This window comes from Nyctibius grandis, chromosome 5 (genome assembly GCF_013368605.1).
Source record: "Nyctibius grandis isolate bNycGra1 chromosome 5, bNycGra1.pri, whole genome shotgun sequence".
In the NCBI taxonomy this organism is placed as follows: domain Eukaryota; kingdom Metazoa; phylum Chordata; class Aves; order Nyctibiiformes; family Nyctibiidae; genus Nyctibius; species Nyctibius grandis.
Window position 1 is genome coordinate 66,950,044 of NC_090662.1, and position 246,934 is coordinate 67,196,977.

At 42.2% G+C, this 246,934-nt stretch overlaps 3 protein-coding genes across 3 annotated transcripts; 2 read left to right on the top strand and 1 right to left on the bottom strand.

The window, feature by feature from the left end:
• Positions 1-23,803: 23,803 nt before the first annotated feature.
• Positions 23,804-189,213, top strand: KIAA1549 (KIAA1549 ortholog). Its single transcript, XM_068401723.1, is given in 23 exon segments — positions 23,804-23,915; positions 100,210-102,939; positions 104,461-104,549; positions 110,319-110,496; positions 112,048-112,175; positions 113,602-113,649; positions 113,651-113,701; positions 113,703-113,787; positions 120,599-120,610; positions 120,613-120,657; positions 123,279-123,424; positions 130,745-130,922; positions 133,136-133,320; positions 158,095-158,297; positions 161,598-161,722; positions 167,886-168,091; positions 169,798-170,021; positions 171,139-171,283; positions 172,944-173,177; positions 174,226-174,278; positions 178,735-178,880; positions 180,739-180,893; positions 186,032-189,213. Coding segments are annotated over 23 exon segments (5,733 nt in total). The 3' UTR covers positions 186,287-189,213.
• A 9,192-nt stretch (positions 189,214-198,405) lies between these two features.
• On the bottom strand, positions 198,406-203,491 carry TMEM213 (transmembrane protein 213). The gene is made up of 3 exons (XM_068402428.1): positions 203,413-203,491; positions 200,195-200,263; positions 198,406-198,575 (listed from the first exon to the last, which is right to left on the bottom strand). The coding sequence occupies exons 1-3, from the start codon at positions 203,489-203,491 to the stop codon at positions 198,406-198,408; spliced, it is 318 nt and encodes a 105-aa protein (XP_068258529.1).
• Positions 203,492-212,304: 8,813 nt separating this feature from the next.
• On the top strand, positions 212,305-241,886 carry ATP6V0A4 (ATPase H+ transporting V0 subunit a4). Its single transcript, XM_068400424.1, has 20 exons — positions 212,305-212,421; positions 212,931-213,009; positions 213,855-213,949; positions 214,995-215,120; positions 215,517-215,611; positions 216,682-216,808; positions 217,407-217,489; positions 221,833-221,926; positions 223,362-223,574; positions 223,994-224,144; positions 228,036-228,175; positions 228,485-228,642; positions 229,129-229,222; positions 231,008-231,126; positions 232,099-232,315; positions 233,889-233,996; positions 236,816-236,950; positions 237,903-238,020; positions 240,436-240,607; positions 241,705-241,886. Exons 1-20 carry the CDS (start codon positions 212,305-212,307, stop codon positions 241,796-241,798), a joined length of 2,535 nt encoding a protein of 844 aa, XP_068256525.1. The 3' UTR covers positions 241,799-241,886.
• Positions 241,887-246,934: the final 5,048 nt, after the last annotated feature.

Below are 246,934 nucleotides of genomic sequence, written 5' to 3' on the forward strand. Positions count from 1 at the left end.
GTACTAGATCATAGAATCATAGAATGGTTTGGGTTGGAAGGGACCTTAAAGATCAGCTAGTTCCAACCCTCCTGTCACAGGCAGGGACACCTTTCCTCTAGACCAGGTTGCTCAAAGCCTCATCCAATCTGGCCTTAAACACTGCCAGGGAGAGGACACCTACAACTTCTCTGGGCAACCTGTTCCAGTGTCCAACCACCCTCACAGTAAAGAATTTCTTCCTAATATCTAATCTAAATCTACCCTCTTTCAGTTTAAAACCATTCCCTCTCATCCTGTCACTACTTGCCCTTGTAAAAAGCCCCTCTCCCGCTTTCCTATAGGCCCCCTTCAGGTACTGAAAGGCTGCTATAAGGTCTCCCTGGAGCCTTCTCTTCTCCAGGCTGAACAGCCCCAACTCTCTAAGCTTCTCTTCATAGGAGAGGTGCTCCAGCCCTCTCATCATCTTCGTGGCCCTCCCCTGGACTCGTTCCAACAGCTCCACGTCCTTCTAATGTTGGGGGCCCCAGAGCTGAAAGCAGTACTCCAGGTGGGGTCTCATGAGAGCGGAGTAAAGAGACAGAATCACCTCCCTCGACCTGCTGGCCACGCTGCTTTTGATGCAGCCCAGGATGCAGTTGGCTTTCTGGGCTGCAAGCACACGATGCTGGCTCATGTTGAGCTTCTCGTCAACCATCACCCCCAAGTCCTTCTCCTCAGGGCTGCTCTCAATCCATTAAGATGCAGTACATCCCCATGAAATACAGCAGGCTGGGTGCTAGATGACATTTTTAAGTGCTGAGCACAGTATAAATATTCAAGTATACGGGTGTGAGAGAAAGCTGGGTTGAGATAAAGCCAGCTTAACAAGCAAAAAAGAAAACCCACAAGTGATGCAAGGGCAATCGCTCACTGCCTTCCACCAGCAGACTGATGCTCAGCCAGTCCCTGAGCAACAGCAGCTTTGTAATCTCCCCCTTCCCCCCAGTTTTTATTGCTGAATATGACGTTATATGGTATGGAATATCCTTTTGGTCAGTTAGGGTCAGCTGTCCCACCCCAGCCTCTTGCCCACCCCCAGCTTACTCACTGGAGGGGCAGAGTACGGAACAGGCAAGGCCTTGACCCTGTGCAATCACTGCTCAGCAACAGCTAACACACTGCTGCCTTATCAGCACTGTTTTGGACACGAATCCAAAACACAGCACCATATGGGCTGCTGTGAAGGAAATTAACTCCATCCCAGCCAGACTCCGGTAGAGCTGGGAAACCTTGTGAGAGACATTGTCTTTCAGGTGCTTTGAAACAGAGGTAGCAGAAGACATCAGAGAACATAGAGACAATTACAAAAAAGTACTCAAAGATTTCAATTAAAAAAAAAGAGTTGGTACTAGAGGTAAAGCAAAAGTAAGCAGAATATTCATTCAGCACGCAAGTAAGGATCTCATCGGTGCTTTTCTCAAGAAGGAGTCAAAGATCCTCAAACTCATACCTTTGATCACAGGGCTTGCCTTTGATCACAGGGAACAGCGCTGTGCCTGCACGGAGGATTTTGTAATACCTCAGCTGGATATCAAATGTTAACAGCTCCGACACATTCAGTGCTGGAACCATTGATTGCAAGATTCCCAACAAATTGATGCAGCTATATGAATGCAAAGTCTCAGTGGCGAAAAGTCACGGGGGCCCCATTGAACCGTCTCAGTTGCCCTTCCTTTGAACAAAAATGCGAGTCCTTTGGCTTCTTAAATCCATTGCTCTCCAGGGGCTCCTGGCTACAGTAACAAAGATGAAGAATATTACTTCTCAGGAAGGTGAACGGCTGTTTGGATTGTTTTTTTTTTTTCACTGTCCCAAGATATTTCACCTCAGCTGCAAAGGCAGCAGCCTGATTTTAGCCCTGTGAGAAGAAAACTAAGCAGAGAAGGCTGTCTGTTTTGTCTTTCCTCATTACCACTTTCAGAGTTTTCAAAGGATGCTTTGTGGAAAAAGAATAACTGATAAGCAATCTCTGAGAAGTAAACGGCCTGTGGTTTACAACAGAAACAATGCTTGTGTTCCTTTCATAATGTTTTATTATTCCTTATTTTTAATGAAAACGTTGAGAAAAATTTCCAGAACCACATTTGTCATTTATGACCTTATTTCGCTACAAGCGGAGTTTACAGAGAAAGGATCTGTTTTTTTAAGAGATTTTTAATAGGGTATGTGCCTCCTTGCCCTCTAACTATAGGCAGAGAGGGTCACAGGGCAATGCACACACTTACTATAAGGCTCAGTTTTCTGTCTGCCTTCTCTCTCACTTTTCTTCTTCTTTCTTTTATTTTCTCACATCATCCTGATATCCTCTGCAATAAGCAAACGTTATCAATGGTCCTAACTGATCTGTGCTGAGCTCTCTGTTACTGAGCCATCTTGCTTGCTTGCCCAGGGCACTGTATTTACTCTCTGAACTGTGAAGCAGTTGTTCTTTAGTTTATTACGGCTTCTGTCTCCATTTATTAATAGGCCTCCTCAGCAAAGGGCACTTGAAGTACGTACTGAATACCATAACGATCACCTTTTGATTGGATATTAGACAAAATTTCTTCACTAAAGGGGTTGTCAAGCACTGGAATGGACTGCCCAGGGAAGTGATTGATGTCACCGTCCCTGGAGGTATTTAAAAGACATGTAGATGTGGTGCTTAGGGACATGGTTTTCTGACCTACGAGGAATGGCTGAGGGAGCTGGGGGTTGTTTAGCCTGGAGAAGAGGAGGCTCAGAGGTGACCTTATTGCAGTCTACAACTACCTGAAGGGAGGTTGTAGTGAAGTGGGAGTCAGCCTCTTCTCCCAGGCAACTAGCGATAGGACAAGAGGACATAGCCTCAAGCTTCGCCAGGGAGGTTCAGGTTGGACGTTAGGAAGAATTTCCTTTTCAGAAAGGGTATTAGACATTGGAATGGGCTGCCCAGGGAGTGTGGGAGTCACCATCTCTGGATGTGTTTAAGAAAATGACTGGACATGGCACTTAGTGCCATGGTCTAGTTGACAGGGTGGTGTAGGGGCAGCAGTTGGACTCGATGATCCCTGAGGTCTCTTCCAACCTGGTTGATTCTGTGATTCTGTGATATGGTTTAGTGGTGGACTTGGCAGTGCTGGGTTAACAGTTGGACTCGATGATCTTAAAGGTCTTTTCTGACCTAAGCAATTCTATGAGTCTATCTGAAACCGATTCTGCTGCATCAGCCTTCTGTGTTGATGCAGCATCAACCCATAGTGCAACGTGTGTTTTTCCTGCGCTCTCCGTGGCCTGGCGTATGCTTTTCATACAGGCTTATATGGCAGGTTGCCCTGTCAGGAGAGCCATATGATCTTGAATCTGTTTCCTGGTGAGTAAACACTGATTTCTTTAAGGACTTGTGGGATAAATCTACTTTAATTCTCTGAGGAACCTTGTAATCAGAGAATCTGGCTTGGTGGGCAGGAGCCCCACCAGTGGTTCTGAAACTGCACGCTGCATGAAAGGGGGCCTGGCGAGTGGAAAGAAGCCCTGTAACTCCTCTGGAGAAGCAAATGCAACTGCTACTGCTCTCCTGCAGAGGAGACCCTCTGATCATGCTTAGCATCCCAAAAAGGAAGAGAATGAGTGTGACGCATCTTTTATACATCCAGGGAAATGCAATCATAAACTCTGATGTGATGCTAATTGATGCTAATGAAAAGACTCCAGTAGACTTTAGAGTAGACCCTCAGGTAAGGAGAAATTATATCATTTGAACCTTGCGGATGATAACAACTGAAAGGATGATATCATGGTATCATCAATCATGGCAGTAGTGTTAAACCTTTTGGACAAAGGTTAGAAGTGTAAGCAGGGGCAGAAGAACTCTCCAGCTCTGCCCTCCTCACTCGTCCCTCATTTGTCAGGCAGTCTGCTCTCTCTTGTGCCCGGGGGCTCTCTCTGTGTGACAGACTAACAGATGGTGGAGGTACCAAGGTGGTGCCCTGGGTATGCAGATCCCCACAGCCCTCTCTCTTGCCCTCCACCCTCCTAGAACCCAAAGTTTCATACATGTGGTAGCTCCACAGTGCTCTGCAAGGGAGAGGAAGAAGCCTCGAGCCCTTCCCCTAAGCCTTTCCAGGAGTAAAAGAGGATGTGCTATTCTGTGATGGAGGTCAGGGCAGAGACAGTCAAAGGAAAGTGGGGTCAGGACACAATAAAAGCAGTACAGAGCAGAGCAAAAGACTAGTATTAATTTTGCCCCAAAGAATGAGTCCAGTAATTGCAGGCTGGCTGGCCTTAGCTCAGTTCCAGGGAAAATAAAGGAAAGCTTGTATGGGATTCAGTTGAGAAAGAATTAAAGAATATGATTAATGCCACTGACATAGTTTTATGGTAACTATAAGCAAACTTGTCAAACAAACATGATTTTTGTGCTTTGAGGAGGCTATATATTTGGTTGTCAAAGGTAATTGCATAGCAATCATGTATCGAAACTTTGTTGGGCATATGAGTCAGTAGTGCACTGCATTTTGAGTCTAAAAATTAACACCGTGCAAGATCAACGCAGCTTGCATGAACAGCACTGAGAGAAGGCCAATTGACAGACCTCAAAGAGACGGTGAGGAGTCCAGGAGAGGCTCATGGAGATTAGGGCAATGCTGGAAGCTGCTTAATCCGTTAGTGTAACAATTTAATCTATGATCTAAATGAATATGAAATCACTTTTGACAACAGCAGGGGCTGGCAATGACTAGCAGGACAGATGACAGTGATGAAGACAGTCACGCAGACTGATGCGGCACGCTCTGATAGCAAAGGACTACTTAGTCTTGGAAAGGTAGAAGCTGTGAATAGAAGTAGATTGGGATTTTTAGCTTAGTGGATGGCGTTCACAAGTCTGAAACATCCAAGATCCTAGAGGAGATTTGGCAAATGAGCTGTTTTCGATTCTGAGGGCATAAAGGGTCAGTCTTGGATCCAGAAGCAAGCAGCAGAGGCTCTCCAGGACACAAGATGCCCATGATCAGAGCCCTTCCTGACTCTCTCTCAAGCTTCCTGAGCAACAGAGAGCCTTTTTCTCCCCAGGATGTCTCCAGCCAGGGCTGTGGAGAAGACGCTGCTGCCTACACCCCACTGCCAGCCATTCTATAGTATGAACAGGAGTCTACTTTAAAGACCATGCAGACAGCAAAAGAGACAACCTTTGGGTTCTGCCTCCTGGTGCCATTTACTCGATTAATGTGCTCGGGTCTGCCGTAAGGGAAGATTGTGCCGTTCCTATGTGGCGTCGGATCACTCTCTTTCTGCAAACTGATACCCTCTTCCTTGCCATCAGCCTGGCAGGGGCAGGCAGCAGCAGGGGAGCGGTTGCCTGGGAGATATGCAGCACACCCAGGTGGGAGAAACAGTAGGGTCAAGTGACAGTGCCCTTCTCAGGTTTACCTGTTTGTTGGGGTTTTTTTTGGTGTTGGCTTTTTTTGGTGGGTTTTTGTTGTTGTTGTTATGGGATTATTGCTTTTCTTATCTGGGAGTAATGAGTTCTCACATTTATGTGCTGCTGCCGAGGAGAGGAAGCACAGGCTTGTGAGACAGCCAGCACACTAAGTCATCTCATGTCACTGCCAACCAGGGATGGTTTTTTTCCCTCCACATAGTCTTTTCCAGGGTAGCTGAGTCGGCACTCAACATGTGACTAGAGGAGCCAGCAGCCCCTGCTCTGCACCACACAGACCCAACATGTTTTGGGCCAGCAGCTGATCCAGGGGGCTCAAGAAAATCTTTTTCGAAATGAAATATGTTTCTTCAGCCAAAGGAAGAAAATCAGAAGATGAAACATGAGAAGAAACAAAGAAAGAGCATTTGTACATAAGTCTTACCAGAAAACATGGTTCTTTCAACAGCTTCCACTGAGTGTAAACACACCTGTTCAAGGTCAAGTGCCAAAAGCAACTCTCTCTTAAAGGCTGGCTTTTTCTGACTCACCCTAACTCTGCTGTTCATCCATTCCTCTTTGTCTAGCTGTGGTTTTCAGCAGTTCAGTGTCTTCTTTATTCTCCCTGGACTTAGGAGATATTAACACTCGCCTGCCTGAAGGTACATGGGTAGATATTCCCCGATATACTTACTTCAACAGCTCTGTGATATTTGAAACAGTATTGGTATGTTACTGTTTTCTTCCTCTTTGCTTCCCTCTAACGTTCTTCTGTACAGCCTGGCAAGAAAGTAGCCAACAGGAAGACTGAGATATTGTTGACATTCATAAAAATAACTTGTTTTCTCCATCATTTTTCACACATAGATTTATCTCACTATACTTCTGTTACAATCACCCTAAACCACCATCAAGTGATTTCTGCAGAAACAGTATAAGGGATTTCAGTATCTCTGCATCCTGCTGGGCTACATTTAGATGCAGCATCTTAAACAAATGGACCCAAATGGCCAAAAGATCCAGATTTCCCAGACTTATAGTGAGCAAAGTCAGAGGCCTGTCCTGAGGCGTGGGCTCATGGAGGTCCTAGTGGGGGCATGGTGGCTCTGCTGCCAGATCTGCTGGACGTGTCCTGAGTGTTTCCATGGTGGTGTACGTATGACAAAACATCTTCTGTGCATACGTGCATGCTTTGGCTATCCTGAGAACCATCCTGTTATGTCTCACACACACACACACAGAGCAAAAAAACCTCAGCAAGCTCCAAAAATGAGTGTCCAGAAGAGGAAGGGCTGAAGCATCACAATCAACAGGGATTGACTTATTAATGTGGTCTACCTTTTTTCTCTCTCCCTAGGGGCTTACCCTGAGGAATGTTTCAGTTTCTACGTGTCCCTGACTTTTCCTTGATCATCTGATATTCCTGAGGTTTGCAAGGTAAGTTCGCTTTCCTTTATGTGAACTATTGTTACGTCACTTATAAATGGGGGACAATTACCCTAAGTGGTGAATTATCAAAACATGCCAAATGGCAGCCCTCTTCCCCACAAGCTTTTTGTGAGTACTTGTCTCTTCTTTCCCTCCCTGCAGTTGGTGTGTTCATCCTTCCTCCTGTGCACACTGAGGAACTGATTACACTGATACAGTTCCACTGAATCTGAGGGGATTACCTTTCAAATTACATTGGTGAGACACGCTTCTGTTGTTCAAACAGTCACCCTGATCTGAGTTGTATTTAAGGGCATAAAATCAGTGCAACTGTCAGAAGCTATAAATTATACAGGTGGGGCTCATGAGACCTTAGGGAACCATGCAGATCTCCTGTAACTTGCCTGAAGGCACCTGAGTTTAACCTCCTGAGACTCCAAAAGTTTATCTCTGGCTCTGTCTACATCTAATTAATTCTCTAGTTGATGCAGGGTTTTTGCCTTCTATCTTCCTCCTACACAGTTTTCCATCTCTTTGCATCTTCCTTTCTTTTCCTTGTTATTGCTTTTGCTCTTCGGCTGCATGTCACAATAAAGTGTGTTTTTTTCCAAAGAATTTCTGCATGAGGCTGTAGTGGAGCTAAAGCTGTGGTGAAAGGAAAGATACCAAAACTAAATCAAGCCATACACTGATGGGTATTTTAAAAAACAATATATCTTGTGTTAGCCAAACAATACAGCATTTGATAAGCTATCTGCAGCTGAGAGGATCATTTTCAAAGGGTCATTCACCTGCAGCACGGAATCCAAGGATAAGAGGTAAGCTTCAGGCTGAGCCCCTAGCCAAGGATCCTTGCCATTCTTTCCTTGGGGTGGAGGTGAGGGTGCTAGAGCTGAGGACTAGGACATTTGACAAGATTTTTTTTTGTATCAAGAAATGACAAAATGGAAAGGAGGGATAGGGATGGTGAGGGATGGAAAAGGTTGATAATTGTTTCCTCGGCAACTGAAACTGTGGAGCCTCATGCAGGAAACCCTGAGAAAAATCCTAGAGGAAGCCAGAATAAATGATCATAATGGTCTCTTCTTCCTTCAGACTCCGTTTCCGGCTGAGGTTACACATCACAGTGTGGTGCTGCATGAAGAGATGAGTTAGTGCTAAACGGAAACCAGAAGCTGTATAGCTGTAAGAAATCCTTGGGAAGAAGAGAAGCACTGTTGTCTCCCTTTCATAAATGGGGAACATTTTGTAATGCAAAAGATTAAAAGATTGAATAACTTGGCAAAGATTATTAAAATGTCTTTTGCAACACAGAGGACAGGCACGTTACAAGTCCCTGCCTATCACTCTCATCACTGTGATGGGAACACATCCCCCCTCAACTGAGGGTGTGCTGAAGATGTTTAAGGAATCAGCAGAAGGGCTAAGAGAGCAGAAAGCAGGTGAAGCGGCTGCTGTTTAATGAATGCCGTTTGCCCACCACACAGTTCAGTGCCCCATGGGGGCTGCCGGCACAAAAGGGTTCCGGTCCTGCACAGTGTTCAGCTGCAGCAGCAGCAGTGAATCTTCATTAGTGGATTTAAATGTAAGAACTGGGGCATAGATATGAATATTAATGAAAGAAAGATTGACTAACTTCATGCTATTAAAAGATTTCTAGTCCCAGAGAGTAGGTGGAGCCTTTTAAAAAATGTATAATGAAATACAATATGTGATACACAACTTTAAGAGCGCAGAGAATGTGGATTTTGATCCCTTCTAATTTTCTGTCTATATAGTGCTCTGCAAGTGTGAAATGGAAGTATGCCTTCATTTGAACATTTTTCTTTTCTTTCCTGTGTCCCATGTACCAGTCTTTGTTAATGCAGAATTTCATGGCCACGCATTCTGGGGAGCCACTTGGCAGTGAGCAGCTAGTATTGATTTCTGCTCCAAAAATAGAGCATGAAACGCTCGTATATTTATAAATGTATGTGTGTGTGCATATATATGCATGTATATGTATATAAATCAGTGTTGCAAAGATATAAAACACATAGGACGGTTAAATCAGAATCGTAATTAATAACCTTGCCAGTTCCACTGTAAACGTTTGTGTCAGCAGTGCATGTAGCACATAACTGCTGGGAAGCATAATATACTGTACCATGCCTGTGAAAGGCATCCCCAGGCAAGAGGCTGGTGCATTACTACACATTCACTAGAAACGAGAGATTCAGGGCAGCAGAATTTCCAGACAGTCATGTGAGAAAGAAGTACTGCAGCATCAAGGCAGCCGGTCCACTTATTTTTGTCTGTTGATGATGTTAAATAATTGCGGAGGCCAGCATCGCTATCGATTACTTCTCAAAGTAGCTTAATGTTAGGAAACCAGCTTTGTGAGTGAGATGTCACATGTGTCTGTCTGATCCTCTGCAAGGAGCAAGCGACTGTGGCAGCTCTAACAAAACAGAATCACAGAATCACAGAATGTTAGGGATTGGAAGGGACCTCGAAAGATCATCTAGTCCAATCCCCCTGCCGGAGCAGGATTGCCTAGACCATATCACACAGGAACGCGTCCAGGCGGGTTTTGAATGTCTCCAGAGAAGGAGACTCCACAACCTCTCTGGGCAGCCTGTTCCAGTGTTCGGTCACCCTCACCGTAAAGAAGTTTTTCCTCATATTTATGTGGAACCTCCTGTGTTCCAGCTTGCACCCATTGCCCCTTGTCCTGTCAAGGGATGTCACTGAGAAGAGCCTGGCTCCATCCTCATGACACTTGCCCTTTACATATTTATAAACATTAATGAGGTCACCCCTCAGTCTCCTCTTCTCTAAGCTAAAGAGACCCAGCTCCCTCAGCCTCTCCTCATAAGGGAGATGTTCCACTCCCTTAATCATCTTCGTGGCTCTGCGCTGGACTGTCTCTAGCAGTTCCCTGTCCTTCTTGAACTGAGGGGCCCAGAACTGGACACAATATTCCAGATGCGGCCTCACCAGGGCAGAGTAGAGGGGGAGGAGAACCTCTCTCGACCTGCTAACCACACCCCTTCTAATACAGCCCAGGATGCCATTGGCCTTCTTGGCCACAAGGGCACACTGCTGGCTCATGGTCATCCTGCTGTCCACTAGGACCCCCAGGTCCATTTCCCCTACGCTGCTCTCCAACAGGTCTGCCCCCAACTTGTACTGGTACATGGGGTTGTTCTTGCCCAGATGCAGGACTCTACACAAAACAGGCAAAGAAAATGAAAGGATCCTTAAGGAGCCAATATATGTTTTTTACTCTTTGGTGTCTGTGATGGAGACAGCTGGCATATAGCACAAAATGAAATTTGTGTTCCCCAAGACTTTCTTCTGGGCTAGCACTAATATTCAGAAATAAAATACCATGTAAGTAAAGTGCCAGAATGGTCATGTTTGCAGGTGCAATGAGAAGGGGGTACTCTAAAGCATGCCAGCCAAAATAAGGCAGAAGAAACTTGCCTTTCTGTCTGAAGTATCTCTTAAAGGTAATTAGTAACGGGGTATCTATGTGTGTGTATCTGGGTGTGTGACTATATAATTAGTATGTAAAAGGTGAAATGCAATGCTAGAAATGGTGACCTTGTTCTTTATCTCTCTCCTGTTTAAAATCTTACTTGTTTTTTTCCCCCCTTTTTCTGCTTATTTTTCGCCCTTTAATATCAAAGATATCATGTCTCCAGTTCCTTTTCTTTGATGGAGGTCATTTGGAGACCTGAATAATGATGTCAGATAAATGTGTAGCTTTCATAAGGAACAGAAATTTCACTGCCTGGAAAAGCAGCTGTTCCTTTAGGGCAAAAAAGATGGAAGATATTTAAGGCAGTGAAAATGAAAAAGGAATTTAATATTATTATGATGATTCATGGGCACCCAAAATGTGACATCAAGATTGGGATTCATTTAATGTAACGTTATCCATCTCCAAGAAAGGACATAGTTCTGTTGAAGCCTTCCTCTAAAGACAAAGCAGAGAGACAGGCAAGACCAGAGGCTGATGTCTGCCCTATCTTATCATGAAATGCATATTATTTCTCTCCATTCACAACAAAGGAATGGAGCTTACAGACTGAGTTTCAAAGAAATATAAGCATGTCACTTCAGTTAAAAGGGATCTATTACATTTTTCCTGGTTGAGTCAAGGAGTGCAAGTTCTTTCCAAAGTGGATGTAAGAATGGTTTCCTCTGACCAAAAAGGAGAGGTCTATAAGCAATCAAGGATGCAGTACATTGAGCACAAATGAGGAAATGCAGGATAGGTATTTCAGAGGAACAGAAAGAGAGAAGGATGTATTAGAGCAGGAGACAAGCTTTCTGAAGCTTCAAGGAAGTATACTCCACAGTATGACATTATCCACATTTTTCAAGATGTACAAAATGTGCTTCCTCCTTCCAGGGAGGCAGGTCAGTTGGCTAGGTTAATTCATTAACTTGATTTGGGGAACTTAGCACATTGTCATCGACTCTTGTACTTCTTTGATATTTTTCTTTAAGTCCTAGATCTTGGAGTCATGTGATTTAATAAAAACTTGGACTTTACTTAAAAAGAAAAAAAGCTCTTTTTTTTTTTTTCCTAGATCGTGGAGTAAAACTTGAAGTTGTGAACTGTAAAGGCTCCAAAAAGAGAAAAGCAAATATAAACCCAGACATGCATGATCCCTTAGCCAGCCTTATGATTTCTGAATGCTCAGACTTGACCACCAAGTTGGCATTAATGTAATGTTGACATCATCCATTGCCTGCATTCCAAAACTGTGTTAGCTGTATTATACTGGAAGGAAAAAAGGATGTAATTCTCTGTAAGGCCTTCCTTTTTTCTTCTCCTTCCCCTGTGTATTCATAAAGCCACACTTTGCCCCATATGTGCAGCTCAAGAGACATTTAGAGGTACAATTATGGTGCAAACACAACTGCATTATTACCACTATAACACAACAAACCGCTCTAGCTAAAGTATATGTATTGCAGGCCTGCAATGTTAAAATCAGATTTCCTTAAAGTGCCTTTGGTTGCAGACAATAAAAACAGCCTGTATAGCAGAAGATCACTAAAAATAACTTTTAAAGAAAGGATCCATTTTTACAATAGCAGCATTTCATCTGATGTGAAGACCTTGTTTCATTATTGAAAGTGAGACAGCCAGGGGAACTCGTAGGATTAGGCTATGGGAATTCAACCGAACAATGTTTTGCATTCAGATAATTGCATGAAATTGGACTATTAGTGTAATTTTTGCAAATTGCAATAACATAAAACAAAGTAAAATATTCCTAGTGTATACATTCAACTAAGGTGCTAAAAGAGAACCATAACTGGGTTCAGACAGCGCACAGAGAACTTCCATTAACTATTCAGAGCTGTGTCCAAATATTGTTCTCAGTCTCACAGGTTCTTCAAATGGACTTTCAAAGGGAAACTCTTTTTATAAAACAGTAAGTAAATAAACATAATGTATTAGCTAACTTGTGGTTTTCACTGGCAAGGACATTACTAACATGTCCTTTATCTGACCTTAATTTAGCGTTGTATAAAATATCACCAAAAACAACTGGAGAAGGAAAGAGATTCGGCTCAAATTGCAGCTGCTTGCTTCAGTACCTCTCCTGACCAAACGTCAGCAGGAGCTGCAGCTCATGCGTTTTTTAACTTCTTCCATGGCATAGGATTATTCTGTCCAGTGGCTTTCTCCTAGCTAAGCAAAAAGATTATCAGGAGAGATGTCCCAAATCCTCTTTTGTCTTAGCTTCTTGGTCTTTACTTTTTACCCTGCATTCACCCTTGGGACTCAGCCTCAATATTTGGAATGAGCATCTCTAGAGGACACTTTTAGAGGTGGCTTTTGACCATGCAGTTCCAGCCCAGTCAAGTCATCACAGCAGACAAATGCTGGCCCACCACCGACTCAGGCTAATTACTCCAGTGCTTTGAGCTCAGTCTGGCTAATGCCTACTGCCACAGCACCTGAGAAGGAAGACTGCAATTAGTCATGCTTTTATCTTTACTGAAGACTTGGCTGCTCAGGAGCACGTGCCAGCCACATGACTAGCTGGACTGCTAAGGCGAATGCCTGTGTCACTAATGACTCTGTGGGGTTCAGAGGCAATTTCCCATTTGCCTGTCTCTTCCCTCCCATTTTTGAAGGAAGGGAATTAATTTTAATTATTTCTGCGATGAACATAGAATATGATAATATCAAATAACCAATTAATGTCACTGTGTCAGTAATTCAATTTCTTTACTAGTGTTTTTCAGCTTAAAAACCATGCCAGGGTACAGAAGAAAATACCACGTCAGCATCCTGTAATGAATATAAATGTAAAAGACAGCTGAGCTGTGAACAAGAGGTACCTTAGTAACACTGGAGCTTTCAGCTCTTTTCCCTGTCACTGAATTTTTCACAGAATCACAGAATCAACCAGGTTGGAAGAGACCTCAGGGATCATCGAGTCCAACTGCTGCCCCTACACCACCCTGTCAACTAGACCATGGCACTAAGTGCCATGTCCAGTCTTTTCTTAAACACATCCAGAGATGGTGACTCCACCACCTCCCTGGGCAGCCTGTTCCAATGTCTAATAACCCTTTCTGAAAAGAAATTCTTCCTAACGTCCAACCTGAACCTCCCCTGGCGAAGCTTGAGGCTATGTCCTCTTGTCCTATCGCTAGTTGCCTGGGAGAAGAGGCTGACTCCCACTTCACTACAACCTCCCTTCAGGTAGTTGTAGACTGCAATAAGGTCACCTCTGAGCCTCCTCTTCTCCAGGCTAAACAACTCCAGTTCCCTCAGCCGTTCCTCATAGGTCAGACCCTCCAGACCCTTCACCAGCTTGGTCGCCCTCCTCTGGACTCGCTCCAACACCTCAACGTCTTTCTTGAAGTGCGGGGCCCAGAACTGGACACAGTATTCAAGGTGCAGCCTCACCAGTGCCGAGTACAGAGGGACGACCACTTCCCTAGGCTATTCCTAATAGAGGCCAGGATGCCATTGGCCTTCTTGGCCACCTGGGCACACTGCTGGCTCATGTTTAGCCGGCTCTCGATCAGCACCCCCAGGTCTCTTTCCGCTGGGCCGCTTTCTAACCACTCTTCCCTCAGCCTGTAGCGCTGCATGGGGTTGTTGTGGCCGAAGTGTAAGACCCGGCACTTGTTCTTGTTGAACCTCATGCCATTGGTCTCGGCCCATCTATCTAACCTGTCCAGATCCCTCTGAAGGGCCTTCCTACCCTCCAGCAGATCGACATTCCCACCCAGCTTGGTGTCATCTGCAAATTTACTGAGGGTGCACTCAATCCCTACGTCTAGATCATCTATAAAGATATTGAACAGTACCGGCCCCAGAACTGAGCCCTGGGGAACACCGCTAGTGACTGGCCGCCAGCTGGACTTTGCCCCATTCACCACCACTCTCTGGGCTCGGCCATCCAGCCAGTTTTTAAGCCATCGAAGAGTCCACCCATCCAAGCCCCGGGCAGCCAGTTTGTCTAGGAGGATGCTGTGGGAGACAGTGTCGAATGCCTTACTCAAGTCTAGATAGACTACATCCACAGCCCTGCCCTTATCTACTAAGCGGGTCACTTGGTCATAGAAGGAGACCAGGTTGGTCAAGCAGGACCTGCCTTTCATGAATCCATGTTGGCTGGCCCCAGCCAGCGGAGTAAGCCTTTCATGGCATCTAATGTTGTTCCCTGGATTCTGCTCTGTGCCCTGTCTACATGAGCCTTGAAATTCCAAGAGGAGTTTTGTTGCTCTTCTTGGAGGGAGATTTCCATGCTGGTGTATCCCACTGCCAGAAACTTTATCTGGAGATTCTGACTCAGGTTTGCCTTTTCTGGATTAAATTATTTCTCTTTCAAACATTGTGCTTAACAAACTCTCCTTTTTCTTGACAATTAAGGCTTTTCAAGTGTTTGATGTCTCTGTTATGCCTGCCTGTCACAAGTCTGTACAGTGGTCTTTTAAAGTTTCCTTAGGGCAGCTGCACTGTGACACACCCTGGAGCAAATATCCCTGAGGCAAAGCTGAATGAGGTGGCTCCAAAACCAGGATTTGTACTTCAGCTATTTAGTAGAGAGAGACAAGGACCACCTTTTCTGGCTTGCTTTGTTCTGTGTCTGTTGAGTTCAATATGAGGTCCTGGTTTGCAGGCAGGGTTTGTAAGTTCTACTTTCAGAAAATAAAAATTGTAATGAAACTAGCAAGAAGTTGCACCTCGCTCCGACTGCAGTGTTCAATGATAAACAAGGTGTTTGGTGGGGGGACAATGCTGGTTGAAGAAAATAATGTGAAACATGGTTTAGGAATCATGCAATTTGGGCCTCAAGTAGAGTCATATAAAGAAAGTTTCTTGCTTTACAGAGATCTGGATAGTGACATTTCACTGAGAGATGGAGAAGCAACATGGGGAGAAAAGATCTTTATGGTGACATAAAGGCAGGAAGACTGTAGGAAGACAAATGTGAATGAAAAAAAAAGAGTAGAGACCAGAAGTATAGGTATTTTGTGACAGGTATTGAATGGAAGGGAGCCTGGGGTTGTAACATCTAGAGGGACCAGAAACCATTAACAGTAGAAAACTAAAGTAGATTTGAGGGAAGGGAAATGGGCTGTTAAAGGATTTATCTCAGGAAGATCAAGCTACTATCATCCGTCAGGAGGAGCAAAAGCTCACTAGAGGTGAATGTCATGGGCAAGATTTTGAAAGTGTTCATTCCAGCTGCTTCTACTCAAATGTGGCAAAGCCTCTACTGGTTGCCTGATTTAGTTATTCTTACTTTCCAAAAAACACTGATCCTTGAGTTTGCAAAACCTACTGCTCTGCCTTGTTCATTATATAAATTAGGATAGCATTTGATTAATCTTTGGTATAAACTATAGCTGGGCCAGACAGGAAGAAGCCTTATCTTTTTATATGAAGTCCAAATGGTTTCTGGAATGGGAGATGTACCCTGAATTATGAAGTGATGACTGGAAACAGATGTGGGGGAGGATTTTGCAAGGTCTGGATATATTTTGGAAGTATTTATTGACATTGCATAAAGCGGCAGGAAGGTTTGTTGATTCTGTTTTGTGGTTGCAGATATGAAGGAAAAAAGACCATCAGTTCAGAGAGCTACATACCTCTCCACTGGAGGAACAACACTAAGCCCATTTATTCTATCGCATTGCCTCAGAAGAACTGAAGAGACAGGAATTTGAGATAAAAGGTTTTGGCAGATGGTGAAAGTGAAGAAGTCAGAGGAGGCAATCAGAGTAATCATTCTTAGGAAGAGTAGTATGAAGCTGTGTATCAGAGACATTTGTTGCAGACCCAATGCCAGAAGTCCAAGAACTGGGTTAAACAGACAGCCTGAGGTATTTGCAGAAACCTGACAAGCCTTTCAGCAAAACAGAGATGCACTTGGCCAGTCTCTCTAATGTCTCAATGAAATCTGCAGTGGAAAATGTGGAAGAAAGCAATTCATTAGACACCTCTACTCTTTTTATAAAAGGCTGTTTCTCTGAGTTACCTCTGTATATTTCTCCAGCTTAGAGGCTCAGAATTGAAAACACGGCATACGTGCATCTCTTGCCTTTTTCCTTTTTTACGTAGGAACAATCTGGTATTTGTGTGGGCATTCCTGGTGCCATTTCCCAATATTGCATTTACACAAATACAACATGAGACCATACAGGACTGTCTTGTTAAGACTACACAAGTACAAAAACCTATAGCCTAATGAAGTTTGTTTTTCTTCTTTCACTTTTTAATCTAGGAAGCATACTTTTAGAACCTTCGTTGTACTTTCTAGGACAAAACCAATCTGTTTTGTTAGTCTGGCCTTCTGAAGTTGGCTCTTTCCTCTTCTGGTGTCTGCAGCTGTTGCTACTGTACTTCATGAGCTAGTTAAAAGGGGTGGGGCAGAAATAACCTAGAGCACAAGTTTGGATGAAGCAAAGTATGAGAGTTCAGAAATAGAATGGAAGTGCACAATAAGACTGGGCTGTATTGATCTGTAAATGGTTTGAGTCTTTTTTATGTCACATACCATGTGACTTTCCACAGCACACAGCTTTCAGGGAGTAAAAGAGAAAACTGTAATGAAAAAAAAGCACTCTCTACTCCCTTAGACACAAGTGCTGGTAAGAAAACTAGATGTCTGAGAGCACTGGGAATAGCCTATCAAACTGTCTGAAGGCCTTCATAAAGGCAGGCTAGAACTTCTCCCTTTGAACGTTTTGCAATGGGTAGTTTCAGCAAATTGGAAACATTGACAAAAAAATCTGGTTCTTCACAAATGTCAGCAACAGCAAAAGAGCAGGAGAAAAAAACCTCTGGGTTTTCAGGGTTTTTTTAATATAAATATTGTTCACTAAAGCAAAAAATATCTTCAGCAGCTCTAGTTACTGAGTCCCAAACCACTAATAACTGAAAGTTAAATTACTGAGCAGTTGTCTGGTTCCATTGGAAATAATGTTGATAGTCTACGATTCACTTCAGTGTCTCTGAACCGGTGTTTTGATGTGCTGTTTTGAGAATCAGGTTTCTAGACTGGAATATTACATACTGTACGAAAGCAAGATGGTTGGGAAGTACTTTCAGTTTGTAAGAGGGTCCAATTTCACACCTTCCTTTCCAGCAAAACCTAGGCGACAAGAAGAAATGAGCACTTCCACGAAGTGCCTTGTGAGGACGCTCTTGTTTCTGTCATTGCAGTGTGGGTGCTCACTTCCACTGCTGAGGTTGCAGCTTCCAATGTCCCTGTGTGTGTGTTCACTTGTGAGGTTTATATCCAAAATGTTGCAGGTTTTTTCCTCTTACATCCTTCACAAAACAAGCTCTCATTTTCCAGGTGGAGCCTGTCATCATTAATCTAATCATACTTTGCACAGCCTGTGATTTTTTTTGCATCCTCAGTCTTGCCCTGGTGATAAATCAGAGTAGCCGTCACTGTAGTGGAAAGCTCAGTAATGTCAAAAACTTCCTGGTGTATATGCGATGGGAAGTCATTCAGCAGTAAGTAAATAACCCTTGCGAGCCACAATATTACAAAAGATTACTGCTACTCTCCTCTTAAGCAGTGGGAGGTGGTATCTTGATCCATACTACCAAAGACCACTGTAGAGTACCATAAGAAAGAGAATTCCTCACCTTCCAATTCAGTTACTTCTTATGATGAATGCATTTGCAAGCTGCAGAGTAAAACTTAGTTAAAATTATAGCTTGTTTCACTTTGTGAGTTTGCAAGTGACAATGCAGGGAAGTCTGTGAGAGCTACAGGTTCCAGGATTTCCAGCTTGTATTAATGTCCTAGCAAAATTTGCCGTATTTTTTCAGATTTCTGTTTTAGTGGAACCTGAAGTCTTCTGTAGATCTTTCTTTGCATTTTTTAATATTGTTGTTATAAATAACTGTAATTCTTGACTTAATATGCTTGTAAGAAGCATGTAAGGCAGTTGGTTCCAAAGGGAAAGGAAAACCACAGCCTCCACCACAAATCCCAGCATGTCATCCCTTCAAGGGATATCTGAGTGAAGGTGTTGCTGGGTATTCCGTAGCACCTTTTATCTGTGCATCTCCAAAGGGCCAGAGAGAGAGAAGGTGGTGAAATGCACTGACACAGCCTGAAGAAGTCCTGGGGAAAGCACGAAGAGAAGTACAGGCTGAGATGTGCTTGAAGCTGTAACCAAAAAACCTGTCCTTTGTCGGGATTCCTGCTGTACTTAGGATTTTCTGGTGGATGAGGAGAAGTATATTGAAGAAATAGCTGAGGGCTATGTATAGGAAAGCTGGAGCAAAAAACCTGTAGTTGGTCGTAAAATCGTTGTGAGTCTGCAGCCACAAAGATGCCAAATATATATGGATAACTCCTGCCCTGGTTGTGGATGGACCGCAAGGCAGGGACTAGGGGAGCAAAATCCCTCCCAATGTTAGAGAAGATCAGGTTCGTGAGCACTTGAGGAACCTGTGTGCACATAAGTCTATGGGACCTGATGAGATGCATCCCAGAGCCCTGAGGGAATTGGGTGATGTAGTTGCCAAGCCACTCTCCATGATATCTGAAAAGTCATGGAAGTGAGGTGAGGTCCCTGGTGACTGAAAAAGGGGAAACATTGCATCCATTTTTAAAAGGGTAGAAAGCAGGACCCTGGGAACTACCGACCTGTCAGACTCATCTCTGTGCCTGGGAAGATCATGGAAGAGATCTTCCTAGAAGCTATGCTAAAGCACATGGAGGACAAGAAGGTGATTTGAGACAGCCAGCATGGCTTTACCAAGGGCAAGGCCTGCCTGACCAACCTAGTGGCCTTCTGTGATGGAGTGACTACACCAGTGGACAAAGGAAGAGCTACAGATGTCATCTATCTGGACTTCTGTAAGGCCTTTGACATGGTCCCCTACAACATCCTCCTCTCTAAATTAGAGATATGAATTTGATGGGTGGACTGTTTAGTGGATGAGGAATTGGTTGTATGGTTGCATCCAGAAGGTAGTGGTCAATGGCTCAATGTCCAGATGGAGATAGGTGACAAGTGGTGTCCCTCTGGGGTCTGTACTGGGACCAGTACTGTTTAATTTCTTCAACAATGACATAGTGGGATTGAGTGCACCCTCTGCAAGTTTGCAGACAACACCAACCTGAGTGGTGCTGTTGACATGCCTGAGGGACTGGATGTCATCCAGAGGGACCTGGACAAGCTCGAGAAGTGGGCCCATGTAAACCTCATGCGGTTCAACAAGGCCAAGAGCAAGGTCCTGCACATGGGTCAGGGCAACCCCTGGTATCAATACAGGCTGGAGGATGAAGGGATTGAGAACAGCCCTACGGAGAAGGACTTGAGAGTACTGGTAGATTAAAAGCTGGACGTGAGCCAACAATGTGCACTCGCAGCCCAGAAAGCCAAACATATCCTGGGCTGCATCAAAAGAAGTGTGGCCAGCAGGTCAGGGGAGGTGATTCTCGCCCTTTACTCCGCTCTCGTGAGACCCCACCTGGAGTACTGCATCCAGCTCTGGAGCCCTCAGCACAGGAAAGACATAGACCTGTTGGAGCCGGTCCAGAGGAGGGCCACAAAAATGATCAGAGGGCTGGAACACCTCTCCTATGAGGAAAGGCAGAGGGAGTTGGGGTTGTTCAGCCTGGAGAAGAGAAGGCTCTGGGGACACCTTATTGCAGCCTTTCAGTACTTAAAGGGGGCCTATAAGAAAGATGGGGACAGGGCCTGTTTATATAGGATAAGGGGTAATGGTTTTAAACTGAAGAGGGTAGATTTAGACTAGCTATAAGGAAGACATTTTTTACAATGAGGGTGGTGAAACACTGGAACATGTTGCCCAGAGAGGTGGTAGATGCCCATCCCTGGAGACATTCAAGGTCAGGTTGGATGGGGCTTTGAGCAACCTGATCTAGTTGAAGATGTCCCTGCTCACTGCAGGGGGGTTGGACTAGATGACCTTTAAAGGTCCCTTCCAACCCTAAGTATTCAATGATTCTATGATCAAGACATAAAGGGTGAAGTAAATGTCAATCAAGTTGCCACTTATGATGAAGCTTTCCAGGAAAAAAGGGAGACTAAGAGAACTGCAAAAAGAATTAAAGGAACTAAACAACAGTACAAAGGTGCTAAAGTTAATGCAATCACTAAGGGCAATAGGAGCTACAACTGCAAAAGCATCGCCCCAAAGTATGGCTCCAGTGAAACAGGTGGCTGAGCAGGATAGAGGATCATATGTGACTAGTGAAATTCCTTCACACCTTCTGGGAAACAGCAGACCAAAGCAGAGGGTGAACTGTAGCATAACAGGTAGCTGCCTCACAGCTCCTCTTTCAGTGCTGGTTGTTATTTAACAACGGGAGTTTGATTTGGAGGTGTCTGGTGGAACGTGTGAAATTGCAAGGGAACAGAGGACATGCGATCAAATGTGAGAGTTCTTAAATTAGCCCACGAAGAGGGGAAGTAACATAAATACCAGATCAGTCTCAACAGGCACAGAAACTGGGGAACATGAGCCCAAACACAAGATAGGAAGATTATTTTTGTGAACTCAACTCCAGGAACTGGAGCAGGAAATTGTGTTTTTGAGACAGTGAATGAGTTGGGAGCTGCAAGTGAATTTCATTATGGATAACATCTCAGAAATGTGAGAGAAGTTGTCTCGCACTTTAGTCCGGGAAGTTACCTTTGGATTTTGGTGAAACAAATTATCTACAGGCAAGCTGAAATGTACTACAGGCAGCCTTATGTGCTCTGTTGCTAGAGGCACTGTTAAGACACGATGTAATGTGGTACCTTTCAGTGAAGGCAGTGTCTGAAATATGTTATGAAATGAGGTATTTCAGGGATCTTAACTGCCAAAGCTCCCACTGAATCTGAAGCAGGGATGGATTCCTATTCACCTACAGAGTACTTCTGAGGCTAGCTTGTTAAAAGAAAAGGAAAACCACATTTTTCAGACAGAAAGAGTATGTAACTGCACACTCCAATGCCAAACACGGGTGCAGACCACTGCTTACAATGAAGGCATGTTGGAATGAAATGGGCTTTTTTAAGCTTTTGGTGGCTATTGTTTAGCCTGCACTGCAGATCTGCAAAAGAGTTTGGGAAGGACAAGAGAAACTGAGAGAGATGGCAGCAAGGAAGTACCTGACATGGTGCGTATCCACAAATGGTGGGTATGTAGTTATAAGAAAAAGGCTAAAGAGCGTTCTTTGAGCTAAGCTGTTTTCAGGGGATTGGCAACTAGCAAAAAAAAAAAATAGCTGTTTGATTCCTAATGGGTTCTGGCAAACAGAAATCTCATTTTTTTAGTGAATAAAACGGAATATCAAAGACATACTTCTCTCTATCAGCAATTTAATATAACAGAAACAATCCCAGGCCCCGATTTTTTTATTATTATTTGCTCAGGTTAAAAAAAAAAGAGGTGGGTGTTATGCAAGTTTTTCTGCATTTGGTTTTTGTTAGATATATCAAAAACTATGGGTATTTTTTTGTCTCACTGTGGTCTTCTTTTGGAATGTCTAACATCTCTGCGTGAGATGTTATAGCTTAGATTTTAGTTTCATTTTAAGATATAGGTTGTAATCACGCATGAAATTTTCTGTGAAACATCTCTCCACTGTGCAAAATAAAAGAAAATTATATTGTTCGGACCGAGACTTTTAGAATGAAAATATAGGTCTTGTGCTAGGCGGCCTGAAGTACTCATCATAGTGATTGCTTTTGATACCTCGCCAAGACAGGACCTCTGTGGACTTTTTGACCCTGAAAACGTCTAACCTAAAACCAGTAGATTTTTCAGATTTCATGCCCTCCCCTTACTCGCCGTGTCTATATTGAGCCACATCTTCAGTTGACGTAGTTTGGCTGATTTCAGCTTTGCTTATTTACGTTGCCAAGGATCTGCCATACAGTATTTTCCTTTGCTGTCTGTGTGATATTATGTTGTGCATAGCGTGATGTACAGCTAAAGCTTATGTGTATTGCTTTATTTCTGTATGTCAGCAAAATTAATCCTTCGCTCCTTCCATCCTTCTCTGGGAGTGAGGCGTACCTGTCGTGACCGATGTGCGCTGAGAACAGCGTTAGGTGGTCCCCTGATGTACTTTAAGCCTGTTCTATTGCGAGTGCAGCTGGAAACTAGGTGAGCCCGGCTCTACTTGCCGGTGGGACCTTTTCCCGGCTGTTGCTGGTGCTCCTCGGTGACTGCTGGACTTGTCCATGCCCCTGAGGAGAGCTGGGCTCAGCAGGGACCAGGCCTTTGTGAAAAGGGCCCCCCTGGCCTTTGTGCCTGTTGTACCCTAGAGCAACACTAATGCTGTGTGGATGTCCTGCCACATAGCTACACCCTCACGGCTGCACCTTCTCCTTTTCCGCTGGGACATTTACTCTTATTTCAGTCCCCAAAACTCCCTGCCCAGCCTGTGGGAAGTGAGGGCCTGTCTCCCTGGGCACCACTCGGCCTGGCCAGCGGGCTGAGGGACGGGGCCGCCAGCCTCCCGGCCTTGCTCCGCCGTGGGGGAAACGAGGATGCCTCATACAAACCAGGAACGGGCCCTGGGGCCGTCCTAGTCACGGAGCAGGTACCGGGAGCCACCGAGGACCCAAGCGGGCCCTCAGCACTTCCCGCCGCCGCTGAGGGGGGCGGCCGTTAGGTGACCCCCTCCCCCGCTCCTTCCCGGGCTGCCCGTGCAGCGGGGGGCGGCACGAGCACGCGACGGGCCAGCAGCAAGAAAACGGTGCGCGGCCGAGGGGGTATGCGGCCGGCGGCCGGAGGGAGGGAGCGGTGTGGGGGGGGGCGCGGGCCGGGCTGGGGCGGAGCCCGCTGATACCGCCCCGCCCCGTCGCTCACACCTCCCCCTGGGGAGCGGGGCGGGGGCCTGGGCTCCTCCCCTCCCCACCGCCCCCGCCCGCGCGCGGCGGAGGGGCGGGGCGGGCGCGCCCCCGCGCAGACGCGGACGGCGGGGCGGGCGCGCCCCCGCGCAGACGCGGACGGCGGGGCGCGCGCAGGTGGCGGGCGGCCCCGCGGCGGCCGGCCTGCGCCGGGGTTAACGCGTCGGGAGCGAGCGCCGGGCGGCCGGGTCGGGGCCGCCGCCGCCTCCCACGTGAAGGGCCGTAGCCGCCCGCTCGGGCGAGCGCCGCGGCCGGCCGAGGAGCTCCGCTGCCCTGCAGTGCGCGGGGTTCCCCTCCGCCTCCTCGCCGGGGGGCCGAGCCGAGCCGAGCCGCTCGCGGGCCCTGCGGGGCGCCGCTGCCCCGCTCCCGCCCCGCCGCCTCTGGGAGGCGGCTGGCGCCGCGGCGCTGCCCCCGTGAATACTCCTCACGGGGTGGGCGTGGGGAAGGGGGCCTGCGGCGGCCTTCCGTCCCCCGGTGTCCCAGCCCCGCCGGCGGTGGATGCGCCCGGGAGGAGCCGCCGAGCCCGCCCAGCCCTTTCAGCCCGCGGGGGGGACGCGGGGCGCCGCGATGACTTGACGCCGGGCCGCGGCGTGCCGTGCCATGGAGGGGATGACACGCTTCGTGGTGGCCGCGGCGCGGTGGCGGCCGGCGCTGCCCGCCCTGCTGCCGCTGCTGCTCGCCGTGCCGGCGCTGCGGGGCTCGCCCGCCGCAGGTAAGGGAACAAAGGGGGCCCGCGGGGCCGGCCGGGCCGCGGCAGGTGTGCCGGGCCGGGAGCGGGGGGGTGTCGGCCGCCGCTGCCGAGAGTGTCCGTCCCCGCGCACCGGTGTGCGTCCGCTGGCGCGTGCGGGGGCAGGCAGCTCCGGTAACAATGCGGCGGCGGCGGCGGCGGGTGGGGGGGGAGGGCGGCTCTGCGCGGTGCTGCCGGGGAGCCCCGCCAGAAAACGCGCGCATTGTTCGCAGCCAGACCGCGGGGGCGGGGGGGCCGCGGGGTGCGGCGGGCTGGCACCCCTTCCGTGGGCGCGAAGGAGAGAACCGCTGTGGGGAGGGGTGTCGGGGGCAGCCCCGACCCAGACCTCTCGGGGGACCCGGTGTTCCGGGCATGGGGGGTGTCCTTTGCCAGCCGGTGGTCGCCCGGAGCTGTGGTACCAGCGCCCGCTCCCCTCTCCCCCGGAGGTGCCGCGGGTCAGGCGGTGGTAGCACCTGCGGGGTGCAGGGCAGCCTGATTCTCCTTCGCCTTTCGAGTTAGGAAGCGTTAAAGCCCCTCGGAACGCGCTGTTACTCTCCAAGCGCAGCCGTGGTGTGACTTGTGCGTGGGGAGAACTGTTTGGGCTTCAGAGGGGTGGTGTATTCACTAGGTATTTCAAAATAGCCAGGAATCAGTGACCCCCTTTTTTCTCCTTTTCTCTAGTGGCTCTAGACATCAAAATTAGTCTGTAGTTAAGCCGAGAGTTTAATCACAAAGACGTCTCATTTGGTTCTGCTCCCATAGCACTTCTTGGTTCATCTTTAATACTTTTTTTTTTAAAAGAATGCAACAACTACCATTTCATAGAGACAATTTTGCTGTGACTATAGGTTTTCTTTTTGGTAGATAACAGGTATAAAGTAATACATTTTTATCAACGTCAGTAAGTTGTTGATAAGTGGCAAGAAGTGATAAGAACCTGCATTAACCTATTTCATGAAGTGGACCGACTAGTGTTGACTCTTATTTAAACACGAGAATTGTGGTGATTATTGTTGGGTGCTTAAGAAGCCTTGGTGCTGTAAAACCTGCTTATCTTTTTAATAATACTTTATTTCCAATTCAGAAAGTAGTTTGTGTTTTAGTGGTGACTGGTTAGCTTTTCAGGGAAGTTACGCTCTGCTCCAGCTCCCTTCATAGCCTACAAGAGATGTTCTGTTTCCAGCCTATGTGAAAGTTGATAATTTCTAGTAAGCTTCAGAGGTTCTTTTTCTTAAATAGAACAGGCTTTGCTTACAAATAGGAGAAGGCAAAGCGGTAGGTTTGTAAGTTGGAGATTTGCTTGAGTTTTATTGCCTCTTTGAGGTTAATACAATGGCTGGGTTTCTTTTCCCAGATTTTCATAGTAAGTCAGTGAAGGCTTTTGTTTAATTGTTTGTCTAATACTTAGTAGTTCTTAATTAAACATTGCTGTGTATTTCTGTAAACTTTTGTGTGATTGCTGTGCATTCTTGTGTAACTTAAAAACAGCAGTAGAAACATTATGTAACTTAGCCAGTGTTTGGGCTGGTGGAAGAGAGCACTCGGAGACAACACATCTTGCCCAAAGCAATGCTGTCCTGCTCTGTCTAGGACAGGAGCCTTCAAGCTGTTTTAATTTGTGAGTCCTGTATGTTTTCTCTTTCCACTGGGCATGTGAATCATGTACAATGAACTTTAGCATACTAAGAGCAAACTTGCTTTTCAGAGCATGCTTTTCACAGACATCTTAGAAATGGTCCATTGATCGCAGAGATTTAAAGACAGCAGGTTACAGAGAACAAGAGTATTTTGTCCCTGTTCAGTTAAGGTGAAATGCGTTATTAAAAAGCATGACAGGAGTCCAGCTTCTCTGTCTTGGGCCCATAATGTCTAAAAAGTTAGGACACTGCCTTTATCCTGATCTTTTCTTTAGCCTTGAAATGTTTTGATGGTATAATTGGTAGTGAGACAGAAGAGATGTCTACTGGTTATATGCAGTAGGCTTGGACAACATTCACTTAATTGCTCAACAATTTACAACTCCCTGAGTATCTCTCTTGGGTGCAGTTCATTTGCTTTTCAGTGCCATTTGGTCTTCACCAGTTTAGGAATGGCAAAAGCAAACTCCTACAGCTTTGAGCTGTGCACAAGAGGCATACAGTAAGAGTGGAATGGCTGTTAGAGCCACTTGCTTGTTGTTGAAATAGCAAAGTGAACATCAGTACTTAAGAAAATTAAGGTTTTGGAATGCTTGATCTAGCTCCCACTGAAGTCACATGTTGCTGAATCAAGGCTTCAGCTTCCACAATTAAGCAGATGCTGGACTCTTAGTATGTGGATAGGCTGCTGGTGTGCTAAAGATAGGTATGCATTTGAGCACCCCTGTGAACTGGGGCTTTGGTCAGGCTCTACGAATGTCTTACTGCTCAGCCCAGGCTGTGTTTTTGCTTTTGTTCCATTGCACAATCTGTGCAACTCCTGCACTGACAATCAGGAGGATTTATCTTGTCTTGCTGCAGTGTTTTCATGAGAGAGAGGAGAGCTTTGTGCTGCACTTAGTAAGTCGGCAGTGAGTCTCCTCAAAGACCAAGGGCAAGTTGTGGAGGTCAGGCAAGGAATCAGATGTAGCTGCCTTATGGGACAGTTGCAGGATATTGTTTATTCAACTTAATTGCATGAGTGTGTTGCAGACACTTTAGTTGGCATCATGTCTCTTGTGGCCAGTTCAGCTTGTCAAGCTCGCTTCCAGTTCATTTTCACAGAAGACCCATATGGCTCGAGGATTCCCTTTAAGACTGCTTTCTGTGCTGCGCTTGCTTTATTTATGTCAGCCTCGTGTCTACAAGCTACACTTGTAGTCTTGCCAGAGGAAATGTGTTTTTTGTTTGCATGTTCTTTCAAGAAGTTAGAATGCTAAACAAGCTAGTGGACAGTGCAGCTTTTTGTTCAGTTATGTCTGTTTTGTGAGTGACATTTGTTTTCTGTGAAGCGAGGTCTTAGATTTCTCAGGCAGGGCTGGGACTTGAAATATAGCATGACTTTAACAAAGTAGGCTTTAACAGCTTTGACCTACCTTGGGTAATAGATTTCAGGCGCTGGACACATTAAAGAGCAGTGATGCTTGCTGCAGCACAAATCTTTTCCAAGAAGTCTTGGGAAGCTGATGATTGTGGTAAGTGGCAGGTTCTGACAACCCAGCTCTTATTTCTCAATTCAGAATGCATGTGTGTGTGTGGGGGGGGGGGGGGGAGTTGCTTGGGAGAGACGTGAAGCAGAATAGGCTTCTTAATAATACAGTCTCACTTCAGCTTGGCAGACTTGGCTTTCCTTCATTTGAAAGTAAATCTGTTTATGGATGATGTCCTAAACTACCAGTGTGTCTCCAGCCTTGCCCATTGTGGTGTACAGTATGAATAACACTAATTGCGTAAGAGTTATTATGGATGATGTCCTTAACTACTAGTGTGTCTCCAGCCTGGCCCATTGTGGCATACAGCATGAATAACACTAATTGCATAAGAGTTATTAAATAGAATGTGTCGTGGGAACCTATGTATAAGTAAAAAGCCATAAGGAAAAATAGCACAAGTTGCCTTTTAAATTTTGTCTTAGAACCGCAAAGTTAAGTCAAATGATAGCAATAAATGAACAATGCAGACTTAATTTCTTTTTTGGCTCGTGTATAAGAATCACATTTTCAGAGTCCTTGTCAGTATGGTCAGTTTTGCACTCTGGAGTTGCATGATATGTTGTCTTTTTTATCCCTTTAAAAGTCATATATTTCTGTGCTTTTCTTTAGTGGTTGTGAAACACATATGAGCTCAATAACAAATTTGATTGACACTCCCTATATGTGCTGTGTTTTCAGCTGTTGATGTTATTGGAGACAGCTGTTTTGGAAGACTAAGGGAAAACCTTTCCTAAGAGCAATGGGTTAGTGGTGTCTTCTTCCTAACATGTGAGATGGGGAAAAGATAAAACTGAGTATCAGTAGTCACATCACTGACTACATTGGTGTAATTAACTGCATGTAAAATGCACAGAATAAATACTAGAAAATGCTAGACTGGGCTGATTGTGCTAGCTCTTATCAAAGCTGCGGGATGTTATAAGATGCTTGTGAGAAGTATTATTGCTTTGCAGCGGAGCTGAGAACAAACTTAGCAATTCCAATTGAAATTTTATAAATTGTGCATTTTGCTATGGGCTGAAGCTGTTTTCTTTGCGAAATGTCAGTTAAAAGAGTTCAGCTACTTCTGATGCTGAGGCAAGAGGAAAACAATGGTTTCTGCTTTGAGTTCTGCCAGCTTCTTTTTTGAACAACTTTAATGCCCTTACGCTTTGGCGCATGCAGTTAAACTATGGCAGATTGTGTCTGCTCTGAAGGAGATGTTTTCTCTGCTGCTGCTTTGAAAGTGATTTTTTTCAAAAGCTTGTAACAACTGAATTTAGGCACGCATGGCTGTGATAGAGATGATGCATTTTTTTGACTGCTAAAACTTGGATATATCCTATTCTCGTGGAACCTCACCTACCTATCAATACTGACCAGGGGGTATATGTGCCACCTGGGCAAACATACTAAGCATATGTCCCATAGCCCAAAATGAGATGTGAAAGATTGGACTTCCCTGTGAAAGTCTGTCTAAACTGTTTCAGAAGTGGGACTGGATTGAGCTTTAGGACAGAGAACTGGTACCTGCATGCCTTGTGTTTAAGGATGTGTCTGTGCTATGTAATGGAGTGCTTTGCTTTCTTTAGGGGAACTTGGGCATCTACCTTGTGGTGTGGTGTTGTGTGGTGATACTCGATTGCATTAGGTCCAAGAGGGAAAATGGAGAGGAGACTTTTAGAATGAGCCAGCGTGGGGCTCGGATTTAGTTAAGCAGCAGCACTAAGAGAAGAGTCTACGTGTCTTTTCCGGTCACTGTTCTGCTATTTGAGGAGATGTGTGCAGAAACCTGGGAGTTGTAGAAGGGGAAGAGACACACAAATTGCAAGAGGGTTTGTGAGATGAAAGAAACTGGAAGTGGCAGGGAATGAAGACTAAGAGGCAAGACATTAGGTCAGGAGTGGGAAACAGGTCTGTGGATGAGGGAAACTGCAATGGAGAAATTAATCCTAGAAGAAATGAGCAGTGCAGCCTGATAGTACAATAAGCACACTGGAAAACACAGATGGACTCAGTTTAAAAAAGGAAAATAAACCTCCAAAAAATAGTGTTGAAAGGAAGAATTGGAAGTAGGGAAGATATGGGACTGGGACAAGACTGGAAGAGATGTGGCCAAAAGCATCAAGCTTGGAATTTAGGAACAGGGAAGCGTGTGCCTGCTGCAATGGGACACTTTCTCCAGAATTTGGCACAAAACCCAGGGCTTCAGAGTGTTGGCCTTTTTCTCCTCTCAGCCAGGAGCATGATAATCTGCTGCTGCTCCTTGAACATTTTGTGAATGTACATGTTTCAGCCTTGTGGCAGAAGTGTTTTTCAGAGTTTGTTTTAAAAACTGGAAAGTCTCCTCCACAGAAATTGCAGCAGCATATGAACAGTGCAAAGGCAAAAATCAACAAGTTGGAAATATTGACGTTACAATAACCTGTACAATTTTAAACTACTTATGTGCCTGTAAGTTATGGTACAGCTATACTCACATGATCATGAAGTGTATATCCCTATAGATAATATTTATAGCAATGTGGACACCTGCACATAAATACCTGTACGTACACATATCCACGCGCAGACAGGACCCTCATTGCTTTCAGTGTACAAAACTGATCCTGCTCTGGGGAGAAATGGGCGTTGGATAGCAAATGAAGAAGTTACCTATAGGACTCTTGCTCATTTTGTAGCAGATGTTCGAAGGTGTGAAATGAATGAGGCAGGGGACAGGGAAGTTGGGATAAAGGTTTCACTGTTAATGTAATTAAATGCTGTCCTAGACAATAGAATTGCATTGCTGTTGCAGAGTTTCAGTGATGTGAGCAAGTTGCTTAAACCAATCTTCCCACAGGTGGTCTCTAGCTGTGTGTTCCTCATTTACTGGACGTGAGACCTCTGGGATCTGCGTTGCAGAAACGCCGAGTGCTTGCAGCTGCCAAAGAAGTCAAGGGGAGCTGTTCTTGAATAGATGTTGTGTCTGTAATTCTAAATACTTATTAATGTTTCAAATTAGGCATTCAGAATTTGACCTTGTTTCTTAGTTGCACCATTTGTAAAATGTAATTTCTTAGATGTAATTTCTTGTTTGATTTTCAAAGTAGTATGAAATGTTCAGATGCAGTAACAGTGAGCACAAAAGAAAAGTTCATCAGAAAGCCAGAGACTTTTGTCTTCAGAACAGTAGAGATCCAGTGGATGATAAACCAGTCTACTGAATTTGCATCCACGGAAAAGAAGTGTAAGAAATAAAGTATTTGTGAGCAAACAGAAAGTAAGAGGTGGTGGTGTAACAGTATACATTTACCATAATAAGACTTTTATAGTGAGAGTTAACTAGCCTTATAGATGGGAAGACATACTATGCTGTATCGAAGTGTAGTAGGATTTTTGATTTTTTTTTTTTTTAAAAATCAAATCTTCTTAAAAAGAACTCATATTTATCGTTGCTGATGTTTGTTGCTGACTTTCAGTTTTAGCAGCTTCAGCCTACATCCCCTACCTGCTCGTTCTTCACGCACAAACTGTTTTCTAATCCTTTTAGTCCTCTTCCATTCTCCCCTCTGATTTAGAGAGGCCTCCCTTCTATGAATTAATTCCCTGTATAGAATTTTGAATTGGCTTTAGCCGTCCGGTCAAGACAGTGTGTCTGGTTTTGTGGTTTGAAATAGAGGTAAGAGGCTAAAATTCACCAGGAAGTAAGGGGAGGAGGAGGGAGGAATGCTGGAAACATAGTGAAAGAAGGGCCTGAAAATCCAGATACTTTTTAGTACAGAAAGTGCATCATAGTATGATGACAAAGGGGCTGAAAACCTGTACAGCTGTAGGATGGGGAATAGGCAATGTGGCAGTGCTGTATGAGGGATCTGGTGTTTATCATGGATCACAAACAGAATGTGATTCAACAGGATTACAGTGTGCTGGATCTCATGAACACATGGGTTATGGTCCTTAGCATATCCTGTGTAAGAACTCGTTCATTCTCTTCAGTGGCAGAAGAGCTCCAGCTGGAATGTTGTGTCTAGTATGGGACCTTGTCCTTCAAGGAAGAGACAGGCTACCGGAGAGTTCAGATCACAGAAGTATTGGGGTTGCCTAATCTGGAAAAAAAAAACAGGTGGGCAGGACTTTGTTCAAACACATAAAAGATAAATACAGAGAGAAGTGTAATAAACAGTTGCTTGTGTTGAGTAAGAAAAGAAGTAAAAGACTTGAATTGCAGTGAACAAGACATAGGTTTTCTAACTCCTGTTTTTTCTAACAGTGGGCATAATGAAACCCTGAAATACATGGTTTGGGGCAATAATGTAATCTATCTCCAGAGTTGAAAGTGGATTGCAACAGTGAGTCCACAGTGGTGTAGAAGGATGAAGTAGATGACCTCCTGAGATATTTTGCAATTCTATTTTTGTGAGATTCTGCAAATAATGTAAATTATGTGCAGACATGCAACATTGGGGGCCAGTATCTGTTGATTACTGAAAACTTTGGTGTGCTGTTCAAGTCAAGAAACAATCTGTGGTTGTATAGTTGAATACTGTGTCATAACGTTTATGCAGAGAAAAGCTGAATTAGGATTCAATTGGTAGCCTTAGTAATGACACTTTCTAACTTCTGAAGGATTGATTTTGGGATTAACAGTTTTTGTAAGGTTTCAAAGAAGATTTCATAATCCTTGCTACAGTAACTCTATCATTAGTAATAACGGGTGGGAGGAACACACCAATTTTCTAAGTTAGTCTCTGTGCAAGTTCAGTTTCTTAAGCATTTTCTAGTACTGCATGGATTATCACTGAGAGGGCAGGTACAAGTAAATGCTGTGGATGTAATTTTACATGTCTTTGTTCATCTACTGAATTACTAGCATTTGTATATCTAGGGCAGGTACAAGTAAATGCTCTGGATGTGATTCTACATGTCTTTATTCATCAACTGAATTATTAGCGTTTGTATATCTAACAGGTGGGATGGAAGGAGAGGCAGTATTAGTGCTCAAAACATTTTATTGCTATTTCTATGAAATGTATAGTTGGGAAAGCTGAGAACTTGTTCATCTTGGCGTAGAATTTAGGATTTACCCTTGCCCTTAGGGAATGGAGAGATCATGAAGGAAGAGGTCCTAAGTGATGCAAGATAATTGGGAGACTGAGCAAATAAATAGCACTAGACCAAATCTTTCAGTTGCCTGTGTTGTATGTACTGCTGCTGGCCAGTGCAGCACGTGTCTGGGGTCTGGGTTGAAGGGAGAATGCAAAGCTTTTGTTCTTCACGTGGTGACTGGGAAGCGGCTGACTTTCCTGACTGGAGCGGCAGCCACTGGGAGAGCAGCGGGGATGTCCTGGCCAGAGCTGTGTGCCCGGAGTGTGCAGCGCTTCTCAGCTCTGCACCAAGTGTGTCCTGACAAAGCTCTTCTGGACAGTTAAGACAGCGGGGCGCTGTCTTTGTACCCTTTATCTGAAATCGATTGGTGTGGCAGGGTGAGTGAGAGAGGGAGGACAGGAACTTTGATCAAGAGGGTACTGAAATAAGGAACAGTAAAGATAACACTGGGGGCTGGGGCCACTGGAGGAGTGGGTGAAATTGGGAATATGGATTAGAGTATTGATGGTGGAAGGGTTAGTTGAGAAGTGTTGCGGTAAGAAGAGAGCGGCTTGATATTGATATCAGTTGAAGGTTTTCATGGCTGCCCTGTGTATTTGACTTGAGCACCCTCACTTTAGAGCTTGCCCTAGAGCTATACAGAAGAAGCTGAGGCACTCGCAGAAGGCATTTTCTAAAGTGGTAGCTGGGCTCAGTTTTAGAAGAAAACTCTTGGGTGCCTACTAAGATAGATTTGAGAACTGTAAATGCACCTGAAAATAAATGGTCACATAGGACAGGTAGACAATACAGGTAAAGATGTGTTTTGTTAAGTAGTATTGATACAATTTACAGATTTTGTTTTCAGCCTATTTTTTAATTCATGCAATTTTGGACTGAATTTCCTATTGAGTGTTTTCATACTCAATAAGAAAATCAAACTGGTATAATTTCTTACATGAGAAGAAGGGTGTCCTTTTGTTTGCTCCCCAGCCAATACGGTATGGAACTAGTTTGTGGATACTCTGTAAGTAAAAGTTCTTTCCTCATTTGAAGGCAATTGTTTGACACTGCAGGGTGGTGCAGGGACTGTTTATTCTCCTTTTAGTTGGGTGTGAATACTATTAGATGTTGAGCCTGTCTCACCTTTCCCTGTGGCCCATAATTCTATTGTAAATAAATTCCACCTCATGTATGCAGATTGCAGTGAGCACTGCTCAGCCACAAAGCCACAATGATTTAGTTCAGCATTATTTGGAGACAAAGCTCCAAGCGTTTATGTAGCAGACCCCTCTGGGCTATATCACATTACTTTTTGAATAGAAGGAAGAGGGTTATCAGCTACACTGGATTTCTGATTAGGTAGCTTCTCCAGTGGAAGTCTGTATTTAAAACTGGAGCTAGTGCTGAATTGGGACTAACTTGTGTGATATATTGGGATAGAATTGCATGTCACAGAACAAAACCCTGATCTAGAGCAGAAGTCTGCTTTGAAGATGTTTTCAATTAGAAGCTGACAGTGACCTTACTTCCTGTCCTTATGCTGAAAGATGAAACAGATTTGGGCTTCCAGCCATTGACATTCAATTTTTAGAAGATGTAATTTGTTCCACTCTGAGAGAACCAAAAAAAAAAAAAAAAGTTTTTCCTTCGTCTTTCCAGAGTGCATGTGCTTTTTATAGTAATTTGGTTAAAAAATATTATGTAAATGCTTATCAACATAGTAATCAAGGTTTTGTCAAGAAATATTTTATCCAGTGTTAGTACAAGCAAGAAAGTTTCAAGGAAATAAATTGTGTTATTCTGTTTTCTTTTGTGAGTAGTGACTTTGCTGCTTCTGCTGCAGCCAGGTTCTTAAACTGTAAAAATTGTCAGAAGGATTAGGATAGCTGAGGAATGTGAAATGAATGTAAATCCATTTTGCTTCTTTTTAAATTGACTGTATTCCAAGTAGACAGTGTCACTTGAAAGTATAATCTTCTTAGAATCCTGGGAGCATTAGAAGCTTTGAAACAAAAATGAAAGTAGTTTCTGTACCGGAGTATTAATTCTTATGATTCTTTAGCATTTACTGCTGCTGTTTACTGTGTGTGAAGTTTGTTAAGCACTGAGGTCAGCTGAAGATAGTTCTAGAAATCTTATGTTAAAGAGGTTCTTTCAGATTTGCTAAAACAACACTCAAATTAGTTGTTTTTATGTATTTATTGAATGAGCCAAAACCATCATTAAAACATGTTACTGTTGTGTCAGATTGATTGCACTGACAGTTTAGAGTGGTTGTATTTTATATTTGGAAATAAAATACACCCTTGAAGAACAGAATGCAACTTTATGTTGTATCATGTATTCAGTACAAACATCCTTGCCATTTAGGTAAGAGGCTTCAGAAATATTCTGCAGTACTTTCCCTCATTCCTAAATAGTATCAGCCTTGAGGTCTAAAACTTGCTCTCTATAAATATGATGTCAAATAGCTTTCTAGATATTCTCAAAAGCAGAAAAATATATAAATTTTACATCTTCCAAGTGGAGGTGCAAGAGTTAATATGCTTTATGAAAACAAGTATTTTGATTTGAGTGAATACTTCAAGCTCCTACTTCCATTTCTCATACATCAGAAGTTACATTTCTAATGAATTAGTGGACTTGGAGGATGTATTTTGAGATTCATTGCTTTCAGTTTCAAGAGAGTTGGAAAAAATGAGAATTTTACCAGTAGAATGAAAGTAATGAATGAATTAAAATGATAGCTATTGGAATTCTTCTGTGTGTTTAAGACCAGTCATTGTGGATTGAATTATTTGGAGGAGGACAGGTGAAAAGCACAGGTGCATGTTAAATATAGTTTGTCTTAGGCAGTCAAAGCAACCACCCAGAACAGCAGGTGTTTATGTGGAAAATGCATATAAGCTCAGGCATGTAGTACTGGTTTGTGCTCATAATATATTAATATGTGTGTGTTTTGGTTTGGTGTTTGTTTTTTTGTTTGTTTTTTTTGTTTGTTTTTTTGTTTGTTTTTTTGTTTGTTTTTTTGTTTGTTTTTTTGTTTGGTTTTTTGTTTGGTTTTTTGTTTGGTTTTTGTTTGGTTTTTGTTTGGTTTTTGTTTGGTTTTTTGTTTGGTTTTTTGTTTGGTTTTTTGTTTGGTTTTTTGTTTGTGTTTTTGTTTGTTTTTTTGTTTGTTTTTTTGTTTGTGTTTTGTTTGTTGTTTTGTTTGTTGTTTTGTTTGTTGTTTTGTTTGTTGTTTGTTTGTTGTTTGTTTGTTGTTTGTTTGTTGTTTGTTTGTTGTTTTGTTTGTTGTTTTGTTTGTTGTTTTGTTTGTTGTTTTGTTTGTTGTTTTGTTTGTTGTTTTGTTTGTTGTTTTGTTTGTTGTTTTGTTTGTTGTTTTGTTTGTTGTTTTGTTTGTTTTTTTTTTTTTTTTTTTGTTTTTTTTTTTGTTTTGTTTTTTTTTTGGTTTTTTGTTTGGTTTTTTTGTTTGTTTTTTCTTTTTTTCCCCTTGGGAGATGAGGGAAAACTTTAAATGAGATTGTTTATTTTCATGATTGAAGAATGCATAAAGGGTTGAAGACTGTCTGTGCAGATTTGGCTGTATGAACTCTCTCAAAGTTTAATTGGGACCTCTGCATCATGTTCTGTTTCTCTTGTGCTCACCTTAGGAGCTACATCATGCAGTAATCTGATACTGGTTTATTCTGATTTACTGGTTTATTATCTGATACTGGTAATTCTACAGTGCCTTCGTTAAGTGTGTCTTTTATTGTAATATGAAGGAGCATGAGCATAGTCTGTCAGCAGGAAAGAAGTAGAATAGGGAGCTACGTGAAGTTTATGAGATGGGGAGCCCAAATGATCAAAGCTCTCATTAGACTAGTTGTCTTTATAACCTACAGTATTTTTATTGTGCTAACTTTAATATAGTTTGTCTTGCCTGGAAGCTTTGTAAGGTCATAAGCTTGTTGATGCTTCCTCAGTTGATGCTGCAGTGTAAGAGAAATAGCATTGCTGCATCCTTTCTGACTTCTGTGATGGGAGTCCTCGCTGCTTCAAATATGATGAAGGTAAAACTGTTAAGCTGAGGCAAGAATTTCATCCTGTGTCTGCAGGTCTAAGGGATTTAGAGCTTTTAAATTGCAGCACTGCTATCTCAAGCTAGGTGGAAAATACTGAAATAGGAGTTTTGTTTGAAACCCATATATTTTAAGAGAATGTTTGGGTTTTTTGCTGATTTGCTTTCATGAAAGAATATCCAAGACAAGTAAATGAAAGCCAATGGGATATGTTATTAACAATAAACGTCTTGAGTGTAATTATGAGACATTCCTGTTCATAGTCTTTTGGGGGAACAGGTTTGTTTTTTCTCAATGTGAAGGATTTTTTTTTGTATTTGAGAAGTTGAAAATAACATGGTAGGTGTAAGATTTTTTTCTTTTTATTAAACACTTGTGTTCATGCAGAAATTGTTCAGTGGCTGTGTAATTGAGTTAGAGTAGCATGACTTGTGATGATGTAGTCTCTGACAGTCGTATCAATAGCCAGTTTTCCATCCAAAAAATCTTGCAGACCTCCTCATAGCATTCTCTGTTGGTGTTTACGGAAAATGGCACATTTCTAAATAAAAATCATGCTTTGAGCTGTTCATGAAGCAATCAATTTCTATTTTAAACAGGTAAACCCACCAGATTTTCCTCTGTTTTTACACATTACAGCAGGTGTTATGTATACTGAATCAGAAGACACGACAATAATAGTCAAAGCTAGTCTTTTGAGCTCAGCCTTGTTTCATGTCAATGTTATATGTTGTTTGTCTGGAATGTTGAATTGTCGTAATATATACCTATTCAAATAGAGGCACAAGACCAAAAGATTTCACTTCACAAACATGGTAACATTGTTTCTTTTATCCAGTATAGTAAACTTGAAATCCTTTTCTTCTTCTTTTTTTTCCCCATCTTGGAAGAAAATTCTTTTATGGGATTTTTTTTTTGTTTTTGAACAAATGTATCAACATTCCCCTCTGTGCTTTCCCCAATGCTCCTCTTGTTTTGCCCCATATATTCTACCTTCTTTGCTATGTCTCTGTCTTGAAAGAAAGTTTCAGGGAGTTCCATCTTACCTCCTACTGAAAACCAGAAAAAAATAACGTGATCCCAGCTTTTGTTGGTTTTGCATGCTGTATACTTCTTACATGCTCTTAAGGAGGAGAGTAGAACTTGTTAGGCATGGGTGGGGTTTTTTTTGTGTTGGGGAAGGGGAGACTTGGAGAAAGGGGAGGAGGAAGAAAGCAGGAGTGTGCTGACGTGAATGATTTTCCCTCTTATGAAGGCGTGGCTCTGGGTTGTTCAATGCAGGGGAAAATCCAGTTTAAGATGTTTCTGTTACTTCTCTCTTAGCTTGTCACTTTTTGGATGGTTGTTGTATAGGCTGTATATTTAAAACAGTACTTTATTGGGATATTTTTACTGTTTTGGTTTTGTTTTGTGTTTCCTCCTTTAAATGGGATAGTTCTTGAAACCCTAACTTGGAGCATAGTCATGAAAACAATTGGATTGGCACCTCTGGAGCGCAGAAATGAGTATGTGGGGACATAAGGGAGTGGCAAGAACCTTTCAAAACACAGCTGCCACTGACAGAATGGCACCACAGCTCTATTTTACTCTGAAATTAATTTAAGGAGCAACTGGATTAGAACTTGCTTGATCTTAAATAGCTTCTACTAATGAGAAACCTTCATTTTAACGGCAAGTTCTTTCTCATTTGAACTCTATTACTTACTAGTAATTTTTATGTGACTGTTGCTATTTCTGGAAGTTTTATGTTCCGAAAAGAACGTGGATCTTTGTATTTTTAAGTAGTTCAACTCTGAGAGTACATAGTAAGATCTTTTTCTTTAAGGAAATATTCATATGAATGATTGAAATAAAATGTCTCCTTGGTCCTCAGTCATATTATACTTTGTATAGAAAGTTTAAGCTCCATAATTTGTCTAGATAAAGGATTTTCACTTGTATAACTGACAGGTTTAGAGAATTAGTGTTCTTGCTAATGCATTTTAGTAGGGCCCTACATCCTTCCCTACAGTTGATGCCTTCTGTTTTAGGACTGGCTTCAACACTTGTCCTGGCATCAAAATGAGCACTTCAGTTCCTTTCCTCACACTGTTTTTGCATACGCTCTCTGTGTGTAGCCTCCCGGGTCCCAAGATTTGCCCACACCCCAGGCTTCCCTGTGCAACAGCTGCTGCTTGTGCTTTGTGCTTTGCAGTCCCAAAGGACTAGCTTGGGGTACTGGCTAAACCAGTGTTGCTGTTGCATTTTTGGCTCTCTTCTATTTCTGTACACTATATCAAATAGCAAACCACCTTGTAGTTACATCTGTATTATTGTGCGTGCAAATCAGGCCCTTACTATAAATTCATTCCAGTCTAACAAGCCATGCTTGTCTATAGGGCAGTAAACGCATCCCTGGGTGTTCCGAGCTGAGTGCACAAATACATGTTTAGAGGTCTCAGAGGTCTTAACTCAGAAAGCTAGGCAGTCCAGGACTGTGTGAAAAGCAAGAAAATTTGCGGAGTTAAAATGTGGGTGGCCCAGTGTGAAATGGTAAATGTCTAGGACGTGACTGAAAGCAGGTTATAAAGTATCTGTGATGTATCATGCTGTCTACCTGCTGAAGAGTTACTGCTATAGATGTTTTCTGCATCATCCAAGAGAGAGCAAGATTACAGTTAGTGGGCTTCAGCATTAAGTAGTTAGTGAAAGTGGTTTTTTTTTTACCTGATTCAACATTAAGATGCAAGAGACAGTCTTTGAAAACACTGGTCAGCACTGGAGACAAAATATTTTGTAGTGAGTGCACTCATCAATTCCAGCAGACTTTTGCAAAGATTTATGAGTGCGAACTTGCCGGTGGCTGCTGCTGACGGTGGCTTTCCTTTGAGCAGAAGAGGTAAATCAATGGTGTGGGGCCTGTTGTGTTGCCTTCCAGAGCAGGAGGGGCAGCAGGGACGTGGACAAGCAGTGTGGTGGCATGTCAGTCCTCAGCCCCTTCTGAGGGAAACCCAGCAGAGGCAAACTAATGTGTTTTATAGTAGAAAATGCAGGAGTCTTCCTGAATGTTGTTGTGTTGTGGAGGGTTGGGAGCAGAAAAGAATACTGAAATATTTTTGAGAAAAATATAAGCCAGCATGTTTCTTATTATGGAGTAAATGGGTACGTTTTTATTTTTGTCTTGGTGGTCTTTTTAAAGCCAAATGATACTGAACTCAGTATTTTTTTTTAATTTGTTGGCTTAATGATGGAACAGAGACTTGGGGAGAGGAAGCCTCATCAGGGAGAAGTTAATAAAAGTGAGTCATTTGAGGCTGTGCATATTGCGGGTCACTTTAGAGAGACTGTGTATTTCCAGTCTTGTACGGAGCTGGAAGTGTTATTCTTGTGGTTTCTTTAATTAAGATTTAAGTATCACATGGATGTGAAGCATTAAAAATTCTAAAGCATCTCTGGGACTGAATTAAAAAAAAGAAAGTCAGTGTTGCAGTTCTCAATGATACTTAAAATGGAGGATGACTTTTTTGCCAGGATAGACTTTCATTGAAAAACAGACACCTTACATAATGGTGTAAAAGCCTTAGACCTTTTGCTGTTTTGCATAGTTAGCTTCAATAAAATTTTGCACTGCCACTAAGAAAGGTAAATTTTCCATAAGTATTTCAACATATAATCTTAGTCATGCTTCACTTTATGTTGATAATTTTCATGGGTTCTGTTCAGTAATTATTTGAAGATCAGTAATAGGTCTGAATAATGAAAAATAATATATTTTTCTATATGCCCTGTCTGGCAGTATAATGGTCTTTGAGGTACTTGGAGAAATGCAAAGATCTCTCATGACGTTGACTGTACCAGACTTGGGCTCTAATTAGTACTGGTTTATGTAAACCAGTTTGTGAACTGCCAAGTTCTCAGTTTCCTAATCCCTTGCAGAGGAAGGGAAAGAAAAAACCAATAACAACCCAGGAGGCTCAAGAGCACCATACAAATCTGAACTTGCTGACATTTTAAAGAAAACTGCAAGTGTTGGAAATGCCAGATTTCATTAGATTTTCTTATTAAATAGGTTTTTTTCAGTTTTAGATGGACTTTTCTGGAACCTCCTCTACAGGAAACACCAACATGAGTCTTTGCTGTGAAGTCGTACTGTATTGAGTATTCAGATTTTCATAGCTTCATTTTTTTTTATCCCCTGCATTTTCCCATATCTGTGTTGTAGGAATATTGGTATATGATTTGCATCTGAGGAAGATGTAAAGACTTGCATGCAGGTTTACTGCTCTTCTACAAGGAAACTGTGGCACAGGCTTGATGTGGTGATGTGCTTTTCATCAGTCAGAGTTTTACAGAGCAGGAATGAAACTAAAGATGCTTTGAGATTTCCCAGATGTTTGGTAGAAAAATGGTATTAATAGCTCGTCCTTTAATATGTAGGGTTTTTTCTTCTTCCAAGTCCAAACTTGAGTCAAATATACAGGTGCTGATCTTTCAGGTAGAGAAACATCATTCTTATGTCAACAGCATCACCTTATGGCACCCACGACACCAGATGTTGGCATATTAATAGCATTTGATAACCAGTGGTCACTTTAGAGACTTAATGTCTTCGGGGATAACTTTTTGCTCTGTTAAATGCAAAAGTTTGTTTATTTTACTGTATGTATACTTCAGTTTGTGATGAGATTAACACTCCAAGCAATGTAGTTTACCTCAGAAATGCTTAAAATGAAATAATCTTCACTATTTCAGCCAACTTAAAGCCTTTGGAAACTGTCTTCTATGCAAAGGTCTAGTGTCTTCCAGTGAACTTCATCTTTTTCTTGATGATGATAGAATCATAGAATCGTTTTGGTTGGAAAGGACCTTTAAGATCATCGAGTTTGTTGCATGTTGTTTCTTAGAGATGAAATGATTCTTGATGAAGAGGAGGAGGGGGGTGTTGCTAAAGTGCTCTGTTTTTGTAAACCTGGAACTGAACTGGATAGGAGGGGAGGGAGGAAATGACAGAAGAAATGAGATTTTTTGCTGATTGGCTTAACATACTAGAAAGTAAGTGGACTGTGCTTGAGTCTTGGCATTACAGTAGGATAAAATATGGTAAGCATATTTAGTCATGGTTTGGGGTGTATTAGGTCCCTAATAACAAAGGAAGGAGGGTTTTTTTCCCTTTAAATCCTTATTTAAGTGATTTTTTTCCCCAGTAAAAGAAATCAATAGAACAAAACGGTGGTGAGGGGAGGGAAGGAATCCTATGCAGGTCTCTGTTAGCATGTTGGCATTATCCAATTTCATATTTTCCATGATAAACAAGTGTTAATATGTTTAATGAAAGATACCACAAACATTTTTCATTTACTAAAATGAGATTTTTGATGGTGAAAAACATTACTGAGTACTTTTTCCTTTTCCTTCTTCAGCTGTGGGGAGAGGAACATTCCGTTTTTAGATTATAACTACTTTTACACTTCTATTAAAGTTGCTTTAGACCAGCTTTGAGTGAACTATTTAATATTTAGAGCATAACCTCTCATTGTATGACTATGGAAAGACCTACTGTTGCAGCTCCACCACATACTACGTATGCATTTTGATTCTAAATTAATCCTTGGGTAGCATCTTATGGGCAGTGTTCTGTGCAGTCATTTGTCATTCAAACAGCATTATTGAACTTCTGTCATGAACTATTACAAATTATCACACAATATACCAGACCAATGCATGATACATGTAGGATACTACTTGGCAAACATGAGCAGGTTGTTGCTGGTTTAGAGTGCATTAAACATGTTGAGAGATGTTGCTTTGTCTGGCAATGTGAAGAAACATGAAGTGACTTTCTGGAATGCAGGGATGTTGTTGGGGCTTGGGAGTAATGCGCCCTGTGGGAGCTGAGTCCTTAAAAGTGTGCTCCACAAAGGTATGTGTTGTGTTTAGGTATTAGCTTTAGATTAAAAAGCTAATTAAACCCATTTGTTGAAGGATGCCGTAGAACAGACACTAAGACAGTGTACTTGGCTTTGTTCACTAATACATTGAATAAAATTTTTGTAGGAAGCTTAATTTTTTTTTTTTTGTACAAATAGCATATCAAGGCTAAGCTGATTTGTCTAGAGACAAACAGTAAAGGCTGTATTGATATCATGGCAAAAACTGCTGAAAAACAGTGATTTGGGGCTGGAAGGGAATGTATCAGGAGGAGGAAGAGTTTGTTTGGCTGTTGAAGAGGAGCTCACTGTTCAGTGGTGTGGTTGGGAATAATCTTTAAACATATGAATGGAAGCTGGAAAGTTTTCCTACCTCTGTATGTGGCTGTCGTGTGGTAGCTACTAGTGTCAACTATTCAGGAAGGATATTGGCTAATTGGGGATGGTTCAGAGAATATCTGCATGAGGCTTTGGAAAGGGTGTTTCCAGGTGAGAATGTCAAAAAGAGCAGCCTAGTCAATGTGTTTGAAAAGCAGTGGAGATGTGACTTGATTTCCATGTTGCGGAAAATATAAATTCTCTAGTTGAAGGGCCCTTCAACTGGATAGGAAAGACTTTCGGTAAGGGGAAATTGAAGCTTAAAAACATTAGACTAGGAGTACATATAAGGCTTGTAACAATGAGGAATAATTAACCATAGAGCAATTTACTGTGTTGGAAACTTTAAAAAGCAGGAGTGAATTTAGGCAAGATTTATGAACTGGATTAGACCAGAGGTGGGGCTGGAAGATCACATTGTTACTTACTTACTGTCCTTAACTTCTTGCTATGTGCTGTAAAAGAATGACAGTACGGAGTCTAATCATGTAGCATGGAATCTAATTCTCCTTTCCTTTGGCTCCAGTCACCTTCTGTTGGAGTAAATGACAAAACCTGCTCTGACCAACAGGATACGATACTGCTTGTTCTTGCCTACGTTGGCTGGGATTTAGGGGAGACTGATATAAAGTTATAGTTGTTTAAAAACAATCACTTCTGTACCAAAAAAGTCAAGATTTCCAGATGGTAATGAATTGCAGTAAACTTATAGAATATGATGCTGAAAGCAGGACGTGCAATCTGATAAATAAAACTTTGGCTGATATATCAGTTTTGGAGTGTAATTCTAGAACACGTAATGTTTTGGAGGGTGACAGGACACAACATGGGATGCTGGTGGTGCTGTGGCAGTCTCAGCAGTGGGGAGCTGGAGCTGAGCTGAGCTCTGTCACTACCTCCCAGGCTGACTATGCTGCTCCCTTTTTGTCTAGCAAGTGCTAGAATGAAGTAGAGGTGTTGCACAACCTATTGTGCACCCATACCAGGAAGGGTTTTGTGGGTGTAGAAGCAGATGGTTGTGTTTGGATAATATTCTGAATTCCCATGGAGAGGCAAGAAGAAAGAAGGGAAGGGAAAGAAGTCTCATAGTCAACTTTTCCACCAAACGAGAAGTTCCCCAGAGATGTGTGCCACCACAAGTAAGAGATAGCTCTAGAAAATAAAACTAGAAGAGGACCAGAGAACAAGTTGTAGACACCTCTTTCTTCTGTTCCCTATTGACTTCCTGGCATAAAAAATTTTTTTTTTTTTGGCATGGGCATCATGCCAAGGTTCAAATGGTACTGGCCAGTACTACTTGTAGTAGGGCTCCCCATAAGTGTATTTTGCACACTGATAACTGTTAGTGTGCACAGAGTGAAGAAGCTGGAGTGAGTTAAGCTGATACTTCTGTAGCAATGGAAACTTTTTAATAAATAATTCAGTGAAGTACTATAGAAACTGGTATCTGTGATGACCAATATCAATCATTTTAATGGTTCTCTCTCATTTCCTTGCTATGTTAGCCATTACCTGGAGTATTTGCTATTTTAAACTGTGATGGGAAGAGGGGGACAGGAAAATCTCAGTAGTTTTGTTTGTGTGGTTTTCAGCTGTAACCTTTAAGGTTTCTGCTGAGTGAAATGCTGGCACAGGGTTTTGTCTGTGTTGTTCTGAGGAGAGACCCTGTTGATCTTGTACTTGCTCTGTTGAAGATGGCATCATCTGAACTGGACCCTTTGGGCCAAAACCATTTACTGTTTGCTAGCTGAACTAGTTTGTGTTTGTTCAGTTGTTTGCTGCTGAATTTCTACCATGTTCAGAAATCCTTATTGAATTTCTTGCTCTACAAGCTATATGCAGCAGAAATATTACTCTTTTTTAACTAGTGGACTTCTATTAGCTAGTAAAACTTGATGGTGGTAGGTATTTTGCCTTCTGAGTTTCCTTTTGTGGATGTTTTAGAAATAGTATATGGTGTCTCCCCAGGAAACTGAGAAGTAAAGGTTGAAAAATCTTGCTGTAATGACATATGAATGAACCTGGATCCAGGTTTACACCAGGTTGCAAACTTAGTGCAGTGGTTGACCAAGAAAAGCAATGTGTGGAGAAAAGACCAGCTGAATGGAAATGAGACAACTATTTCGTGGCTTTTCCTTAGAGAAATGAATGTGGCTTAAGAGTGGTTTTTATTGACGGTGCCCTTTATTTTAGTCACAGTTGACAGAAAATGTGAAAACTGTGCAAGGATCTGAGAAGTGGGAGGGGAAAGATATCTGATGGTGTGATTGAACAGGTTTGTGTTCTGAGAGGTCAGAGCAGTGAAGCGTAGACTTGAAAAGGGCATGGCAGATAAAGATGCAACTAGAACAAAAAGAGCAACAAAAGAGAGAACAGAGAATAAAAATATGCTCTTCAAAAACAGCGTATTTTGAAACTGAAGTAAATGAAAGTCTCCAGTTCTGTAGGCAGTGATGCATTTCAGTAAAATTATTCAAGAGCTCCAGCCCCCCCATCCAAATACATTGATGTGCAAGAGTTGGCTAACAAAAAGATTTAGAACAGTTTTTGATGTGAAAAACTGCCAGTGTGGAAGAAACCAAGACAAGTTTGTGTGCCTTACATTTCTCTTGAAATGACAAATAACAATTGTCAGTTAAAAACTGATGATGGATCTTTAAAGGTATGCAATGTGTTTGTGACTTAGTGAAACTTCAGTCTTTTGTTTAAAGCGAGGGCTGTAACTCTTGTTGCAATATGTCACATACAGAACAGCATATTCTGAAGTAATGCAAGTTCATGAAATATATATCAGACCACATGAAGATTCACAGCGTTGAAATGAGTGATGGCGCTGCCATGGAAGTTGTGGGACAGGTTTTAAAACCAGTGTTTAGGTAAAACACTTGAGCAAGAGTTCTCGAACCTTGCATGGCCACATGAGGAGAAAGGTAACTTCCATTCATCATCTGTAGACTTCTTAAAGGAGGGTAGTGATTTCAGTTTGTTGTGGGGTTTATATTCTTGTTACTGTAAAGGTTCAAATTAATTTCAGCAAATAGATCTTGGAGGTGGTAACATTCTGCCAGCAAAACTTTAATTTCCAAAGTGTGTTAGGAATTAAAGGAAATTTTCAATGGACAATTTAAAAAACACTACCTGTTTTGCTAACATATACCTACCAGCTTTCATGTCTGGGGCTTTTCTTGATGTGCTTTATCCACATTGCAGATGTGGAAATTTCTTTCTGCTTTACTTCTCTGTCTCTGCTGTTTTGCAACAAAGGTCTAATTAACTCTGTGGTTACTCAGAGCTAAGGAAACGGAACAAGATTGTAGTATTAATTTCTCTGATTTAGTTTTCTGCCATTGAATGCAGTATTTTTCAGGCATTTTTCTAGGGTTTTTTTGAATCTATTTATGCTCTTTGGACTCTTAACATCCCATGGCAGCGACTTCCACAATTTAGTTATGTTTGAGGGGAAAATACTTGTATTTTGTTGGTATTAAACTTATGCTAGTTGAATCCTTTATTGACTTTTTAAACCATTTATTCTGAAATGTCATAACTTTTTAAATTCATCACACTTGTGACTCCAGAGACCTCATTCTCATAGTCTCACTACTGTTGTCTCTTCTCCAATCTGAAGAATCTTATAATGGAGCCGTTCTGTACCTACACTTTATCCTTAATCTTCTCTGTGACACCTCAATTTCACTATTCTTTTTCGGGAGTGATAATTATAACTGTGCAGCACTTAAGATGAGATCACAATGTTTGCATATCGTGTGGCATAATAACATGTTTCTGTTCTTGTTCTCTTCCTTTCCTAGTGGTCTTTAGTTTTCTGTTTTGCGTCTTTGATTTCTGCTAAGCACTCAGCTGACATTTTGAAATCACGGTGGATAGTACTTCACAATCTCTTTTCCTGAGTTAGTAATAGCTAACTTAGAGCTTATTGTTGCTTGTAGGTGGGGTTGGTTTTCCTCCTTTCTATACTTCACATTCATCAGTCTTGAATTTCACTTAACATGGTGGAAGCCCATGGTGCTGGAAGAGCCTTTCGCTGCTCCTCAGTGTCAGTTTTCAGTTGGGACTTTTTGAAATGCTGTTGGCAAATGTTGTGAACTTATTCACTTCTCTATTCTTGATCACATTTTGAGGTTATTAAGCATTGTAGCTGCACCACTGCTGGAAATCTTTTTGCATTCTAAAGCTTTTAATTGATTCTTGCTGACATCTTGAGCTTCGTTCATAGTAGTTATATTTAAGAGTTTTGATTAGGAACCTTGTTAAAGGCTTTGAAAATCCAGTTAAAATTGTTTCAGATGGATTTAATATTGTGTATACACTTCTCTTCACAGAACTGTCACTGACGTGGGAGATGTGATTTACTTCTACAAAAATTACTTGGGAACCTCTGAGATTACAACCATTAACTCTTTCACAGATCGTTGTGCTTCGTTCATCTGTGCAAGGCAATTAGATAGCAGGTCCAAGATAGAAATGCTGGTGGGTTATGGGGAACCCAGTGTTTTGGGAAGGTAGATTTATGCTTTTGAAACTATAAGCAACCTGAAGGAGAGTAGTCTTTAAGTGATGGAAGCTTTGTTCAAAAAGTAGGTGTTTTTGCAGGTGCTTTCAGGATAAGCTTGGGAAGCAGGTTTACCCTTTTGTCTGCTGCCAGGAAAACCTAACTCCAAGAACAGGCTATATGTTGTTGTTGTTACATACCTAGCACTTAGGGGCAAGTGTAAAAGCAACCATCTCCTGTGATTTACCTCTAAAGTGTTTGGCTGCTATCAATGGAGAGAAAAGTAGAGTCTTACTTGCTATTTGGGCTCTCTTTGGGATTAGCAACCATTTACAAATGTTTTGTTTCTTGGAGTATGTTATACCTATTCGCATTCAGTTTGTGAGCAATCTGGAGTTACTTGTACCACTAGAAAAGATCTATGTGAATGAAAATGTTTTAGTTTCTCTTTCTGCATGCATGTGTGTGAACATCTATGAAACAAAAGTCAAGAAGCATTAAATATACCAGTTCTCAGGAGGCTGAGTGGAATCTATTTGAAATTATTTAAAAGTGAATAGTTGTGTCTCAGGATACCGTGTGTATCTGAGCTTCGTGTATTCTATGGTTGGTTTTCTCATGTTTCTCTTAAATGTTTAAGAGAACTTAAGAATTGCATGGTAGTATGCAACGTTTCTCATACTGATCTTAAACCAAGTATATTCATGCACACATAGATTTGTATATAAACATACATGTATGTATACAGTATTTATATATACATACTTGATGCATATAAATATATGTATGCATGTATTTTGACAGTATTACGGCCTGATGTGCAGCAGTAAAAACCTGGAAAGTAAGAAATTTGACAGAAACCTATTTTGGGACCCATGAATTTAAGACCCCACAAGAAAAGAAGCTATGTCTACTGAAAACCTGTACATTTTCAACAAATCTTGGGATTACAGCTTAAAATCAAACAATGCATACCTGTTTAACAGTTTTCCAGTTCATCCTTAAGGTGCTGAGTTGATGTGGTTCATTGAATCACCTTAAGTGGTGGATATTTACTTGTGAGATCATTCTCTTAAAAATGTTTTTTATAATTTTCTGCGACTTTTGTGTATGCTCTTGATCTAGGAAACCAGTTTATCTCAGATATGCAACATACATGCATACATAACATCCAAATATTGCCGAGTGATGTTGTGGAGGAATTTTTAGGGGGAGGTATCTAGAAGGAATGAAGCCATGATTTATTGTCTATTCCAGAATGACATGCACAACTTTTTTGCATCAGTATTTTATATATTATTTTTGGCTATACATGATTTTCCCATGCTGTGGTGGGCTTGCTTATTAGCATATATCTGAAGTTAGCAAACAAAGGCTGTGAGAAGGCTAAGTGCAAAAGTGAAGGCAAGTAGGTACAAGATACTGTGTCCAAGCAGCTAGAGACGTGCCAGAGATGAAGACAGTATGCAAAGCATTTTTTAAAGTGTGAAAGTCATTGTAAGCATCTTAATCATGAAGGTACCGGAAGGCTTGCCGAAAAGACTGAATAGATTCATTGTCAAGACTATTTATTAACAAGATCATGTATAATATATTTAGTTGTCACCATCATCTATTCTTGCTTCTTAACAGAAAGATTGGGAGAGCAACATAAATAGTAGCCATCTCTTCTCTTAAAATCCACAGAGGGAGGCTATGTTCAGGGGCATATAATTTCCTTACAAACCATACACAAGATCCCAACTGATGTTGACAATACTTGGAGATGACAGCAGGCTGATAAGCCATGCAGCTGGCTAAGTAAGGCTTTTATTTCAGTTAGGGCTTTTAAATTATATCTGACCATATAGTTTGTGGGTTGATACTGTTTAGTGAGCTAAAATTGGGAATTTGCTATTTCCCTTGGGAGGACTTGATGAAATACAAAACTCTCTTGAGGCTTCTGTTTTTCTTGCCACTTTGCTAATTGAGGGTGGTTTTTTTTGTGTTTTTTTTTTTGTGTGTGTGTGTTTTTTTTGTTTGTTTGTTTTGTTTTGGTTTTTTTTGAGATGCCAGAGAATGGCTCTTACTATGAGGACTTTTTACTTCTTGTTGGCTTATTTGTAACGTTAAAAAGTGGTTGTCTAAGGTACTTAGACTTCAGGTTCATGCTTCAGAATTCAGGATGGTAAGTACCTGTCTGGACTGGAGAGAAATCATCGTGGCTTATTTACATCTCTATGACAAAAAGAACTAAGTGATAGCTCAGTTTTACCTCTTATATTGTGCCTCTAGTGTGTCTCTTAAATGAGATTTCCCTGTTAAAAGGTGTAGAAGATTTTGCATCATGTTGCCCACTGTTGTTTCTCTTATAACTAGCAGTAAGTGTTATCTTGTACAGGAACAGCTGAATGTTTATATACTGTCAGTATCTATGCAATTCTGATCCTTAATGGTACTGGTAAGGAAATAATGTACATTTTCAGAGTGTTACAGTTCATCTGTGAGGCTCCTAACTAAAGATTAATGGCTTTAGGAATACAATAGAAAAGGTACTTAAACTTCTGAAAAATGACAATTTGATTTCAAAACCTTCAGTCCTTCAACAGTGAGAAGATGATCTTTTTAACAAATCATTTAAAGTTTTGTGCTTAATGCTAATTTCTATGTAGGTATACTACATGCATGAAAATGTATGATACTGTCAAAGGTTTTTCCTATTCCAGCTCATACTTGAATAAAGGAGAAGATTTGGAGTGGAAAACACTTGACACATCGAGTTCATTACAAATCTTGACTTGCAATATACTGACAATTGTTTTCTGAAAATAATTTGCATATTGAACATGATTTTGATTGCAAATTTGGATGTTTTTCAGTATCTCGGCATTCATGTGCAGTTTCTCAGGTGACCTGTCTGTATAAAACTCAAATTTTAGTTTTTGGCAACTTCTGTAATACATGAGAGAAAGCAGAATGATCCAGATAAAATGTCCTCAAACTATCAGAGTTATTCTGTTGTTCTGTCTTCAAGACCTTGCTCATACAGAATTGTGAACTGTGTCAAAGAATATAATCTGTTTACTGGAAGAAAGATTAATTGAGTAGTACAGTTTGTCATTATTTTTTTTTCCAGTTCCCACATAGCAGCCAAATGGAGCTTTCAAATTCTGGTGTGAGAAGTTGGTGCCCGAAGACATTTTTCAAGTGTTTTCTGGCTGCCTAAAGTAAGAGGGATGTTAGGGCACAGTACCTATTTAAACAACATAGCTGAAATTTTAAATTGTCCAGTGGTGTCTTTAATGGAATGAAAGATTCCAGGGATGGTTTGTGGGAGCAGTCAATACCGGAAGAACGGCATACCCATCTTCAACTCTTGCAGTCTGTCACTTTGGAAATAAAAAAGAGAATAGAATTGATGCAGTGCTGGCCAACACTCTAGTTCATGAGTGCATTCGTTGTCAGTGGTAAAGTCAACATACATAGTGTGTAGCAGAACGGCTCTGAATGGGATTTATTTCTAAAAGCATTATGTGTATTTTTTGGAAATAACATGACCATTAACCCTCCTCTATTGAGGTGAAACCAAATCCTGTAGTTGTCAAGGGTAGCAGTCAGCAACTGGTTTTGTAGGAGAAATAAAACTTGTGCAAACATCACCCATTAGAAACAATAACATGTCTGTATACTTATTAGCTCTATTTACTTCCCTATTTTTTGAAAATATTAAACTACTGTTCCTTGCCCATCCTATCTCCCCTACCCTCCCCGGTCTTACTGTGAAAGTATTACATTAGGTTTATAAAGAATAAACTTGCCAAACATGTCCATCGTGATTGGAAAGTCCTTTTTTAAAGTAATATTTTTAACTGTCTATTTTTATCTAGGATACTGAGAAAATTCCATTTGGTTCAGGTCAGATGATTTTTTGTAAGATAACAGCCAAGCAGGGTGTCTTGCACCATATAAATGTTCCTGTGTTTCATGATGAAAATACTTACCAGCAGACAGGTATCATGCTGACATCTCTTTGAGTACCCCTGGGTGCATAATAAATCCTACTACACTAGATCTAAAATACTAAGGTTAATTTTCCATTGATATTGATGAACTTTTTTGTTACCTCAGCTGTGAATGAGTTCACTGGCTTGGCATAAGTATTGTGAGACTTAAGGCTATGATTATTGCTGTTTTATTGGGCAGCAAAACATAATTTCAGTGTTACCTAAAGCATTTACTTACAGTAGCTTTTCCCACTGAGCTTCTGCAAAGGTATCATTCCACTTGCTTTCAAATTGCACTGTTGACAGTGACCTCAGTGAGAAGGATTAGCACACTGGTAAAATCTTTGCCCGAGAGCTGTATTGTGGGTAGTGTCTGGACTTGCACTCAGTTCAGTGTATCTTCACTTGAACTCTTCTGTACCACTTCCCGAGGTAGTGACAGGCTTTGCTGTCCTAAAGAAACCTGAGATTTGTTTTTTTCAGTATTAAAAGTGCATTTACTTTTCTCTACAGAGCTTCAGCACGTGTAGGAAAATTACCACTATTTTGTTGGTGGGTAAAAAAAACCCCTGAAAATGGCACTAAGGAGAAAGTTTGTGGGAAGAGGGTTTGGTTCTTATTTTTCACTATGTAATACATAATATATCACAGAATCACAGAATGTTAGGGATTGGAAGGGACCTCGAAAGATCATCTAGTCCAATCCCCCTGCCGGAGCAGGATTACCTAGACCATATCACACAGGAACGCGTCCAGGCGGGTTTTGAATGTCTCCAGAGAAGGAGACTCCACAACCTCTCTGGGCAGCCTGTTCCAGTGTTCGGTCACCCTCACCGTAAAGAAGTTTTTCCTCATATTTATGTGGAACCTCCTGTGTTCCAGCTTGCACCCATTGCCCCTTGTCCTGTCAAGGGATGTCACTGAGAAGAGCCTGGCTCCATCCTCATGACACTTGCCCTTTACATATTTATAAACATTAACGAGGTCACCCCTCAGTCTCCTCTAAGCTAAAGAGACCCAGCTCCCTCAGCCTCTCCTCATAAGGGAGATGTTCCACTCCCTTAATCATCTTCGTGGCTCTGCGCTGGACTCTCTCTAGCAGTGTGCTATATAATAATGATAATGTTTTGTTTTTCTTCTGTAACCTGTGAGCAAAGAGAAAAGAAGATTTCCCAACTGTATTTAGCAAAACAGGTTCCATATCTATATTGGTGTGTAACGTTAATATAGGAGATATATAATCAAGAACTGTGTTTAAGTAGTGTAACACTTGCTTCTCTCTTATAGCAAGTAATTTCTATTAGAGCTGATAGGATTATTTGCATAAATAACTGCAGAATTGGGAACAAAAATAGTTATGTGTTGATGGAAATGTGTTTAATTAGGTTGCTTGCTAGCTTATGGAATATAATTGAAGAAATCTCCATACATTCCAGGTTATCCAGCTGTATTGCATTCTGTTGTAAGCTCTCTGAAAACTTTATTGCACTAGTAGTCTGGTGATATACTTTACTCACTACCTACTCTTGGAAACAGTCATTGTATCTACATATGTAATTAACTTGATTATAGTAATCTTCTTGGGGAAGATAAAATGAAGTATGCTTTAAAAGTCTGTTGCTTGTGTTCATTGGTATCTACCTAATACCTATATGTAGAGGAAAATCCAGAACAGGCTTCAGCAGTGGTGAACGCAAAAGGCCATGAGTAAAGCAGTTGTACAAGTATTATAATGATGCTGAGAACATGTGGAGCTGCAGTAGCTGGTCAAGTCTTGCATACGCGTTTGTTTTTCTCTGTATATGCTTGGCTTTCTAAATGGCCTTTTGCTTTTGACCATGAGTAGCAGTTGCCCAGATTTTTCTAAGGTCCCAGACATGAGGTGCCTCCTCTCACTCTCTTTTTGGTCTCACAGGGAGCACATGCAGTGTGCTACCATAGTTTGTAACTGTGAAGGCCATGCGTAACTCCTGCTAGCTAGGCAAAGCTAGTCCTTCCAGAGTGGACTTGGATTGTAAACCACCAAATGGACTTTGATTATAAACCACCAAGTTTAGGATGAATTTAGTGCCCTCCTTGCCTACCTTGCCTCCACAGGTGCCTCTGAGAAATAGATATGAAGCCCTAGTGGAATACAGCCAGTCCAATGGGGATGTGGTGGAGAGGCAGCCTATATCAGAGGTCCCACCACAGTCAGAAAAACCTGACAGGCGTATAGCTACCTCCTCCACAAGGAAGAAGAGAAGAGTTTTAGTGGTTGGAGACTCCTTCCTAAAGGGAACTGAGGGCCCAATATGCAGAACTGACCTCCATCACAGGGAGGTCTGCAGTCTGCCTGGAGCCCGAATCAGGGATATCACCAGGAAACTCCCCAACCTGGTGAAGGCCACAGACTACTACCCCCTGCTGATCTTCCAGACAGGTGGGGAAGAAGCTGCATCCCGTAGTCTGAGGGGGATGAAGAAAGACTACAAGGCCCTAGGACGGTTGGTGAAAGAGTCTGGGGCACAAGTTGTTTTCTCCTCCCGCCTTCCATTTTCAGGTGATGACGTGGGATGGAATAGTAGGATTCTCTCTCTAAATGCCTGGCTACGAGACTGGTGCTACAGGCAGGGCTTTGGGTTCTTTGATAATGGCTGGTTTTATAAGACCCCAGGCGTGACTAATACATGGGAAAGGTTTATGTCGTAGGGGCAAAAGGGTTCTGGGACAGGAATTAGCAGGGCTCATTCGGAGAGCTTTAAACTAGATTCGAAGGGGGATGGGGTAGTAGCTGGGCTTGCACCACTGGGGCAACGCTCTAGTGTTGAGGTAGACCAGGAGTCCTCCCATCCCCCTGGGGTGAAATCGGTGTGCTCAGCTCGCTCCCTGAAATGCCTGTACACCAATGCGTGCAGCATGGGGAATAAACAGGAGGAGTTGGAAATCCATGTTCGGTCGGGGGGCTATGATCTAGTGGCAATTACAGAGACTTGGTGGGACGCCTTGCATGACTGGAATGTGGTCATGGATGGCTATGTCTTGTTCAGGAAAGACAGGCTGCTAAGGAGAGGTGGTGGAGTTGCTCTTTATGTGAGTGAGCAGCTAGAATGTATTGAGTTCTGTCCAGGGGCGGATCAGGAGCGAGTTGAGAGTTTGTGGGTGCAAATTAAGGGGCAGGCTGGCAGGGGTGATACTGTTGTGGGTGTCTATCACAGGCCACCGGATCAGGATGAGGAGGGTGATGAGGCCTTCTACAGGCAGCTGAGAGCAGTCTCTCAATTACAGGGCCTGGTTGTCATGGGGGATTTCAACTACCCTGATATTTGCTGGGAGGCCTACTCAGCCAGCCATCCTCAGTCCAGGAGGTTCTTCCAGTGCATTGATGATAACTTTCTGATGCAAATGGTGGATGAGCCAACTAGGAGAGGAGCGCTGCTGGATCTTATCCTCACTAACAAGGAGGGTCTGGTTGAAGAGGTGAAGGTTGAGGGCAGCCTTGGTTGTAGTGACCATGAGATGGTAGAGTTCAGGATCTCATGTGGCAGGAACAGAATAGCTAGCAGAATCATAACCCTGGACTTCAGGAGGGCCAACTTTGGCCTTTTCAAGCAATTGCTAGGGGAAATCCCATGGGACAGGGTACTAGAAGATAAGGGGGCTCAAGACAGTTGGTTAGCATTCAAGGACTGCTTCTTCCGAGCTCAAGATCAGAGCATCCCAGCAGGTAGGAAGTCAAGGAAGGGTACCAGGAGACCTGCATGGTTAAGCAGGGAACTGCTGGGCAAACTCAAGTGGAAGAAGAGGGTGTAGAGATCATGGAAGGAGGGGCTGGCCACTTGGGAGGAATATAAGTCTGTTGTCAGAGGATGTAGGGAGGCAACTAGGAAAGCTAAGGCCTCCTTGGAATTAAACCTTGCAAGAGAGGTCAAGGACAAGAGAAAGGGCTTCTTCAAATACATTGCAGGAAAAACGAACACTAGAGGCAATGTAGACCCACTGATGAACGAGGTGGGGGCCCTGGAGACAGAGGATAAAAAGAAGGCGGAGTTACTGAATGCCTTCTTTGCCTCTGTCTATACTGCTGGAGGCTGTCCTGAGGAGCCCCGGACCCCTGAGGCCCCAGAAGAAGTCAGGATAGAGGAGGAATCTGTCTTGGTAGATGAGGGCTGGGTCAGGGACCAATTAAGCAATCTGGACATCCATAAATCCATGGGCCCTGATGGGATGCATCCGCGGGTGCTGAGGGAGCTGGCGGAAGTCATTGCTAGGCCACTCTCCATCATCTTTGCTAAGTCGTGGGCAACAGGAGAGGTGCCCGAGGACTGGAGGAAAGCGAATGTCACTCCAGTCTTCAAAAAAGGCAAGAAGGAGGACCTGGGTAACTATAGACCGGTCAGCCTCACCTCCATCCCCGGAAAGGTGATGGAACAACTTGTTCTTGGTGCTGTCTCTAGGCACATCAAGGATAGGGGGATCATTAGGGGCAGTCAACATGGCTTCACCAACGGGAAGTCATGCTTAACCAACTTGATAGCCTTTTATGAGGACATAACCCGGTGGATAGATGATGGTAAAGCTGTGGATGTGGTCTATCTTGATTTTGGTAAAGCGTTTGACACTGTCTCCCACAGCATCCTCGCAGCTAAACTGAGGAAGTGTGGTCTGGATGATCGGGTAGTGAGGTGGATTGTGAACTGGCTGAAGGAAAGAAGCCAGAGAGTGGTGGTCAATGGGACAGAGTCCAGTTGGAGGTCTGTGTCTAGCGGAAGTCCCTCAAGGGTTGGTACTGGACCAGTTCTATTCAATATATTCATTAATGACTTGGATGAGGGATTAGAGTGCACTGCCAGCAAGTTCGCTGATGACACAAAACTGGGAGGAGTGGCTGACGCGCCGGAAGGCTGCGCAGCCATTCAGAGGGACCTGGACAGGCTGGAGAGTTGGGCGGGGAGAAACTTAATGAAATATAACAAGGGCAAGTGTAGAGTCCTGGGCCCCTCAGTTCAAGAAGGACAGGGAACTGCTAGAGAGAGTCCAGTGCAGAGCCACGAAGATGATTAAGGGAGTGGAACATCTCCCTTATGAGGAGAGGCTGAGGGAGCTGGGTCTCTTTAGCTTAGAGAAGAGGAGACTGAGGGGTGACCTCATTAATGTTTATAAATATGTAATGGGCAAGTGTCATGAGGATGGAGCCAGGCTCTTCTCAGTGACATCCCTTGACAGGACAAGGGGCAATGGGTGCAAGCTGGAACACAGGAGGTTCCACATAAATATGAGGAAAAACTTCTTTACGGTGAGGGTGACCGAACACTGGAACAGGCTGCCCAGAGAGGTTGTGGAGTCTCCTTCTCTGGAGACATTCAAAACCCACCTGGACGCGTTCCTGTGTGATATGGTCTAGGTAATTCTGCTCCGGCAGGGGGATTGGACTAGATGATCTTTCGAGGTCCCTTCCAATCCCTAACATTCTGTGATTCTGTGATTCTGTGATTCTGTGATTCTGTGATTCTGTGATTCTGTGATTCTGTGATTCTGTGATTCTGTGATTCTGTGATTCTGTGAATTGAATTATCCTGGTATAAGGCTGTCTCTTAACTAGCGAAGGCTTAAAAAAATATATCTGGTGGGCTGGTTGCCCAACTGTTGCTTACTGCATGCAGAGTTTCATGCATCTTTTGGCAAAGTGTCTGGTGTTGGCTGCTGTTAAGAGACTGAAAAGTGTGTTGTGTTGTGTCCTCGTACAGTCGAGAGCACCAATTTCTGCATCCCCTAGAAAGTTAAACAAAGATGGTACTAATTGGAAAAAGCCTTACTGCGAATTTACTTGCTGATTAGTAGAGCAAATAGACTAAGCGTGACACAGATTTGTAATATGTGAATTCTGAAAGGTCAAAAGCATGTATTTTGTTTAGCAAATGTCGGGGCTGGAGGTGATGTGGGGATTGCAAACTGTTGCCTGATAGTGTTCCTGACGGTTACTGTGCTAATATCAAAAGCTCAGCTATGACTGTCTGTACTTAGCATCACATAAAATGTTGTTGGTCAGATTATACTCTTTTATAATGCAGCTTTTTTCTGTTGGGGCTCAAAGTCAACAGACTGCTATGTCTTCAGTACTGAACGTTTCAAAGTCTTGTGGCTTCATGAGTTATCCTATGTCAGTGAACCTGAAGCAATGGAGGGTGTGTATGTTGGCAAGTGCAGACTAATCTGATTTGACTTTAATTTAGTCCTTTTTATGTGCAGACTAAATCATGTACTATATAGCTGGTGTGGACTGTCTGTACAGTTATGCAAATCAATGGATACTTGGTAAGACCTCATAACTGAGTCATGAATAAAAACAGTTAATGTTTCAATCAAAATATTTTGATGTTAATACAGGTATATTTGAAAGAACATAAGCTGCTGGCTCTGATCTCTTCTATAAATCAGTGTATCTGAATGATGGGATAGCATAAGCAATTTCAAGGTGTCACTTATGTGAAATACTGTAGCCTCTGGAAATGTACTTCCCAGTTTTTGGAAAGGAGGAGGTAGGGGGACTGTGTCTGGCTAAAAGCAACATTAAAGAAGAGACAATGGGTGTATGTACAGGGAGGGAATGGAATAATTTTGCTTTCAGGTGTATCCTAAAGCTTTTCAAAATAGGAAGTATATATAAGCTTACATGAAAGATATGTCTCTCTTTTTTTTATTGACACTTACTTGTAAATTACTTAGTGAGCCATGTCATTTAAGTCCAATGTTCAGAACTCTCTTTGCAGTTAAGCTGGAACCTAAGAACTTCTGTTAGCCTCCTCACCACATGTGGTCCCTCATGGTCTCACTTAATCCCTAAATGGGTCACTATATTTAATCTTATTAAGAGACTTATTAAAGAAATAGACTATTCGGACTTTTGGAGAATGGTAGTTTGTGTTGCTTTGTTCAATACATTATGCTACTGTTAGGGAAACGCGCTTGCTGCAGAGCTGGCAGGTTATTTTGAAGTACTGGGTACAGCCTGCTTACAGACCTATGCGGGTCTTGACCAGAGATGTTATTTCAGTTATCTAACATCGTAAGTACTATACAAGTTGTGCTCTAAGCGAAAACTAGTTTGCATAATATGCTGAAATGCTGTGCCGGAAACTCAACAATTATCAAATTGGATTGAAAGGGAAGTGTTACCAGCATGAAACAGAGAAAGTAATAAACCCTTCTACTAGTATTTTGTGAAATAGATATAAATATGATGTGAAAGGACAGAAAATGCAGGACTCTAAATGTGTAAAAAGCTAAAACCAGAAACAGTTATTAAAAGCTGTTCCCTCTGCCTATCCAGGCTGGGGGCTTTAACAGATGCAAAGAGCAGTTGGGGTATGGTAGGGCAATATAAACCACCAGATTATCTTGCTTGGGGTCTAGGAGGAGGATAGGTTTTTAATTTCACATTGTGAGATTGAGCTATAGTTAGATTAAATGCAAGAATATATTGTACATAAACAATTATGTTTGTGTACAGGGAAGCCTTTTAAATCTTTGCTTCCATCTACTATTTGAAAATGGCTTCCTGGGGTCCTCAAGATTCCTGAGCAGTAAAAATAATCAGTAATGGATGCAGCACAATAAGACTGTTGTAGAGATGCTAAAGACTTCAACACCTGCCCTTATAGAGATTAAAAAAAAATTGCTAATAGCAGTCTTTAAACTGCATTTTTCTTTACAAAACAGACTTGATATTATGTCACTTTAACATGAGTCATCTGCTTAAATCTGACTTATTTTAGTTTGTAGAGTGGATGTTGATACAGTACAGTTTTCATTTTAGCGTTTCATAGGCTTTTTACAAAGGAGCAATTCAAAGCTGAGCACTGGCTGTCTGCTGTAATGGAATGCGTCAGTTAAGGCAATTTCCTGTTGCACGGAGAGAAACCTTAAGTAGATTTACTCATTGTGACAGGAGACGTCCGCAAAAAGCAAATTATTTAGAAGTTTGGAACAAGACATTATGTTGCTTTGGAAGATTTGACTGAGTGACGTGTTACATAACAGGTAATTCCGTAGGGTATTAAATATGTCAGCTTTGGGCAAAGTATAAACACAAAAGCAGTTTTCTTGTGCCTCTTACACATTTGATGATCAGGCATATCAGACAAGACTCTTGACACGGCCTTGTCCTGTTCCTGTCCAATTTCTCCTTCTGATGGGAATGGAGAAGCAAGGGGCTGTGATAAAGAAAAGTGCACCCAATTTTAGGTAGTACTTTAATATCTGTATCTCCATTCTTTATGACTTGGCAGCAATAACGGTCCCTTTTAATGGCAGGCCTGTTTACAGCTTCAGCTGTCACAGCACCAGGTTGCTTTTGAACTAGGCTTTTGTTACTTTTTTTTTAACCTTTGCAGAAAGGGTGTTGCATTAACTTAATTCCAGTGTGCTAATTTTGGGAATTTGTTTTTTAAATAAAATTATAAATGCCACGTGTATGGCTTGACTAAACAGCAGCTATAGTTTGCCAGAGTTGACAAGTTTTAAATACCAAAGTTGTGGTGGGTTTCCTTCATGTACTACTAGTCCATTGAAATAGAGAGATGGGGTGAAACAGGGAAAATGCCCTTAGCTTGTAGCTGGCCTTGAGGGCATTCGTTGCAGCACAGCAGTCCATTTATAAAATTAAAATGAACAAACAAGCAGTAAAGGATGTTGAGGGGATGAAAGCATCACAGTAACCTACAGTGAAACAGAGTACGTGTAGTGGTGGAACGCACAGGATGTGAGACAGTTTTTGCCACTTCTGTTTGTTTAAATCTTGGCTAGAAAATTAAAGCTCTCGTTCTTGCATGTCTAAAGATTTGCTAAATGGTAACATTTTGAAGTTAATGGAAAACTTGAGTTTGAGAAAGGATTTGTCAAAAGGTGTTTTCTGTTTTTCTTCTTTTTTTTTAATAGGAAAAGATTACTTCAGGGGTAAACACTGTGCTATTTATTCCTGTTTTTTCATAAAGATCCACTGCAGTGTGACTGCTCAGAGGTAATTTTGTGGTCATGGGTTATAAATCATTTTTGTTTGAGAATTACTTCACTCTGTATGGCATGAATTCCTTTAACTGAAAAAGTGACCAGCTTCGTCTTCCCCTTCCTTATGTAACTTTGAGCACTAGCATTGTATTTTATATACCTGCATGAAAGAAGCATGCTATAGCAATGTCCTAGTACAGCTTTCCTCTTTTCAAGGAAACCTAGTATTTAAAAAAACTTTAAACACAGATGTTTGTTCACAGTGAACTATTTTTCTATCATTATATTTTTTCACTATGGAAACACAAAACAGGACGGTGCTAGCCTTTGAGATCAAAGGCAAAGAAGGCTGCATTAAGGGGGGGGTGTTCCCAGCAGGTCAAGAGAGGTGATCCTTCCCTTCTACTCAGCACTCGTGAACACGTGCCTGGAGTACTTGGTCTAGTTCTGGTCTCCCCAGTGCAAGACAGATACAGACATACTGGAAAGAGTCCAGCCAAAGGGCTGCTAAGATCATGAAGGAGCTAGAGTATCTCTCCAGTCTGAGCGTGCTGGGGGCTGTTCAGCCTGGAGAAGAGAAGACTTGGGGGATCTCAGCAATGTCTATAAACACCTGAAGTGAGGGTGCAAAGAAGACTGAGCCAACCTCTTTTCTGTGCTGCCAAGTGACAGGACCAGAGGCAGTGGGCACAAACTGAAACACAGGAGGTTTCCTCTGAACATCAGGAAACACCTTTTTACTGTGAGGGTGACTGAGCACTGGCATAGGTTGCCCAGGGAGGCTGTGGAGTCTCCATCCTTGGAGGTATTCAAAAGCCATCTGGACATGGTCCTGGGCAATCTACTTGAGCAGAGGGTTTGGACAGGATGACAACCAGAGGTCCCTTCCAACCTCAACCCTTCTGTGATTATGGGAGTGCATTTTCTTGTCAGTTAAATTGAACCATTAAAAGAGGGGAGAGATTTGTCATTCTGTTTGTGTTTGCTGCCAGGAAGCAAATGCAGGCTTGAAGGAGTGGTGCTTTTCCAAGGAAGGTAAAGGAGTCATCTCTTTTTATCCACTCCCATTTTTAAAAGCTTAAAATGACCTTATTTGACCTAATCTAAGATTATGCCATGTGAAATTATGTTCCTTTTTAAAACAGGAGTCTTACCTTTAGTATGTGGTTCCAGTATGGAAAAGATTTCCAGCTCTTGATCTGAGAGTACCAAAGCAGGCAAAGTAAAACCAAGAGTGGAAGTCTTGAGTATGTGATCTGCGATTGTATCCCACTGTTCCTTTAGAGCATTGGAGGGGTAGGGTGGTTGTACTGACAGTCCTAAAGGGAGTTATTTAATAAGGGAAAGGAGTATTTTAACTAAGAACTTACTGAAATGTTGAGATGTGTGGTACTCCTTGATTGTTTGGTTTTTTTGTCTTGTCATTTTTTTCCTGTGAGATGTGCATTATATGCTAAAGCTGCTCCTTTGGTTAGAACTGGGGAAGGGAGCATACGAATGCTTGTTTTTTAGTCTGATCAGTATTATTTTGACTCGAGCTTTCTGGAAAATAATGAGAAACGAACTGTCTGCACCATTACTTACTTGCTCAGTTTTATGATGGTATGAAGGAGAGACTTGTCATGTTAGTGTTTTTTTTTTCTTCCTTTGCTGTGTCATGGAAGTTCAATAAAGAGAAAAGGACTACAGAGATTTTTTGACCTGATCTAATGCGTAAAAGTCTGGGGTTTTCTTTGTCATCTGTGTGCACCCTCTTCTTTGTCTGCTTTTCCTCTTAATACGTTTCTCTGGTAGTCCAGAAATATTTTGAAACCTGAGCTGCAATGAGTTCTAGTCATTCGCTATGTGTAGCTTAAATAAATGCAAACTATATTTAGCATTAATAGAGCACAGCATGCTATAGGAAAGACTTCTTAAGAGAACTAGTAGGTCATGCCTCCACGCCTGAAGCAATGTATTTCATCATTCCTGGTGAAAGTTTTGAACAGTTTTGGCTCTGTGGATATACCTGCTGAGTATTTGTTCTTTATCAGGGTGTAACCTGCTTCTAAAAAGTAATTGCTCAACTGTCTTATTAACAACATGGGGAAAAATAAAATGGTCATGAACCCAAATCCTGGTTAAGACTTCTGTAGAAAACAACTTTGGGACTGAGGTTCCATTCTGTAAATGATTACTATTAAAATGGGCCAAAATATGTATGAAGCCTTATGAAATTTAACTTCCAGGGATAGCATGATTCTACTGTTAATGTATTATGGTTGCAGGAAGACTAGTGCGGTTGTGCCTTTTACATTCTTGTGGCTATCTGAATTTGTCAGCTCAAACTCTGCCAGAAACTTCAATTGAACAAAAATCACAGTTTTGTTTCTTTTGACATACATGTTTATATTATCTATACCACTGCTTCTGTAAATTGGTCCAAGTTATTTTTTTAAACACTAAAATAACTAAACTAAAAAAAGACTATGCATTTTCTTTTTCATAATTATATCACATATTCATGATTTGTGGTAACTCAATGGTGAGGGGGAAGAATACTGCTGTTGTGTGACTAAGGCTTAAATGATGCATAGGGCTGAGAAGTTAGTTTTGTAAACACTTCAAGACTATTTTAAAGATGTTCATAAACTTGGCCTTTCTCAGCCACCTTGCTCCTCATTAAAAGTGCCCTCCTCCAAAAAAAGAATCTGCAATAATGAATTTATTGGAATAAATTTTTAGCATCTGTCATGACTTATAATTGAAGGCATTCTTACTGTTTGGAGTTTTATGTACACTTAGTTGTATAACTCTGATAACTTCTAGTTTCTTCTTTAGAGGTCTCCTTCAAATGTCCATTTCCTAGATGTACCATGACTTTGCCTGTAATCTCTGTAATAAGCATAGGATTCTCGCTGTACAGATGCTGAAGGGTTGAAGACCTGCAGTTTTCTGTACCTTCGAACAGTTCAGTATCACTTTTTCAATGCTGAGTTCATGTTTATCACAGTAATATAAAAAAATGCCTTGATCCAGATAGGCAAGTATACTGTCTCCCCTTTTCATCCTAAGAGAGCCCTCCTCTCAAGTACTTTTTTGAGTAGGAAAATATATCAACAGCTCTCTACAATACAAGTTTTCTGAGTGAAGAAATGCACTTGTCTATTCATGATTTTTCTTGGAGGTGCATTATTTAAATAGAAGCTTGCACTTGCATCATAGAACAATGAAATAAACTTTTATAACAACTACTGTATTTTTAATTGTGAAATAACATGCATTTAACTTTAGCTTTTCCATAAATTCTTTACATTAAACTTCGTTATTAATAAACAATGTGCTTCCTAGTTATCTGCAGTACAGTGGGGGCAGAAAATGCCCTCATACAGCCTATTGCTGATGGTAGCTTGGCCTCATGTGATGGGTGGGAGAGAGTAGCACTGTTCAAGGCCCCTTATTCTCCATAGCTTTGCTATTTAGGTTTTCAACTGGAAATGGTAATTGAAAAGACACAAAAAGATTGTGGATAGCAGTCACCAGCTCTCTAGGAACTGAGCTGAGACCACTGGTATATTTCAGGCATGATGGGACATCAATGTAGCATCTTAATGTTTTTCTGTCACACTCTTCCCTGCCTGCTCCTTGTTGCCCATCCTGAGTAACGACCTGGAGGTGTGAGACTCCCAAAGTCCTTGCAGTAGGAGGCTTCTGTGTTGCAATGCATAGATGTTATAGGGGAGGGTAAAATGAGCTAAAAATATGTTGCACTACTGCCACAAGTATGGTCCGAATTGGTCCTAAATTACATCAGGCTCTTCATCACGGTGATATTCATGAGAGCTTTTGAATGTAAACTCTACTATGTTTGAAAATGATGATTACAGCTGGGGAGCACTGTGTCTGTCCCCAGTACTGCTAGTGCACTGGTAACTCTTCAGAGACCTAGTCGTCTTCAGAATCAACCTAAAGCTGCGTTCAAAATCAAGTAGTACACTTTGGTACCAGAACAAGTTATTAAGCTTAGTTACAAGAGCCTAGTGCCTGAACTACTGTGCAGCACTTAAATGGTTTGTTATCAGGCTGAAGGGCAAGTCCAAGGAAAGCCTTTATCCCCTCTTGAAGGAAACTTTTTCATTTCTCTGAGCTATGCCTGCAGTGCTTCCAGGAGGCCCAGCTGCCTGTGCCAGGTACCTGTTGCTTTTTCCCCACAAAAGTGCTAATGTGGGATCCTTGAGATGTGTTTTCACAGAACCAGGCTACCTGCAGGTTCCAGGCTCAAGGGCAGTTAGAAGTTACAGCTAGCTGTAATGTCTCTGTTGTGGAAGTTGGCCTTGTCCAGCCCCATGCCCTTTATATTAAGGGTCAGTTATTTATTTTTAAACTTTTGTGTGGTTGGTGACATGTTGATGAAATTGGGCTCACGTTGTTTTCACTTGGTTGGTTCATACTAACTGGATAGGGAATAGTGGGTAGCTTTGATTCAGGAGTAGTTCCCTAGATATTTCTCCTGTGCTGCCTAAGCTAAAGAAACTTCCAGAAAATACACATGCTTTTTGCTCCTTCCCAGATAGACTCACACAGACTGAAGTACGTTCAATGGTGTTGATGCTTCTGATGTGAGTCCCAAATGACACCTGATCTTCCATGCTAATTCTTGTTGTTCATTGGTGGTGTTTTTTTTCTTATCTCCTTTTTTTTTTTTTTTTCCATTCCAGCCAATTCTCATCTCTACAGCTCCCAGCATGGTGGCTGTGGAGAGTTCCTGGGGGTTTTTTGTTACAACTAGGTAAGCCTGTTTGTTTCAGAAAAATCTTTAGCCTTGTTTATTTCAAGAGCTGGAGAGAGCTCACCTGGCTTCTGAAACTGCTTCAGCTGAAGTATGTTACGGTAATTTATAACAAGCATAGGTAGTTTTGATATGACTGTAGATAGGGTATTTAACTTGGTTTCCATTTTTCTTTAATTACACTTCTGTTAGATCAGATGTCTTAACCAACTTCATATCTTAAACATAGTAATATTTCTAATGTCATATAAAAACACAAGATGCTAAAATATTTCTGTTAAATCTCTCATTTTAAAAAAACAAACCCAGTTACTGTCTGTTTTTATATTTTGACTGAACAGTGATGAGGTAAGACTTGTAGACTTTTCTGTGACAGCCTTATTTGAGCACAAGAGTATTAGATGTAGCAGAAACCTGTTATGGATATGAGCACCCAGAGGTGAATCTCTCAAAAGCTTATTTAGGTTGTGTAGCTCCATAACTTGCTAAAAGCCCTTACATGAATAAGAAATACTTTCATATGCAAGCAGTCTGAAGTCTATACGGTGCTAAAAGCGTCTGCTTTGCCTGTCACTTTCTTAATTTCACAAATAGCGTTGGCACAATCGCTTTCCATATTTTAGAGTCCTTTTAGTTAAGTATTGATTTGAACTTACAGCTTTGACATCTGCTCTTCAGTATATGCTTGTTTCTGAGAGAACAGTAAGAAAGTGTGAAGTGCACAAGCTCTTCCTTGACATGGTGAGGGAGGAGAGAGAATAACTTCTACTTTGTAGTTTATTTAATGTATTTATGGGCTGTCAGTGCATCACAAGGCCATGTTCTGTATGTGATAAGAAATTTTCTTCAGCTTTCTTGTCCCACGATTCAAACACACATTGGTATTAAGTCAGTTCATAAGTACTTAGGGAGTTCGTTCAAGTGTTTCTGCAAGTACAGCACTAGTTTTATAAGTGCTGGAAGCTGGGGACCATTTTCTCTTTTTACAGCACCTCTAGCTCTGTGTACAGGAGGTGTTACTTTTCAGAAAAGTCTCAAAACGGTTGTGTGGACTACTTAATAACAAAGATTTTAACTAATAAGGAGTTATTTACAAATGCAGGAAACTTAGGGATGACTTTCTTTTACCATTATTTCCTTGACTTGTTCCATAACTGTCAGGCAAGACCATTTACTCACAGTACTGCAAATATGGTCCGTGCCAACAATGTTTCGAAAAATGGCTGGCCTAATGCCAGCACGATTATCCTGTCATTATTCTGACAATAAAGAAATGCAGATGTGCCCCAGTTCATACTGTCTGAAACGCTGAAGAATTGAGAACGATCAAAGTACATCTGATAGGATTTTGGCACAACCTTATCTCGGGGGAATCTGGAGGGGAGGGTGGGGTTGGTTCAGCTCCCTTTTACATCAGTTTATTGTATTCTCAACAATGCTGGCTCATGCGTGTTGGTAATGGAGCTAGTGGCAAAAATGGTCTTTCAGGTACTAAAGCCATAGTTTTATGAAAATAGTGTTTTATAACATGGGAAATTTTCCCACAAAACATCATCTTTTGAAAAGTCTGTATGCTTGTAACTGTACTTCTCCCTAAATGCCCAAGCATTGTAGTAAATAGGAAACAGCGAGATGTTCTCAGCAATGCTGGGGTCTTAGATGTCTTTGCACCACTAACCTTTGTTTAGCTCTTCAGAGTGTCTGGAAGACTTAGGACTCTTAGGATTTTCAGGCCCAGCTTTCTACCTTCTTTCAAGTTGCTGGAGATTGCTTGTACCACAGTTTAATCTAGACAAATGTTCTTGACTTATATGAATTCTGTGAGAGATTCAGCATTGGAGTAAAAGCTGTTCTTTTGCACCACAAAACTTATTTTAATATTTTGAATTTCTTGTGGTGAAGGCTGTGTGCATCCATCTGTCATTGCTGTTGGGGCAGTGCTGTTCTAAATAGTAAGTTAACTTCAGTTGATGTGACTAGTTTGCCCTCTTTGCGCATGAAATTCTTTTGGGCAGTGGAGTGTTCAAGAGATGTGGGCAATAATTTTGAGCCTTAGCTGGCCAACAGTGAAATTTTGGAAGACCTGAGAGGGAATGAGAATTGATGTAGACCAATAACGCTTTCCTTTAGCAAAAGTAAGGTATGTAAAGTAGGTCTGATGCTGTTGGCACTAAATACGGGCTAAACCAGAGTGTTCCCAGGGAGGTGGGGCTGACGCTGTTGTGTAATACTTGACACTGGTGAGCATCCTGCTTTAGGTGAGGGAAATGTTCAGTGCTCCTCAAAAGGCACCTGTCATCGTAGTATCTGTTAGCTTATTTTACATCTGGGAAACATCGGCCTGTGAGAGACTCAAATGAAATAACTACAATTTTGTCTCTGAAGTTTCTTAAGTTTTCATAGCAGTGTGTCTCGGTTAATACGCTTTGCCAGGCCTATGATTCCTGAAAGTGGCTTTACAGAGATGCTTTATACAGACGTCTGCGTGTACCCTCTGACTTATATGTATTGCTTTAATCAATAGTTAGATCTTCCCAAAGTGTCTCCTTGGCTGAAAATATTGAATAAATAATAATGGTATTGAAAGAAGACACTTGATATACTAGCAGGGAAGAAGAACCACCCCCACAACATTTTACCCTTTTAATAAGGCAGAAAATGGATTTTGTAGATTGGTTATTCAAAAAGGCTTTTTATTATTGTGGTTGTTATTCCATTAGTAATTCAATTGAGAGAAGATCTCTTGAGTCTGCACAGAAGGAAGAGAATACAGATTTTAATATGTGTGTTTCTGTGTACAAACAATGTGAGCTTAGAGTGATGATTTAGATAGTGTTTTCTCAGTTTTTAAATGCAGTGGAGAGAACCTCTGCGTTATTTACTTGCTGCTGGGTGGGGCCTATTGTATTATCTTACAAACCACTTTCTAGAGCTTTGAAATATCGCTGCAAGATCTCATTTCATTTCTTGTTCCCTATAATTTCCTAGTTTCCAGCTACAGGTGTTAGTTACTGAGCTCTTCATGGAGGTGGCTGCATGTTTCCTTCATTTAAGGAATTTTTTTAGAGCTCATCCACAAGTCACTTTGAGTTCTTACTGAAGATGCACTTTTGTCAAGATTGACATTTTGGTGGGAAATTAGGTGACGGGGGGCATGCCAAAGAAAATAGTATGGCCTATCTCTCCTGTCTATCCTGATGGATACCAAAGTATGCAAAACCTGGAGAGAGAGACCATTTCTTGCTAGTTGCTTTGACTACTGTCTTCCTATTTTGGCTATTTACTTTTATTTTTTCTGTTCTGTGAGAGGAATTCAGCAATATAACTGTGCTTTTAAATTCAGGCCATCATAGTAGTGAGGAAGGAAGAGATAATAAGCACTCAATTCATAGAAGTTATCTGACGTGTCTGTGGCAAGAGCTGGGGCTGCAGGAGGCAGGATGGCTTTTGTAGCAACTGAGCAGCATTGTGGATGTCTTTGTCATTTCATTTGCATTGGGAGTTAAATGCTTGGAAATACATTTTATGTATGCAGAAACAAACCTAAATGTAAAATAGCAATCTTAAAGTCTTGGAGGAAAAGAGGATTGCCTCATAGATAGTTTCTCAATGCTCGTGGACTATTTTTTTTTTATTTTTACCACTTAGCATGATCAAATCTGGGTTTATGCCATAATGAACTGTTTAAGAAGAAAAAGGTTAAAGACTGCTTGAGTGATCTTTCAGAAAAATGGTAAGTCTTAAGGCACTTGAAGTCAGCAGTGCCCCTGTTTTGAAATAGAGACACAAAATGAAGAATGAGGCATTCTCCACTGCAAACAAAAGGCATATTACTGCACTGAACAGAAAAGGCTGATCTTCCCCCTTCCAAAACTTCTCCTGGTGGGAAATTGTCATGATTTTCATCTTTTCCACCAGATCACACCTCAAAAATGATGAGGGTCTCTAACTTCAGTCTGAAAGTGGCTAGTATTTTAGGGAAAATATTGCTGCATCATCTTTTATTCATTGTTCTGTTTGGCATGGCTAACTTCATATGATTTTTAGCGTTATTGAACCTCAAATTCTTTGAAACTCTGTTGTCTTTGACGAACTTGGGAAACCTTCCTGCCCTTCAGTGAAAAACTAGGATTTTTTGAAGTCATGGTAAATGATTCAGATCATTTTTCACTTGTGACACAAGCTGGTTTTTACAGGCTGATATCAAGAGTTTAAAAAAAAACACTTTTATGAACAAAATCATTCTAGCTTTCAGAGTTCTGATTTCAAGGCAGAAAGTCCAGTCGAATTTTAAAAAGCTGTCCTATTTTCTCTGTTTTCAGTGGGTGGCAGGCTCATATACAGTAGAAAACAAATCAGGTCACCTATATCTCAGCAGCATGCTCCACATGCCCTGTTGTAGTTCCTAGTTCATAAAGAAAACTTCAGTACTATTAGCAAGTATCTAATGACTTTGCCCCCAGTCAAGACATTTGTAAGATGGGATCCCCAAAGTATAAAGTCATTCATATTTAAAAAGTTATTCAAGCCTTCATTATCAAGGAGGAAGAAAATTCTGTTTATAAGTTTTATCTATACTGATGGCTAAATTTTCATTTGTCCAGATATTTCTCTCTATATATAATGTATACAGATGTCTAAATATATATTTAATAAGTATGTGCATATAGCAAATTTTCATGCATTTAAACATTAATTATCCACTTGAGAACTTCCTACCTTTAAAACTTTTGTTTACCTTGACTATGTAAAAAATAACCTTAAAAATTTAAAAGATTAGGTTCTAGAAGTTATCATAGGCAACTTGCTCTTTTAGTTTCATTTTTTTCCTCTCTGTTTAATTGCAATTCACTTTGCAGAGCTGCTTTTGCTGTTCATTCTCCTCCCATGATACTCTTACCTGCACCATTGTAATCTCACAATAGCTTTCTGTAGAGAAGACTTCAGACTATGAAACTTATTTTTAAATCTGCAAAAACTAATGCATTCTTAAACTGTAAGTTTAACTAGAACTTTAACTGTATCTGTCAGCAATTGAGTAAAATTGGAAACATGTGATTTAGCACTTCTGCAGTGTGATCCATTCACATCTTCCTGCCCCCCAGGTGCAGCCCCCTCCTCCCAGAAGTTAGAAGCTGTGCTTCTGTTTCATTAACTACTTTTCATTCCATAGAAAATGCTTTGAAATCAACTTCACTTAATTTGGTTTGAATTGCTTACATGTCAATGTGGGTTTCTCTCTCTGCTTTCTGTTGAGAGGTAATGGTTGGACTATGAAATGAATCTGGTAAGTAATGGAGTAGCTAAATGTCACAGGTCATTGGGTGAGCTACCTGGATTCTTCTCTCTCTGTTCCAGGGTGCGAGGGAGGCATATATTGAGTCTGCTGGATTGTAGCACTTCCCCTCCTTCCTTCAGTAACGCTTGCAGAGGTCTTCACTGTTCCTTTTCCATTTGTTTGTTTATCTCCATCCTTCCTCTGCCCAATGGTTTCTACTCCTGGCCCTGGCCAACCCATGCATCCACAGGAATAGCAGGAGGAAGCTTGACCAGAGAACACTTACTGTAAGTGTAGTTCTGTAGCATGGCCTGCGTGAGCTGCTTCCTTTGTGAATGGTGTTATGGTCATACGTTCTTCTGGTGTAGTCAAAATGTTTCCAATTCGATGTTTCTTGCACACCTGTCACTTCTAGATTTTGCTGGAAATGGCGCATACGCAGACTTCCTTCGAAAACCGGCTATGCACATCTGTGTGACAGTAGAATGAGGTCACAAAATGTTTTATTTTGCTTATATGTAATCTTAAGGAGCACAACAAATATGTCATCAGGTTTTTCACTGCTAGCTGGTTGACCAGTTTGACTTAAAACTTGAGAACCTTGAACCTGACAAAATATTGAGTTTTGAAGTGGGAACATTACTTTGAAAAAGTTTGAGCACATATGAGGGCTCCTCTTGCTTCCCAGAAAAATAGCAGTAAATTTTACGAAGCACATGTAATGTCAAGGCTTGCTAGCACTTTGCAGCAAGGCTGACTTAAATTTTAAATATTTACTTTCAGCAGAATATTTAAGAATCATTAAAAATTAAAATAAAAGAATAATTTGCCTTTAATACTGGCTGGACTTGGAGGAGGTTAGAATTCTCCCTTTTTGGCATGTTTGTTGGATTAACAAACCTTAGCTGCTTTAGCTAGACTGCTTTCACCTTTAGATGAGCTAGCAGCTAAAACCTCTGTCTTGCTCTGCATATAGAAATGCAGACGTGGGGTTTTTTTCATAATTAATATCTCTGCTTCCTCAGTGTGTTGACTTTGGGTGAGCGGTGCTCTGTCACCATGGAGAATGACTAAGTGCAAAGTAGCTTCTGACTGCCTATGGCACTCTCAAAACACAGCCTGTTCTTAAGAATAGTTTTGTGTAAATTGATGCTGTAATGGTATATTCCAGACACATGATCAAGCTGCATTTTTTTGAATAGTGAGCAAGATGATGAGCAGAGGATGCACCTACATCCAGGCCCAGATGCAGTTCTGACTCTATCATAGCCTGAGATCTTCACGTAAAAGAAGGTGATGTTGTTGGGAGGAGGGGGGGGGGGTTATATCCCATTCTATATTAGAGAAATTCACCCTGCTTTCAGCCAGAATGGGTTGCATCACTGTCTAGCTCTAGCTGAATTGCAGATTTGCATCAGTAAAAAATTAATGACTTACAGCTCAGTCTAAATTAAATATTTAAACTTCTCTATTGTGCCCCAACCTTATTGTTGTAAGAAGAACTCCAGTGTTTAAAGTTTGTCATTTGTATTGGACAAGACCTCTCAGAAAATGCTTGATTTTTATGTTAAGTAGCTTAATTGCTTTATAGGTTTCTGAATTAAAAGCCTTACTCAAGTAGCTATTTGCTAATTCTGTAATGTGCACCAGAGCTGAGTTAACTACAGTTTTGCTAAAAATAAATAATCCTTCACAATTTCAGCTGCACAGTATTTGACAGTCCTACTTTTGAAATCATAAGCCATGCCTATTAGAGTACTTAACCTGCAACCGAGTCTGAAAGGCTTTATTTTGGAGGAGAGTATACTGAATTTAGGGGTGGGAGGGAGTTGGGATTTAAATTTCCTTTCCTGCTTATGGAAGGAAGAACAGCTAACAGCAAAATATTTTTGTACTAAACTATTTCTCTTGATTTAATATCTTCTGCCAATAGCAAGAAAGGGAGTTTGTATGTGTTTCTAGGAGCACAAATTTAGGTCAGTAGTTTAGGATAAAGGACCGGTTTGGTGGGCTTACTAAATCAACCAACTAGCTGAACATGCCTTTTGCAGGTCTGTTTTACTTTTGTTCCTCACTAAAAGATTATGTAGTGACATGTGCAAATATTCTATTTAATATTCCTTGTAACTTTCAAGGTAAGAGAGCTTATGTTTGTAGTGTCACTGAACCGTTAGTACTAATATCCACTTTTTGCTCTATAACCAAAAGAGGGAGATGGTTTGAAAAAGCAGGTGACATTTATTCACTGAAGTCCTCACTGTATGGACAACATAAACATAGGATTATTTAAAGTAAGATGTAGCTCAGTAAGATCTGGGAGTAATCTGAGAGATCTAGGTTTTGAGGTGTACCATTGATAAGCTATTGAATTCAGCGAGTATTTCATGTACTTTCTTTCTGACAGAAAGCACTTGGCAGCTTGTAGGAAGAAGTCCAATCTTAACACAAATTACTTTTCTCTAAGTAAAAGGTAAGTATTCTTTAGGTTTTAAGAATATAGGGAGAAGCATTTGGATGCAAAATAGGTTTGACATATTTTGTAATCAGGTTCATCTGGGAAAGATGTAGGTACAGTAACTTAAACTGTAGTATCAGGTTACTAAACTACTGACTTTTTTTGACCTTTGCTTTGGTTTCCATAGTTATGCATGTTTATTGTTGCAGTTCCATATGGGGCAGCTGTAAACTGCAGTGTGTAAGAACATCTGGTTATGCAGACCCTTGTTGATGAAGGGAAAAGGATGGAAGTAAATTTAATGTACTAAGACTGCCGCATTAAACAAAAACCTTTCATGTGGGGTTCAAGTGTAGCATGAGTTTTGTTTCTTTTTTTTTTCTAACTTAAAGCATTTTCTCAAATAACATGTGCTTCTCATTGCATAGTTCTCTTAATTTTTTGTTCTTTCTTCAGTGTACATGACTACCTAAAAATCCAGAAAATAAATACTCCTCATCTCTTTATCCCCATTTTGAAGACTTCAGTTCTTCTAGAGGGTAGAAAGGGCTTGGAGAATTCCAGGCTGCTGAGCCTCTAAACATGCAATGCTAGAAACTGTAAATTAAACTTGTCTGTGGAAAGCAAAGCCCTTTGGACTATATGAATATCAAAGTATTATTGTGGAATCATGAAATAATCATGTTGATAGAAAAAAGCAGTCAGGTTTTACCTTGATTAGCTCCTAGGGAAATGCGTTCGCACTCTAGGCAGTGATTAGTATGTCTTCTAGAAGCACAGTGGCACTTGCTCTATCTCTAAACCACTAATAATTGGATCTTTTTGATTAAAAATTATTGCATATTTCACAAAGTGGTAACAAGCTGTGTGACTGTAACTGAATGACTATAAGGAACCTTTAATTTGAAACAGGTTGCCTATTACTTAAGTGAAAGCCACATTTGATATATTCATTAGAAGAATGTAAATGTTTTGATTTTTAGTCTGTTGCAAGACTCTTCTGGAAGCTCTTTGTCAACCTAAGAGTAACATAATAAAAGTCCTCTTAATAGATTAAAAAAGATAGATAAAAATCATACCCTCTTGTGTTATAAAGCTAACAAGCTGTTGAAAATGAAGTGCTGCATCATTGAATATTCAGATGAATACAGGTGAGCTGTGACTATCTTTGGATTTAAAATGATCGATGATTGCCCATGTGGAAGAGTAAAGAGGAAGAAGAGGGGGATGGCTGTTGGATCTCAATATTTAAGACTTCAGAAAGCAATTTTCTCTCTCCCTCTTTTTTGTTTGAATTGATGTGAGGTGGGAGACTGTAAAGGAAAAATACGTATTAGTTTTTGAGCAGTCTTAGGGATTACATCTTCATGTATCACCAACACAGCTGTTACATTGCAATACCATGTCATGATTACATTTTACAGGAGGAAAAAAGAATTAGATGAAGCGATCCTTTATGCTCTCAAGGGTTTAACATACTACTCTAACATGAGTTACAGCTTTTAAAAATAAAAAAAAATAGTTGTTTAATATTTACTTTATGGTTTTAATGAGTTAGGAGAATGTGGTGACCCAGAATAAAACATTCACAATTTACAGACCATTAAATGTAAAATGTACTGAAGTTAATCTGGAGTTACAGCAGCCTGTATGGCTGAGAAAGATTTCTCAGCCCTTCTGGGATATTTACAACAAACTGGACAAACGTGTTATTTTTTAATGGACATTATATATCTCTGTCTTGTTTTTGCAGTGCAGTGCTGTGTAGTTGCATCAAAGGAAACTCTAGCAGGGCTAGAAAAGGTAATGGTGGTGGGGATGAGTATTTGTAGGAGCTTTGCTTTAGAGAAGCTAAAATAAGCCTTGCTAGGTTGTCAGCTGTTGGGAGAAGTTTTAATGACCTGGCATCATCCAAACTAGGATGTTACTCTTCTTGAAGTCAGGTAGGGGAAAAAAGGAGATTTCTGAGTTGATAGACAAGAAAAAGGAGAGTGTTGTGAAGAGAGAATGGAGGTACACAGAGAAAGAGGGGAAAGTGCGGAGGTGGAAGGGGTGAGGTTTCTTGGTGCTGCCAGAAGTGTGGACTTCAGGGAACCTAGGAGTAATGAGAGTTGCAAGTCACAAAATGCGCAGAAGTTTTGTTTATTATATACTGTTTTTCTAAAACTTTGATTCCGAGGTGCTGATCTACTGTTTTCAAGTGGTTTGAGTTATTCTAATGAACTTCAAACCTGTGTACTTGAAAGCAGACTCATATTTGGTGCACTCTCAGCTGGGCTTGGTGAATTAGCCAAGGGAATACCCTGAGGACTGTGGCTCAAATCTTTGCTTGGAAACCAGAAAATTGTAGATGATGTGGAGTCCTCATGCCTCATATGTGAGATCTGCAGGAAGATACTGTGGTATAGTTATGTTGATAACCAGGTCAGTACTGAAGCATGTAGCATTTTAAGGTTATATTAATCAGCAGAATTTAGTTATGGTAGAGATAAAGTATGTCAAGCATATAGCTTAACAGGAAAAAGCAAAATCAAAAGACTGCACAATGAATCAAAACTACCTTCTAGAAAAATACGCTGTCATCAAAGTGCACCCCCCCATATTAAAAAATCAAACTACACATTCTCCTGTGCAAACTCAAATTCTAGTGTTTTGAGGCTAACTCTGTTTCCCTGGTGGTGTTCCTCATTCTGAAGGCCAGATAATGTTTTGTTGTGCCAAGGGTCCTAACAAATGTCAGGCTGATGTCAGTGATTTGTTTTTAAACCCACCCAGTGACTAGGTTGTTTAGATTTAGATTGTTAGCATATGGAAGAAAGCAAAAGGCATAACAAATTTAATACTTAATTTGTGTTTAAAGTATTCGGCACCATCAACTCTGTTTTGCTGCTATTAAGATCAGATATTCTTATTTACATTTCTCTGGAGGCAGAGCATAAGCTAGACAGATTTTGTCGGATCAGCTACTTAACCTGAAACTTACATCATTTAATTTAACTTTTTAAGGTTTTTTTCTCTCCTTTTTTTTTTTTTTTTATGTTAGCATTCTGATGGTGCTTAGGATGGTGAGCTGACACAGCTATTTACTGCTACTGAAAGAGGGAGACATCTCATTTCATGTCCTCCTTCCACTGCTCTGACTGTTGTCCAGCTCCTCTTTTTCAGTGGTTCTGGTGCAGTTTGGACTCTTGACTGAGCCAATGCATCCCACTCATCCAGCAAAAACATTCTGCTTTTACCATTTCTATGCTGTTTGTAGGCTGCTCACCTGTATAGCCTAGCTCTATCCTTGGCCATGCTTACTACCTTTTAAACAATTTTGCTGAAATAATTGCATCCTGTTTTTCCTGCATGCCATAGCTACTCTTGAAGACAGGGCATTAAAGTCTGTTTTGAAGAGTTTGAAAGTTTCCAGTAGTTAAACTGACTTTGAGGGACACTGCAAGTCACCCAGTGCAAGTGGAACTTGCTGATGAATTATACTAATAAGTGCACTGGTTTTAGATTTTAAAAAACTGAGCACCAGAAAATGGAAAAAAGTTGTAGATCAGGACTTAACTGCTAAATGTATCCTCAAATAGATCAAAGCCCCACATCTGTTTTCTCAGTTTCTGAAATCAAAAGAAGCAGATTTGTTGAGATGGAGATGCTTTTAATCAGTAAAGCACCATTGCGCTTGTTTCACATTCATAACTGAGCTTAGCCAGACTGAGCCTGCTGTTCGCCTGGTTACTGTCATCTGGAATGCTATGCAGTTTCAAACTTCCCATTCATTGTATTTGCAGTGCTCCAGTACTTCCGTTCTTGGCACCTCAATATTTCGTGACATTTCCTCTCCATCTCATCTTGCATGTCTTTTAGACTCCTCTATGTGTAAGGAAATAAACAAAAGGTTACATCTGATTTGTCTTTCCTCGCTGCTGGAGGTTATTGGACAAATATGCCAAAAATTATACTTACGTTTAGCTAGCTAATCGGCTACATAATTGAATGACAGTAGAGCATTCAGTATTGTTCTCTCCCAGGATTTCATCTTAACTTGCTGCTCCATGACACTGTAAAAATGGCATCTTTTTTACTTCTCCCTTGTATTTGGGTCTCACTCCTCTTTTCACTCCTTGTTCTCTCTTGGGAAAGAATTAATGCCTTCATTTTTGGCCACACGTGATTTTACGCTGCTGCAGGTGAGATGTGTAAAGTGTTTTAAGCACTGTGGTCTTTTTTCCTATCCTCTTTTAAATGTAAGCATAGTGCTAGTATTAATTGAAGGTAACAACCTGCTTTACAGTAGTTTCTATCACTACTTAAAGAGTGGATGCTTCCTTCATATGTTTAAAAGAAAAAATTAAATCCTCAACTGATACTAATGCAAAATGATTTGGTTTTATTTCAAAAGTTCAAACAGTAGAAAGTTAGAGGTTGTAGATTTTTTTTTGTCTGATTCTTGTTGCTATAATGTTCAACATGCTTTCATTTACTGTTACACTGAGGTGCAACAAAGTCTGACTTTCCCCTTTTCTTCAGCCTCTTACTCCTTCTCTTCCTCCAACAGAAATGTCCTTGCACAGATAGGAAGAAACATAAAAAACACGCACTGAGAATGTGGAAATTAACTCTGTGCAGCTGTTTAGTTCATTAGCCTTTCTAATTCCTTGTGGGAATTAGATTACTGGTGGGATAAAGGGGATGGAAGGTTCCCCACAGTGGGATTCTTGAATGCAGTGCTAATCAAAGTTCACTTAAAGATGGCATGCAACTAGTCAATGCCAAATTCTACATTTTTTTTGAGACACAGAAATGATCATTGCCCTGCTTAGTCATAGTACTGCACCAGCATAGTTTTCTGAGCAATTAGATAGTAAACCAGACTGTTTTAGGCAGTTTTATGTGACTTTTCCTGGTAGGGCCTTGTTTTATATTAAAACTTTTTTCAACAGATACTTAACCAGATATTTGTTGTGTTGCTTTTCCCCCTGTCTTAGCACATTCTCTTCAAGGGTTACTTTGGATTTTCTGCTTAGTGTGTTGGCAGCCTGACTTCTGACGTAACATGGATAAAATGATGGTGGTTATTTTGTTCTTATATAGCTCCCAACTAAACCTTTTACCTGTACAGTGACTTGATTTGGGAAAATACCCCATAGATTTTAGACTCCCGCCCCCCGCCCAAACCACCTCTATCTGTTCCATAGTCTGACCTGCACATATTGGAGTTTAAGTCATCGAGCCAGAATGTAGCATACACACGAAAGCTGAACACCCTGCCTTTAGGCCGGATCTGGCCTGCTTGATGTATTTATCTAGATCCCATGACAGATTGTGCAGAATTTTAGCTTACGGCTTTGAAATAGAAGTAAAATTTCTGATTCTTAGAGGCTAAGAGGACTAACTTCCAAATGTGAAATAATACAGTCCTGCTTTAAGTATCCAGAAATGACAACTCTTTGATGAGGACTGCTAAGCTTAATTAGAGAACTTCTAAGTCAAATCATTAAGTAACTTAAATGCATGAATATATGCATAATTTAATTGTGCCCATAAATCAGGTAAAGGGGGCAAAAAGACTCTGGAGAATAATGAAGATGCATATCCTATATCCTTTTCTCTTATCCTGAGTGGTGCCGAATACAATGCTCAGACTAGTGCGTAGTGTTGCGTTCTATTCCCAGCTATTACTTAAATCTGACTCATGGTGTCTGTAGGAGACCTGCAGAGAAGGGAGAATAACATATACCTTGTGCTAAGTAACTCAAGCCTTCGGTCCAAGTGATAATTGTAGTTCAGTCTGCTTTACCTCTAGTTTATAACCCTGCGTGATAGAATACCAGCATAAAGTCTACTTCCCTCCCATTGTTTCTCTTTTATACCATGTCAGATAAGACACTCATTTTACATTTTGTATTAATCAAATTATTTCTTTTATGAAGTGAACAAAATGATCAATAAGAGTGAAAGAGGACATCCATCTTCATAGGACTTCAAGCTGCAGACTGAAGTGTAGGCAGTGCTGTAGTTGCACATTACCATTCCATTATTAAAACCAGAAGGAAACCATGCTTACTGTCAAGAAATTTTTGCCGTATTTAGAGCTGGGAACAGGATTTAGAAGAGGGCAGATTTCCTTCAAATTGCAGGAATTAGTTTTAGTGGAAGAGGGGACTATCAAAGAAGATCATTTTAGGATGAAAATTTTTGTTGCGACTGATGTGGAATCTGCTGTAGGGCTGCCATCGTTGTCTGTCTGTGAAGTGGAATCTTTCAGTAATGGGAACAGAAGCCAGAGTTGGACTAATGCAGCAATTTCATAGTGTTGTCTTCATTGTTGTCAAGTAATTGTTTTAATCTTTTTACTTACCTAACAAGTGAATAATTATTTCGAGAGAACGTGGTTGCCTCTTTTCTCATTGCGGGGGGGGGGGGAGGGGAGGGGAACTGTCTTCTGTTTGTGTTGGATGTTTGGATTGTTTGCCAGGTTGAGCTCTGCATCTGAAAGTATTTGGCTGCTCGATCCATGTACAGAAGTAACTTGAAAGAAGGATCAGTTTTCTTAAAGTGATTAGGTTCAGCACTTTGTGCAGCCAATTGAAAACTGCTGTCGTGACTAGGTGGATTTTGGGATTTCTGCACAGAACAGAACTAGGTGGGTGGATGGAAGGGCAACTTGGTCTAAAGTCTGTTCCGTGATGGGCAGAAATTTGTGAATCCCAGTTCTTTGACAGTAGTGTCCTATTTCCCTCTCCTCCCTCCATCTCTGTCCAACCAGGACAGTAACAGCAGATCAATGTCAAAAAGATACTTGTACTGGGCAAGAAGCAGTATGTGTGGTGCGATGTCTGGAGCTGTGGATATGCAAGTTTGCTGGCCAGCTGCTCCCAAAAGGCATGTTAAAAGCTGAGCTCTGCCTGAGCCTCACTCAGTGGAGAGAAGGGCAGATGAATGACTAATTTATACTTCTTTCCTCATCTCAGATGCTTATGTTCATGAAATATGAGTGAAACTGATCATTTCTCAGTTTCTAGGCTATGTTGAGTATTTTTTGAATTGACCATTGGAATTCAGAAGTTCCTGGAGAGGACAGAATGTAGAATAACTTACTCCATACTTACTTAGGAAATCAGGCTTAGAATAGTGATTTTTAGGTTACGGTCTGTGCAGAAGTGTGCATTATTGGCATCTGGTAGGAGCAGATCTGCAAAGGAGGCTGCTGCAGCATCGCTCAGAGGCTGGGCTGGGAATCATGCTCCTCAAAGTGCCCTTTTTCCACTGCTGCCTTCTACTGACAGGAGGAACAGCGTGCTTTGGTTACATGCCTGCGATCGTGGTTTCTGGCTGGTTTTCATGTAACCTTCCTTAAGGTGATCTTTTCACCTACTATGCCCAGAAGCTCTTAGAATTTTTAAAGATGGGTCAAGATGTTATAAATCTTCACAAGAATATTAAGATCTTCATTCTGACTTAAGTTGCCGACTGAGAATTGGGGAACTGGAGGAAAGAGAGACAGTGAGGATTTAAGTCTTCGTGAAATCATAGCAGAGTTTGGATATAAGCATTATGTGATTCCCTGTATTTTGATCTGTTGTGTGAAGACAGTCTGAAGAAGATATTACTGAAATAAAAACTGAGTCTCAGGCTGTGAAATTGGGAAAATATCACAGCTTTAAGCTCATCTGTGTGGGAAGGAGGACCCTTAGAACTTATCTAGAACATATACATGTTGATGTATTATGTAGTATGTGTATGTATATATTAGATCTAATACATACATATTTTATATATATCTGTATATATATGTTTTATGTTCTCTTCGCCTGTTTTTTTTGAGACCTTTAACTGTTTATATTTTGATGGCATGAGACACCTTCCCTTTGCTTTCATCTTAAGGTGGTTTTTATAATGTGACATTTCAGAGACCTGGCAAATGGGAAGGCACATCCTATGTCTCTGGGCCTGGAAACTGCTAAAACTAGAACTGCTGACTGCAGGTAGTGCATTGGATTTTAATACTTTGCTCCTATCCCTTAAAAGGATAACGGGTCGTTTACCACAAAGTGCAGTTATTGATTTGAGAGTTAGTGCTGCAAGATGTGTGAAAGTGATGGATTTTTTTTTTTTTTAATGAGTAATGTTAGCAGAGACTTTTGAGCACATAAGAAGATATATAGGGGTAATCACAGGGATGCCTGGACCTTGAGAGTCTCGAGGAAGCTTATAATGGGTGCTTTGGTGACTTAGCTGCCTGTGAAGATGAGTGTACTCTGACTTTGTGAATACTTGTGCTAATATAGCTCTATTTTGTGTGTTTTTTGTTTCTTCATTAAGCAGGTTGTGGTTTGACTGAGATGTACACTAGACCTTGCTGTGCATTTTAAAGCGAAGTTTTCTTGGATGTGCGTCTCTTGGCTGAGTTTGATACTGAGTGTTTCAGCCTTTGTCATTCATTTGGAGAGATGATAAGCAAAACCAATTGCGTGTTAAATGAATCAGTCATCTGGTGGGCCAAAATGGAAAATGCTACTGGAAATCATCTTGGTGTTACTCTTGAATCTGTAGGAAGCTTCCATGGCTGTATGCTTTTAACTTTTTCCAAATCCTAATTAATAAAGAATGAATATGTGTGTGTGAAGGAATAAAATCTAAGATTGTCTCAAGTAGAAGGAGTGCCAGGTAGTTAACTTTGCAGGAAAGGAGAATAAGGAGGTAGAGGAAAAAAAAAAATCCTTTGGGTCTAGTTTCAGTAATTTAAAATAAATTTAGTTTAGAAAAATATGACTGAGGCAAAACTCCTACCAGCATTTACTGTAATTTTTATGAAGCAGGATGTTGTGGAGCAGGTGTTGCCAAGGCCTGGAGTCTGAATCTCTGCTAGGGGCTTGTAGATGGTGCCACAAAACAGCAAGTTACAGCAAAATATCTTTCACCTGCTATGACTAGAAGCATCACCAAGAGTTCCCACTTTAACTATTCTGCCTGTCAGGTGGCAACTTGTACTAGAGGAGGCAAACCATGCTTTTTTGATCCTAGTATGACAATGCTAGAACATCTCTATATCTAAGGGCAAGGCACATACAGATTTTCTTCTAGTTTTACTTCCATATAAAGAGCAGCCTCTCTTGTCTTCCTAACTGAGGCTGAAATATCCAGTGCTGCTGCAGGCACCAGAGCCTTGACCCTACAGCACAGGAGCATAACTGTCCGTACCCATTTCTCATCTGAGCTGCTTCAGGTGGAAGTGTCATATAGTATAAGTTTGGGGAAAATTTTTCAGTCCAGTGTGCAGTATATGCTCACAGCTTGCTTTCATGCAGTTTTTCTCAGCAGTGATAGGAATTTAAAGCATTCCACAGCAGCAGGAACTGTCCTACTTTGCTGTTAATCTCAGTTAGCAGTGCGGCACTAGTTGATAAAAATGTGTGTAGTTTTGAAGGCCAGGTAGGTCTTGAAGTACAGCTGAGGATAACCACAGCCTAGACTGCTGAAGAAACTTCTTTGCTAGCTGTAGGAGTCCAAAGCAACTCAGAATACATTTTTCATTACTTTCGTTTCGTCCTTGATGTAGGTATTGTGGGAAGCAGCAGGGTAGGTAAAGGGTGAAATAGTCTCATGAAGTAAAAGTGGTATGTGTCTGTGATGGGGATGACTTCCTTGACTGTGCGATTGTACAGGTGTTTGTACTTGCCAGTGCTTTTAAAATGTTTGTGGTTGTAATTAAGAAACTGATTATAGTTTCTTCCCCCTTTCTCATGCTAGTAGGAAGACGTGGAAACAGTTTTTGGGAGCTGAAACATTGGCTGTGTTTTCCTTACTGGTGGAAAATACTACTCTGTTCATTTGAGGCTTTCAGAACTTTTGACTTTATTTTTACTCCAGTTGTAATCAAGGACTGAACAGTCTGGACTTTGAAGGGAATGGGCAATTGTGGAAGGCAAGAGAAAGAATTTGGAGGCTTGCCTCACTTGAGAAAGGTACCCTGACAGCATAGCTAAACAAGTTGTGCTTCTATAATGAGTTCTGTGGTTGTTTAGAGATACCGTAAATAACACATTCACCACAGAGGATGTGCAACTGGTGACGAAGTCATACATGTACTGTTTTCAAACACTGGTCCCTTTTACTGCTGGGTCCTCAGTGGTGTGAAGTATATATTTGTATATACTTTTATCTGGCTGAATATGGAACATGTTGTTCTGTTGCTCTTGAAGAGCACTTTGCTTACTACCCAATTGGCAACTAATTGCTAGTTAGGATTAGGGAATTCCGTATAATCACCGATTACAATCCCTTCTCAGCACACCTTTAAGTGTGTTAGTTGACCTGTTTCCTTGGCAACTTCATGTTTATGGTGACAATTTACTATATATGAGCTAACATTTTTAATTTAACAGATCCTGGAGAAATTCCTTTCTCAAGCAGCAGGAAAATTTGGATATTCATAAACACAGTTTATTAGTTTATGTTCTTTAAAACAGCTTTGCTGTATATGAGAAACTGCACAGAAGGTCTAGCCCTGCAACTTTTTTTTAAACACATTGATTTCCCTCTACAGTGTACCTGAACAGCCTTGATCGGAGGAAATGGGTCTGAAAGTAGTCTCAAAGCCTCAAAGAAAGAATCAGCTGTAATTATAATTCCTGACATGGTTGTTTAAACTGTTCTTAAAGACCTCCAGTGGTGGAGACTCCTGGACCATGTGGAGCAGTCCTTACCAATGCAAAGCAACATCGACCTTTGGAAAATTCATCCTAATGGCTATTAGGACTGCTGAGCTGTCCAGTATATATGTAGAAAAGAGATCATTCCTCTTTGCTGTAACTCTACATGTGCTTGAAAACAGTTGGCATGTTTTAATATGTACTTACCCTTCCTCCTGTAATCATTTTTCCTTTAGGATGATTAATCCCAACTTTATCTCAGTTGTTCCCTCATTAGAAAACCTCTGTCCGTTCTTGTACTCTTCTTTGGATTCTTTATAATTAGACCCATATTTTCTTTAAGTACAGCATCCAAAACCAGACACAAAGTCACTCGTAAAGCTCTTTTATTTCCTTTTACAGTATCACAGCATGAGACAACTGACTTGTGTTCGTACACCTTCCTGCGGAAACCCCATGCAGTCAGGTGGGTGAGGAGTGCTCAGTTTCCCACAGCGCTCAAGGTACTTTGCACAGGACTGCACTGGAGGGGCTAAACTCAGTTTAATACCACTGTGCTGGGTGCTGTATAATGTTGGCCCTGTGGGTAAAAGTCTGCACAGAAAAGAAAAAATCTTGCTCCAGAGGTTGAATAAGGCTCAGATCATTGCAATGATCTGGGAGTATTTAAATATCATGTATTTGAGAGCAAAGCTCAAACTATCGTACTCCCAGCACGTTTTCTCTTTTCATTTTTAATTAACAGGTTCTCTCTGTACCACGCTCTTTCCTGGATGAGACCAATATTAGTTAATGTACCGAATTCTCTGTGCAGGCGGTAATTTTCTGTGCATTGTGTGCAAGCTTTCCCAGGTTAGGATAGCAGCACTTTACAGATATGTGAATACCTGTGTAAGGTTAAAAGCAAAGGATAATCAAGCTCCTGCACTGCAGAATCATCTCTTCTTTAGACTTTTTAAGCCCCATCTGGTACACTTAAAAGAGAAATTTCTGTATGTTTCCAGAATGATTTCTTATACTTACCTCAGGGTGGGGTGGGGGGGTGGAAACCCTCCCTGAAATGCTTTTTTCTATCCAGGAAGTGGAGAAATGGTGCCTTAGGTCTATGGTAACTATACTCCTGCCAGTCTCTGTATTAAGTCAGTTTATAGCAAGAAAGTGTTAGTGGAATAATAGGAATATCGCAGTTAGAGATAATTAGGCTAGAAGTCCATTCCCAAAGTGACTGTTTGTTGGAGGGGGGTTTGAAACCACAGGGAGTGAAATAGAGTAAAACTGTAGCTCATAACTTGTATAAGACTGACCTGCTTTTCCTTTAGCATAAATAAAAAATTTTATACTAGTTTGACTATACACAGCAAAGTAGTACAGTGTCTTGTGTTGTGACCTGATCCAGAAACACTGGCCATTTTCGATCATGGGCACTTAAGCAGTGTGACTTGTTGAAAGACCAGGCTGTGTAAGGGAAGAAAATAGCCATATGCGTGAGGCAGCCTCTTAAATAATTGAAATCAGCTTGATATAGAAGACTTTATCCTCTTTTACTGGAGGCTGTTCTTTTCATAGGAAAGTATTTCCTCTTAAGAGAAATTTTTTTTTGTTGAACAGTTCTTGAGGTAGTTGCTTATGAAATTTTTGTTTGGGGTATCTCATCTTGGTACTTCTATTGTGGTTTATAAGGTGTGGACATATTGGTAGTATGAATAACATTATTTCCTGGGATTAGGATATTAGGAGTAGAATGCATCAACAGTCAATCAGGATCTTTAATTCAGCTTTTCCACCTAAGAAAGGGGAAGAACATGCAGGAGCTGGGGGTCAGCACTTATGAGTATGTCTGGTTATACCTAACGTGCTGTCCTCTAGCAGCCTCTTTCCTTTAAGGCAGGAGTGGATTTTCCAGCTCTGTAAGAGACATATCAAACAACATTCATGTACACTATAAATATTCCATCTCAAGTAACTGATAACTTAATAGAGAAGGTTAGTGTATTTATTTTCCCTTTCTTTTGAACCTGTTTCACTACAGATAGAATTCTTCTGAAGAGTTAATTTCTTACTCATACACTATGGAAATTATCATATCGGTGTTATTTCTTTATTCAATGATATTGTTTATTTTAACATGATCAGGAACAAAAAGTGAAAGTAGTTATTAACCTGTGCAGTCATCTTCATTTCATTTTTATTGTTTAGAGACATTGTGATGTACATAAGCTGATTCTTGGGAAAAATCAACAGAAGCCTACAATTTTAAATTGTACTAAGCATGCAATAAAGGAGAATAGTTGTGTGTATTTGATCAGAAAGGGGTCTGTTCTTTGTTTTGGAAAATCGTATCTCTTTATTTGCATATAAATGCAAATAAAAAATGTGCATCAGCCTTGCTTCTACTTTGTGTTTTTATTCTTGGAGCTCGTGTCATGATTCCTGGTAAAACTGAACTCTAGCACAGTTCTGCTTTTTCCCTCATTACAGATGTAACTGAATTGCTTCCTTCCTCTTGGAATGTTTTGTAAGGGGAAGGGAGATGATTCATATGTGTGGTACCTTGTGGAGAACACTGGCAGCCGCATTCACACTGCGGAGGCCCAGTTTCAATGCAGTGATTTTTTTTGTCAAGTACTTTTTTTTTTCAAGCTGTTTCACCTTCCAAACATAGTGTGCTGTCCAGAGGAGTAGCACGTATGAAAGGAACTCCGTGCATCACCGGGTGATGATATTTTTTAAGTAGATAGGTTGAAGCTGTTGACGACATCGTAAACAAAAAGCCTCACTTCTAAGTTCAGTTCAGAATCTGAGGGGTATCTGTTTCCAAAAGTATTCCATACTGTCCTGAGGAGTCCCATGTAAGGAAGGAGCTCATCAGCGCTTCAGTGGGTTAAACTTCTAGGTTGTCCTGAAATATAGATCAGATCGTCTTGAAACAAACACCGAGGTCTGAATTCGAAAGAAGCCTGTATTGTTCTCATGAGACCAATGTTTACTGTTTTGGGATATTTTTTTTTAACTGTATTTGACTTGGAGACTGTGCAGCCAGAATGCATCTCAACCCTGTTTCCCAGTTGCTTTCTCCAGTGTGCATGGGTGTCAGCATGGTTTTAACCAGATGTGAGATTCACCTGAGGAGCTTTTAGTCCTGGCCCAGGTTTTTTCAGTGGAGAATACCTTTAACAGTGCCATCTGTGATGGATGGAGCAGTGCATGTAGGTTTGTGTTTAATCAGCATGTGCTGCAATTTATAACCCCTCACTGACTCCTGTGTCTGTAGCTTTACTGAACAGTAATGGAGGTAGGTTGGAACCTTATGCAACCTTACACAGTAAAGCATATGGGGAAGTGAAGGGATGACCCAGGGAGCTTAAGGACTGGGAAAGGTCCTAGTAAGGACTTAGAAGGACCATCTCTTCAGTGTCATCATTTGCTTTGGCAGCAATTTACAGCCAAGCTAACATGGTGCTGTGCTGCAGGATCTTGAAAAGTCTAATCGTAATGGGATGCTTTATGGCAGTCAAGGTGATGAGCGTGCAGTGATTATTACTGAATGTGGCAGAGTTTGGCCATTCTTGCTGCCCTTGCCCACCTACTTTTCTCCTCCTTGCTTTAAGGAAAATATATTTCTTTCATGCTGCTAAAAATGTCAGTTACAACACAAACATCTTCTCCAAGGCTAGCGTGGCTGTGCTGTGCTGTTCAGTTTCTTTAATATTCAATTGTTTTGAACATGTTTCAGTTGCTCTCTGCTAGCAGCCTTTGCTTGGGAAAGGCGCATCAACTGATCTGTTTCCTGACAAGTTGTTTCTGTTTCTGATTCGTCCCCTGTGTGTTGTTTTGATAAGCGGAGTTTCCTTGCTTCTCCTTTTAATTGTTGTCTTTGTAGTATATTTCCCAGTATGTTAATTAGGAAGTTTTACTTTGTGATGTTCCTGAAGAGACACTGTTCCTATAAAAAATGCTGTGCGCAGACTGCCCCATAAAGTAGGACTATGTAATGCTTTCCACTCCCATATATTTGGTCCTTTACAGTTTGTTTTGTTACCTTTCTGGATCTCCTATACATGTTTCTAGTAAGAATGCTCTCCTTAGATTCTTTTTCTGGATTATCTATATATTAATTGTTTCTTACAGCAGATCCTTTTCTGATTTATTTCTGCTACTATTGTTAATGTGTAATTTACTTATTCTTCTGTTTCTGTTGTTAGTCGAGGCTATGAAGTTTCTAGGGCAGTGCAGAAACTGCAGTTCTTATTACAGGATGGTCTTAATACCAGGACTTGGGACTTCAGTATTCACAGCTTCTTTATCTTAAGTTTGGAGTGCCTACATGCCTCTTGAGTAACTAAGAGTACTGAGAAATAGAAGGCTCACACCTGAATATCTTGGGTGTTATTCTGTGGCCGGATAACTTGTGGTCTCAGAGCACCAACATCAGCACTGGGAAAAGATGATGCAACTTTGCTGGAGCCAGTAGAGTTGAACCATTTGTGTTGGTTTGTGAACTTGGCCCTAGGTCTAAAAGCTTAGACCGCAGTAGCTCAGAGTGCTCTGAGAGCAATTAGGCCTGTTGTGTTGCATTAAGGACACAGGAAAAAAAAAGGCCTTGGGCAAGTTTCATCTTCTCTTAAGATGCTAGCAACTGTGATTTCTTTACTTGTCATCTTTTGAGGATGTTGTTAAGGAGAAAAAGACAAAAGACCAGAATTAATTGCGAAATCTTGAGATATTTGCACAAGGAAATATGCTACTTGAATACCATAATTATTAAAACTAGTGCAGTCACAGAATCTCTAGTAAGGATATTTGTACTGAATTTCCAAATGTTTGCAGTGGATTCCTAAGCCTAACAGCCTATAGGGAATGGGCAGAAAAGTGTGGGGTTTTTTTTTGTGGGTTCTTTTTTGGGTTTGTTTTTTTTTTTTTTTTTTGGCTTGGTTGTTTGGTTGGGATTTTTTTAATTTTAAATAGTACTTGTGTTGCCTTTTTTCTTCTTCCCTAGTAGTTTTGCCAGGGAATTGTCTTCTGGAAGTTCAGTGGATAGAAATTATGGCAGAAGTTTAATCTTTGCTACTATACAATGACTTTTTTCTATTTATTACAGTTTGGTTTTTTGTTTTTAGGAGATTTCTCTTTCCAAGTGAGGTTAAGGGCAATAACACTTGCACATTGTAAAGAAAATCTTAGGTAACATTTCAAACCTCTATTTCAAGTGAGGGCTTCTTGAACTTCTGTTCCATCTCTTTGTACATCCCTTTTCTTTTCATGTTTTCAGCGTTTGGTGAGCGCTTAGTTTCAGCCCCAGCGGCTGGGGTATCTGGGCCGGTTTCTGCTCTCTTTCCCAGCTTTTATTCTCTCTCATGTGACTTGATTTGCCAAGTGATACATGCTGCGAGTACTACTAAATGCCCTCACATCCGACTGTGCAGAGCTTTCAGTATTATTTGCTTATGCATATGCAGCTGTTTGAAAAATTAATCATGTACAGGCATATTGTTATGATCTGGCCTTGGAGCAATGAAGTTGTTGTTTTGCGAGTTCAATACAGAGTGATGGTATTATGCAAGTTGAAAATCTCATCTTTCAGATTTTTCATCATACTTTGTGTAACAAAAATTTCTGAATTAACTTCTCAAAGGAGCTGCTTTTAGCTCTTGCAGATTGGGACTTCCATTTACTCCCTTGAAGTAATACAATTTTGGAAGCAACGAGCCTGCTGACCTGAACAACCTTAAAGCTCAGCCAAGCTTGTCAGCACAGCACAGTTAAGGATATGTGTCAATGATGAGAGTCCCTGTGGATAACTGGGTTACTAGGATACAGCGTAGGCTCTGTTTTAATTAGGCAGTTACGCTTGTCTTCAGGCTGTCTGTCATTCATTGCTTCTAGAGATTTTGCAGTGATAACACAATTTAAGAAATAAAAAATATTTTGTTTTAAGGATGTATTTTTTGCGAAAAGTATTTGTATGCCTTGAGTGCAAAATACTACTCACTGATCTGTCATCTGCATAAAGAGAGGCTAATATAAATTTAACTGGTCTTTGCAAAAGCTTCCAGGATCTGTATTTTGGAGGACGCTGCAGTGTTGAGCATAAACAGAAAGCTTCTCAGTAGTCATTTGGTTGGATGAAAACTGACACTGGGTCTTTAGAGACTAAAAATCAAGTTGCTGTGCAGAGAGCAATTAAAAAAAGACAGGGGGAGGGGAAGAAAGCTTTTTCTTTTAAAAATGTGACCTGGTTATCACGATGAGCAAATCCGATGAGTTTTTCTTAGAATTAACATTTGTAAAGCCAATTTGAGTTTACGTGTCCTTTATCCCTGACATATGGCTTCCCACAGTTGTATATGATGATGTCATATACAACTAAATGCCAAAAAAGCATGAATGCTCCCAGCAAAAGCTACGCTTTGAACTACAGTTTGATTTGCAGTTTTCTGTGCGTGTGTGTGTGCGTGGCCAGCCAGCCGGTCACGTTAGAGCACTGAGCTCTGCACGAAGCCATTGCTTTCCTCAACTGTGAGTGATGATCTGTAGGAATATGTAGTGGCCATAGAGACTTCTGTATGGGAAACATCTACCTTTCTTTCCCCTGAGACAGAATTATAGAATCGTTTTTGTTGGAAAGGACCTTTAAGATAATCAAGCCCAACTGTTGACCTAGCACTGCCAAGTCCAGCACTAAACCATGTCCCTAAGTAACACATCTACATGTCTCTTAAATATCTCCAGGGATGGTGACTCCACCACTTCCCTGGGCAGCCTGTTCCAACGTTTGATAACCCTTTCTATGAAGAAATCTTTCCTAATATCCAATCTAAATCTCCCCTGGCACAACTTGAGGCCGTTTCCTTTTGTCCTATCATTTATTCCTTGGGAGAAGAGACCAGCACCTGCCTTCTTTCAGGTAGTTGTAGAGAGTCAATAAGGTCTTCCTGAGCCTCCTTTTTCTCCAGACTAAACAACCCACTTCCCTCAGCTGCTCCTCATAAGACTTGTGCTCTAGACCCTTCACCAGCTTTGTTGCCCTTCTTTGGACTCGCTTCAGCACCTCAATGTCTGTCTTATAGTGAGGGGCCCAAAACTGAACACAGTGTTCGAGGTGCAGCCTCAGTGCCAAGTACAGGGGGATGATCACTTCCCTAGTCCTGCTGGCCACACAATTTCTGATACAAGCCAGGATGCTATTGGCCTTCTTGGCCACCTGGGCACACTGCTGGCTCATATTCAGCTGGCCATCAATCAACACCCCTAGGTCCTTTTCCGCCAGGCAGCTTTCCAGCCACTCTTCCCCAAGCCTGCAGCATTGCATGGGGTTGATGTGACCCAGTGCTCATACAGTTAGCCTCGGCCCATCGATCCAACCTGTCGAGATCACAGAATCACAGAATGTTAGGGATTGGAAGGGACCTCGAAAGATCATCCAGTCCAGTCCCCCTGCCGGAGCAGGATTACCTAGACCATATCACACAGGAACGCGTCCAGGCGGGTTTGAATGTCTCCAGAGAAGGAGACTCCACAACCTCTCTGGGCAGCCTGTTCCAGTGTTCGGTCACCCTCACCGTAAAGAAGTTTTTCCTCATATTTATGCGGAACCTCCTGTGTTCCAGCTTGCACCCATTGCCCCTTGTCCTGTCAAGGGATGTCAGTGAGAAGAGCCTGGCTCCATCCTCATGACACTTGCCCTTTACATATTTATAAACATTAATGAGGTCACCCCTCAGTCTCCTCTAAGCTAAAGAGACCCAGCTCCCTCAGCCTCTCCTCATAATGGAGATGTTCCACTCCCTTAATCATCTTCGTGGCTCTGCGCTGGACTGTCTCTAGCAGTTCCCTGTCCTTCTTGAACTGAGGGGCCCAGAACTGGACCACAATATTCCAGATGCGGCCTCACCAGGGCAGAGTAGAGGGGGAGGAGAACCTCTCTTGACCTGCTGACCACACCCCTTCTAATACAGCCCAGGATGCCATTGGCCTTCTGGCCACAAGGGCACATTGCTGGCTCATGGTCATCCTGCTGTCCACTAGGACCCCCAGGTCCCTTCCCCTACACTGCTCTCCAACAGGTCTGTCCCCAACTTGTACTCCATACATGGGGTTGTTCTTGCCCAGATGCAGGACTCTACACTTGCCCTTGTTATATTTCATTAAGTTTCTCCCTGCCCAACTCTCCAGCCTGTCCAGGTCTCTCTGAATGGCTGCGCAGCCTTCCGGTGCGTCAGCCACTCCTCCCAGTTTTGTGCCATCAGCGAACTTGCCGACAGTGCACTCTATTCCCTCATCCAAGTCATTAATGAATATATTGAATAGTGCTGGTCCAGTACCGACCCTTGAGGGACTCCGCTAGACACAGGCCCTCCAACTGGACTCTGTCCCATTGACCACCACTCTCTGGCTTCTTTCCTTCAGCCAGTTCACAATCCACCTCACTACCCGATCATCCAGACCACACTTCCTCAGTTTAGCTGCGAGGATGCTGTGGGAGACTGTGTCAAACGCTTTACTGAAATCAAGATAGGACCACATCCACAGCTTTACCATCATCTATCCACCGGGTATGTCCTCATAAAAGGCTATCAAGTTGGTTGAGCATGACTTCCCCTTGGTGAAGCCATGCTGAGTGCCCCTAATGATCCCCCTATCCTTGATGTGCCTAGAGACAGCACCAAGAACAAGTTGTTCCGTCACCTTTCCGGGAATGGAGGTGAGGCTGACCAGTCTATAGTTACCCGGGTCCTCCTTCTTGCCTTTTTTGAAGACTGGAGTGACATTCGCTTTCCTCCAGTCCTCAGGCACCTCTCCTGTTGCCCACGACTTAGCAAAGATGATGGAGAGTGGCCTAGCAATGACTTCCGCCATCTCCCTCAGCACCCGCGGATGCATCCCATCAGGGCCCATGGATTTATGGATGTCCAGATTGCTTAATTGGTCCCTGACCCAGCCCTCATCAACCAAGACAGATTCCTCCTCTATCCTGACTTCTTCTGGAGCCTCAGGGGTCCCTCTGCAGAGCCTTCCTACCCTCAAGCAGATCAACACTCCTGCCCAGCTTGGTGTCTTCTGTAAACTTAGAGGATCGCACTCCATCCCCTGGTCCGATCATTGATAAAAATATTAAACAGAGCGGTCCCTGACACTGAGCCCTGGGAACATCACTTGTGACTGGCACAACTGGATTTAACTCCACCACGACTCTTTGGGCCCGGCCATCCAGCCAGTTTTTTACCCAGTGGAGCATACCCATCCAAGCCATGAGCAGTCAGTTTCTCCAGGAGAATGCTGTGGGAGATGGTGTAAAAGGGTTTATTAAAGTCTAGGTAGACAATATCCACAGCCTCTCCCTCATCCAGTAAGCGGGTCAGTTTGTCATAGGAGATCAGGTTAGTCAAGCAAGACCTGCCTTTCATAAACCCATGCTGACTGGGCCTGATCACCTGGTTGTTCTGTACGTGCCATGTGTTGGCACTCGAGATGATAGGCTCCATAATATTCCCTGGCACCAAGGTCCGACTGACAGGCCTGTAGTTCACTGGATCCTCCTTCCGGCCCTTCTTGTAGATGGGTTTCACGTTTGCTAATTTCTAGTCACCTGGGACCTCCCTGTTTAGCCAGGACTGCTGATAAATGATGGAAAGGGGCTTAGTGAGCACTTCGCCAGCTCTCTCTCAGTACCCTTGGGTGGATTCCATCTGGCCCCATAGATTTGTGCGTGTGATGTTCAAAATGGTGTGAATTGTCACGGCTAATTTGCTTTCTCACCTCTGCATTCAGGTATCTCTGTTCAGAGAAGTTCTAGAGAGGGACTGGCAGCTCGAGGCATCTTGGTGCTACAAGAGCTTTATGCAGTTCCACGAGTGAGAGTTTCTGTATTGTTTGGGTTTGCAGGTGTTGTGCAGGCATGACAAACTGTTCTGCGCATGGGTTTTGTTCCCAGCCCACTCGTGAGCAAAGCTGTGGTTTTTCAAAAATAATAATACTGTTTGGGAGGTGGATCTCACCGTGTGCTAGTGTTTATGGAGTGGTGGGGTTGTTCACTCTCTCCCCATATGTATGCTTTCCTGCCCTTGCTGCCTGATCTGGTGGTGTGCTGTTATCTTTTGTGTTACAAAAAGCTTCACTTGGGTTGCAAGGTTTTTCCTCTCTTCATGGAAAACGGAATGTGTTACAGTGACATTAAATAAAGAGAAGCTGTGGGTTGTTTTTTTTTTTTTTTGTTCTAGCATTTACTGTAAACTACTACAGGGTCCTGTTCTGCCTCAGCAGTGGATATGTTAGGCAGATTCCTGGATCAGAACACAGGTTGCAAGTTTTCTGATGAGGTGTTCCATCGGCTGTGCGGTGGAAGTTGGGATCACAGACTACCTACAGCTCTTTAACATGATGGTTGTTTAGCCTGGAGAAGAGGAGGCTCAGAGGTGACCTTATTGCAGTCTACAACTACCTGAAGGGAGGTTGTAGTGAAGTGGGAGTTGGCCTCTTCTCCCGGGCAACTAGCGATAGGACAAGAGGGCACAGCCTCAGGCTTCGCCAGGGGAGGTTCAGGTTGGACATTAGGAAGAATTTCTTTTCAGAAAAGGTTATTAGACATTGGAATGGGCTGCCCAGGGAGGTGGTGGAGTCACCATCTCTGGATGTGTTTAAGAAAAGACTGGACATGGCACTTAGTGCCATGGTCTAGTTGACAGGGTGGTGTAAGGGCAACGGTTGGACTCGATGATCCCTGAGGTCTCTTCCAACCTGGTTGATTCTGTGATTCTGTGTTACCAGCAAAAGTGTCCTAAAGGAAGTTTTGAGGTTTGTTTTTTTTTTTAATGTTGGATAAGGAAGAAAATGTAAATGCTAGTGCCTGGTATTATAGGTTCATTGGTATTGGTTTTCAAATGCAATACTTGATGAGGAGTGCCATGATATATTTTTTTTGACTCAGGTATGAAATGCGGTTAGACTGCCTTCTACTAAACCTCTTTCTTTACAAAGTCTTCATAGACTCTGCTGGCAAGCAAGGGTTTATCTTTGCCCCTTGCCTTTGTGCTTTGGTGCATCTTTTCTCCTCATGCAGAGTTGGAAGCTCTGTGCTCATTTGCTGTGAAGGGCAGGGGGTTTCTTGTACACTTGCACCTGGGCAGCAGCTGAGCCACATCTGTTTGCATGTGGATAAGAAATGACTTCAAGATTTTCCTCTTCTTTCTTGGCTTGCATTGAAACCTGAAGAGTGCAAAAGTGAGCGTGAGTGTGCATAGCCATTCACTTTGCATGCTTCCCATTAACACTATTATTTTTCTCTTAATACAACTTTTTCTATTTATTATGAAATTTTATCTTCAACTGCAGTCCAAAAGAGTGACGAGGCTTAGCATAATTTTTTTCTTTGTTTTCTCTTTTAGCCTTTCAGGTGGTACAAGCAGCTTAATTAGTGAGAATTCATAAGTGCGTGTGGTAAATGATGAGAGATAGTCTTGATTTTTTACAATAAGAAAATGAACATCTTTCAGAAACAGCTGTTAGGACTCCAGATTATTTGTGTCCCTTGCACAGCCTAAGTGTGTGCTGCTCCAGCGTTGGGCATGGGTGCAGCATGTGCTCCAGGGAACAGAACCTTCCAAAAGCCACCCAGAGCCCCACAGAGGAGCTGGGAGCTGGAGCTCGGGAGGCGAGGAACAGCACAGGCTCCCATCCCCTCCTCTCCCTGGCTTCTGTGTGCCGGGGTGGTGACTGCCACTGTTTAATCCCTGCTGAATGCCTCCCAGAGAAGAAAGCAGACAGCTTTTCAACTGCATGTGCTTCTGTGACTGGTATTTTCCTACAAGCCAGACACGTAAGAAATGTAGTTAGAGGCTTGCAAGAGAGAACTGTGTAAATTTTTTGGAAGGACCTAATGCGTACAAGCTCTTTTTGACGGAAGGTGAACTAAGTGATGTTAAATAAATTAGAAAGTTATTAAGTGTTAAGCCATATGAGGAGGAGTTACGATTTTTTTCAGATACATTTGCGTCTAGCATTCTCTCTACCCTTGGGTGGTCTCGTCCTACGCTATGTTCAGTTATTTCAATTTCTTACTTCCCATTTCTCAAATAAAAAGTCAAATAAAAATGTTGTTAAAAGCTTGCCTTAAATGTGATATGCTACTCTATCCCATAGTTAGGGAGCAGCTTCAAGTGGTGAATATTCCTAGTGAGTTCATAGCTTTAATAATTTGGGAACTGTTGTTATTTAGCTAGTTAATAGGAATTTTCCCATTATACTTGGAATGTGTGTAGCCTCTCTACCTAAAATGCCTCTGTTTGAAACAATGGGCAGCAATAAAAGAACAATTTTTCTCCTTGCCTAAAAAATAAAGGTACTAAAATTTAATTTCATAGACCATTGTGTTAGTACACAGAAGATTTTTATTTTTTTTTTTGAAGTGATGTACGTTTTGAACTGATTTGCTGCTAGTCTGCTGGCGCTTTCTGATGTTTGCAAACTTTATTCGCTGTTATTTAGTTTCTCAAAAGTAATAGAGCAAAAATTACTAGTTCTATTCTCAAGGTTTAATTTTATCACAAGTAAAGACTTCTCTGTTGTATTGGTTGTCATGCCTGTACCTATCACCTATAATTTAACATCTTCCTAATATAGGAAATTACCTACATTTTAGCAGATATTGATAGTCGTGATAGTGTACAATTGCCAAATTTTAATAGCAGAGTGCAGAAAAGTGATGTAACTTTTTTTGAAGTCGCATGAGAGATTAGTGGCAGAGGTGAGATTACATCTTGGATGCTGCATTTAAAAAAATATGAAAGTATAGTTATTATAAATAAATGAAATGTGAAAATATGAAAGCATATGAATGTATGCATATATTATGACAAATATACATTTGAAAATAATCCTTTTTTACTTTATTATATAGAACAGACTTTACTTTTCAGCACTGCAGCTCCAGGTAGGATGAAAATACATCCCTTTAATTACTTTCTGGAAAAACAGCTAGTCTAGTTCCCAGTTTATGAACACACATAGTTTTCTGGCAAGCTGACACAGTATATTTTTGTCACCAAATAAGTCTATAGACTGCAGCAGTCCTTTGCTGTAGTCATGGGCAAGTGCTGTGCTGGTGTTACGGCCCTTCCGAATTCAAACAAGTCTGCGCCGGCATTGACGGTGCATGACTGTGCTTCTGCAAGTACAGATTTGGAAGCTGAAGGTGTCGTCGTGTTCAGTGACAGGTTTCATTACTTGTGGATTTCGTCAGGCTCTACCAGTTTTGGGGGCAGCAGAAGCAGCAGAGAGTTCGTCACCCCAAGCCCATCAGCACATTTTCTTTGCTGTCACTCCCCCTGAGCCCAAATGTCGTTGTCTTAGCTGAACCATTGTACTGGTGCCATCTGTGTCTCCTGTGGCCCCTGCCACAAGTGCTCTCCTTTCCTCTGCTTTGCTGTAGCCTGGGGTCACAGCTTTGCTTCCTCAGCTATCTATTCTTTTTCATAATGTTATCAGCTTGGTGGAGTTTGGCTTGTCTGGTTGTCATCCTGTCATCGTTGCCTAGCTCAACAGCAGTACAGGACAGCGAAACTGTCCCCCAACAGCAACAGCTGTGCAAACAAACAAGTCAGCATTGATATTCATCAGTAGCTTTGTGCAGTCATGGCATTGAGATGCACCAGAACATGTGCAATCTGTCTGCTTTCTTTGTCCCACGGTGTAGCCAGATCGGCTGCGCTGCACTGATGAGGGCATGATCGCCATGCCGTGGTGTGCCTTCACCTCCTTCCCTTTTTCCTTTGCTTTTCCTTTCTCTTTGTGGGCTGTCTGGCTGCTCCCAGGCACATCTGCCACGCATCCCATCTGCTCTCCACGAGAGGCGCGCGCAGTTCTGATAAGCAGCATTCAAGTAGTACGCTGTTGTTCTGGAGACAACAGAAAATAATTTTTATTACTGATGGCATGCTACTAATGCTCCCTGCTTCTAAAACACTAAGTAAAGCAAATAGCATGGACCATGGGCTTGCGGACTCGCTGGTGAGTTGTTGTCAAAATCCTATATGCTCAAGTGACTTTTTCCCACTCTACCTACTTCAAGTAACAATGTTCTTACCTTGTCTTATAGCTTGTAACTTTTTCAAGACATGGTATGTTTTCCTTAAAAAAATGAAACATCTTTTTCAGAAGTTGCATTCTTTCCTTCCTGGCATCAGTGACAAGATTCTTTACATTAAGAGGTACAGGTGTATGATAAAATTGTTATTTACTATTACTTTGTGTCTTTCAATTAAAAAAATATTAGCAGACTGTAAAAAACTAATTCTGAAGTCAATATGAATTTAAAGCCAAGATTGCCCTAGCCTTTTATGCATGTCTATTGGACAGCATATGGTGGTGCAAGTAACTCGTCAGAACATCTTTCTGTGATGTGTGGTCACTTCCAGCAGGATCTTGCCTTGTGACAGCTCCTCTATCAAATTGAACAAAGATAAAGGGAGCTCTCTATGGGTGAAGGAAGAAGATGATACATAGCATAGGAAAGTGTAGGCAGTGAAATTGTTAGTGGAATCACCACTAGCTTTGGGTCAAAGATTTGTGCAGTTATGTGATCAAAAGTGCAGTTAATAATTAGTATATATGCACCTTTGCCGGTCATATTAACTGTCATGTGTAGCAATTCCATGTTTATCACGCTTACTGTGTTGAAGCTCACACAGCTGTCTTGCGTTACTGCCGCAGGGATTTACAACACGAAGCCGTGATGAACAAGAACAACTTTATCTGTTAGCATGTTTGCCTGCAATTTGGAATTCACTGTAAGCAAGTGCTAGGTGTCTGAAGTGTGACCAAGGTGGACAGGATTTTACAGGGCTGGCTAAAAGGAATTGTGCATGTGTATAGTGAGAGAAGTGATTTATTTTGGCAGTGTTTCATAGCCTTGTCAGTCTTTTCCTTTAGTAACTCCCTGCTTACTCAAAATGTCACAAAAAGAAAAGTAAAGGCTGGAAGCTTGAGTCAAAGGAGCGAGGCTAAGGACACTTAGCGAGGAGAAAATATTGAACAGCTTTTCATCAGCAAATGGGGCTGGCTCAGAGTCCACGTTTCGGTTCCGTGCTTGCTAGAAGCTGCTCTGTTACCCACGTTAACTGTTTGTGAGAGATGTTATTCCATGGTGGCTGCACTGTGCTGTGTTCATACAGCTGACCTCCCTGGAAGAAGTCAAGGATGGACTTGCGTATCTGTCTTACATAGCTTTTACAAGAGTGTATCTGGGGTTTTTTTTCTTTTCTTTTTTTTTTTTTTTTCCCCTGCGGGCATTGTAAGGCAGTGTATTTTATCATCACACCGCAACTAAGCATCATAAAGCTGGAAGTGCCTACAGTGAGTTTCAGGAGGAAAAAATGGACTGGGACTACTTGAGAGAATAATATCTGCTATGCTGCAAAACATTGTGCATGTTATCTGTAAAATAAAGTATAAAATCACAGCATTCATATTTGATGAGGTGTGATCAGTGGTACAGTGGTATTAGCTGTGTGCATTAATTCTTGTAATTGTGCTATTCAGATCAGCAGCTTCAAAATTAATTAAGTTGGTATGACAGCACTTGAAAAGTTGTGTCAAGGAATTTAGCAAACAGACCGGGCAGGAGGGGACAGTTACAGCAGTTTATCACCTTTGGAAAGTGGTGTTAGACTGATAAGTGTGTAACAGATAGGTGAGCTACTCCTGCAAGATCTACCATGGGCTGCTGAGTTCAAGGCATCCTCTAAAGGGTTACAAATGTAGTTACAGTTGAGCAGTGTACTGTATCACTGTCTGGCACTTTATACTATCGATGCTAGTTTTTATTTTAAACTGATCCCTGGTGGTTTAACTGAGTGGGATTCCACACACACACCCTCCCCAGCCTTTTTTATGTGTGTTGTCAGTGGGCTCCAGCAGCACTGCGTGGACACTCCTGTATGAAAAGAGGATGATCAGGTGGGATAGATAATTAAGGACGAAGCCTTTGTGTGTATCCTAGAAAAATGTCCTGCGGCAATTTTCTGTTATTTCCTTTAATATTCAGCTCTGAAGGGTACTAATCCAGTCTTGACACGTCAGAAAAGTATACAAGCAATAATCAACCTTTTCTCTGCAAAACATGTCCGTGGTTGGAAAAGCTTATATACAGATCTTCTCTGTAACCCAAGAACGCTTTTGTGAGAGTGGAAGAATTATAGTCAAGTTATGCAAATGATATTCATGTATGATTTTTGCACATATCTTGTTAAAATTTTTATCTGGTGAATTCTTAGCTTTTTTCTCCTTCGTGTTTGAAGCTGACTATTACTACAAACTGGAGCAGTGCAAGTTTTATTACAGGTGGCTCATAAACAGAGTATTCCTGCGGCAGGTTGTGAGTAAAGATGGCAATTGTGTAATGAAGCAATTTGTCACTGGCTGCTAAAAGGCCAGAAGTTAATTGAATGGCTGACAATATAAGCATAACTACTTGACATGTTACTTAGCTAATTCTTGCAGCTGATATCAGGTCCACACTTGCCTTACAGGAAGGGAGCCCCTCTTCATCTCTCTTTAAGTGTCACTTATTTCTGATACTGGGAGGATCTGGTCCTTGAAACAGATCAAATCTGTTAGTGAGCCTAATATTAAGAAATAATAAAACCAGAGGAAATGAAGTGATAATAAAGGAAAGCAGAAGACGTGAAGTTACACAAATTTTTTCCTGGCATTGTTCCTTGTTACCCTTTTTGGTTTGTATACTTTGTGAGACCATTAGCTGCCATGCACTGTAGCCTTGCATAGGTCAGAGGGGAGGCACTTTCTGTCCTTCCATGGGGCTCGCTAGAGTGCTGCTGTAGAGAGACAAGTAGGTGTAGAGTGAGAAGAGCTCATGTTATCCTGCTCATTTCCAGGGAATGAAGTTTCACAGGGAATCTTATTATTTGTGCTGACTCATTCATGGAGGTTTTTCATGTACTGAGAGGTTTTGTCTCAGCCCTTGAATTCTGGGCAGTTGTCTCCTGAAATACTGTGTGTGAGGTTTGCTCATTGTGATCTTACTACTTGTGCTAATCTAGTGGCTTTTGTTTTTCTCTCTTTCTCTTTATTTAGGTGACAGGTTGATGGAGCAGCAAAATTTTTCATTTTTCTCAATGGACTCAAAGACGCACCAAAGTATATCAGACAGCAGGACACAAACGGCCTTAGCAAAAAGTACTTTGGAGTCCCAGGAAAGTAATTTTCTTCAAACGGTTTTATCATCAGTTACCACTCCCTTTGATGTGACTTTATTTAACCAAGAAGAAATGGTCAGGGTTTCAGAAGGGAGAAGTATGCCGTTGATGGATGTCTCTGTAACAAGCAATGAGGCATTCTTAAGCGACGATGAATTTATTAGCTCATTTCCAAAGGCACAGTGGACTCCTCCGCTGAAGTCTTTTGCATTTTTAACAGATCATCACTCAGTAAATACAGTAGAGCCACCAAGAGAAACATTAGAAACTGTGTTGCTAACACCTTCATTATCTGTACTTTTTTCACCGTATGATATCTCAAAAGCAGCACAGCAAAAGACTCTGTTGAGTGCTGTTGCTGAACACAGTAGCACTCTTACAGGATTGAAGCCTTTTGTACTAGATAGTGAAATGCTAACTGCAAGCAGAGACTTGCTGTTATATCCTCCAAATACAGCTATTTATTTCACTTCCATTCCTCCAGAGGCGGGAGTTGCAGGACGGGAAAACGTAAACGCAAGTTTAATAGCTCTGCCTTTTGGGGCTGCTTCAGAAGGGTCACTTCTTCATCTCAAGCTGCTGGATAAAACTAGTCCTGTGACCTCAGATGCCACAGCACAGAGTGCAGACCTGTATGGTGACATTTACGCTGACGAGAGTAGCAGGGCATCAGAAGCTCTCAGTCGAAGGACCTACCCCACTCCAAGCATTCCCTGGGCCACACCGGCTTCAGCGGCCAGTGCTGAGCCTGCTTTGTTTCTTATGAGTCTTCCACTTGCATCTTTCCCACTTCACTCAGCTGCCATGTCCGTGGACTTTAATACGGTTCTTAATGCCAGCCTGTTTACACATGAATTCTCCCGTACAACACCAAATTTGCCTGCCAGTTCAGAAATACCAAGTCAGTCAGAGCTTGTTAGTGAGCTCACGAGTCCAGTGCCTTTCACAAGATCGTACGGTTCTTGTCTGTATTGTGACTCAGTTTCACTTCTGCCAGAAGCAGGCTTTTCCCCAGAACATGATGTGGGCTCAGGCGATTATGTTGAAACTTTGTCCATCAAAGCCTCTGAAGTACAAGGCATAACTCCATTTACAACTATAATTACTGACGAGTATGAATTAGAGGAGCCAACACCTGAGATTTTTGATACTTCTTTTCCATCAAGACCAGTTGTTTCATTTTCTTCGAGAATCGCAGAAATTCCTGATTCAAGCATGTTTTTATTAAGCACTACGAACACTGTCCTTAATAACAGAACACCTGTAACAATTTCTCCTTCTTACAATCAGCTCCCTGGAGGAACATCACTGAACATCTCTGCTGCCCAGTTTTCCCTCCCTGTTCTGGAAACAGTTTCATTGACACTAAACACACGTGTAGAACTTCCTGATGCCACCACTGTTCTCTTTGACCCAAGTGAGCCGGTAGCATCATTTGCAGTCGGTCATACGGCTTTGCTGGAGTCACCAGAGTTAATGCCATCAGAATCTGTGATTTTACTTGGTAAGACATCTACAAGGGAAGAACCATCTTTAAATATTTCAGATTTTCCATCCAATCTTTTATCAACACTGTTTCTTATTGAACCAAGCTACTTGTCTTTCTCATCGTCCATGTTAAATTCTTACCCTGTCATGCAGAGTGATTTATCAACACTCTTACCTCAGACCTTGTTGACTGGGATGTCAGTACTTTCTGAGGATGTTTCCAGCTGGGACTTAGCTACCACTGTCAGTTCTGCCACTGACGCTGAGGTTTCTCAGTTCCCTCTCAGTCAAACATCCTACTTTTATTCGAATGCGTCCTCTGTTCCAGGTGCACGTGTTCCTGAAGCAACGCTATCGTCAGATTTTTACTCTGAGTCATCTGTGTTTCTGGAAGTACCCTCAGTATTGGCAGAGGGCTCTGAAGTTGTATTTACCTCAGCTGTTACAGGAGCTACCTCTCAGTTGGAGCCTTCACTCTCCGCCTCTCACTCTGTGGTTCCTACCCTGGTGCTGCCCACGTCTGACACCCAGTCTGTTACCAGCAGCATCTTGCTCAATGAAGCAAACCTGATCTCTTTGTTTACTACCTTTCCGGCAACTCCTGTCTTAAGTGTATCTTCATCTCTGCTCTTAACTGCTTCGGCTTCCGATGAGGATATTGGTGCTACAGTTAACCCTACGCTGCTTTTAACATCTCGCAGCGAGGGCAATGCCCACACAGCCCTTCCTTCTGCAGACTCCGATAACCTGACGTCACATGCCGACACCAGCAGCGTGATACCCTCTCCTACAGCATCTCTGTCTGTGACCATGTCTTCTGCTCCCATGCAATTTCCTTCGACTTCTAGCCCTCCCAGTGGATATGAAGTTCCATCAGGAAGCAGTGTCCCTGCTGCTACTGATGCATTGGCTGCTCCCACCACTGTCCCCATGACCACGGCCACCGGTGCCACAGGCAGCCGCAGCACGACTGCTGCAGGCAGCCTGGGGACCTTCTCCTCCACCCCGCTGGCGACCAATACTCCGTCTGCACCTGTGGTCATAACCTCTGCTGTGACCACTACTAGGCAACCCTACGTCTGCGACATCACGGTTCCCGATGCTTACTTAGTCACTGCGGGTAAGATATTCCTAAAATTTTTATTTTCTTTTTCAGAAGCCACTGTAGTGTGACCCCCTAGCTAAATTGCAGGTGTTGAATTAGCTAAGTGAACCTTTCAAAGAAATATGGTGTAAATTTAGACAAACAGCTGTAAAAGCATTGATCTATCATTTACTCTTGAAAATAGTAGAATTCACTTGAACAAAGTCCATTGTGATAGTGGGTTACATATACATTACACTGCACAGAGAATGAAATTGTCTTCTAAAATTGCTAATGCATATGTAAAATTGCTAGTGTGTATATACAAGTATACTGATTGAGAGGCTGCTTTATCATTTCATGGGTTGTAAATGAATGTTTCTGTCATGGTACTGTTCTGTCAAACTATTAAATGTTCTGACTGAGTAAGTTTCTCCTTTCAGTTGTTGCTGCTGTTTGTAAAAAAACCTGCATGTGAGGTAATGTTGTAATATGAAAGAGGAGAGTTGGTTTAAAAAATGTTTGGTTTTCATTACCATTTTTATAATTTTACTGTACTAGCTTATGTTTATATTTTCCCTCCTCACATACTTACTTCAATTGGATTTGGTGTGTTTGTAACCAGAAAAAGTGACGTTAGTGTGTTTCAAAATTAATTGTCTCAGCATCTGTGTTTGCTTTTTTGGTGTTTTCCTACCTCTCCCTAGCTTGTTAACAAAACAATACCAGCGAACTAATCCAGGGCAGCTGCAGAAATGCTGCATGGTCTGTGGTAAGCAATACATTTTGCCCTTAAGATTTACTTGTAATATGTAAAGCAGAATGAGCATAATCTCATCCTCCAGATACAAAGGTGAGCTGGCTATGCTGGTGATGAGGAAGATTTTTTTTTTTTTAACCTGTAATTTGAGTAGTTTTGTAGGCAAGTTACTGATGGAAAGTAAATGCAGGATGACAACATGACACTTTTCAGTTGTTCCTTGACCATAGATAGTCACAGTCTCAGGTGTAACTGTTACAGACATGACATCTATACGGATGTGGGGATTTTAAAGCAGTTTCTTACTCAGTGGATAACCCTTTCAGTAATCAATGTCACGTTTGTTTACTTTTTATTTAAGAGAAAAGCAGATGCATATTTTCTGTGGCTTTTTTCTGACCTCATCTTCATTCCATGCATTGCCTACAAAACTTTAACTGCGTTATGACAGCAGGTTCATTGTGCACAGGTCAGACTGAATGTGCTGCGACTTTCAGATCCAATTTGAATGCCTCAGTGGCCCTTTAGAAGATTCTTTTTTACTAGAATGCTAAAGACATTAGATATGGAAAACAAAACGAGAGAGAAGATAAACCTGGAGTTCCTTAAACTATGTACAGTCACTTTTTAGGATACAGTCACACCTTTAACTGTTTCCTTGTCCATCATCTTACCCGTTTGATGCAGTTGATCCCATTGCCTGCTTTATCATGCATTGCACAACTGAAAATGCAGCTTTGAACCAAAGCCCAAGAGATGAAGCTGAAATGTATTTACTGACTGACATTAATTTCCAGGGCTGGCCAGAAGAGCTGTTCTACAAAATGTCAGTGAATCCATCAGAGAAGTGCTCAGAGTTCGGTTCAGGAGATCAGTGGAGCTAGAGGTAAGTGGTATGAAGTGTGTACAAGTAGTCTTTGATCAATATAATGCAATAGTGGTTTTAGTTCACAGGCTAAAACAGTGATTTAAAAGCAACCCGTGTGGTACTGTATCAGAGAGACGTTTATTCTAACTTAGTCACGGTTGGGTGTGGGTTGTGGGTTTTTTTGTTAACGTGAATATGACATCATCTTTTTTTACTTTTAGAATGTCATCGTTTTTTAGGACAGACTTTTCTTGGTTTTGCCAGAGGTGAGCAAGCAGTGCCCAGCATCTACTGCTCACTTCCTTTGGCTGGTGAACTGAAACTGAACTGAAAAGCTTTTACCCTTCGAAATACCTGTTAAGAAGTTTTGTTTCTTCTGCTAGCTGATTATATACTTAGCACGTTAAACAAAACAAAACCTTCTGCACAGCCCTATGCTATTTTATGTTGTAAGTGAGGCCATCAACACTTGCAGGGAAAGTGGTGGGATCCCAAATGCAGGATTTGGCAGATGAAAAAGGCAGGGAGAAAAAAATCAGGTGTGCAGTGGTAAGACGTTCTTTTTAAGCCTTCAAAGAGGTGTGACTCCTGGCCTTCCCCCATTCACAGGGCTAGGAATTGCTGTGCTGTTGGTTTTTTTTGAAAGCTTCATCTGCTTTGATGTTCAAGGAATCATCTTTGAACAACGTTTTGGTGTTGTTTCCTAACCTCAAAGTGAGTGTTTGGTTGAGATGAGGTTTAAAGGCTCTATTCCCCCCTCTGTCTCAAACCTTCTGAGAGGAAAAGACTGTAGAGGTAGTTTGGGGGTGCCTTTGTTGTGTAATCAGATACTTCAACACTGGGGACAAAATGAAAAGTTTTAATGGAATTACTGGAGTAGGTGCAGGTTCGGCTGCACTTGCAATTTTTCATGTCTGCATTCATCCAGTTGTGAAAGCCCAGCACCACGTTATCTTACTTTTTTGGGTCTATAAAGTTTACTCAAGTAGCAGTTTGCATTTTGAACATAACTTAAATTTCTCCATGCACAGAATCTGCATGGTGCCTCTAACTTCTGCTTGCCAGTCTGTGTGGGGAAACAATGTTTTCACAGCTCCTGCCATAATCACTTCACTCAGTAATTAAACAACTCCTGTCTGATGTTTGAGAATATACCTCTCTACTACTCGGTCAAGATAGGAGTGTTAAGAATTTCTGCCAAACTTCAGCCACAGTGAGCTGCCACTGTAAATTAGGTTTAGTTTAAGGTCCTTTTAGCAATACCTGCCCATAAGCTTTTTAGGGTTTTTTGTAAATAAGAGATTTTTCTTCTGCTTTGTGAATTATACCTTCAGATTGTGCAAACTGGCATAGTCAAGTAGAAGTCAAAAGTTCATGATGATAGAACTACACTAATTTTCAATGACCCTATAAGCCTCAATAATATGGAAGCGCTTATCCTCTTAATATCAGCAGTAAGACAAAATCTGTGGCTAAATATTTGAAGGTTGATTGGAGTCAGCATTTAATATCTTGCTTCTTTATATTTTTTTCCTTTAAATTCCTTCCTTTCATGCCCACTGTTGCCTTGTAAAGCTCTCAATAGGGTGTTTTGGCCCTAAGGCTGCTCAGAAGCAACTGTTTTTTATAAATAATGCAGTTAGTTCAGCTTCATTCTTTGCAAATTCTTTTTTATCAAAAAGAGAAAACATCTCTGTGGAATCAGTTATGCTTATTTTATGCTAGAATGCTGCTATCATATGTATTCTTTGTGATGCCTTGGGTATGGGTTTTGCACTAAAAGTAATTACTAGCAAATGTCTTCACCTCTAACAGTGAAGTACTAACAAAACTGTTCTTTTAAATAAAGGGCTGTCTGTACTATCGGCATGTTTAATGGTGATGTAACGCAAAATTTTAAACAGAATTCGTCCATGTTGCTCAACTTCATTAATCAAACAGAGCTGACTTCTGTTAATTGAGAGTACCCAGGAACTGTGTGTACGTTTGAATGTTACGGTAAAGCAGTGCACTTCTCTGAGCTGCTTTTTTACTGTGTCTCCTATTACAGCTCACAGATGTTGTTCCCTTGCTGTGATGTAATGCACAGTAAATCAGGAGACAGTCTTGTTAAATTCAACTTTGTAGTAATGTATGCTTTAAAAATAAAATCCATGGCAACAATGGATATAACTGCTGCTCACTTTAAGTACAAACCAAGTTTAACACTGAAAGAAGAATTAAGACTTTTTTTCCCCAACTTTTTCAGTTGAAACTTTGGTCTCTGCTTCTTTATTATTTCAAACATTCTGAGTTGTTGAAATGGAAAAAAAAAAAAGGAGGCAGGCTTGAATCCTGCCTAATGGAAAAAACTTTTGTCAATTTTTTCCTAGCAAAAGCCCTTACAGCAAAGTGAGAATAACCTAAAATTTTGAAGTTCTTTCCAGTTGGTCTCAATGTATTGCATCTGCAAAAGAATAAGACCCTATTGTTTGGATAAGAGCAATTTTTGTCAACTTTCTCTAATGTAAACCTTATGATACTTGGGTAAGATCTGTTATACAATGTTCCCTTGACTAGCTTTGTTGCACTGGGGTGTGAAATAAAATAGTGTTGGCAGTGACTTGCTGCCAGGACCCCTGGTGCCATTAAGTTCATGCCAACGGGAAAAAGCTTTTTGACAGCCTCATTTGTGCTTTGAAATTTTATTATGCGGTATAAAGTATACCTCAGCCACTTTGTTGCTGTATTTAATGTGGGGTTTGGGGCCTGTCCTTAGTGTATTGGTTTCTATAATCCAAAATTAGTAAACCTCTGCCTTCAAAGTAAGGAGATCAGTTTACTGTCAGGCAGTTAAATACCTCCTTCAAATATGCCACCTGTGGACTTGCGCTGGCTTCCTCACTACTCACTGCTGCTGAAATTCTGGCTGGTACCGTTTAGGTGTGTAACAATGGTGAGAAAATTGTTGCCTTAGGATCCTAACATGCGTAGAAGTAGAAGCTTCGTTTCATTTTTAAGACCTGTGAGCCTGTGTAGCCCATCTTCAGGAAGTTAACCGCTCTCTGCAAGCTCTTTATGGGATGGTTAATAAGGTGGTGGTGAGGAAATTGGTTGTTTATGCTTTCTGCCACATGTTTACACAGCATAATACAGTGGAGTGTAGGCAAGGGTGCATCTAATCAAATATTTTAGTGGACAATAATCAATAGCAAATCTTAGGGAACATCATAAGGGATGGAGTAAGCATACAGTGATGTTTTCCCCAAATACTCTTCTAGCCTCTCTTAAATCGAGGCTTGAAAACTTTCTGTACTAGAAGCTCTCTCTCTTGTGAGGGTAGCGTTGAATGAGGTTGTGTCCTGGAAACTGCAGAGTTGGATTAGCCGTTGCACTTTGGAGAAGGGATAGCTTAATTTGAGGTGGTGTAAGGGTTCTCTGCTCATACTGAAGGTTTCTGCTTTTGCTGTGGGAATGGCTCCAAAGTGTAGATGGAGTTTTGCGTGCTTCTCCGGCTTTCTGGCCCAAAGTGTTAAGATAAGAAGTTTGTACTTGTTTACTTTATTAGGTAGCACTTTAAAATGTGATGGTTCAGCTAGCTAATTTGTTAGCATCTAACTGTCCTGGCAGTAGAGGTGAAACCTCCAAGAGAGGGTTGGGTGGGCAGCTGCGTTTGTGAACTGTTAGAGCTGTGCCAAGAGGAGCTGTTCTCCTTTGTGAATCAAGAGTCAAGAGCTAGACTCATCTATCCTAGATAACTTTGCAAACTTCTCTGTGAATTAGCTTATAGGCAGCATCATGCTGGTACGGCCATATTATTCCTGTCATCTAAATTAGGCTGTAGAGAGCTAACTCTAGTCAACCCTGCAATATCTCAAGCAGAAATAGCTATTGTTCTGACCCGTAGTGTTTCTAATCTACCTACCTCAAAATTACACTTAGAAGTTTTTTTGAAAAGTTTCCGTTCTTCTGGAGTTGCTGTCGCTCTTCTGCTGCAGCGAAGCACAAAAAAGAAACAGCATTAGCTGTTCAGATGAAAAAGTCGATGCAAAATTTCAGGGGGTGTTCAAGGTAGGCTGCTTTCATTGCATCTATGGTGCACTGCAACAGGTCGAAGATGGAGACAGCTGAGTTGGTTGTCAGAGGCTTGCTTTCTTGTCTGAAATACCTAGCTCTAGTGCATAAGTATATGCTGGCTACACTAGGCCACTCTTCCTCAGCATATATTGCTTTAGAAATCACCAGCAAATTGTCATGGAGATTTGTAATTCTAATTCCTCTTTTTCTTGCCTTTTAAGTCATCTCCTTTGCAAGTAATGGGCAACTTTCTTTTGGCATGTCTTACCCATTAAAACTGCTGTTTCCATTTCACAAACTGAAGCTGCAGAGATCATTTCATCCTGAGATAAAAGGATAAAATTTCAGATAAGAGGAACTGAGAAGAGCTGTGCATATTATTCATATCAAACAAATCTGAGTTCTATGGGTCTAAATCCATTTAAAATAAAAGCTGGATGCATTTTTTTAGTCCATATTTGTGGACTAAGAAAGAAAAAAGGAATAATGAGCAGCGTAGATTATTTTTTTTAATTCCTTCTGCTATTGAGGTAGTTTCTTCTGGTGGAGATGATCTCTTTGAAATGCATGGTTTTTAGAGGACAGGAAAGAGCTGCTTACTCTCTCATCGAAACAGCAATTGCCATCACTTTACACTGTTGCAGAAATACCAGTAAGGAACATGTGGGTCACAATTTAAGTAGCACTGTGCTTTCTATAAGGCTGATACTGAAGTTGAGGATATCTATCCCTTCACCAGCACAAAACCTGCAAGGTGCTAACACCTCTTCATCTAAGAGGTGTACATTTATCAGAACCTTTGGGTCTCTGGTTTAGATTATTTATTTATTTGTGAAGCCATCATGTTGGACATCTCAAAATATTTTAGTGTGACTGCCTTAGGCAAAAAAGCAAACTGGGGGCATAAATGAAAGAGGAAAAAATTAGTGCTGAGGAAACACATGTCCTTGATATTGAGAGAGTTTCTCTGAAGGAGAGAAGACACTGCAATATGTTTAAATAAAAGCCTTCAGTTTGTTTTTACTTAGGTGACACAGAAATGGTGGACAAGAGTGTCTGCATGGAAACATTTGCCTAGGTTTATACTAACTTACAATTGCATTTCTCTTACACTATGACTAAGGCTTCTCAGGGTTTTTAAGAAGACTCAAAGTTAGGAGATGAACTGGAAGAGAAAAATTGTACCTGTGGTAACTATGCTGAAATAAGCAGATAGAAGTGTTCTCTGGAAGAAAGCATTCTTGAGTGTGACAATTATATCCATAAAACACAGGTGCTGTGTATTTTGCTTCTTGCATATCACGTGAATGGTATAGGATGTATTCGCTATGCGATATATAACGGAAATGCAGAAGCTATGCAAGCAGTACAGCAAGTAAACAATGGTTTTCTATGGGAACTCTTATGTACGACGGGAGAACACAGGCGAGGGGGAGTGCTACTATGCTGGGATGTGATAAATCAAGAAGTGTTGAGATTGGTGTGTCATACTGAAGAGATTCTAGTAGGTGCACCACGCAAGAAGTTGTCTCTCTGATGCGCTGGAGCAGAGGCTGCAAGGCACAGCACTATCAGAGTGTTTATGCTTCTGCTCTCTCTTTGAAAAATAAGGATTGCGTTTTCCTACCTCTTGATGATATGGCTTTGAATGTGTGAGACTATGTAGGTCTAAAGTGTTGCCAAATTTAACATTGAAGATTTTTTTTTTCAATTTCTTTATCTTTTTTGTAGGTTTATAAAATTTCCCCAGAATTTGCTTTCTTGGTGACATCAGGTCCTTTTGTTTACACGGCAGTAGCTGTCATAAATGTGCTTCTGAACAGCAGTCTTCTTCGTGGTGAGGCCCCCTTGATCCTCTCACTGCATCCTTATTTCACTGTGCCAGATAACAGATTCCAAGTTCAGACAGGTGAGTTCTTCCTGACATGAAGAGGAGGAGATGTAGCTTCATATTCGTATTCAGATTCACGCTTCTTCACTTGTGATTAAGTATGCAAGGTCGAGTCAAAACCCTGCGTGCTACTGCTGTGAATCGTAATTCTTTGTTGTTAGTGAAACGCTTGTCGGAACTGTGTTTGAGGGATGATAAATTGTAAACAGTTAACCCCATAATTTTGTGATTCTTTTCAGGAAAATTTTTTTGGCACATTGCAAAATAAGTGTGGTCTTTTTCTTGCTTCAAAAGGTGAGAAGAGAAAAAAATTTCTGTGAAACATATACTCAAATCACAGTGCAGCTACTTTATAATGCTTGAGTCAAGTTTCAAATTATATTTACCTTAAATGCTACTTTTTAGAATTCTCATAATGTAAGCAAATTGGTGAGCAGGAGGATTGATTGCTCATGTATAGTTTGAGCAGGAGAATTTCTCATGTAGTATTCAGCTTTCCATGGCTGCTATATGGCAGCAGTTTGTGAAGGCCATGACTACTAATAATCTAAAGTAAAATATTACCCATGTAATAGATTTTGAGAATCGGTGGTATCATTTAAAATCTTCTTCAAGCACTATTTGCATAACAAAACCACCTGCCTGGTTGGTTGACTGTGTAATGAGGTAGTGACAGGGACTGAGTACATAGGTAGAGAGTTAATGAATGTCAGACATAGGTGCTTTTGTTCAGGTATGTTTTATGTGTCGTTTCTGTTCTGTTAATAGCTGTATGGTAAGACATCACTTCTTTAATTATGCAGGTGTGATGTCTTTTTCCACTGCTTAGCAAGGTTATATAGATAGACAGTAGACATATTTTCTGTTCTTGAACCTTGTATAACATTGCTGTTAGGGTCTGTAACCTAATCATAGCATTTCTTTGGGTAAGAGTATATCAGGAAATCCACAGATGTGCGTGTAGTTAAGGTCTGTGTGCCTGCTCGCATTCCTCTACGCTCACTCTTTCTCTCCTGTGCTTGCTCTTTCTCTTCTGTGAAAGACTTTAAGGCGTGGGTATCTAGATTTAAAAGATTGTTTGCTAATTAGGTGTTTTGAAAATGTTAGACTGATACTAATGTGTATTAATGGACCCAATAGGTGGTCTTTTAGACAAGCTAAATACTATATTTCAACCTACAAGAAAAAGAGATTTGTTGCTTTTTTGAGATTTGTTGATTTTCATTGATGTGTTGGATACTAAGGATTTCACCGTGGCTGATTCAGTGTTCAAGTCCTGTAAAATTAGCCACATGTATGTAGTGAAGGTCTTTTAGTATGCAAGAGGAAACAGTGGGTATTTTGTTGCTAATATCTTTCAGTAATCTAATTAGTGCTGCAACAGATTAATGAGTAGAAAACTAACTGCACCAACACAAAATTTATTTCTACTGTATTTTTACCCAGTGTTTCACTAAATATGTCCTGAATTCCATGAAAAAGTGATAGCCCTGTGGATTCTTTTGCTTGTTTTGTTCTCACTTATGGAAGTACTTGTCTGTGGGAATAACGTGTACCCTTTGCCTTCAGTGCTTCAGTTTGTGCCTCGGAACGTGGATGTTGGGTTCTGCAACTTTAGCCAGCGCATTGAGAAAGGGCTGACAATGGCATTCATGGAAGTGAGCAAACACCAGGACTTCTACAACTTCACTGTGCAGGTAGGAAGATTAATGTGTTTTGTGTCTGTCCCTTTTTCTCTTCACCTTTGGTTGTCCTGTGTTTCATCCAGCCGGTAAAATGAGTTAGGTGTTCCCTGGCTACCACTTGCCATCTAGATCATGTGGAACTATGAAGCTTTGTCATGAAGTCGGGATTTTTTTCCCCTACAAAATAATATGGCACCAGATATCCCTCTGGTTTCAAGCTTTTTGAAAAAATGATCCAAGATGATGAAAGCATTATTGAATATACTAGGGTTTATAGTTTTTCATATAAAGGATGCCCCAATCCCTATCAAAGTCATTCCCATCAGATTTTACTATTGCAGAGTAGGGTGTGGTTAGAATGTTTTTGTTGGAAGACAGCTTTCAGGTCTCATTGCTACTCAGGGGATCCTATTAGGGTATATAGGATTTATATGCACTCTACCATTGTGTGAGCAAACACGCTAGTTGCCTCTGAGGGTCTAGAAATACTTAGAGCAATATATGATGTCCATGGCAGCTGCTACTGGAACTTCACATATGAAATAAATGTATTGCATATGTGCTGGGTACTAAGTCACATAGGAGAGCTTAAAACTCCCTGGAAAGTGAGTAATTCAACTTAATGAGACCAACTCCCTCTTCTGTCTGAATTCTTAAATTTGATCTAGATTTGTTGTAATACAAAATTAGTAAAAAATTTTATCGTGTTATTTAACCGGCACCATAAATGCATGTCTGCAGTACCCTAAAATAAAATCATAGCAGGAAAAATGGCATAAACTTTATAGTACCTAAAGTACTATATAGTACACATAGTAAAGTACTCAGAACTGTGCAACTGAATGACACAATGTGACTGGATAGACCGAAGACAGAACACACAAAACAATTTCTTGAACTGTCAGCTTAGCAAACTTGTATTTTAAATACTTCCTTACCCTCTGGAAGAAGTTTATCTACATGAACACAGTTGCTGTGTACATTGGTGTCAAAATAAGGCTTCTAACCAGTGGTAGGGTCTGGGCGTGCATGTGGAGGAGGTTTTGACCATGAGAACATAATTTTTAGAATGTTTCTTTACCGTGGTCTCTTCCTGTCTGTTCCACGCAGTTTTGGTATTCATCTAAGATTTCTTTATTGGTAGATTTATTTTGCTGACTGTCTCTCTAGGTGTTTTTTTCCAACATTGATCTGAAAGCTGCAGTCCAGAAATTCTGGATTATGATTGACCTTAAAGGATAACTCTTCTAAGAGGAATTCACATTTAACTGCCTCTTCTGAGACTCAGCAGTTTGAACCAATCTGGAATAGGTGTTCCTCTGTTTTGATGTGAACTGCCCCCCACATTCATATTAGGAAAAAACAATTCTATGAAGGAAGGAATGGAAATGCCAGTGATTATGATTTTGCTGACCCTGCTTCAATCTTGTCTTCTCAGATACTGAATATAACTCTGGGCAGGCCTGGGGTAGCGTTTCGGCAAGGCCCCAGTGAGCATTGTTTTTGCTGTCCGAGATAGATACGGTTTTCTAAATGGTCTCCGAAGTCAGTGAGCAGCTAAGAAACTTGTCCGTGGTGGAATTCAGCTTCTATCTGGGCTTTCCTGTGCAGCAAATTGCTGAACGTGAGTACTTGCTGTTTGACAAGACTGCAAAATACTTCTTTTAGTATTTTTTCCTCTCTACAATTTTAGAGTAATTTTGTGCATAAGTGATAATGCAGCTTCAAGTACCTAACTTGTATCCTGAATTCTGCAGACCAAATCCATGCCCCACTCTGCTCACGTACTGCATATCAGTGTTACAGCAACCTGTTGCTTTTGTTATCATCCTTTTGCACCGGGCCGGTTGTGCTTAACCTAGCTTTGTTAGTCCATTGGTTTTAGTCCAGATTAAAAAAAAAAAAAGTCTTTGATCAGTATTGCTGTGAAGTGCAATCCAAGGTGTGTGTCTGTGATTTTGTCTGCAGGGGCCTTTGCTGCTTCTCAGCAGAGTTTACTACTTTGGGCTTTGCATTGCACTTAACTGTGGCTGACTTCCAGGAAGCCTGGGGCGCTTGGCAGCATAAGTGTATATTTGCCAATATAGTCTGTCTGGGTTATCTGTTAGTTAGCAGCAGTGCTTTTTTTGAGTAGTCTGTATTCTTTTACGGTGTTACCTTTTAAGTATCTCTCTTGTTTCTTATGTACAACTTGCATTGCAAGTCATTTTTTCCAGTCCATGGCCATCCTAAACTTACACTAATGGGAACTGCCTGCATAGCAGAGTTTGCCCGACACTCAGCCTTGACAACTTATGTTTGGTTAGATTTTTAGATGACCTCAGTCTCATAAATAAGCCAAGTTTCTAAACACAACACTTGTCCTTGTACACTAATGGATTGTTCATGACAGAAATAACTCATGAATGTAAGCAAGATCATGAGAGAACAGTACTTTCTTTTCACCCTGGTGGGTGTTACTGTTAACTCAGTCCATTAATTCCCCATTTCTCCTGTCTCACTGTACTTTCCAATGCAGATTTTTAATCTTTGGAGTTATTTTTGTGAGCTATGTAGGTCCATATCATCTGACACAGTGATTCTTTCTATACAGTCAAATGTCTAGTGGAAAATTGGGCTTAATGGTAGCTGCTGTTCATTATGCAGCTGTGCAGTATTATGTCGATGAAGATACTGTAAAGAGAGCGATTGTCAACAGAAGTTGTTCTCCATAGGGACCTTTAAATCTATGTAAGATGATTGCACAGGATGCTTTCCCAATGACTAAAAGTAGTTTAAACGTATTAATTTTTTTGAAACTGTTTTAATTTTTCAGCATTTTTGAACCCTCCGCTCCCATAATCAATTAAAAAATGGATGAGGTTGTTGACTCATTTCCTTTAAACATTTCTGCTCTCATTCAGTCTGACATAGACTGTACCTGTGCAGTGGTAGCTGTACTTAATTGAGACAGGACCAAAAACCTTGAGAATCCTGTGCATAGGTGGCTAGCACTTCATTTGTTCCTTGTGAGGCCACAGAACTTCTCAAGTTGCAGGCCATGGTCTTTATTTCTCACTCAATTCAAATTAAATGTTGCTCTTACCTTGATTGCTTGAAAGACATTTCTCTTTACTCCCTGTCATCTCTTTTGCACCTTTGTCCCAGAATTTATTTAACTTTTACTCTCTTGGGTAATATTTTTGGTGTCGTGGGGCTTCTTTTTCCTATGATGTATGCACATCTGGTCCTACAGTTTTTAGTTTTGTCCACATATTCTGCAGTGATATTTGTAGTGCATTTGCAGGTTGCCCCTTGCTGAGAATCCATCTTCAGGATTGTGCAATGGAGCTACAGTGCAATTAAATGATAATGGAATTTCTACCAAGGCCAGTGTATCCTGAAAGACAGGCTGGTCACAGGGGAAAAACATTCCTATTAAACATGCATGTGCACTGTTCTCCTTATTTTCCTTTCCTGATGGTACTTAGGAAATTTGAAGGTAATTTCTTTAGTGCTCATCGCAGGAGCTCTCCCTGTGTTTTCTGCATGCTTATAGTGCCTGGCCAGCAGAGCTGATTCGTGGCCAGTGCTGGTGGAGCTCTGTGGTAGCTCACGTGTTAATGAGAAAGTCATGCAAAGTAGAATGAGTGAAGAGGTCAGGCGGTGCCTTCGGAAAAAGGTCCCATTCGGATTTCTCCTTCTTTCCTGACTACTCTGAGGATTTGCAATGAAATAATGTATATGTTGGCTGTTACAGCGTGGCAAATTTAGCCTCTGTTAGTACAGTGGCATGTTCAAGCCTGTGGCTGAGTTATTTCTATAACTTTGTTTCTCAAGCTTCAGGAATTGTTTGTTTATTCCTGTTGATGATTTTAAACAAGTATGCCAACAGCGTGGTAATTTCATTCCCACCACAGGCCTCCAGATTTCAAACACAAGATTATTCTTCCTCCCCTCAAATCCACCAAATCTCCTAAACAATACCAAACTTCCAAATCTCAAGCAGACCCTTAGTGTAGGAAGGCAGAGTTACTCATCAGTGGCAACTAAGTCCATCATGATGCACACTTTATTCCCAGATTCTCCTATTTGGAGCTCTTGAAAAAATGCTGTTTTCTTTGGTGTGCATCCCCAGCAGCGGGGATGATGACAGCTGAACAAGTTATGTATACACCCTTGCCTTCAATGACCCCACCTAACTGCTGCCATAGTTTATTGAATGAATGTTACCAACAGAGCATAGCACTTGCCTCAGAGATCTTAGCCAGAGTTTGTTGGTGGTGGTGTCTCTTAGTGTATTTGATAGAGAAATTTTGAAGATGACCTTCAAATTTGTCTAGACTGAGTTTTCAAAACATTTAATGTTGTATTAAAATAAATAAAATGGATGTAATAAATCAAATTAAAATAAATATATTAAATTTCAATTTAGTAATTTAGAGTTTTTAGGAAGGATGAGATCTTCCCAAAGTTCCCAGTGTAGAAAACATGAGGATTTGATGGATATGGTGTCTTAAATCAAGGAGCGTCTGTCAGCATTTGACTTGCTCGTTGCTACGGGAACTCGTATTTACTGCAGATTGAGCCCACTGCAGGACAGCTCATTTTGATTTGAACTTGTCTAGTTTGATCTCAATAGTGCTTCGGCACGTTGTAGTCACTGTTTTGGAACACCAGACATGGTGCGAGTTGGTAAGTCAGCAACGTGGGAACACAGTTTCTCAGCTTGTTAGAATCTATGGGTCCGTCTGTCAGCGAGAACAATAATGAATGTGGTTCATACGCTTTTATAAGCGAGGCAACCACATTCGGTTATTTTTAGCTGTTTCTACAGTTTTTTTGCACTGTTGCTGTGACTGTATTTTGAGCCAAAGGATTTTAGATCTTCAGTATTCAAAGCCAGAAATCATGTCCAAAGGCTCAGCAGCATTGGGCAGATCCTTCTTCAGACATGATATTCAGCAGTCTGTTGAGGATGACCGACAGCCCAATCCTCAAAGCTGCTTTGGCAGGAAGATGCCTAAAAGTTTTTGTTTCCTAGGCCCTGAACTCTCTGCTTTCATGGTGTCCCTCAGTCTACAAAAGTGTCATAGCAAGGAAGGTGTTGTGAAGACCTTCCTTAGATAGGTAGCTGCTTTATGCGAATTAATATGCAACCCTCTGCTTTTCAGTGTGAAATTTTGGGGGAATTTTGGATATTTACATATAAACTATTTACGTATGTTATTGTTTATATGCAAATTGTTTACATGTAAATATGAAATGTTCCTTGCCATACTGTTCTATGCCATTTGTGCCTTAGTAATCAGGCATGGTAACAGTTAATACTCTTGGTGGTGACTTTTCTTTTCCCCCTCAGGGCTCTGCATATGATTTTGTAAGTTTTATAGTCTGCATCTGAAGAAAAAGAACTGATTTGTAGATGAGCCGAGCTGTCAGGGTGTTGAAGTTGATTCATACTAAGAAAAAGATACTTGTTTAATATCACTGTATCTCAACACTGTTAAATGAAGTGAGACCTTGCCTTCGATATCCCAAATATGAGCCTTGTTTGAAGGAATGTATTTGCTCTCTGCTGCTTGCTCACTTCACATTGCCTTTCACACATGGTCCTTTCACTGGATTTTTCGCATAACTAATATGTACTGTTTGTACTTTTAACTGTGTGGGTTGTCCCTGTGTAGTACGTCATTAACACTGGAATTTTTTGTCAGCTTTTTCCTCTCTTTTAGAGTCAGGGTCAGTAGTGAAAGTTGTTGGTTTGACAGAATGGACTGTTCTGTGTGGGAATAGGTTGTTGGAGTGGTCAAGCCTGGAAACTTCCAGCCTTTATTTTTTCCCCCACAGGCTTCTAGGCAACTTCAGCAACATGCTTGTATTCAAATGTTCAGTTTATACCTTCCTGCATGCTTATTTTGTGTTGTCTACCTTACATCTCGCATTTTAGATTGCAAACTGGTTAGATGGTCATGAACGACATGTCAGCAGAAAGTTTTTGGGTGCTAATTCATTAAAACAATAGGAGATAATGTATTTGGTATCTCTTTGTGGCTGGAAGATTTCTCTGAGGAGAGGCAAAGGCTAGTTGTGGACTACATGAGGAATATTGGCCTTCATGAACTTATCCCAAATAGATCTCTCTGTTTTTATTATGACTTTAAATAGAGAGAGTTGCCTTGGGACTTGCTATTTTTTCACTGCCATAAGTAGCAGTTTGATGGGTGCCATCTATTTCGGATATCTTGGTTGCAAGGCCAATAGGATAATATGAAATCGTATGATACAGTCCAAAGACTGCAGAAATATTTGGCAATTTTTATCTGGGTGGATTTTGGATCAGACTTTTAACAGATACAGTGTGTTACTATTGCCTGCACCTCAATATTTGTGTGGATCTTTTTTTTCAGTTGATATCGTCTCATTCCAAATATTGCATTCCCTCCATGCTTTCTATTACTATTCCTCCATTTATCAGAAATAAGAATGATCAATATGGTACCAGTTCTATCCTGCATGGTCCCACACATCTCTGTATGAGCGGGTCAGAGAGATCCTTGTTGGAGCATCTGGTGAAGGCCATGTTGCCCAAACAGTGTAGTTTAGAATGCTGTCAAGAGGTTTCTGGGTGACTAGGTGACCCTTTGCCTTTTCAGTCAGCATTGAATCGATGCTGTTACATGGTATGGTGCTTCAGGGCTGCATGTTAGTCTTCTAATGATGATAGCATCTACTTCATTAATCCATCTATAGTCATTAGCAGACCAGCTGCAATCTAACTAATAATTGCATTTTGTCTGTCCAGCTTCCCCCTCAGAATAGCAATCAGTCTGTGCTGGTTTTAATCATTAGTTCCAGGGGTCATTAGGAATCTTGCAGATATGATCTTGCTGCAGTGCTGAGTGAGACTCCAGCTGAGCTCGGGATCTGGCCACGTGTGTGCTGGTGAGACATTTGAGTGACCTATGGAACAGGAGTTGGAGCCTGGATTTTCTGACTTCTCAGCATTGTCTCAGTTGCAGAAGTGTCCATCGTTTCATCTGTTCTTTGTCAGGTTTTAGAACCTCGCCTTAGTTGCCAATGATCATGGCATAACTTCCTTTTCAATTTCAAGTTTTTCTGCTCAAGTTGTTTTATTTTTAAATGTCATTAATTCTGTGAGAAGTTTAAGGGAATAGACATCCAGCAATTTGCATGTATTAAATAATTTTCAAGTACTAATTAGAGAAAGTGTGAAGAGCTTGTTAAGTATTGAGGCAAAACATGATTTTGGTTTAAAAGAAGAAAAAACTCACAACTGCTGGCAGTTCAAAGTTTTAGGGCCATTGGAAGGTTTTGATTTTCTTATCTTGCTGTTGCCATGCTTTGGAAAAACAACAGATGCAGTTTAATTTATGCTTTTTTGTTCAGGTTGTATTTCTAAATTGAAGTAAACAATTGCATGACCATAGTAAATAAAACTCTAATCTAAAAGCTATGATCAGAAGAATTGTGTAGCAGGATTCCAAAAATAAATGTGTGTGTTTAAATGGACTGTTAGGTGCTTTTTTGTGCATCTGAGAGTTTTGGAAACTTGATGCATCCTGGTCGGTGTGTAGAGAGCCAATGTGTCCAGTTCAGAATAAAGGACCATATTCTGATACCCTTCTGAATAATACTAAGTCACAAAGAACCTCCCAGGTGGTTCTCTTGAAGCTAGTGATGCTATTATGGAAATAAAGGTGGAATAACCAAATTTTCATTTTTTTCCATAGAATTATTTATAAATTTATGAAAATAAAAGGTACCACGTAACTAATGATTCTTTTGCTCTTTCCTTAACAAAAAATTCGCAAGTTTTTTAAGTTGACAGAGGTCAACTACTCTACAAATCATTGCATAATTAAATTAGAAAAATGGTAATTTCTATGTCTCTGAAACATGCGATAATGGCAAACTAGTCTACAACTGAAGACACGACATCTTTACTCTAAATTGATTTAGCATGGACCAGGTCACTCTATTGTTATATACTGCATTCTTTCTATCCATTAAATGGTTTAAAAATTAACCTTTGTATAATGCTTAGCAAACTGCATCTGGATTAAATATTTTGAGAAAGTTAAGACCATTCCTTTTGATTATTGCCGTAGTGAAGCTTAAAACTTCCCTTGAGGAAACTGTTGGCCCAGCCCCCATCTTCACTTGTTTCCCAACATGTCTTTACTGCTCTCCAGTGGAAACCTTGGGAAAAATCTTATCCGTAGTGAAGTCAGTGGAAAAGGGCTTTATTTACTTCACTGGGGCAAGGAGCACTTTCCTTACCGTTGTGTCTGCATAGCCTCAGGAGTAGTAATACATCTGTGTAAATTAAGATGCTTACTGACAGTATAAATTATGAAGGCTTCTTGTTTTCTATATGTTGTTGAGAATACTGTTCTTACGGATGTTTTTCCTCCATTCTGTTTTTCCCTCAGCCTTTCATTATCCTAGCTTAATGTGTCTCAGTTGATGAAATCTTCCTGGGTGAGAACAGGTAATGTACAGTCTCTGTGAGTAAAGTAAGAGTGCAATTATTGTTGTTAGCAGGATAACTAGCCTACATAAATATCTATAGCTTAGGGGTTCTGCATTTTTATGAGGTAGAAACATGCCTGAGCTGAATAAATTCTAAAACTAAAGGCTTAGTGACCTGGAATATCTGGGAAATGTATTCCCAGGTCTAGAATGAACTACTGCAATTCCTTGATAATGCACACAAAGTAGTTTCTGTCTATTAAAGCAGTTCATTCTTAGTGAGACAACTTACATTATCAGGATAAGGCGTCTACTCTGCATGCTGTCAATATACCACATTGATTTTTAGGTTTTTGTTTTATTTTAAGTGAAAATTAAAATTTTATTGTGTGGTGGCACTTTCTACCAAAACATGCCAGGAATAAAACAGAATGAAAATAGACATATTCTGAGTACACGAAAGAGTTTCATCACATTTCATTGATCTCTTCTGATTCATTCACAGCAGATCCCTCCCACCCAAGTCATCTGGATGTTTTATTCTATGATTCACAGATGTGGTTGAGCTGTCACGTTTAGATGCTCAAAGGCTGTTGAGGTTGCCTGTACACTGTAGGTCTTACCTGCTTCTTTTAAGCAGAAAGCCTGAAGGGTGACCAGGCTATGCCTAGCAAACTTGCTGTTAGGGGTCAGATGCCCCACTGGATACACTTTTGTCTACCCACAACTTTTCTACCTGTAGTTCAGCAGTAGTACAGACTTACTTTTTTTCAGGTATCCCTGTCTCCTCTCACCAGTGACCCAGTTTACTTTTTAAGCAGAAAACCAAGTTGCAACTTAATTTCTGAAGCCCACGCAGTTTCTTTTAGAGAAGAAAAATGAAGAATTTCAGATTATGTTCAGTAATGTGAGAGAAGCTACGTGTGTGTATCCCACATCCAAAGTCATCCTTCCTTAGAGATTTATGTTGACTTTTTTGGTCACACCCCCACCCTCTCTTGCTCAGCCTTAGGTTTGCTTTGTCCGTTGTTGCTGGAAGTTCCCTTAGATCCTGCAGCAGGAAGAGGGTTCTTCCACCTCAGAAATCATGTCCTTTTGGGTTTTTCTGAAATTCCAGACTGTGAGATTTTGAAAGCCAATTGCAGCACCTTTTTTGCTGTAGAGGAATTTTTTGTAATCCCAGTTCTTGCAGGCAGCCTGGGAAGAGCTAGTAGACTTTGGCTGGATCAGCCCTTTCAGTCTGTATATTGTATTGTAAGGGTAATGACTCATGACATAGGAAAATGATAGAATTTATGCACATAAGGTGAAATTTTTAATATTAGATTACCCAGATATATGTGCACGTATCCCAGTAGCCATAAAACGCTGGGATATGCAGTGTTCTCTTAGCTGTTCCTCTCAGTTGTAGAATACAGTTCACTCTATTAAGCATAATTCATTGATACTGGAATTCAATACATAGGCAAGAACAGTCTTCTACTTGCTGTATATAATAACCTTAGGCCATTTTATATTTATTTTACTATTTAATTCTGAGATACTTAGTCTGTGATTGAATTTAGAAGGCAGATGCTGTTAATCTCTGAGAAATCATGAATATGTTTCCTTTTTCTGACAATTGCAGTGAAAATTTTTAGATAGAAAAAGTGGTTTGAATTTTTGTTTTAAAAATTAAAAGAATTAAAATTATATTTAATTATTTTATTTAATTGGATGGCTTTTTATTAGGCATCACACTTAAAAAAATAAACATGAAAACACTGAAAAAACAAACTTTTAAAAAATATAAACTGTTTTAGTGGAGAGCCTCAGGAATGAAAACTGAATTATTTTACTGCAGTCAATGGTGAGTTGGTTTACTGTCCTTTAAGGTTGCTTAGTTAGGTTGTTTAAATGACTATCGCTCCGTTCACTCCACTGTTCTTTTACTGGATGCCATCTTGTTAGTAAAGGTCCACACTTTTTTCATGTTTCCTATGTGGTGTTCCTCAGGGATTCTTCTCGGCATTAGCTGCCCCAGTGACCCGGAGTACCTGGGGTTGGGAAGTGAAGTGGGCAGAGCTGCTAACTGGGTTTTTTTTTTTTGCGCTACAATTGCCATACTTGTTAATCTTTATCTTATCTAGGGAAGATGCACTTGGAATGCACAGCTTCATTCATGTGCTGCTGGTCTCCTATTTTTTCTGCTTGATTCTGAACCCTTGCCCTGCCCATATTCACCTCTGTATCACTTCGGAACACAACATTTTGACTGAAAGTAGTTGCAGCATCAACTTGGACTGAATTATCTCTTTTGTTTTCAGACAATTCATTGAATGCTCATAAGTTCATGGGTTTTTTTTTAAATTGAAACTGTTTCTTCGATATCCTGGGTCTGTCTAGACTGGTTGAGATTCCAAAAATGCCCTCTGCCTTGATTCTTTTATTTTTTTAAAAATTGATTTCTTTTAACCTTTTCCCACCCAATGTCTTCCTTTCCAACATGTAACCTCTGGCTGAACTGGGAAGTATATATGCATACAGCTGCTCTTGAATTGTCACAGGGTGACTCAAAGCTTGTAATTGAAGTTGCAGAAAAGACACTGAAAAGTTTTACTAATTCATTTGTGTTCTTGGGTTGCTTTCTCTGCAATGTAGTTCTCTTGGGTGTCATCAACCAGCGAATTCAGGAGGAAGTGTTTCAGGCTGAGATGGAGCGGAAACTAGCTCACCTGTTAAACGAGGCTTTGACCAGAGGGCGGATATGGAGACGAGCCAGTTTTGCAGGCAGCAACGTTGTGCAGGTATTAAGAGCTCAAAGTCAGAGGAAGAAATAAAGGGGAATAATTATTGAATAAGGTAATATTGTCTAGGTTTTGAGTCGAGAAAGATAACTCAAAAGCATTTATCCCATTTAGCTAGTTGATGATGCTTGTGGTTTGGACCTAAAATATGGTTCTTATGGATAACTTGTCTTTTAAGCTGAACATAACAAATTGAAACAACTGAGTATTTTAAGTGGCTACTGAAAAATTCTGGTGCCTAGCAAAAGGAGACAGGATGCTCATCTGAGTCAAAAAAGTGCTCTGCTGGAACAGCTACTTCACAGATCTCTGTGTTGTTTTGGTGGAGGTGTAGAAAAATGAAACAGAATCACATGTGGCTTGATGCAGCAGTAGTATATTCTACCCCTTAACTGCCTATTTCTCACAGTAGTCCTGGTCACAGGAATGGCTTTCAAGTAAGAATGAATTAATCATGTCAAATTTGCACACGTGGCAGCTTCTGCTCTCTGGATTCCAGTGCTGCTTTATTGTTTGTCGCAGGTGGAATTATTCACATAATGTCCAGGAAGACTTGGATATTTAATTTTAAATTTTAAATTCTCACATGTGTTCTTCCTAGTCAGTTCAACAAACTGAAAGCCAAAATACTTTTTAATGGCTCATCTTCTTAAAATTACTTCTTCCAGCCAATTCATCGACAGTTGGTTTACTTCACAGATTCCCTTTTAGTAGTTCAGACCTATTATCTTTCTTTAATCTTACAGTTTTTGCCACCACTTACATTTCCAGATGTTGGGATTTTCTTACTTTTGTTTTCCTGTCTTGGAAACATCTGTTTCAGTAATAGAGATTTTATTTTATTTTTCTTTTGTGCGGCTTTGAATTGCTGTGAATAGATGTCTGCTTCAGATCTTCTATTCCCAGCGCCTCTTATTGCGCTTTGTTCTTTATGCCTCGGTCCTCCCTTTGCATATAAATTAAATAAATATTTTTATGTTGCTAGCAAAGATACCACAGCCTGTGAAATGTGTTTGTGTAGATTACGGTTTTACTGTTTTACATAATAAAGCTCAGGTAATTTATTTTTGCATGCATAACATTACAAGCAGGTCCTTTCTAGCTAAAGAATAGTATTTCAGAAAGTGAAAATACAGCATTTTACTTAGGACTTTGTATTACTTACTGGGACATAAGATGAGGTCTGCAGGTTATGTTCCAAACAGCAGCGCTGCTCATTTATGCCACTAAATTAGTGCAAAGAATCTGCAAACTGCTGTCTTTGGGCAGTGAAGGATTCTCTTAGTTACAGTCAACACATCATACCATCCCACATAACACAGGGCTTCTCCAGGTGCTCACAGCCCACACTATTAGATAGGGTAGTACTGTAATAAAGGAGATGTGGAGATAATAAGGAGTAAAGGAGTACTGTAATAAAGGAGATACCTTGCTGCTAGGTGTCTGTGATTAGGTGTCCTGCTTTCCTGCACGAGAATGGTAGGTACCATCAGGTACTATAGCTTCTTGGTAGCTTGCTTTGGCAAGATGTTCAGGGGTGTAGTAGGTGAAACAGAGAGGCTTAGAGGCTGTTGTGTGCAGCTGGAGTGATGCACCTGGTAGTGGGCTCCTGAGTGGAGGACAATTTCTTTCAAGGATGCTCCCCTGTTAGCTGAGGATCTGGTCCATAGTCATTTGTGATAAACCTTTTAGTTATATTGCTTCTAATTCTATTCCTTATAGCCAAGTTTATAAGCTGTGGTTGAAGTGTGTTGCATATATGCATCTGTTCATGTCTTCAGGGAGAGCTATTAATGTTTTCTGTGCTTTATATTCAGATTTTCCCATATGTATTTCTTGCACGCAAACCAGTGAGTGCTATCATAGTAGGCCACAATGAAGTGAAAATAGGAACAAAAGCTGCCAGCAACACCAGAGTGTTGGATACTTTTATTCTCAGGACATGCATACATCCATGAAAGACTAGACATACATTTTGCTTGTGTTGAGCCCCTATAGACCGGAGTTTTTCCTAAGGTGAAAGATACTTATAGTGTATTGAAATGTGATGTTTCTAAGCTCTGTGGAAAATCAGGACTGTGGGTCAGAAGGTGGAGCAACTATTTATGAATGTTACTGCAGGCATATTAATTTCCTTTCACGTACTGAGAAAATAGAAGTGATACGTTGAGAGCTTTAGATTTCATTTTTAAAGGCACGTGTTAGGATCTAGGAATTTAAAAAATTACTCTTTAAATCTAGACACTTTGAATAAGAGCTTTGGACTACCTAGGGTGCCCAAGAAACGTGTTTTCCCCTCCCATTTGCCTATCTGTACTATTAACAGGTGGCACTCCATGATTAAAAAAAGGAAAAAGCCTATAATCATTATGTATAAAAAAACTCTGAAATCCCACCCCTGACTGTTATACACAAGATAGTTGCGTTCATTTTTGTGTAATGTTTATATTAATGTTTCACAGAGCAAGTCATATGTATTTTTAATACGTATCTGCTGTTGCTGTAAATTGGAAGGCATATGTTTAATGCAGTTTTCGTTGTGTCTGCACAGGCTAGGCCACATGCTATATTTGGTCAATAGTTTATCATAATAACTCATTAAATTTTTTGAAGATTAAATGGCGTAATTGTAGTTTAAAAATATACCAGAAGCTAATGCAAAAATATTAATTTTCTTCGTTTCAGCATGCTTGGTCTTTTGAACCTAATAGAAAGCGAAAAGGTGATCCTACAGAGTGACCAAAAAGAACGACGTTCGGATTTAAAGAGCACGTTAGGCGACAGTGTAGTTGTGATTGTGTGTGAGGAAGTAGTAGCTATGAGGGGACATAATGACTGAATTGAGCTTTTTGTTAAGGCAGAAGTTCATTCTCTTGGTTTTCTACTGACAGCTTATGTGTCTGTCCCAAGGGTGTAACCTGAGTTAAGGCTCAGTCTTGCTGGGAAGTTTTAGGTTTTAAATAGAGCCTTTGGGGACTGCCACTGCTTCACCTTCTCCTCAGAGGCATTTCGCCCCTCGATGGCCAGCTGGACAGAGACCAGCCCGTCCGTCAGGTCACCCACAGCCTGTTCCTGTCTCTGTTTTGGCAGGCCAGTTTCTCGGCTGGCCAAGCAGAGGGAATTTCCTTGGCATTGCCTTCAGCGCCCTGGCCCTCTCTATTCACTTATTGGTCTCCCCAGCTCAGCGCGAGGAGGGTCCACCAAAGGCAGGCGAGTGTTTGGTGCCGTGGCGAAGTGCTGCCCTGTCCAGCCCCAGCCGGAGAGCTGCAGGGGGGAGCTGGCTGCCCGCAAGCTGCACCGCCATGTTCCGTCCTGGCAGGTTCCCGTGAGAGCTTTCTCAGACCCAGGGCAGGTTATGTGCGATGCCTGTTTCACGTGTGTTTTATGTTGCGTTGTCTGCTGAACCGTTCAGACCACAGTACAGCTTTGATTTAATTGCCTGGACACTAAAATCCTACTTTTACTAAGACAGAAAGCAGAATCTTTTTTGATTATTATTTTCCCCTGGGGGATGAATATAGTGAAAAAAGGAAAATAATCCTCGTACATGCATTTTGGAGACTGTGTGTTTTGTGTTTGCTTGTTTCTAAGTAACACTCATGCCTTTGAAACCCTGAACCAGTTCACCCAGGGTTTCCTTGCTCCTGATGGGGTTGCTGACTGGGACATCCCACTGGCTGACTGACACTCTGCAAACGCCTTGTGAGCTTGCCCACCACCTGGATTTCCCTGCTTTAAATTATGACTAGATTTGGTTACCAAGGCAACTCTGTTCACTGACCTATGATATTCTCTTGAAACACTTTTAAATTAATTTACTGACATCTGAACACAGTTAAGAGCCCTTACTCTGTGGAGGTTAAATGCGCATCTGGTATCAACAAAGATGGTATAATTGTGTACACAGAAGTTGAATTAGTCTTTTCTTTTCCTTTTTTTTTTCGTTTTCTGTCTCCCATATATTGAAATTCTTGTATCTCCTCCTCCCTATGTCATCCCGCACTGCCAAAGAATAAGCGTAAAATGCTGAATGCTTCCTTACGCATGGCTGCATTGCTGATGCCTGGAAAATATAATTCTGCTTGCATTCTTAGCACTCGAGGATAGAGACACCTCTGTAAAATATGAAACAAAACACAATCTGAAGCTGCACAGAGTATAATTGGAGCAAAATGGCACAAAAAATTACTATACAGAAACTGTGTAAAAAAAAAAAAAAATGGGCACAGTGTCTGTGTACCTCAGTTTTATAAACAGACTTAAAACCAGTTCAGAGCCCGTGTGCCATTTTTTTGTGTTGCAGCAACTCGGATATTAGTTTTTAAAAAAAAAAGTTTTGTAGTGAATCAGTGTGACAGAGGTGAAAACTGAAGTACAAGTATTGTCACAGTTGCTGTATTTATGTACAAGGCTAGTTGTCTTGTAGTCCCTCAAGAATACCCTGCTCAGCCATCAACTTTCCAGAAAAGAAATCCATAACCGTCTCCCCTTGGATTTGAAATTTTGTCTGCAGCTTCCCTCAGTACGGTGTGAGGACTCATAAAATACTGTGTATTCAGAACAATTATTTCAGCTAAAACTTATATTAAAACAGTGAACTTAGTTCGTCAACATCAGCCTGCACCTCCACCCGCCACTGAATTTCTTCATGCTCGTTCCCATGTTCCCTGTACTGTGCCAAAATACCTGCAGCTACTTCTTCCTATTTCCCCTCTGACCTCACCCATCCCTGCTCCTCAGCGTAGGGAGACGTACACTGTTGTTTTTAATTCTGTGTTAAAATTGTAGTGTTTCAGTTGTGGCAACTTGCACTGCTATCTGTCCTCCTTCCCCTCCGCCCTTTCTAAAGGCAGCTGTGGAGAAGTTCCGTTTTTAACCTATTCAGCTAGTTTCTGACTGTTTACCCTCTGTGTATAACACACATATAATTATAGTACTTTTTGGGTACTCCACAACACCATGAAATGTATGACGATTCAATTTAAGAATCTTTAAAATTTCTCTGATTCTGTAGCTTTACAACACAGAGACAGGTTTCATAAAATTAAACAAAGAACCCATTGACTTTCAGTCATGCATGGTCTTTCAACTCCCTCACTCTCCATGTGAGTTAAGTGCTACTTAGGAAAGGTTCATCCATGCTGAAAGCAGGTAGCAGTCCATACACCCTGTTGCTCTGCGCACTGAGGCCAGGCTTGTGGTGAACGCAGCCCAGATGAAGCAGAAATACGAAGCTGTGGACATTTGTTAACTAATCATATATCTGGGTCCCATGAAACCAGATTCAGTCTTAGAGTTGCCGAATATGTGTGTTGAAACCTTATTTATTGATACTCTTGTTGCCTTCAGTCAGGGACTGGTTGCCCCTTAGCTGGTAGAGGAGTGAATAGCATTCAGGATGAGAAGTGGCATGGGTTAATGGGTCCTGTTAGCAGGTCTTGCTGTGTTTCAGAAATTTGCACATTTTTCTGCTCTATTTGTAGGTGTTCTGATTCTTACATCAAACGTGACCGACATTGAACATTATTCTTTGCTTTAAGTTGATTTGGCCTAGAAGACTGTCGTGACAATTGTGCTTTCTCTTTTTCCAGCAGTTGCCACTGCTGGGACATGCTTTTTTAGGAATAGTGAGTCGATGTTCCCAAACACCAGAACATCATTGCTGTTGAGCTAGAACATTGCACTGCTTTCCTTCAACATGATTGTTTTGTTGAAAACCAGGAAAGAAAAAAATGTAAAGGTTTGCTTTTCTAGGCCTCAAACATGCAAACATTTGTGTGTTTGCTTTAATTGAAGCCTATGGGCAGTGTTTGAGATTTGAATTTATTAAATATGTACTTCATAGTAAAGGATAATTCTGAAGGAAGCCAAATATATTGCTCTATTTGTGGCAATTCCTTGCAGAGTGCTTGAAACTCTGTTTTACATGATAGAATACCTCCTACTTTTTGTTTGGCCTAATTCTAAGTTGAGCTCACCATTACCTGTAAATGGTTAAACAGAGGAGAGTTATTATATATAAGATATAATTTTACAGGAATTCAGAATTGTTATGTGATTCTCATATGCAGTGTAGATATTTGGTGGTTAGAGAGTATCTACAGGGCTTCCTCATAGCATGCATTCTTTTGATTATTAATGTCTTTAGAAGTAGGTAGGAAGAATTGCTTCCCACAGTACCAAATACATTCCTTCCTGAAGAAAGGTTAATGCCAGAGGGAGCTGTTTGGAGGATGAAGGTGACTGTGCAGGTGCTTTCGCTGAGGAAGAGCAAACAGTTCTATTTGAAGCTAACAGAATATTTGCCTGTGTAGCTGCTTAACATTTGGGAAAACTGGAACAGAGGTGTGTGTTATGAATAACAAAGCAAAGTCAAAGTAGGTATTTAGAGAAGGAAAAGTGCAATCACACTTATCTCTTCAGTAGCTCCTAGTAACCAACAAGTGCTAAAGGTGGTAGAGCCTTCTAGGGTGGCATGGTGTTGGCATCTTTAGAATGAAAGGAGTTCTCTTATTTCGATAGTAGATCTCTACTTTGTCATGAAACAAATAGGGAAGAAAATGGAAACTTCAGGTTTGCCATTAAAATGTATTATACAAGGGATCGCTTCCCTGGAAATTTTCCTTTCAGTTACAAAATAGATATTTCTGTAAATTTCCTGGGGTCCTGGAGCACTTGAGTAGTACTTGTGTAATTAGACACTGATATATTATTCCAGCAATGTTGTCTTCCCCTGGAAGACTTCAACTCAGAATCTTTAGTATAAGGATTAGGTGAAAATAACCTGAATTTTAGTTTGGAAGCATATTATTATTACTGAATATTAGCTTTATGTGTCTACGCTTGTCCAGCGTTGACTTAAGCTCTTCTCTCAGTTGAGAGAACTAGCCTGTATTTATGTTGCCTTTGCTGCATACTGTATTTTGGAGCACTACAAACAGCACATCTTCCCATCAGTATTCTCTGGATATTGACAATTTCCAAACTGTACCAGTTCATAGCAGTTACATGGTTAGTATAATATCATATTCTTTGGTGTCATAGATAGAGGGATTTTCTTTAACAGCAATTGTATTTCTACATCATAATACAAGGGGAAATCTTTTTTTATGCACTAGGAGTTGCACACAGTGACAATTAAGACAGATATTGATGCCGTCTTGGCAAAGCTGTTCCAGATGTTTCTTTTTAAATAAGTGTCCTTAAGGTCCAGGCTCTGTGAAAGGAAGGGGAAGAGAGGGTAAGGACTGAAAGACCCAATGTATGGGAGTCCCAAATAAATACAACTTAAAATGTAAAAGCTTTCCAATTTCTTCTCAGATTGTGAACGTGTCACGGTTAGTTGGTGTTGATAACCCTGTGGAGCTGATCTATTTTGTGGAGGACCAAGATGGAGAGAGACTCAGTGCTCTGAAGTGCTCAGACCTGATGAACAGAGTTGATATCCAGCGGGCTGCAATCATCCTTGGATACCGCATTGAAGGCACCGTTGCACAGCGTAAGCCCTGTCAGATCCACACTGATGCCAGCAAAGAGAAATAGGAAGGGTAACATTAGCTTTGGAGATTATGGCACTGCAAGTGTTGCAGTGTTTTGTTCTTGGGGTGCTGCAATTTTGACACTCCTGAGGAAATAAATTTTAGCAGTCTTGTAGTGAGCTATGTGGTGTTGCTTTGCTTCCTGAAGGTTCTGCTGAGCTTGGAATTGCAACAGCATCCTTAAATGAAAGCTTCACTGCATTCACTTTAGTGCTTGTGCTAGAAAAATACTGTGCTAACTAGATACCTTCTTGCCATTTTCGTATCTTTCTCCTAGTCTGGTGTTTCTGTACAGCTTGTCTTGCCCAGGAGCTTGCACAAAACTCACAATTGTGGGATGGGAGGGCGTCAGAGTGAAGGGGGTGTTTCCTTTAGCTGAGTAATGGCAAGTGAAGTTTAACACAAGTCACAATTTTTTGTTTGTCTGAATTGTCATTTCTGTGAGCAAAAGTTGTAGGCTAATGCTAATTGAGACATTTTGGAGGGTATAAGCAAAAAGAAACAGTTTATTTCCTTCATTAATATGATTGACCTTATTTTTATTTGTTTGTCCAACAGTAATCTATAAGTAATGTAATCTTTTAATAAAGATAATATAAAAGTAATGTGATCTTTTACTAGATGCACATCAGAATAAATATGACAGGTCATATAAAGTCATGTAATGACCTTATTTGGGAAGCTTGGTGTATAAATAATTTGCAGTAAGGAGCGAGACAGAAGACCTACTCAAAATTTCATGTTATGATTAGGAAAGAAACTTGAAAATATTTTAAAACAGTAACACACAGGTATATGATCCACAATACCTCATTGATACAAATGCTTAATTACCTTTTCTGTTTTCTGTGCATTATGGAGGCGTGAGTTACGTTGTACCACAGGGTATTTTGCCAATAGAATTAGCATGTGTCTGATTTTTTAAGTTCTCTGCAGAAAGAAAAGAAAGAAAATAGTAATAATGGGACCATCTGGATGTGTTTCTAAATTTTGTCCCTCATTAAAACGGTAGTTTAGTGATAGGTCAGTAGCTCATATACATCTGCTTAATATCTGTTAATGGACTGTAATATTGGTTAGACAGAAATGGAAAAATGTTGCAAGAATAAATTTCCTTTACAAAAAATCATGAGTGTTGAACAAACTTCATGAAGTGTTTATAGCTTATTCTGCATGTTGAAAATTTGACATGTCATTAGAAAGTTCTGTTAAGAGGCACAGAATCATAGAATTTTTTAAATGTTTCTTCTTATTGGAAGAAACTAGACAAAAAAGGGTTTTTTTATAGCAGAAAATGTAATTCATAAATGAGCTGTCAGATGATAAAATATAAGAATTATAATATTTTCCTTTAATATCTAGGTTCATCATTAGAATGACTATTAATAAAAATTATACATAAAAATAAGATTACATAGATATACTGTTTTTAATGTGAAAACATAATTTTAAGAAAGTGCATCAGTTTGACTAGAAATGTATTAGTGCTGCAGTTTTTAGTCCCACAGATAACAACTATGCAAGACAGAGCAAATGAAAGTTTTGTCGATTCTTCCAGTTCGCTTTTTATGTGCATGACTGGTTTGATTACACTTTCCAGTAGTTTTTTTCTTCTTTTTGGGGCTAAAGGATCTCACGCATTGTCAGTGAAAGAGAGAAAGAGAAAAAAAGTAATAAAATTGCAGAACTGTACACCTTGGGGAGGAGGGTCTTACTGATTTCAAATTAACTGTGATTATTGGTGGGGAAAGTAACAAAATACATAATGTATAACTAAAGAGACAGCTGATAATACTGCTTAAAGCAGGATACAGGCAATAAGGTTGGAAAGTCCTTCTCACCTTTGTTAGTGGTAAGTCATTTTTCTGGACCCATTTCACTACGTCAGCTTAGTTTTGGATTACAGAATGATGTGGCAGAAGCGTATTTTCATTAGTGATTTAAGCACGGGTCTTTTAAAGGTAGGCCAGGACAACTGATCATCTGCTCCATGCTTCCTGAGTGTGACATATGTTAACTTATAAGTGGTATGCCATTTCCTGTGATGTATGGCTGGTTTCTGATAAATTCATTAACTACCATTTACAAGAACATAAAAATATGTAACCTTGAAGTGTCCTCATTTAAAAATACATAACCACATAAAATTGCTGTCTTCCTTTTAACTTCACAGCTGTGGAGAAGCTGAAGGAGTCCACCTCAGAGTCACAGAATAGCAACCTATGGATTATTGTTGGTGTGGCAGTCCCAGTTGCTGTGGTGCTCCTGATCGTTATTATTTTATACTGGAAACTTTGTCGAACAGACAAACTGGAGTTTCAGCCAGACACGATGAGCAACATTCAGCAGCGACAGAAGGTAAAAGGGGAAGCTATGCTGAGAGGAGCTTAAGTATTCTGAGCATAAATGGATGTGAGAGTCTAGGGAACACCTAGCATCCTTAACTAGCATGTGGGAACACAGTTTCAGAGCCTTCTGGTTTCAAAAAAAGAAAAAGGAAAAAAGTCAAATGATAGTTGAAGTCAAGAATCTCCCATAGTGTTTTATTTGCTCTCCTAGGTATATGATAACTGCATTAGATACATGCTTCTGAAATGAGGGCACTGAGGCTGAAAGGAACCTTTCTTTATCGCTTCATTTCAAGGCTTTGTCTAGGACTGAATAAGAAGAAATATACTAAGTGTTGAATCACTGACCTTGTTTTCTGCAGAGGGCTGAATTTTTCATAGGAGAGCTTCTGCTAAACTAATTTGACAGCTAAACCGCACCATCCGTTATACCTCATGCTGGAACTAGAATTTGCTAGAGCCTATGCTTGCTGCTCCGTGTGCTACCGGCACTCTTGTGTCGCCATTGTGAGAGCCAGTTGCAGGACTAGAACTTTAATTAGTGGATCTGCATGAGACTGCATGGGTGAGTGTGTTGGCTGGAGTGCTGGAGGACTGGGTTAAGATGGTGAGAAATTCAGTAGTCTGTCTTTTTCCTGGCCAAGACTGTAAATTAAAAAATACGTGGTCCAGGATTGTCACAAAGGATGTATTCGGTAAAAAGAGTGGAAAAGTGACTAAAGGGTTAAAAATCCTACTTTTCCTTTTTACAGCTGAAGAGAACTGGTCTGTATGTCAGAGATGCTTATGACTGACTATACCCTCAGAGGCATTATTAAAGGCAAAATAATCTGCCTGTGCTAATCCTCTGGTACTGTAGTCATGTTCTTGTACTGTCACCTCATGTTCAGTCGTACAGTTTTCTCTGTGACAAGCCTTGTCTGTACACCATGCTCTCTTTCAAGATAATTAATGATGTGAAAGATGAGAGAAGCAGAAAGCGGTTGCACTTCCAAAGCAGTCAGAACAAATCAATAGTAACTTCCACTTGTCTTGCCACTGCAGATTGAGTGTCGGAATCAAGGTCAGCAACAAGTGGTACCCTTTGATGAACTTCACCCCCTGGCACCTTGTTTCACCTGTGCTGTGGTAATACGTAACACAGATTTTGATTGAAGAAGTTCCCCACAGTAGTTTCAGCTAATTTGAGAAGGGTCATACAAAAAAAAAGCAAGAGGGGATCATTACCCTTGGTACACTATTTCATCACATACATTTTTGGTACCTCTCTGCTGTCACATGCTTTTGTAAGAAAGCAGTTGGGTTGGGTTGACTATAAGGCCAGAAACATCTTTCATAGTTTTACTTTCTTTTGGGAAGATGGCTCAGTTGTTTTTCTCCACTGCTTCCACAGTATTCTTCATTTTAATGATTCGTGAGTCAGAAGCCTTGAACTTGTTTGTATGCAAGTCTCATTTCAGCTCCCCTAGGGAGCCTGTCACTTTGCCTTCTTTCGGGAAGTCACTGTAAGCAAACTAGAAAGAACCAGTAAGAACATCTAGTCCAGTCGCTGTGACAGTGGATGGTTCATATGTTAATACTAAATGAGGTAAAGCAATTAGTGTCTTAAATTTTTATCACATAGAGCATTAAACTGGCAGAATCTACTTTGAATAGCATTTTCCTCCTTTGCCCAAGATCCAGAACAAAAGTAGTACTGCTAATAGCAGGCTGTCTTTGGGCTTTCTTCATGTCTTCAAACAGTGGGTTGGAATTCCAGGTCAGAATAGGGCATATTTAACAAGCACTGAAGCCTACACGCCCCCCCCCCCCCCCCCCCCCACATTCCCCCACCGACAGTCACAACAGCATACAAATGATTAGAGAATCACAGAATCACAGAATCACAGAATGTTAGGGATTGGAAGGGACCTCGAAAGATCATCTAGTCCAATCCCCCTGCCGGGGCAGGATTGCCTAGACCATATCACACAGGAATGCGTCCAGGCGGGTTTTGAATGTCTCCAGAGAAGGAGACTCCACAACCTCTCTGGGCAGCCTGTTCCAGTGTTCGGTCACCCTCACCGTAAAGAAGTTTTTCCTCATATTTATGCGGAACCTCCTGTGTTCCAGCTTGCACCCATTGCCCCTTGTCCTGTCAAGGGATGTCAGTGAGAAGAGCCTGGCTCCATCCTCATGACACTTGCCCTTTACATATTTATAAACATTAATGAGGTCACCCCTCAGTCTCCTCTTCTCCAAGCTAAAGAGACCCAGCTCCCTCAGCCTCTCCTCATAAGGGAGATGTTCCACCCCCTTAATCATCTTCGTGGCTCTGCGCTGGACTGTCTCTAGCAGTTCCCTGTCCTTCTTGAACTGAGGGGCCCAGAACTGGACACAATATTCCAGATGCGGCCTCACCAGGGCAGAGTAGAGGGGGAGGAGAACCTCTCTTGACCTGCTGACCACACCCCTTCTAATACAGCCCAGGATGCCATTGGCCTTCTTGGCCACAAGGGCACACTGCTGGCTCATGGTCATCCTGCTGTCCACTAGGACCCCCAGGTCCCTTTCCCCTACGCTGCTCTCCAACAGGTCTGTCCCCAACTTGTACTCATACATGGGGTTGTTCTTGCCCAGATGCAGGACTCTACACTTGCCCTTGTTATGTTTCATTAAGTTTCTCCCCGCCCAACTCTCCAGCCTGTCTAGGTCTCTCTGAATGGCTGCGCAGCCTTCCGGTGCGTCAGCCACTCCTCCCAGTTTTGTGTCATCAGTGAACTTGCTGGCAGTGCACTCTATTCCCTCATCCAAGTCATTAATGAATATATTGAATAGAACTGGTCCCAGTACCGACCCTTGCGGGACTCCGCTAGACACAGGCCTCCAACTGGACTCTGTCCCATTGACCACCACTCTCTGGCTTCTTTCCTTCAGCCAGTTCACAATCCACATCACTACCCGATCATCCAGACCACACTTCCTCAGTTTAGCTGCGAGGATGCTGTGGGAGACCGTGTCAAACGCTTTACTGAAATCGAGATAGACGATTCAGATATCTCTATCGAGATAGAGACATTTGGTCTGGTCCTGCCCTTTAAAATTGTTTTTTATACTTCTTATTGCAGTAAATGCAAAGAAATGATCAAAGGATTGAAATCATGTGGTTAAGGTTTTAGGTCTGTAAATAAACTGAATTTAAAAACGGACTCAGGCTCCCCCTTCCTCACCCCACCCACAATTATTTCCAGTCCCTCTTTACAGAGCTTGATTTTGTTAATTGATTTTTAGGAAAGTGAAGGCCTACACCACATCTGTAAATGGAAGGATACTTAGGTTAAAGGTCTGGGTTTTTCTCTTGGAAACAATGTTTCATTGGTAAAAACCATAAAGATACATTTGTAGTGCTAGCTCTTCTCACTGCCATTAATCTTTAAAAAAAAATTCTTCTTTTAATGTAAATATAGAGAGGTGCCTGAGGACTGGAGGAAAGCGAATGTCACTCCAGTCTTCAAAAAGGGCAAGAAGGAGGACCCGGGTAACTATAGACTGGTCAGCCTCACCTCCATTCCCGGAAAGGTGATGGAACAACTTGTTCTTGGTGCTGTCTCTAAGCACATCAAGGATAGGGGGATCATTAGGGGCACTCAACATGACTTCACCAAGGGGAAGTCATGCTTAACCAACTTGATAGCCTTTTATGAGGACATAACCCGGTGGATAGATGATGGTAAAGCTGTGGATGTGGTCTAGCTTGATTTCAGTAAAGCGTTTGACACGGTCTCCCACAGCATCCTCGCAGCTAAACTGAGGAAGTGTGGTCTGGATGATCGGGTAGTGATGTGGATTGTGAACTGGCTGAAGGAAAGAAGCCAGAGAGTGGTGGTCAATGGGACAGAGTCCAGTTGGAGGCCTGTGTCTAGCGGAGTCCCGCAAGGGTCGGTACTGGGACCAGTTCTATTCAATATATTCATTAATGACTTGGATGAGGGAATAGAGTGCACTGCCAGCAAGTTCGCTGATGACACAAAACTGGGAGGAGTGGCTGACGCGCCGGAAGGCTGCGCAGCCATTCAGAGAGACCTAGACAGGCTGGAGAGTTGGGCGGGGAGAAACTTAATGAAACATAACAAGGGCAAGTGTAGAGTCCTGCATCTGGGCAAGAACAACCCCATGTATGAGTACAAGTTGGGGACAGACCTGTTGGAGAGCAGCGTAGGGGAAAGGGACCTGGGGGTCCTAGTGGACAGCAGGATGACCATGAGCCAGCAGTGTGCCCTTGTGGCCAAGAAGGCCAATGGCATCCTGGGCTGTATTAGAAGGGGTGTGGTTAGCAGGTCAAGAGAGGTTCTCCTCCCCCTCTACTCTGCCCTGGTGAGGCCGCATCTGGAATATTGTGTCCAGTTCTGGGCCCCTCAGTTCAAGAAGGACAGGGAACTGCTAGAGACAGTCCAGCGCAGAGCCACGAAGATGATTAAGGGGGCGGAACATCTCCCTTATGAGGAGAGGCTGAGGGAGCTGGGTCTCTTTAGCTTGGAGAAGAGGAGACTGAGGGGTGACCTCATTAATGTTTATAAATATGTAAAGGGCAAGTGTCATGAGGATGGAGCCAGGCTCTTCTCAGTGACATCCCTTGACAGGACAAGGGGCAATGGGTGCAAGCTGGAACACAGGAGGTTCCGCATAAATATGAGGAAAAACTTCTTTACGGTGAGGGTGACCGAACACTGGAACAGGCTGCCCAGAGAGGTTGTGGAGTCTCCTTCTCTGGAGACATTCAAAACCCGCCTGGACGCGTTCCTGTGTGATATGGTCTAGGTAATCCTGCTCCGGCAGGGGGATTGGACTAGATGATCTTTCGAGGTCCCTTCCAGTCCCTAACATTCTGTGATTCTGTGATAGAAACCAAATGTATAAATATCAAAGTAGTTTATTAACATATGCATGGCATATCCATACTGGAAATAGACAATTCTTTTCAACCATGTAATATGTCTACAATATGTTTTGCACTTGAAAATATGCATTGATTGGAAGATAAGAAACTGAGACACTCTTTTCTTGTTCAGGTGAAATAGGATATCATACTGCACTGGTGGATCTCCAGAGGTATCACCATTCTCTTTTTCAGTGTGTTTAATTAGCCATTTTAGCATAGCAGATCAGTGGGCAGCATAATAATCTGTTAGAATGCACAGTAGCAGCCGAGAGCAAATTATATCACCTGTGACTTAAAAGTCTGGAACAAGGTTGGGAGTGGGTTGAGGGGAAAGCCTGTTTGCTTCATGCTGCTGGGGAAAGACTTTGCCATTAAAAAGCTGGTTCCTTGAAACGTCAAGAGGAGAACTTCTGTAAACATACAGTAATGCAGATTACGTAAGTAAGACATAAGTTTTGCAGGAGCTTTTTATTCTCAGTTTAGAATATCTTTTACAAATCTGTGTCATTCTCTTCAGGGAGATGCTTCAAAGACACTACAAATTTTCCTGGATTCTATAGCCCCGTGTGTCATTCTAGTACCATCTTTTCTTTCTTCCTTCCTTTCACTTAATCACTTAATTCTGGTTATAAACTCCTGCTTTTTACTGAAATATTTTTATATGCATTCAGACAATATAATTATTTGAGTTTTAAATGTTTACTTTTTCAGAGTAGGTATGATTTCTGTGTTCCTATGACCATCATTAAAAGTAAGTCATAAGCTGCATGCCCTCACAGTCTATCTTCTGATGAAGCAAACCAGTAGTATTATCTGTTGGTAATAAGACCCTATATGCCTTTTGGGTGTGCCCCGAGGGTATGGCTGCCCAGGTACACCTCAGTGAGGTAAAGATCACTAGGGAGTTGTGTTACACAACAATTCAGTCATACTGGCCAGCGTATCATGCCAGCACAGCTAATGTGCTTTGGTCCCTTATCTGCTGTGTGGACACCCCTTCAGAATATTTGGGTCACAGTCCCTCACTCGTGATTGTCAATAATAGGGTATTTCCCACTTCGGCAGGCATAGCTGTGTCGAAAAATATTCAGTTCCTGCAGTGACAAACCTGTAGAAGTACTCCAGATTGCATCTATATATATGTGCCATAGCAGCCCTGAAGCTGGGCTTGAGTCCAGATTTGCTGCTTGTCCCCACCCTCAAGGCCAGGTCACTCTCAAAGATAATCTAGATAATAGCAAAGATAATGTTTCTTCTAATGTGATGACATGGGCAGGGTAGATTGTATTTAGTAAAGGCCTGTTCTGCAGATTCAGTGTACCATGCCACTCTGCCAGTTTCATATCAGGAAAAATTTATTCACCAAAAGGGTTGTCAAGGATTGGAACAGGATGCCCAGGGAAGTGGTTGAGTCACCATCCCTGGAGGTATTTAAAAGCTGTGTAGATGTGGTGCTTAGGGACATGGTTTAGTGGTGGACTTGGCACTGCTAGGTTAACGTTTGGACTTGATGATCTTAAAGGTCCTTTCCAACCAAAATGATTCTATGATTCTATGATCTGGCCTTCTAGTTTCATCACAGGAACAGTGTCTTGCAGACAGGATGGCATAAGGGTCCTTCTTAAAAAGGCTCATGATGTTATCTTCTGCAAAGGGTATATAGAGAGCCTGAACTCAAACAATACTAAGGGATGTTTTACTTCTGGATTGTCTCAGAAGTCTGCTACTTCAGTGAATATGAGCGTAAAAACATAGGAAAGAAAACTTTTGTGGGAACTGATGCTAGCAAAATGAGTTTCAAAGATAAAATAATAAAAACAAAAAATGGATCTTGAAGAGGCTCTGATTAGCTAATCCTTCCCTTTGCCTCAAAGCAAGATTAACAATACCTGAAAAAATATTAGGTTACCTTTTTCATTCTGGACATTAGATGGGAAAACATGCTGAGATCAAAGTTGTTTGGACCCTTTTTGAACTGGGAGCTAAGGAAGCAGGTCAGAGCAGTGAATTTCTATGCAAGATTCATTGGTCTGTGCAAGGATAATTCTTTCCAAGAGATGGAACTAAGATATTTAAAGGGCACATCAAGTATTCATGACTTGTTCTGTATGCCGTAGCATCCTACTGGAAGTTCGCCTTGATGTGATCTGGGTTGTTGCACTGGATAAAGATGTCTTTGCCTTTGGAAGTAAAAAGATGCGTAAGTGGCATTTTTAAATTACAGGATTCTCTCTCTTCCCATTGCCTATATCCACCACAACATTGTCCCAGCCTGAGCCTTTTTTCTTGCAAAGAAGCTGTGCCTTTTGTAGGCAATTGAATTTTTGCCATGGGTTATTTTTCTTCATGAGAAAATGGATACGTGTCTTTAATGCCCAAACCATCATTCTGCTCTGTGCTGGACTACTGACATTTTTGAGCGAAAACACTGTCAACCCCTTTCCTCTTCCCCAGAGAGCAAAAAGAAAAAAACATTCTACATATTATCTGTAATGCAAACAGAGTTGGAAATACTATTTCTTTCTCTATGGACATGCAAAAATTAAAATGGAACCTGGTTCACTAGGGATTTCACTTTCCCTGCTGCGTTTGGAGGAAAAAGTCAAATCCTTTGCCTAGGACTTTTCAGGTCTAGGCAGTTATTCATGGAAAGGCTCCCTGCACTAATGACAAGAATCTCACACCTGTGGACAAGCTCATTGATGGTTTATTTAGGTGGTCTTGGATGTTCTGTAAATGCTGGGCATGCTGAAGTCATTGCCTTTGCAGTGTTAACTTGGACTGAGTTGCTACTCAGCTCCCTGTTTTTCTGAGGCCACATCCTAAAACCCTAGGGGGAAAAAGCCTGCTTCTTCAGCCAGGAGTTGCTTCTCTCTGGGGCCTTCTGCATGCCACTATGGTTCTTAAAGGATGAACACATCTCTCCAGCTCAGTGCCCCTCCTGTGTGTTCACATGTGGGAGAGGTGGAGTGGCTCAGTCCTCATGAAGCCTAGGACAAAGCATACAGTACCCCACCTTGAGTGGTAGCACAGATAGTGTTGAAGCTGGAGGGCTGCCAGTTCTCATCGTATGCCAACAAACCTCAGCTAATGTGTAATCACCTGGGGACCGTTAGCGGCCCTTGCGTGTCTGCTCTAATCTGCGCTGCTTCTGACAGCCAGCCAGACCTCCCTGTGTCCCTCACGGTTATAGGTAATGAGTCATGCGTTCTGCAAGATGTCTGAGAGAGGCTTGTGTGGGTTTTTATTTTTCCCCCCAAGGAGGGACATCTGATATCTGAATGTCATGTGTCAGGTGTAACGTCACACCTCTGAATTGAGAGTTTTGCTTATTATTGTGTATTCAGTAGACTACCTCTTGGATGTTCTCAGGATCAAAGAGGCCAGCCCTGCTGGAGGCTAAATACTAGGCTTCTGCTCCTGGTATAAAGAATTCTTGTGATGTTTTGTCATCCTGTAATGCTTTTGTTCATCTGTATAATGTAGAGGCAACAGCTCTGCATTGCAGAATAATTCCAGTCAAAAGAGACTCATGTTAAGAAAGGCAGCTGACACCAATCATAAAAACTACTTGAAAACTGACATGAGTTTCTGCAAGAGATTCATGTCTCTGCCTACTGTTTGCATAACAAGTGTCATTCATTCTAATAGCAACCTTAACTAACTAACCAAAATGTTGTCTTTTTGGATAGGCATACAGATTCTGCTGATTCAGAGTCACTAGCTGGATTCTAGCAAGGAACACAGTATTCAACATCTTAATTAGTTCTCAACAGTACATTTCTCTGACGGCAGTTCCTCTGCAAGAGCTCGTTTGTGGGGACTCTTCTTCTGTAATGGGGATTAACTATTCACAACAACTGTATAATAAAATACCACATTTAGATATACTGCTGATACTGATAGATATAAAAGAAAATGTCTCCATCTGCTTTTTTACAAACATTTGAGTAGCTGTCTGAGGGTCAGACCAAAAGGCCAACTAGCCCAGTGCCAAAAGCAAAAGCCTGTAGAAGGGAGAACAACGGGGAAGTACATGTGATGCTTTGCTTGAGTAACTCTTCAGACCTCCAGTTATTTGTGGCTAAGGGACTTTCTCTAGAAGTGGTGATATTTAGCACCCTCAACAGATTTCTCTTCCATGAACTTATAACAGTCCTTCTAAACCCATCTGAGCTGCTGACCGGGGATTTCCACAGCATGTTATAGAAGAACCACGTCAACTTCTTCATCTTGCTTTTATCCTGCCACCTCCTTGTTTTCTGTGATGCTCCCTAGTCCTTTTATTGGAGGGGACAGTGAGCAGCTGATTCCTAAGCACTTGCTCCTTGCCAGTCCTGACTTTACAGATCTCTGTCATGTTCCCATCTTCATCATCTCTTTTTCCAGACAGAGGAGTCACACTTTTCTTATCACTTTGTGTTTGAACTGGCCTTTGAACCAGCTGCTAGCCTTTGAAAAGGCTAGAGACATTTTCCAATTCTTTTCCATTGTTTTTGAGAGGGAGAAACCTAGAACTGCGTATGCTCTACAAGATTGTGGGTGACCCATGGATTTATAGAGTGACATTTGTTTAGTGGCTACTTTTGAAAAGGAGTTAAACAAAAAGAATCCATTTTCAAAATACGGATAAACTTTATACTGCCCTAAACATAATACACCACTGAGACTAGATTAATACTGGGAAAAAAAATTCTGTCTTTCCTAACAGAAGACAATAGAGTTTACTGTAGAATTTAGCTATTTTGGGAACAAGGAAATGGGGCCAATATCAAATCATTGCCTAAGGTTTTAATGTTTGCTAATCACTTGTAGCTTCATTTCAGCAAGCAGATTATTTCTGCAGTATATATGAATGCACTTTCTTTCTGTGTGCATTAAACCCTTTTTAGATGTAAAAATGTGTTTGAGTCACTGAGTCCAACAGAATAGCACCACAAAAATAAATGAGAATTGCTGACCTATGCTCTTCCTTAAAAATCTGTTAGCACTTTTGTCGTCATTTGCAGAGAGGAAGTGTTTCTGGACTGTGTTGTGTATGTGCTCTGTCCAGATGGTGAGAGCCATGTTATGAATGTATTCTTCTGCCTCACAAGTTGAGAAAAGAATTTCCTCAATTTATTATTTATGTGTTGTGTTACCTCTCTTAGAGGTTGCAGTTGATCTCGGTGTTGTGTACATGGCCTTGGAGGAGTAATTGTTTGACAGAACTTATGGACAGAAGACTGGTGGAACGGAGACACAGCAGTGACCTGTATATCCTATGAAGCTGGTGATCTTTTTCTAACTTACTCCTGACACTTTCATCCAACCAGTGTGCAAAGGAACCTCACCAAACTGTGATTAAGATAGTATCCACCCTGCAGCATTTCTGTCTGAGAAGGAAGGCTAAAACTGTGTGTGATTCAGACACAAAATTCTGCCTGTTACAGCAGTTATCCCAGCAGCCTGTGGGCATAGATGTACTCAGAGTTACGGGCTTTCAACATGATCCCTCTTGTATTTTGTGAAATTTACTGAGCTGTCACGGTAATATTAGTGTGGCAGGAAGAAATGCACAAAGGAGAAGAGGGATGATGAAAATCTGTGAAAGAATCTGTCTTAAGAAAATATTTCAGAACCGGTGTCTTGAGAATTTTCAGGCTTTATAAAGTTTTGTAAGTTTGGGATTTTCTTTATTTGTTTTTAATCCTACTCCAGGAGCCAAAATTCCTGAGATGGTATTTTTGTGGGATTCCTGCTTTACTTACTATTTGTAGGTGGTGAGCAGTAAACCACAGTTTTGACTTGTCAGAGGAGGGAAGGAGGACCAGAGGCTGTACACTAGCTTGTTCTGGTTTTCCGTGCCAGCACTGGCTATATCGTGTGCTACTTTTCCCTGACTCAGTGGTAGAAACCTGTGCAACTATGCTCATGTTACTTCTCCACAAGGACATGTTTGCTCAACTGCTTTACCTATTCCCAGTAATGGTGATAGTTGACAGAAGTGCAGTTGTAATGACAAGTGTGAGACATAACTTGTATGAAGAGGTGCTTGGTCCAAGATGAGAAAATGGGCAGCATTTTGTACATACAACCCCTTTTTTGGCCCTCAGATCTCAAAATACTGCTTCTTTTTGAGATGGGGCTTGTTATAGAGGGTACGGGCTGTAAAAAACTGTAATGGGATGGTGATTACATCCCACCTAAGAGGCAATATAGTGAACTGCCATTGCACATACACGTCTTTTTACATACCTACACGATTATCAAGTGAGGGTATTTAAATTGAATTAGAGACGTTCGTTGTTTGGTGCTTAAAAACATTTCCTAAATCAGCAGCAGCTGACGGATCCCTCTGCACGTTTCTCAGCGATGCTTAGTATTTTTTCTAAAGTAGACCTCTGCACGTTTCTCAGTGATGCTTAGTACTTTTTCTAAAGTAGACCAGGAAAGAGTCTGTGCTTATGGCACAAGTTGGTTGCATCATATCCCATTTCATAGGGAAATTGTGTCAATGGCAGAAAAAGACCTTGAGAAATACAAATGGGTCTTTTTTCAGTATTTTGAGGGAGGCTATGGAGATGGAACTCTGCTTCTATGTCATTTCCTGATATGCTTTTTTCATCAAGAAAGGTTTCTTGTGTCTTAATTCAGATAAGCATTATTGTTATTGAATCGCATATATAATTTGTATGCATACTTTAAAGGCAGTCCCTGGCTATGATCCCAAAGGGTTTGATGTTGCAGGGGAGCAATGTAAACAAAAATACAGAGAGTATACTTATGTGCATGAGGGGTGGGAGTGATATTAGAAGAATGAGCTGAATATGAAAGTGAGACTGAGAAACGTGAACATGCCTCAGTACTTCTAAATTCTTATTTATTGGTAGATTGGTAGGTCTTTTAAATATCTCTTGAAGCAGTCACTGCAAACAATATGGATGGCTGATCCTCATAGGAGCAGGAAGTAGGTGACATCTTGGATGGGATAGTAGAAGTCTGGCAAAAAAAAATGAGTTAAAATTAAGACAACCCTAGCAATCGCAGTAGCAGCTGCAAATAATTGTCCTTACTGGTGCATCATGAGAGTAGTGCAGTGAATTCACACTACCCTATGCTATGGTGCCCTGGGAATACAGAGAAGGGTTTGGTGGTGTGAATCTCAGATTGTGGAAGGCAGTTTGCGATGTTTAATACCTTTAAGCCATCCTAAGTCAGACTGACTTATATCTTCAACCCACATTAATTTTAAGAACACTGATTCTCATTGCTTTGCTGTGTTTAAGCTAGTAGACTGGAAAACATTGGGTTTGTTCTGTAAAGTTTCTTTATCCTGTCATTTTTGTAGCAGTCCATGTGCTAGTATGTTAGTAAGATCAAAAGTCAGCAGGCCTTCTTTACAGGGATTCCTGTCCTGTTCATAGATTATGTACCGACACTAAAGTAATTATCTTTGAAATCATGCTTCCTCATTTGTTTCCTTAGAAATGTATTTTAACAGCCTCTGCTCAATGCATCTAGCTCTACAAGGAAGAAGGCAAGACTGTGGTATAAAATCAATAGAAAATTGTCTTAATACGTTACTCTTAATATTATGTCCAAATTCAAATGCCGCTTGTAGGAACTACAGGAAGAATACTGAGTAAGTGTATTTCTTCTCTTCTGCTTTCTGCTGAAATTATTCATTGACCTGTGCGTGCGGTATTTGCTTTCTTGAGAAAACAGATTGTTGACATTCCTGGTGTGTTTCTCCATCTAGCAAAACAATATATTGGCAACCATGTTAGATTTCTGTGACTTGAACAGTACTGAAGCTATTAGATGATTTCATGAAATAAGTCTTGACCAAGGTGCACAGACTTTGTAGGCTTCTGCAGAAATTACTTGATTTTTCTGTGAATTGAGCTTCAAATACTTTTTTTTCGTTCAGTAGGTAACAATAGAATTAAAGCACTGTCTTGACTTACCGATTTGAAATCATCTTCCCCTTAGATTTCAGCAGGTATTTGTATAATATAATGCCTTACAAATGCAGTAGTGTAGACATGTTCATTTGGTGGGTAAGCTTCAGAGTGGTTTATCTTTTCCCTTTCACAAATAAATAAAGATAAAAGAAATGAAAAACTTCTCTAACAACTTACATTTAAAACAAGAAATCTTTGCTAATACTGGGTTTTGTGCAGTCTTAGGTAAAGTAAAGGCTCTTAGGTAAAGGAACTTGGGGCTGGTAAAAAGAGGCTCAGTTTCAGCACCTCGGCAGGTAGTGGTATCAGCACAAATGTGCTCTTAAAAAGAGATTGTATTCTTTCCTTGGTGGTGGTTAATTTATGAGTAGTAGATGACTGATCCACACATGGTATTCTGACTACCTGTCCTAGGATGAGCAGAGGTCATCCCATCTGTTACACTTGATATAATGAAAAGGAAGAATGCGGCAGGTGGCACACAGAAATTCACAAGAAAATGTAGGCAACCTCTTCAGTCTGTATCAGCACTATTCATTCGTTCCACTGAGTCTCAGTGATCTGACAATTGAGTCTTGCAGAAAGCAGTTGTTTTCAGTGTCCTTCAGACACTTTTCACTCAAATGTAGACTTTGGTTAGTATCACAGTTCTCAGTTAAAGTCATAATGTTGCCATGGTGTAAGAGGTGAGGTATCAGAAATGTAGATCTGTGTTTAAGTAAACAAAGTGAGTTTCTGCCAGTGTTGTTTCTGCAGTAGTAATCATATTAGTATTTCTATTTCTCAAATAATGGGTATTATTTTTAATAAGTCCTTTTATCAATTTTTTCATTGAGGACCATCTTTTCATATTCAGTTGGGTATCATGTTTTGTATATATTTTCACATATATTTTCTATCATGTTTTTTCATTTACATGTGCGAACACACATATATACATGCATACAGTCTCTCCTACTGTTCATATATTGTCTGGAGCTGGTAGTGCCAACTTAAGCTTTTTTAACAGGAGATATCTAGAAATGTTATCATTTGGCTGTACAGAACTCTGCAAGATTTGAAACATTCAGGATGAAGTTTTCCATTCAAGTATCAGTTTCATACTGAATGTTTTTAAGATGATAAGAAGAGCTTGTTCTTTCAAAGAACAAGGTTAAGAGAAAATATAGTGCTCTGTCCAAATTTAAAAAATCATTTGGAGAAGCTCTAGTGCATATTCTCAGCCTTTAGGAGTGCAGGATGGGGAAAGAAAGGTAACAGGATCAGGAGGTTGTTTTGTGTGAGGGGAAATGCTTTTGCTGATTCTGTGGGGAATTGCCCATGTCTAAGTTTTAAACCTTTGGAAAAATGTTTGCATGGGATTGACAGAGACTTGTTAGAGGTTTACCTGTTAAATTCTCATAGGATTACACCTGTTCTGTGCATATAAGTTCTGTAGAGCTGTACCTTTAAAAGCTGAGAGGGTTTTCTGTCTGTTGCTGTACACAGAGGTTGTTATGAGGCCAGGTAAAGGAATAAGGAGCAATGAGCCTCAGGTGCTTGGATGTGTAAACTGGAACTGGCAGCTGGCAGGCAGAGGGAGAGAGGAGCAAGAGGGAGGGATGGAGAGACTGGTTCTGCTTGGCAAGGAACAGTAAGACCAGATGAGGAGTTTATCTGGCTACAACTTTAGGAAAATAGAGCCACAGGTTCTGTGATTCCTGGGGTGAGTGCGTCTTGAGGCCTGGGATAGTGATACCTGAGGCTTGTCAGTCCTTTGTTGTGAGCAAGTGTCCATGAAATCCATTGGCAAAGAAGTCTCAGCCACCCTAGCTGCTGATGGTGCATAAAAGAACATATCCTTTCTCTTCTTATATCCCCTCCTTCTTTCACCATGTGTTTGGCAGCTTCTGCATGAAATGAGATGGGTGTCCTGGTTCTACAAATAACATTCTTATATTCTACCCAACTTTGACTAATAGCAGAAGGCCCAGCCTATGCCAAGGATCCAGCAGGGTGGGAGAGAGCCGGAGGGTTCCTGTGGAAAAAAAGAATTTATTATTTTGTAACTCAAGACTCTATTGCAGTGCCTATGCATGAGAGGATCCAGTTGTGATTGTGTCACGGTTTAAAGCTGGGCCGGCTATTAAACCTGCGGCAGACGCCTCTGTTAACCTCCCACCCACCCGAAGGGAAAGGGAAAAGGGGAGGAGAGGACTTACGGTTGGAAAGTTAAACAGTTTTAATAAACCTATAATAATGAAAAAGAGTAATAATAATAATATTGGAATAATCAAATATATACAAATATATATATACAAAACCAAGATCGAGCTCCCCCCGATGTCGGCCACGTCACCACCGGCACTGCAGGGCAGGCTCCGGAAGGCCCAGGCTGGGCACTAGCGACAGTCGAGAGCTGGATTCAGGGATGCACGGATCGGAATTGGGGGCAGCAGGAAAACAGTCGGAGTCCTCACTTGGACACCGGCCATAGCAGAAAGAGACCGAGACCCTCGTGATTCCCCCCCGCTTTTATACCGAGAATGACGTGTATGGGATGGAATACCCTCGTTGGTCAATTTTGGGTCACCTGCCCTGTCCTGCTCCCCCCTGTAGCTGCGAACCCCCCTTCGGCTCTTCACTCCATAAGCAGTGAGGGAATTCAGCAGGACCTTGGTTTCTCTAAGACTAAGTACAGCAGAGAGCCTTACTGCACAACATCCCTACCAGTGCCTCAGTGATAACTACAAACTTCGAGCGTTATCAGTCTTGGAAGCGGACCACTGTCTGCAAAACATGTAGTTAGTTTCAGAAAGTGCAGTTACTTAGAGGAGACTTAGCTGAAAGTAAAAATCACTGAAAGGAAAATCGGCCTGGTTTAGGCCAAACCAGGACATTCCACCCCTTATTCCATACCATTCATGTCATACTCAGATCACCACTAACTTTTCATTTTAAAATATATACAGATAACATTAGTTTATGATTCATCTCTATACAAAAAAAAAAAAAAGTTCATCAAGTTCATTTAGTTCAGGACTGTGGGTTTCCATCTGGCTAGGAGTCTCCCAGGGTAGGAGAGATGGTATGAGCTTTGTCACAGTTTGTGCCCACGGGTTGCAGGTTAAAGATGTCAGTCTCGAGGAGGTTACTGGACGCCACTTGCAGCTAGCTCCATTCCCATCACCACTGCTTCAACCTGAAAGACACTTATGAACACTGTTAGTATTATGCAGCAATTAACATCATGCAGTTCAGAATTAAGTATTCTCACCCAAGATCAGATCACCTTCAGGGACACATCGGACTCCACCATCCTGCAGCATCACCCACCAAGTACATCCAGGTCCCTGAGCAAAAGCAATCCCACGAATGGGTTTACCTTTGCCTGTAGCAGGAAGAACCCAAACAGTTTTTCCCAACAGGTTCCTTTCATGCACCACAGGGACTTTATCTCCTTCTACTGTATGTAGAAGGTCTGACGGAGCAGGGCCAGCTCGATTGATAGATCCCCTGGTGTTAACTAACCAGGTAGCTTGTGCCAAATGCTTATCCCAGTTTTTAAAGGTTCCACCCCCCATTGCTTTTAGGGTAGTTTTTAACAGCCCATTATAATCCGTTCCAATTTTTCCCAGATGCTGGTGCATGATAGAGGATATGATATACCCACTCGATGCCATGCTCTTTGGCCCAGTGTCTATGAGACTATTTTTGAAATGAGTCCCATTGTCCGACTCAATTCTCTCTGGCGTGCCATGTCGCCACAAGATTTGCTTTTCAAGGGCCCAGAATAAGTGTTCCGGGCAGTGGCATGGGGCACAGAGTATGTTTCCAGCCATCCGTGGTCGCCTCCACCATGGTAAGCACATAGCGTTTACCCTGGCGGGTTTGAGGGAGTGTGATATAGTCAATGTTGCCAGGCCTCCCCATATTTATATTTCAACCACCGCCCCCCATACCACAAAGTTTTTAACCGTTTTGGCTTGCTTAATGCGGCGCATGTTTCACAATCATGGATAACCTGTGCAATAGAGTCCATAGTTAAGTCCACCCCTCGGTCACGAGCCCATCTGTATCGTTGCATCTCTTCCTTGATGCCCTGAAGTGTCATGAGCCACCGAGCTAAAAATAGTTCACCTTTATGTTCCCAGTCCAAATCTATTTGGAACACTTTAGCAGCTTGATTCCGCTTGGTTGGTTGTTTCGCTGTTCCTCAGTTGCCCGACTTTTAGGTACGTGAGCATCTACGTGACGTACCTTCACGACTAGTTTCTCTAGCCGAAGTAGCAATATCTTGCCACAGTTCAGCAGCCCAAATAGGTTTACCTTTACCGCTGCCAGTTGCTTCGCTTCCACTGCTTTAACCACCCCCACAAGGCATTTGCTACCATCCATGAGTCAGTATAAAGATACAGCCTTGGCCACTTTTCTCATTCAGCACATGTCTAAAGCCAGCTGGATGGCTTTTACCTCTGCAAATTGACTTGATTCACCTATGTCCTTCTGTGGCTTCTGTGACTCGTCGTATGGGACTCCGTACAGCAGCTTTCCACTTCCGATGCTTTCCTACAAGACGGCAGGATCCATCGGTGAACAGGGCATTACTGCTTCTCATCCTCTGGTAGTTCATTATATGGTGGAGCTTCTTCGGCACGTGTCACCTCCTTTTCTGGTGGCATTCCGAAGTCTTTGCCTTCTGGCCAGTCCATGATCACTTCTAAGATTCCTGGGCAATTAGGGTTTCCTATTCGAGCCCTCTGTGTAGTTAATGCAATCCATTTACTCCATGTAGCATCAGTTGCATGATGAGTAGTAGGAACCTTACCCTTGAACATCCAGCCTAGTACTGGTAATCGAGGTGCCAGGAGAAGTTGTGCCTCAGTACCAATTACCTCTGAAGCAGCTCTAACTCCTTCATATGCTGCCAGTATCTCTTTTTCAGTTGGGGTGTAATTGGCCTTGGAGCCCTTGTATCCTCGACTCCAAAATCCTAGGGGTCGACCTCGAGTCTCCCCTGGTACTTTCTGCCAGAGGCTCCAGGTAGGACCATTGTCCCCAGCTGAGGTGTAGAGCACATTTTTAACATCTTTGTCCCGTACGGACTGGTCCAAGGGCTACTGCATGCACAATCTCTTGTTTAATCTGTTCAAAAGCCTGTCGTTGTTCAGGGCCCCACTGAAAATCATTCTTCTTTCTGGTCACTTGATAAAGAGGGCGTACAATCTGGCTGTAATCTGGAATATGCATTCTCCAGAAACCCACAACGCCTAAGAAGGCTTGTGTTTCCTTTTTGTTAGTTGGTGGGGACATAGCTGTTATTTTGTTGATCACCTCTATCAGGATCTGGCGACGCCCATCTTGCATTTAATCCCCTAAAAACTGGATCTCCCGGGCAGGTCCCTTGACCTTGCCTCTTTTTATGGCAAAACCAGCTTTCAGAAGAATTTGGATGATTTTCTCCCCCTTTGTCAAAAACTTCTGCTGCTGTATCACCCCACACAATGATGTCATCAATGTATTGCAAATGTTCTGGAGCTCCACCCTTTTCTAGTGCAGTCTGGATCAGTCCATGGCAAATAGTAGGACTGTGTTATCCACCCCTGGGGGCAGTCGATTCCAGGTATACTGGATACCTCTCCAGGTAAAAGCAAACTGTGGCCTGCACTTTGGTGCAAAGAATAGAGAAAAATGCATTAGCTATGTCTATGGTGGCATACCACTTGGCTGCCTTTGACTCCAGTCGTATTGAAGTTCTAGCATGTCTGGCACAGCAGCACTCAGCGGTGGCGTAACTTCATTTAGGCCACGATAATCCACAGTTAATTCTCCATTCTCCATCAGACTTTCGCACTGGCCATATAGGACTATTAAAGGGTGAGCGAGTCTTACTAATCACTCCTTGATTTTCTAATTGTCTAATCAGTTTATGAATGGGGATCAGGGAGTCTCAATTGGTGCGATATTGTCGTCGGTGCACCGTGGTAGTAGCAATCGGCTCCTGTTGTTCTTCAACCTTCAGCAGCCCCACAACAGAAGGATCCTCTGAGAGGCCAGGCAAGGTAGACAGCTGTTTAATGTCCTCAGTCTCTACAGCTGCTATACCAAAGGCTCATCTATACCCTTTTGGGTCCTTAAAATACCCTCTCTTGAGGTAGTCTATGCCAAGGATGCACGGAGCATCTGGGCCAGTCACAATGGGGTGCTTTTTCCATTCATTTTTAGTTAGGCTCACTTCAGCCTCCAATACAGATAACACTTGAGATCCTCCTGTTACTCCTGAAATACTGATAGGTTCTGCCCCTTTATGATCCGATGGCCATTAGGGTGCACTGTGCACCAGTGTCTACCAAGGCTCGATACCTTTGTGGTTTTGATGTGCCAGGCCATCGAATCCACACAGTCCAATAAACACAGTTGTCCCTCTCCTCCACCTGGCTGGAGGCAGGGCCCCCCTAATTAAGAAATGGATTCGTGCTGCTCACAGGGACTGGACCTTCATTTCTCCTATTCACTCTTGGGAAAAAGTGATTTGAGGCCCATCTACCCTGACTGGGGTCCTGCTCACTGGTAACTGGAGCAGCCATCCTCCTAGAAAAATTCTCTCTGGTATTTCTTTTAGCTTGCAACTCACGTACTCGTTCCTGTAGGGTACTGGTAGGTTGTCCATGCCATCTGCTCATGTCCTCCCCATAACCACGCAGGGCAAACCACAGGATACCTCGTGATGTGTTCCGTTTCCTTTGAGCTGGTCCTGTAGGAGAACATTTTCTCTTAACAGCTGCAACGCGTGCCTGTGTAGGTAGAGAGTCAAGTTTATTCTCGATCCTGGGACAGTTTGTCTGACAGTTGTTTTAAATGAGTCCTTGATTCTCCTTAGTCAGTTTTTCCACAGCCGAGATTGCGTGCCTGCAGTGGGGAAGAAATACTATCTTCATACTGTCGCATACAGTTAGCCATTTCGCCCACAGTAGAATGTGCCATATCATCTTCTCCCCATACTAATATTGACAATGTATGGGTATGTGTCGGTGGAGCATTCTTTACAACCTTCCGGAACATGGATCAGTTGCATTCCACTTCATCAGGATCTACAGGATCTATAATGTCCCGTGGGTGTCTATAAATGATCTCTTGCACAGCTAGTTGTCTAAGGTAGTTAATACCTTTTTCTATAGTGGTCCATTTGCTTAGGTGGCTCATAACATCATCTTTATAGGGATACCTGCTCTTACAGCTGACAAGAGTCGCCTCCAGAGACTGTGTTTGACTTTCTTGCGAGCGCCTTATCAATACCACCATCTCTGGACAGGGATCCCAACTGTCTGGCTTCTCTGCCATCCAATTGCATTGCTATCTGCCCCATTTATCCCAGCATCAGAGCAACCAGGTAATAATAGGTTCACCGTCATAACGGCTGAAGTCTTTCCTTATATTCTCAGGTCCTTCAGGGATAAAGAGTGGTAGGTTATCTCTACGTCCGAGTCCTCCTCCTGTGATAGTTCTGCTTTAGAAGGACCTTTCTTCTGTGATGGGCCTGCTTTAAAAGGATGATCGAGGAAACCCCCATCTGTGTCAGGCCCTAACTCTGCCTGAGAAGGGCCCTCACCTGGGTCATATGATGGCTCTGCCTTAGAAGGACTCTGAGTCATCATCCCTTCACTTACACGAGCTGATTTCTTTTGGTATTTCTTTCCTGGTTACAGGAGCAATTGGTACAGAATCGATAGATGCTGGGGTCTGAGTAGATGCAGTGGCTGTCGTGGGAGTGCTGAGACTCATTAGAGTCTGAGTAGCTGCAGTGGCCATCTTGGGGGGTGTAGCAGCTGTGGTGCAGGCTGCCGAGGTTTCAGTGGATTTAGTGGCTGTAGCGGCAGCACACGCTGTAGGATCTGAGGTGGCTGCACAACACCTACAACTGTCCCTGCACCGATATTTAATCTTATCCCACATCAGAAACACATTCAGGACAACCGAAAATAAAAACATGCCACCTAGACAGCACCATCCTAATTTCGCAAAATATAGTGGAATCAGCTTGGCAGAAAAGGAGAAGGTACTATTTCCCAGAGTAAAACTGGAAGTGTAATCATTAACAGAATCAGCTAAAGGACGCCTGGAGCGTGCAGCTGAAGTCGCTGCTACTGATTCGCGATTAAAGCTGCCCATCATTGTGTCATAGAGATAAGAGATTGGAATAGTAACTGCCCACTTTATCATAGCATAAATCAGTATCAAACCCCATACCAAAACAATACATTTCGACCAGCGCCCACTGCTAAACTGCATGTAAACATTCATAAGAAGCAAGCAATAACACAGTGCCCACGGCAGGTAAGGCATCATTGCAATACTCAACTGTGAAAGAAACTCTATAAAAAGACGAGATAACACAGTATTCAAAAATGACATCAGCATCTTCACTATCTGTTTTAGTTTCCAACCCCTCGTAAATCTCAAAGGAAGAAATCTGATACTCTCTCAGCTGAGCTCTCCGGGTCTCCTCCCACCAGAGCCAGGATTCAACTTATCAGAGCAACCTGTTGGAGCTTCTCTCGTGCCCCACGTTGGGCACCAATAAATCTGTCACGGTTTAAAGCTGGGCTATTAAACCTGTGGCAGACGCTCTCTGTTAACCCTCCCACCCCACCCGAAGGGAAAGGGAAAAGGGAGAGAGACTTACGGGTTGGAAAGTTAAAAACAGTTTTTAATAAACCTATAATATGAAAAAGAGTATAATAATAATAATATTGGAATAATCAATATATACAAATATATATACAAAACCAAGATCGAGCTCCCCCGATGTCGGCCACGTCACACGGCACTGCAGGGCAGGCTCCGGGAAGGCCGCAGGCTGGGCCTAGCAACGGTCTGAGAGCTGGATTCAGGGAATGCACGGATCGGGGATCGGGGGCAGCAGGAAAACAGTCGGAGTCCTCCTTGGACACCGGCCATAGCAGAAAGAGACCGAGACCCTCGTGATCCCCCCGCTTTATACCAAGAATGACGTGTATGGGATGGAATACCCTCGTTGGTCAATTTTGGGTCACCTGCCCTGTCTGCTCCCCCCTGTAGCTGCGACCCCCCTTCGGCTCTTCACTCATAAGCAGTGAGGAATTCAGCAGTGACCTTGGTTTCTCTAAGACTAAGTACAGCAAGAGCCTTACTGCACAACATCCCTACCAGTGCCTCAGTGATAACTACAAACTTTGAGCGTTATCAGTCTTGGAAGCGGACACTGTCTGCAAAACATGTAGTTAGTTTCAGAAAGTGCAGTTACTTAGAGGAGACTTAGCTGAAAGTAAAAGTCACTGAAAGGAAAATCGGCCTGGTTTAGGCCAAACCAGGACGGATTGTTCTGCCAATCTCAACTGTGCCATTTCTTACAGTGTGAGTGCTTGTCTTTGCAATACTAACAGTCTTTTAATGCAGCTTCCGTGTGGTCTGTCTGCAGATAAACATTTGTGCATACATATGCTGTGGTGTATGTACATGTACACATAAATAAATATATCTGTTTCCATAACTGTGCTTAGATGAAAGATTATGTTAGACTGAAGCTAGGAATAAGACTATTCAAACTTAAAAGATTAAAAATTTCTATTTTTGCATGTTGCTTTACTCCCCAGAGGATTTACAAACCCAGTATGCTAGAGTTAACTCTAAGGTATGTTGAAATGCATGCTTCAGACATGCAGCAATCTTAATAAAACCATACTAGTAATTCCAGTATTACTAGAATGTTTGTCTTTTTAGTTGTCCTTGCCCACCCCATGCATCACACTATTCAAAAAGGAGTAGTAACTTTGCAGGTCAAGTCAAGGATGCTTAGGAAAGGGTAGAGCACCACCAAATTTATTTGTGAAATAGTTGTGCCCAGCATGTGGTGAAGACTCATCACCTTTGGAGCAAAGGGGACTGGAGGCAAGGGAGGGGAATGTAGTCAAGTAGAGGAAGTGTGATCATCAGGGATCAGCAGCAGGGCTGTATAGGCATGAGGTAGAGTATGAAAGGGTTAGAAGAAGGGAAACCACTGACAGGGTTCAAAGGAAGAGTGTCGTACACAGGAGTATCTTCAAAGAGAATAGACATAATGTCAAACAGATCGAGGTGGAGGTGGGGTAACGAAGAGGAATTTCAGCAAAGTGCTGCAAGCTGATGTGATAATTCTGACAGCAGAAGTGAAAAGTTCCTCCTCAGAAGTATTTTTTGGGGGAAAAAAAAAAAAAGCCTGGCGTTTGAGGGAGAGCGGTTTAAGCAAGCAAGATCCCGAAGACAGTGTTTCAGCTCTGAAGGGGGGAGAGTTTCAGAATGGGTTCACTGGGTGGCTGTGACTCAAAAAGTGGAGTTACACCTCCACAGTTACACCTTCACCTGCTCTAGCTCAACAGTGCCTTTTTGAATCGGTGGTTGCAGTCATTTACATAAATTCAATAATTGAGTCACCCATAGTGCTGAATTGAAGGGACTGTTGTAAAGCCCAAGAAAAATGGAGTATAGTGGAAGACGTCCAGATCTGTTCAAATAATAAGCTTACTCATTTTGTGAGAAACTCCAAAACCTCGACCATTCAGATAGTCGTTGGATTTTACAGGAGAGCTTTTATTGCCATCTACTGGTCTAGATAGGCACTTTGCTCTACTACAACATCCTTTCTAAGAACCATTTGGAAAATGTTTGCTTACTGAGAAAATATTTTGAAGAGATTGTTTCAGAATATTCCTTAGGCAAGTTTATCTTTGGCGTGATATCAGACGAGTCTGTTTGTAGTTAGCTATGCTGGTATGCCAAGCTTTATGAAAGGGGGTTCATTTAAACATCTGGAACCTGACACACCCATAAACGCACTCCAACACATGCTTCGCTTTGCAGGAAATCAGCTCTAGGAACACACAGAAGGTTTTGTACGTGTGCTGCGCAGTGGGTATGTGTGCACGCACTTTGAAAACTGGAGTTGTCAACATTTCTTTCTACTTTCAATTTCCAAGCTACATAAAATTGAGCAGGACTTGAAGAAAAACTTTCTCTTAATTAATTCTTCAGAATTTCTAATTACTCAAAAGCCCCAAAAAATCAGCAGGAGAGCTTGAAACTCGGAGGCTTGATTAAATTAAGTCTGAATCAAGTCATTGACGAGGTGAGATTAGCTTTTTTATAAATACAGTTACGAAAATGAAAGGCCCAGTTCTATGTCTTTCTCAAGCAAGACCCATATTGAATCCATAATCCCTTAATACGATCTCTAGGATAAGTATCTAATTTCTCTAAGCTCCAAAGCTTTTTATATTTTATTGTGTCTATTCAGTATGAAATTCCTAAGAGCTAGATTTTTGGTTCTTTTCTGGAGACATCCATGCTGGCTGAAAAGTCATTGCCAGGCTGCACATATAAATCAGATCTGCAGCATGTTTGTCCTTCATCAGATGAACTAGGTGTTTGTACAAGCACCCCCAGATATGAGGGTCAAAATGCAGATATGGGGAGGTCAAAATGAGGAAGATCAGCAGTGACATGATTCAAATGATTTAAACTCACTTCACTCATTTTGACTGAAAGAAATGGAAAGATGACCTGGCAGTGGTAATAATTTCAGTCAGTACACAGGTGTCTACAGTCTTGCACCCATAGGTACACAAAAAGCTCGTCACACAATGATGAAATCTGAAGAAATTGCTGGAAAAGGATGTAAACAGCAACAGAAGGCTGTTTTTTTCACTAGATTTGCTGATTCGGAGTTTTAAACTGTGTATCATATACTGAAGTAAGATGACAGAATCGAGGGGGTTTTATTTTTCTTTTCCCTGCAGCTCTCATGTTCATTCCTGAGACTACCATATCCTGACCATCCTCCTAGTGCCCATTGTTTGCGGATCTTAACCAAAGCCTTTGTACTCATTGTCACTCATGTCTCCTGTTTTTTGTCTTTGTTCTCTCGCAGCTACAAGCCCCCAGTGTGAAAGGCTTTGATTTTGCTAAGCAGCATCTGGGCCAGCACAATAAAGATGACGTCCTCATTATCCATGAGCCAGCTCCTTTACCAGGACCTATTAAGGATACTACCCCGTCTGAAAATGGAGATGTGCCCAGCCCCAAATCCAAGACTTCCTCAAAGCCTTCAAAGACTGTTCGACACAGAGGGAGGTCAGTTCATAGAGGAAAAACAAATTGTAGTAGAATGCAGTTTATTAATGGCTGGTGATTACTGTATTTTTAGGGCAATTTCAGTGGAAAGACCTGTTCCAGAGCTCTGGGACTTGCGTTTTCTAGTGGGCCATCAGAGTTACACCTCGCTACTCATTAGTACAAGGTTGTGAGAATTTAGAGTCCATTTTTCTCTTAAAGGCAACGTGCCCAGTTAAGAGGGGTATTTAAAACACTGCTAGATTGGCTGGAGTTAAGTTATTGCTTATTTAGTGGAAACACCAAGTGTATGTTTTCTGATGCATTCTCTTTGTAGTGATCTGTAGCTACTAAGGCAACAGGTGGTTAAAAACAAACTAAAACCATTGACAGATAGTAGTGTGTTTCAATAATATTAATGATCAATACATGTCTGATAAGTCAGAATTCCAGAAATAAGCCCGATCTCCAAAATTCAGGGAAGATGCATGAGTGTGTTTGTGGTTATCTGGTTGCTCTCAGAGCAAACCAGCTTTGGTCAGGAAAAGGAGTGATAATTTACAGCTGTGCAAGTGGAGAAGTGTCTGTCAACCTTCAGCAGTACTTTCCTAACCTTTTCCAATAATCAAATGATGTGAATGTGTCTTGCTGGAAAGGATTGTGTTTGTAGGATAGGCACTGTAACAGAGCTACGCAGTAAAGAAGGATCTGTGCATTAAAAAAAAGGGGGAATAAGTGGTAAGGTAATAGGTAGGAAAAAAAATAGAACCCTGAGGAGGGGAGTGTTATGATGAGTCACAAACAGCTCCTCACTGCAAAGCTCCTCTGTGCTCCACTTTCCAGTGATTCTTCTTCCTCTCCATCCCTCTCATATTTTTGCACTCCTTTGTCTCCATCTCTGCGTCCCCTGTGCTTTTACCTATGTTCTGTTGCACAGTGGGAGAAAAAAAAAAAACAAACAACCAAGGGCAGGGTTGAATGAGCTTGGAAAGAAACTAACAGTGGTTCTTCCTGAGCTGCAGGTCTCTGTGACACAGCTTGCTCCTCTGCTCAATCTTCTGTGCTTCCTCTAAAGCTCCAGTTGTCCTAAGATCTTCCCCATGTGGGCTTCATACAGCTCAGTTTCCACCTTCCCAGATGCTGTGCCTATCTTCCTCACTCCCTATAGGCCTTGCAAGTAGTAGACTACCAGTAGTACAGTGGAAGGTGGGCAAAATTGGAAAATAATGGAAGAAAAATTACCTAACTCATCTTGGTGTAATATAAATCAGAAGGACAAGTGTTTCTGTGTTTCTTTTAAAGTTTAAAAGTGGCCTAAGACAGCGATGATACTTAGGGGGAGGGAAGGGTATCTATATTTACATGCACATAATAAGAAAGAAATTTAAACTTGAGGCTTTTACTGTATTTCATCTAGAATAATTCAGAAAATGAAGCAGGAAGAATTTTCAGAAGGCAACGTTTTAATGCTTCCCCTGAAGACAATAATGAATCATTGATCAAATTTGGAACAAAGATATTTCTTTTTTAAATAGCATCTAAATTCAAACACTTCAAAATGTTTTCAAAAGAGAATTTCTCTCTTTTCCCTCATCCTCCCTTAAGAGCAAATCTCCCTTTAGGCTTAACTATGGAGATGTTACCCTCATTTCCCTAACATGCTGACATTCCCATGTCAGCTTGAGGTTTAAAACATTTATTCCCTGAGGCAGAATTTGAAATGTGAAATGATAGCATAGTGTGTTATGTTGGTTTTAGCTGTTTTCTGTTTTGTGAGGAAATACAGAACTCAGTTCATCACAATACCATTCAGGACTGTATGTTGCATGCCAGGAAATAGAGTGGTGATGCGAGTACACGTTCTGTATCTGTAAAAAACAGCAAACGAGAAAAACAACTGAGTTCAGAAAGCACAGCATCTCTAGGCTCCAGCTGAGAGTTGGACTTGTTGTTTTGGCTTGAGAGGATACATCTGCATATTCCTCAGCACTTACAAAGAATGACTGATATTGACTCACCACTATTTATTTTTGTATAATTTACTTAATTTAGATAGACTGAGGAAAGAGTATGAAGGAAAACAAAGCACAATGGGGTCAAACAGTCAGTAGGAGATCTGGAAGTAGAACTCCAGCCTTGTACTGTGCTGAACCAAGACAAAGGTGATGGAGATGGTAGCTCTGCCCACCCTCTCCACCTTAGAAAAGAGGAAAAGATGCAATGGTGCAGATCTGTAAGCTCATTGAGAACCATTTCTCCTTTTTCCCGTGCTGATTTTTTTTTAATTGGGATGTGACTTATTAATATTACAGTCCTGCAGAAAAGAAGGAAAGACAGAGTTCGATTATCAGTGCATTGTTCAGGGAGGAGAAAAAGGGGAGTTGGATTCACTCCTGCTGCAAGGAGTAGGTTTAACTTTCAATGAACTTGTCTGGCTGGGTGTAGTTACCTTAGTCTGTGTGCTCTAGGCAGGTTGATGTTTAGCCAGGAGCCTCAGTAACTAGTTCAGATATCCATCTAGCCCAAGCAAATCTTGCGCTTAACGAGGTTAATGCACAGACACATTGCACACTTTAGGTGATTAACTCCCTGAAGGAATAGAATATGAATGTTCACAAGACAAAATGGTCACTAGAGACACTATCACAAAGGCTGATCCCATATGAAAAGACAGGCTTTGGTGTCAGCTGGGCAATGGTGTGTGCCCTATATTTTTGCGATTTTTATACTATCTGAATAATTTTACAGCTGAAGCATTCTATTGGGGAAAATCACAGTATTTCTTTATATTTTTTTTGTAATCGCCCACAAAAATTATGAACACTGAGATTGTAATTTGTAGGTAACATATTTTTAAGAATCTCATGACTGCATGAGATAAATACATAAAAGTAGAATTTTTGAATGGCCCTACATTTAACTAGTCAGGAAAATATTCACATGGACTTGTAGTGTTAGTGAGAGAACACGAAGTTAGCAGGTTTGAATATTAGACTAATTACCTGTAGGGGTTTCTTATTTCTAATGTAGTTCTTTTCTCTCTGAAAAGTAAACTGCTACTTATAAATGCAGAGTTTTTTCTTGAAGTGTATTTTAAAGGAAAGGTTAGTTAATCTTGTCACATGTGAATCCTGTTGCAGTCAGTTTTCAAACGCAACAACAGTAACATCATGGCAATGAATATCTATGATAATTTATTATAAGAGGAAATTACTAGCAGTGTTCACAAGATACTTTAGCACAGAATTCTTTGCGTGTCAGAACTGTGCCCCTTCGCAAATTTGCGTTACATGTTGGTTTGTTTTTTAATGTTTGTGGCAGAGTTTCGCCATCAGATGCTGACTCCACAGCAAGTGAACCATCCAGCGGGAGAGAGACAGGAGAAGAAACTGCAAGACCCTCAACTGTTGCGAATGAGGGCAAACCACGCAGAGCAGTGAAGAAGGGTTTGTTACTTTTTTTTTCCCTTATGTGCACTAACAGTGTTTTACTGAGGTTGAAGAGTTGCTCTGGTGCTGTAACTTCTCTAAACTCATCTTTGGCTGTTAATTTTTTCTGGTTTGTGTTGCAGAAAATTTTCTTCCTCTCTTTTTTGGTTTAGTTTCTTCTGTTGAAATTGAAGATCTACGCATTCCTTTAATTCCAGCAAGCTTTTGAAACTAATGGCTTAGCAGGAGTGAATCTTCCCTCCTTTTTTTCTCCCACTCATCCCTGGCAAACCTTTTTCCATTTAGGCCTAACTTTGGCTCTCGTGGTAGCAATCTTGCAGACAGTTACATGGGCAGTAGAGGTTACAGCAGGACTTCATACAGCATGGGTATATGTCTGTAACTGTAACTTCGAAAAAGCGAGATTAAGAAAAAGAGACCAGAGTGGTAGAAGTTTTACAAATAAGTTCTGATTCAGACATCAAAATGCCTTCATGATTGTGCTTTAGAAAGATGAAAATCAAGTGCTAATACGTTAATAACAGTGAAATCTTTTTGTAAAGAACCATCTTTCAGGTGAAGTGCCACCATTTGTCTTGGAGGTACCCTAAGATATATTTCTTTCCTCATTGAAAAGTCGATAAAACACTGCAAACCCACTTTCATTTTTTTAATTAAAACACTCTTTTAAATTATTTTCCTGTTTAAAAGTGTGTGGTTAACTGTGCCTACACAAACATTAAGTGTTTTTTCTGAGGGCCTTTTGCGTTCAGATGGCTTGCTCCTTGCTTGAGGTTTTAGTTAACTGATCTTTGCCTTAAATCACAATAGTCTTCCTAGAGAAAATTCTGATACTAAATGTCTGGTAAAGGAGCTTGTGATATCCCCATCTGTTCTTAATACATATGGCCTTGGCAGCAGCAGAAACTGAGAAGAAGAAGAAAATATTGACCACATTGTGAGCAGTCTCTTCGATACATTGAATGTTTTTGCATGTACTCTGAAATACCAGCTGAGATGTAAAGATGGCTACTGCGGAATGCAGTGCCAGTGAAATTCAGATCATAGCAGATAATCTTCAGTTTTTCCTTATGTTGAAGAAATGAGATCGAGGAATATGTAAGATAGTTTATATAAAACATTAGCTCTTGGGTGGCTAAACAGCAAGTTCAAATATGTATGATTCTTAAATTTTCATAATGTGGACTACTGCTGGAAGAGCAAAGGTGACGGAGCAGGCTTTCCTCTGTAAAGAACATGTAAGAAAACAAAGCACAGGATCTGCTCATGTGACTAGAAAGTTGTACCTCCTAATAACTCAGCAGGCAGTGTATGCTGTGTGTACTTTACACAATTTACAAAAAGAAGATACTGTACTGATGCTATATGTTTTAGTGCCTTAGGTTTGCTCTAACGACCAAAACTCATGCTCAAGTACATATATAGGAAAGAAATTATGCTATGACAGAGCTCATCTCAGGATAGTTTGAGTTGCTCCAACCTATCTGACTTCACTTCTGTTGCCCTGATTTAGTGCTCTTCTACTTCTTATTACCTGGGAACTCAATTTTTGTCTCTTCGTTTTCCATATGGCTTAAAACCCTTACCTAAGGTTTAACATGCCCTTTTGTTGTAGAAGTGTTAGGTATTGCTGCATCTGAATTACTGGCAAAGGCAGCAAGGATATTGTGTGACGTGTCCTTTTTACCTATCGTACCCTTACTGGATCAAGTACACTATTTTTTTCAGCATTTGGTTCTTCTAGGTTGGTGATCATAGGGACTATTTTTAGCATTCAGAATTGGAGGCTCTGTCTGCAGGGAGCTCGCTGTCTGTTAAATGGCAGATTCGGCTCCTTTTTTGTGCAGCTGAGGTTTGGCAGTTTAATCCAAGTTCATGCATTTCATTCAAAAGTAAATGCAGTTATCTTAATGGTGTGGGTTTTTTCCAGTTGCCATTCCAGCTGAATTATTTGTAATAATGTCACGGTTTAAAGCTGGGCTGGCTACTAAACCTGCGGCAGACGCTCTCTGTTAACCCTCCCACCCCACCCGAAGGGAAAGGGAAAGAGAAAAGGGAGAGAGACTTACGGGTTGGAAAGTTAAAACAGTTTTAATAAACCTATAATAATGAAAAAGAGTATAATAATAATATTGGAATAATCAAATATATACAAATATATATACAAAACCAAGATCGAGCTCCCCCGATGTCGGCAACGTCACCACCGGCACTGCAGGGCAGGCTCCGGGAAGGCCCAGGCTGGGCCTAGCGACGGTCGAGAGCTGGATTCAGGGATGCACAGATCGGGATCGGGGGCAGCAGGAAAACAGTCGGAGTCCTCCTTGGACACTGGCCATAGCAGAAAAGAGCCCGAGAGCGAGACCCTCATGATCCCCCCGCTTTATATGAGAATGACGTGTATGGGATGGAATACCCTCGTTGGTCAATTTTGGGTCACCTGCCTTGTCTGCTCCCCCCTGTAGCTGTGACCCCCCTTCAGCTCTTCACTCATAAGCAGTGAGGAATTCAGCAGTGACCTTGGTTTCTCTAAGACTAAGTACAGCAAGAGCCTTACTGCACAACATCCCTACCAGTGCCTCAGCGATAACTACAAACTTCGAGCGTTATCAGTCCTGGAAGCAGACACTGTCTGCAAAACATGTAGTTAGTTTCAGAAAGTGCAGTTACTTAGAGGAGACTTAGCTGAAAGTAAAAATCACTGAAAGGAAAATCGGCCTGGTTTAGGCCAAACCAGGACAAATAATTACTGCGTTGTCTCTTCTTTTTCCTTTATGTTGTCAGGAGCAAACAGAGTGGGTAAGTAACCAGAGCCGGTAGTTGAGTACAAATATGAACAGAGGTGCTGGGGTAGCTGCAGTTATATCTTAAGGATGGAAGGATTTGTCTTCTGAGTCTAAAAAAAACAAAATTGCTTTTGAGCTACTGAAGTATTAAAAATTCTCAGTAATACAAGTTATAGTCATCCAATTTAGGCACATTTTTCTAATTTCCTCCCAATTCTTTCAAATTATTGAGGAAAACATTACTGTGAAAGAAGCAAAACTGAGGCAGCTGTTGGTCCTGAAACTAGCTTTGTATAAACAAGTTACAGATATTGTTAGAGTTAGTGTCTTTACTGGAAGCCTGAGACTTTGCAGGCTACCTACAAAGAAGCACAAATATTTTCTCATCAGCTAGTGTTTTTCTGATCAGGACTGGGACGTTGCAAAGATGGGACAGCAGAAAGCTGACACTGTCTTTGTTAATGCATACCATATCTAATGATAAATTAAGGACTGTGTCCTCTGGTATCAGTTTCCATCTTATAATAGTAGAGAATAATGGATCCAAGGCTGGCTATGATGCTTTCCATTGCTGGGTTTGTACAAGTAACTAATCAGAGTCATCAGCCACATCCCGGGGACATAGTCAACTGGGATACAAAGAAACTGTGTGAAATCTATCTGAAACTGCGTACTCTGACATGATTCAAATACCAGTGGATCAGTGGAAGATTCCCATTGACTTTACCTGATTTTGAATTAGGCTTTGTGCACCTTGGTTGCTGTGTCTCTTGTTTTTATTTCAAGAGGGTGCAGGAACCAATAGCCTTCCTCTGTCTCCAGCTGTATTGGTTTTCATATGAAATCGTAGCTTCCTGCAGAGCAATTCATTTTCCTGACATTTCAGTTCAATTAGTAGTTTCAGCCCAGGGAACAGTGATGAACATTGATCCTGACATGTGACCTATATGGACTAGTTGTTTAAATGTGTTCTGTCCAGTATTTGGGTATTAATTCCTCTCCATGATTTTTCGGCCTCAGCGTCTAGTCTGAGATCAAAATTTCATTCATTAGTGCCATCTGATAGCTTTATAAGGAAGATTTTTCTAACCATGGACAATAGTGTAATACAAGAACTTTGAAATGAGAAACCATTCTTATTCACTCTGTCAAAACTTCTAAAGGAGCTTATTCATGTGTTAAGTTAGAAACCGTTTCTCCTTTTGTTGTATGTGTACAGCACTGTGCAGTTCCCGGCTTTCTTATCTACTGTGCTTCCATCATGGTTTGTATTTATAGACACATTGTGTATGCACATAGAGAGGATTTAAAGGTCAGGTGGAGCTTATGGGGTTTGTGTGTGTGCATCTTTTCTGCAAAAGAGAGTAACATCTGATGTTACTGTAGAGCCGTGCCAAAATTTGACAGTGGGACTTTTGGACAGTTTTACAAAATGAGTTTAAGAACCATTTCAGCTAAGAGGCCTCTGCCAAGCACTTGTTTATATGTGCAAAAGGAAAGGTTATGGATGAAATGACAAAGATTCAGAGGGAATGAATATATTGGACCTTGTTAACCAAGTCAAAGGAAAATAACCTTAAAATTTTATGTTGGAGGTCCGTGAGCTTTGAGAACTGCTGTTAGACTGGAAAGGTTGGAAGAAATGACTAATGTATGGGGAGAACAGGAAGGATGGATGCAGAAGTTCAGATTTCCATTGTGCTACAGGATCACTCTGAAGGATTCACACTAACTACTTAATATATCTTGTGCCCTTCCCTGTGAGAGACAATGCTTGCATGCTTCTAAGAAATGCATGAAGATGGGTCTGTGAAGATGACAAATGGTAAAGATCATATAAATAGCTACAGAAGAGAGATGGATATATTTCATTTAGGCTCTGTGTCTTGCAAAACATTTGGGACACCGAGGTCCTTAGTGGAACTGTTTACCTTCTTTTTAAGGACACTTATACAGGAAAGTCACATTTATAAATGATGCATACTATTTATAAATGTGTACATTTGACAATGCATCGATCACGTTTGAGAAATATGAAAAATGATAATTTTGCTTAGCTCGTGGCCAGGTTGCTTTCCAGCCCAAAAGTAATGTGCTGTGAATATAATAAAGTGCACCATTCCTTCCCTCTCCTGCTCCCTTTATGTGGTAGAAGAGGGAAGCAAAGGAGCAAGTCATCTACTATGATCTTCTACAGGAGAATAGCATTCACTCCTCCTCTGAACCCTATACTTCATTACCAGCACATGTTGCAAATGGATGAGAGCAGTGGCTGTTTTCTGTTGCAGTTGGATCAGGTTGATCAATAGTTGGTTCTGTTTCGGAATCAAATGAGATTCTCCTGATTTGAATCTGAGAACCACAGCCCGTTATTAGAAGTCTGTGCAAGGATGTGGGACTATGTCTGTGGGACACTGTTGTGTTCCTCCATAAGAAGCCACAAATCTTAATCTTTTATTGCTTATATTTCATGGTGAACAGCAGTTTGAGAATTTGTGACATTACCATGTGGACAAGACAAAATATTATTTTGCAAGTCTTCAATAGTTTTTGCAAGCCTAATCCAAACAACAGTTCCTGTTGTAGGCCTAGCTCCAGCAAAAAATACTTAAATATGTGCTTAACTGCAAACCGCTGGGGTGATCCTACAGGTTTCAAGTCTTTTGAGGGAGATGATCCATTTGTGTTGAAGTGATTACCTTTTGGCAGGACCAGGGCCACAACTTTCATGTGTATTGGTTTCTATAATGTCTTGCTGATTGTATTTGAGTTGATTTAACCTCTTCAACAAATTATAACATGGCAATATTTGTGCAGCTGGCTTATTACTGTGAACTGTTTATCCTGCCACAGAGAATAAAATAGTGCTTTAAAAGCTTGAATCAGTAAAATGTCTAAAATTCTTTGTGTTTCTAAGGTTTTTTTGTTTAGTTCATATATCACTCCTTCTATCACTTAAGAACTGCATTTTGCAGTGAGACACCTTTTATTGCTCTTTGAACCTCCATTTGAGGAATTTGCATCTCCTTAAGTACTGATAAGAAGAACCATTAGCAGAATGTACTTGAACAGCTTTTTATGAAGTAAAGTACATTGAGATTTTGGGGATTTGCAAATGCCAAGAGCTTGATTTACAGAAATAAAGAATGACAGCTCACCTTCTGGAAATATAATGGAAAAATGTTTATAAATTGCAAACCACTGGGTAAACTTGTTGTACACTAAATGTGAATCAGCTGGAAGGCCTATAGGGCAAATGAAACACAGATGGAAAACATGGTGTAGTCTTGTAGCATAGCATCTATAGAGCTTAACATTTGACTGAGATAACCCTAGAAGCACTACTTTGCACTGTATTTGTTCTGGTGATTTAGGACCTCCACAGACCAGCAGTGGAAACGAGCAGCACTCCTCAGCCTCTATCTTCGAACATGTGGATAGGATGTCACGTTCCTCAGATGCCAGCAGACGGGTCCCAAGCAAGATCCAGCTGATTGCTATGCAACCGATGGCAGCACCTCCGGTTCAGAACTCAGTGCTTTCTGGTCGAGTAGCAGAGACCAACAAAATTAATAAAGAGGTATTTTTAAAGTGCTTTGAATGTTTATGGAGGACTGTATGCCTAGCCAAGAGGGAAGTGAAAAGTATCCAGTTTCTTGTTATCAGGAGTTCCTCATTAGTTCCTGAGGAGTTGAATTTTGACAAGTTACAGGAAAAATCGTGTTTCTGTCCAGAGAGATACTCTGACCTGTTTTTAAGAAGTACCTAAACCAAAACTTAAACACTGAGAGAGGAGCAAATTCGATGGTCAAGATACCTTGTGTTACCATCTTTTTGCTAGGACATGACTTCAAGAGTTGTGTTAATTGATGTGTGAGAGTTGGAATGTCTGACCCACCTTGATTTTCATTCTACACCATTCTTTTGAGTTTTCAACAACTCAGGATGTGGGTCGTACAAACAAGTTATCTCAAGACATTCTGGGGTGTGAATTTGCAGCACATTCGTTGCTTCCAACTTCTGATGTGTTTACCTGACAGTAAGCATACAGAAACTTCCTGCTTTCTCTGAGGCTCACGTTACTGTAAGCAGAATACGAGCATGCGTGGGGCATTAGGAAAGAAGGTAATGTGCTGCAAAACCACATACGCTGCCTGACAGTACCATGTACCTGCGTCCTGATTTTGTATGGGGTGTAAGATGGCATCTTCTCGTAATTCAGAGCAGAAGATTACTGAAACCTTTAGCTGTGTTAGGATACTGTGTTTCTGAGTACCTTACAGAAGAGACGTAGATACATATATCTAGTATGCAAGAGGGGCCACAAAACAGAAATCTGATTATATGGGCAGAAGACATATAATTCTAACTATAGATGTGAAGAGTAAGTCTGGCTTGTGTCCCTTTTATGCTTTTTTGGAATTTTCTTGAGAGAATACACAAAAATCAGTTTTTATTTGGTTTTTAATTCGCTGCTGCAGATGTGTTCCAGAACTAGTCCAGCACAAGCAGAGCAGTTGTTGCTACCTGGTCTGGTGCCCAAGACTTTTCCATTGATAAGAATGATTTCAGTGAGTGTTGGGCCAGGACTTAAAAGTGTGGTGTTACAATAGCTTTCCCCAGATGATGAGATGCACTCTGGGGAATTTGAAAAAAAAGGTGGGAGAGAGGCGTGAAAGCTCAGCCTGCAAGGAGACATAGAGCTGATAACGCCATGTTCATCTACAGACCTGAGCCCTTGTATTGCTGCTACGTTTCTGCGTAGCTTGTGGCGTCCTCTCATGCTCAGCAGAGGCACTGAGCTGAGCTCAGTTAGCTCTTCTAAGTTCTTGCTTCTTACGTGATAAAGGTCGTTAAAGATGGACTCCAACTCTATTGATGAAATGTATCTCTGTTTGACAAGCAAAGGTAGATATAGCTGGTATTGGTTAGTCTTATTTTTTCAGAGCAGTGTCACTTCTGGCAGGCAACAGGAGTTTTTTGTGTTCCTCCTGCCTTTTGTTAACAAACTGCCACCTCTCTCTAATTGCAGCTGCTGTGCTGGCAATCATATTGTGTATAATAGTACATCTACGTGGAAAGACAATGGGGATACTGCAAAATATCCGTGAAAGAAAGTGTGTAAAAATCGTATGACTTATTTTAATCCTTCAGAGATTGGGGGAGGAGGGAGGTAGGGGCAGGCAGGGAGGTGAAGAGGAGAGGTTTACAGAAGAGCAGCAAAAAGTTCTATTTGCAAAAACTACAAATGAAAAATGCACTTTATTTTTTCCCCTCCTTCTCAAGATACAAACAGCCCTGAGGCATAAATCTGAGATTGAGCATCACCGCAATAAGATTCGTCTTCGTGCCAAGCGCAAAGGGCACTATGAATTTCCAGTAGTGGATGATGTGGTGGTGGTTGACTCCAAAGAACAGCACAGAATATATCGCAAGGCACAGATGCAGATTGACAAGATCTTGGACCCTGGAGGCAGTGTGCCTACTGTCTTCATAGAGCCCAGGAAGAGGTAGGGATTTCAAAGATGGGAAAGAACAATTTTATTTTAGAGTCAGCATCCAAAATGCATCAAACCTGTACTTCTGAACTTTCAGAGCTTAAAATCATTTTGATCCCTAGTTGAATTTGAGTTATCTAGGTGAAAAGGTTTGGGTTGTTCTAAACACTTTTATTTATTTCAGTATATGCCGGTATGTTTTATTTTCAAATTATTCTTTTACAAGTGCTCAGGGGTGAATTCTCGATGAATAAACCCAAGGGTATGAAAACTGTCTTAAAACCATTTAGTATTTGCTCTACCATTTATTTGAATAATTCTTGTGTGGTGTAGAGGGATCAATAAACACTAAAAAAACATACACGGGAAATATAAACTACAAGAAATAGGTTTTTAGTAAAGAGGGGAAAAGTTGAAAAATAAGGAAACTCTTGAACAACTTAAAAAGCATGAAGATTCTGAATGTTAAAGGTGAATTCACAAATCAAGGAGATAACCTTTTGCATATTCCCTCTGGGTCATGAGGCACATTTGTCAGCCTCACAGATCTGTCTTCCTGGCCTTGTGTTTTCAGAGAAAGTCTTCTCTGAGCTCTGTTTAGGGCTTATGAATACTGGCACTTTGTTCCCTAGTACCCTGTGACTGCTTCTGCACTGATAGGAAGTAGCTTTTCCCCAGCTACATGGGTTCCTCAGCTGGTTTGCCTGGTAGGGTTAAGCCCAACGTGCCAAGCATAAAGCCTTGTTGTCAGTGTGGTCTGTTCTGCTACTGCAAATACGTCAGACATCGGTCGGGGGAGGCTGGAGCATGGACAGCTTTGGAAAATGAATGTAGAAGGGAGGTGACACTGGAGAGAGTTTGGGGGAGGAAGGCAACAGTTTGGAGAGGTGTCAATGAGAGTATTATTAGGAGAAGCCTGAGGAGAGAGATTCAATGCTGACTAATGGGACTGGCATGAAAAACTGGGAAAGGGAAGAGAAACAGGGCTGAGGCAAGGATGACTTGGAGGGAACGAGCAGAGGAATTCAACCTTGAGCAGGATGAGAAGAAAAATTGCAAAAAGAAATGTGATTATTTTTGTCTTGTTTGTTTTTTCTCTCTCTCTACTTTTTGTTTTCTTCCTGTTAAGTTCTCGTGCAAAACGTTCTCCTAAGCAGCGCCGGCGACATCAGATCAATGGTAGTCCTATCGATGCGGAAAAGGACAGGTTAATCACAACTGACAGTGATGGGACATACAAAAGGCCTCCAGGAGTCAATAACTCTGCATATATTGTATGTATGTCTCTTGAATGACAGGAGTGTTCTCATAATTGTAATGACAGCTGTGACATGGGGAGGTTTTTGGCCTTCTGACTATGGTCTATATAGCTAATTTCATTCACATGTAGTTAATGTATAAATCAAAGTGCAACAAAGATTTTATTGGCAGTCTGCCAGTATTAAGCAATAAAATTCTGCCAAGTATTCCTTAATAATAAAAAGGCCAAGAAACAAAACCTTGTTTTCATTAATGCCACTGTATTATGCACATGAAAGTGTGCTTGGCATGTTCCACAGTATGTTGAACATAGTTTCACTCTAGTTCAATTTGCTGGATGTTATATATTCGTATGTTACAGAAAATTTCATCCTTTGCTCTCAGAGTGGAAGACTCAGCTCCTTTCATGAGAAATCTTCTCATCTTTAAAATGTGGGAATTAATTATTAATGAAAGAGAAACATGTCTTTGTACTGCAGTAACTTGAAACAATTTTAGTACAATGTGTTGAAAATTAATTTTGTTTCCTGTCTAAAAAAGGCCAAGACACTGGAGAATGCTTCTGTTCAATCATATCCATGTCACAAACTGTATTTAGGCATCTTTAACCACTTCTAAGCAGATTTCACTAAGCCTAATGCTAATATTGGAAACCCCTGGACAGTTTTCATCTTGAAAGATGGTTTAATCATTTTAAGAATTTCACCATTAGCTGCATATGCAGTCAATTGACTATAATGTCGATTTCTGTGGTTTCCCTCTGCCTTCAAACAAGAGTGTGATGATTTTAATGTCATGCTGCAGCAGAATGAATTATCATCTGAAGCTGTTTAATTAAGACGTGTCACACAGCAAGCTCAGCCCCTTTGGCATCTGTAGCGAGACAGTACTCAGAATGCTAAGTTCCTGATGAAGTAGACGCTTTCACGTCTTGACAACTGATTTTGCAGTCTGCATGCAGTGGTAGGAATGAGCTTTGATAATAAGTCTGCTGCTGCAAAGCTCATTTAATTTCCTGTTAGTGATGAGCAATAAGCCCATGTGGTAAGATCCCAGGTAGTAATTGTGATGCATGCCTCAGGTATTGCTGCTATGAAGCACTTATATGAATCCCATTCAGGTGATTCACCCAAGTTCATGTTCCATGCAGCTAACCACTTAGTTGCTTAACAGCTCCCTTTGTGTATTTTTCTAGGAGGTAGTAATTGCTTAATATCACTGCTGATGTGGTCAGTTGTAAACTAAAGACTGAATTAATTTATTGGAACTGCAAAAGCTGCAGAGAAGTCAAAGATGTAGACAGAGCTGATTGTCTTTTTCTGGGTGGAGTAAACACTCTCTGCATGACTTGGTTATATGCTTGCAAACCACAAGATTTCTTCTATAGCTGAGTAACTCCCGCACAAAGCTCCACTGTCTTACCTGAGATCAAGTCATTCAAATCACGCTGAATGAAGTATTTGAACAGCTGGTGTCACGTATGTGCATGCATATGTGCATGCAGAAGTGGGGAGGGTAAGGGGCAGGTTTTGTCCAGCACCAGCACTTGTCATTTATCTCTTTGTGGTTCTGGCAAAGAAAATGTTGCTCAGACTTAAGGCCCACAAGGGCTTGGAAGCTGGCTGGTTAGATCTTCTCTCTGGCTGCCCTTCACCTTCTTTCCATCTCTTCCAGTCTGATCCAGACTTGCCTCCTGAACCTCAGACATCATCTTCAGCTGATCTGGGGAAGTTCCCCGGCTTGCCTTCCCACCCAGTCTCCCAGTACGTCCCACCACAGCCATCCATTGAAGAGGCTCGGCAAACCATGCATTCGCTGCTGGATGATGCTTTTGCACTGGTGGCTCCCAGTAGCCAAGCAGCCAATTCCACGGCCGTCACACCACCCGGGGTCTCTGCAGGACAGCCGGTAAACAACACTCCTGCTCGAGCAGGGAGGGGAACCACATGCACCCAGTGGGGATCACCTTATGGTCCAACTCAGACAGTAAACAACCCATTTAATGTGAGTGAAGCAATTTAAAAGGCTTTTCTGGGCAGGTAGTTTGCACCAGTTGAGCCATGGTCACTGTTACTGTGCCCTTGATGTCAGGACTTATCAGAAAAGTGGAACAGTTTCTGCAACCAGGAAGATTCAAAAATGACCATCCAAGATGGTGAACTTGCTTTTTAAGCTGTTTGGATTATTTTCCCTTTTTCCATCCCAACCACAAGAGAAGATAGGAGTTATCCTCCTTTAGGATAACTTTTCCATTCTTCTAAGTTATGGTCTTTCACAGATCAGTCTTGTTATGTCCAAGAGTAAAACCTTATTTTTTTAAAATATATGTGCTAGTTCATATTTGACAATGAAAAAAAGGATGTGTTGGTCTTAGGTCATATTTTTTAGCAGGGCGCCAAATACTTTCAGGAGGTGAGGGATAGGAAAGCAGTATTTCTGTGTATGATTTTTTGAATTTTATGGAGCACTGAGACACATGGATAATCTTTCAGGTCATCTCGAGTTCCACAACAATTCAGTAGAAGTTTCATAACGCTATTGGACTGTTGAGTCCGAGCCCTGGGGTCTCTATGCTACAGTCTGGTGCTGGTTGAGGTATAAAGAGATTTCCAAATGCAAGGCTTAGTTTGCTGAAAGTTTTAAGCTAAGTAGACGTTGGAGCAGCCCTTGATCTTCTGCAAGTGAGAGAAAGTTTTTTTTGAAAGGTTTTTAAATTAAGTAAAGGCTCTGATCAGACAGAAAAGGCTGCTAGCCCACTGTAGCAGTGATTCCCAGATCTTCTTGTGCTGCTTGATTTGTAAAACTGAGCTCTCATGGTTGCAATCAAGTCACACATACAGGCCTAGCGATCTCTGCCATTCATCACTTAAAAGGCTGACAGTGGACTTCCCAGGGTATGCATTTCAATTTTAATTTGTTTTTTTTTGTTGTTTTTTTTTTTTCATTCTTCTGACAGAGATACGTGGAATTTGGAATGACTCCGCCAACAGCACCAGGTCTCCTACCAAGGTAGCTTTTCACTGACAGAATTATCATTTATTCTTTTCCTTGAAATTCCTCCAGAGTTCTTACTGGCGCTGGTATATTACTATGCAAAGTACCATATAAATGAGAAGTAACAGGAGTCCAGATCCAGCCTGTGTAATTTATTTATGTAGCATGAATGACATATGCATGCTGTATGGAATCCAAGCATCCATTTAAAAGAAATGTGTTTCTAGCCCCATGGCTATAGAGATATCCTTCCAAATACTGAGTAAACCACTGAGTTTCAGCTTTTAGAGAGCCTGAAACAGTTACTCAGATGCATGTAATTCTCCCAATACTCTCACATTCATCTTGTTTCTGTAGCCTCAGGGCCACACTCACTCACAAGAGCTTGCAGGTGACTAACAGATTCATTCTGTTTTTAACCAAGTTGAGAACAAATTACAGAGCATGGTGACCCTCACAGGGAAAGCCTGCTATGCAGGCCTATTATTATAAAACTGGGGGGAAGAGCAAATTTTCCATCTTCTCCTGGCCTTGCTGTGGTAGAATAATGTAAAGAGAAGAAAACAGTTGTCCATGTGACTGTTAATTCCATGTTTGGTGTCTGTGTTTTAACTACACGTGAAGCTGGACTCTTGAGTCATGGTACCCACTGTGATCAGACTTGTCTCACCCTGTCCAAGCTGCTGCAGCCAAGGTGGTGAAAAGGTGGCCTTGTGCTGCTCTCTCATTATCTTCTTAGAGCTCACCATGTGATATGAAATCCCATTGGTATCAGTGTCATTCATTAGATTTCACCTGAAGTCTTCACTGCCTTGGAAACTTGATGGTAAAATGGATATGATGAACTTTCCTTTATCCAACTTTATCCATTTTTCTGCAACTTGATTTTGAAAGGACTAACTAGAAGAGGAGTCATCTCTAACCACATTTTCTTACTTAGGTCTTGACTGAAGGTGACAGTTTCAGTGTGCGTGGAGCATACATGAAATGGCACACAGTATGACATGCAGCGTATTTTTTGTAATGTAGGTTACCCTGAAGATTATGAGTTTTGAAACTGCCAACAGAAAGCATAACCAATTGTTTCTTATTGAGGATTTTCTCTTTGGCCTGTTATGCATTCAGGGAAAATGTGATAAAATAATAATGAAAGTGCTGTAACTCATGTTAATACACCTGAGCAAGATAGTGTCTTTGCAACATATTTTTTTGTTCAAAAGTTTATCAGCCTTTGGCATAGACACTCTGGATTTCTGTAAGTTAAAAATTAATGACATTGTTATTAATAGTTCAAATTCTGGCTCTGCCAGTGCTGGCAGATTGAGTTTACAATTTGCAAGGTCATTGGCCTTAACAGGAAGAATTCCTTTACATTTTCATTAAAACAGAAGGTTTCCTAAAGCTTGGTCAATATAAAACAAGGGAAGAGTTGTCATGGTTGTGGAGTGGGGGTTATGCTCAAATTCAGAAGGTAATGATAAACAAATTGATAGAGACAGTGCACCAATTAGAGGAAGGAAAAATAACCTGAGGTCAGTATGATTAGGTGCCATGTATCAGTGTCATAGTCCATTGACTTAAATATCCAATGCATGGAATAATAGTTGGGTGACTGTACTGTTCCCTTCTCTGTACAATGCCGTCAGCATCTTTAATGGGGTGGAAACAACCTGGGTAAAAAAAAATAAATGTAAAAGACCTAGGTCACATAACAGCTAGGCAAACATAGAGGCACAATCATATCATAGAATGGTTTGGGTTGGAAGGGACCTTAAAGATCATCTAGTTCCAACCCCCCTGCCATGGGCAGGGACACCTTTACTCTAGACCAGGTTGCTCAAAGCATCATCCAATCTGGCCTTGAACAGTGCCAGGGAGGGGGCAGCCACAACTTCTCTGGGCAACCTGTTCCAGTGTCTCACCACCCTCACAGTAAAGAATTTCTTCCTAATATCTAATCTAAATCTACCCTCTTTCAGTTTAAAACCATTCCCCCTCATCCTATCACTACTTGCCCTTGTAAAAAGTCCCTCTCCAGCTTTCCTGTAGGCCCTGTTCAGGTACTGGAAGGCTGCTAGAAGGTCTCCCTGGAGCCTTCTCTTCTCCAGGCTGAAAAGCCCCAACTCTCTCAGCCTGTCTTCATAGGAGAGGTGTTCCAGCTCTCTGATCATCTTTGTGGCCCTCCTCTGGACTTGCTCCAACAGCTCCATGTCCTTCTTATGTTGGGGCCCCCAGAGCTGGATGCAGTACTCCAGGTGGGGTCTCACGAGAGCGGAGCAGAGGGGCAGAATCACCTCCCTCAACCTGCAATGAACAGCTTTTACCACAAAATGAATGTTGCATCATGCAGCAGAGATAGAGATACTTAGCCACGGTGGATTAGTGGTGTAAAATTGATTTTTTGGGGCGGTATCTCCTCACTTAATTGAATAACTGGAGATTAATAATTTTTTTGAATGTGCAAAGATAAATTGAAGGCTGAGTCTCAGTCTGAAAATAGGAAGAAGCACTAGAAAGCTTTTATTGTACAGATTCAGAGATGTATCCCGTTTTTCTACTCTTACGTTGATCTCTGACTTTGAAGAGTAGCTATATATTATAAAGAAGATTGAGAGGGTAATGGGTTATTAAACATGCACCTTTCAAGTACAAACCATCAGCAGTAAAGGATATACTTCCTGTCCTCTGAAAAATTGGCACAAAAATAATACATTTGCAGTAATGTTGAGAAAATATTTTCTTTAGACAACATCAAAGAATTGTAGTAGTTTCTCAGGTACAAGATTCCAGCTCAGCATTGCAGGCATAAAGGGCCAGATGATCACATGCTTTACTGGTTACAGTGATTAACATAACAGAAGTGATGTTGTTAAACATTACCTACCCATTCAGGCATTTATTTTAACTAGCTTGTAAGTCTGGTTGGAAATGGTTTCCTCTGGATCTGCTATGTGGACAGGTGGGATTTTATGCAAGGGAGCTGGGGAAATTCTGGCACTTCCACAGTGGGATTGTTGCAGCTTGAATCCCCTTACCTCCTCCATTTAATACTCTACGCCAAGTAGCTAGTACTTTAATTTACAATTACTTATTTGTGCTTTATTAGGCTCTTATTTGGCTTTATTAGGCTATTTATTATGATGTCAACTTTCTTTGCTATCTGGCTGTCATACAAAGGTGGCTAGTTTTCCAAATAAAGCACAAATCAAGAATAGTTTGAATTAGATGCAGTCATGGGATTTTCCTGTAGAACAAAAGGGTGTAACACTGAGGTCTTGAGGAATGGGATAGGTTACAGTCCATAGCCTGGAAGGGCTTACGTGCTATTGTGGTAAAAGGCATGTAAAACTCATCCCTAGTCCTCACTTTGTGTAATTTCATGTGCCTGACAGGGTGTTTGTCGTGCTTTACTTCCTTAATGCTCACCAGTGAGAGGCTCTTGCAGAAAATTGTTCAGTGAACCTAATCTTTTGCTTTGAACGCCTCTTGAGGAGCGTGTCTCTTTGATCATGCCTGGAGTCTAAGAGAGACTAGCCTAGTAACCTAAGCACCTGAAGTCTGGGCATCCACACCTCCACCATATTGACAGGAATCAGTAATCCTTGAAAACTCAGCTGCCATCAGTCTTTTAAAATATAATCTCTCCATGCCAGGGTTAAGATATGTTAATAGGAAGCATAGGAAGACCAGCATTTCCATCTCCTTCTCTACTCCTGTTCTGTGAATGAATTATAGGGTTTCTTTTACAAGTCCCATTACCTTGGCACAATTAATAAAGTTAGATTGATGACAGTTTCTGTTAACACTTTTCAGTAAATATATAACAATAATGACTCCAGCGCCAGCCTGAACTATAGGAAACATTAATTTTAGTATACATTGCATCTCTTCGTACGTGCTAATGACAGCTTTGAGTTATTTCATGAATCTTAAAGAGCAAAGTTTTGAACATTTCCTGGAAAATTACCAGAATGCTTGATGAAATAATAACTGTTCATGAAATACACATGTAATATAGTTTGTATGGTGTGATTTAGACCAAAACTGTGTGTCCAGAAACTCTTGAGTAAGAGTCAGATGTGTTGCTAAAGTAAGCAGCCACATCACTACTGCAGTCTTATCTTTCTTTCTTTCTTTTTTTTTTTTTTTTTTTTTTTTTTTTTTTTTTGTTAAGATGCCTTTGTCCCCACAGGGAAAACAAGATTTGTGGGCTTTTTTCTCTGATTGGGAGACTGCAACATGTGAAAAACCCTTGTGTGAAATTTTGTTAGAGTTTCTTACTCCTGTTCCTGTGCAGTGCAGGTCATGAAGGTGGAATATATTTTTCAGATGTAATTATTTTCTTTAACATTTAAGGTTAAAATGTATATTAAAACGCATAATAAAGAGTTGTTGTATGAGGGACACCTGCATTACTGCTTCTGATGAGGCAATTCACTTATTGTAATCTTGAGTCCTTACTTTTCCACAGGCAGAACTTTGGGCCAGGTTTTCTTCAACCTGCAGAGTTAATGCACCCAGACCAGCAGCCACCCGAGGTTCAGTATTCCTCCAGAGGGATGTACTCAGAGGAAATGCAATCAGTGGCACGGCCACGACCAGTTGGAAGCACTGCAGGTACGCCTCACTTAAGTTGAATATGCACTAAAATAACTGATCCTTTTCCACATCTACTCTTACACTGAGGTGACCATTAAGATGTCATTCTCCTTCAGCCGCTACACTTGAAATGTGGTCCTTGTCTTCACGGCCAAAAAAAGTGATCACAAAGTGAGGTTAACTTTACATCCGTAGGACCCTGCAGGAAAAGGCAGTGCTTTGCCACCTTCTTAGTATCTTATAAGCATTGGTTATCATACAGCGTATTTTGAAAAAAACCCATTCTCTAAGAATGGAAAATTACTTAATTTAGAGCATACAGTGTATGCTAACTTTCCACTGCTATTTCTTTTGTGCTAAATGAGCTAACTGACGCATCCCAAATCAGCCTGCTAAATAACAAATTTTTTAATACTTTTCTGCATCTTTATTTCTCATTTCTTTTCCTAGAAATGTATGCATAAAAGCAGGATCTTTTAGCTTCTGATGATATTATCTATTGCTGCTGTCCCATATGAAATCATCTTCCCTGATTTGATTGTGAGATAATTTCTGTAGCACTCATCAATGTTATCATAAGATTCTAACATCACATGGCAATTAAGCAGCTAACACTGATTCTGAGAGTAAACTATTCTATTCTTATGCAAATGCCACAGTTCATTTTCTCCAAGAGAAATATTTTTTTCCTGGGGAGTTGAAAAAGACTGGAAATATGATCATACACTCATGTCAGAGTCCTAATTTTGATAGCTGCTATCATCTCCCTGTAAATGTTAAATGAATGAGAATGACAGGGATGTAATGAATGTTATAGTTTAATGATGATTATTTTATTGTCTGATTCACACTATTCTCTAAATGTTTATGTATATTGTGCTTTAAAGTCTGGAGGCAATTCAGATGATTAGTTCCTTTCAGCACAATTACATGCAAATATCAAACTTCTCAAATATTGGATTTTTTTGAGAGGAAAGTATGAAAGTGACCTAACTATCCATCACGTAAATCACACTGTTTTTTATCTTTTCCTCCTTTTTTTGTACACACACACACATACACACAGAGTTTTCTATTATGTATCTGTGGGTTTATTAAATGTGTTTCATTTCTAATGAATAATAAAATATAATAATAATAAAATAAATTTTGTCTCCCTGTGGGAGCAAATTCAGGAAAAAGGGAAGCTGTCGTGTTGTTACATGTCTCTTGCAATTAATGGTAGTGTCTATCCTTGCATGTGTTTGAAAGCAGCAGGAGGGGAGGGAAGGGAAAGGAGAAAGGAAGAGGTTAGCTTTCAGGCTGAAAGGAGATACAGTGTGTTCTGACCTTCTGGTTAGTCAACGACAGCATCGTTTAATATTTAACCACAAAGCAAAGCCGAAAGAACCATACTCTTATATAGTAATGTATTTTGTTCTTCTCAGAGGTGGAACAGAAAGCAGTCTGGAGAGCTAGCGTCTTGCCAGTGTGATGCAAATAAGGTGTACCATGGGAGCAAAGTCTTCTCTTTGCTGCTAAGTAATTTACATGAAAGCATTGCCAGGACTTTCAGTAAACTCTGTTTGGAAAGGGCTGGCATAATTTGCAATGAAGTGTAGTCCATGTCTGAGATGCATATATCTCCACCTCTTCTTTCAGTGCAGCGGCAATGAAAAGAATCACACTCAAATGAACTGCACAAAATGCACATAACTTTTCCTTCTTTATTCTACACTGACAGTCTTCTTTCTGCTGATTTTTTCTATTAATTGCACAGAAACAAAGCTCCACTTTCTTCTTGTCGCCTGCTTCCAACAAAGTTTTATGTTGTCATTTGTCTGCCCTACAAACTTGACTGTGTATAAAGATGAAAAAAACAATATTTGCTTTTAAGGTTCTCAGATACAGCACCTCACTCAGGTGGGAATTGCTAGCAGGATCGGAGGTCAACAAGTGGAGATCCCCTCAGGCAGAGCAGGGCATGGCCAGCCGGGGGGGCCAGGGTGGCCCCAGTGCCGTGGAGAGGATGAATATGCTAGGCGAGATGCAGTGAGTACTGTGTTACACATTTGCATAGTTTACAAAGTAGTGATATGTTCGGGTATTTTTTTTCCTGCATTACTGTTTGGAACTTTTTCCCCCCTGGAATAATTTCAGTTGCTTCTCTGACATTCTCTGCTTTGCTCTTCAAACCCTCGTTAGCTCTTCTAACTTTTGCTTGCTGTTTTTTCACCTTTGCTTCTCTCTAATTGCTTTCTCTCACTTTACCCTAACCTTATTTTCTTTTCTCACTTGAGGCCTCCACCCATTAATTGTAGTTCACCCAGTTCTGCTTCTGAGCTCCAGCAGAGGTGGATACTGCTTTCCATTTTCTTCTTTGAAATATGCCTTTTTATTTTGAGATCAGTATAAGTAGAAAACATTGAATTAAATTGTCCCAGACTACCGTCCTACTTTGTATTGGTATAGTTCTTTTGTCTTCTGTATCAGTGCGCAACAGCAGGAGTCAGGGCAACAAAATAAGGTATATACGTGCACAAAACAGTAGAGGTATTTCTAAACAAGTTATTTTCCTAGCGTTAGTCAGCAGAATGTGGTAAATTAATATGTATTCGTTTACTAATGTTGCCTAGGCAGCCATCGTAATTTCATGTTCTTGGCAGTGGTGCTTCTAGAGGTTGACGTTTCTGATTCAACCAGATTAATAAGGCTGAAGACAGTATATGGCCTTTCCAGCAAAGATACAGCTGCCTGCTGCCAGTCGTGTTTGATGTACTTGCATCCTGAAGCAGCTTGACCTGTGACAGCTTTATTGTAGTACTCTTGACAGTGACAACTTTATGCTCCTTCTTTTGCTCCTTTGCTTAAACTATCATTTTTCTGATTTCTTCCTTGACGGAGGAAGGAGGGATCTCTTCCTTTTGAATACTTAGGGCAGTGTGTGTTCACACTACTTGAAGATACTCTGCAGTATTGCGTGTTCTTGAAATGGCTTTACATAAAGAAAATGCAATAGGATGGGCCTCATCTTTAGATTTTGGTGAAACTGAGCTGCCACCACTCCACTTGAGCAGCATAAGAACTGGGCACACTAGACACAACTTCTACTGGTACTATTCGAAAACTTCTACTGGTACTATTTGAAAACTTCAACTGTCAAAAGACGAAAGATGTATTTGCCTAATTTAACTTGCTATCTGTGCTTGGAACTGTGGTATTTGAGTGCAAGAACATCATAATTTTAGTTTACATCTAGAAGAGCACTTGCGTGAGAGATCTTAGTGTCTCTCTTGTTCTGTTTTCTGAGGCATCTCTAGGTTACCAGTCATTGCCCCTTCTTATCATTTGTCATTCTTTTCTGAAAATTACTTTTCTAGATTTGTAGGCCTTGCCCTTCTGTCCCCCAGGTGCATGTTCAGCCATTACTTTCTTAGTATTTTATTACTTGAATTGCTAACATATTACTGAAAATTTACTTAGGGACCCATTATCTGAGATGCTACACAAACAGTTGGTTTTGACATCACTTGCACAACTTTCAAATATTCATGGCCCAACACTATATGATTTGGTTGCAGTTTGCACCTTCAGTCACCATTTCAGATGGCTACATGTCACCTCAATCCAGGCTGACTTAATTAATCAGAGTTCAAACAGTTCGTCAGCTTTCACAGAACTTTTTGATCACTGGTTGCTGCAGTTCATATGTTACTGCAATGTGACTTTTGCTTTTCTTTTTAAAAAAGCAAAAGAAAGAGATCATGGACTAAAACTATCTGAGCATTGTGTCATTTAGTTACAGGAGAGGTCACCTAGTGCCTCCACTTTCCTTTTCCTATGAGGAATTATTTCTTTTTTTTGCAAAGGATTATTCCAATTTTTAAAAAAAGCAATATTAGATGAGCCCTAGTCTTCTGTTTTCTGTAGTTAAAATAATTACCTTCAGAGTTTGGATTCCTTCACTAGGACAGAGCTCTAAATTTGTCTTTCCTCCTTCTGGAAAGGAGGATTTACTTAATGACAGTCATGTTCCTTATGGTGTGATACTCAGTCCTTTGCAAACAATCTTACTGTTCCCTTATTCTGAGCAAATTTCTAAAATTAAACTCTGCATTTAGGAAGATTAGATCTAGAGCGTTCTTCTCACCTGCAAGCTCAAGAGGGATCTGCATTTGTGTTCCTGCAATGGCCCTTTTCCTCACAGTATCCTTACCTGTTATTCCTGTCATCAACACCTGATTTTCCGCTGGAATACGACCTCTCACTTGTAGCTCCTGACCCAAAGCCAGTGTGCAAGTTACCATCAATTCACCTCAATTCTCCATCTAGAAGGGCTAGGACACCAGGACAATTACAGCATTTCCTTAGCTGACACAAAATACAATACTGAGCAAGTGGTCATTTGAGCATCAGAGCAAATGAAGCCTGATTTCTTACAGATATCTGTAGTGTCTTGCATATCTCTACCTCCCTACCACCACCTGGCATCACCTCCTATACATCTGCAATCCCCTATAGCTCTCCACTGTTCTCCCAAGTCTCCTCCAGGTTTCCAGTGTTTCCTCCAAGCCACCCTTATCCTTTTACTCTATTTTTATACTCTGGCTGCCTACCGTAGTTTCTCTAAACCATCTCACCATACTTCAAGACTCATGTGCCCTAGCTATCTATTCCCTGTGAGATGTGTGCTGGCTGACCAGCTGAGCACCACTTAACCTGGCCTTTCTGCCACACAGAAGCAGATTCAATGACAGCACAAATCAGGTTATGTGTAATTAGCTACCTATTTTTGTTAATTGTATAATATATGTCTGTTCATACACGTACACATGTATGTGTGTGTATGTATTTATACATCCAGTTCAGTTGAAATTGGCCACAGAGTTCAACAGTTATTAAACTGAGATTAACAAATGCACAATGTGATCTCATAAATCTTCATTCCTTAAGAAGGAAGGTTCAATAAAGATATTTGTCAATTATTTTGTACTTCTGTTAATTATACAGAAGTTTCTATATAAAAATATGTAATTTATAGATACTATATAAACTATATATTGTTACTTATATAATATTATGTAATATATCTACATTTATTTCTGTTGGTAAAGAGATTTAAAAATTAAAAAAAAAAACAGCAAAAATTCTTCCAATCTTTTTACTGTCCTTATTTTGCCATTGTAGTTTAGTATAGGTCAGGTTTCTAAACCAATCTGGTTTTGAACGTTCTCAGACCTGTTTAATTCTGATGGTTATATATGAGATCATAAAATACACACTTTTGTTTTTCTGAGATATTTAAGAAAACTTTGATAGCCTTTATGTTAAAACACAGTCACTCTGGCCATCAGATGTTCTTCCTAACTTCCCTTAAGAAACCATTCTTATGGTGCTAATTCAGTGCAGTATGAGATAGGAGCTGAATCACGTAATGCATTTTAATGTGAAAGTAACCTGGGCGTAATTTAGGTTGCTGTTAAGACTCATGTGTCAAGGAATGTTTGCTTTTAGTATTTTTTTATGTCATCTCTTTTCTATAAACCCACAGAGCACTTGTCAGGTTTGCTAACTCTAGACTGCACGTATGAATTCATTTCAGGTTTCACTGCCAAATGAGTAATTCTGAACAATCAAGAGACCCATTCATTCCTTTCTGATACTAAAATCGCCTCGCTTTTATAAGAAGTAAGACAGGATGTTACTTGGAAAACCTTCTTTACCTATCATTCTTCTGTTAAAGCCTCTTTTCCTCTTAATCTCTCTCCCCAAATTAACTGTGTAAATGATGAGTGCTGTACATGAGCTGTGCAAGACAGCCAGAATCTATTATTAGTTCTGCTTTATACAAAGTAGTTTAGATTTTGTTAATTTATATTATGAGAGATGTTAAGGACCATACTCTCGTGCACTTTTGTGTTCTTTGCACACTGCTGCCACAGTCACTCCAGGTCCCCCATATCCTTCCCAGGCTCTGCTTTGTAATCCCTTCGCTCCCCTCCCACTCGCCCCCAAATCCTCTTCTAGCTCACCTTGCTGTCCTTTATTCCCTCATCAGATTGCTCTCCCTGCTATTACTTGAGGTTTATCCATGGAGAAAGGGAGTGCTCACTAAATCGTGACCACTGTGATCTGAACTTGCTGCAGCTAGCTGCTCCTCGTCCCCAGCGCAGACCCTTTGAAAGGGGATTACGCTGCTTTGCTCCCAGTTGTGTGTTCGGCAGGGTGTGTTCAAGTCCTTTGTGTCCAGTGTTTTCTTCTGGCTGCCTCTCAGCCTTCAGCAATACGAGGCAAGAGGAAACACTTGTTTTAGGGATGTCAGCTGGAATTTAGATTTTTGAAATGTACATCGTTTGTGTCCATACCAGGAGTCAGTGCAGTCATCTAGTGTACTGTAAATTCATGCTTTGTTTTAGTGTAAGCAAATTTTCTTCCAGATAGACAAGCCCATAAACTCAGGCTTCTGTTTTGTTTCTCTCTTGTTTTGTTAGAAAATGTATGTTACTGAACAAATGCAGTGTTAACCCCTTTCTGCCCTGAAACAATGATTGTCCCTAAGCTGGGATAGAGTTTCTCAGATATGTAAAACAGCTGTTGAGTGTAGAACGATCTAATCTTTCTGATTTGAGTAATTTTCTCCTACTGCTTCTTTTGTTGACAGTATTTTTCCTGGGCACTGGTCAGTCACAGGGTCCTCACAAGTTTACAGTCTGAACAGGCAAGCCAGGCAGAGAAGGGGAAGGGGAAAGTAGTAGCATCTCTATTTATAGATAATATGGAGAAATGACAGCCAGGAAGAGAGTGATTCTCCTGTTGTCTTTTAGGAAGTTGATGGCAAGGCAAGGAAAGAGAAGCCAATTCTGTTGACTTCCAGTTTTGTAGTTTTTCTCTCCACCTCCTTCCACTTCAGTATCTAAACATACCATAGATTAGAAAGGGGATCAGACTTTTTAATGGATGGTCAAAAAGATTTTGAAAATCCCTTGAGGCAGTTCAGCAATTTTGTGTACACTTGTTGTTTTGTGCTCCATAAGAGGAATCGCTCATTCATACAACGGAAGAACAGTGGCAGCAGATAGAAGCATCTCCATGCTGCTTTCCCTCTGTTCTTTGCCTTTTTGCTTTCTTGTCTTTTCTGGGATTATCACGTTTGTTCAGAAAGTACAATAATGCTTTCTACCTTTTTCCAGACGCATATGCATGGACACCAAGAATATTCCTCCTCACCAGTATTCCAGATGCCGAGGACTTCAGCCAGGCAGCCTTCAGCACCCCCTGCTCAGCTTCCACACAACAGCCTTCAGGGCCAGGGCCTTTGCTACACCACCAGTTCCACTGAGGACCTCCAGCCAGGTCACTCTTCAGCCTCTCTTATCAAAGCAATTAGAGAAGAACTTCTACGACTTTCTCAGAAACAGACAACAGTGCAAAACTTCCATAGTTGATTTAGTTCGCTTGCAATTCTGCCAGGTATCTGCTTCCTATGGAAGCAAAGACTTAGAGGGAATCAGCAATGTTGTTCTTTCAAAAGAATGAACTTTCACAGCTCTGTTGATATCACTCTGGAAAAAAAAATGAAAAAGGCAGCAAAATGAGGATAGTAAAGAGAGATGGGGGACAAACAGGGAAAATCATCAGTGTCATCACAAGTAATATTAATTAATCTGCTAATATTACGGTGCTCCTCTTCTCTCCCTACTCTCATTCAGCCTAACAAATAAATAAAACCTTAGGTTAAGAAGTCAACACTCCAGCAACAAAAAAAAAAATCACAGGAACAAACTCCCAAGTATGGTGGACTCCTTTTTCTAAGGTAGTAAGTGGAAGTTGGAATAAACTGAGATAACATTTTGCAGGAGATTACAAGTATTCTGATTTCTCCAGTGCTTATGGGGAACTGGTTTGTGTTGCTGTTCTGCAAGATTACAAACTGTATCAGCTCAAGGGTGTTGAAGGTGTGATCCCACATAAGAATCGCTTTGGTTGTCAGGAACAATGGGACTACTTAGAATAAAAGTCTTTATGAACTACTTGGAACAAACTGGAACAATAATTGTTATAGCTCTGTGCTTCTGAATGGAGCTACCCTCTGCACTCTTCCTTGTTTTCCTTCTGGTGCTGAAGCTTCAAGTGTTCCTTCATCTTCAATGTTTGCGAAGTGAAACATTGGCCTTGTATAACTAAGAAAATATCTGTAGACTCATTCAGGCTGGAAAAACAAAGCAAAGCATCCAAACAGAAAGGGCTCGGTATTTATTTTGTTTAGAAATTATTGAAAACTGGGAGAGAATACTCAGACACAGTTGAATTTGGGGAAATATGTATGTATATCTTTAAAAAATATATTTACATACTAAATGCTCTTGCAAGACCAGCGATAAAATATTGCCACTCTGTAGTTTGCTTTGTGGACAGAAACCAATCCAGCCTGACTGGTACAGGGTCACCAGCATTACGTTATAAATTGATGTCCTAAATCATTGCTTATGTTTGGATCTGAATAATTTTAGTGAAAGTCAGTGACAGTTTAGAGCATTAACATAGGCTTAGATTTGCAGTTTTGAGACAGTTTCTATATTTATACTTGTTTCCACTGTCCATTTGGACAAAGGGTAAGCATTATCCCCATGGTAAGAATGGTATGTGCCATGGAACTGTTTGTCGCTGTTTTTTCCAGTTTTAATTTAATATTAGCTACGAATTTACTAATATTTGGCCATTGCATAACTGTAACTGACATAATACATATGGAAATTTTACTTAAGTCATGATTTGTTGGAGTGTTTTTATTTTAAGATCAGACTGAACTAAAGCTAACAAACTGGCACGCAGATAGAGGGTAAGCTCAGTGTTTGTGAGGAGGCTTGGGAGCCTTGCCCTAGAAAAATGAAAAGCAAAACTATTGGTGCTACAGTGGGAGTATTTCAGGCACTAGTAGGTGGTAGTCGTAAAAGGTCTAAGGAACAGTAGTCCACCAAAGAGATCACTAGGCAGTAGGTCAGGGTAGGGCTGCATTTGCCTCACTTACTGGGGTAGAAATGGCATTGGGAAAATACAGGTCTATAACACCGGTATGGTGGTCTTTGGCTACCAAATCTGTTCCTGATTCCAGTGCACAGTTCAATAACTGTGACAGGACTGACTTGGGCTGAAATGAAAACAGGTAGGAGGACACCATGGAAGAACCCTACATACCTTGTTCATGAAGTATGTACATAATATTCATTGCCAAAGCCAAAACTAGGAAGCAACTGGCTGCTCACTGATGTGGGAAAAAAAGGTGGTATGTTTCCCCTCTTTGTTAGGAAGCTCAGTTATTTTTCTGTTTACCCGTGATCATTAAAAGGCTGTATAAAATTGTTTTGAGGGACTTACTGTAGCGAAGCAGTCTAAATTAACTTCCATTTCCCTGGCCAATACTTAAAGCCCTCATGGGCACTGGTTGAGGTTTGAATCAGCATGGTTGTGAACAGCAGTACCAACACGTTATTATGTTTTGAATTTTTTAACCTTTTTGTGTGATAATCACTTCTAGGATAAAAATTTTTAAAAACATTTATTTTCTGCCAAGTTTGTAAACAAGAATGTTGCCAATACTTCTGCAAAATATCAGGTTTTGCAGAATGAAGAGTGTATCGGGCAATGTTCATTTGGTCTTGTTGACAGTTCTGAAGACTGACTGTTCTTAAGTGTTCCCATTAAAACCATCTTCTTTCATAGCCCACGTCCTTCTCCAGCTTAATTCTGCAGTGAGGTCAGAGGCCAGTGCTTATAATATTAGCACATTACTGTGACTTCATTTCAAGAAAATGTGGGCTTCTAGAAAGTAAGTTTGTTGTCTGGCTGCTGGTTCCAGCTTTAAGAAGGAATATGAAATACGAGCTTTGAAAGTTAGAGGTACTTAAGTCATTTCTTCCTCATTTTTGCTAGTGATGGTGATGCTAGTATGATATTCCATCTTTTTATGTTGGGAAGAATGTCTTTTTTCTTTTCAGTCCCAAATCTTACGAAGAACATGTACAGGACAAATATATACTGGTAAATAAAAGAGGCTTTCTGATGCAAAAATCTCTCTTTAAAACCTTACAAGTTCACAGGGAAGGACAGAGTCAAGTATAAGAAGTCGGAAAGCTGTGTTTGGAAGTTAGGTTCTCAAACTGGCTGGAGACCTGATCCACTGTTCACAAAAAATGGTATGGCATAGTCTGTATCTACATATAGTAAGAAAAGTAACACATAAGACACCAGTTCCAAGGATGGTCTTAACAAGGGAGACCCACACTTTACTTTCTGCAGCTACAGGATAAGCTGGGTTTTTCATGTGCTACAAAGGGACTCTGTGGAATGCATGTGCCAAAATGTGTGTTTCCACCTGGGAATTTAGGGAAAAAAAATCTGTAAGCTTCTGCATCCCCATGTGCTTGAGCTCTTTTGCCATTTTTTTTTATTGCCCTATTAAAAGGCGGGGGGGGGGGGGGGGAACCAAAACCTTTTCTTCTGAAACTTAAAGTATCCTGAATTTAAGTATCTGTTAATGCATCTACCAGTTTCTGAAAACACTGATCAGATGAGAAGTTGGTACAGGCACAGAAAGCTGTTACCAACAGTTACATCCATTTCCATGACTAAACCATCTGGTTCATGGAATCCTTAGGCTCTTCTGTTTCTTCACAATTTTCCTTGACATTTGTGTTTAGTCTGTGTTTAGTTTGGCATATAGAAGAACTTGGCAAGAAGAGGGCTATGTAATTTAGCTTGATTGGTTTGCTTTTCCTTTCCATGGCCAAAATGCAGACCTCTAGCCTGCTTCTTGATTGTCTTCGGAGCTAAGTGGAATTTTACAATTATTTTTCCATACACTCAGTTTGAAAGGCAGGGCACACTTCATTACTATAAAATATTCTCTACCAGGATGTAACACATGGTCCTGTCAGTGACTGTGGGCATGTGACTCAGGAAAGAAAACCTTGCTTTTAGGAGGAGTGAGTTGCGTAGGTGCTGGACTCACTCATAATGTTAAATATGCACACTTACGAGCAGTAAGTGGCATTTCACTGACCCTTTGCAATGCACTCTACTTGCAGTGGTTTGGAACAGGCTTCATATATAGTGGTTGGAGAGCAGCAGCATCACACAAGGTCTATATATCATCTCTGCACCCAAAGGAGTGATTGGTGAGCTGTTAGGTACCACAATATCATGAGCCTTTATGCACACACACACAAATACATAAATAGATTAATCACCCAAAAGTGCATGTTCCTACCAAGTGCTGAAGCCGGTGCCTTTAAATTAGACCACTGATGGCAGGGTTACAGTGTTATCTTAGAGGGAAGCTGTTTACAGGGATCATGACTTCCCAACAACCAAAACAGCTGACGCTGTTGCATGCTAACTCACGGCTTGAAAACACATTAGGTGGTTTACACAAGAAAAGCTAGTATGTGTTCGAGCCCAAGTGAAGTCACCAGTTGTGTGATGTGGATGGCAGTAGGCAGTTGAACTCATTTTTTGACTCTTACCCTCACTACATTCTCCCCTTTTCCAGCTTTAACAATTTTTCAGCTCAAGCAAGAAATGGGCATTTCCCATTCCATGCCTTATCTAGCAGTTCTTTGTTAACAGGTGCCAGTCCTTGAAAAAAACACATCTTGGCCAAGAGCTTTGAAGTGGCAGGACGAAGAACATCTGTGACTTTGAGGTGGGAACATGTTGTGGGCCATATTTTTGCAGCAGTAAAGAAATAAATGGATTAAAAAAAAACCCCACCTGTTTGGTGTTTTCTGAATATGGACATAAAGCTGAAAATAGATTAAAAGAAAAAGGATGACATCTGATTGTCAGAAGGCAAAGGGCAGCAACCACATCCTCAGGACCGCCTGTGACAGTGCACTAAAAAGAGAGATGAAATTTTGGTGACTCCACCTGCCCCCACTCAAGCTGATTCCATAACACAACCCCACTTATGTTCAGTCCTTTGCCACTTGCAGTGCTGGTCTATACAAGTGTGAGGAACATGTCTCATCAGTGAGACTCCCAAAAGCCATTTACCATGGCTGTAAAATTTCTCCAGGACTGTTTAGATGTGCCTAGAGAAAAGTAGCAGCTTTAAAGTGCTTAAATGTGGAAATAAAAATCCAGTACTCTCTTGTGGTGGTCATCTTTTCCCTCTTCCTGTTACATTTTGTTTTAAAATGAGGGGGGAAACCCTGGGTATGTGTTTTACTATCACCAGTCTGCTGTCATTCATGTGTTCCAGTATCTCTAGGTCCTAAATACTGAGGAAGCAGAAATTAGGAACGTAAGTTTTAGGCAATGTTGATGAAGATTCACTGTTAGTTCTGCAGTATTTTGGTGTGAGTGCACTACAGTGCTTGAAAAGTCAGGTATCTCTGTTATAGTGGGTGTCCCTTGAAACGCAGCTTATATCAGAAGGATGACTAAAAATTTTGTTCTGTACCTCTGACACTAATTCAATGAGGGCAGAACAAGCTCAGCTTGTGACAGCTCATACCACTAGGATTGGTAGTTCAGATCCAAATGTTGTCTGCATATTGTCCCTGGTCACATCTACATGACTTCCACTAAAAAACATTTAGTCGCGTGTGTGCTTTGGAAAGAGAATTTATCCTACAAATTCTTTAGTACAGTTTGGGATGCACTTGGCAAGCTGTGTCTAGCTTTGACGTATAAGTCCCAGGGTGAGTTTACTCACCGTGAGAGTAAGAAACTTGAGAAGCAAAAATCCTGTGGAGTTGCACTGCCTTTTTAAAGAGACCTTTCTGGAGTAGAGCTGTAGTCCTGAAGACTGATAGATGAAAAAAAGTTACATTAGTACTAGAAAAATACACATTTCTTTGCACTTCATGGTTTGTAGAGCTGGAATGTTTTGTCTTGATTTCGTGTTACTTTTTCTTAATACTCTTTACATTTAAAGTATGTGTTTTCCTTTGTAATGGCCACTCCTGTTTACTTTTGAGTAGTTCTTACTCCATAACTGGAAGTTTATGTTTAGGCTGTTACATCTTGCCTTAATCAGAATAAAATGTTGGCACATTTGAACAAATGCTCTGAAGATTCTTTTGAAATGAATGCTAAACCTCCGTGGATCCCTGACACGGTGGTTTTCAGGTTCAGTTACAGTAATCCTCTTATTGCCACGTGCCATATTGCCACGTGTAGAGCAGGCGAACTGAAATGAGAATTAAGAGGGTAGAAAAGCGACTGGAAGATGAAAATTATTGTTTTGCATTTCCAATTGTATTCTAATGTACACACTTCTTAAGAGCTCTGTCATGTTCCCGTGAAAACTTCTCTTAAGATTTCTGTCCCAAGGCTTCTCGGAAGTTGGTTTTCTCATCCAGGCTGTTTGAATGTTTTAGTGCTGTGTGTGATTTAAAAGCGGTAGCTGGATATTGTTTGTGTTTCAGGAAAAACTTCTTCATATTCAAGGAAAATTAATGCAGTGTTATATTTGGCAACACGCTGTACTCTTTTGGTCCTGAAATGCAGAGCTGAAAGAAACTTGACTAAAGAAATAGAAATTTAAAAAATACCGCAGTAATAAAAAATCAGGAAGCTTTTATCCTTGGACTTAAGGGAACAGGAGAAAGAATGGATTAGCCACTATCAGTAGTACTTCAACATAGTTGCCAAATATGAAATTCCTCACATTCCATGCAGTGCAGGTGATCTGGGCATCCACAAACTCATGAACCAATTACTGGATTTGTTAGTCCATGCAATCCTGGATAAAATGGTTTCAGGTAAGTCACCTTGCATTTTGCATGGAACACTTCTTGTTAAGCACTTCCATGGATGAGTTTGATCCTTATGATAGTTTCTGTCTTCAGGCTTGATCTCAGCAGCTTTAAACAAGAACGCTTCAAAAATTCAAGATTAAAGGTGAGGAATTGCCCATTTAGAGGATTTGTAGATGTGCAGTCAAGTATTTACATTATTGCTACATCCTCCTATACTTCACTGCCACGTGGAAGAAAATTTGCTGGGACACGGAAACCACATTCTGCTTTTGCAGAGTAGAATTGCAAATAAGAGAAGTTGCTTGTCACTTCTAGCAGACAGCATCACTGACACAGTATTGCCTACAATAATCTCACCTCTGCCTGGGAGCGGAGCACTGTTTTCTGCAGCTTTGCACTTAAGAAGCACTCAACACTAGTGCCAATGAGCATTAGTTAGTCCTCTATTTAAGGATGAACTAGTGCCTCTTACCTAACATCACACATCTGTACTAGATGTTAGTATAGCTCAGCTGAAGCATGGTGATTTCTTCATATACTTGAGCACAGAGGGTTGCCACATTAGAACTGAATGTTGTTGGACTGATGTGGTTTAAATATATGGTGTGTTGAAATGCCACAAAGGGGAAACAGGCTAGCAGAGATTGCTTTGCAGATACCTCCTTTCTCTTCCTCCATTTAGACAAAGCAGACAGAGCTGTAGAGGACCTGAAGAAGTACTATAACTTTTGCTCCAGAAAGTCACACTGAAAAACTAATTTCGCTTAATCATGTGATCTCGAAAGTACAAGCTAGGGAAAGGTGGTTCTGGTTCTAGTGACTCACCAGCCACAGCTCTGTATGTTGGTACCACTTGTTTTGTCTTTATGATTAGATAAATCAAAGAGATTGGAAAAGCCACTGATAGGGTATTAATAAAAAGAACTTAGTGAAGTCATCAGAAGAGAGGTGGAGCTTACAGAAATATGATCAATTGGGGGTTGATTTGATTTCCAGTTCTCCTATGGAAAAGGAAGGACAGGACAATGCAGGTCTTCTGGGTTGTTGCAACCAACATTGGGCACAGCTGTGGGCAGAGAATGAAGGGAAGAAACCTAGGGTATTGAGTAAATGGCGAATAATAAACATAAAGCTGAAATGGGTAAATAATTTAGAAGATAACGGCCACCAAAGAGCACAGAGGCAGCAGAAAGTTTAGCTAGGACTTGAGGATTAGATATATGTCTTCTATATGCTTGTTTTAAAAAATAAAGCCACTCATATGAAATAGTTGAAGGGTGACACACTGTGTTTAAGTTGGTGCACAAACTCTCAGTAGTGAGTATGTGAAGTTTATGGAAAATAAGATCAGCAGGAGAGAGAAGGGTGGGGGAAAACCAGAGTGATTGTAATCACAAGGGAAAAGTTGAAAAAGTCATAGAAAGGTATTATTGCATTAAACTAACTACAGTCCTCAAAAGGTTAGTTTCAAAGCACTGAGGGGAAGAGCTGCTGCAAGAGAGCTCAGTTCTGTATCAGAAGGGTGCTGTATTGCACCTGTGAGCTGGGCAGAGAAGGGGAGGGGAAGGGAAAGGAGGATTGCTGTATGCAACGTGCTTTTGCCTTCTTCCCCAAATACCCGCTGCTGGGAGACAGAACTGGACTAGAGGGGCCTTTGGTCCCACCTTACTGTTGCAACAGCATGCAAAAGGTCTGTATGACCTGTGGCATCTTTGTCTAAATTAGGTTGTAAATCACCCCAGGCTGTTTTGGTTCCCTCGAGTGGCAAACGAAATTCGTGGAGCCGGGGCAGGGGGCGGGGGGTGACTTTGGAGAGACAGAGAAATGGAGGGATTTGGGACTGACACAATGTGAGTGGTGTCTAGTTCACGCTGTCCCCAAAATGTGCATCTGGCAGGTTTACAGATAGAAGATGTGACTTTACCACGCATAGTAGCAGAGGGAGAAAATATAAACTTTTAAAATTAGTTTAGTTCTTTAGCTCTTAGAGCCAAGGGCACCATGACAAGCGGGGTGTGGGGTTTGGAGCAGAGCTTCGTTTGCTGGTTACTGAGACACTTTTTCCCTGTGAATGCAGAGAGGCTTTCTTTTTGGAGGGAGAAGTCAGTTCTGGGGCAGTTTTATGTCAGCAAGACACAGGGACTCCTAAACCATTATCTGTGATAGGCGAACAAAAAGGTTAACTGAATGTGTCTCTAGATTTTATACCATCAAATCGGACAGGAAAAGTCTTTTTGTCTCTTAAAGCTCTTTTTCCAAGCTGTTTGCAGACTTGGGAGACAATACTGCATTGTCTACCCTGTGTTTATTTCCAGAAGGTTATTATGAAATAGGAGTTGGAAATAACCTCTTTGAAAAGTGCATGTTTGGTTCTGGGACAGAAACCTGCAGCCAGGTTTGAATTCCACAACAGATGCTGGTACCACTGATACCATAAAATAAGTGGGATCTGCAGTGTAAGGATGAGAGAGGGTAGATGTTTCCCAACTTTGCCTGTATTTCATTCTTTGGCTGTAATTAATTACAATAATATTCTGAAATCCTAGTTTTTGCTTTATCAAAATTCCTACCAAGTCCCAGTACAGAGCACCTTTTCTTATGAATTTAACCTCTGCCTTTCCTGTGCGTGTTTCAGGCAAGTAGGAAGCTCTGGTGCTTGCCAGTTTTCATCCCTCTAGTGATTTTGCAAAGTGTAATCATTGTAAAGTGCAATTGCTTAATATGTAGCTCATTCACTAAAACCCCAAGGATAGAGGCAGTGAGTAATGTGAGTCATTACCGGAGCAATGGTATCTAAAAAGATGAAGGGTCATGCATCAAGTACCAATCCATTTAGTCTTGAATTAAGAATTTTTAAAAAAATCACTAGTCAGATGTGATGGATATTATCTCCAAACAAATTAAGTAGTTACCATGGAACGTTGTCCTGCTACTAATGTTTTTTGGTATTAGAAGTGCTGATCGGTTACATGTTGCCTGCTGCGCTGTTTATCTATTGCAACACTTGTTGACCAACAGCTTTCCCAGGTGCCATCTCCATCTCTCCTTCCCAGGCAGTGCATACTTTAATGCCTGAAATTCAGAAACTTTGTCCAGAAAAAACAAAGAATTGTTCTGGCTTAATCAGCAATGTTAGGCTTCTAACTCATCTTTTTCAGTCGCGCTTACTTATTTTTAGCCATTCAGGTTTCAACCATTTTTTGCTTTTCTTTGCACTAAATCATGAGAGTTGGAATAGATTTCTTCTCCATCTCATTCCAGCGGGGAACTTTTTGGTCCAAGGACATAGAATTTGCCTGGACAATGTGCTATATGACTGGAGTGTTATCATTTCCATCATCGTTCTGAGAGGGTAGTTTGCAGCTTAATAGGTGATATGAGCTATCAGCTTATTTTTTACATGCTTTGAGATGCACAAGAACCTAAACCAGCTCAGTGCTACAGCATGACATTGTATGTAGAAGTCTGAAGGGGCACCAAGCTTTAGCACAGGTGAAATGATTCGTGCACACTGATAAATCGCTGATAAAAGCTGTGAGAAGCAAAACTTGAGGTTTAAGTCTACAACATTCCTTGAAGGTAGCTGCACACAGCAGACTATTTTGGAGAGTGTGAAAAACAAACAAGCTGTTCTTTTAAAGGCAGGCTTTAGGAAGCCCCCCAGAATTGCCCAGTTATTATGAAGCTAGTTTGCGGGGGTAGTGCTGGGCTATACGACATCTAGAGCTTGCGTCATGTGCTTACAACTCTATAGACTGGAATAGATTTACTTCTGTGACTGGCTGCATCCGTGTGCTCATAGCCTTAGCCAAGAAAATATGAAAGCTATGAAACATAATCCCCTCAAAGATGAAAACCAGTGCTGTATCCAGCAGCCTATTCTGTGTTTCCAACCAGGAGAACAGTCTCCACAAGATCGGAGAACTGTAGGAAGAGGTCTGCAGAAGGTAGACACCAAGGCAGTGCGTAGAGGTTTTTTCACAGTATCTGTCACATTGCTTTCAGGCCAATGCACATTTCCCACTATTAAAACTAATAAATCAGGGAAAAAATGGTGTATGTAGCTAGAAGATTTGTTGTCCGTCAGTGATTGCAATGGTTATTAACTGTCAACTCACAGTTCTTTCAGTCAACACCAACAATAAGACGTAAAGTCCTTTGTTTCTATAAGTTTGTACATATACAAGTTTGATTTGGGGTTTTTTGTGTGGAAAGAAGTAGCTGGCTGGTCCCACACAGAGATTTGTCTTGTGAAAATTACTTTTAATTGTTATATGTTGAAATGTTGATATTTTTTTTCTTAATTGAGCAATAGTTTGTGATTGTTTACTACTAGTAGTATGGCGTGTGTAAAAAGAAAAAAACCCAAAACAACCAAACAAAACACACACAGTAAAAAAGCCACAAAAGAATTAAGCCCTTCCCTTTCAAAACTTTCTTTCCTGATGCTAGCGTCTCTGCTCAGTGTTGCACTCCAGAAGACTTTTTGTGTGAAGTGATACTAATGATAGGGAAGGGCATCTTTTCCTCAGTGTCTAACTTGTACCCAGTCCTGTTGATGGTGGATAGTTGATAAGGGATGACTGCCCATCACTCTGAAATGGCACAGCGTTGTCCTGGGCAAAGTGTCTCGTTGTGCCAGAATCAATGATGTGAAGAGTCTTACACTGATGTGTATCTTTTCTAACTGGAAGAGTTATGCATTGATAAACTGAAGGGATGCTTTAATGATATTTAATAGATACAAATCTCCAATAGAGCTTTCTTTGGTTTAAGAGTAACTTCTTGTGTTTCATTTCAGCTGGTCTCTAGCAGATTTGCTAATCCTGTGTATGTCTAGATAGGTTTAACACTGATTTATTGTTTTACTAATAGATAGAAATCCAACTGGTGCAACTGCCCCAAACCAGACAGTTTGACTGCAGTGAGGCAAACCCTCCTGCATGAATATTTCTTGTTAGAATCAGGTTTCTAACAATTTGGGTTGGGTAATTCCTTGCCAATATAAGCTTTGTTAATATAAACCAGTCAGTGAGAATCTTTCCATCAATAAGAGTGTTTATTATCATCTTGCATAAATAGGAACAGTTCTGTGCATGAATTGGATATGCTGGTTTAAATCTACTTGCCACAGTTCAGCTTGACTTAGTTAGTCAGGCAGGTGCAAGCTGAATAAATACAACCAATGTTAAATTCCTACAAAACAATTCACATATAAACTGCACTGGAAAAACTAGTTTTAATTTCAAACCAGCCCAAACAATCCTTAAGTTTCCATAACAGAGTTAATAGACTTTAAAATACCGCAGGTTAGTGAGTGAGAAGGACTCAGTGTAATCAATGATGAGTTACATCTGCCTACTGGTGTAACCTGGCCTATAGCTTAGTAATGGATCAGATAACATTGATCCTCTACAAAAGAGCTTTATTTGCCCGCTTTCTGTTTGAAAGTCAAAGGTTATGTACTGGGTTGTCTTAAGGCAAAATGCTATAGACTGGAAACTGGTCCTTCAGCATCTCATTGCTGCTGGCACACTTACAGCAAGCATGAAAGGGCTCAGGGAAAAGGTTTTCTGTGCACTGTGGGACATACATGGTGGCTTGCAGGGACTTGCCTGCTTCACACCTTGGCTGGCAGCTCTGACCTGCCAGGGAGGATGAAGCCCTGCTTAGATCTGGCCTTTTTTGGCTGAAGGTACATCCCCTTTCTTTCTTGTTTCTTAGGAAGTGATTGAAATGCTTTGTCAGTCTGTCTGTGCCTCACTGCTCCCAGGTGCTGCTGCTTGCTGGCTTGCCCTGCTTCAGGCCACCAAATATTTGGGTTCATCAGGCCGGAGTTTCATGACCTTGTCCACGCAGAGCAGGATGAGAGTCAGAAACCAGAGGCTCCAGCCGACGGCCGCTGCGATCCATCCATAATCATCCATGCCCGTCGGGCAGCACATGGCCGCTTGTGTGCAGAAGTTCACGTCTGGTGGTGAAGAAATTAAGAGAGCTGATGGGAGGCTAGGTACGTAACAGTTTTCCTTTGCTAGAAGGCAGATGAGACAGTGGCTTCCCTGTCTGCCCTGTGGCCTGTCACTCTGCCTTGGCATCTTTCCCCTAAGCCTGGCTCTTAACCTGGGTGATGGCAATATGCCGTTTCATCTGTATGTCTTCAAGACTCAGTCATCCCTGTCTGTCCAAACACCTGAGCAGCACCTCTTACCGCTGTGCCCACCATTATGGAAATATTTTAAAACACCTACTTAGCAGCTCCTTGGTCAGTTTTAGGAATGGAGTATGATAGAAGTAGCTAGTTAAAAATAAACCTGAAGTAGAGAGACCTCCATGTGAGAGAGTAAGAGGATCTCTAGCAGAGACACATTCAGCAGGATCTCCCATAGTTTAGGTATCCAATAACTCTTCCAGCAATAGAAGCAGTGTCTGCTGGGCTGTTAACTGTGACTTGCATGTAACAACTGCAAAACACATCACCATCAGGGGATCTTGTTTTATGTGTTTAAAAATGGAATAATTTTTAGCAATGCCATGTATTTTTCTTGCACATTTTGCATCTTTTTTTTGTTTGTTTGAGTCAGTCCAATTTCCTGAAGTCAGTTAAGGAAGTTTCGTTTAGGCTGTTATTTAAAGACATCTGCCACACTTTTTCCATCACAAGGGCACAATGAAGATACCCAGCCCTGTATCTGAACTGTGGGTGGTAAGGTGTAAATATCGAAGGGAGCCTGGAGGACCATGGTATCTCAACCCCTTGGGCTGGAATAGAAGCTGAGCATGAAACCACAGCACCCAGGAGTGCTGAGGCAGCCAAAACCACCTTGCAGGTATGTGCATTGTGTGTTGACCTGCACTACACTTGTCAGCTAAGAGAAGTGAATGCCTCCTGAGCCTGGTGCAGGGCAGCCAGCCTCTTGCACATTTCCAGGGAAAAGGTGAGTGCAGGTGCTGCTCAGTTGCTCTCATTCACGTATGTCGGGCAGGACCATGTTCCTGTGCATTGGCCTTCAGTGCACACAATACAATTGTCCTGCACTGCAGAGACCAGCTCTTCTCACAACCAGAGAGACACATTTTCTATGTGCCTAGAGAAGGGAGAGGGATGCCTGCCCCTTGTGCCTATGCCATGCTTTGAAGTAGCATAACTCTATTGGTACATGTACTGTAATTTGGGAAGTGCAGGACTGTAGAGATGTTTGACATTTGGGATGGAGGATGATTCTGGGAGGACTGGTGGGATTTCAAGTTGCCTGGGACTGGCTGTTTGGGGAAGACCTGGTAGGGTAGAGGAAAGAGGCACTCCTAGGAAGCCACATTGTGCCTACAGGCAGGCAGTCTGGTAGGGAGCTTTAGGACACACAAATTGAATTAGCTATGAATTAGTCTGTTCAAAGCTATGAGTCCACCTGAAGGTACGTAAGATATTATACTGGGCATGCTAATGGAGGAGTCTTAGAAATGCGTCCTAGAGTTTTAGCCACAATGAAAGCCTTGACAACAGATAAATCCTTTTCCAGGACAGCCTCTCAGTCACCTGTGTAGTCTCATTGCCTGGCTTTATCATGGTAGTAATGATTTATGAAGACTTACTAAGACATGGTGCTTCGTACTCAGTTGTGAACATGGAGCTTGTTGAAACATTGGAGATGTCTTCAGCTGCTGCCAGAAGGAAAGCATAGGAGAAAAAGGAAAGTTGGATTAGAAAGGTAATACTGGGCATCAAGCACGAAAATCTGAAAGCCATTGGCCTTGCAGAGGTCTGTAGGATGGAAACAACTTGGAGAAAATAAGTTCCCACGCCTAAACATTTCTGCATCAGGGTATGCTTTCTAATCCCACCACTGTCAACACAGGCTCTAGAGTCCTGCTTTAGCACCAGCCATAAGGAGCAGTTGAATCACTGTGCCTCTACCTGAGTATGACCCTGATGGGAGCCATTCACTTAGAGCTCAAATTAACCACCATCCTTTCCCAAGTTACAGCGGCAGAACGAGCAAGGACTGAAGTGAGAGAGAGCATTCAGCGGCATGGGGAGATCCATGGCCAGCAAACTGTACATCTACCTCCTTTTGCCCTTAGAAAAAATCCTGGTAGCTCTCTGGGGTGTGAAGGAGTCACAGGGCTGAGCCCATCAGTGCAAAGCCTCAGCAAATCCACCACAGCCTTCAGCAGGAAGCTTTGGCTTTGCAGTGGTTCAGGTGAAGCTGTGTCTGACGCTCATTAACCACCTCGGACTGGAAAATACAACTGTCATGGTTTTGTGGAGATAAAACTTATATAATCAAGTTTCTGTTACATTTTGTTTTAGTTTGCAGCCAGCCGTGGTGATGAGGCCTTTAGCAGTGAAAGCCGGGCAGCTGACCGGGGATGGCCCACAGGTGTGTTCTGTAACATTAATACCAAGTTCACTATAAATGGGAAAGCTGCTGGGGAGGGGTGGGGTTCTTTTTGCTCTTCTGTTTTCTCTCTTCCCTCTTTCTCCTTCTTCTCAATGATTGGTATCTCTGGAGTGACTTGCCACCACTCTATGAGCTAAGTATAATTTTGTGTGCTTTGTATTACCATTGATATTAGGTTTCTTATTTTATTAAATCTGTGTAAAATTTTAACCCATGAGTCTCCCTCCTTTTCCCAATTCCCTTTCTCGGTTGGGGAAGGGACACTGGGTGAGGGAAAAACTGCTGATTGTTTAGCCCTGGGTGCGGGCTAAGCAAAGACAACAACATACAGAAATAAATAAGGGAGGGAGGGGGACAGGGGCTTCGATGAAGGTTTTGCCTCTTCACCCTGCTTCCTACCCAGAACAAGAGCTCACTTTCACTCTGGCACAGCTCTGTGGCTGGTCTCTGGCCCTCCACATCTGTACATGGTGTCACAGGCCAAAGCTTCCTTAGACCTCCTAATACCACCCCCTTGCCCCTCAGCTTCAGCATGCACCTTGCAGCACTGCAGGATCAGATGCAAAGACGGCTGCAGGAAGCCAGCATGGGAAAAGCATGGGCTGTTGTGATCCCTGTGCATTAACACCAGCCTGTCCCCTGCTGCAGAAAGAAGGGAGTCAACGAAATATCTCTTCCTGTGCCACTATGAGCAGTACAGTTCAAGTTCAGCCAGGTGAAGTATCCCATGCTGAAATGGTCCCCTGCAGAGATAGATGAAAAAGCCTGGAGAGGCTACAGGAGTAAGGGCTCCTGCTGCATGCAGATGGAGGGGCTCCAATGTGCTGCTGGTCCACAGACCAGGCAGGAGCTACAAGAGAACTATTTCCAGTCAAACAGTCACTCTGAGCTGATAATTTGGAATGTGATAGAGAAAATTAGTTCCAGCTTGATTTCACTGAAGACTTAAAAATAATGGCTTAGGTATAGTTTCAGCTCAGGAAAACAGAGCAAAACCTCTGACCAAACCTTTGCTGTGAGTTTGGTATTTTCCAAGGAACATCAAATGAACTAAGGTTGTCCTGCAGGAGATGTCCCCCTTGGGTGCACCTGCTGTTGCCCAGCTTTGCGTTTTGAGCTGACCATCAGCAAGACCAGAGCTTTCCTTACGGTTGCTGTCAGGCAGCAGGTCCCTGGGCAGCCTGCTCCAGGGAAGGGTCTGAGTACTCCCCATTCCTCTTTCTGACTCTGCTAGGACTTGCTGAATGACCTTGGCCAAGCCCATAATTTGTTTTCTGGGTTAATGAGTACCTCACGGGAGCACTGGGAACAATCATTAAAAACTCTGTATGACCTGTGGAAGAAAGTGCTGCAGAATACAGAGTGTTGGTTCATGTTTATAGACTTTGCAGCCCAAAGGACAGGCTGTCAAAGCTAACCCATCTTTAAACATCTGGCAGGTCTCAGCTAGTGCTGATGTACAAATGCAGGCAGTAGCCTGGTGGGAAAAGAGCAGCTCACAGGTCTCATGTACATTTTGGTTTTAGGCAACTTCTCCAATTAAGGCGCCACCAAAGTCAGATTTCCTGCAAAAAGCTGTGGGGTTTCTACGAGACAATGGTCACATACTGAACGAGCCATGTCCAAGGGGGTGGTAGTAGGTGGTGATGAACTGACCAATCATAACGACGAGCAAGGACCTTGGCTATTGAGACAAGCGAAATATGTAGAAGTCGAAACAAGATTGATACAAGAAGAATGTCATGACAGCATAGTATGGCCTGTTAGCATAAACCAATCAGAACTAATATAGAGGCGCGTGGACAAAGCATGCTCACCAATCATATTAGTACATGTAAGGTATGTTAACCAATTAGGATTAAGACGACACGCACACAGAGCGTGCACGGTAGTGAAATAGTATAAATGTACCCTCAGATAGGCGAATAAAGGAGATTTGCTTAACGACCATATTGGTCTGCATGCATTTACTCCGTGCCCTCTCGTGGATTGCGTCGTGGGACTCTGCTACGACAAAAAGCACCTAATAAGAGCTAAACCAGACTACAGTGAGCCTCTTGGATGGTATTTCAAAATGATCCCTTGCCTCAGCAAGCATGTGAAAGCCAAGTAACTGTGGTCCCCTGTCTCCTTGCCATTCAGTGGATCAGCCTGCAGCTCAGTCACAATTACAGTGGATCTGTAAATAGCTGGCAAAAGCACATCTCTCAGAAAGATGCTGTGATCAATCATGTCAAGTAATTCTCCTTAGCATTAATCAATTCCAGCTCTACACTTTTTAGATGAAACAAGGGAGCCCACCTTGTTTTTAAAGAACAAATTACTGTCAGTGGGCAATATATTTAGGTATTGAGAGGAGTGGGGGAAAAGGCAGAGTATAGAAACTGGAGCATAAGAGAAGAGAAATACCTGCTGAGCAGGAATACCAGAGCACGGTGGCAAAGAAGAGCACAGCGAAGGCTGCCCAGGGCTCGCCGAAGTGCTTCATGCCAGGGGTCCAGCTCCCACCTGAGTGGCCACACAGATCAGGTCACTGTCACAGGCAGTTCTGGTTCAGCAAGTCCTCGATAAGCTCAGAGAGCTGGTGTGCAGGGCAGAGGGTGGAGCAAAGGAGCTTTCTGCTGCCAGGACACCTTGAACTTTCCTGCCACAACAGGGTGAGCAAAGAGAAGGGCTCTGACCAGCAAGAGGTGGATACCAGTGCCGAGGCAGGCGGAGGGCCACTCAAGGTCAAGCCTGAAGGTTTCTCCCCAGGATCTGCTGCAGCTGGAGGGAGGAAAGACCTCTGGAGCCAGTCCTTCCCAACGGGGTCCCAGGCAGCTTCTGTCTTCTGAGTCTCTTTTCGGTCCTGCGAAGATGGTCTAACAGAGCTGGAAAGGAGCAGATCAGGGTAGAGAATTTGTCTCCCTGTTTGGCTTTGATTTTGCATGTTTGCTGGCTTGACCTCCCCCAAAACTGCCCAGCGGTGATGCTTTTTTGGAAGGGCTGTGTGGAAGCCTAAAAAAAAATCAGCAGTCTTTGGTCACGCTGGCACAGCCGCTGCTGAGTTAGGACAGGGTATGGACACATTTCCACCAAGGAATGGGATTAAACCAGTTGCTTCATGTAGACTACCAACAGCTATTACACAGTAACAATGGCCTTTCCTAAGGGCCTGTGTTGGGTTATGGGCTGGGATCAGTTCAAGCTTGGGGCCTCCACACAGGAAGAAGGTGTTGCCATTCTTGCCCCATGAGCCCAGCTGTGTCACTGCCTCCATCACCCACATGCAATGTGGTGCTGAAAGAGCATTTTTTCTTCTCTTGTAGTTACGACCCTCCATCTGTGACAGGGGCAAAGCCAGGATCTGTGCCTTCCCACCAGCACAGCTCTATCTGCAGACCAGGAGGGCTGCTGGCCAAATGGTATCGGCTGGAGGGCAAGATTTTTTCTACAATCCTGGCTAGGAAAGCCACACTGTTGAAGTGCTTGTGTTGTTGTCCTGGTCTGATGAGCACTGATGTTGCAGCTGTTCCCCAGGCTGTTGGCTCTGCTTATTCTTATCTTTGGCCCACCATTATGTCCTTGTTAGAGAAAACTTCAGGCATTAAATCAGGCAGGAAGGCAGTGGGAGAGGTGGGTTCAGCAGGGAGCAGGTTGCTGGTGCTCTTCAGCGGTGGTCACTCATGGTTTTGGGTGCTCATGTGAGAATGAAGCTGTCTGGGACCTGTTCTGGATGTGCAGTCATCCCATGGGAGGCAAGGGGGAAGGTACTTGGGGCAGGAATCCTAGTAGGATGGGCACTATCTAAAAACTTCCTCTTTTTTCCCTCCACACTGCTGAAATCCGCAGGGAGGGGTGTGATAGACTTCCCACGGGAACTGTGGTGAGCTACATACCATGAGGTGCTGCTGTGCAAAACTGTGAGGTTTGTTTGGTCTCCCTTCATTTAAGAAAAAACCTTCAGAGCAAAACAAATGAAGGCTTAGCCCTGCCCAGCGTTTCTGTGGGGTGAACCCCCTTGTCCTCCCCACTGTCCACCTTTTGCCACCAAAAACACTCTGCTCCCCTCCATCTGCGAATAATTCCATGGTGCAGCAGGACACAGGCAGCCAGAGGTTTCCCTGGGAGAAAGGACACTCCAAGCCGCAGATGAAGGCAGGCCAGCTGAAACAGGCACGTTTACCCACCTTGTCTCCCTGTTTTTGCGTCAACATGCTGCTGGGGCTGGCGGAGTTCAGGCTGTGCCAGCCGGTCTGCAGCAGCCACCTCCTGCTGCTGTGGGTGTCCTTCGGCCGGCACCCGAGGGGTGGTCCAAGGTGTGTCTGCTTGGCTAGCAGCCAGGCTGGGTGCATGACCCCAGCAGCCGTCACTCTTGGCCTTGGTAGACATGAGTCGTGGCAAGAGAGATGCTGTAAAAACACTCCGACTGCTCAGGGTTGCTTGAAATTAGCCTACAAAATAATTTTAATCTCTGCCTCATTTCAGTGTCTAAGTACTTTCATGCTAGTTGTCTTTAAATTGTGCTTTTATCTGAGACCTCTGTTGCATCAAAACTAAAACTCAAGGCTCTACTGGGGAAGGGCACTCCACTTTCTTCCAGCTTCACCTGTCCCTCCTGAATTTCTCACCCATGATTCCTGCTGAAAGTTGACCTGGCAGTTAATTTTTTGTAAAAATAATGAGTACAAAAGTGTTCTGTGCAGCAGAAAATGTTTGAGGGGAAATGAAAAGACAAAACTGCTCTGCTATTGCATGAATGATTAAGGGAGTGGAACATCTCCATTATGAGGAGAGGTTGAGGGAGCTGGGTCTCTTTAGCTTGGAGGAGACTGAGGGGTGACCTCATTAATGTTTATGAATATGTAAAGGGAAAGTGTCATGAGGATAGAGCCAAGCTCTTCTCAGTGACATCCATTGACAGGGCAAGGGGCAACGGGTGCAAGCTGGAACACAGGAGGTTCCACACAAATATGAGGAAAAACTTCTTTACAGTGAGGGTAACTGAACACTGGAACAGGCTGCCCAGAGAGGTTGTGGAGTCTCCTTCTCTGGAGACATTCAAAACCCACCTGGACGCGTTCCTGTGTGATATGGTCTAGGTAATCCTGCTCCGGCAGGGGGTTTGGACTAGATGATCTTTCGAGGTCCCTTCCAATCCCTAACATTCTGTGATTCTCTGAATGATTCAATTTGTAATGAAATGTCTTTTGAATTTTAACTATTACCTAAATGCTCTGTCAGCTTGCAGGTAAACGTGCGCATTTTTGAGGGATGCTGAAAATGTTTTGCTCAACTAACGTAATGTATTTATTTTCCTTTCCAAAATGTGTTCCCCCCGCGGTTCAGAAAGAGCCTGCTACAAAGTCTCCTGAAGCAGTGAACAGGCTGCCCTTCGCTTCAGTGATTTTTGGATCAGATTGGAAATGAAGGCCTTGCTCGGTAAATTCAGACACAATGGGAGCCCTACAAAATAATCTCCTGAGACAGATTTGGGTCTGTTTCATTTCTTCTGTGTAACACATTCCTATTTCAGTGCTGTGACTGCCCGAAGAGTGATAAGACTCTCCAAGCCTTCTCTGCACCAGCAGAGACAGGGGCTGCCTGTCCTCAGGCTCCCGTTCCTGTGCAGTTCTCAAAGCAGGACTCTGTTTACTCCAAAATTATGTACTTCCCCACTGCTCCCCTTGGAGACTCTTCCACAGCGTGTAGAGCTGCTGGTCAGCTTTTCCTGATGATAATTAAGGAGGCAATACCTACCGTTTGGTGTATGTTGTGCCACAGAGAACTTCACAGTTAAAGTTCTCTGATGACCAGGGTATTACCTATGACACATCACCACCAGGTGTGGCTCTCAGAAAGTTACTGCCTTTCTCACACACGTACGCACTCACTCTGTCTGTACACATACAGTTTTTCTGTTTTCATAGGCAACATGTTTATATTTTTAATTCCAAATGAAAGCTGATTGCTGCTGCAATCCTGTTCCTTCCCAGCAGTGACCAGCATGATGGTAACAGAGCCGTAGCACGGTATTTAACTCAGGGCAAAACACACAACCCATGAGAGCACAGCAGAAGCAGGTACATCACCTCTGGGCACATCAGTGATAAGAGGACAAATCCCTTTTTGCCATATGACACTTGAGGTTGGGTTAACTACACCCCTACTCTTGTTTCAGCATACCTGAAGTGCTACTCTGCTTAGCTGCTGCAATAGGAGGGAGCTTTGGTGAGAAAGAGCTCAAAAATTAACATTCCATGTAGCCACACAAAACCTTCTGCATGGTGGAGCTAAGCATGAAGTGATTATAGCTGAGATACTGATCCCAGAGCCACCTACAGCTGCATGAAACCTGCCCATGCTGCTGAAAGTGATGACAGCCTGGCGAGAGGGGTTGCATGTTTGGGACCCCCCTGAGGTTTGTGTTGACATGCTGAAATTGATGTTTAGCTGACAATTCCCAGTTATTATTCACAAGGGCACTGTGCGGCCTTTGAGGTCTCGGTGCTAAATGCCAAGGAGGATGCTTGGTGGTCTGTGCTATCGGTGAGACCACAGGAGTGGGCCTGTATCTCCTACTCTTACTTTGCAGGTAGCAAAATCTGCAAGGACAGCTCTGGAAAATGCATCTCCTGGAAGAGCAGGTCTGTTTGTTAGCAACCCACTGTCTCTGTATTGTGGGGTGAGCTTCCTCCCAGGTGGCCTTTACAAAGCTCATAAAAGCTTAAGGACCTTTATGAAGTCCTCAAAATGGCTTTAAAAAGCTCAAAACCTTAAGCCTGATGCCAATAATGTCTCCATCGAGGAGGGGGCTGTTTTGTTTGGTATCTTCATTGATGTGAAAACTAGCCATCTAAGGTAAAGCTACCTGTGAACAGGGGATTTGATTTTTAAAACGAGGCAAACAGAGGAAAAAAAATCAAAACCGCAAAGGTTTTACTCCTTAAATGAAAGGCGGCGAGAGGGGATCTGCTTTCAGTTGCACAGAGGAAAGCAGCTCTGGCATTTCTAAAAACTCCACAACCGTGCCCTTTGTGTTTTCCAGTCCAGTCCAGCCTGGGGTTGCTATTATACAGATGTTGAGCCTGTGGCCCTGCTGTGACCCCACACTGTCCTCTGGAGACCCCAGCGAGGAAGCCCGAGACCAGCCGGCCGGGCGACGTGGGGCTGCCCGAGAAGTGCTGCCTTCAGCTCGCCTGGGCAGAGCTGCCAGCACCAACAATGAGCCCACTGACGGGGCTCCTCCGAATGGCATCTCATCATCAGCCGTCATCATCTGATCTTGAATAATAAGGTGATTATAAAATAATATTCTGACTTCTACATGCCAGAGGCATGAAATAAGATGTGCTTTCTGCTTCTCTCCTCTGGCCAGGAAGGAGGGGAAGGAAGGGCGAGAGAGATGGCTTTATCCCCACGCTCTGTGTTCACACGCTCCTCGGCTGACGGGATGGAGTGGCCGGCACAGCACGGCTGGCTTTGGCGATGAAGTGTGCACTAGGAGCCCCTTCTGCTCCCCACACCCTGAGAGCTTCTAGGGGACTAGCTGAGTGTAACTGTGGGGCTGAATAAGACTAGCATAAGTGCAAAAGAGAAGCAAATCTTGGTATCATCAAATGAACATAACAGCTTTGTGGGGGAGAAGAATGTGCTGCGGGTTCAGAGGTGGGAGGAGTAGCCTGAGAAACTCTTTTGTGTCAATATATGTCAGTCAAAAACTGAATGATGGCTCCTGTTATTTAGCATTACAGCTAGGGCTGGAAGGCAGTGTCCTTCCTTTCCCACACCAGCTTCTCCACAGCCCTGTTTGATGGACATGCGGTTGATGGCGGTGACTTCACTTCTGCCTTACCAAGAGAAGTTCCAACTTCCCAGCAGAAAGTGCTGACTTTCATCAGCCTTTACTCCCTGTCTTTGGTAGCGCCGATGCAGAAAGCAGAGCTGACCACCAGCGGTGGCTGGTACGGGAGGAGCATGGTGCAGACAAAGAGGGTGGGAGGCCAGGGAGCCCTGTGGCCAGCTCAGCTGGGCAGATGCTGAGCAAAATGAAAGTTTTAGGCCCATCCATCAAAATTACCTTACCATTTTTAATGCCTCCTTTTTGGGCTGCACAGCTTGAGGCAGCTGGGTTTTGGAAAGCGGTGGGAGCACTCTCACCTAGCTGACCTCATGAGGCAGGGCCACTCTTTGTTGCTTTTGAATAGAAAACCTCTGATGGGAAACTCTCTGCTGTTACTCACCTTTCGGCATTGTTCCCTTGGACAAGCTATACCCTTCGGCTTGTCAGGTCAGGCTTACTGGGTGCCTCTGAAAAAACAGGTCTGAGAAAGCATTCCTTTAAGGGGTACTTTACAATTTACATATAGACATGCATTTTCTTTAGAAAATCTTATCTTTTATCTTTTGAGATAAAACTTCTTATGGGTGCTAGATTTACTAGTGACCCAGCCAGCCTTATTTACCAGGATGAAACCCTGCCTCCTCTGACATCAGTGGGAGCTAAGCCATTGGTTTTAGGAGGGGCCGAATTTCTCTCTGGAGCCTTTGCTTTAGCAGCTAAAGTGGGACAAAGTCTAGAAAGCCACTTTTTCTCACAGCATTTGTTATTTCAAGGGGTGAGAATCAAGTTCCCGTGTCTCTGCGTTGCCCCAGGCTAGCGCAGCCCTGCTGACTGAGCCCCTGCCCTCCCAGCCCTCTCTTTGCTGTTTAGCTCTGCCGGTCCCCCAGCTGCAGGAAAATCATTAATCTCCCATTGTTTCCCTGTCCCTTCCCAGGCTGCCTTCAGTGAGGAATAACCAGTGAGAAAAAGTGCAGAAGTTTTCCACCTCCTTGGTGACTGACCCTCCATCCAGGGCTCGCAAATAAGTTTTTATGGGTTTATAGCTCTCTGGGCACAGCAGGTTTCAAAGGCTCTCACTCATCAGGTGGCCGGGGCGGTGTGAGCTGGCATGCCCCATCTGTTATTAGTCTCAACAAGCTGCGTGCTGCCACAACAGGGCTCAGCACTTGTCACAGACCTGGCGCGGAGGTTGTGACCGAGCCAGAAAGCACTGGGTCCAGACCACTGGGGGGTTGTTTCAGGACAGAAAAGGTTTTCCTTCTCTGGTCGGGACCCGTTCTGACCTTAAAAGAAAAGGTTTGCTGTGCCCTACGCGAGACAGGACAGTTGGCCGGGGCGCTTCGCTCGCCGCCCTCCTTGCCCCGCTGCGGTCCTTGCAGCCATGCCAAAGCACAACCCTGCTGTCATCGCCTGACGGGACTGCTGGGCAGCCGAGGGGAGAGCTCGCCCCTTCCCCGGGGAGAGGGTCTGCAGGAAAGGAGCGCGGTGGCTGAGAGGTAAAGCCGAGTGACACCTTCGCCAAAGCATTTACAGCACCGGGATTTTCCCTGCCCAAACTCTGGTGCGTTGTAACTCAGTGCAATACTGCTGGAAACGAGCGACCGGGGATGGTGTGAGTGGTTTCTCAGTTAACTGTTCTTTGGCCAAAGAAAAAAACTGGGGGGGAGCAGGGGTGTTGATAGAGGCATGGCTGGCAGCAAGTGGCTTTGGGCAAAGCCCTCCTGTAGCTGCAGGAACAAATGGAGGGCGAACGCTCTGCCTTCCTCGGAATGGGGCTGGGAAGGGTTTCCTGGCTGGAAAGAAAGGAATGTTTTTCCTTTTTCTCTCATTCCAAATGAAGGCAAAAGTGAGCCTTCAGGGTTTTTACTGACTGATTACCGAGGAAAAGTAGAACCCTGGGTTTGCATGCTTTGAAGCAGTTTAACTAAGATATTTCCAAATATTTCATTTGAGCTTTGTTCTTTTACTTCTAAGGTTTTAACATTTTTTAATGGAAGTTAACTGCAGGTTTAGAAATACAAACTGATTTAAATTGTAGTCTCTTTATACTTTTCAGTCTAAGGAAGTTAAGATGGGACATTTTGATGATCTTTGAAACTTTTTGAAAATCTTTTAAGCTTTTTTTTTTTTTTACTTTCTTGCATGAGTAGGGGGGGTCTCTTGTAGCTTTTGTGTCTTTTTCCTCTGAAAAATATAGTTTGCTGAAAGATGTCCAACCAACGTTAAAGATTATACCCTTACTCAACCCGCTGGAGCTGACACATGATATGTTTTATTTTACCAAGCTACTAGTTGTCATATATTGTATTTTCAACATCTTAAATCATTTAGTGAATGGGTACAGAGTGTAAGACAAGGAAAACTCACAGGACAATAGAGCAAATACAGACTTGTGACTATGGTGCTCCTATTGAACAAGGCTTTAAAATCTAGTAAAGTGTTTATCTCACATTTAAGATAAATTTTTCATATGTTATAAAGAAAATTAATTATTAGAGTCCACATTAACAAAATTGTTGCAAGACAAGGTTCCTGGAGAGAGAGAGAGGGAGGGTTAAGGACAACTGACTTCCCATCCCTGTCAACAAGTAGCAGTGTGGATATAAGGGGATTGTTTTGCTATTTGTAAAATGTAGGCTTGCTACAAAATTAAATGTGTGCAAGAGTGTATCTACTTGCATGTTTTTCTCTGGGTAATAATAATTACTGTGTTTGTGCATGCAAATCAGTTAATTTTGGCAATTTGTATGTTCAGGTTATTCAAAGTAAATAATAAGCATATAGACAAAATGAACTTTTATGCAATGCATGATATTTCATGTATCTTGTTTTGAAAACAGTCCTTTATGGGGAGAAAATGCTTTTTAAATCTTAGTTTGTTTTAATTTAAATAAAACTGTTCTCTCCCCATCCCTATATAACACGCTCCAGATGTGTTTGCAATGTTGTGTTCACACTACCAATGAAAGTGATAAAAAACAGTCAGGCCTCTTTCACCCATCTAATTGCAAGGTGAAATTAATGATTTTTCTTCTCTATCTTGTGGAAGACAAAGATAAATTGAGTCCTTCACAGGCTCAGCATCCAAAACCCAAATCAAGGGCCTGAGTGCAGTGGAGCAGTCCTTGGAATAGAGCTACTCCTTGGAGTAGCCCAGCAGAGGACAGGGCAGGGTATTTGCTCATCATCTGTCCTAGGGACCCAGTGGCTCCCCTTTTTCCCTGTGTCACACACACACCTTGGCATCCATCACCACACTAGTGGGATACATCCTCACGTGGGTTGAGGAGGCTTTTAGGAGGTGAAGACTCTTTTGAAAAACATGATGGGTAGTGTTGGGCTAGCTTTCAGCACCTTTACTCAGTGATCCCAATGTTCCCACAGTGCTCAGCACCTTCTGGCACCTCCCTGGACGAGGAAGACTGCGCCACTGCCACTAAGGCCCCCACGGACGCCCGGGTCAGAGGAGGGCAGGCAAAATGGCCTCAATCTTCCGGAGTGAGGAGATGAGCCTGATGCAGCTCTTCCTGCAGGTGGAGGCTGCCTACTGCTGCGTGGCTGAGCTTGGGGAGCTGGGTCTGGTCCAGTTCAGAGATGTGAGTAGTGCCCAGCCAGCATGCCGAGCTATGGGAGATGTGCCCTGGGGTGTGCTTGTTCTACTCTGAGAGCACTTGGGGAAGCTGCACTTACAGGGTGGTCAAAAAAAGCCCATGGAGAGAGTGGGACTTCCCCAAGGCTGATCTGAAAGCCAGTCACCATGCTGAGATCCAACCTGTTCCTGAGTCCGCATCCAGTGCTCTGCACACTTTAGGCACAACCTTAGGACAATTCCCTCCACCACCATCGTAAAACAGGGGGGGATCTCTCCATGAGACTCCATCTATGACTCCTGCTGTCACATCAAGGCTGGCTGGAAATGAGACTAGTAAGGCCATGATGTCCTTGGCCCTAAGGAAACCCACAGTATTGCCCTGCCTCTGGGAGTCTGTAAGAGGCAGCAGCATTGGCCGTCTGTACCAAAGGTGGTCGTTCTGTGCTGATATTAAAAATGAGCGTGACAGCATGCAGCTTCCAGCCTCAGGCTTGTTTTCCCTCCTGTTTTTAGCTGAATATGAACGTGAGCAGCTTCCAGAGAAAGTTTGTGAATGAAGTGAGAAGGTGCGAATCCTTGGAGAGGATTCTGCGTAAGTAAACGCTTGTCAAATGCTATCGGCTTTCCCCCAACTGCTGGTGTGGGATTTATTTCTCTGTTAAGTGCTCTCACACTGCGGAGCAGAATTAATGGCAAAACGGTGATGCTTTCATCTGAGCCCCTGGAAATGTTTTGCATGCATCAGCTAATTACCGCTTCACCCATATGGGCAATAAATTGTTGACCCTGTTTTGAAAACTGAACTGAAAGGAGTTTAATTAGCTTATATAAAATCACAAGATAAATCTGGGGCTGGGCGAGAGGCTGATCCAGATAACCAGGCTCTTACACTAGTGTGCCAGCCATTGGCATACGCTTCCTGTGGCCAAATGTTTCAGCCTGGGGACAAATCCTTAAAGCCTGAGCAACAGAACTTATGGTGCCTGCTCTCCTATGGATGTGTGTCCTGTGAGCTCTGCGCTCCCCCCACCATGACACTGGTACCCACCATAGCCACTGTGGCAAGGACAGCACTTCCCATTGCTAGAGTGGAGAAGCAAACCCTGAGCTTGTTGTGTGCCTTATTCGCTGCCCCAAGGAAGGGGGTGCCATGCTGGCTATTTGTGCCAGGGCTGAGGGCTGTCCAGGGCAAGAGGGTGGGAGCAGCCACCACAACTTCAGGAGAAACAGCATCCGCACTGAGAAAGGAGGCTGCTGGGTGTCCAGCTCTTGATGGTTGTGTATATGCATTGGGATGATGGCCCTTGTATATCACTGCCCCTTGTCACACCTCCATGTGGTGCCTCAGTCCTGACAGGGGGTTTAGCAGCAGCTGGTGACCAGGATGGTGCAGCAGGGATGACTCTGTATCAAGACTTCTGTGTCCTTTCCTTGCAGGTTTTCTGGAAAATGAGATGGAAGACAATGTTGAGATAGTCAAACTAGAAAAGTACCCAGAGACTCCCCTGCCTCGGGAGATGATTGATATGGAGGTACAGAATTTGGAGTGGGCCAAGGAGAGAGAGAATGGGATGTGCACCAGGATGTCTGTGTGCTCGATACAGCCCTCCCCTGCAAGGAAGGACTGGGTTGCTGAGGCTGGCACAGCTCTCCCTGCCTGTGGAGGTGCTCCCCAAGCTGCTGTCTCAGCAGTTAGGTTAAGGCTGGTCTTACTGCATGTTCCTAAAGGAGACCAGTCTTTTTACCATCCCCTGTGAAACATCCCTCTAGTCCCACATATTAATGGAGTCACTATCACAGAATGCCCCCATCATCCTGCAGGAGAGAATAAGAAGGGTTTTAGTGATTAAACAAGAGAGCTGATGTTAGAACTGGCTTCACTGCATGAAAACCCCAGGGCTGTCTGTCCTGGTGGGAGTAGGGTTGTAATATAGTAATACTGGGGCCTGATACAAATATTTGTGCCTTACTTTTGGATGTGCAAGGGATGCTTTATTCTAGCCCGGCTGGAAGGTAAGTTTACCGATTGGGTAATTTTTAAATGGTGCACACGTAGGTGACTAGGAAGAAAAATAATCCTTTCCAAGGGCTTCAGCTTCACAAGCAAGGTGTTTGCCCAGTGTGTTCCTGGACCCAAATCCTCACTTAATTTTTGGCCTATGGCTAATGAACCTAAGCTAATGGCCTTGTTGTAGGTGCTTTTGTAGTCAATAGACTGACAGCCACTCCACCTGGGGTCTGAGCTGTCCTTTGGGGAACCACAGAGGTGCCAAGACAGGCTGAGACACCTTACACCAAGTACCCACTTAACTGCCTGAGGTTTGGTAGAGTGAGTCAGGACTCTAATGCTAAAAGAGGACAAAGGACCCAGTAGGGAATGTGGCAATGGGAAAACGAGGCACTGGCATTAATTAATATCTTCCTACAAACTCAGTGTTTATTGAAGTGCTCATTGAATATTTCTGTATTCCCCCTTGGAAAAAAACAACCATCTATTTTTTGAGATTTAATATCAACTTGGTAAAGGACCATTGGTCTGCTTCAGAATTTTTGTGGATGTGCTTGGACCCTAAACAGTCAGTGCTGGAGAAACTTGAAGCTGAGCTGCTGGAAGCCAACCAGAACCAGCAAACACTGAAGCAGAACTTCCTCGAGCTGACAGAGCTCAAACATCTGCTGAAGAAAACCCAGGACTTCTTTGAGGTGAGAGGCCTCTTTGCTCTTCTCACAGAGATGTGGAAGGCTGCTAAAAATACTGACATTTTCATTTGGTGTGTGTTGCTGTTATTAATTTTTAATCAAAATCCAGTGGCCTTTACCACAAGCCAGCAAGATATGTTTGCAAAAGCACCTCAGTCGCTTTGGAGCCTGCATCACTTCGTGAGTCAGCGGGTCTCAAAAACTTGGTTCCCAGATCTTTTTGAAAATGGCGTTTATGTTTTTCAGTTGCTAATGTATACTTTACTTTTTTTTTACCTCCTTTTGGTCTAAATCTCTGTGGAGATCTACCTTTGGGGGAAAAAAAGTCAGGAGAAAAAAATGTGAAAATAGTTTTCAAACTGTCAATGCTGAATAGTTTCTAAAACTAATCTTTTCCAGGCAGAAACCAACCTGCCAGATGATTTCTTCAGTGAAGACACATCTGGACTGCTGGAGCTGAGAAGCACTCCTGCTGCTGCAGCTGCCAAGCTTGGGTGTGTATTGGTAATGGCCCCCAGCTCGGCCAGGCTTCCTGCCTGCGTTGCATTGCTGTGACACTGGTACACTTCCTTCAGCTTCTTAGCAGAGGTTGCTCACTGGCCTCTTCAGCACAACTGTTTAATGAAGATGAAAGAGCAACTGTCATCTGAAGTTATCATCAAAACTGTGGTCACGTTATGGGTCAGTGGGACAAATGGACTTTTACTTCCAGGCCATCAATTCCAGTGACCCCTTAGCAGGTATTGACTGAAAATTGTTGTCTTATGGCATCTTACCTGTGGCTTCTGGACTCAGTCATCTGGCTACCAGCCTGGTCCTCAGGGCTAGATGTCTAACCACAGCAAAAAAAGCCATGGGATTGCTTGCACTGGGCTTTGTCTGCAATAGAAAATGGCACTGAGGGTGATAGGGCAGAAGAAACACCACTGTTCATATTGCTGATGGTAATTTGGTGGACAGCATAGACTCAAACAGCTTTCCCTTGTGTTTACACCAGCTTGGTGTGGTGAAACTCACTGATGGTGTTCTTCTAGGCTGGTGTTTTTAGCTGCTCATGCTGGTATTTCTGAAGTCCTGTTTAACTCTTTTATGAGCAAAGTATATGCCTGCAGAGGGCTTGCCTTGGTAAGTGTGTACCAGCATGTCATGTTGCACTTCAAAGGAGCAGTCTGGTGCTTTCTGGGAAAAGGAGACAGGAGGGAGTAAAGATAAACCACCACTTCAAAATTGCTACCTCCTACCTCTGCCATTCAGGCACTCTTTGTCCACGTGACTTCAAGCATCTCTCCGTTCCTCCATTTCTAGCCAAAATTGTCTCTTCTCCTTTTTCTGTTGATCTGGGGAGAACTTACAATGTTTTAAAGAAAGAACAACAGGATAATGTCAATGGATTGAGATAAGAGCCAAGCTTGTGCAACGAGGTCTTTCCTAGAAGTGCCTACAGCAGCAGCAGAACCGCGGCTGTCATGGACTAGAAAACAAGAGATTGTAAAATCATGTGTGTTACAGGTCCTAAAAGACTTAGAATGGGCTTGTAATTTATTTCTCTTTTAACTCTGCTCAGATTCACAGCAGGGGTAATAAAGAGGGAAAGGATGATACCCTTTGAGCGTTTACTGTGGCGAGCCTGCAGGGGAAACATCTACCTGAGGTACGCCGAAATGGACACCCCCCTGGAGGACCCTATGACGGTAGGTACTGACCTGTTTTTGCTTCACGCTGCTCCTCATGCATGCCTGCTACCTGCAGAAACTGAACTGGTGCCCTGGTCATGCTGCAGCACCGTCTGCCTCACCAGAGCTGGGTGTCTGAAGGCAGCCTGCAGAAGAAAGGTGGGAAAGTATGAGGATGGGAGAAATATTTTTGACTTTGTTTTCCTTTTTTTTGCCATTATCGAGGCGGCTTCTTTGTCCTCCCTGTTAAGGTGCATGTGAATCCTAGCAGGGTGGCTGTGTTACGGGGACCACGGGGGAGGTGGGCTGTGACTGTCCTCACCTGGGCCTGGCCATGGAGTGTTGATTCCCCTTGGTGTCTCTGGGGTGAGCCTGTATCCCAGCAGACCTCCTGTCCCCTACTGCTCCACTCCACACTGCTCCTTCCCCCATAACCCAGAGCTGCCACCCATGCCTGGTCCCTGAAGCAGCATCTAGGGACAACATTGCTGCTGGAAAACTGGGGCTGGGAGAAAAGAACAGCCCAGTGAAGAGGCTGCTGAAAAAAACCCACCACCTTTTCCACACTGGACTCTTTCCTCTGGGTGCTTTAAATCCTTCTTGAATTGTGTTGCAGAGAGAAGAGGTGAAGAAGAACGTGTTCATTATCTTCTATCAAGGAGAGCAGCTTAAACAAAAAATCAAGAAGATTAGTGACGGGTAAGGGAGGCTGGTGGGCAAGCCACAGAGACTCCCACAGAAGTGTTTACCTGCCAGCCTGGGCTGGCTGAATTTGGAGCTGGAGATTAGATCTCCACACCCTGTCTGTCAGCTCTGCCACTGAGCTCCTTTTTGCTCCTTGGCACTGCTGCTCCTAATCATCAAAGATAGCCGTCACCCTGGCACTTGGAAGTTGAGGTCCTAAGTTTTCCAAAGTGACTTAAAGACCTTGGGAGCTTCAGTTGCTCAGATTTTAACTTGGGACATCTTAAAGGGGACTGGTTTTTAAGAAATACATCATTTCCCCTGAAAATCAGGGACCTTAACAGGTTTTACAACTTGGGCACTGGGAACACAGTAATCCCCAACCTGCTCTCAAGCCTTCCTGCATTTCAGCATAAAAAGATGATGCTGGAGTTTATTCAACCCTTTCCCAAGGTCTTTGGGCAATATCTGTGTAATCAGAGACAGAGCCTAGAAGAAAAATGAAAGCTTCATACAATCTGACTTGTTTCCACCCTGTTAAGCATCTTGAAAAGATAATTCAGGTTGAATATTTTGTTACTCTTTCATAACGCTGAGGACCGATGGGCTTTGTTGCAGTGTAAATCAGATTTGATGAGGGGATCTATCTGCTGTCACCAAATCCATTTCAGGTATAGCCCCTGGCCCAGTGGGGCCTGCCAAGTGCCTGCAGGCTGCAGGAGGTCACAGGAATGGGTGAGCAATTTCTCTTACCCAACATGTGCACTCAGGGCAAGTCTTTCCTTACCTCCTGCCTTTAATCAGAATAAAAGCAGGAAGGTCAGTTCATCCAGCTGAGAGAACTAACTTCAGTCCTGTGAAGCGATAGACCCCTGGGGACTTTAGCAATTCGTGCACTAGAAATGGGGCCCTCCAAGATGCCTTCTATTAGGCAGTGGAGGGCAATGGTCACCCTGAGAGCAGTTCAGCCCTCCTGAGGTTGGCATCTCTCTCTATAAAGCAGCCAATGGGGCATGGAGAGCTGGGGGAAGACTCCCAGGTCTCAGTGACTCATTTCTGATCCTGAACCTCAGACATGCAGGGAGTTTTGCCATTGCCACTGTGCAGGATCAATCTGCTGCTCCAGTGGTCTTTGAGCTGTTGGAGAGTCTCGTTCTCTTTCTGGATTACAATTTCTTGCTTATATCCCATTTCTTTGCCTGCTTTTTAGATGCTGTTCAGTACCTTTCTCCCCTTCTGCACGCATGGGCAGTTGCTGGTGGTGAACGCTTCCCATTGCATTTGCGAGTTGTCAGGATATACATTTAGGGTGGGCTGGGGCTGCCCACAGAGTGTTGCAGGCACTTCATTTTGGAGGATTTTTTTTTTTTTTTGCCCTGCAGCATTTTAAATTCCTTGCAATCAAAAGCCCAATACTTTTTTTCCTGGGTGGGAGTAAAAGAACAGGCAATGCGATGCCTGTCAGCATTTTTGTTATTGATTGAACCCAGAATCTTTCAATCTGGAGGCACGACCTTCTGCAGAGGGATGAAGCCGGGAGCGTGAGGCCAGGCAGGCACTGGAAGTGGGAGCAGATCCCTGCAGGGTGGGCCATGACGTGCAAAGTTGTTATGAGCTGGTGGCATGGATGTGGTGGTAGGTTTATAGAAAGGAACTTAGACTGGTTTCTTTCAGCTTCTTGTAGCTGAAGGAAAACATACCTACCTAAGACAATTTCACAGGATGCCTTTTGTGGTGCTAGAGCACTGGTTTTTCTTTATTGCCAACTCATAAGGCTACACTTGAAATTGTCCTTTATGTCTTTTCTTCCCCCCCTTTCAAATTTTTTTGCTTGCTAATATGCACGTATATATGGTTGTTTTGCCGAGTGGCAGTTTTTTAAATGTATTAATCCCATGACTCTCCTTTTGTGCTCTGTGGGCCGACAGGTCAAGACATTTTGGTCTGGTCCATCTCTAAGGCAGGGCTGACTATACCTAAAGCAGATGGCAGTGTCATGCCAGCCCCAGCAGGATGTCTCTGCTTAGCACTAAGTCATCATTTGTGACAAGTAAATATCCTGCAAAAATCATGGGACTGGTATAAGCCAGTCTCCTGCAAGGCTGGCTAAGATTTGTTTGCAGAGCAGTGTGCCTCAGGTTACGCTTGTAGCCCCTGCTTGACTCTAATTGGTAACATTAGTCTGCCAATTTCATGACCATTAAGTCCATGCACAAATTTATTAGTGAAAGATGTAGAGGGAGCAGGGAGGAGGAAAATGTAAGAATTTTTCTTTTCCTCCTTTTCTTGCGGCTGCCTCAGTGATAATGTGAATACTAAACTGGGTTTATCAATGTAAGCATTGCCTGCTGAATTCTCCTGGAGCTTTCAGAGATGTCTGTGCCATTAGGGAAAAGCTGATATTCAGTATGCAAAATGGCTGTTAAAAGATCAAAGCAACACTGCTGCAATAACGTTATTGGAAATGGGGGAACTGTACAGCATGGAGGAATAAGCTTTCAAGTTTGATTAAAAATCCATATTAAAGATGAACTAAGAGCTGTGAAGAATAAGAAGATGGAAATAATTAGTTAGGGTGAATAACCTTTGGAAACGAATACTAAGTGTTGAGTAAGGAGAGATTCAATTCTGGAAAGGGAACTGTAGCTGAAGAGCACATGCTGTCATTACACACAGCTCTGGGCTGATCTCTAGGAAACTGATGCGTGTTTTGTTCAAACTGCAACTGTCCTCACTTGTGTGTATACTGGAACTGATTTTGGAGAGCAGGTGGCGATATATTCTGTGCTCAGACAAAGCCAGAACATGATGCTTATCTGTACACAGACCATGCACATTTTTGTCTCTTAAACAGGGATAGACCTCTATGACCCTCTTACATCTTCTTTTAATTCATCTCATGTGCAGAAAGGCAGCCCTTCAGCAACCCTAACTCAGCGTAACTCCACTGCAGGACTGTGGAAGTGTGTTGCCTTCAGTGGGCAGAAGATCTCCTCCCTGTAAAGAGGAGTGACCTCTTCCTGCAGACCTCTTGGGGCAATATTGAAGGACAGCATTTATAATGCCCTTGAATTGGCAGGACTGGCACAAACACTAGATGTCACTGAACTAATTGAGTAGGAAAAAATGGAGCGATCTCTGCTATTTTAGTTACTGCAGCACCTCAGCACAGTTAAAGCTTGTAGGCACAGAACCTTGCCGCAGTGCACCTTGTGATCTGTGAGGTCCCAGTGGGAACTCCTTGCGCCTACTCTTCATGCATGAAGTGTACTCTGGGACTTGTTTTTCAGGCAGGACAGGTAGCCGTACACTTTTCAGAGAGACACGCTACTTACTTATTTCTAGTTGGGTGTATTGGGTTCATAACAGTGACTTTATGACAGTGCAGTGTGCTGTACTAGTGTAAGCACCTTTACACTAGTATGACTTGCAGCTGTACTAGAGAAGGTCGTGTTGCATGCTAAAGAGGAAGCAGTATACAACACCTGCATGGAGATAAGACCTTCACTCACATATTATAAGCCCACATTCGTCCTTTTAATACCACATTAAACAAACCAGCTGAATCTCCCAAATACAGCCTTGGGGGTAAGCTTATAAAAGCATTTATACTGGCCTGGCCACATGTTACATAACATAACAGATACCACTCTCAGGTGTTTTAAAAGACTTCACCCATCCTTCCCTTGCTCCCAGGCTGTCTAGCCAAACTGATGGACCAGAAGCCAAGAGCCGGCTGTATGGTCATTCTCCTCTTGTTTTATCCTGGAAATACAGTCGGGTTTTTTCCGCTTTTTCACAGGGTTATTTACTCACACAGCCTGCGCGCACGAAGGGTGTTTGCTCGCTGTGCAGCAGCAGCTCCGCTGATGCCTTCCCCCAGTGCCTGCGGGCGGGCGGTGCAGGAACAGGGACACGGTGCTCTTCCAGCCTCGGTGCAAGAAGGACACCTCTTGGCTGCTGTCTTGTCGGGGCTGCCTCGGCCAGGGTGGGGTTTTGTGGCCCTTTGCAGCTCGAGCATCTTCCCCAGGCGTTAGCAGGGCAGCCTTAGCGTGGCCATAAGGGAGGTGCCTGTATATTAGTGCTGACCACTGTATAATATCACGTACTTTGTACACCTGAGACAGGGAGGGTTTTTTTGGCTAGAACAGGCAAAGGGATCCCTTATCTCATAAGGAGATAAATGTACCTTTTTGGACCTTTCTGGGATACCAGGCACAACTTTGTAGTATGTAAGAAGAGTATATATACTACTGGGTGAGGAATAAACTTCCCCACCTTTGAGTTGAGAAGAGACCAGAGGAAGAAAAGGTCAGTCAAATAAATGGTGTTTCTCTCTTCTCTCTCACTGCGGCTAGATTTCGTGCCACAGTCTATCCCTGTCCAGAGTCTGCCTCTGAGCGCCAAGAAATGCTTGATGGAGTCAACACAAGGATTGAGGATTTAAACACAGTAAGTGGCAGCGGCTTTACTGGGGTCTGAACCCTGCAAGTGGGACCTGCCCAGACATGTGTCCTGTCTGAAAGCCTGTGGCCATGGTCAGATCGCAGGCTTGTTTTGGGAGCTGGCTGGGGGCTGGGGATGAAGCCACCAGCCCAGGCAGTCCCCCCACCTGCTGCAGGGGTCAGTGGCTGTGCTCTGCTCTGCCCATTTACACCCCCAGGAGCTGCTGCGGGACAGCCTCCCACGTGAGGGTCTCAAAGACTACTTGCTGCTGTTGGCTCTGCAGAGGTCAGTGGTTTAGACCATATGATACGGGGCTATGGGGTGTGACCTAAGGTCATCAGCAGGCTGCAGGTGCCATAACCAAATTGCACATTATGCAGGCTGTCCAAAATGGTTTCATCTAGCTCTTACAGCATGGTTTCTCTCAGCAGCTCATGAAGTTGTTTAGTCACAAGTGTAGTACAACTATACTAGGCTCAGAGAGGACTCTAAAGATTTTTTTATATTAATATATTTAAATTAGGTTTTCTTTACTGAAGAAATTGATCTTGGGGTTCTTGTCACACAAGCAATGAAAAGCTAAGACTGCTCTTCTAGAAGTACAAGTAGACCTTTGTATTGTCACACATGACAGTCAGTGGGTTGCAAGGCCAGAGGAAATTGTACATCTACATACTGTATCAGGACTTTACGCATTTTGGAGGCACTCCTGCCTGTGACTTTTGTATAGTCACATGTGACAGTCAGTGGGTCCTGAGGCAGGAGGGAATGGACACCCCATTTGCCTGAGGTGGCCCATCTGGCAGCTGACATCCTGCTGTCACCCCCTCTGTGGATGCCTGTGACTGCCAAGCCTGCATGCAAGTCTGCTTCCAAACTCGCTTTCACTCCTGAGCATCATGGGCACCTAAGCTTCTTCAGCCCTTGTAGACCACACAGGTTATCTTCCTAACATGTTATCTCCATCACTCATTTATGCAGCAGCACTGTGGTGGCCACATGATGCATGGAGGTTCCACCGGGGCCATGAGCTGTAACTCTAGCAGGGCAGACATGCTCGTGGATGTGATGGCCCCCAAGTTCGTGGCACACAGCTGCCTACAGGAGATGGCAGGGTAGGAACGCATGGTGAGATGTGACCACTCTGTAAACAACTGGGTAAGGAGCCAATCCCACAGCTCAGTAACTCCTGATGGTCTCCTCTATGCTTACAGAGGCCCAGGGCCATGCAGGGAGAGTCCTTAGTGAACAACATTGTGCACCTGGTGTCAAGTGCTCCTGTCTCCAGACCTGCAAACACTGCCATCCAGAATACCCCACACATTCATACAAATCCTCCCTTTCCGCAACCCTCTTCCACCTGCCTTCCCCAAATAACTGCTGAGTAGATCACGCCACCTACACCTTCCTATCTCGAGCACTGCCTGTGCTGTGTTTACAGGTGATAACCCAAACCGAGTCCCACCGCCAGCGATTGCTGCATGAGGCAGCAGACAGCTTGTGGTCCTGGGGGATCAAGGTGAAGAAAATGAAGGCCATCTACCACATCCTGAATTGCTGTAACATTGATGTCACCCAGCAGTGCGTCATTGCAGAGATTTGGTTCCCAGTGGCTGATGCTGGCCGGATAAAAAGAGTTCTCCATCAGGGAATGGTAAGAGACCAGCATTTTGGGTCCCTGAAGGTCTTACCCAAACTGCATTGTTTGTATGTTGAGCATATGTCCAGACCTCTGTCTCTTACAATAATGCTGGGCTCTTTTTTCTGTTTTAGTTAAAGTTGAGGTTGTCACATGATGACTTGGCCTCGTGGAGTTTAAGGTCAGCATTAAATCTTAGTGGGTTTGTGATCGACCCACAAGAGTCAGCAGTGCTGGCAGCTTTCCCTGAACAAATCAATAGCACAGAAAATGGAAAAATCTGGGTATTAGAAACGGGCTTGAGATATAGCACTCTTAAGACCAGCTTTCATGTTGCTGCCTGTGCACATTTGGACACAGACCTTAGTTCTCTGGGACCGGTTCCTCTCTGCTAGCCACCCTGACTGTGTCTGTCCTTGTCACTGGGTTTGCAGGAGCGCAGTGGCTCTACTATTGCCCCTATCCTGACCGCCATACACACCAGGATGGCACCACCCACCTTCAACAGGACCAACAAGTTCACAGCTGGATTTCAGAACATTGTGGATGCATACGGTGTGGGCAACTACAGAGAGATGAACCCAGGTGAGAAACACTCAGCTACCTGCACCTGGCTTGCTAAAGCCAGAGTGAAGCCTTTGAGCTCCATCATCCTAAAAAGTACACTCATTGCTGATTGAAAAATGCAAACCGTATTTCCTGCTGGTAAAAACTGGCGCTGTTTGGTGCTGTCACCGTTTAAGTCTGGGCAGGTGGTTAAATGGATGGCAGATGCTCTCTGTTAACTTTCTCCTTCCCCAGGGGGGGAAAAGAAAAGAGAAAAGGGAGAGAGACTGACACCAGTTGAGTAGGGATGGCCATGGCTTCTGTCACTGAGGTTTGTGTAGCTGTGGTGGCTGTTGCTGGAGCTGGAGTAGTGGCAGTGCCTGTTGTGGGGGCTGGTGTGGCTGGGATGCTTGTTGGGGAGGTAGCAAAGGTAGGAGTTGAGGTGGCTTCACCTGCACTTGCACTGATGTTTAACCTTACACCACACCTGAAAAACATTTGAGAGAACCAGTAATAGGAGCATGCTATTACGGTGGTCCCAAGAGCATCCAAAATTCCCAAAACCCGGTGAAGTCAGTTTGGCAGGAAGAGGAGATGTATCACTCCCCACGTAAAGTTACAAGTGTAGTGATTAACAATGGCCGACAGGAGGCGCTCGAAGTGCCCCGCTAAAGCCGCTGCTATTGGCTCCCGCTGCCCGTCAGGGCTGCACCGAGATAAGCCACCGGGGCTGGAGATAAGCCATCGGGGCGGTAATGGCCCACTATAGCGCGGAGTACACAGACAGTAAAACGCGTAACGAAACAACGCCTTTCACCCAGCCCTGACAAACCGCACGCACATGCCCGTGAACGACTTGTACGGCAGGTGAGACAGTAACAGGGCACGTAACTCAGGACAAAGCTGCAGGAAAACATGACAAAGGATTGTGTTCAGGGACAAGGATATCGGCGTGTTGCAGACTGTTTTAGCTTCCAGCCCCTCGAGACTCTCAAAGCAAGGACTCTGGTACTCCCCCGGCTGAGCTGGCCGGGTTCCCCCTGCCCCACCGGAACCGAAACGCAAACCCCCGGCTGAGCTGGCCGAGTCTCCCCCCGCCGGAACAGAAATACAAATTAATCAGGGGACCGGCCGGTCGGGGCTGCTCCTGTCGGGCCCCACGTTGGGCGCCGTTTAAGGCCGGGCGGACGGACGGCAGACGCTCTCTGTTAACCTTCTCCTTCCCCGAGGACGGGGGGAAGGAAAAGAGAAAAAGGAGAGAGACTTACGGGTTGGAAAGTTAAAAGAGTTTTAATAAACGACAACAACAAAAAGAAAGAGTATAATAAATAATGAACTGTATACAAAACCGCTACGGAGCGCCCCCCCCTCCCCCTCCCCGCGATGCCGCCCACGTCCCCGCTGACGCTGCAGGGCAGGTGCTGGGCAGCCCCGGAGCCCCGGAGCACACGCGGCAGCAGCGGAAGCCCGGCCCGGGAACGACGGCAGGAGCCCTCCCGGGATGGCGGCCGTGGGGGAAGACAGCCCGACCCTCGTGGTCCCTCAGCTTTATACTGAGGATGCCGTTGTTACCGGAAAATAGTAACCAAGAAAACTCTCTAACCCAAATGATAGTTTAGAAAGCCGACATTGGTTTACTGCACCGCTGGGTGCATGGGGGATCTCTCCTCCTAGCATGCACACTCATTATGTACATTACAGAAAGTGAATATTCATATAATTCCAGGAAAAGCCCACCTATTCCAAGAAACTTATGCATATGCTAAAATACATTATGTAATTGTCTTTGCGCATGCGTACTAAATTGGGGGAAGGGGTCTTGGGTGGTCTCTGGGGGTCTCTGGTGGTCGCAATCCCCGTTAATTGTGCTTCTGCGCAAGCGTGGTCGAGGCCTTCTTGTTTACAAGTACATGTGTTCTCAAGGAGAAGATATCGTTCTGGTTCTTACTGGACTTATCTCTCCTCTGGCACCAGAGTTTGTGAATCAAGTTAATTTAGACATCACAAAGTTGTTCTTTACAGTCTTGTTTTGTCTTTTGGCCCTTTTATAATTAGCAAAGAACTTAACAGAGACCTTTGTTTTTCTAAGACTAAGCGTAAGCAGCATGAATCATTGACTACTAGAACATTGTTATCAGTCCCATAAGCAGACTACAAAACATGCAGTTTGCTTCAGAATATATTGTTATTCTCTATTATTCTAGCTAAAAGGAAAATTACTGACAGGAAAGCTAATTCTGTGTAAAGGTAACATAGAGTAGGCTTTTAGAGCCTGCTCTGAGGCCTACTCTTGCTAAACCGTTGCTGAACTGAACCGTCTGGTATCACCGTGGGTGGGATGGGATCCCCGTGGGTCAGTTTGGGTCACCTGGCCTGCCCGCTTCTCCCCACAGGTGCGGCACTCTACAGCCCCTTCCTCGGTGGGACAAAGAGACCCAGCAGGGACCCTGGATCCCATGGCGACAGGCCGTGTAGTCCACTTCAGGGAGTAAAGTCACTTAAAGGAAACAACTGAAAAGTCCATCCTAGTCCAAACCAGGACAGGTGCATAGGCATGGATTTTCTCAGGCAAAGAATTTGGCTGTTGGTCTTTAACATCTTTGTCGGTGACATGGACAGTGGGATTGAGTGCACCCTCAGCAAGTTTGCCGACAACACCAAGCTGTGTGGTGCGGTCGACATGCTGAAGGGAAGGGATGCCGTCAAGAGGGACCTTGACAGGCTTGAGAGCTGGGCCTGTACAAACTGCATGAAGTTCAACAAGGCCAAGTGCAAGGTCCTGCATGTGGGTTGGGGCAATCCCAAGTACAAATACAGGCTGGGAGGAGAATGGATTGAGAGCAGCCCTGAGGAGAAGGACTTGGGAGTGATGGTTGACGAGAAGCTCAACATGAGCCGGCAGTGTGTGCTTGCAGCCCAGGAGGCCAACCGTATCCTGGGCTGCATCAAAAGCAGCGTGGCCAGCAGGTCGAGGGAGGTGATTCTGCCCCTTTACTCTGCTCTCGTGAGACCCCACCTGGAGTACTGTGTCCAGCTCTGGGGGCCCCAACATAAGAAGGACATGGAACTGTTGGAACGAGTCCAGAGGAGGGCCACAAAGATGAGCAGAGGGCTGGAGCACCTCTCCTATGAAGACAGGTTGAGAGAGTTGGGGCTGTTCAGCCTGGAGAAGAGAAGGCTCTGAGGAGACCTCATAGCAGCCTTCCAGTATCTGAAGGGGGCCTACAGGAAAGCGGGAGAGGGACTTTTTACAAGGGCAAGTAGTGACAGGATGAGGGGGAACGGTTTTAAACTGAAAGAGGGTAGATTTAGATTAGATATTAGGAAGAAATTCTTTACTGTGAGGGTAGTGAGACACTGGAACAGGTTGCCCAGAGAAGCTGTGGATGTCCCCTCCCTGGCAGTGTTTAAGGCCAGGTTGGATGGGGCTTTGAGCAAGCTGGTCTAGTGGAAAGGTGTCCCTGCCTGTGGCAGAGGCGTTGGAACTAGATGATCTTTAAGGTCCCTTCCAATCGAAACCATTCTATGATTCTATGATTTAGTGACTGGTTGTGGTGGCAGTAATGAACTACACAAATACAGGGTGGGGAACAAATGGTGAGGTAGCAGCACTGAGGAAAAGACCTAATCTCACAAGGCAAATATAAATTGACGTTATCATGCTGAGGCAAAAAAAAAAAAAAGCCAAAAGGACCTGAGAAAAGTGTGGAACACTCATCTCAAGGTGACCACTGAGAATGAAGAGAAACCTAGAGTCTTTCTGGTGGTAAAGCTAGTTCTGCACTAGATCTGATTGCCTGGTGTGTAGGGAAGGGATCGTGGGGGCCTTTAAGGGCAGCTGTGAGGAATGGTCTGGTAGGGTGGACTGCTTCTCTGCTGAGGTCTTTTTGTTTAAGAGGAACTGAGCTTCTTGTCCTTTCCTTCCTGCAGCTCCATACACCATCATTACCTTCCCCTTCTTGTTTGCTGTGATGTTTGGGGATTGTGGCCATGGTGCTGTCATGCTGGGCTTTGCACTCTGGATGGTCATTAATGAGAAGAGCCTTCTTGCTCAGAAAAGCACTAATGAGGTAAGTACAAGGGAGCTGGTGCACCCTGTCAGCATAGGAAAAGGCTTATTGTCCCCATTTGATGAAAGGGGCATCCAGCCTCCCAAAGGCTGAGTGGAGATCCTTCAAAGATGCTTGTGAGGCAGAGATTTGACAAGTAATTCTGCCTACTTCTAAACAGAGACCTGGCTGGGCCCAAGGAACCTGGAGTTTCCTATGAATAATTGTATATACATAGATTAGTACAATCATGTCTCCTGTTCGCTGAGGCCCACCATTTGATGGGACTGCAGGTACTTTGGTCCCTGGCACTGCCTTTTTCCCCTGCAGATCTGGAACACCTTTTTCAGCGGGCGCTACCTGATCCTGCTCATGGGCATATTCTCCATGTACACTGGCTTCATCTACAATGACTGCTTCTCCAAATCATTCAACATCTTTGGCTCTTCCTGGCATATCATCCCCATGTTTAAAAATAGCACTTGGAAGTAAGTGGCTGAATGTGGGAAACAAGTGAAAACACACCAAATGGAGCATGTAGGCTTTGAAAGAAAGACACAGTCACTGCCTGTGTGGGGAAGGGAAGAACTCCCTGATGTGGATGCAGTCATGAATGAATCAGAGGTTTTATCTGATACACACGGATGAACTCACTATTGAAATGGAAATGTAGAGTCCCTGGGAACATGGCTGTTTGTTCAGGCACTGATGTGCATAAAAATCTGCAGGTGTCTGGGACTGATGCATAGAGAATTATCAGTGTGATGAAGACTGTCATTGTGTAGGACCCATTTACACACACACACACACAAACACACACATGCACGTATGCACAAAAGCCCAGGATAACAGCTCACGGAAAGGCTGGAGTTGGTGACAGGTATATGGCAGTCCGTAGCCCCTCTTGCATAAATATACCATAGGCTTATATGGTGAGATTAAGCTGCAAAGGTGATTTCCTTTTTCTCTTGTAGTAAGGATGTGCTTCTGGACAATACGGTGCTGCAGTTGGATCCAGCAGTCCCAGGAGTCTACTCTGGAAATCCATATCCATTTGGAATAGATCCGGTAATTAAATTAAATTGCTTTCAGATAATTTGTGTTTCAATCCTGTTTCTACATATCAGGCACATCAGTAGCTCCCTGCTCTCTCTCCTGAAGCCGTACTCTGCCCTTCTGTTCTTTACATAGTCATTGTGATGCTTTTCTTTAGCAATCAAGGATATATATTGCTGACATTTTTGCACAGGCAGCAGCAAAATGGTAAGCAGGAAGGAACTCTGGTTTTGCTAGAGAGTGGTCTTGTGCTCCAGTCTTCATTCTGTCACCAGCCTGCTGGACTCAGTTTCCTTACTTGAGTACTTAACTCATTCCAGAGCTGCCTCACAAGTTTGAAGACAAAGTCCTGAGTTCCATGCAGACTGTTTATCATATGAAGTGTGAAGTAAATGCCAGTATTAGTTAACTTATCCACTTTTTCTTCTCTGTATCCTATTTCCCTTTTCTTGCCATTCTCTCTTTATCATGTATTGAAATGTAGTTGTTAACATCAAGCTTTCCTGTCTCAATCTTCATATCAGCCAATCAACCTCTGTTCTGCTGGATGCACTCTCATTTCAGTTGGTCACACAAAGAAACGCTGGCTTCCCCTGGTCTGCAAAGAGATTGACCTTGTAGTAAGTTTTTCACAAACTGGGCTCTAGAGCTCTGCCCAGGACATAGGCAGAGCTGTTCAAGAAATCACAACAGAGGAAGATTAATTTTCTGTACATTGCCCCGATACACCCCCAGTTAACGCAGGCTAGCCCCTCTTCCACCCTGGCTGCTGCCTGCTCGAGAGGCTGGGAATCCTGGCTGGGAGGGAGGAAGGGATGAACAAGTGCTGGCAGGGAAGGGGTGGACTGGAAAGCACCAGCCCCCACATGGCCCTCTCTGTGGAAATTATCCCTGTCATCTGCCTGAAAGTATGAATGGCTTTTCACGTTTTGCAAGTCCTGGCAGGATGGCTGAGCTGTATCTTGGAACAGAAAGAGTCACCCTGAGCTGAGGAGACTAGGCAGACTCTTCCATAGCCATGGAAGAGGCAAAGCATGCCAGATAAAGGCACATAAGCTACTGTTTTGTCTTCCAAATAATCCTGTCTTCCCTCCTTTCTGTGCAAGTGCTATACTTAGTGCCTGAAAAGAGGTATCTACTTACCATCTACAGGGTCAGAAGACTTTGAGGTCCACGAAGTTTTAGAAGAGAGGAGAAGGAACCCTGGAGCTCTGTAGCATAAAAAAGACAGGACTGAGAAGAGGCATATGGTTACTGTCTTAACACAACTGAAAAGTTACTGCAGAGAGGCAGGCAATAATCTGATCTCCATGGCCAAAGAACTGGAATGAGTTGTTTTTTTTTCAAACAAAAAGTTTTAACATCTCTGCCCTCCGTACTTCTCTGGTGAAGGTGGAACAAATTTCTGTAGCAGCAGGAGGGATTTTCTCATGTCTTTCCACCTTTGCTGAAGGAGATAACTCAGACCAGGCGCAAGGAATGACACTGAAAAGATCGAGGTTCTGCTACCAGCCTTTGCATTGGTTTCTGGAGGACTGAAGCAAAGTCACTACATCATTTTAAATCCCTGTTATTTCCTCTGTTAAACGAGGATAATACTTTATACCTTTTAGACGAGAATCTTGTCAGAGTGAAAAGTATTATAAGGAACATCTAGATTTCTGTTGCTTGTTTTCTTCTTACTAGAACTGGTAAGAGTAAATTGATGGCATTAAAGCAACAACTTCCACAAATCCATTATTGAGCAAACACCTGAAAATCTTGTTCTTCTGTCTCTCTTTGCTCCTTTTCCCAAAGATCTGGAATGTTGCATCGAACAAGCTGACTTTCCTGAATTCCTACAAAATGAAGATGTCAGTTGTCATAGGGATTGTGCATATGATTTTTGGGGTGATACTCAGCCTCTTCAACCACATGTAAGTTTGTTTCACCAAACCCATCACTGCAGCACACAAGTCCTCATCTCTAAACTAGTGTCCTTCATTCAGAGAAAGCCTCATATCTCAGACCAATGACTTGATTTTTGCCCTTTCCCCAGTGCAAGTAGAAATGCCCCATACACTGACTGACTCACACCACTGTTGGTAAAGAGTGCTGAGACCAAAGGTGAGAGGACAGCTGTCACACTGCAGATATTCCCTTGGATAAACTCTCTTTTTATGCTTTCTCTCTTATATTCTTGATTCTGCAGAAATACTAAAGTACAGTAAACTAAAAATATATAGCATCTCCCACTACTGGTAACTTTTGTCTTGAAAGACAAACTCTTTTGGTCTCATCCAAAGCACGCTGCAATCTTGCATGGTGTGTGTGTGCGTCTTTCTCCTGAGTTAGTGGGCCAGTGGTCAGGATCTGTGGGTGTGCATGTTGATATCTCTGCCTCTATATTTTGGAACAAAAAATAAGAAATGGTGATAGAGTGGAGGGACTGACACTACTGTCTTGAGAGACTCTCCAAAGCTGGAGGTTGTGTAGTGACCTTCAAGGATGGAAAGTGTTTGAAGACGACAGAGAGGAGGACTGAGCCTACAATTCTGAAGTACAGAATTGATTCTACACTTGGTTCTGACCTTCCTCAGCCTATAATGCCTGACTTTGTAAATTAGCCTTTTTTTTTAATTGGCTTTTATTTCAATGTATTAATCTTTTGAGGTGCTGAGATACTGGTGGGTCAAGTACAAAAACCTGAAGAGAATCAGTGTGACAAAGCTTTTGTATTTAAAGAATGGCTTTCATTGATAAAGACTGCAATTACAGAATTTTTTCTTGGCTAGTGATAGTTGTATGTTTCTTATGTTATTTTCCTTATACTAAATGGTGTACTTGGATGCAACCTGGTATTAATACCCACTGTATTAATTGTAGTTCTCTTTCCTGATTCTTTCCAGCTACTTCAAGAAATACATAAACATTATCCTTCAGTTCATTCCAGAAATGATTTTTATTGTCTCTCTTTTTGGCTACCTGGTCTTCATGATTATTTTCAAATGGTGTCATTTTGATGTCCACTCATCCCAGAGTGCACCAAGCATCCTCATCCACTTCATCAATATGTTTCTCTTCAATTATGGTGACACTTCAAATGCTCCATTATATCTGCATCAGGTATGGATCAAGCAGCTCAAATGCACTGTGGCTGGGTTTGGATTAGCAGTGGGTGCTGTGGAGAGGGAGCATAAAGATGGGGAACAGGCTCAGAAGCTCATTCACAAGCGCCAGTCACGTAAGAGAAGTTTGTTCTTCTGGTATTCATGTTGTCCTTGTAGACAGGTAGGACAGAGAAACTATTAGTGTTGCAGAAGAAACCTCACTCTTAGTGTCATCCTTACAAGAATGATGATGCAATTTAAGATACTTTTGGGGAAAAAAAGGAAGAAGGATGAATAGAGATGCAAAGCTGGGTATTGCAGATGTGCTGTCCTGAAGTCTTCACACAATGCTAGAGACAAAGAAAGCCTCTCCTTTCTGTGGTCATTTCTTATTTCTTCTTTGGAAAACTTGAAAACTTTATGTTTTCAGCTAAAAAATAGAAGTAGCTAGAGGATTTTCTGGCAGCTTTTTTGTCAGAAATACCTCCTCTAGGGAGTACACTTAAAAACAAAAGCAGAAAATTCTCCCCTAAGAGAAAACCTCTTTTAAAGTCATCTCTCTGTATTTGCTCAGAACATGGATTATTTTTTTTCTTTCTTGATTTTACATTAGCACCATCAATGCAGAATCTGCAAGCAAATGCTGCCTCCAGCCACATGTATGCATCTACGTCTATACAGTTGCACACTCCGGCACTTCAACATGAGCTGCTGGTGAATCAGAGTTAGTAGCCCCGATCAGTTCCAAGTAACTGCGTTAAGGCTGCAGGGGAGTTTGAGAAAACACAGTTTTCCCAGCCTTCAAAAAGTCTTCAAATAACGTTTTGCTTTGTAACAACCCAAAGCCTTTCCAAGATGGCAATTCTTTTCTCATATTCATATCCTCCTACCCCACGAGTAACTGTGCCATCCAGCTGGGTAGTCTGAATGCAAAGATTATATGACACCGTAAGGTGATCAGAGATCTGAGCCAGCTTTAAAAAAAAGCAGAAGTTGTAGTTTGGGGTTTTCTTTGGGTTTTTTTGTTGTTTTTCTTAAAGTACAAGCAGATACGTTAGGACAGAAATAGGGGTGGCATACTGCAACAATAACACCTTATATTGTGGGGGCAATGTGCTATCAAACCAAAGCTATGGGGATTCAATTCCCTCCTGGAATTGCAAATGCAGAGCAAATCCTGGATTCCCTGCTTTCCAGAGGAAGACTTGAATGTCTTGGCTCTTACTGCAGCATTTCTACTTTGATCAAAGCAAGGCAACCTGACTGGCTCACCCAGCGATTAGGACATTCACCTGGGACACTGGAGAGCCAGGTTCCAGTCAGTAACATTGGGTTTTGGCAAATTAACCCTTTCCAACATGAAAGCCTTTCATCTGTGAGTCTCCAGCCATCTTTAGCTGGCAGTGCTTTCTGGATCCTTAAGAAGTATACATTCATTTTCATGTCCTTACAAGCAGAGGAGTCTCAACCAATACAGGGAGTATATCTGTTGTATTAAAAAAAAAATAACATTTTATAGAATCAGGTTTCTAACCATAAAGGCTAAAAGAAGTAAAGTAACTTTTTGCTCTTCTTGTTTCGTCTTTTAGAAAGAAGTGCAGAGTTTCTTGGTCATATTTGCTCTGATTGCTGTTCCCTGGATGCTCCTAATTAAACCTTTCATCCTCCGAGCCAACCACCAGAAAGCGCAAGGCATGGTAAGGGATGTGGATCAGGGAAGGGGAGCTCAGTACAATAAAAGCAAAGCTGAGGATACTGGCCCCAAAAAGTGTTTTCAGTGATCTAATTCTGCTTTTCTCTGATCTCAGAGTTTCTCCGGTGATGTCAAACTGTGCTTTACAGCACATGTGCTGAGAGCATGTGTATGGACATTTGGCTGAGCTATCTAAACAGGAAGCAGGAGCTTTGCTCACAAGGCCATACTTTTACTTGTTGGGGGAGGAGTTAGGCTGACTCTGGGCTCTTTCAAGTGTCGTATCCAAAATCAGAGAAGGTTTAGAAAGACTGAAGTGCTGATAAATCCAAGACAGGGCAAAGACCTCAGTTCCCAGTCCACTACCACCACTAACCACTGGTTGGCTGCTCTGTAGGAACAAGGCATCAGTGAAACTCCTGGCCTTGGAGAGATTGACACTGCTTGGAGGAGAAGCTTGATTTAAAAGCTGTTGCCTGCTTTCCAGTGGTGCTTTCTTGCCTAAGTGATTGCCTTCACATTAATGGAGCCCTCCTTCCCACGGGCTCTGCAGTTTGCCTAACTCTACAGCACATAACTGCGGCAGCTGCAGTTTCCCCGTTGTCCATTAATTCTCTCATTTATTACGCTCACAGGACTTTACTTGTCTGTCAGGATTTACTTCTCTTTATAGTTGGAGTTAGTGCCTGGTGTAGCTTTTATAGGGCACAGATGTTTCCATTTGAAGAAAGAGATGCTGATTGTGCTGCATGACCTTTTCCAACCCAGTCACTTCTGACCTATAACTGAAAGCCAGGTCCCAGTGAGACCTTTGCAGCCCTGCCTCTGCACTGTAATCTCTTGTTTTGTCATTCTTCTGGGGTTTGGATGAAAGCTTGGCATGGCTGACTCTGTCTCCTGCTTTTATGATAGCAACATGTGACAGCTTTACCCCACCTCCTATTATGCCCCTGCATTTCTGTTCCTAAGTGTCATATGTTACCTGTATGGTCACATTTTACCTTTATGCAGATTTATACGTTTGCAGCAAAGTCTGTTCTCTCTGCTGACATTCAGGTAAAACAAAGATAAAATGGATGTGACAATGATTATTGCTACAATAGGAAGCAATAGGTTATCATGAGACCTTGCCCATGAAAACTGCAGAAGCTATGAAGAGTCTGGGCAGAATCTACCAGAAGCTGTGAGGTCCGTATTTGGTTATGCTGTATAATAGGAAGGCTATAGTCATATAAAGTAGTGTAATACATATAATGTGCTGTCATTCCTGCAGTGAGTCTCAGACCAGGTTGTTCAGGCCCCTAAAAAAGCTCTGTAAAGAATGATTAAATGGGTTGCCATGTAATACAATGATTTGGGAGCACCAAATTACGGTTAGGGTTAGGGTTCAGAGAGCCACAAAGCCTACAGCTCCAGGGACACTGGGGCTGAGAAAGGCATGCCAAGGGGAGCACGGCACTGCACCAACGTTGCTCCCTCTACACCTTTCTAATCTGGGCCACTCATCGTGATAGGTTGTCATGAAACTTTTGTCAATTTAAAATGAATCAAGAGATCTGAATTTTATTTCTGTCTGTATCCCAGCAATTGTGTGACTCTCCTCATTTTACCTAAAACTGAATCAATTTTCTTTTCAGAGATTTTTACTTTCAGCTAAGTTTCTTCTAAGTAACTGCACTTTCTGAAACTAACTGCATGTTTTGCAGACAGTGTCTGCTTCCAGGACTGATAACGCTCGAAGTTTATAGTTATTACTGAGGCACGGGTAGGGATGTTATGCAGAAAGGCTCTTGCTGTACTTATTCTTAGAGAAACCAAGGTCACTGCTAAATTCCTCACTGCTTACGAGTGAAGAGCCAAAGGGGGGTCGCACCTGCAGGGAGGAGCGGACAGGGCAGGTGACCCAAAATTGACCAACGTGGTATTCCATCCCATACACGTCATTCCTAGTATAAAGCGGGGGGATCACTAGGGTCTCATCCCTTCCCCTTCTGCTATGGCCAGTGTCCGAAAAGGACTCTGTCTGTTTTCCTGCTGCCCCCAATCCCGATCCGTGCATCCCTGAATCCAGTTCCTGTCCATCACTGGGCCCAGTCTGGGCCTTCCCGGAGCCTGCCCTGCAGCGCCGGTAGTGATGTGACCAACATCAGGGGAGCTCGATCTTGGGTTTGCATATATTTGTATACATTTAATTATTTCTATTATTACTATTATTACACTCTTTTTCATTGTTATACGTTATTAAAACTGTTTTAGCTTTCCAACCCGTAAGTCTCTCACCCTTTTCTCTTTTCCTTTCCCTTCTGGGCAGGGAGGAGGGTTAATAGAGAGCGTCTGCCACTGGTTTAATAGCCAGCCCAGCCTTAAACTGTGACAGAGACCTTCGTCAAGTCACCTGATCCTTTCAGGCTCCATTTCCCTTTCACTTGATGCTAATTCCTTTTATTTGGACCGTCTAATTTATATCATCAGCTTTAATGTGCCTCAGTTTTCTCATTTGCCAAAAGTGATGTATCTTCTCATGGTGGGAATAAAGGGTGCATCGTGAGACTAGAAACTAGCTCCAGATTATTTGCAATCACTGGAAAATGCTCTAGGACAGAAAATATTTAAGTATTATTAGCCATTCAGCAGGACTACTCAGTTTCTGTGGTCCATGATGGCTGACTATTGTTGAAATTGTCCTCATGTTCATGATATAGTCCTTCATATGTTACACATCACGGTAACATATCCCATCAGGTTATTGATGGAGTTTCATGCTTCATTTTGGTATCAACTGTAGTATGACACATAAAACATATTACATTTTGCTTCTGAAAGATTCGGTCTCAAGCCATCTCAGGAAACCCTGGAGGTGAAAATGAGGTAGATGTCCCAGAGACCAATCACCCAAAGAAAGCTTCCCAGGGAGACCTCAGTGGTGGCCATGGAGGACATGAGGATGATGATGAAGAGGTAAGAAAATGTGGGCAGAAAATTATCCAGACAGACACAATAGTAGAAGACACCAAGTCAAGCAGAAGGCTTTCACAGAGTTGCCAGCCCTTTGTTTTAACAAGATACCAAGACACACTGTTGCAAGAGTTTGTGTTTCCAAACAGAGTAAGCTTTGAATTTTGATAGAATGAATTCCCCTAAATTTTTCCTTCAGTTTTGCCTGGTGAGGGCAGGCATTCTTACAAACCTCCAGCTTTTGTTTCCACAGAGGGGATTCTTTCACTTCTATATTGCACCCAGAGAAGGTCAAGCCTTCCCCAAGAGTCTGTGAGTTTTCCTTCCTTTAAATTGCAATGAAGCATTGAAAAGTTGGCAGCCTGCACTGTTGGCTAGGGAGAAAAGTCTTCCTTTGGCAGATACTGCCAAGGGCTTCTGCAGTATGCAGCAACACAGTTAAAAAAGTGACAAAAGTGTTTGTAGCAGTTGGGAATACCAACAATATTGAGTGAGGATATGGCTGACTGTTCCCAGTCACAGAGAATCGTCAGTCTTAGAAGATATGTTTATTCAGTGATATCCCCCAAAATCACTGCATATACCAATAGGCAGATACCCTGAAAAGTCCTGTTTTATATAAGAATTTCTGTCTCTACAAGAAATCACAAAGCTTGGTAGCAACTGGATTGTCATCTTATTCCACATTTGAAATTGTAAGACTGGAATATGAGCTGGTTCCTGAGCATTTGTTTTTCACTGGAATTGTATTTCTCCAGGGAGAATACATGGGAAGATCACAGAGAACTGACAATTTTCAAAGTAGTCTTTTTATCTGGGAACTACCTGTGTGTTGCTCAGGAGATATCAAGGAAAAAGAAGGAGTATGAAGAGCCTTTGGTGGAGTGTTTCTTTGTTAACCAGGAAGCCCTGAACTAAGAACTAATAAAATGTGTTTGGTTTTATGTTGTTTCAGTTCAATTTTGGAGACACATTTGTCCACCAAGCTATCCATACCATTGAATACTGTCTTGGCTGCATCTCCAACACAGCATCCTACTTGCGGCTTTGGGCACTGAGCTTAGCCCATGCACGTGAGTGATTGACCACCTTTTAGTTACCTCACCAGCAACTCCATGCCGATAGCTGCTTCTGCTGGTGTTGATTATTGCTGCAAATTTCTCCATGAAATCAAAGTTCTCCTTGTGGACATTTTTGTCTTGGAATGTTTTGCTTCAGGTCAGATCAATCCAAGCATTTCGTGGTGGCATTCTAATTTTTCAGTTGTGATCTCTGGCAGCTACATATCAGGCAGCTCCTGACTGCATTTGCTGGCTGGGACCTGTTTCCCATGCTGCTCTGTAGCCGTCCCTCTGGAATAGTCTTCATGGTGTGTGGCATGGTGAGAGGTGCAATCCAAATGGGTAGTCCAGTCCACAGAGCATGGGAACCATAGCTTCATTTCCCAGGAGGCACTTGGCCTAGCCTTAGGGTATGCAGATGGATGTCAAAATTACTTGAAAAGTTATTTTGATTTGGTTCAGCAAACTAGAAAGAAAATTTTTCATTCAAGAGCTTCTGGAACTTGTTTTCAGTGGGCTTTTTCCCAGCAACATTTAGTGGAGCTTCACATTGCATGAGAAATGTACACGATTTCCATGTCTTTTGTCTTAAGATAAAAACAAATGCTCAAATATTAGAAATTGCCTCAGGCTGGAACTTCAGGATTTCAATGACTCTAATTCTTCTGAAATGTTTTTTATTAATATTGCTGTACTGCCTGTGGCTATGAGTTGTGCCTGCCCTAAAGAATTGGGCACACAAAAAAGGAAAACAAAAGCGGGGGTGCGCCATGGATTGACAGGGGTACTTCTTGGCACAGAAATGAGCTTAGTAGGAGTTGGAGTGGAAGCTAATACACATTAGCTTTACATGGAGGACAGGTATCTAAATAAAATAAACCAACTAAAAAGCTTAGCTAAGGGCCGTCCTGTGTATTATGACAGAATTCTACCTGGAAACCATGATATTCGTTTACAGCCTGTCCTGGTTTTGCAGGGATAAAATTTATAGAATTAATTTTCTGTTACATTTTGTTTCAGTTTGTGGCCAGCTGTGGTATGGTGATCAAGGCCATTAGCAGTGAAAGCCAGGGCAGTTGTCCCAGGCTGGCCCACAGGTGTATTCTGTAACATTAAAGTCAGGTTCAATATAAATGGGAAAGCTGCTGGGGAGGGTGGTCTTTTTGCTCTGATCTCACCTCCCTCTTTCTAATTCTCCTCTCTTCTCAATGGCTGTGATCCCTGGAGGGACTTGCCACCACTCTATGAGCTAAGTATAATTTTGTGTCTTTTGTATTAGTATTGATAATGGTTTTATTATTTTATTAAATCTTTTTAAATTTCAATCCATGCATCTCCCTCCTTTTCCCAATTCCCTTCCTCAGCTGGGGAGGGGAGATAGGGTGATAGAACAACCGGTTATTTTTTAGCCCTGGCTGTGGGCTAAATGGAGACCCAGCCTTGCAAACCGGCATTGACAGGAGTATTTTTCCCGAGGGCAGCAGTTGCAAGGGATCCCTTGCATCTGTTGTAACCTAAAGTAACAGATCCTTGAATATGAATATAGTTCAAGGACCAATGACTGGCAAAATCAAAGGCTAAACTGGTGGCTGGAACATCTTCATGGTGAGGAGCTGGGCTAAGTCCTTGCTTTGCCAGTATCACAAGAGGAAAATTGCTCAGTTCTGACTCTATCATGTGTCACTGCAGTCGTTAAGTTAGGAATATGTTATTGAGCTGACATGACAGGTCAGATATACCAGTGCTGTGAATGTTGATATAAACCTGTGCAGGAAAAAAATCTTTAAGAGCATGTGAACAAGCTAAATGCTAATACAGCCTGCCTTGGGTGGGACCAACCAGTTGTCTTTTTTTTTTTTTTTTTTTTTTTTTTTCCCACCACAGCTTCTCCATGACACCCTAAGTGAAGTGGTTTGGAGAACAAGTGGGAATTATATGTCTCCTGTGGGTCTTAACTAGCATCAATCTGTAGAGCTTGTAACTTAATCTACATGTGTATTGACTATGTCAATTGATCATGTTCACTGGGATTTAGCAGCAGGCAGTCCTAGAAGGCTCATAGTGCCTATCTGCCAAGTTAAAGACATACAAATTAAACTGATGACTGTATCATAGCAGGGTAACAACAGTCTTAGTAGTGTGCTTGCATGGACTTTTGATGCAAAGCCAAACCAAAACAGCACTATCAGCTTCTAACACAGTGAAGGGGAGCAATGGAAAACAATCTGCATCTGCTTTCCTTCCCCAGTCATCGTGGAGAGGCAGGGTGGCCGTACATGATTACTGTCATTTACATGATTACTGTCATGTACATTTTATCCTAGGCCAACTCATCTAACTGGGAAAAATGGGTGAGCTGCCAGACTGCATGCTGGGTCTGTCCACAGCTGTTGCTCAGCACTGTTTTCCTTTTATTTCCTTTTGCAGAACTGTCAGAGGTCCTTTGGACCATGGTGATGCACAACGGGTTCAACAGCAGCAGCTGGGCAGGCCTCATCATCATCTTCGTCATCTTTGCGGCATTTGCAGTGCTGACAGTAGCCATCCTGCTTGTCATGGAGGGGCTCTCAGCCTTTCTGCATGCCTTGCGTCTGCACTGGTAGGTGGTGTGGTCTTTTGGAGCTTTTTCGCGGAGCAGTCTTTGGGAGGTATCAGGCTGTGGAAATATGTGTCCCCACCAGCTGGTGTTAGACATGCCATGCTAGTATCTATGCATAAGGACATTAGTTTTCTTTGGCAAATGAAGCAAGGGAGACTCCTCCAAAGGGAGGTCATAGCTCCCTGCTCCATTTTTGAGCTGCTCCCTGGAGCAACCTGCCTGTCCTCCTGAGCCTGTGCTGGCTGTGGCACGTGTGGCAAATGGCAACCTGCAGTTCTGCCCTGGTAAACACGTAGAGCTACCGAGGCCACCTTGAGCTGTGTGATAAGGCCTGAAGGCACCACAGCCACACCACTGGTTGTGTAAACCACCCAGGGTTACTGTCAAAGAGGAGAGCTGGGGACTACCTATGGCAGCAAGAGTTCAGCCAGGGCTGCAAAACCTGCTGAAAACATAAGTCAGTGCTTGTGCAATTAGCCCAGGTTGAGCTGCAGGCTGTTTTGACTTTGTGGCAAACCAGTTTCAATTTAGCTGTTGTCTGCCTTAACTAGATGTCAGTCCAGGCAAGAACAGCAGTGTGGACACACGATTGGGCTAGTATGTAAAGCAAGACCAAGGTAACAAATTGCCCTTCACCACCATAACTTGACATCCTGCCTGAGCACCCAAACTGTGGCCTTTTTCACCATGTAATGTCCCACCACAAATGCTGCCAAAGCAAACTGTGGTGCAGTTGCTTGTAATTGTGCAGGAAGGGGGAGATGTCTGTCTCCCACCAGAGTGTGCAACCAGCAGGTGGTTATCCCAGCTCTCAGAGCTACTAAAAGCAGTTTAGCGAGTAGGCAAGGTCCTGTCAACTGGCCTCACAAAGAAGTGTTTCCAGGCTGACTAATGGAAAGTCAAAGCTGATGTGTGCTGGGTCACTCACTGAGCTGCCTGTGTCTCACTGCTGGCTCCAGAAGGAGCCTACATTCCTGGCTCAGAGGCCACCATCTCCCATGGCCTCCCTTTTCCCATGGGTGCCACATTTCAGCCTCTCAGCTGGCAGGAAGTCCTGCCTGCAGGCAGCACTGATGCCACCCTCTGCTCCTCTCCAGGGTGGAGTTCCAGAACAAGTTCTACGTGGGAGCTGGGTACAAATTTTCTCCGTTCTCCTTCAAGCACATCATCGATGGCACTGCAGAAGAGTGAAGCTGGTGCATTGCCACTTCACTCCTCAGACCAGGCTCTATTTTCTTGTGCTTGCTCACCCACAGAGTAGGGTATATGGGATGAAAGAGAATGGGATGTGGCCCTTGAAAGAAGAGCAGCTGTAGGTGAAAATATCCTAGCTGCATTCACACATATACTGCTGTATCAGCTGAGAGCTGGACTATATCGGCCGGGCTGGCTGGACCCTTGGCTGAGTGTCTCCACTGATGTGTTTGCCAAGTACCTGCTCCTCAGTATTTGATTGGGTAAGCTGCTTACTGCTTGGTTGAAAAGAGGAGATGCAGCTTTTGAATTAAATTAGTTATTAATAATCAACTTGCATGTGTGTTGCTCCATTTACTGCCTCGTCTTTGTGGCATACTTCTTTCCAAGGAAAACATGTTTTGGCTGTTGTTTCAATCTATGGTTGATCATATGACAACCATTAAGTCCCTTGTAAGATTGCAGTCCTTCATTTAGCACACGATGCAAACTAGCTCAAAGACAGATCATATTGCAGGCGTGCAATTTTCTACATGCTTTACTACAACAACCCTCTTCTTATCTGATTTGCCCCAGGGATTGACAGCACTGGATTATAGATGTTTGCACACGTCATCACTTAACAAAGTGTTAGTTTTGAGCTGTGTAAACAAAAGAGTGTGCCAGTTTCCACACTGGCAGCCAATTTATTTCTCTCTATTGAGTTGTTTCTCACTGGAGACTCAAGATGACTCCCCCCGTGTTGTATTTTTCAAAGAGCGTTGTTAAAGCAGACTGTGTAGAAATGCTAATACCTAATGAACAGAAAGATGAGAGGAATCAAAACGGTTGAAATGAATTTGAAGTCTTGATGTACTGTGATCTTTCCTAAATATTCACGAATTACTAATATTTCAAATTGAATGGTATTAACCATAACAGGCTATTTTTTTAACCATGGAGGATGTAAAATCCCAAAACAGCACATCAGTGGATTTGGACATGGCAGTGCTTCCTTCCATGGGTGTGACAAAACAAGCCCTATTTTCAAACCTCACACCCCTGATATTCAGCTCCACCAAAGAAACCCACCTGGGAGTGTTCCCAGCAGGACCCACAGTGGAATAGTCATCCCAGGCTATGAGTCAGCAGTAGTCAGGCTTGAGAGCCACCTTCCTGCTGCAGTGACTGGGGAGAATATACAGCCCCAGGCAAAGCAGTTGTTCCACTTTTTCCCTTGTGGTCTCAAGAAGCCATACTGACATTGGGCACTGCTTACCAACAGAGCCACGAGCCTTTTTCCCTTTTAAGGACAGCTTGGATTTGAAGCAGCAGCTGGAGCTGAGAAAAAGTGGGGGCAGGACTGTGTCCATGACCCACACATGGCCTTGTGCCACCAGTTCTTTGGGCCTGCGTAACCTACAGTACAGACAAAAACCACATGGACATGAATGCAGCTGGTGTCACAGTTGCTCAGTGCATGCACATCACATTTGTTTCTTCCTTCCAGCCTATTTTGTTTATTCCTATTCAGGAGAAAAGCTGTCTTGAAGCAAGAAATGCCAAACTAGTTTGATGCATTCGCAAATGCAGAGAAAACTATTTGCTTTATGAAACAGTGGGCGGATTTTCTGCCCAAACACATATTTTTATTGCACCCTTCCACATGACTGCAATGTAAGTGAGAAGGTGATTACCTGAAAGAGAATATCCATTCCTTTTAGAGCTTCTTGGTGTTTTGCTTTTTGTCTGAGGTTTACATTTTAAGCAAGAAAAACGAGTTATCCTGTGAATACTGCAGGTAACAAGATGGTCTGTTGTTTACTTACCGAACAGTGATTCAAACATTTGGCTTAACTCTGTATTCAGCTCTCCTTTTCTGTGTGCAACTGAATAACGCAGCAGAGCCTGTGGCTCACTTGAGCATTCGTGATACAGGGATGGCACTTCCCCACTCCACAAGAAGACCAAGCCCGCTTATAATCAGGGAGCATTCAGATGAAATATTGCTGAGAGGCAGGGTGGTTCTTACACACATTGAGGAGAGCCCTGACTTTCATCTGGGTTGTTTTTAAGATTTCTTTAAAAACCCGGAAGTGTTCCAGAGAGTACCTTGTTTTTAAAAGTTTTTCCTGCAGAAGATGAGGGGAATTTTGGAGCAGAGCAGTGACTGCTGGTTCCCCTGCAGTTCCCTTATAACTGTACCTCAGTATAATGCTTTTAAGGTATCCCACCTGGGAGTATTGTAACTCTGTGCTTTCCATGTTCCTGCTGCCCTCTATCTCAACTGCTAAGCCGAATGGGACCATGTTTTCTAGCTGGTTCTGTGAATGTGACCACCAGATGTGGTCAGATCCAGCAGATACCACTGTTACAGAGTAGTAGACCTTGGTACAACATCTCGGTGTCTTTATCTGAACTTTACCCATAGCTGGAGGAGGTGTGACTTGTGATTACCTGACTGGGAACTCTTCCCAAGTCAGGACCTCAGCGTGCCCCTCCAGGGCGGACTTGGGATTGGTGCCTCGAGAGGAATGGGTACTTCTGGATCCAAAGCTCATCCCATTGCTAGGAAGGCGTTTGTTTCTGAGAGCTGGTGACATGAGTTATATCATTTTGTAGGAAATTAATATAAAAAAACTCAGTGAATGACCATGTAGGAAGGGAAAGGGATAACAAAGTCAATCAAACTGGTTTCAGTCACTCACACTCATTCTCTCCTGGATTTTTTATTCCTTCTCACAAGAGCCATTGCTGTGTGTGGCCAGACCCTCCCGCCTTTGACAAAACTATTGCAGCATTGCTGCCAGCTCATTGTGCGTATTTCAAAACAGAGGGATTTTGGGAACCCTCATGAGAGAGAGGCAAAAAACATCCCAGTGTCTTCGCTGGCCTTCTCCAATGCCAACACACTTGAGTAGTAAAGGTTGACATACACACTCCTAGTCAAGAGCACATACCTATCTTAGCTCAGATCCATTGGTTAGCACCAAGATTTGCTGCACAGTAAGGTCAGGATCACTGTGGCAGTTTAAGTTATGATTGCTCCCTGCAGTTTGGTACTTGGTCAGAAAATTCATAAGGACAAAGCAGATGAACAGGCCTCATTTTTTTCATGGTGCCTGCACCTGAGTTAGCTTCACCTGGCCTAAGGGGGAGCTGGTGGCTGTAGCACCTGGGCACTGCTCATGGCTTTGCAGGGGATGGCAAAGGTGCCTTACAGGAGCACTGGTGCTGCAGGACCTGCCCCCAAAACCTGTCACCTAAAATCTTGCTGGTGTTCCAATAGGGATGTCTCCCCAGCATCCTCCCTCCATCTCCCGGGGGTCATCCCCGCAAGTAGGGATGGGCAAACACCAGCACCCGTGGTGGGCAGCTCCTGTGGAGGAGCTGTAGGTGCCACGGGACCAGCACAGGTCAGCATGGGGGCACCCCACCTGCAGCACCTACTTCTGGAGGGTGGAGGCAGGTGGAGAAGGACCCGCCTGTGCCCAGCAAGGAGGAAACCTGACTCGTGGGAGCTGGATCCCAAACCCACAGCACCGCCAACACTGTACAGAGAAAATAACAGGAGGGAAAAAACAGAAAAGAGGAAAGGTCTGCTCCTCCGTGCCTGAGACACTGCAGAGGTAAGAAATCTTCACTCAAGAAAAAAAAAAAAAAAAGAAAAAATATTTAATCAAGCCTTAGCTTAATAGTGGGGGTATCTGATCATTCGTATGTCACGTGCAGAAGCTCTCTGACTTTATTGACAAAACTCTCAGCTAGTCTCACATGCAGCGTTGCATATTGTGTGCCCTTCACGGCCTCGCAGCCCTCCAGTGTGGAGTCACGGCACCCTTCTGCTGGGTCCCGGCAGCAGTTTCACTGCGCTCTTGGCTGCTCCCTTCAGATGGAGGATTGCTATTTTCCCGGCCAGCAGCAGCTTTATCACTGCTGTTCTTTTGGCTCGTGTAATTGGCATTTAGTATTTTCAGTGGGATTTACAAATAGCAGGAAACTTGTGACTCCCCAAAGAGGCGTGATAGGCGCTAGCTACTCCATCAAGGCAAACAGGGCTGCAAAGATTTGGGATGAGCAAACCGTGGGTTCAGTAGGAACCGTTAGGAGGTTTACTGAAGCGTTGCATCTACATCTCTGTCTTTTGGACATAAATGCTAGAGCAGAGTGTACAGTGCCAGGGACTTACCTGAACAGTGGCTTCTTGTCTGCTTATGGATGAGTGAATTTTGCTCCAACTGTCCCAATGCTGAGACAGAGGGGGATGCAGGTGCCTGCACAGATTTCTGGTTTTATTTGAGATGCTACAGCAGGTATCCCACCTGCTCACCCGCTGCTATTTGAGAGCAGTGAGGGTCTCCCATAGGTTTTATCCGCTATCATGATGCCTCTGGGGGTGTTTTGGCTACTGTGGGGTGTCAGAAGTGGCACTGCATCCTTCTGCTTGAGCACCTGAACCTCACCAGGGGTCCTGCACAGCAACATCAGGGATTGGGGTTTTCTCCCCTTATCTGGAAGAGCTGCAGCACTTCCCAGAATGGTGGCACGTAGCCCAGAGGGGTAAGTGCCAGTGAAACACTCCAGCACTTCTCAGCAAAAATTAGCAGAGTAGCCCAGCATCAGGATGGGTGGGCAAGGGCCCGGAGCTTGATCCTTGTCCTAGGCATGCCCCAGCCTGGCCTGCCAGTGCCCTGGGCTGTGCCTGCCATAGGCTTCAGAGGAGAGCGACTGTTTAACCAGACAGAGGCGGATGTGGCATCTTAGGGCAGGATGTGTTTGCAGGTCCCTAATCATACAGGAACAGAAAAGGAGAAAAACAAGTCCCCAGATTTTGTTATTGCAAGCCCTTTGTGATTCAGCCACACAGTAAAGCTTTGCCTCTTCTCTCAGGCTCTTCCAGGCACCTTGTTTGGTTGCTCTTGAGCCAGTTCCACTTGGAAATGGTCCCTAGCTGGTGGCCAGCATGGTCAGCTGGTGGCACCATGTGCTGCTGGCAGCTATTGCTGCCTCCGAGGACACTGCTGAGAGACTGTTGTAAGCAATATCCTACATGTCCTCTTGGATGCTGGACCTTAATGATCTGTAACAGCAAGGTCAGTGTATGTGACCCGACCAATTAATCTGCCAGTAGCCCTTAATGACCTCCTTATAACT

Bases quoted from the DNA above. Each gene is read 5' to 3' on its own strand.
- TMEM213 (XM_068402428.1), bottom strand. From the start codon at position 203,491: ATGAAGCACTTCGGCGAGCCCTGGGCAGCCTTCGCTGTGCTCTTCTTT. The intron at 200,264-203,412 runs GTATTTCTCTTC...TCCTTCTGGCAG, and splicing joins CTGGTATTCCTGCTCAGCAG to CAGCTGAAGACATCTCCAAT. The intron at 198,576-200,194 runs GTAAGTCTTCAT...CTTCACCACCAG, and splicing joins GTACGAAGCACCATGTCTTA to ACGTGAACTTCTGCACACAA.
- ATP6V0A4 (XM_068400424.1), top strand. From the start codon at position 212,305: ATGGCCTCAATCTTCCGGAGTGAGGAGATGAGCCTGATGCAGCTCTTC. The intron at 216,809-217,406 runs GTAGGTACTGAC...ATTGTGTTGCAG, and splicing joins CCCTGGAGGACCCTATGACG to AGAGAAGAGGTGAAGAAGAA. The intron at 217,490-221,832 runs GTAAGGGAGGCT...CACTGCGGCTAG, and splicing joins ATCAAGAAGATTAGTGACGG to ATTTCGTGCCACAGTCTATC.